Below are 236,275 nucleotides of genomic sequence, written 5' to 3'. Positions count from 1 at the left end.
AGTGGTCTTGAGCATCTCGGGGGGAACAGCCATGTTCAGTGGGCTTTCTGAGATGAGGCAGGGTCTGGGGAGAAAAAGATGGGGGAGGGGGATTGAGGTGGAACTTCCACAAGAACAATATCTATATCTGGAGAGCCAGCTTTCATGATATGGTGTCTTCAGTTCTTTGCACCTTATTTTTTTTAGATTTAATTTTACTATTATTATCATGTGTTTATATATGTATATAGGCATACCATGGATTCATGTGTGAAGCATTTATCTAAGTATTCTTTATCAATAAAAACTCAGAAGTTAGCCATTGGGGTAAGAACCTGAATGGTCAGAGGAGCAGTGGAGAAGTGACCAGTGACCTCTCTCTCTCATTCTTCCATCCAGAAAGCCGGAGACTCTCTCTAAGCCCCACGCTACTGCTTTCTGTGTCTGTCTTTCTGTCCTCAGTCCTCCACGATCTCTAAGGTGAATTTTGGTCTGCTAGTAGCCAGCTACGCTCTGTGATTCAAAGCAAATTTTATTGGCTGTCTCTGGAGCGTCAGAATGCAATCAAAATATCCCACAACACGCGTGGAGGTCAAGGGCAACTTACGTGGTGTTGGTTCTTATCTTTACATGGATTCCAGGGAGGTCTCTGTTAGAGTTTCTATCGCTGTGAGTGAACATCATAACCAAAGGCAACCTGGGAGGGAAAGGGTTTGTTTCATTTTATACTTCCAGGTAACAGTTCCTCATTGAGGAAAGTAGGAGAAGGAACTCGGTGCAGGAACGTGGAGGCCAGAAGTAAGTCAGACACCACGGAAGACTGCTGCTTACTGGCTTGCTTCTCATACATCCCAGGACCACCTGCAGAGGGGTGATGGCACCACCCACAATGGCCTTCCCATATTAATCATCAACCAAGAAAATGTCATAGCTGGACGGTGGTGGTGCACACCTTTAATCCCAGCACTCAGATATCCCTTTAATCCCAGCACACAGAGATACAGCCGAGGCAGGTGTATCTCTGTGAGATAGGGACCAGCCTGGTCCACAAGACCTAGCTCTAAGACAGGCTCCAAAGCTACAGAGAAACCCTGTCTTGAAAAAAAAAGAATGTCATGCAGGTCAGTCTGGTGGGGGCTTTTTCTCAATTGAGTTTCCTTCTTCCCAAATGACTCTAACGCCTATCAAGTTGACCCAAAACTAGCCAGCACAAGAAATCAAACTTGGGACATGAGGACAGTGTAGCCATGAACTGAGCCGTCTCATCAGCCCCTCCATCCTATATTTTGAGATAAGGTCCTGATACAGTTGACTTAGGATAGCGGAGATGGATGCTCAGCAGCTGTAGGAAGAAGTGACATCTCTGTTTCAGGTGAGAGCATGTACCTTTGGTCCCAAGGACATTATTATAGAAAATCACACAAAAGTGGATTCTTGCCAGAGCTGGTTACATAATGAGCTACCTAACCGGCTTGGTTATTGTTTGCTCTTGGTTTCCGGGACATCAGGTAGCAGCCATCTTAACTAAGCTATCCCTGATGTCCCCAGCGGCTCCACATTGGTCGTCTACAACTTTACCTGGATCTTTCAGCCTTTGTTCTCTTCAGGTCCCTCCCTGAGCCTGGAGCTTGCAGCCAACCTCAGGCATCCACCTGCCTCTGTCCCCAGTGCTGGGATTACAGGCACGCACCAACAAGCCCAGTTTGTTTGTTTGTTTTCATGGATTCTGTGATGTCAAACTTAAGTCCTCATGATTGTGTGACAAACACCTCCCCAGGCCCCAGGTCATGTGTGTGTGTGTGTGTGTGCATATGTGTGCATGGGTGTCTGTTTACTAAGTTACCCAGGTTGCTCTTGAACTCTTGAACTCACCCTGTGTCCCTGACAGAGCTTGAATTTGTAATCCTCCAGCCTCAGCCTCCTGAATCGCTGGGATGATCCTCCCAAGGTATCAGACCAGGCTAACTAAACAAAAAATTTTAAGAAAATTGATGCGGTCGCTTGTCCAACAAGAAAAACACCAAATAGTCTAAAGGCTTCCTACTCTAGGAATGCTAGACATCTAGACATCCTCCTCCATCTGTCTGTCTGAACGCACAGGTGTACCTGGCTGCAGTGAACCCTGAAGAGCACAGTGAAAAATACTTCCTGAAATAAAAAGTTCAAGATAGTCCCACGGCTGCAGAGTAACGCAGGCAGGTAGGTGCTGTATAAACAATTCTCTGGCAGGGTGAGTCTCAGACTTGATCTGGCTGCGGAACCACCTGCAGGGCTTAGCACAGAGATTGCTCAGTCCAAACCAGAGCTCGGGGTGTGGCCTGGAGACTTTCTCTTACAATCTCCCAGGTCTGTTGTCGTCTGGAGACAACACTTGGAGCATCAACACTCGGGCACCCACGTCTTGATTTTCCCCACCTCCTAACTTGCCTGTTTCTTTTGAGACAATCAAGGTCAAGATCCCTGCAATTTGAGACTTCCTCTTGACTTGCTCATAACATCCACTAATTTATTTTACTTTATTTTATGCTTTTGTGGTGGGGCAGGGCAGGCAGGTTCTCATGTAGCCCAGGTTAGCCTCAAACAGGCTAGGAAGTGAGAAGGAACTGTTGATTTTCATGCCTCAAATTCCCAAGTTCAGAAATGACAGACCTCTGTTAGCACACCTGGCCTCCTCCTTTGGAAAGACTCAGAATTGTGCTATGGTGTGTAAGAGAGAGATTGCGCTATGGTGTGTAAGAGAGAGATTGCGCTATGGTGTGTAAGAGAGAGATTGCGCTATGGTGTGTAAGAGAGAGATTGCACTATGGTGTGTAAGAGAGAGATTGCGCTATGGTGTGTAAGAGAGATTGCACTATGGTGTGTAAGAGAGAGATTGCGCTATGGTGTGTAAGAGAGATTGCACTATGGTGTGTAAGAGAGAGGCAGGGGAAGATAAAAATAAACAAAACAAAGCCCTCAACCTTCACTGTTCCTTCCCTTTTTTCCTCCCTTCCTCCCTTCTTTCCCTCCCTTTCTTTTTTCTTTCCTCTTGAAAGCCTTTAACGCTGTCCCCACTGACTATTTTCCTTTCTGCAGCCTCCTGTTGCCCTTTTCCACGCCATTACATTCTACTGTTCATACGGATGGTTTGTAACTGATCCGGTCATTGTTGGTCCAGCTTCCTTCTGACCACTAAACTCATCCTCAGTAAGTGTAAGAAAAGCTGGGGGCTTAGAACATGTCACCTCTATTCAGTGGATTTGTTTTGCATTGTATGAGCATTGCTTTGTCTTCTCTGACTCACCCAGCCTGAACTTGTTTGTTTGAGACAAGGTCTCCCTATGTAACCCTGTTTGGCCTAGAATTCACTGTGTAGAACAGGCTGGCCTCAAATTCACAGAGATCTGCCTGCACTGCCTCTCAAATTCTGGAATTAAAGGTGTGTGCCACCATACCAAGCCTCTGCTTCCTCGTTGCTATGGTACAGGTATGTGCCACCTCAACTAATAAGTTCCTCCCTCTCTGTCTCTCTCTCCCCCCATTCCAGGAATTGAACCACGGCCTTGCCTATGCTAGATCAGCACTTTATCACTGAGTTATACCTCAGGCCCTCTTAGGAAATACTTTTTTCTCCTTTAGACAAAGTAAGTAGAAGGGGAACCCTTTTCTACAGCTTCTATAAGAATACGATGCTTGGTGCTCCAGCCGCCGTTTTATCTCAAAGAATAATTATGTGCATGGACAATCATTTAGGATGTCAAAGCAAGAAGCTGGAAACCACCTAGGTTATATCTTTTGGCCACTTACCAGAACTCCCTATCTTTAGAGTTCTTGCTGTGTGAAATAACAAACCCTTATTTATTTTCTTTGAGCTATTGTCTCGAAAATCTTTTTTCCCTATTTTAAGACAAGGTTGTAGGAATCCGTCCTCTTGCTCCTGCCTCCCAAGTGCTGGGGTGGCAGGCGTGGGCCTCAGCACCCCGCTTTTCAAACTTCAGTGTTCATGTCAGCTCCACTCTGGGACAGGCACGGCGATGTGCGTCTGGAGTCCCAGCACTCAGGACCCTTAGGCGGGAGTGGGGTGGGATGTCACTTGGGTCCAGGAGTTTGAGACCAGCCTGGGCAGCAAACGTGAGCCCTCTGTGTACTTTCCTATTGTTCTACCTGAAACCAAGAAACTTGAAGGAGGGAGGAGTTCTTTTGTGTCCCAATTTGAGGGAAGAGCGTCCATTGTGTGTGGGGGGGCAGCTGGCTACACTGAGTATTAGATGGAGAACAGACAAGATCTGGAGTCCGGCTGTCCATCCTCAAGGCTCCGCCCCACCCAGGGACGCGTCTTCCATCAAGGCTCCACCTCCCAAAGATTTCACAATCGTCCAAAACTGTGCCACCAGTTGGGGAGCACAAGTTCAAACACGCAAGCTTATGGGGGTACACTTCATATTCACACAGCCACTCTGTCTCAGAAAAACGAAAGCAAACCAAACAAGTGAACCTTTTGTCCTGGAGCCTGAGAGTCTACATTTCTTTCACTCTCCGAAGCAGTGCCCACGTTGCTGATCCAAAGGTCACACCATTCACCAGCCATTCTGTGACTCATGTGTCCTGTCTGATAGCATCCCTCTAGCTTACACGCCTTACTAAATATGAAATAAATAAATTATTAAATACCTTCTAAAACTGCAATTGCAATGCTTTACCAGGTCCATTTTTACTTAAAAAAAAATGTTACAGCTGGTGGCATGGGTCACTGGGTAAAGGTGCTTGCCAACAAACTTGGAGAGCTGAGTTCAAATCCCCAGGGATCACATGGTGGAAGGAAGGAGAGAATTGCCTCCTGCAATTGTCTTCTGACGGCCACATGTTTGATATTGTACACACTCTAGTATACATACAAAGAAATAAATGTAACAAAACTGTTTTTTTTAAAGAATAAAGCTTAAAGTTTGATGTTAATAAAGAGAAAAGGAGAGGTTCTTCGTTTTTGAATTATGTGAGAATTTATTCTATGTGTGTGAATGTTTGCCCACATGTAAGTCTGTGTATAACATCACGCACTGCCTAAGAAGGCTGGAAGAGTGTGTGTGTTCGTTTCCCTGAAACTGGAGTTACAGACGGTTGTGAGCTGCCATGTGGGTGCTGGGAATTGAACCTGGGACCTCTGAAAGGGCAGTCCATGTTCTTAACCTCTGAGCCATCTCTCCAGCCCTACCCTCGCCCTTCTCTTAAGTCTCTGTGGCGATGGCTCAGTGGGTAAAGGTGCTTCCAGCCAAGCCTACAACCCGAGTTCTAACTCCAGAAAACCCACATGGTGGAACAGAAAAAGCAGCCCTGCAAGTTGTCCTCTGACATCCACACATGTTCCCTCAAATGTGTAGAAAACATTAGAAAGAAAGAAAAAGGGTCCCAGGGGCTGGAGAGATGGCTCAGAGGTTAAGAGCATTGCCTGCTCTTCCAAAGGTCCTGAGTTCAATTCCCAGCAACCACATGGTGGCTCACAACCATCTGTAATGAGGTCTGGTGCCCTCTTCTGGCCTGCAGGCATACACACAGACAGAATATTGTATACATAATAAATAAATAAATAAATTTTAGAAAAAAAAAAAAAGAAAAAGGGTCCCAGAGAGATGGCTTAGCGCTGAGTGCTTGTTGCTGGACTGTGATGGCACACGCCTCTAATCCCAGCGCTCGGGGCAGAGGTACGTGAATCACTGAATTTGAGGCCAGCCAGGGCTATGCAGAGAAAGCCTGCCTCAAAAAACAAAGGCAAAATAAAAGAAAACTAGTGCTTGCTGCTCTTGCAGAGGAATCAAAGTTCTGTTCCCTCTAGCCAGGCCAGGTGGCTCACAACTGCCTGTAACTCCAGCTCCGATGGATCAGACACCCCAGGCACCCGCACATCCCACACACAGCTGAAAACAAATACTCGTAATTAAAAACAAAGTTGGATTAGAGTAATAGCTCAGCAGTTAAGAGCATTGTTCTGCTCTTCCAGAGAACCTGAGTACAATTCCCAGCACCTACATGGTGGCTCATTACAAACAGAACTCCAGCTCCTGGGGATCTGATGCCCTCTTCTGGCCTCTTTAGGCACCACACACACACACACACACACACACACACACAGTACACAGACATATGTGCAGGCAAACACCCATGTACATAAAACAAAATAAAAAATAAAATAAATGAAACATTTTTAAAAGAAAGAGAAAAAGATGAAGGGTGGTGGTGGCCCACAGTTTTAATCCTAACACCCAGGAGGCAGAGGCAGGTGGATTTCTGTCAGGTCAATGCCTGCCTGGTCTACAGAGTGAGTTCTAGGACAGCCATGGCAACACAGACACCCTGTCTAGAGGAACACACACACACACACACACACACACACACACACACACACACACACAAAAGAGAGACAACTTTTATCATTACAGTCTGATCGTAAGCTATACAGAGCTGGTGGCGCCTGTGAAAAACCTTAATTTTTTTTTCTTCTTGCTTAAGCAGATTTCTGAAAGGTATTTCTATTCCAAGTTTCATACAGAGAAACCTAATTTATCCTAGCTCCCCCCACCCCTCCCCATGGAATTAAAAATAGCATACATGGATGTGCTTCGTGCCAATTTCCCTTAGGACGTCTGCAGATGTTAACACACACTTCAAAGTCCAAAAAGGAACCTGATTTTCATGGAGGCGTGGGTGGAGAATAGAAGTGCCTTGATCCCGGTAACAATGCGGTTGGATATCGCTGTGGTTTCCTCTGCTGAGAATTTCTGTGCTAATGAAGAGTGTGAGTCTTTTATTTTAGTGAAAACTGGAAATTTCCAGTCAACTAAGAGGCCTTAATTCCTTTGCTATCAAAATGTACGCTTCCCTAAACTCAGGGCCTTTTAGCAAGATATGGTTGACACAAGAGAAAGACGACCAGTCTAGAGCTGGCACAGTGATTAAGAGAGAGCCTCGTCTTTCAGAGGACTTGACTCGGGTCCCAGGATGCACAGCAGGGGTTCACAACTACCTGTAACTTCAGCTCCAGGCAATCTGGTTACCTCTTCTGTTTTCCATGGGCACCCGCATCCTTATAACGTGCGCGCGCGCACACACACACACACACACACACACACACACTACATACACATAAATAAAAGAAATAGCACATCTCCCTTTTGAAAAAGTAAGTAAATACATAAATAAAACATTCATGGAAAGGGGAAATTCCATCCATTGAGAGCTGGGGTAAGGATTTCAGGCAGGAAGGTTCAGTTATTGATTTGCTAAAAATGCTAACTGAAACAAGTGTGGAGGGTGAGCCGCAATCAGTTACTCAGGAGGCTGAAGTAGGGAGACTGCTCTGCCACACTTGGTTCAACTTGTACTTAGGACGTAGAGGGAGGAGAGTCAGGAGCTCAAACTCATCCTTGGCTATATCAGTTTCTAAGCCAGCCTGGGCTACATGCAAGCCTGCTTCAAACAAAACAAAAACGTATTTTTTTAAAAAGAGGGCTCAGGATATGGTTCAATGCTTGCCTAGAATGTGTGAAGTCCTAGGTTGAATTGCTAGTCTTGCCATTTAAACAATGCTAATGGAGCCAAGTGTGGAGAAACACACCTGTAATCACAGCATTGGGGAAGCAAACACAGGAAGAAGCCATAGTCATGGCCAGTGTCTACACAGGCAGATTCTGCCTAAAACAGTAACAAAAGAAATAGACCAACACCAAATTCAACACTGCTCTACGAATCCTAAAACTCCAGGTGTGTGGGCTGATGAGATGGCTTCACCACTAAAGGTACTGTCCTTGCCACCAAGACTGGCAACCTACGTTTGATCTTGGGACCCACACAATGGGAGGAGAGACCCAACTCTGAGTTCCATCTCCATAAGGGTAAAAAGCAATAAGAAAAAGCATGAGTGAGTATATAGGGGAGGTGGGGAGTTTCACCGCTGCTCATCGACCTGAAGGACTAAAGAGTTCCTAAAACCTTACACCCCCAAGCAGAAGGGTGCAGGGTCAGCCACTGGAGGAAGACTGCCAAGCCACAGAAGCCAAACCCACCAGAAGCCAGGAGAATAATCAACGGGCTCACATTCTCTCTCCTCTGCTCTCTTGCTGGCAAGTCCTGTGAGCTGAGCTGAACAAGAAGCCAGAGGGGAAAGGAAGTCATCCGTGCAGCCCATAAAGGGCAGCTCCTGGGTCACGGAGTCCAGAGGAAAGGAAAGTACACCCAAGGGGCAACATGACAACCATCTGGCACACTCGTGACTTGGCACATTCGTGACCTGACACTCCTCCAGGTTACCTCGCTCTAGAAACACTTCCACCCATGAACCCTAGCACAGGCATGGGCTATCCTGCAAATAGTAGAATTTTGTTTTTATCTGTCTCTGTCTCCTGGGTGTGGGAATCACAGACGTGAACCATCATGCGGTACTGAAGACCAAAACTAAGGATTTGTGTGTGCTACCTCCCCAATCCCTTGTTTTTGATTGATTGGTTGGTTGGTTGGTTGATTGATAAGACAAAGTCTCACTGTGTAGCCCTGGCTGACCTAGAACTCATTATGTGTACCAATCTGGCTTCAAAGTCACAGAGAAATGCCTTCCTCTGCCTCCCAAGTGCTGGGATTAAAGGTGCACCCCCACCACACCCAGCCTTTTAGCCTTACTTTTAACAATATTTCTAATGTATTCTTTTGCAATTTCATGATATATACAACCACATCTTGATATCTGATCATATCTACCCCAAATCTCCCTTTCTGGTCTCCCTCAGGCACACCCCCAACATATCTGCCTCCCATTCTTCTGTTCTCTCCTTTTTTCTCAGTAACCCAATGAGTTCAGTCCGAGTTGCCCACTGCGATGTTGACTTACCTTGTTGCGTTGGCCTTAGTGGGTGACCACAGCTGTGGTGATCTCGGGAGTGCCACAGTTGTGTCTGGAAGGCAGCATCTCACAGCATTCCTCCCGTCTTCTGGCTCTTACACGATGTTCCTCAAGTCATGGTGCAATTGGTACACCTGCCACTTAAGGCTCAACACTCCAGCTGTATGTAGCTTCTCTCACAGAGGCTGTGTGCTCCTATGCCACGGGTTTGGGGCCAGGGCTATGATACTAGGCAAGAATTCCCTCCTGTGGAATGGGCCTCAAACCCAATCAGAAAGCAGCTGTTAACCCCACCAACAGCTATATCTGGATGATAAGTTGGTATGGTAGCATGCATGATCCAATGGGAAGGACCACTAAAGTTTTTTCTTCCCCCAGGGACCTACATGAACCCTTGGTCTTATGAAAGCCAGTCAGCCAGGAATTAGTCCCCCGGTCAGCTCCAGCTTGATGTATCTGTGTTCTATAAAGGAAGTGTGTAGTGCCTTCAGCAATATGGTCCTACCATCTAGTTACGGTGGGCAACCAAAAGTCATAAGAACATGCTGTTTCCCTAAGCAATAACTCATAGGAAGAGAGCCCATACCTGGAATCTATTTATTAAACCATGTCTTCTGGGGTAGCATTGTCTATCCATGTCAGGTACCTGTGTTCAAAGTCCTTTTTTTAATTCTATTTTTTAGTAGCTTATAATGTAGTGTGTTTACACAAGGCTTGTTCATACATCCTTAGTTTCGGTTAACCCATCTCCCGCCTCCTTGCTCTCCAGTCTTAGCTGCATTTCTGTTGCTGTGACAAGAGACCATGACCAAGGCAATTGATAAAAGAAAGCATTTAATGGCGCACCGGAGGATCTTGTGTCCTCTGGCCTCCGTAGCTCTGCAGTCACTGTACTTATGAGCACACACCTCCCCCCCACACACACAATTTTAAAAATTGCTATCCTTAATTTTAAAACTGATGGAGATCAGAAGATGGTGTGAAGGCAGTGTAGGCATAACAAGACATTCTGTTTAATAGAAAAAGTCTTAAAACATAGATAATAAATGTTACAAATATATAAACAAACAAATTTGAACGTAGAATAAGAATGGTGAGGTGCTTGCCATTCATGTCCTCGAACTCAGAGACCCGCCTGCCTCTGCTGGGATTAAAGGTGTGGCCACCACTGCCCAGCTTCTTTCTCTCTTTTTTGTGATACTGGGGACTGAACCTAGGGCTTGTGTATGCTTGGCAAGTACTCTACCACTGAGCTACATCCTCGATCCTTTAATGTTGTTGTTGTTTATGTTTTGTTTTTCCAAGACAGGTTTCCCTGGGTAGTCCTGACTGTCCTGGAACTTGCTCTGTAGACCAGGGTGGTCTCGAACTCAGAAATCCCCTGCCTCTGCCTCCCAAGTGCTATGGATTAGAGGTGTGTGCCACCACCGCCCAGCTAATATTTTTTATTTTGAGAAAGAGTCCCATTAAGTATCCTAAGATGGTCTCAAACTTTCTCAGTAGGTCAGGCAGGCTTTGAGCTTCCCATTGTTCAACCACCCAACCTGCTGGGATTACAAACCAGTGCCCACCAGGTCTGGCTTACATTTTCTTTCTTTGGGAGTGTTTAAATGGAGCTGGGAAGATGGTCCAGTCAGCAAAGTGCCTGCATCTGAGTATAAGGACCTAAGTTCAGGTTCTCAGCACCTATAAGTGCCAGGCTCAGACTTTTAATCAGTATCTTTAGTCCCAAGCATGTCAAACTCAGAGCTGGAGGGTTGCAGTGATAACGGATATATCCTTGAAGCTCATTGGCTGCCCAGCCTGGTCCTATTCATCAGGTACAGAATCAGTGAGACACCCTGTTTCCTCGATGCATTTCCTGTGGCTATGATATGATACCCTGGCAAAAGCAATTTAAGGGGGAAAAGGCTTATTTGGCTCATAATCCCATGTTACAGTTCACCATTTCTGTCAAGGAGGCAAGAACTTGAAACAGCTAGTCACATCTCACTGAGAGCAGAGGGAGAATAGATGCACTCAGCCTGCTTTCTCCACTTTTACACAGTCCTGGATCCAAGCCTAGGGGATGGGGCCACTCAGATTCGTGGTGGACATTCCCGGCTCCCACACGGCTGGCCTCAGACTCACAGAGATCTGCCTGCTTTACCTTCTCTAATACTAGGATTAAACTTGTGTGCTACCACACCTGGGGGAAAAACAAACAAACAAACAAAGCCAAAAAATGGTTTTTATGGTATCAAAAGTACAAATTACTCCTGGTTGCCAGACCAGTGTCTGCCCTTGTCCCTTGGAGGTAAATGAAGCACTTCCTCTTTTAATTCTCCACAGGGAGACTGAAAACAATGGACAATGGCTAGACCAAGTGGGGCCAGTAAACTCTGACCCACAACCTCCGTGGTGAGTAATTAACTTCTACCCAGAAACCTCTTCTCTTTCCAACACAGGACCAGCCAGAGAAAGTCAAATCCAACTCCCAAGCCAATTGCTTAAGATACTGCATTTCTTGGTAACCTGCCTCCACCGCCCCTGTTCCAATGACCTCAGATCTTAGTGTATCCAAAGCTGTCTCTTTTCACTCTAAGTTTCCTTCTCACCCCCTCTGCCTTCCTTGAGTCTCTGCCAGGCGCAAGAGAGGGTGGCTGACACCTTCTGCAGCCAGCTCTGAATACAAATGTCTGCCACGCTTGTCTGAGTTGTCGTCATTTACCTTGGTGCCACTGGAGGAGTAATAAAAGATGTCATAAAGCCATGCCATGAAAAGAGCAACAGTTATTAAACATTTGCAAAGTGCCTTACAGTCACTTTGGTGTGGCTCATAAACACCTCCAAAGTACCGATACCCCCATTTCAGAGCTGAGAAAATTGAGAAGCAACTAGGAGATTAGGTGACTTGCCCAGAGCTAGGAGTGGAACATAAATTTTAAGGTCTGTTGTTTATGCGCCGAGTCCAGCCTGCCCTTTGGAATCATTACCATTTTAAAGTATTTGGCTCTGGGTTAAGTGAATATTAAGCAGTAGATCGCATTTCAGCCTGGCAGGCGTGAAAGTATTGTTTTTAGTTTGTTTTTCTAACTCTTAGTAGGGGACATATGGGCTGCATTAACTCTACTGGGTAGCACAATTTCAAAGATAGTTTCTCGTCCAAAAAAATTTTCACCGTCATTTAGCATTTGAAAGTTCAACACATGCCATCAGCCCTCTTGTTTTTCTCAAAGTTTTGCCTCTTGCAGGAAAGTGGGTTGGAGGTCACAAATCTAGCCAGGAATATGCTTTGTGGCTGGGGATGATTTCCAATCATGAGAGGAGAGGGAACGGAGACAACACGGACAAAGGTCCTCTCACGTGGGGCTCTCCCTTTCTCTTTCTTTCTTTCTTTCTTTCTTTCTTTCTTTCTTTCTTTCTTTCTTTCTTTCTTCATTTCTATTTTAATCACCCCCTCATCACTCGATCCTCTACATCAACTAAAGCTTTCAGGCTGGAAACTGAGATTTACAGCACCTAATCAAAGTATGAGGATGCTTGTCTAGATGGCAAAGGAGGATGGAATAGAACGTGTTTTGGTGGCTCCTTGCTGTCTGCACAAATGCGTCCGTCCCTGTCCCCTCCACTCTTGGGTATTTAAGGAGGATACTTGGCAACAACATTTGGTCTAGTAGCCACTGTACCTGGCCATCCCGGTACAGAAGCCCCAACAGGTTAGAGGACATCAGCCCAAGTTAATAAAGTAAGAATTATGTGTGTAGTTTCATTAACTGCTAAATAATAGGACCAGTGGTAAGTCAGCTGGTAGAGTGCTTGTCTAGCACACACAAACCCATCCCTGCATGAACAAGGCTTTGGTGGGCACGTTTCTAATCCCAGAACCCAGGAGGTGGATGCAGGATGATTAGGAGTCCAAGTTCAAAAAAAAAAAAAAAAAAAAAAAAGGAGTCCAAGTTCATCCTTGACTATATAGGAAGTTTAGGCCAGCCTGGGACATATGAGCCCCTGTCTCAAAACAAACAAATAATAATCTACCTTTGCCTGCTGCGGTTCATCCTCCTGGTCCCTGGACTGGTGTGGACCTGTGCATCTTGACTTATCCACTTATAAACCCAAGCACAGCTCCAGGTTAGAGCCCCCCCTCCAACTCATTGTCATTTCCCATGTCTTCATTTTGTTTTTCTTTTCAGCCCTGAGCTTATTATATACAAAGCCTGTGGACGGACGTGCTCAGAAAGGTGATGTGGGAGCTGGTCAAGTTTGCTTTGATGCTGCAAATAAAATGGGTTCTGTATTACTTTGGTTTTTGAGACAGAGTCTGTTACTTGCCTGAGATCCCACCAAGTAGACTGGGGTTGGGCTGGCCTGTAAGCCACGGTTATTTACCTGTTTTTTGCCTCCCCAGCACTGGACTTAAAGTTGTGAGGCTTTTTAAGAACCACATGTTTTGGGGGATTGAATTTAGAAGGCCACCACATCAAAATCTTACTGAACCATGTCCCCTTTTGTTGATGAAGTATTTATTTTTGGCTCACAGTTAAAAAGGACACAGTCATCATGGTTGGAAAGGATGGCAGTGGGAGTAGAAGGCTGCTGACAGCTGGGTAGATCCAAGAACAGAGAAAGAAATGACTACACTCCCTCACTCTTAAAAGTCTTGTCTGACCGCACCTGTGTTTCCTCTTGTGCCATGGAAAGAAAAGCCAGGGGGCTGGAGAGATGACGCAGAGATTAAGAGCACTGGCTGCCCCCTCAAAGTTCCTGAGTTCAGTTCCCAACAAGCACATGGTGACTCACAACCATCTACAATGAGATCTGGTGCCCTCTTCTGGCATGTAAGCATCCATGCAGGTAGAACATTGTATATATAATAAATAACTCTTAAAAGACAGACAGAAAGAGAAAAATCAAAAGAGAAAGAAAAGCCAGTAGCCTTTAGAGCACTGGTAGTCTAGAAAGTGTCAAAACTAAACACTAGGTTCCTCCCTCCCTCCCTCTCTCCTTCCCTCCCTTTTTCCTGCCCTCCCTCTGTCCCTCCCTTTCTTTGTAATGCTGGAATAGAACTTAGAACCTCACACAGGCTAGACAAACACTGAACTATATTCTAGTGCTCTCCCCCGACTTTGTGGTGCTGGTGGTGCAAACCCATAGCCTTGCTTAAAGCCAGGCAAAGGCTCTACCCCTGAGCTATAACTCCCAGACCTGCTAATCCCTATGTATTGATCGTTAATTCAATGCAAAGGCCATCAGGGTTCAAAAGCAGATAAAGCAAGGGTGGAAGGTGGAGGACCAGGTCAGACAAGTCCTGCAGCTCTCTGAGCTGTGTTTTTCTCATCCCTTACAACATATAATTAGGATTAAATGGGGGGTGGGGGATAGGTAGACACTCTAGCCACAGATGGCAAATGATAAACGACTCTAGCAGATGAAAAGGAGGGTAAGAGGAGCGCGAACCTTACAGACAGTCTTCATATTGCCAGCCTGAAAAATTAGCCACATGAAAAGGCAAAACCAATCCAGGCTAGGTCGCGCCTGCCAGCAGTCTAAGTTACTCTGTAGCTACCCAGGAGGCTAAGGAAGGAGATCAGTTGAGCCCACCAGTTCAAGGCCAGCCTGAGCAACGTAACACAACAACAACAACAAAAAAAGTCAGAGTGGGCACCAAGATGCTAAGGTAATTCTTTCTTGGTTGTTATGAAGACACTATGTACATAGTCATCAGAAGTATAGAAATTTAGTTTTAACAATCATATATACCTTCATTTGATGGTATTTCCTTTTATTATGAGGTAAATGGATTTTTTCCTACAAAGAACGGAGGAAAAAACCAAATGGCAAATGTTTACTAAAGAAATTATTCAGGACATGGTGGCACTTTCTTATAATCCCAGCACTCAAGAAGACGAGGCAGGAGGATCACTGTGAGTTTGAAGCCAGCCTGGGTTATGTGAGACCCTGCCTCGCAAAAAGAAGGGAAAAAAAAAGGAGGAGGAAGAAACTCAGGAGAGATCGTGCCCACCTTGGAAGAGTGTGGAGGTGGGGGTACTACTTGACCTTGGTTTTGAAGGATGAGAGGAACGGCCAGGTAAAGAGGGGAAGTTTACTTACAAGCATGGTGGGTAGCTTGACTCACCTGTGTATCTGGCTCGTTAAAGAAAAGATGGGGAGAGTTGGATACTTACATCTCAGATTTCCTGGGAGGAAGGTGGATGTTAACAACTGCTTCCTAGGACTAGCACATAGCAAGTGGAAGGGTGCTTGCCTAGTGTTCTGTCTAGTTTTATGCCAGCTTGACACAAGCTAGAGTCTTCAGAGAGGAGGGAGCCTCAAGTGAGAAAATGCCTCCATAGGGGTGGGCTGTGTGCAAGGCCTTTTTCTTAACCAGTGATTGATGGGGGAAGGCCTAGCCCACTGTGGGTGCTGCCATCCCTGGGCTGGTGGTCCTGGAATCTATAAGAAAGCAGGCTGAGCAGCCCTGAGGAGCAAGCCAGCAAGCAGTGCTCCTTCACGGCCTCTGCATCAGCTCCTGCCCTCAACGCTTGACGAACTGTTAAATATGGAACTGTGAACGAAACAAACCTTCACCAACTTGCTTTTGGTCACAGTGTTTCATCGCAGCCATGGTAGCCCTAACTAAGACACCTATCATGTATCAGGATCTGGATTTGATCCCCAGAACTAGGGGGTTAGATGGTGTGAAACATGGGGAGCCTTGCCATGCCACACTCAGCTGGTAATCTCTGCTACTGTAGTGGGGCAGATAGTCTCATGTGTGGTATTAGATGCCTATGTCTTGGGGTTGAAAGATGACTTGGAGTTGTATGGAGGGAATGAATTAGTGATGGAGGAGTAGACTAAGGAGAAACCGGGTAAGGATGTTGTCTTTTGTGCTGCTGCACCAGAACACCTGAGACTTAAGGAAGAACAGAAGTTTATCTCTTGCAACCCTTGAGGCTGGGAATTCTAAAGTCCCTAAGGCACTTTCCTATAATCCCAGCACTCAGGAAGCCGAGGCAGGAGGATCACTGTAAGTAATGAAGGTCTTCCTCATTCTTTGATGAAATGGAAAGTGGAAGGGAAGGAAGTTAGAAGGGGAGAGAGAGAGAGGGAGAGAGAGAGAGAGAGAGAGAGAGAGAGAGAGAGAGAGAGCGCCGAGGGACAGAGGAGCCCACTTTTACAGTAGATCGTTAATCTATTCATGAAAACAAAGTCTAGCCATTTTTTTTTTAGAATTTTGAAAAAGATTTATTTATAATTTATGTATACAATGCTCTGTCTGCATGTATTCCTTGCAGTCCCAGAAGAGGGTACCAGATCGCATTACAGATGGATGTGAGCCACCACGTGGTTGCTGGGAATTGAACTCAGGACCCCTGGAAGAACTGTCAATGCTCTTAACCTCTGAGCCATCTCTCCAACTCATCTAGCCATGTTTTAAAATAAATGGTTCAAGGCATCAAACGCTGGACATTGCATTGCTAGGTGTGTGCCCTATAGCGCCAGCCTGGTTCATTCATCTGTCAGTACTCCACCTCCTGACCCTGTTGCATCAGAGAGGACATCTTTGAAACATGAACTTTGAGAAACAGAGCAAACCAGAAGGAGGAGGTAGTGGCATTGTGTGTCTTTAAGAAACACTTCTAAAAGGAAATGGAATCAGGGCACGGCAGCTCGCTCCAGTAATCCCAGAATTTAAGAGGCTGAGACAGGAGGATTGCCATGAGTTTGAGGCCAGCTCAGTCTGCAGAGTGAAACTCTAAGAGCAGGTATAAGGGAGGAAGGGAGGGAGGGAAGAAGGGAAGGAGGGAGGGAGGGAGAGAGAGAGGGTGGGAGAAATTAGGCAATACATAGCAAACGCTGGATATAGTGGCCAAGGCAGTAGACGAAAGAAAACAGCTCTTTGCAGCTGCCCTGTCCAGGACAGACTGAGCAGCAGATGATACTACTCACTAAAATGAGGGAACATGGAGACAGGGCAGCAAGGTTCTCTAGTCCAATGTTCTCCTGATAAAACATGACTCTTCGGTGCTGGAGATGCAGCTCAGTTGATACAGGGCTTTTCTCACAGGCACAAGGCCCTCTAATCCATTCAACACCCCATAAACCTGACACGGGGCCTATCATCCCAGTACTGGAAGGTTGGAGGGCCAGGCTACACTGAAAGTTCCAGGTCTGCCTGGGGTAACTGTCAGCGGCTGGCCTATTCAAGACCATATTCTTGTCTCCAAATGCCATTCTTTTAACAGCATTTAACAGCCGTTCTCTAGGACTGGGGTACAACTCAGTGTAGAGTGCTTGCCTAGCATATGCTGGGCCGGGGTTCAATCCCCAACCCTGGAGAAGGAAAACAAAAAAGCAAGCTATCTCGAATGGGTCTGTTTATTGCAAACCTGCTCTGGTGACAGTGTGTACAAACATGAGGAGAGTGAACTCTGAAAATGCACACCCAGGGTAAGCATTTATTGAGGGCGAGTTATTGAAGCCTATCTGTGCCTCAGTTTCCTCATCTGCAAAATGAGGGAAAAAAAAACTCAAGAAATTATACTTTAGGAGTAAAACTGGTGTTTGATGCTGGGCCCTTTGAAGGCCATGGCGGAATGCTTCAAGGAGCAGTACGAGGCTGCCCTGGACACCACATGACTCGAACTGCCCATCTGGGTGACCCACCTGGAGGGAGACAGGTAGGAAATCCTGGACGTTCTGCCGGTGGCTCCGCACAACACCTGCCCACACATGGTGTGTGTGTGTCTGTCTGACTGTCTGTGTAGAGTGCTGGGCCCTGGCTCTTTCCACTCCGGTGTGCAGACGCTGTGGCAGCTGGTGGAGCTCAAGGACTTGACTACCAAGAAAGCCCTGGAGTTCTGAATGAGTTTTGGGCAGCCAGAAAAACAAAACAAAACAACAACAACAACAAAAAAAACCAAAAAGCAGCCTTAGAAAGTAGGAAGTCCCGGGAGAGACCCTGGTTGCCTCTGCCTGGAGTCAGTGATGTTTCAGTCCAGATGTGGGCCTACAAGACCGACCCAAGGAGCATGTTCTCTTCAAGACCAGCAAGCCAGGTACCTCATGAGTTCACATGTAAGCCTATGCCCTGACAGAGGCGCCGGCCTTCTCTGGAGTAGAAAACCAAGACAGCCCACCTGTGTGTGCTATGAGCGCTCCACAAGCCGCAACTGCAGACCCTTTGTTTCACACGACAGTCTTGTTTTCCAACTGATGTTTAGAAATTAAAGTGTTCTGTGTTGCGAAAAGAAACTTAAGGGTTGTTACAGATGATGAGCCAGGGATGGTGGAACAGATCTGAAATCCCAGCACTGAGCAGGTGGAGGTGAAAGAATCAGGAGTTCGAGGCCAGCCTCAGCTACATAGTACTTCAAAGCTAGCTTACTCTCCCTGAGACCTAGCCTCAAAAATGAAGCAAACAAGAGCTTCTTAAATCCAATTGCTACTTACAAGACACGTATTCCATGGCCGCCGGTACAGAGAGTCTGGCCCCGCAGTGTCCCTTACCTGGACTACGGATGGGTGCAGCCTCCATAGAGAGGCTCCTCGAGGAAGTATTAAGGGAACTTGTGCTGTGCAGGCCAATATTTCCAGCTTTTCAGGAGGCTGAGGCGAGAGGATCACGAGTACAGAGTCTGCCTGGCTGCAGAGTTGCATTTAAAGCTCGCCGGGGCAACTTAGCGAGAGCTTGTCTCAAAATAAAAAGAAAGGGCAGGGTAGCACAGTGGTAGAAAAAGGAAGGAAGGAAGGAAAGAAGGAAAGAAGGGAGGAAGAGTATTGGGATATAGTTCAGTCAGTGGAATGCGTGCCCAGCATGCACAAAGCCCCGGGGTTCCCACCCTAGCTCTGCATTAAACCAAACCCCTTTTCTGAATATTTTCCCGGAAGACTCAACAGAGGCGAATGGTTCCCAAATCTCTTATCCGGAATTACTAACTACAACTCCCAACCCTGGGAACTTTTCTGACTCAACAGAGACAGGTACATATGAGAAAACAACACTTGGAGCACTAACCATGTCTCACAGTTCTGGAAAGAAGAGTAAGGCATGCATACACGGGATAGGGAAGAGGCTTTAGGAATGCACATAGTGCCAACTGTTGAGAGTAAGCTCCCTGGACACCAAGCATATAGAATCAATGACAGGATCTGGTCTGCTCCAGTGGGAAAGGATATAGGGTAAAATATGGGATGGAGAGATCTATCTTTACCATACACAGGAGCTTATATTGGTGGGAGAAGCGTGGTGTAGTGGATGGGAAAAGAGCGCCTTATCAAAGTCTGCCTTCTGCAGAGAGAGTGAGGCAGGGAACCCTCTGTAGAAAAAGGAACTGTATAAAAATACATCTTGCAGACATGAAATAATTGTCTGGGTCTGAATATTGTTGTCCTTAAAGCATTGTGCCCGTGTCTATTACTTTTAACTTTGTGACCGCAAGGAGCTGCCAGCTGACATTAAGTGCTCCCAGAGCAGGATGTGTCTGGCTCGACAGTTAGTTAAGCCTGCAAAACTGCTGAGCTCTGTGTCAGAATAAGGTTGTGTGTGTGCATAGGGGGGTTGTTTGGGGAAGTATAAAGGGGAACAATGAGGGCTTTCATAATGATTACAATGTATTCCTTAAAATATGATATAGTTCAAAAGTAGGAGACAGTAATGAAGCTGTTCATGTAACCCTGGTAAGAAAAACTCAATAAAGATGGTTCAAGCTATTGGGGCCACTTGAGTGCAATCCTCTTAGTGTTTTCCTTGCACTGACGCACTTTCTCTGTCTCAGGACCTGAACCCCAACGGAGGGTGGACCCCGGGAAAGGATATCCTTGGCTACATAGCTAGTTTGAAGCCAGACTGGGCTCTACGAGACCCTATTTCAAAGAAAAAGAAAAGAAAGAAGAAAGAGAGGGAGGAGAAGGGAATGGAGACATTTAAGCCAGTTGTGGTAGTGCATGGCTGTACTTCTAAATGGAAGGCAGGACGACTGAGAATCTGAGGCCAGGCTGGGCTACAAAGTGAGACCTTGTCTAAAAAAAGAAAGAAAGAAAGAAAGAAAGAAAGAAAGAAAGAAAGAAAGAAAGAAAGAAAGAGGGCCTGGAGAGATGGCTCAGTGGCTAAGAGCATTGCTTGCTCTTCCAAAGGTCCTGAGTTCAATTCCCAGCAACCACATGGTGGCTCACAACCATCTGTAATGAGGTCTGGTGCCCTCTTCTGGCTGGCAGGCATACACACAGACAAAATATTGTATACATGATAAATGAATATCTATAAAGAGAGAGAGAGAGAGAGAGAGAGAGAGAGAGAGAGAGAAGCAAGCCTTTCCATCCCAGGAAAGGATGCATCTAGGTGGAGCAGGAGACAGGAGGAGACTTCCATAAACACAGAGAAAGTCTTTCTCTGTACTCTCAAAATCCATTAACAAAGAGAAGAGACATTTTCAAACCCCAAGGCACCTGGCTACTAATCTGATTCTGCTCTACAAGTGGATATTCAAAAAAGCATGCTTGTTAAATTATCTCCAGGCTTTATTTATTCAACCTACTTAGAGCTTATGTAAACTCCTTGGAGATTTGCGTCAAGCTGTTAAGTTGGAAAATACATGAAAAACAGGACTTTCAGTGGGCCAGCTTTTCTCTTAAATGAGTTTTGCCTAGACCATGGTGTGTGGGGGGGGGGAGTTATTAGGAGGATGGAGGGGAAGAAGGTGGTGGGAGAGGGGGTAAGAAAGCCCGGGTCATTTTATCCTTTAGACTTTGTGGCTACTCTTGTAAACCAGCTACTGCCCTCTAGTGGTTGCTATAAAGTTTGCGTATGAAGTCCAAAGTTTAGTGTCTGCATGCATGCCTCAGTGTGTGTGTGTGTGTGTGTTTTGTGTATTTTGTGTGTGCATGTAGGTACCTGCAGAGATCAGAGGGGATGGGTGTTCCATCACCTGGACCTGGAGTTCCAAATGGTTGTGAGCTGCCACGCAAGTACTGGCAACTGAACCCCAGGCCTCTTAACTGTTGAGTCATCTCTCCAGCCTCCTGAAGTCCATTTTTATCTTTAAAAACCATGTTTAGGGACTGGGAAATATAGCTCAGTCAGGAAAGTGGTGCTGTGCAAGTCTGAGGACCTAAGTTCAGGTCCCAGCAGCCACTTAAAAAGCAGGGTGCGATGGTGCGTGTCTGTAGTCCTAGCACTGGGGAGCTGAGACAGGAGGATTTCCGGAGCTCATCTCCCAGTCAGTCTCACCAGATGGTAAACTCCATATTCAGTGAGACCTTGATTTTAAAAATAATAAAGTGGAGAATGCTGGAGGAAAATAGCCTGTATTAGTCCATCTTGGTTGTCAACTTGACATACCAGGAAAGACCAAAGCTCAGCTGAACATCCTCCATCATTTTGGTCTCTCAACATGTCTAATTGATGTAGGAGGGCCCAGGCCACTGTGGGCAGTTCACCCCTAGACAGAGGGCTGGGCTGTATAAGAAAGGGAGCAGGCCAGTAAGAAGGGTTCCTCCATGGCTTTGCTGCTGTCTGTTTTCCCTCACTGATGATGTCCATTCAGAAGTGTAAGCCAGATAAACTCTTTGCTAAGTTGCTTTGCTCGTGGTATTTACCACAGGAACAGGATCAAACTCGATGACTGCCCAGCTCTGGCCTCTGAATCTCACATACATGTACATGTGCACACACAAATGTGTCCAAACCAGTCTTTATCCAAATGGGTCAACCATTCTTTTGTCAATAAGCATACTGCAGCTCAGATGTGAAGCATCCAGCTGACCCAGATGGCCTTCTACACTTAGTTACCCTACGCCCATTTGTCTGGAAAACCCTCCTCCTTATAAGCATTTCCCAGAAATTTCAGAACTTAACCAACAAAAAGTATAGCATATTAATCAAAATGCTATATAGTGCTTTTAATATTATCCCCAGTAAACCTGTAATTGACTGCTGCTCCAGTTTAGATAGTCATAAATAATATCAGTAATTTTTAAACTTGGTACAATCTTAGAAAACGTTAACACTTTAGAAGTAAGGCTGAATCCCAAATGGGCTGGCTTGGCTATGCATTAGAATTTACTAGCTAAGCGTGGGGTACATTCTTGTAATCCCAGAACTTGGAACGTGGAGGCAGGAGGATCAGGAATTCAAGATCATCCCTGGCTCCGTAGAGAGTTTGAGGCTAGACTAGGCTCCACGAAACATTGTCTTAAACAAATAAATAACAAAAACAACATCATTGTCTCCATGGTGGATTAATAGTCTGCTAAAATTCTCCCAAAGGAACCCCTTTGGTCATTGACGAGAACAGAGAGGCCGTCATTTTTTTTAACATGGAACACATATTTTCATCATTCCATCGTTTTGCTGGTGGAAAGGAGCTGAAAGCCATCCAGCTGGCCATGCCGCTTAGAACAATACTGAGTAACAAGAGATTTATTCAAATATTTAATTGGAGGGAAATACATCTGGAATGAGTTTTATTGGAATTCATATAAAAAAAGAAAAGAGAATCCATTAAAACAAGTATCAAACAGTCGCTATTATCTGGGATGAGAAATAGCAATGAATTGCAACTCAGAGATGGCCTAGACTTATGCTCAGATACCGGTCTCTAGCTTGTACTCAAGTACACTTACTATTTCAGCTAGGAATTATTTTCAGCTACTATTTTACAGACACTCGGCCACTCAGATAACTTATCTTTTTTTTTTTTTTTAAATCCTTTCTCTTCTTCTGAAAAACAAAAACCAAAAAGGCAAACAAGCAAATAGAAAGTGCTTGGACTGGGATGTAGCTCAGGAGGAGACAAGAAGGGCCTAGCATGCAGAAGGCCCTGAATCTGACCTCCAGTGCTGCAAAAGAATTTAAAATTTTTTTAATTAAAAATCCAGACACAGTAGTGAAAACCTGCAACCCCTGAACTGGGGGAGGGGGCAGAGGCAGGAAGAGCAGGAGTTCAAGACCAGTCTGAGCTACCTGAGCCTGTCTCAAACAGGAAAAGTGAAAGAGGAAAAGCAGCAGAGACATCCTTCTAGATATAGCTCCTACTGAGATGAGCTGGGCAGAAGCAACACAGGTGCATTTGGCAACGAGTTGTTACATGAACTAAGAGATGCCCAATTTATCTTTAAATGTCAACATAGATCCCATTGATCAAGTAGTCAAGTCTTGAATACCTTTTCCTACGGAGGGATTCGGCCAGCATCCTACCCAAGAGGACGAGGCCTATTACCAGGAACAGAACACCAAAGAGGAGCGTCCCAATGAGAAGCCACTTCTCAAAGGAAAGGCCATGCTGACTCTTTGAAACCTTGCTCAGTGGTGAACTGCCTACACTGACCTTCCCATTCTCCCTGGAAGCAGTCTCGCTTGGAACGGGGGACCCTGAGGTTGACCGAGGAAGGACCGCAGAGCTTTTCCCATGCCCCATATCTGGGGTTAGCACGGAGCCTCCTCGAAAGGGCGCTGTTTCTACGATGCCTTTTGAGTCTGTACGGACCTGAAAGACGGCACTCAGGGTTGCCTGGTGCGTGACCGCTTGTGTAACACTTGTTGACATGGGGGCTGCAGGGGGCTTCCCAGTCACGGTGGTTAGAGGTAGAGCTGTGGTGGCCTCTGTCTGCTGTAAAGTCACGGGTGTCACTGACGCGCTGGCCACGAGAAGCGCAGGCTCCAGAGTGGCAGAGACGTTATGGATAGAAGCAACAGTCAGGGTTGCATTTGTAGGGAGCAGGTGAGCCATGTTTCGTTTCGAGGAAAGCTGTAAACTCGGAGAATGGCTTCTTTCTTTATAAACAGGGAGATGGGTACTCGTTTCGTCGATCTTGATGAGGTTCTGTGAGTGAGCGGAGGAGGTGGACTCCTGAGAAGATACGTCTCTCCAAAACAGGCCAGTGGGCTCCGGGTAACCCGTGGGAGGATGGGCCCGGGGAGAGACTGCTGGTGAGGTATGGTCAAGTAAGGGAGATTCTTCTTGTGTTAACTTTTGGAGTGGGGAAGTAACCCTGGTCAATGGAAAATCTGAAGGTATAAAGAAAATGAAAAGGAGAGTTAAAATGTCCATGGTAAGATACACACACACACACATACACACACACACACACACACACACATGTTTGGGCTACAGTGATGGCTCAGTGGCTAAGAGCCCTGGCTGCTCTTCCAGAGGTCCTGAGTTCAGTTCTCAGCAACCACACATGACGGTTCACAGGCATCTTTAACAAGAACTGGTACCTTCTTCTGGCATGCAGACATACAGACATACACACAGGCAGAACACTGTATATATAATAAATAAATAAATCTTTAAAAATACAAATGTTTACCATGTCCCCACAAATGGTTGATACTTGATGCCTGTGCTGGTTCATTGTTTTTGTTGTTATTGTTTTGCCAACTTACAGAAACCAGAGTCACGCGGGAAGAGGGAACCTCAAGGGGAAAATGTCTCTGTCAGATTGGCCTGGAGGCTAGGCTGCCAAGGCATTGTCTTGGTTAATGACTGATGTGGGCAGGTCTGGCCCACTGTGCCATCCCTGGGCTGGTGGTCCTAGCTCGTGCGTGGAAGCAGGCTGAGCCAACCGTGGACAGCAAGCCAGTAAGCAGCTTCCTCCATGATCTGTGCATCAGCTCCTGCTTTGGCTTCCCTCAATGCTAACAGTGATGAGGATGGGTGAGCTGAATCGGCCCTTTCCTCCCAAACTGCTTTTGGTCAATGTTTTATCACAGCACTAGAAAGCAAATTAATACTGACTGACAACTTCTTTCTGTATCTCTCTCTCTCTCTCTCTCTCTCTCTCTGTCTCTCTCTCTACTTGTGCATGCAAGCTGGAAATGAACACAGGGTCATCCTGTACCCATCAAGCAGGCACTGTACCACTGAGCTACACCCCAGCCCCAGGTACTGGATATTTCTCGTCAAAGCATGTATAAAATAGAAAGCACCAATTATAAAATATCACAACAGTGTCTTTCGACATCATGGCGTGGCTTATTTCTAGCTTAGTGGAACCAAAGAGAAGAGAAAAGCGGGGTGCATCAGGCTGACCGAGGAATAAGTAGGAGCAGCAATGAGGCTGAGAGAAGAACCATGTAGAGGTTTGGGAAGCTAAAGACGGCTGAGGGCAGAGGCAGGGGAGGGAGGAGCCAGGGTGGCCTGAGCAGGGTGGGGGCTGGCAGGGAAAAAGCCGATGGAAGACAAGCATTCCTGCAGACATGCCAACTGCCCATGACAGCTAATCATGGGGACAGACGTTTCAGCCTGGACATGGGACAAGAGTAATAGAAGCTTGGAAAAATGAGGCATCGGGGAGGCAGAATCCTAGTGACAGGCCTTTAACAGTGATGAGGGTTTGCCTGAAAGGGGGAGACTTGGAGGGTCTAGACTCTTTGGAGAACACTGAACCAAAGAAATAGCGCAACGAGGATACCATTTTCCAAATAAAGTCAGGGGTGTCATCAGAAGAGGGAGCCTATCCTGCAGACTTGATTCAGACTTGGGATTATAGAGCAAATGCCTTAGATTGTGAGTAATGATGTTTGAAATCATAGTGCCCCCTACTGGATGGGCAGAGTAGGGCTGTTCGTACCAACTCCTAAGGTGGGTATTTGACTGCCAGAGACCGCTCAGGGTTTTGCTCTGAGCCATGCAGCTTTTTATCACAGTTCAAACTGGAAAAGCTTGTTAAGGCAATCAAGGGCAGCAAGGGATAATTCGAATCGCTCAGTATTAACTCTGCTTCTTGGCTGTTCGGATAGTATTAGAACTGCAGTCGGGCCTGGAAAGGTAGCTTGGTTGATAAGACTCAACCTCCAGTTTCCCACGAACTGGGCACAAGGAAGCACACCTGTAATCCCAGCACCCTGGAGGTGAAGGAAGAGGATCAGATGTCCAAGGCCGTTCTCTGCATGCTCCTCAAAGCGGTCAGCTCCACCAGGGGGTGCATGAGACCTTGTCTCAAACGCTAAAGAGAGCCAGGGCAGAGGAAACCCAGGAGGCCGCAGTCTCCTTTCTCCCTTTGGCCTTCATGGCCCCCCATATCTGTCTCCAGAGTAGACCTGCCATCTCCCCTACCAGATCCAGAAACAACTGAAGAGGGCTGACAGCCTGGGAGTGCTCACAAACCCTCACACTTTCTCATGGTTCTTTACTACTTATTTAATTTTTAAAAATTATATTTCAAATATTTATTTATGGGGTGGGGGAAGTGGCTCACATGCTCCAGCATGCCTGTGGAGGTCAGAGGACAACTGAGTCTGTTCTCTTCTTCTATCATGTGGGTCCCGGGGAATAAACTCAGGTCATCATGTCTGGCATCAAATACCTTTACCCACTGAGCCATCTTACTGGCCTCTTTTTTTTTCTTTCTTTTTTATTTTCTTTCTTCCTTTCCTTCCTTCCTTCCTTCCCCCCTCTCTCTCTCTCTCTTTCTCTCTCTCTCTCTCTCTCTTCTTTTTTTATTTATTTATTTTTGAGATCGTCTCATGCAGCTCAGGTTCTCCTTGAATCTGATACATAGTCAAGGCTCATCCTGACCTCCTGATGCCCCTGCCTCCACCCTGCTGGAATTACAGGCATGTATCACCCCACTAAACTACATGAGTCTTTAAAGCCGCCATTTGATTCATGTAGGGTTTAACAAGAATAGCTGATCCCGCCTGCCCCCTACCCTTCTGTGGTTTGCAAACTGGGAATGAAGTTTACATTTTTAAATGGCTGGAAATAACCAAAAGAATTTTTGATATGTGAAAACCACACACTATTTGGATTTTCGTGTTCTCCAACCTGTCCAGAATGTCCATGTATTTATATAATCCCTGCGGCAGCGTGTACACCATGAGGTCAATGGTATACATTGATACCATTGTATCAATAGATACGACTGGTTGCATATGGCCAGAGTACCTCAAACATAGGCCTCCAAGATCTAAATACTGTTTGACACTAGACAGAAAAGTTGACCAACATGACCAACACATGTTCTAGGCTACTGTACTCTACTCTAAAATAGAAGTTGGAGCTGGATGTGGTGGTGATGCCCATAACACTTTACCTCCAACTCCCCCTCCCCACTAATCTGGGTGCATGAGTTGCCCATTTTCTTCAACAGCACAAGCATCTCTCTTTCTCTCTCTCTCTCTCTCTCTCTCTCTCTCTCTCTCTCTCTCTCTCTAAGTTTCATCCTTTTTTGATATATATTACTACAGATGACATCATCACATTCATAGCATCACTATCTGTATCGTTAGGCATTTAATAAAACGATGACCCAGGGACTGGGAGTGAAGCTTAGAGCATGCATGAGGCCCCAAGGTGAGTCCTCAAGTCCACACATAAAACAAACAAAACACACCTCAGCATGTTTTGTTTGAAAGTTGAAAAAAAAAAAGTCAGTTAGATGACTCAACTGGGCTGCCAAACCTGAAAATCTTGAGTTCAGCCAGTCCCCTGCACCTACGTGGCAGGAGAGAGCCAAGTCTCACAAGTTACTCTGACCTCCATGCTACCAAGATGGTGAACACAGCTACACACACACACACACACACACACACACACACACACTAAATAAATGACTAAATAAACATTGTATTAAAAACTTTAAATAATCTTTTAAAGTAAAAGGAGAGCAAGGGAGAGAGATAAAAACAAGCAAACAAACCAAGACTATTGAGTTAACTGACCTGCAGTCTGTGTGGCATTAGAAGTCAGATATGTCCATTGGCAAGAAAGGCCAAAGCAGTTGTTTGCTTTCTCAAGTGTGTGCGCTCAGCTATAACGAAAGCCAGCCCTAGTCCCACTTGATAAGATGCATGTGTTGGCAAGGAGCCTGGAACCACACAGAATCCTCCACACCTGTTCCTCTCACCTCGCCCACTGCTGTTTGCACTGGGCAGCGGTTCCTTTTGTGGACACAAGTCGCAGGAGCTGGGAAACAGCCCTGGGCCGTCCCCTCCTCTTAGGGTTTCGTTTCTCAAGGGATTTCACTGAGTTAAAGAATGAGGAACTTTCTTGGAAACCAGCTAAGCACACAGATTTCCAATTTATTGGGTTTCTGAATCCACCCGTTCTTATAGTGCTTGGTAGAAAAGACATACTGCTAAACTATGAAAGGCAGGTTGATGCTAAGCTGCAGCATTTTTGTAGACCGAGCAGAGTCCGCTGCCATCGTTCAAAGTGTCAGTCTGTAAATATTAGCCAGCTGGTTACAGGAAATAAAAGTCTCTTCAGAAACAAACCACCAAACAGATATTTACACTTCAGTTCAGTTCAAACAGGGTAATTTATGATCAATGGAATAACTCAGCACATAAACACGGGTGTATTTATAAATAGAATTAAAAACATAACTTGTGTACATCCTGTAGGAATAAACAGTCCTCTGCATGTGTCCGGGATCTGGTGTCACTGCCAGGAACCGTCCTTCCACCTGCTCTGTGCTCATGATGCCCCCTGGTGGCTACCACCAGAACAGCTTGATTCCAGTTCCTCCTCGGTGTACTCACCCTTAAAAGGTTCCTACATAGGCTCATTTCCCTTTCCTCTTGTCTCCATTGGCCAGCATCTTTATCTTGGACTTCTTCTTTTACACATTATAAAAGCAATAATTCTACAGAAGTATTATGGAAATTGGAAGACTTAATCTTCAATTGTAACTTATGTTACCACCGCAGATCATTGAAACAAACTGTGCTTTTTACTACAGTTTAAGGAAATGTTGGATTTCCCTGGTTCTAGAACAAAATTCAGGCAACTCCCCACTCAGAAAACACGGCAGTTAACACCTAAGTGCCCCAAGAAGTTCATTCCTCAAAGCACCCTAACTTAAGAGGCAAGAGAAAACCCTTCATTCTGCTCTACCTCCAGACTCTAAAACTGCTCTCTTCAAAAATCCTAGTTCACAAATGGCGGCCCCAACCAACTTGATGTTCAATTCAAAACTAGGACTTAGCCTTGTTATGTTCATATCCCTGAGCACCAGCAAGTCCTACCAACCTTACCTCTCTCCACCTCCTTTACCATTTCTCTGGATCATCTTCTGCCTACATCTTACTTCCCATCAATGACTCTTTCCATCCCCCCAATCCTGTGGCCTCAAGGAAGTTCCCCAAAGAGTTGCCAGTGATCTTTGTGAAGACTCCTTAAAGACACCACAGTCCCAGCACTCTGGAGACAGAGGTAGACAGACCTCTGTGAGTTCAAAACAAGGCTAGTCTACATAGCAAGTTTCAGGCCAACCAACACTAAATTGGAAGGAAGCCCTGTCTTACAAAAAAACAAAAAACAAAACCAAAAGCAGATAGTGGAGAGATGGCTCAGCGGTTAAGAGCACTGGTGGTTCTTCCAGAGGACCTGGGTTCAATTCCCAACACCCACAAGGCAGCTTACAACTGCTGGTAACTCTACCTCCAGGGGATCTGATACCCTCACACAGACATACATGCAGGCAGAATACTAATGCACATAAAATAAAAATAAATAAATCACTAAAAAACACAAAAGCAAAAGCAAAACAAATTATTTGGGCAAACAAGATATCTCAGAGGGAGGAGGAACTTACTGCATAAGTCTGACAACCTGAGACCTGAGGAAGATATGGAGAATGCACACATGGGTGGAAAGAGAATACTAAGTCTACAAGGCCTCTCTCTGACCTCCACGCATGCCATGTCATGCACGTGCGCGCGCGCACGCGCACACACACACACACACTAATAGTAACTTTTAAAAAAGACACCATGGAACATGCCTACTTAGAAACTTTTCACAGCTCCCCCTTACACACCTAGAATGAAACCTGCCTCCTCTGAGTGACAAAGGCAGGTGATCTGTCTCCCCGCCCCTCCCCTCCACACATTCTATACAGCTTACTCTGCCTCCAGGGATTCGGAATGAACAATTGGTCCTCATTCCAAATCCATTCTGCCTAAGGATTATTATCATCCTGGAAGGCCTTCCCTATCCTCTCATAACTGGCCGCTAGCTTTTCAGCTCTCAATCTGGGGGTTACCTCCTCACTGATCACCTAACTTACGGGTTCCCTTGCTGACCGTTCTGTCGGGAAATCTCAACTCTGCATGGCACTGTGACTCCTTTACATTCTTCTCAAGCATGCATTATGGCTGTTATCTCTAGCCCAATAGTCACTTTCAGAAATAAGAACTGTGGGCTTCATGCTCAGCACTTCACCTCTAGAGAATAAAAAGTGTGCTGATGCATAGGAAATGCTAAACAACATTTGGTATTTGTTTAATAAATGAAAAGTAAAGGGACTGGAGAGATGGCTCTGTGGTTAAGAGCACTGGCTGTTTTTCCAGAGATCCTGAGTTCAATTCCCAGCAGCCACATGGTGGCTCACAACCATCTGTAATGAGATCTGGTGCCCTCTTCTATAAATCTTTTTAAAAAAATGAAAAAATAGAATATTAACAATCAACAGTTCTCTCATAGGTTATCCTGGGCTATAGGAGACTTTGGGTTTTTTTTTTCTTTAAAAGAAAATGTTTCATCACAGGCCTGTATACTTTTAATAACATGAAGATAAAACAAACAAAATACTGCCAGATGCTATTATGGGAAAATGTATTTTTGTTTAATTAATTTCAAATCATCAAATATTTATGAACTCTTTTGGTTCTTAGGCTCTTTCAGGAAATCTTCCACAGAAACCGAAGCTTTAAATAATTCAGTCACGAAAGAAAGAAAACAGCGCCTTCGTTACCTCTGACGAGCCTGTAGCTCCTAAGTCCCTTTGCTGGCTTCAGTGGACAGGCTTCCTCATCGGGGCAGAAGAACAGGTAGCAGTTGGGCTGCCCGGCTGTCTTCCGGGTGTCGAAGATCATCAGGTTACACGCTTTGTCCCCTGCAATGAGAGACTTGAAGAATGATTTCAAAATAGAACGTTCTAGCGTAGGACAAGCTGGAGGAACTTTACTCACTCCAGAGCGCACCGTTCGATTTTCTGACCCCTCAGACCATTTCCTTCTTCTTAGGCTAGTGATATAAAGCAACTTCAAAAGACATTAATTTGGTTTATAAACCCGCATTAATCGTGGAAAAAACCTTTTTTCCATTTAAAAATTTACTATTATCTATTTTCTGTGTATGTGTGTCTTGCCCGCACATATGTCTGTGTGCCGTGGGCATGCAGTGCTTGCAGGAGCCGGAAGCGAGCATCAGATCTTCTAGAACCAGAGTCAAAGATGGTTGTGAGCACTAACCAGCTGGATGTTGGGATCCAAACCTAGACTGTTCGGAAGAGCAGCCAGTGCTCGGAACCACCGAGCCATCTCTTTATCTCCCCACACCAGTTTCTTTTAGCAGCACATTTCGTTCTCTAGAGACAAATCTTCCATTTGTTAAAACAGCTTTTAGGGGCTCGAGTGATGGTTTGCATCCCAGCGCCTACACGACACTCACAGCCATCTGCAGCTCCAGTTCTAGGGGAGCTGAGGTCCTCTTCCGGCCTCTCAGATACCAAGCACACATGATAAGCAAACATATATATGTAGGCAAAACACACATGCACATAAAATAAAAATAAATCTGAAAAAGCCCCATGGTTTAGCTAGGTGTGGTGGTACGGGCCTATAGTGTCAGCACTCAGGAGGGAGAGGCTGCAGAAGCAGGAGTTCAAGGCCATCCTCCTGCAGCTACAGAGCGAGTTTGAGGAGTTTGAGGCCAGTCTACAAAAGATCCTATCTCAAAATACCAAGCCCTGTAGGTAGGGAAAAAGAGTTAGCCCTCGCCAGGTTTCTACTGCTTCTTCTTCCGTCGCTCACTCGACCCGACGCAGCCCTGCTTTTCCTTCTCCAACAATGTGATGCCTGCCGTAGGATCTTGTGGATGCTAGGATTAAAACCTGGACCATTTGGAAGTGATAGGAACAGTCAACTTGATAGGCTTGAGATGCACCTAGCAGTTAAGGAAGCGTACTCCTGGGTGTGTGCTAAGCCTGTTTTCAGGAAGGAGTAACTTAGCCAGGAAGACCAGCCTTGGACTGGGGTGCATTGTCCCCTAGACTGGGAACCTGGATAAGGAAGAATAAAAGGGAGGGGAGGGAGAATGCTAACTGGGCAGGCGGCACAGGGCTGTAATCTTAGCACTTTGGAAGCCAAGGCAGGAGGGTCAGGAGTTCATGGCTACACAATGAGTTTGAGGCTAGCCTGAGCTACATGATACCCTGCCCCAAACAAAAGATGGGCATAGCTGGACATCCTGTAATCCCAGTACTCAGGAGGCAGAGGCAGGAGGATCATCCCAAGCTCAAGGGTAGTCTAGTTTATACAGTGAAACACTGTTTGAAACGAAACCAACAAAACAATTTATGTGAAATATAAATATTATCTGTGAGGATTGAATGCTGGATGTGTGGGTGTTTCCTGACAACAGAAAACCAGGCATTTGTCATCGATTTCAAGAACCGAGGCTTTCATACCTTATTTTACAGTGAAAGTGTTCATACAGATTTGCCACCATGGATCTTAGTTCGCAGATTTTGTTGTTGTTGTTTTACGTTTATTTATTTATTATTTATTTGTTTTTATTTATCTACTTATTTTACACGACTGTAGCCTCCTCCCACTCCCCTCCCAGTCCCTCTTCCCCATCCCCTCTCTGTTCCCACCCACCAATCCCCTCCTCTTCCATCTCCATCCAGGAAAGGGCAGGTCTCCTGCATCAATAAAACCCAGCATATCAAGTTGCAGTAAGACTAAGCACCTCCCCATCTACTAAGGCTGGGCAAGGTGATTCAATACGAGGAGTAGGGTCTCAAAACCAGTAAAAGAGTCAGAGACAGCCCCTGTTCAGACTGTTAGGAGTCCCCCAGGAGGACCAAGCTACACAATTGTAACATATACACAGGCTCCCTAGTTGTTGGTTCAGTCTCCAGTGAGCCCAAGTTAGCTGATGGTGTGAGCTTTCCCGTGGTGTCCTTTCCCGCTCGTTTATCCAGCAGTTAAAGTAAAAACTACAGTTCTAATGTAAGTTATCCAAATAATTTGATGAAAGTCACAATCTGTAGGAAAATGAACATCAGCATGAAGTACACAACATTCTGCCTGTGATTTGGAGTCTTTCAGGACTTCATCCAAGAGCCCATTACTGTGACAAAGTAGCTGATGTAAGCAACCGGAGGGAGGAAAGTCTGTTAGAGCCCTCGGTGCCAGAGGCATCCGTCTAGGCACATCCAGGGCGGTACGGAAGCCATGATTCTCTGAGGGCTGGGATTTCAGGTATGCATCACCATGCCCACCTATGTCAGATCAAGGCTTATCTCAGTGTTTGTAAGACCAGTGCTTTAACTCCCGAGCTACTGAAGCTTCTACATCAACATTTATATGTTTTTCAAAGGTAGGAACTGAAGTTAAATCACCACGGTTTCTATAAACCACAGCACCAGAAAACACACTTCTCAATCTGAGGTCATCGAAGGGCTGCTTCCTTCCCACACCATCTCTTGCAAACCTCTGCCAATCACTGGATATCCCACAATTCAGTTCGACCCAGTTTTACTCTAACCAGCTGGGGTTAGCACCAGACCCCTTAGGCTTAAGGGTTCTTTCCTGTAAGCCTGCTGTCCTCTCGGAAGTCAGTGGCAAGTGTCAGGGCTCAGGTTACCTAACCCTGTGACTTGACTACAAATTCAGAGGCTGCCACAACCCTGCCCCTCTCATCTGATAATGCGCTGGTCTGACCCATGGGACTCAAAAGAATAGTTATATTTACATTACGTTGTAAGACTAAGGCCAAATTTTTTTTTTTGCATATGTGCTGGCTGTCAAACCCACAGCCTTCCCCATATAAAATATAAAGGATACAAATGAACAGTTGGATGAAGGGGTACATAAGGAAAGATCTAGAAGGGTCATGAATACAGAAGCTTCAGCCTTCATGGAGTTGAGGGGTGCTCTCTTCCTACCACATAAACATATTCACCCACCTACCTGGATGCTCTCCAAAATCCATCCTTTAGGGACCTCCATGACAGCTCCATTGTATAGGCATAATCACTTTAAGTCACTGACCTTTGGTTCAGAGTACCCCTCCCTGGAGACCAGGGCACAGGTCTGAATGTCCCAAGCTTTTGACCAGAGTTTGCTCTTTCTAATGACCAGTGACATCTAGAACAGTCTATGGGTCTGTTAAAGTGGCCTCAGCTAGCATGAGTGAGTTATAGTTAAAAGACACTTACAATCACGAGACTTATAACTTATAGTTATAAGTGTAAAAGGCACTTACAATCACGAGACTTGCTCCTGTCACTCAGTACAGCTCAAAGGTTTAGGAGCTCTGTGCCTTATGTCATCCCAGCTACTCAGAAGGCTGAGGCAGAAGATTCACAAGTGCAAGGCCTGGCTGGACTACAGAATGGGTTTAAGGGCAGCCTGAGAATTTACAAAACAAAGAGAGGGGGCTGGAGAGATGACTTGTGGTTGAGATCGCTTGCTCTTTTTACAGAGGATCCAGATTTGGTGCCCAGCACCCAAATGGAGTTCACCTGTAACAGTTTCAGAGGGTCTGACACCCTCTTCTGGCCTCTCCCGGAACTGCACACACATAGTGCACATACATGCACACATTCAGGCAAACAGACATATGCATAAGATAAAAACAAAGTTTTAAGTAGAAAGAGGACTGAGGAAAAGAGCTGAGTGGGAGAGCACTTACCTAGGGTACATGCTCATGAGGCTGTGGGTTTTGACCTTAGTTACAGTACCATCAAAAAATAAGGACCTGAGACAAAGACTCCATATACATCCTTATGCCACGGCATCACAGAAAAAGAAGTTGAAGGGCAGACACCGGTTTTAGCATCTCACCCAGCTCTATTTCATGCTCCTTGATGGTGAGGTCTTCCCATCTTATGAGCTGACTCTAGCACTTAGCAAGGTGTGGCATACCCAACAAAGTTAACATTGTTTCATGTAGAGAATGCAGACAGGGTCATGAGCAAAACGGAATCACTGCTAGCTCTAAACACACACTTCTCTTTTCAGCTTGCCAGTTTGAAACCTGAAATGTTTGGTTTAAACCTATGAGCCTATGTTTTCTTCCACATAAATGTATCAGATTGACTCCCTTCCAGACCAGCAAGATGGCTCATTTGGAGAAGAGGTTGCTGTGTAAGTCTGATGACCTGAGTTTCATCCCTGAACCCGTCTAAGGGTTATATGGACACACTTGTCAGCAACTACAATACAGCTCTGGGGAGGGATGGTGGAATGTAGTTAGGGACAATTCCCCAGTGAATCTGTCTTTCCGCTCCACTGAGAATTTCTGGTGCAAACTAACCAGCCACACCCTCCAACTATCTTGTACAAAAACACACAGGCCACAGTTCACAAACACACAGGCTACAGCTCACAAAACACACAGGCCGCAGCTCACAAAACACACAGCCACAGCTCACAAAACACACAGGCCACAGCTCACAAAACACACAGGCTACAGCAGGCTGAGTTACTTACCCGCTATGTTTTGTGTTGAACAGCAGACGCTGATGCAGTCTTCCTGGGTTACTGTACGGATGGGCTCATTGCCTCTGATTCCTTTTAAAAGAGAAGACTGGATGTCAATGACAACATCCTCTAGACTCTCGGTGAGGCACTTCTGACCAGCAGACAGCCTTGGTGTCAGGAAGCAAATGACCACCAAAGTATAAGCCAAGCCCTGTTTCTCCCGGAAGAGCATTCTGAATGCTTGTTAATCTTGGTCTCTCTTCAGAGGTCGAGGATGACTCTTCTGGTCTCAGTTTACTTCAGGAAAATTGTACAGGTTACTCTTTCTGTAGAAAAACAACAAAAATAGAAATATATCAATGACCCTTGCAGAGGGGCTGAAGCAGAAGGATGACCATGAGTTCAAGACCCACTCGGGCTCTATGTAGTGTGAGTTATAGGGCAGCTTGGGCTACAGTGTGAGAAGGCTCAGTGGGTAATAGCATTTGCCAAATCCTATTATGAGGACAGGGGTTTGGATCTTAGTATCCGTGTTCAGTGGCTCCCAAGCTGCCTGTAACTCCAACTCTAAGGATCCAACACCCTCTTTTGACCTCTGCATAGGCACTGGCACAGAGACAGACAGACAGACACAAACATACACACATAACAAACAAAGCATATCTTTGAATAATAATAATACTATAAAACAAAAAAGAATAAAAAACAAATAATAATAATAATAAATAAAAGCTGAAAGTACCTATGAAGAAGTTTAAATGGAAGTCTGCCTGTGAGTTTGAGAAGCCTTCATCTTCTGGTCCCTTACCAACAGGAGGAAAAAGGTCACAAAACTGCCAGTGCTGAAGCAAGGCTGAGAGCTCAACACACTGCTTTTCTTGGTGACAGCACTTAGCCTTTAAAGACATCTGCTGGAGCAGACATTGACTATGCTAAGAGACTCAAACACACATTCCCCTCTTGAGTCCTTGTACCAGCCTGGGAGAAAGTTGCTTCTCTAAATGCCAAATGAGAGGAAGAAAGTCTCATGATTGAATTCTAGGAACTGGTCAGTTAGAATGAAGAACAGTCTGGCTCCAATAAGAGAAAGGCTATGGAGCACTTGAATGGGGTTTGTGGGCCCAGGTGCTTGTGTGCCCACTTGGGAAAGTAGCTGAGACCATGCCTGCAGCTCAGCTGCCCGCTCCTGGGCAGGTGGTAGGATCAGGACTGCTAGAATGCACTGGCAGGAGAGCGTGGCGGATTCCTGCCGCCATACACAGAGATGTTTCCAGGTCATGCAATGTTCTGCATGTCCTTTCTAACTATTACTCAGATAAAAAAGGTTTATGTGCTGCATACTCATTCTCAGAGTTAAAGTGCTGAGCACGGCTCCTACCTGGTGGTCCTAGAGCTGGCAGTAATGGTACCTCCACCATTTTGAAAGTGGAGCGAGGCAGAGCCAACATCCAGAGCCACTGTAACCAAGTTGCTTACCATTTTAAAAGCTCCTCAAGACTGAAAAGAATTTCAGATACGCAATAGGACAGATTCGGACATAAAAGACCTCTAAATGAGTCACAGTGTTGGATAAATGTATGTAGGTTTGGGAGAGAGAAGAAAAAGACTATAGACAGTTACAAAAAGAAGTAAATGGTTTTTTTTTAAAAAAAAAAAGTTAAAGTGTTTAAAGATACAGAGTACAGACAGTCATAGATTAAAAGGAGTAAACAAAGAATAAGCTTCATAAAGATGGAAAATTCACAGAGAGTCTGGATTATGTATATTATTGTGTTTTCTTTGATTTTTTTGGTGTGAAGGAGCTAAGTACAGAGAGACATTTCATTATATGGGCTGCTAAGCTAAACCAGCATGTATATTAGAAAGGTATCTTGACTTCAGAATTTGGGTCTAAGGATATGCTGCGTTGGAAACAAGGTTCTTCTTTTGTTTCCACAGAAGATGAGAACCTGTGGATTGCTTCCAGACTAATATAGTTTGATTCACCAACCCCCCCCAAAGGTCACTGTGAATACATTCCCAAAAATACTTCACCCAATAAACAGCAGGAGGAAGTTTGGACAAAGCTATGTCCATATTCCCAAATATTGTCTATAAATATTTGTTTACATTTAAAGGGGGATATGCTATAGAGATTTGCATTGGTATAAATCTTGGTTTATTGATAAAAATTTAAGGTCAATTTTGTTTTACTGTGTATATGTATTTCTGATCTTTATTAAGGTATTGTGTTTGTGCAACTCATTTAGAAATGTAATATATAATTAAGAAATATAGGTTAATAGATAATCATCTATAATAATCATATATTATTATAATCATGGCTTATAGTCATGTTAGATTTTCTAGATGTACAGGATATATTTCAGGTGACAGGCATTCTTCAAACCTTTCAAAGACTACAGAATATGGCATTTAAAATGTTTAAGAATTTAGGACTTTCATGAAAGTGAGACACATCTGTTCCTGGCAGCACCAAGTTACTTCAAGAGGAAGATGGGCACCAAAGAGGCTCCTCATGGAGTTGGTTGGCCATTTGGTCAAGAAACTGCTCTTGCCTGAACTGCTTCATGAACTGGACATGCAGGACCCTCAGAGAAATGACTGCTGAACTTGCCTAAAGGTGAGACAATCCTTTGGGGTTCCCGCTTCATGAAAAAGTCAGCCAGACATTCTGCAGGATACAGAAGAAAGTGACTGACAAACTGCCAATATAGGCAGAACTGTCTTTGAAATTTCCTGCTTCATGGAAAAGTCTGCCAGATACTATGGGGGCTGTAGGCTGAAGAGGGACACCCCAATGACACAGAAGAACTTTGGGTGACTGTCCAGGTAGTAAGATGTCTCTGTCAATTATAGAGTTTTGGAAGTTGCTAACAATGCACTTCCTATTGTCCTTGGTTATGATAAAAGATAAAGTAGATATAAATATTGTAACTGTAATTCTTGCTTGATATACATTTTGTTATATGTAATTTTACTATGTTATAGTTAAAACCTTCCTTTTTATTTAAACAGAAAAGGGGAAGTGATGTGGGATTTCCCTCTGTATGCTGTGAATATCATTGGTCAATAAAGGAACTGCTTTGGGCCTATAGCAGAGCTATTGGGGGGAAGAGCTAGGTGGGGGAAACTAGACTGAATGCTGGGAAAAAGAAAGGTGGAGTCAGAGAGAAGCCATGTAGCCCCACCAGAGATGGACAATGGAACTTTAGCCAGTAAGCCACAGCCATGTGACAATACACAGATTAATAGAGATGGGTTAGTTTAGTTTAGGATATGAGTTAGCCAGAAATATGCTTAGGCTAATGGCCAAACAGTATTGCAAATAATATGGTTTCTGTGTAATTATTTCGGGGCTGAGCAGTCGGGAAACAAACAAGCAGCCTTATTGCAACAATAAATGGAGAAATAAACCCTTAACCTTTCACAACAATAAGCTCAAAATGGATCCCAGCCAAAAGTGTAAATCACAAATCCATATGATTCCAGGCAATAGCAGAGGAGAAAAGTCTTCATGTTCTTTGATTAATTAAATGTGTGTGGTTTTAGATACAACAGCAAAAATAAAATTCCTAAAAAAAAAACCGTTTTTTTTTTTACATTTTTTTTTTATTTTATGTGTATGAGTATTTAGCCTTAATGTATGTATGTGAACCACATGCATACCTGGTGCCCACGATGTCAGAGAAAAGCATAGACACTCTCTGAAACCGGAGTTATAGATGTTTGTGAACCACCATGAGGGTGCTGGAACTGAACCCAGGCCCTCTGTAAGAACAGCGAGTACTCTGAAGCACTGAGCCATGTCTCCTGTTCTGATGTGATTTTAATTAAAACCAAAAAGTGCTCTTCTACAAAAGCCGCTGTTCTTCTTTTGTGGGGGCAGGGGCAGGAGGGGAGACAGTACCTGTGCCTGGAGGGGTTCAGGATCTTCCTCAATGACTCGTCCATCTTCATTTGAGGCACAGGCTTTTAATCAAACTCAGAGCTTGCTGACACTGCTAGTCTCCCTAGCCAGCCTGCTCCAGGATCCTGCCTCTGCCTTTCAAAGGCTGCCCAGCCCACCTAGCACTTGTGAGGGTTGGGGATCCAAACTCCAGTCCTCACGTTTGCCCGGCAGCTGCTTTACCCACAGAGCCTTCTGCTAAAGACCTGACTTCCAAATATGCCAAGGACTCTTAACAATAAGGGAAAAACTAAAAAGTGAGCCAGGCATGGCGGTAGGTACCCTTAACTTCAACACCCAGGTGGCAGAGGCAAGCAGATATCTGGGAGTGTGAGGACAGCCTAATTTATACATTGAGCTCCAGGCCAGCCAGGACTGCATAGTGGGACCCTGTCCAAAGGAAAACAAAAACAAAATCCTAGAAAAAAAAAAAAAGGACACAAAACCAAAACCAAAAAAAAAAAACCCCTCAAAAATGGAAAAAATATCTGAGTAGATGTCACACACACACACACACACACACACACACACACACACGTGATGACAAATAAGCATCCTAAAATGCTCAATACTGTATCATCAAGGAACTGTAATTTCAGTCAACACTGAGACACCACTACACACCTATTAGATATGGAAAAGAAAACCTCCAGGAAACAGGCAGCACTAAATGCTGACTGGGATGTGGGCCATAGGAACTCCTATTCTTTGCTGGAAAAAATGCGGAATGGTAGAGCCTCTCTGAAAGAAATGCGGTGGTGCCTTTCAAAACTTAAAGGTCATCTCACCATAGAATTCCGCAACTGTCCTACATGCATTTATCCAAATGCATTAAAACCTGTGTCTAGGAGCTGGAGGGATGGCTTAGCTACTAAGAACAGATACTGCCTTTCTGGAGGTGCCAAAATCCAGCTCCAAGAGGATCTGATACCCTCTTCTGATCTTTTCAGGCACTATAGGCTCATGCACAAACCAGTATGCACACACGTACACACACCCATACACATATACATATAATTGCAATTAAAAGCTTTGAAAAGTTTGCTTCTAAACAAAAAAAAAATCTTCATAGGGATGTTTATAGCAGCATTTCTCATAATTTCTCAGAGCTAGGAACAATTACGATGTTATTCCACAGGCAAATGGATAAATAAGACACAATCATATATGTAAATGTTATTCAGCAATAAAAGGGAATGGATTATCAAGCAACAGAAAGATAGGAAAAATTTTCAGTTGTATACTGCTAAGTGAAAAGACTTGACTCTGACTTTGACTCAGAATATATCCTAATAGTCTGGAAAAACCAAAAATACCAGAGCTGGGGCTGGAGAGATGGCTTTGAGGTTAAGTACACGGGCTTCTCTTCTAGAGGACCCAGGTTCTAGTACCAGCATATGCAGGGTAGTTTTCAACTATCTGTAACTCAAGGTCCAGGGGCTTTGGTGCCCTCTTCTGGCTTCCTTAGGGAGTGTACACAGGAGGGGCACAGACACACATTCAGGCAAAACACCCATACACATAAAAAGATAATTTTATTCTTTCTTTCTCTAATACATACATATATTTGAGACAGGGTCTCTCTGCATAGCCCTGGCTGTCTTAGAACTCAAAATGCAGACCAGACTGATCTCAAACTCACAGAGATCTGCCCATCTCTGTCTTTCAAGTCCTGAAATTAAAGGTATGTCCCACCATACCTGGTAAAAAAGAAGAACTTAGAACCCTAAAAATAAATCAGAGCTTACTAAAAGGGAAAGAGGATGGAGGACAGAGGCTTCTTACAACTGCGAAATGATTTTGTATGAACTGTAATGGGCACGTCATTGTATATCTACTAAGACCCATAGAACTGTAAAACACTTCACGTGAACCCTATGTGAATAATGAACTTCAGTCAGTTCACCAACAAAAGTTAGCATACAAAGCCAGTCTATGATAGTAGAACACAAGTGTGCTGTTTCCCTTGTTATTATGTCCAGCTTCTGTGTACAGAAAAATGGAAACATGTAACATTTCCCCATGCCAGTCTCTTTGTACTTTATACAGATTGTGCCCTCAAATCCAGTGTAGCTCAGCATGATAATTCACACCTGAAATCTCAGCACTTGGGAAGATGAGACAGGCTTCAGGGGAGCCTGAGATACGTAGTGAACTCCAGGCCAGTTTGGAATACAGTGAGACTTTTCCTCAACAAACACACACACACGAGAGAGAGAGAGAGAGAGAGAGAGAGAGAGAGAGAGAGAGAGAGAGAGAGAGAGAGAAACTATCCTAACGAGGCAGAGCACATTTTTAGTCCCACCACCTGTTAAAACAACAAATACAACAACCGTATTCTGTGCATGCTTCTCCATTAGCGGTAAAATTAATGAGTGGTGTATCAAATAACTGCCCCAGTGCTGAGTGTAATCTTCTGAGATGTCTGTAAGGAGTAACACCCGTGGAAAGTTGCCGTGCTCTCCAGGGGTCCACCACAGCTACTGCTAACACTGCTGTGGCGTTTGCCCCCCTTCTCCTGGATGGGAAAGCTGCTTTTCAGAGAGAGGCTAGGGAAGTAACGCATTTCCCCAAAGTTCACAGACTTCCTGGATTCTCTCCATGGAGCCTGGAAAGGGGGGGAAGGAGGGGAGGAGTCGGAGAGTCTGAGATAGTCTGTCCTCGAGTGCTTGCACAGAAACCTGAACTGTGCAAGGAGACCGAGCAGGGGCTGTGCTCTCGGGGTGCAGGAAGTAACATCCCTAGAGATGGCTCAGTGGGTAAGGGCACTTGCTGCCAAGTCTAATGACACAAGCTCGATCCCTGGGACTCTCACGGTAGGAGAGAACTAAATTCCACAGGTTGTCTTCTGACCTACACTGTGCACCAGGGTATAAACACATGTTCATGTGCACACTCACAAATAGATGTGATTATTTTTTTTTAATCTTAAAAACAAAGATATTGGCATTGTGGCTCGTACCTTTAACTACGGCACTGGGTGTTGCAGAATGTTTGTTTACACTGTAAAGATGTGTCTCTGCCTAAGTGCCTTTGGATTGGTTTAATACAGAGCTAAATGGCCAATTGCTGGGCAGGAAAGGCTAGGCAGGAGAGAATAGGCAGAGAGAAGTTGAGAGGAGGAATCTAGGTGCATGATTTCACCAGCGGACTCAAGCAAGTCGGATTTGCTGTGCAAAGAAGAGGTAACTGAGCCACGTGGCAGAATGTAGATTAAGAAACATATATGGGTTAATTAAGTTATAAGAGCTAGTTGGGAGAAAGCCTAAGCTAAGATCAAGTTTTCATAATTAATAATAAGTCTCTGGGCCATTATTTGCAGGCTGGCGGTCCAAAGACAGTCCAGCAAGAAAGCTTGCTATAACTCAGGAAGCAGAGGAAGAGATCTTGCGAGTTTGAGGCCAACCTGCTCCACATAATGAGTTCCAGACCAGTCACGGCTACACAGTGAAAATGTAATTAATTAAATTTTTAAAAAAAGTTTTATTAAATATATCCAGCAACTGGTTACTTAGGTCTTCTGGCTTTCTTTTTCTTTCCTTTTTCTTTTTTGGTCCCCAATTAAGGATTACGTATCAGCACAGTCCTAGGGCAGGAACCCAGAGTCCTGAGCTACTCAGCAGTCCATAAGCTATCTAATCAGTTATTATTTGGGGTTTAATCCTGCTCAAAAGGGGGACAGACACAGATGGAAGAGAGAAACTCCAGTCTTCTACAGCCACTTGAATTTAACTTGTATGGAGCTATTTCAGTTGTTGGGAATCATTTACAGCATGCTATCAAGAAGTCAATAATTGTCCCCCCTCCCTCTCACACACACACACACACACACACATACACACGCACACCCCTTTACAGAGTATCACACATCAGGTTGAAAAAGGAAAACATGGGAACTTTCCCCTTTGAACAAACCGCATGCTGCTTCCTGAGCGCTTTGGCCTCCCTCTGCAGACAACTTGGAGCTTGTGCCATTTATAGCAGGTGCTTTCAAGCTCTCCTGGCCATCTGCTTTGGGTATTGCAGCGACACACTCTCCAGATTCCCCTTTTGCCCTAGCCTGATCCCTGGGATCGCTTTGGTGTGGCTGCCTAAGCAGAACCGGGGAAAGGAACGGAGTTGCCCTCGGCAGGAGTCGACTCTATCCGAGGTCAGCCAAGGGAGGGAAGAGACGCCTTTACCTTGTGGTCCCCGTGGCGCTTAAAGACGGCTAGGTCGCCTTTTCAAAGGACCGGCGAGGCGCGCAAGGGTCTGGAAAGGATCGCAGAGGATGCTCCGCAGCTCCCGCACGGGCCCCGCAGATTTTGTCGTGATCAAGTTCCTGCTTCCGTCGCAGCGACTGAAAGTTTGCACGGGGGAAGGGCGCGTCCCTGCCCTGCAACCCGGAGCTGCTTCCCAGGAACATCCAGCCTGACCGCCCCAGTCAGGACGCGCGAGAGCCCAGGCTCCAGGTCCCCAGCTCCCGGCGTAGCCACCGCACCCAGCACAGGGCGAGCCTCTAAAGGGAGAAGTACGGACCCTCCGGGTCACTAAGGGTCTGCAGCTGTGCTACCAGGCCCTGAAAAACAAACTCACGGGTGCTAATTGGGTCATACACCCAGGTGTACTCCGCCCCACGCCAGGGTCGCAATCTTTTTGTCCCTCGCTTCTCAAGCAACCAATGTAAGCGGCAGTCGCCGTTTGTATTCAAATGGTGTCTTGAAGGTCTGGCTGGCTTGGAATTCTTTGTGTTGGCAAGCATGACCTTGAACTCCTGATCCTCTTACCTCTGTTTCCCAAGTGCAGGTGTTACAAGGGGTACCACCACCACAGCTGGTTCAAGAACACCTTCTTGGTTAAAGTTCAGAGTGCTTCCAATTTGGGCAAAATTAGAAGAATCCTATTTCCATAATTGGAGAACAGAGGCGGCGGCGGTGGTGGTGGTGGGGCTCTGTCACAGCTGGCAGCTCCCCAGCTAACTCTGTCAGGCAACCCTAAGGGAAAGCATTTGGCTTTGGGGGAATTTACTGGTTTGTTGTTGTGGTAGTGTGTTGTTTGTTTGTTTTGCTTCTTTGAGACAGGTTCTCCCCAGTCTGGCTTCCGACTCCATATGTAACTGAGGATGAACTTTCAAGTCCTGATCTTTCTCCTCTACCTCCCAGGTGCAATGATCACAGGCGTGCAAGCCCAGCAGTGATTTGTGGGTAATCACTTATGGGTGTGGGTAATAATGATGAAGGCAATGATGTCCTTTGCCGTTGTTAAAATGGCGTCCCTCAACAATTAGCATAGGACTTTGCACGTTAGAGTTGTTAAGTGTGTTGAACCAAAATGTCCTTGCTGCCGAATGAATGGCAAATGACCATAGCGGGTTACAGAAGCTCTCGCCCACTGCTCCCCTTCCCCCTGCTGGCATATAACCCCAGACAAATGAAACCTCACTAAAACACTGGTGCAACTGGGTCTAACTTCCAGCAATGTCTCTCCTTTGGCTGGTGTGAAAGTTTTCATACTGCGGTAGGAGATAATTATTCTAGCCCAGCTTTAACCAGTCGCTGCAGGAGGTGTACGTCAACAGAGAAAGCTTGTGAACAATGGTCCATTGTGTGACGCCAGCTCGGGGTAGGTAGAGGGTGACCTACTTTCCGGCTCTTGTAATGTTGCCACTGCTTGGTACCAAAGAGTTGCCAAGGAAAACTAGACTCCGGAGTGGATTAACTACTGCACCTGAATATGTTTCCTGCTGCGACAAGATTCCATGTATGCATATCCATCCGTGTAGATGATATGGTTGGGGAATGAGGGAAACGGAGCAGTTCTCCATTGTTAGAAATTTCAGGTTGCAGGGGGTCTCCACACCTGCCCGTACCCCCAAACTCACCCTCGGTTGCATAGCCGGAAATTCAAGGGGCCATGTTTCAAATGACAGAGAAATGTCTACTTTAGTGTTCTGCTACAGTGCACTTGTTGGGCGTCTCAGTTACAGCAGTGAACAAGGTCACTGATAGAAATAATGACAGGTGGATCTCTGTGAGTTTGAGGACAGCTTGCTTTACAGACTGAGTTCCGGGCAAAAAAAAGATTCAGTTTTATGTATATGAATGTTTGCCTGAATGTGTGTGTAATATATATATATATATATATGTATATATATATATATATATATATATGCCATGTGTGAACATGCCCAGTACCCTGGAAAGACAGAAAAGTATTGATTCCCCCTGGAACTGGAATTACAGTGGTTATGAGCCACCTTCTAGGTGCTGGAAGCCAGACCTGGGTCCTCTGTAAGAATAGCAAGTGCACTTAACTACCGAATAATCTCTCCATCACATAGGACATTAAGAAGTATATATCTCGGTGGTAGAGCACTTTCTCAGCATGTACAAGGTCCTACTTTCAATTCACAGAACAGTAAAACCTACAAAATAAACATTTCACAATTTTGTTGATACGAAACAGATGTTTAAAAAGAAACCAAATCCATCGCTATGTCATTGCACAGTGAGGTTTTGTTCTGCTTTTGAGGTGTGGTCTTGTTATGAAGTCCAGTCTAGTCTTGAACTCCAGACCTTCCCTCCTTGGCTCCTGAGTGCTGGGATAATGTTACTGGAATGATGAGAAAATGAAGGTAGGACAGACACACAGACATATGTACAGAAGATCTGGGATCCAGTGGGATGAACTTGCTCTGATGGAAGACACTAACCAGGATAGCAGCAACCCCCCCCCCCCCCAAGCAAACGCTCCGGTTGAGGGTTGAGGAGGCCCGTCTGTGATTTACAGCTGAATAAGGGGGAAGAATTTGTAAATCTTGGTAGAAAGACTCTGTAGGGAGCAGCCCCAGGTTGCAAATATCCTGGAGGAGGAAGTTATGGTTGATAGATGGTTCCTACAGACGCGGCATCCGAACTTGAACCGAAGAAAGCCTTTGCCAGCCCGCTGAGGCTCACCTGGGAAGGCTTTGCTACGCCCTGGGTCTGGCACCTGGAGAAATTTTTGATCCTCTTTCCTGAGAATGAGAACTCCCATCTATGTTGAGGCACCTTTTTTTTTTTTAAGTGTTTTATTAGGAAAATAACTGTTATGTTCCCCAGGAGGAAATCAAAGAATAAGACACGGGGTCTGACTTCAAAATGCTTCTAGTTCGATGAGTGGGACAGGTAAGTCGATGGCTATGGAAGGACAATATGATGATAGAAGTGACTCACTAAGGGATCGCAGAGGATGGTCTTCCAAGAAGAGGTATATGAGTTAGACCCAAAAACGAGAATCTCAGCTAGCTAGATAAGGAGGAAGAGGAGCAGCAAGAATGAGGAAGCAAACTGGTCAGGAATCAGTCCATCTGGCAGGAAAGTGGCCTGTACATCAAGGAAAAGAGAATACTAGTCAGAATATACTAGTATTCTGGAAAATTCTTTCTGCTTGTTACATGGAGAATGGATTGAAGGAAGTGAGGTCAGAAGCCTTCTGACTTCCAAGAAATTAAAGAAATGATGAGGCCTTGAACTGGGCATGGAGATACGGAGAAATTAAAGAGACAAGCTCTCCAGGACTTAGCAACTGCTTGGATACACTGGTGAGGCCAAGTAAACCTTCAGATGGGAGACAGGTGGATGGATGTTCTGGGTGATATGAGGAGGAAGAGCCAGGCTGGAGGAGGCACAAAGAAGACAAGAAAACCTCTGTCTTGGGTATATCACACCTCTGCTTGTATGATCAAGAATAAACCACTTCACTGGAAAATCAAGAGAGTTGTTTCTCAGACAGGCATGATGGCACAGCTCTATGGTCTCAGGACTTGACAGGCTGAGGTAAGAGAATTGCTGTGACTTTAAAGTGAGCCTGGGGTACAAAGCACGACCTTGTCTCAAACAATAACAATACAAACTACAGAAAAGAGAAAGCTTTTCCATAAGATGTGCTATAAGACTCATATATATGAAAGTGATATAAGCGCTCAAAGGTTGTTTATACATGGAACATATATGTGTTTTATATGTTTATACATGGAACATACATGTGGTTTATAGATGTAACCACATGTCAGTGAGCCTAAGAGGCATCAACTACAAAGGGTGGAAACTTACAACACAAGCGCTCATTCTTCTTTCTTGTCACTGGACTGCAGGTTTCTTGAGGATAAGGGCGACGTCTTGCTGAATCTTTTCTTCTTACCTCTAACATGTGCCTAACACCTGACAGGTTCCCAGTAAATGCTGAGCAAATGAGGGCACACTAAATCCCACGTTACATTAAACCCACACACTTACAGTGTACGCGTCAAAGACTGGAGAGACAGGGGACTCAGCAGCTATGGTTGTGTACCGTTCTTGTAGAGGCCTGAATTCAGTTCTCAGCACTCACATCAGGGAGCTCACAACTGGCTGTAATTCCAGTCCCCAGAGATCGGATGCTCTCTTCTGGTCTCCACTGGTACTCCAACCCACTTGTCCCATCCCCTGCTGCAAATAAAGTAAAATCTAGAAGAAGGAGAAGGAAGAGAAGGATGAGGAAGACACTTAAACATCTCCCTTACCGTTCTAGACCTGGGCATGATAGCACATACCTGTCATCCCAATATTCAGGAGGCTGAGGCAGGAGGATCATGTGACCTGGACTCGTGTAGCAAATACTAGACCAGCTAGGGAGGGCAGTAGGAAGGGAGGGAAGGAGGGAAAGAGGGAGGTTAGGAAGGAGGGAGGGAGAGAGAGAGAGAGAGAGAGAGAGAGATCCTGTTTCAAAAACACACAGCACACCAAACCCCAAACAAGGCAAAACAATCTCTCATATTTTAGGAGCCTATGAGGATCTCTAGGTAGATTTTATGTCTGTCTTCATCTTCCTACAACATTCTGAGTTTAAAAATCTATTTGCATTCAGCTCATCACATTGTAAAGGGGATTGGAGCAAGAGCCAGTTCTGAAGCCATAGGCCCAAATCCTCCCACTTCTTACCTTTGGAAATTACCATTTGTTGGCCTTAGATTTGGGAAAGTTAAATGACGTGAAATAGGGAGCATATTTGTGTCCTAACACAAGAACGTTCAAAATCAGCCCGTCAATTTGGCCCATTGGGATTATATTTATACACAAAATCTTAGGACATTTTCTTGTATTTTTTTTCTTTTTTTCAATTTTTAGATAGAGTCTCATATAGATCAGGCTGGCCTTGAATGTCGTAAGTACCCAAGTGCAACTTTGATTCCCTGATCCTCTAGCTTCCAACACCCCAATCTCTGAGTGCTGGATAGCAGGATGGTGTACAGGACCATGACCCGAAGTGTTGCCATCTTCCGGATTCCAGCAGCGCCTGCTCACTAAAGATAGTCTCAGCTGGACTTGCTGACTGCAACCTCTCCTCTTGGAAGCAAAGAGGGGCTGAGGAGGATGGGGGAACCATCACTTGAGTTTGGAGCCACTCATCCCAACCACTTTGTACGCAATTCTGCCTTAATTGCAGGTGGCCTTGGGGGTGGAGGACTAGAGTACACGGGTGGAGACTCTACCTGCTAAGGGGTGGGGGTGCCATCCTGTATATCGGGTGCTTTTATGTCTAATAAACTCATTGGTTCCTCAGAATGAACGTTGGTGGTAGTCAGAACTGTAGGGGGGTGTAGATGTATTTATATCTCCCATAGGTGAGAAGATCCCCACCCGTCTGCCCTCACAGCTACCCTGCCTGCTTCGAGGAATCTCTGTTGTGGCCAGGGCAAGCTGTTCCCAGGCCAGCATAATCACCCTGAGACTAGAGGGGTCCCTGATGAGAAAACAGGGTACCTATAGTCAGATTCTTAGAGGTCAGCCTTCGGCCAACAGGAAGACAAAAGGAAACAGAGAGCCCAGAGTGTGCTGAAATGAGCCTTAACTGATTCCCATATATTCAAGATAAATAGACAACCCTGTAACCATATATTTCCCTTACCTGCCCCTAACCTGACCCCATCGTTTTATCTGAAATAACCACTGAGAATGCATCCGCTTCTGTAAACACGCTTCTTGCTATATAATCAACCCCGAATTCAGCCCGGCACGCACAGTCACCCGAAGGCTGTTGCATCCCAGGCGCCTGTGTGAATAAACTACCTCTTGCTTTTGCATCCAGTGTGGACTAGTCTTGGTTCTTGGGCATCATGGTCCCCGAAGGGAAAACACCCTAGCCGGGAGTCCTACATAGGGAAGGCATTTTAGCAACATGGGCACACACCACAGAGACTGGGGCTTGTAATTTCTAGAAGCAGTTGAGAGAACCCCTGGAAGATTCTGCCTGCATACCTGATTTACTCACAGAAGCATTTTCCTTTCTGCATCATCTGTACATCTTCCTGGTCATAGGTAGTTCCATAGTGACCTGTCAATAGCCGTCAATCCTCAGTAAGTGCCTAGATTCACTTCCTGTTCAAGAGGAACAGGAAAGCAGCATACCCTAACAGTTTTTCTCTCAATTATAGCTCCTTCCCACCCCCGCCCTGTGTCTTGGCATTTTCTGTATGGTTGCCCACTGCTAAACTCCCTGCTTCCAAAGTTTTAGAAAAGAGCTTTGCTGTTGTACTAGTGTGGTTTGAAATTTGAGGTCTACAGACCACCTTTATTCTCCATTGGTAAAACGGGTAAAAATACTTATTTTGCCGGGCGTGGAGGTTCTCCTCTATAATCCCAGGTTGAGTCAGGGGGATCTCCCAGAGTTCCAGGCCACCAGAGAGCTACAGTGTGAGGCCCTATCTCAAAAGCAAAAACCCAGTTCATTTTGCAAAGTTGTTCGAAGATCATCAGGATTACAGTGCTTAACCTGTGGTTCTCAAAGGTAACACGTCCTCGGCAGGAAAGGGCTTTTCACCTCTGGACTCCTTTGGCCTTGAGGAGGCCTGGCCCTTTAAGACGGTGCCGCCCCCAACCTCCAGCGCGCGTCTCCGCGCCCCGCCCCTCGGATTTGGGGGCGGGAACCTCCGAACCCGGAACTGACGGCTACGCGTAGCTGGTGCGGCCAATCGGCGTCCCGGAAGGAGCACGTTTCGGCGTCTGAGCCGGCGAATGACAGCAGCGCCGCCCGCCGGTCGCGGCCGCGGCACCGCCGGTGTCCCGAGCCTCCTGTCAGCGAGCCTCTCTGCTAGGCGAGCGGCGTGCCTCCCCGCGTGTCTGTGACCCGGAGGGCTCTCCCCGCTCTCCCCGGCCCCTGCCCCGCTGTCCCTCCGCTGCCGGCGCCATGGGCAGCGAGCAGAGCGCGGAGGCCGAGAGCCGCCCCGGCGATCTGAACGCCTCAGGTCGGTGCCTCACCTCCCGCCCGGGCGCTGCTGGCGGAGCCGGCGGGCCCACCGTGTGCCGGAACACAGAGAAGGCGTGGCCTCTTGCCCCAACCGGGTTCCCTGAACCGGCACGCTCGCCTTCGCGCTAGTCTTTAAAAGACGACCTCGTGGATGGTCGGTTCCAGGTCTCGGCACTCGCGCTGAGATTTGGCTCCCTGCGCATGGATAATACCCAGGACCTCTAAGATCAGGCTTTCTGAAAAAGACAGAGGTGTCGAGGTTCCTTTTCAGAAGGGACCTGTGAGCGCTGGGCGGTCACTTTCAATGTCTGGGTGCAAATGTTACCAGAAACTGCTTTTTCCATTCAGGTCTGGTTTTTTTTTTTTTTGTTTTTGTTTTTGTTTTTTTAATTAAGTTGACCAGATGGCAGGCAGGGTCTGGTGTATTGTCTGTTGTCCACATTTTTTTTTTTTTTTAGATTTCTCTAGGAGTTTGAGGTAGGAATTGGAAGGGAATTTTGCTAGACCCATAGTGAGCGCTCAATAAAACAGCTTGTGATCGAAAACCATTTGGTCCTTTTTTTTTTTTTTTCCTACGCACTTAGGTAACCTCTGAGACTGCACTAGGTAAGCTCAGGGGTTGCTAAGTCTTTTTAATTAAGACCTCAGACCTAAAAGGAGTTTTCAGAATGGCTCGCTGCTTGGTACCATTTTCCACTCAGAAATGTGGAAACTAACAGGTGTCGGGGGTGATTCATGCTGAAGGGCAGTTCCTTGAGGCCTGCTGTCTGCGAACTGGCGTCTACTGGCTTTGCTGTGTTTTGTTTCCTTGGAAGACCCAGAGTATCGTGTCTGTTTATAACAAAACCGCAATAATGGCCATCTCTTGCTTTCTTGCCTCTGTGCCCAGCCAGAAACAGTTTAGGGAAAGGAGCGTGGCGCCCAATTGCTCACCCGGGAATCAACATCATAGACTTACTTCTGAGGGGATTTGCATACTCTCCTATGCCTGGTGCCTTGCACATGTTTATGTGCAGTATTTATAGTGTCCTCATTTTTACACACATCTTTACCATTTATACATGAAATAATAGAATGCTTTGACGTCCCCTTTGAGTCTGGGGAAAGGAGAACCATGGAATTTGTACCAGGAAAGATGTTTTGGTACTACTTCTGTAAAATGTTAAATAAATTACCAAGCTGGGATAAACTGTTCCTGAAAAGCAATAAAAGTAGCAGAGATTTCCCTCCACCCACTCCCAGAATACAACCCCCAGGGCGACCACCAAGCATCAGGAGAGACTAGTTTCCAGAAGGCAGAGTAGTTCTGTGATATCTAGCCTCAGATCAGACTGATGAGCCTTAGTCTACAAGCCTGTAAATACTAGAACCTTCAAGTTCTACAGGATTCATTCTTGTTCCAACCAGGCAAATATTTGGATGAGATGCCTTGTTCAGGAAATCCTTGGAGGAATGAACCTCTTCCCTCCCAAGGAACCTGGAATTGACATGCCTCTGAAGCGCCCTCCAGTTTTCTGAACGTTGCCACAGCTTGAAATGGTCCTGTTGATGGCTCTGTTCTTTTTGCACTAATACTGAACTAAGACTCACTGGAGCTTTAGGAATAGACTTATAATTTGGGTTTGAAATCAGAGGTTTTGGGTACAATGGACTCTGTTCAGCACACCTGACTGGTTTTGGTAGGTTAGAGAGAGCTTTGCATTCTCTGTCACTAAGAAAAGCCGATGTATCAAGGACCCAGAGACCTTCAGTGCCTTTCCTAATTTTGTTTCTAGGGCTGTTGGCCTTGGGCAAGTCCCAGACAGTTTTGTTCCTTCATATGTAAACTATGGACATATATCAGGAGATCAGGATAATCAAAAAAGGAGACATTAAAAAAAATCTGCCTATGAGAGACATTAAAATACCGCTTATGCTTTTGTGTGTTTAATAAAATGTTTGGCTATGCAAGAATTTCATACATGTTATATGTTCATACATGTTATATGTTCCTATATGTTTGAAAGTATATGCGTATATATATTAAAGCATGTATGTTAAGATCAGAAAAATCTATATTATATATATATATATTTACTAGGCTAGGGCTATAGCTCAGTGACAGGGTACTTTCCTAGCATTCGAGAGGCTTTGGTTACAGTCTCTAGCACCACACACACACACACACACACACACACACACACACAAAATAGAAGTCCCCTATAATCTACCTATGCCAGCCCCCCACTACAAAGTAACGACATTTTGCTATGTAAAATATTCACCTTTTCTTCTTTTGAGACAGTGTTTTATGTAGTCTAGGCTGATCTATGCTCCCAATGCTATAAATTATTTTATTATTATGTATATAGGTGTTTTGCCTGCATGCTTGTCTGTGCACCACATATATGTAGTGTATGAGGAGTCATAAGAGGGTACTGGATCCACTAGAACTAGAGTTACATATGGTTTTGAACCAACGTGTGGGTGCTGGGACTTGAACCAGGGTCTTCTGGAAAAGCAGCCAGTGTTCTTAACCAGTGAGTCATATCTCCAGACCCTGTTGTTGAATTTTTATCTTCCTATCTCTACCTTGAGTGTGGAGATGTGAGCCACCATGTCCAGTTGATGTCCAGCTGAATTACATCTCCTCTTAGTCTTTTGTTATTTAGTTTTATTACTTATTTATTTATTTATTTATAGACAGGGTCTTACTATGTAGCTCTGACTGTCCTGGGATTCACTATGTAGACGGAGATCTGCCTGCTTCTTCCTCCCAAGTGCAAGGATTAAAGGTGTGCACCACCATACCAGCATTTCCTTTTAGTTTTTGCTGTTGTTGTTCTTGTTTTGTTATTAAACTTTAATCTACTTCAACATTTCAAAGACAAAAAGCAGCCGGTACCACTCTCAGAAGAAATAGTTCATAATTTTAAATAAAGATGGCTTTGACAAGAAGCACGTATGTTAAGATCAGAAAAACCTCTATGTTCTGTGGACTTCTCTTTCTGGTGGCTGTGTTGGTGGTGGGCCATGCAGTTCCTGATCTGTGTTACCTGTTTTGCAGTGACTCCATCTCCAGCTAAACACCGGGCCAAGATGGATGATATCGTGGTGGTAGCTCAGGGCTCTCAGGCCTCCAGGAACGTCAGCAATGATCCTGACGTCATCAAGCTGCAAGAGATCCCAACCTTCCAGCCCCTTTTAAAAGGTGAGAGGTTATACTTTGTGTTATCTGGACTTGCCGGGGAGGTTTATATATGGCCCCGTGACTCTTTCCCCACATATCTGTGTATGCCTTGGCATCTTCTCTGAAAAGTCTTCCTTGACTGCTCTGTCTGAAATTGGAGTCTTTTTCCCTGACTTTTTTTCTGTAGCACCTATTCACCTCTGACCTATTGTAAAATAGAAAACATTTTTACATGTCTGTTAGTTGTGCATGTGTGTACATGTCACAGCTTACATACGGAGGTCAAAGGACAACTTTTGGGAGTGTGTTCTTTCTTGCCATCATGTGGGTAATGGAGATCAGGTCAGGTTATCAGGCTTGGCACCTTTACAAATTGAGCCATCTTGCTAGCCCAGTTGGTTTACTGTCTATTTTTCAGTTAGTATGTGAGCTCCATGATGACAGGAATTTCCTGTTTCTTCCACTATTGAAGTCCAGCCCCCAAGATAGAACTGATATAAAACAAGGATCAAGTAAATTAATGAATGAACTGATGTTATTAGAGGTGGTCCTTCAGTTGACTGGTTTAATTCCATGAAAAGATTTTCGTTGTTTGTGATCTAGACTGTGGTATGGATTGACTAGTTTAGACTCCTAGAAAGGTTCTGTCACCACTGATGCACTGGTGATTAATTCTAGCAACTGCTGTACACGAAAGTACATACGAAAGGTATGCTTAAGAGAGGAGAGATTTCCTACCTGATTAGCATACTTCAAGGTGTTTATATGAAGACCATAACTTTGTTGTTTTTGTATCTCCATTAAGTGGAGTTTATTTTCTTTATCTTTTGTGTGTGTGAGTGTTGTGTGTGTACATGTTTGGAAGCCATAGGTCAATGTCCAGTGTTGTTCTCAGGAGCCATCCACCTTGTTTTCTGAAACAGGGTCTCCCTATTCCTGGGAATGATTTTCTGTTAACTGAATGGTGCTTCTGCTGTATGAGTTCCTCAGATTCCCTGCCTCTACTCCCACAAAAACACCCAAAACAAAACCCAAACAATAATGAGCATAAATAAGACTGTGGTTTACATAACCTGCATCTTTCTTCATTTTTTTGTAATAATACCACAGACTGAGAAATTTATAAAGAAAAGAGATTAATTTACCTTACAATTCACAATGAAGACCATAGCTCTGATATCCTCTTGGTATCTGCTGAGAGTCTCCCTGCTGGATCATGTTGTGAAGGGGGCTATCACTTCACACGGCTGAGCAAGCTGCTAACTTGATCTCTCTTTCTCATCAAATAAAGCCATTCATGCAATCATAAGGCTCCACCTTCATGACCACATCCCATCCTGATTACCTTCCAAAGGTCCCGCCTGCAAACCCCATTAGCCTGTGATTTGTAGGGGGTAAGTTTCAGTATGAACTTTAGAGGAGACAAATACCCAGACAAGAGCAAACTGACTCTAATAAAGTATCTTATATAGTTTTCTGTATTAAATGTACCCTGGCCCCCCATATATACACACACCGTTCTTGTCATTCTTGGGTCACTGAGTTTGTTTTAGTGATGTGTGCAAGATCAGACATCTGGCAGATAGAGACTGCGCGTGAGGTGTCTTCACCGCTGTCGAGTCCTCCCTGAGTTAGGTGCTGTGTTCTTCCCAGTGATTCTCTGCTGTACACTGGAGACCATTCGCACTTTCACTCTCCCCTGTCTGGCCGCCAGGGTAGACTTTGATAACTCCTCTACTCTGTAAAAGAGCAGACTACATTCTGCTGCTTACCATCTACTCATGCCTTTCCCTTATTCTGAGAAGTAGCGTGATTCTCCAAAGAAGTCAGCCTTCCAAATGAAATTCCACCTTCATGTAAATTTGCCCAATCTTCAGAAACATAACAGATGTTGATGTCCGACACTCTACCCTTCCTGGAACTGCTAGAGTACTGTCCACGGTCAGTTTCCACGTGCCTGCTTCCTGTCAGCTCCTTCTTCTCAGTCCCCACAGTCTTCTAGTCCTTCACTGGTCTTCTGTGACTTATTCTTGACTTCTTCACCCTAGGGAAATACTAAAAGAAAACCAGAATTTGAGATATTCATAATAATTTTGCGGGATGAAGTGCTTAATCATTTGACATGATTCACTTGAGAATAAATGACCAGTAGGGAAAACACCTAGGAGACGACTTGGGATGAAGGGACGCTTCCGGGAGTGAAGGTCATCCACCATGAGCATGAGTGATTGTGATACAAGTGAGTGCCCACCTGGACTTGGTTACCTTAGTAACCAGGCCGTACTACATCGAGAGCTGCGAGCTGGTACAGAGGAGGGGAAAGCTGGTGAGGGGCAGGTGACTCTAAGTACTTACCTGGGTTTGGCTAAGGAAGATAGAGAGCTCACATGGTTGGAAATGGAGGTGTGAAGCTGTGCTCAGACCACAGGCACAAACACAAGGCAGTGAGTGTTTGCAGACGCTGTGTGTCGTCTGTGAGCAAGAAAACCCTTGGACAGCGATTGGGAAAGACGGGCAACAGGAAAACTGAGTAGACAATGATGTGTCCAATTTCCCTCAGTACTTCCCTACGAGAGATTAAAACATTAGGATTCACATTAAATTCCCGGCCTAATATCACTGGCTGTATCAGTATCCTGTCTTCAGATGGTATCTGGACATGCCAGCCATAGAGTAGGACTTGTTCCCATTGTAGCACAATCTGGTGTATAAACCACAGCTATCCCAGGGAGGGAGGGTGTGTGTGTGTGTGTGTGTGTGTGTGTGTGAGAGAGAGAGAGAGAGAGAGAGAGAGAGAGAGAGAGAGAGAGAGAGAGAGAGAGAGAGAGAGAGAGAGAGAGAGAGAGAGAGAGAGAGAGAGAGTTTGTTTGGATTTTAGGTGCCAAATTTCTTGCAGAGCCTCCTGCTTTGGCATTGTTCTGCCTGGTAATTTAAATCTCTGGCCCCTTCCTGCTGGGCTGTTGTGGGAGTTGCTGGCGACTCAGTACTGTCGCTTTATACTGCCACCTTTCTACCCCCTCTTGCTTGCTTTCAGGGTGAGGCAGTATCTTAAAGTAGAAAAAAAAAAAGGCCACCCAGTGAAGGCTATACCCGCCAGGTTTGATTTCAGAAAGCTTTTATTCAAGTTAATGACAGTTTATTCTTTCAAAACAATATATTCAGCTCTTACAGAGTTCACTATTGTTCCGTAATGTCATATGAGGTAAGCTGCTGCTGGTGGGTGATCTGCAGAGGCAGACTGGGCGAGTTTGGATGACTGAGGTAATGTTTGCATTTTAATAAGCAAGCAGAGTCTTTGGTTTTAACTCTTTTGTGTAAATATATCAGGGTATCATTTATACTTTATAATACAAATATCTGTTCCTAGCATTTTTCAAGCCAAAGATTTCTATTTTTTCATAACAACATCCAAGTTAGCAATTTATTTTCATATGTGAAACACTTGCTAGAAAAGGGAAGAAAACTTGAAAGTAGCAATGTGGCCATGACAGCATACAGTAGCAAATTGTTGATTTCATGTATGTTACTAGGATTCCAATGGATTAACTAAGCCCTACACATTCTTACTTAAAATTCAACCACTCATTTTTTTTTTAATGAAGCTGACTCTATTTTATATCATTCTATAGGAATGAAACATTCAGAAGAGAAATGCAATATTGTTTTTATGTCAAAGTTACAAAAATATACTATTCATTTTTGGTGGATGAATAGATGCTTACACACACACAACATTGTTTGTGACTGACCTGCCATTTTTGTTCATGACCTTGGATATAACATAAGGGGTTGTCCTAAAACCTAAGAAAGGACTGTCCTTGTTACCAGCCAGGACGGTCTCGCTTATACAACACAGATGCTTACGTGACACTAAGCAGCTTTGTTGGTGTTTTGAGAGTGGGTGTTAAGAACAGAAGGCATGTGAAATGGATTCTGATTATTAAAGAGCTTGGAGCTGGGGGAGGGGTGCATGCCTGTAGTCCTAGCCCCAGGAGCCAGAGGCTGAGAGATAGCTGTGGCGAGCCTGGGCATATAATACAAAGAAAAGGAAAACAAAAACAAACAAAGCCTGCTTTTTGGTCTTTCTCTTGGTGGAGCTAAATGACACAGAGCAGCAGTGAAGGGTCTCAGACCCTTGGAACTCTCGGAACACTGAGAGCTCTGCTTAGCTGGGGGAAGAATGAAGCCTGGGAAAGGAAGAGGAAGTGGAATTTCTTAGGATCAGTTCCTCTACCATGTACTGTCGCTCCTGTCACTCAAAGATAGACAGCTGTCTCCACCAGCTGCCAGACATCCCTGAACTGGAAAATGGTGTACCAAAGGTTGGCCTGAGAGAATGGATCTCTATTTAAAGACTTTCTGTTTGTGTCTTTCACGTCATGCACCCTGATCCTACCTGAGAATGGGTTTTAATCAGAGCCACAGTCTTCTCTGAATAGCTTAAAGTGTCCCCAGTTTCTCCCAAACACCATGTTGAAAAAGTTGGTAGCTTATTCATGACTCCTTTGTCTAGTAACTGTTGGGTTAAGCTTTTCAACATGAATTATTCACCGAAAAGACCCAGCCTAAATGAGTGAGAGGAAATACCAGGGGAAGCGTTGCTTACATTGACTGGGAAGGTGAAGCCCTCTTGAGAGCAGCATCAGTGTCTTGCTCTGCCCAGCAAGCCCGTGGGCCTGCATTCTTCCTTGTTTCTTCCATCACATCTCAGAGATACCCATCTTCTAGTGCAGCACTCCCCTTTGCTTTTGTCTTTCCCTTCCTCTGCCATCTGACTTGGTGTACCTCTTTTCTCTTGTTTAGATATATACAGAAAGGATCGTTAAAAATTCCTTCGTTTCGGTTCCATTGTCCCTCCTAGCTACCATGCTTTGGTCTTTCCTTTAAATCTCGGCTGCCGAACCTACTTACTATCCCTTTCTCCTGCTGCTTTTGCATTTTGAAATGTAGACATCAGCTTTAGCTTTTTGTTCTAGCTCTCTAGCTATGAGCCAGTCATTTAGTCCTGTACTATTCCTTTGTTTGATTTTTTTTTGTTGTTGTTTTTGAGACAGAGTTTCTCTGTGTGGCCCTGGCTGTCCTCAAACTCACAGAGATCCGCCTGCCTCTGTCTCTAAAGTACTGGAATTAAAGGTGTGCGCCACCACTGCCCAGCCTCCCTTTTCTTTTTCTTTCTTTTTTTTTCAGAGATAAGGTTTCACTGGATAGCACTGGCTGTCTTGGAACTTACTCTGTAGACCAGGCTCACCTCCTTTTTTTAGTTTAAATTTTTAAATTTTACTTTATGCATATGGATGTTTGGCTTGTGACTTGGTTAGATTTTGTTTATTTGTTTGTTTGGTCAACTTGACACCAGCTCGTGTCTGGAAAGAGGGAATCAAACTGAATTTTAGGCAAGTCTCTGGGGCATCTTCTTGATTATCAGTGATGTGAGAGGGTGGTGCCATCCCTGGGCAGGCAGTCCTGGGCCATTGTATAAGAAATTGAATTGGCTGGTTGTGGTGGCACACGCCAGTAGGATTTGCTAAAGGAGGCTCAGGCAAAAGGATCATGAGGTCTCTTATACATTAAAAAAAAAAAAAAGCCAGGTAGTGATGAGACATGTCTTTAATCCTAGCACTCGAGAGATAGAGACAGGCAGATCTCTGTGAGTTCAAGGTCTATAGAGCGAATTCCAGGACAGGCTCCAAAGCTGCAGAGAAACGCTGTCTCAAAAAAATGAAGAAACAAATGAAAACAAAAAAGAAAGCACACGGGGGTGGGGGTGCAGGCTGTTCTTCCAGAGGACATGGATTCCTAGCACCAACAGGGCAGCTCACAAAAACCTGTATCTCTAGTGGACACAAGGCACACAAAAGATATACAGACTTATACACAGGGGAAAACATCCATAAAAATAAACTTTAAAAATCTTAAAAAAGAAGAAAGAAAGCAAACTGAGCAAGCCATAGGAACAAGCTGGTAAAGAGCAATCAATCCTCCCTGGTTTCCTTCAGTTCCTGCCCTGACTTCCCTCAGTGATGGACTGTGAGCTGTTAGCTGAAATACATACTTTCCTCCCAAGTTTGGTCATGGTGTTTATCATAGCAATAGAAAGCAAACCAGAACAGCCTAAATGTATGTCTGTACACCAAAGGACTCATCTCTCTAGGACTATGTACTGTTCCTTTAAATTTAGTATGTCCATCTCTGCCTGTGTGAATAGGTACTTACTCACTTTATTCAATAACATAGAAAGCCCCCATCACCCTGTGGTGCTAAGGGTAAAACTCAGGGCTTTGTACATTCTAGGTAAGCAATGTCTCTATCACTGAGCTACACTTCCAGCCAGACTAACACCATTTTTTTCCTTAAATTTGTGTGTTTAGGCAGGTGTTTGTGCATTTATGTGTATATGTATGTACAGGTTAGAGGGCAACTTTGGTGTCATTCCTCTGGTACTGCTCACGTTTTTTAAAAAAGTCATTTCTATTTGTGTGTGTATTGTATATTGCCATATGTATTAGTGCTCACAGAGGTCACAAGCAGACATTGTTACCCAGGAGCTGGAGTTACAGGGACTCATGAGCTGCCAATATAGGTGCTGGGAACTGAACTTGGGTCCTCTGTAGGAGCAGCAGGCTCTCTTAACTGTCGAGCCATCTCTCTAGCCCCTGTCCTCCTTCTTTTGGGACAAAGTCTCTGACTAGTCTGGAATTCACCAAGTACCAGCTGCCTGGTGAGCTCCCAGGAGCTGCCTCTCTCTACCTTGTTAGTGCTTGCCATCACTCTTGCTTGGTTTACTTTTTGTTAGTTTTTGTTTTTAGTATGTGTTCTGGATAGGCAATTCAGGTCCTCATGCTTGCGAAACAAGACCTTTACTGACTGACCCATCTCTCCAGTCCCTTGAGACTATTTGGTGTTTTTTGTTTGTTTGTTTGTTTTGAGACAGGGTCTCACTATGTAGCTCTGGCTGTCCTGGAATTCTATGTAGACCAGGCTGGACTTGAACTCATAGAGATCCCCATGCCTTGGCCTCCTGAGTGCTGGAATTAAAGGCTCATGCCACTGTACCTGGCCCGAGACTTTTTTTTAATCAGGTGATAATGTACACTTGAATGTCTTCTTGAAGAGAAAGGATTCTGTAAGTGTTGGGTATCAAGTTCTCTAAGGGCCAATTAGGTCAAAGCATACTTAATAGTGCTCACATTGTATATGTACTTTCTGATTTATTTAATGTCATCATTTACTAAAAGAGAAGTATAAAATACCGAGATATGGTTGTCAATTTGCCTTTTTTTTTTTTCCCAGATTTTGTTTTCTGTAGTTTGAGAGTCTGTTATTAGGTTTAGTAGTGGTTACACATTGATCTTTTAATGTCTGTGCTGTTGCCTCGTTGTGTAGTCTGTTTTACCCAGCTTTCTTTACTTAATTCTTATATTTGTATAATCTCTTTCCATTCTTTACTGTTAATCTATTTACACCTTCATGTTGAAAGTGTATGTCTTATAGGCAACCAACTTAGTAGTAGGTTGCTGCTTTTGTGGTAAGTCTGCTTTTAAATCATGTATAACTTGATCTGACTGGAAATTTAAATCTACCATTTAGTTTATTTTTTATTTGTGCCTTGTACTTTTGTTCTTTCATATGTTTTCTCTGCCCTTTTTAGATCAATTGAATATTTTAGCATTCTGTTTTAGTTTTCTCCTATTTTTGTTTGTTTGTATTTAACGGCATCTTGTTCTGTAGTTCAAGTTGGCCTTACTTGAGACAGTTCTCTTGCCTCAGGCATGGATTACCGTGCCAAGCTGATTCTATTTTCTTGTTAGTCTAAAATTTCTAGTGTATCTTGCAGTGTAGGTCAGCTGAAAAATATCATTTTTTTATGCAGGCTTTTATAAAATCCTTGAAAAATGAGTAAAAAAAGTACTTACTGGTTTTGAACAGCCCCAGCAAGACTGTGACTCTCATCTTCCAGCCCACTCTCTTTTACCGCTTATACAATCCATTGATGTAGTTTCTTTTTTTGTTGTTGTTGTAGTAGGAGGCTGCTTGTTGGTTCCCAGACACCCAGCTAGTTTAGACCCAAAATAATCACACAGAAACTGTATTAATTAAAACACTGCTTGTCCTATTAGCTCTAGCTTCTATTTGGCTAACTCTTACATATTAATTTAACCCATTTCTACTAATCTGTATATCACCACGTGACAGTGGCTTACTGGCAAAGTTTTGGCATGTCTGAGTCTGGTGGCTGCTCCCTGGCATCTCCCTGACTCCGCCCTTCTTTCTCCCAGCATTCAGTCCAATCCTCTCCACCTAGCTCTGCTCTGCCCTGCCCTGCTCTACTATAGGCTCAAAGCAGTTCTTTATTCATTAATGGTAATCACAGCACACAGAGGGGACTCCCACATCACTGTTAAACAGAAAAGTGGAAATAGGAGGTCCTTCTGTATGTGTGTTGCTTTTATTGGTTAATGAATAAGGAACTGCTTTGAGCCTATGGCAAGGAAGAACAGAACTAGGGGAAAGCTAGGCTGTATGCTGGATAAAAGAAAGGCAGAGTTGGAGAGAAGTCTGTCTCTGATGGCAGAGACAGATGCTGGGAACTTTAGCTGGTAAGCCACAGCCATGTGGCGATACACAGATTAATAGAAATGGGTTAAATTAATATGTAAGAGTTAGCCAATAAGAAACTAGAGCTGATGGGCCAAACAGTGATTTAATTAATACAGTTTCTGTGTGATTATTTCAGGTCTAAACTAACTGGGCAGCTGGGAACCAACAAGCGATTCTTCCTTCTACATATTGTTTTTGTTTTTTTGTTCTTTTTTTTGAGATAGAGTCTCATGTAACGCAGATTGGCCTCTGACTTACTATATAACCAACACTGGCCTTGAATTCACAGTCCTCCTTGTTAAGTATTTTCTTTCTTGGATGAGCCTCTCTGTCGACGCAAATAATTCCAATCAGATTGAATCAGAGCGAATTAAAGGTGCTCATGTTTAATGAAGTGCTCCCAGGTGACCCCAGGAAAACATAAAGGAGGAAGAGAGAGAGAAGGGGAGATCATGCAAAACCCGGAGACCATGTGTTCATTCTGTAGGGAGCAGTTTAAATAGCCTATGGAATGGTCTTGCCCTTCCCTGGGAGGGGTTACTGTTTGGTGGGCTTTCTTGAGCCTCCCTGGGGAGGGGGGGGTCACCATTTGGCAAGCTTTCTCAGGTGGAGTTTGGACTCAGGCAACTCCCAGGAGAGGGAGCTTATGCCAGGAGCTGGGGTGAAGCCCCCAGACAAACAATTCAGAGTTTTTATATAAAGGAATGTTAGGGAGCTAAGGTGATGCTTCCGACCAAACACTCCTGTCTCCACCTCCCAAGTGCCTAGTATTAGCGTGAGGGCATGTGCCACCATGCCAGCTTGGGTTTTTCTTTGGAAGTAATTATACTGTCATGGTTGCCCAATGCCTTTCTTATGCTGTCATCCCTTCCACAGTGACCAGCTTGCAGTCTATTATAAGGAAGAGCTTTCTTTTCCCATTTGTTTATTTTTTCATTATTTAAATAAGTGTAGAACATTGGGCTCCTGGTTTTTTTTTGCAAGTAAAGACATTATTTTCATTCTTCAGGTGTTCCAAATGTGTTCAGCTGCACACTTTTAGTCTAATTTTTCATGTCTCTTTCATGAAATCCTACTTTTTCTTGAATACATTCTTAGCTTCTGCAGCAGTATCATGCTGTCCTACCTGACCCTAATCCTAGAGTCAGGCACTTTTCAAAGTATGTCCTGGATCTTCTAGTGGAAGGTAACATCAAGGAACCATCCTCACATCTCCCCAGTGGATTTAGCTAGAAAATACGTGTATATGTATCTACCGGAATATACATGCTTACATCAGTATGTGCTTGTTTTGTTTTTACCTATATTTTAAAAATAATGAGCTCAAACTGAAATGTGCCATATATTGTCTGATAGTTTTTTAATTAAATTCTCTCTCTCTCTCTCTCTCTGTGTGTGTGTGTGTGTGAGTGCATGTGCCACTATGTGTGTATAGATCAGAAGATAACTTTGTGGAATGTGTTCTCTCCTTCCTTCTCTACGTAGGTTCTGGGAATAAACTCAGGTCACCAAATTGCAGAGCAAGCACCTTTATCTTCTGAGACATCTCACTGGTCTGGTTCATACATCTTTGCTTTTTTAATTAAATATCACTGGCTATTATTTCTTTTAATATTTTGCTCCTACATTTTCCTTTCTGTGAGACTCAGTAGGTCTGTATTAGACCACTTGATACTGCCTTCTAGGCTTTTATTGACCCTTTCCCTTCTCGCATTCCCCTTTTTTCTTTAAATAGAGTCTTTAGAGTCTTGCTATATAGCCCATCCCAGGTTGGCTTAATGTATTATGTAGGGCAAGTGGCTTTGAATGATGTATCTCCATGCCTCAGGTGCTGGGGTTACTAACACATAGCCTTCCTATTCGCTTTCTTTCTGTAGTGCTTGGACTCAAACCCTAGGGCTTTAGCAAACAGGCACACTGCCACAGGTCTCCATCTCCAGCCCTGGTACAGCTCTCAGTTTTTAATTTTAGTCTTTTTCCTTTTTTCCATTTCTGTATTATTTTCATTGTTGTGTTTCAAAATGTAGTAGTCTGTTTTCTCTTTTGTTAATACTGTTCTAAATCTAATCCATCCAAAGTATTTTTTAAATATTTTTATTGATTCTTTGTGCATTTCACATCATGTGTTTTGATCCTACTTATTTCCCAGTCCCCTCATAGCCACCCTCTGCCCTTGTAACCTCCCCCAAAACAAAACAACCCAAACAAAAGAAGGAAACAAAAACGAGAGAGAGAGAGAGAGAGAAAGAGAGAGAGAGAGAGAGAGAGAGAGAGAAACATGAAGGGGCCTACTTGTTGGAGTATTTGTCCTACCCGGTACCCCACAGCTGGCAAGCTCCAAAGAAAATCACACAGAAGACTCCATAAGATTATAAACTGATTGGCCCTTAGCTCAGGCTACTTATTAGCTCTTATAACTTATGTTAGCTCATTATTTTTATCTATGTTAGCCACATGGCTCAATACTTTTCTCAGCGGGGAAGCTTAAATCTTGCCTCTCTGGGCAGAACTGTGGAGGGAGCTTCCTGCTTCCCAGAATACTCCCAGTCTCCACCTCTACTTCCTGTCTGATTTTCCTGCCTATACCTCCTGCCTGGCCAATCAGCATTTATTTAAAATATGATTGACAGAATACAGACAATTTTCCCATGTGAGAGAGAGAGAGAGAGAGAGAGAAGAAGAAGAAGAAGAAGAAGAAGAAGAAGAAGAAGAAGAAGAAGAAGAAGAAGAAGAAGAAGAAGAAGAAGAAGAAGAATCTTGAATCTAGTTGAGGCAGCTGTAGTATATCCCCTTGAGTCACAGTTTGCCCTTTAGTCCATTCATCTTTACTTACAAGTGTTGCTAGGCAGAGCCACCAGCCTGGCTCCAGGCCTCTAGCTTCTGCTAGGCCCTCACTGGGTCCCGTTGTGAATATTCTGCTCTCCTGTGTCATGCAGATCCTGCTGTTTTGGATCTGTAGGTTTGCCCCCTTCATCTACTCCAATAGTTCATAGATGAGGTAGATATTGGGGTGGGACAACTCATAGCCCTGGTTCTGGACCCGGGTGGTAGCTCATCCACAGTATTTTTAAATCAAATTCTGTGTTGTTCAGCTTTAGATAATAACCACCCTCAAACTCTTTCATTTGTCTGCTTATCATACTGTCTTTTTCTGTTTTGAAAATCTGAGTTCATTTATATTAATTTTTTTCTCATTTTTTTCTGGATTGTGGGTTTTTTTTTTAAATTGGTCAGACAGTCTCTCACATAGCTTCTTTGCATGACTGGAAGTTTTTTTTTTTTAAATTATAATTTATTTATTTATTCTTCTCTCACACACTCACATTCCAACCACAGTTTCCCCTTCCTCCTTTCCTACTAGTACCCCCACTCCCAGATCCACTCTTCTATTTCCATTCAGAAAAAAGCAGGCCTCTGAGGGATATCAACCAAACATGACGTAACAAGTTTCAATAAGACTAGGCACAAACCCTCATATCAAGGCTGGATGAGCCGCTCAGTAGGAGGGAAAAAAGGAGGGAGTCCTAAAAGTGACAAAAGAGTCATAGAGAGTCCTTGCTCCCACTGTTAGGAGTCCCTCAAGAACAAGCTATGCAGCCATAATGTATTTAGGTCAGACCCATACAGGCTTCTTACTTGTCACTTCAGATTCTGTGAGCCTTTATGAGCCCTGATTAGATGATTTGTGGGTTGTATTCTTTGTGATATCTTTGACCTCTATAGCTTCTGCAGTCCTTCTTCCCCCTCTGAGGGATTCTCCAAGTTCCACGTCATGTTTGCCTGTGGGTCTCTGCATCTGTTCCCATCAGTTGCTGGATGAAACCTCTCTAATGACAATTATGTTAGGCTCTGGTCTACAAGTATAGCAGAATATCATTAGGAATAATTTAATTGACACCCCCCCCAAGTGGTGTTTGGTTCTATTCTAGGTCTCTTTGGTCTATCTAGTTTCTGGTTCCTGACTCTCCAGGCAGTGTCAGGCAGGGCTCCCTTTCATGGCATGGTGTGGGTCTAAGTTGGATCAGTCATTGGTTGGCCACTCCCACAAGTTCCGTGCCACCTTTACCCCAACACATCTTGTAGGCAGGACAAATTGTAGGTCGAAGGTTTTGTGGCTGGGTTGGTGTCCTAGCCCCTCTACTGGAGACCTTGCCTGGTTACAGAAGATGGCCAGTTCAGGCTCAGTATCCCCCATTACGAGGAGTCTTTGCTAGAGTCACCCTTGTAGATTCCAGGAAGTTTCCATAGCACTGGGTTTATACATCACACACAAAACTCCCCCAGTTTCAGTTGTCTCGCCCAGTGCTCTCTACCTCCATCCCCCACCACTTGATCCCTCCTGTTCCCATCCCCACCCACCTCCAGTCCACCAGAGAAATCTATTCTATTTCTCCTTCCCAGGGATATCCATGCATCTCCCCTTGAGTACTTCTTGCTACTTAGCCTGTATGGGTCTGTGGAGTGTAGTATGATTATCTTTTACTTTACAACTAATTATAAGTAAGTAAATATCATGTTTGTCTTTCTGGGTCTGAGTTACCTCACTCAGAATGTTTTTTTTTTTTCTAGTTTCCGTCTATTTGCCTGCAAATTTTATGATGTCATTTTTAAACAGCTGAGTAAATGTAAATGTACATTGTGTAAATATATCATATTTTCTTTATCAGTTCTTCAGTTGAGAAACATCTGGGTTGTTTCCAGTTTCTGGCTATTATGAATAAAGCTGCTGTGAACATAGCTGAGTGTCCTTGAGGTAGGATGGAGCGTTCTTGGGTATATACCCAGGAGTGGTATGGCTGGGTCTTGAGGTAGATCAATTCCCAATTTTCTGAGAAACTACCATATTGATTTCCAAAGTGACAGTACCAGTTTGAAATGTACCAGCATTCCACCCACCAGTGGAGGAGTGTTCCCCGTGCTCCATATCAGGATCAGCAGGAGCTTGTCACTGTGTTTGTGATATTAGCCATTCTAACAGGTATAAGATGGAAGCTCAGAGTCGTTTGCACGTCTCTGATGGCTAAGGCTGTTGAACATTTTTTTAAGTGTTTCTTGGCCATTATATTCCTCTGTTAGAATTTTGTGTTTAGATTTGTACCCCATTTTAAAATTGGCTTATTTGGTTTATTGATGTATAGTTTCTTGAGTTCTTTATATATTTTGGAGATCAGCTCTCTGCCAGATGTGGAGTTGGTGAAAATATTTTTTCCATTCTGTAGGCAGCTGTTTTGTCCTATTGATGGTATCCTTTGCTTTACAGAAGCTTTTCAGTTTCATGAGGTTCCTTTTATTAATCATCGAACTTAGTCCCTGAGCTATTGGTGTTCTGTTTAGGAAGTTGTGTCCTGTGCCAGTGTGTTAAAGGCTGTTCCCCATTTTCTCTTCTGTCAGGTCATTGCATCTGGCTTTCTTTTGAGGTCTTTGATCCACTAGGATATGAGTTTTGTACAGGGTGATAGATATGAATTCCTTTGCATTCTTCTACATTCTGACAACCAGTTAGGCCAGCATCATTTTTTGAAGATACTTTCTTTTTTCCATTGTATATTTCTGACTTCTTTATAAAAAATCAGGTGTCCATAGGTGTGTAGATTTACATTTGTGTCTTTGATTTGATTCCATTGATCCATCTGTCTGTTTTTAATGCCAAGACTATATGGTTTGTATTATTATAGCTCTGTACTACAGTTTGGAATTAGGAATGGTGATACCTCTGGAAGATCTTTTATTGTACAGGATTGTTTTAACTATCCTGGATTTTTTGTTTTTTTTTTCCATATGAACTTGAGTATTGTTTTTTCAAGGTCTGTAAAGAATTGTTTTGGAATTTTGTTGGGGATTTCATTGAATCTGTAGATTGCTTTTGGTAAGATGGTCATTTTTACTATGTTAAGCCTGTTTATCCATGAGCATGGGAAGATTTTTCCATTTTCTGATATCTTCTTCAATTTCTTTCTTCAAAGATTTGAAATTATTGTCATACAAGTCTTTCATGTGCTTGGTTAGAGTTATTCCAACATGTTTTATTTTATTTGTGGTATTGTGAAGGGTGTTGCTTCCCTGATTTCTTTCTCAGCCCTTTTATTGTTTGTATATAAGAAGGATACTCACTTTTTAAAGTTAATCTTGTATTCTGCCACTTCGCTGAAGGTGTTTATCAACTGTAGAAGTTCCCTGGTAAAATTTTTGGGGTCACTTATATATACTATTTATCATCTGGAAGTAGCAATACTTTGGCTTCTTCCTTTCTAATTTGTATTCCCTTGAGCCCCTTTAGTGTTCTTACTGCTGGCGCTAGAACTTCAAGTACTGTGTTGAATAGATATGGAAAGAGTGGACAGCCTTGTCCTGTTCCCGATTTTAGTGGAATTTCTTTGAGTTTCTCTCCATTTAATTTGATGTTGGCTATAGACTTGTAAATTGCATTTGTTATGTTTAGGTATGTCTCTTGTATCCCTGTTCTTCCCAACACTTTTATTGTGAAGGGGTGTTGGATTTTGTCAACTGGAAGTTTCTTATAGGCTAAACATTACACATTTTATGGTTCTAGTTTCTGTGTTCCTTTGAAGGAAGCTGGACTTTGCTCTGTCGTATATGTTGCAGGTTAATTTTTGAACTTACTTTTTTTTTCTTTTGAAACAGTCTCTCTACATAACCCTGGTTGTCCTGGAACTCACTGTATAGAACAGTCTGGTCTTGCCTCTTCATCCCAAGTCCTGGGATTAAAGGCATGGACCATGCCAAACTCTGTCGTAGGTTTATTATAACAAGTGTAACCATTTCTAGACTTTTCTGTTCCCCAGTTCTGTTCTCCATGGCAGTCTTTTTAATTGTGGTTTTTGTTTTTGAGATAAGGGTCTCATGTAGCCCAGGCAAGCCTTCTACTTGCTTTGTAGACAAGGATGACCTTGAACTCCTGATCCTCCTGTTTCTACCTTTTAGGTGATGGGATTACAGGTATGGGCCACCCCAGCTAGTGCAGTGCAATCCTCAGGGTTTCGTGTCCTTGCTACCCGGCAGATACAGTCTGAACACTCTCCCTGGGAGAACTCCACCTGTGGCCCCAGGTTCTCTGAATTTCTCTGCTGTGATTAATGGGAATATGAACTATCTTTGCTTTGTATGAGATCCAGAAATTGTTTGGTTCTCCACTTTTCTGTGGTTGTTTCTTCAGCTTCATGGAATTTATTTACTCTGCACATTTATGTATTAGTGTTAGTTGGAGATTCCCGGGCATCCTACTACAGACTTACTAAGCTCTTGCCTCTCCCATGTTCTGCTGTGTTAGTTTGAGACTCTAGTTTTTCCAAGACTGCTCCCTTTCTCCAACTCTGTAAGGAAGCTGGGCTTTTCTCCGAGATCCCCTTTTGCTGTGACCTGGGTGTCTTTTTTATCAGTTTCAGATTGGAGCTTGCTATGGAATCCTTATGATGGTATAAGGAGCTGGGGCCTTGGGCCTCTATGTGATTTAATTTTAAGAGTGGCACCCTAGGGGTGACAGCCACACCCTTACAAGAGAAGATGGCAAGAAGAGCATACTTGTCTTTGCCAGGTGACGAGATAATAATCAAACTGCCATCTTCAAACTGGAACCAAGTCTCTGGGCTCTCAGGCCGTGGATGTCAGGCTTCAGAACTAGGAGAAAGAAAGATGTGTTGTTTAAGCCGTCCATCCATGTTGTTCTGGTTATGCTGTATGACTGAGTCACCTCCCTGGTCTACATCCTGGAAACTGCCTTTAGGCCATGAGCTAGGGAAACAGTGGACTTTGTTTTCCTTCTATCAGGGACCAAAGGCTGGCCCTGCCCATTGTAGTGCATCTGAGAGAAGCGCCTGCATTTCATCTGCTTTCTATTTGTTTATGACTGGAAGGCATAATAGTAGTGAATTCACTGTAGAAATTAGTAATTTCTACAAAAGTAGAAATAAACTTTTTAATTCAAGTTTTTTTCTATTTTTTTAACCTCTTCTTTTATTTTCAAGTTCATGCCTGTAGCCTTTAAATCATTTCTGCACCACACTTCCAAGTGTCTGAGAGTGTTCAGACAGCACAAATGCAAATGATACAACATGGTCGCTAGCCTTTAGGAGCTTGGGTCGTTTTGTGAGCAATTTAGGTGGCTAAATAGCTCATAGTCATATAATATGAGTAATACTGCCAATATACTCAAAAGAATAGGCATACATGGGGAAGATTATTAATTTAGCCTGTAAATTTGGAGTAGGTTTCACAGAGGGGGAACATTTGAGTGGACTCTAAGGACTCTCAATGAGTGAGAAGTTACCATATAAAGACAGAATCAGGGAAGACATTCTTAGTCTTAAAATTTTTGATATAAGTAAAAAGAAGCTATATAAAGTCAAAATAACTCTTTGATAAAATTATATATGGAATGTACTGTAATTTAGATAGTCATAGGTAAGGAGGTAAAATTCTGATTTCAGCTTAGACCTTTTTCTTTCCCCAAGTTTCAGGTAAGTTCTTCCTGTATAGCCTAGACAATGATAGAAAAACACTTTAGCATTGAGCCATCCATCCTCTTCAGCAGTAAACTTTGATTTTAATCTCAGTTACTCTTATGGTTAGCTCAGCTTGGTTATGGTGGGTTGATCCTGTAAATCCTAACCCTTGGAGGCAGAGGCATAAGTTAGAGACCAGTCTGGGCTGCATAGTAAGTTCCAGGTCTACTTGGACTCCATAGTGAAACCCTCTCTCAAACAAACAAGGGAAGCACAGTAGACTATTTGCAGGCATATATGCTGATTATTCATTCTTTTTATTTATACTTGTAATTTGGGTTATATTCTGAATTTAAACAAAGCTAAGTACCTGGAGATAAGTTATCTTAAACAATATAATTTCCTGTCAGAGCTGGTTAAAGTACTGCTGAAGTATGACAATAAGATGCTACTTATTTATTTTCTTTGCAGCTCCAGTTTGTCTGATTCTCACAGCCTGAATACATAAGAGTGGACAGTATAAAGTTCTGTCAGTCATTTTAAGTTTCTCTACTTTTCAAAACCCTCATGTAAGCTATTTTTATACATACTAACTTTTAGGAGTGAAATGTTAATCTAGGGAAAGTGAGACTTTGTAAATATTTCCATAATTGAAAAAAAGAAATTCTATTTCTTCTACTTCCCAAATTTTAACTGATGATTGGAAAGCTTGTTTTGATAACAGTCTTAACCGTACTCAGAGCTGATTAGAGATAAGGTTCTTAACTCCTGAACAGAAGGGGGGAGTCACATCCTAGATTTAGAATGGTGCTAAATATTTATTTAATATTTATTCATTCATCTAAATAAATTTATCCATTCTTTCTGTTCATCAGATGTTTTTAGGCTAGAGATACAAAGCCAGAAACCATTTCTGTGCTTCACGAAGAGTCGATGATCTGTTTGAGGGAACTGTCATGGTAGCACATAGTAAAGGCTCACAGTGTAAGCCTGTGGGGACCTAAAGGAAGGAAAGTTATTAAAGGTTGGTGAGAATCAGAACGACGTGGAAGAACTTCTAATAGTGATCTTGCTAGTGTGGATTAAACATGCCGTACCCTAAATGCTTCCAACATCAGCATTTCAGGTTTTGGAGTTTTTCGTATTTGGGAGTATTTTCATAGGCTTAAAATACTTTGAAATCTGAAACTTCTGAGCACTGACATCATGTTCAAAAAGTTTCATATTTTGGGGCATTTCTAGTTTTTTAGTTAAGAATGCTCAACCTATAATTCCCTGTTTCTGCCCCCCTAAAGCAGAATTTCATTGTGTAACCCTGACTGTTCTGGAACTTGTTCTGCAGACCAGGCTGGCCTCAAACTCCCAAGTCTCCTCAGCCTCCCAAGTTCTGGGATTAAAGGTTTTTAAAGGATTACTGCCTGGTGCAACTTGTAATTATTTCCACAATATTACTATTCATAGGAAGCTACCAGGTATGGTGGCAAGCCTTTAATTCCAGTACTCAGGAGGTGGAGACAGGTGGACTCTGAGTTTGAGGTACCTTGGTCTATAGACAGGACAACCAGGGCTATACAGAGAAAACCTGTTTAAACCCCCGTCCTCCCACCACCCCCCAAAAGAAGCTACCAGGTGAAACTTTTTTTTTTTTTCCTAAATCAGGTCCTGGCTTCAGATTCCTTTCCAGTAATTGAGATATAAGCCATCTGTTTATTACACTAGCATTTTAAGTGTCCTCGAATGGGTGTGTGGGTAAAACATTAGAAAACTAATGTTTGAAGATGATGAACTTGAACTCTACTGATTGTCACAAAAACCGTTAGATTTTTCACCTAATGATTTCAGTGGGTTTTCTTCCTTTGTGGTACTGAGAATTGAAGCCAGGGTCTCAGGCATCCTAGCAGGTGCTGTACCATAGGGCTTCGTTCCTCTGCCCCTAGACTTTTTAAAAAGAGGTGTGATTTTGGAAACTTGTTACTGGACTTCGGGTTCTGGGGATCAGTCTGAAGTCTTGGTGGGTACCCTAACCCTCTGAGCCGTCCAGCCAATCCAGCAGTTCTGTTTTTGACAGCACTTGTGCCACTAGATGTCACTAGACTAAAGCAGTTGGCCACAGAAGCGTCTGTTCCCTGTGCTCAGTGTTTCCAAAGCACACAGCCTCCAAAGCATCTGGATTTCTTTTAGACCCAGGTCATAGCTCATTTCAACTTCAAGTTAGTTGGAAAAATATACATGTTATGTGACATACTAGCAACCTGTAATTGCTTCTTTAATGTTTATCAGGACAGAAAAGGGGAAAAAATTAATCACAGGAAATTCTGTAGTGACCTGCATTATGTGTGTAGAAAACTCCTTTTAGTCTCTGACTGTGCTCAAAGATATAATTGAGTTTATTGGAAACAGTTTAAATATCTATCTTCAGTGAGTGGATCAATGAAATATCACATATCCACATATGTCCAAGAACTAGAATAGGATATTGTTCAGCACTAAAAAGAAGCTAATGGATGAACTGCAAAAACATGATGCATGTATTCAGGAGAGCCAACCAAATCAGAGAAGGGTAGAAGGGAAAATAGACGGGAAGAATGTATTCAAGTAGAAATCAAGAGATAAGGCTTTAGTGAAATAAATTTGCAGGTTATCCTCAGCCCTCCCTTGCGGACTAGGCAGCTTTGGACCTGAGTTTCTGGATATTGGGTGTAGGTGGAGTCTTGTCATTGTTTACTGTTAGTTGTTTTGACAGTTTCATACATGTATATAATGTATTCTGTTTACTCACTTTCTATACTCTCTCTTGTCTTCTCTCATTCCCATGAACTCTCCAAAACCCCATCTCCTTTCAGAGTTAACTTTTGGTTTGGTTTTGTGAGGAATTTGCTTTAACTGGGGCTATCCATGTGACCATCAGATTGGAAATATCCCTTGGAGTCTGGTAGGGTCACAAGCAGGTACATAACTGAAAGCAGTGAGTCCCTTTCCCCAAATCTATTAGGATCAACTATTTCTTGAGTCTAACATCTAAGGTTATTTTGATTTGGTTTGGTTTTTCAAGACAGGATTTCTCTGTAGCTTTGGAACCTGTCCTGGAACTAGATCTTGTAGACCTGGCTGACCTCGAACTCACAGAGATCCACCTGCCTCTGCCTCCCGTGTTCTGGGATTAAAGGTGTGCACCACCACCTCCTGGCTTGTTTCTGTTTTCTTAAGAGAGGGTCTTATATAGCCCAGGCTAGCCTTGAACTCACTGTGGAGCCAAGAATGACCCTGAAGCCCTGGCCCTCCTACATTTACCTCCAAAGTGCTGGGATTTCAGCCATGCACCATCACATCCAGTTTTATGTGCTGCTAGGGTTCAGTCTCAGGACTCATTGAACTTCTTGATTTTGTGTGTTAACGTTTCCATCAGCTTTTGTAAACTTCTCTTCTGGAATTCTCATTGTGTGTGTTGGCATGTATCACATTGCATGGACCTCTGAGGTGCTCCTAATTTTTCTGAACTTTCCTCCTGGGCTTTAGGATAAACGGTGTCTGTTCCCAGGCTCTGACTCTTCTCTTGCCATCCCAAGCTCGTGCTCTGAGTGGTTCAGCTCAATTATTGTGTTTTTCACCACCGCAGCTTCCATTTGATGTGTGTGTGTGTGTGTGTGTGTGTGTGCGTGCGTGCGTGCGTGCGCGTGCTTTTTGTTGAGAATCTACTTTTGTGGATTCATTATGTTCATATGTTTTTTCAATTATTTCCTTATGATTTTCTTTGAAATTTTGTCTGGCATATCTCACACCTAGGACCCAGCAGCTGTCTCCTCCTTTGAGTGTGGCTCACATGCTTTTTCCTTAGAATTACTCCTTTAAGGTTTGGTAAGAGCTGGACATTTGGGGGTCTGGAGAGATAGCTCAATGGTTAAGACCACTTGCTGCTTTTCCATAGGACTTGGCACCCGTTTTGGATAGCTCACAACCACCTGTAACTCCAGCTCTAGGGGTCTCATGCCTCTGGGCTTTGTGACACCTATCCTCACATATGCATACCCACCACAATATACACATAATTGAAAATGTATTTAATAAAAAAACTGGGCATTTAAAATTTGGATCTTTCCTACCAGGACTTTCTATGCAAGCTTTTTGTCTGCATAGTGTTCTCTCATTTATTTTGAGATGATCTCACTGCTCCCTGGCACCATGATGTCCTCCTTGGCACGATGGACTGAAAGCTCAGATACCCTGGACCTAGTAAAGCCTGCCTCCCTTTAGTTGCCTTTTCCAGGCATTTGATTGCAGTGATATAAAGTTCCTGATGGTCAGAGAACTCTCCTGCTAGTTCTTGTAACCAGCTCCATTCTGGTACCACTTTTCCTTCAACTGAGGCATAAGCGATGAGAGATGCCACAGGTCTGGAAAGCCAGAAGTGCCCACTATGCCTCTCAAATGCTTGCTCGGCTTTTGTTTGAACTCATAGTCAAGCCTCATAATCATTTTGTTTTTAAAATTTTTATGCCAGGCAGAGGTGGCTCATACCTTTAATCCCAGCACTCTGGAAGCAGAGGCAGGCAGATCTCTGTGAGTTCAAGGCCTGCCTGATCTACCGAGCAAACTCTAGGACAGCCAGGACTCCACAGAGAAAGCCTGTCCTGAAAAACCAAACAATTAATTTTGTCCATCTTTACAGTTACTTTGTGGAGAAGACTTCTTTTTCTTACTTGACTCTAGAGAGAGTCACATCTGTCACATCTTCATTTTTAAAATTTCTTTATAGCCAGCATATACTGTCATTCAGGTTCTCCACAATGGGATGGAATTCAGGGCCCTTTTCTACCATTGATGTGTACCCCTGCTTAATAAAAAAACACTTTTTTTAATAAGTGTTTTTTAATAAAGAACACTTATTTATCCTTTGACAACTTCATACATGTCTCTAATATATTTTGACCATAATCATCATCCATTACTCTTTCACCCAGCGCCCACCCCTCTGTCTCTGGAGCCATCTTCCAGTAAGCCCTTCTTCCACCTTCCTGTCTTTGTGTATGTGTGTGCACCATTGAATTTATTTAGGGTTTCTTGTATGAGCATGGGTATAAGGTTATGTACAGGAGCATGGGGTTCTTACCAGTGTCTACACCAGTGAAGAAAATTATTCCCTCTCCTCCAGTAGCCATTAATTGCTGCCAATAGCTCCTTAACAAGGGGTGGGGCCTATGAGCTGGAATGCTGAGGGACTCTTTGTGTAAGTCTTCTGCAGATGATCTCAGCTGGTGTGAGTTTGTGCTTATAGCAGCACTATCATGTCTGGTGTCTGACAGCACTCCTCCTGGCCCTTACATTCTTTCTGCCCCCTCTTCCAGGATGTTCCTTGAGCCTTGGTGGAGGTGATAGAGATGTCCAGTTTAAAGTTGAGCATTTAACAGTTACCTGTTCTCAGTACTTTAGCCAGTTACGGATCTTTGCGCTAACTGCAATTCATTGCAGAAAGAAATTTTCCTCATTATTATTTCAAATAGTGTTTGTGCCTATGTGTGTGTGTGCATGCTTGTGTACTCACATGTTCCTATCTGCGCAAGCTGGAGGCCGTAAGAAGATGTCATCCTCATTGATCTCATCTTTCTCTTTTGAGACAGTCTTTTATTGACCTGGAGCTGATCAACTAGACTAGCCATTGAGCCCGAGATGGCCTATCTTAGCCTTCCTAGTACTGGATCATAAGTGCCTGCCCACACTTGGTTTTTTTTTTTTTAATGAGGGTGCTAGTAAACACTTTACTCTCTTCTGAGTGCTGGGATTAAAGACATGCACCAAGTGTGGCCAAGTCTGTTTTTTGTACATATTGAAAATATGTCCTGGTTGGGCACTTGGGAGGCTGAAGCAAAAGGATAACAGGTTTACAGCCTGACTGCAATAAAGAGGAAGACTTTGTCTCACCCTGCCTCCAAATCTCTATCTTCAAATGCTTTCTTTATCACTGTTTAATTTCACTTTGATTAGATAAATTTTGCTTTATTCCTTTCCCCTTCTTTTCTGTGTGCTATATGTCATAACATATAGGGTTATGTCTTTTTATGGTCTGGCTTTTAATCTTCAGTGGAGGCTTTAAAAATGTATATTCAAATTTAAAAATACATATGTAAATGGATGTTTCTTGTCCTGACTACTTGTTCCCAAATACTCAGCAGCCACTTCCCAAATTACCACACAGAGACTTATATTCATTATAAATGCTCGGCCAATAACTCAGGCTTATTACTTACTAGCTCCTACAACTTAAATGAACCCATTTCTATTAATCTATGTATTGCCACATGGCTCGTTACTTTACTTGTCCTCCAGCATGTCTTGCTTCCTGGGTGACTGACTGACTGGTGTCTTTCCTGATTCCTTTTCCCATCGTTCTCAGTTTGGCTTTCCTTCCTAACTTCCTGCCCACCTACCTGCCTGCCAACGTTTTATTAACCAATGAGAATAGTAGAAAAGGGTTGTCCTACAACACATAGTTTTTCTAGGATCTCAATACTTGTCTTTGTCTTTTATTATTTGAGATAGAATTGTAGTTAGGTCATGCTGCCTCCCACTTCAGCACCCATCTTCAATTAACCACCACCTTGTATGTTTTACTGCAGCACACTCTAGTTCCTTCTTTATCTTCTGTGCTCTGTTGTCATATAGTTTTCTTCCATGTACGCTTTAAACACACATGTGACTGCTACTTTTGCTTTACATAGGCATTGGCAATCATCTTCTTCAGAGGTCTGATGGTATTGTAGGCTTTGTAGACTACCTGGTCTTTGTTATAAGATAGTAACCATGGGTGATGGATGAAAGAGTGAGTGTACCTATGTTCCTATGTAACTTGACTTATAAAAATCCCAAATGCACGAGACTCAGTTCTTAGATCATGCTTTATTGACTCCCTCTTCAGAATTCAGTGATTCAGAGTGATTAAAAATAAGAAAATGGTGTTGAATATTTGCTTTCATTTCAGCCATTTCTGGAGACTCCCGTTTCCTTGGGTAGATCCAGGTTTCTGTCATCATCATGGTCCTGCTGGAAGAACTTCCTTTAGTGTTTCCTGTAGGGTAGGTCTGCTGGTAATAAGACTGGCCTTTGTCTTTTGTCTTCTTATAAAGTCCATATTTCTCTTCAGTTTTTGTTATAACTTTACTCTTTTAAAGAAATACTAGTTTATATTTTATGTGCATGTATGTCTGTGCATCACAAGCACACATTGCCCAAAAAGTCTAGAAGAGGGCATCATATCCCCTGGAGCTGGAGTTACAAATGGTTGTGAGTTGCCACGTGGGGTTGCGTGTTGACTTGAAAGAAAATGACCCCCAAAGGGAGTGGTACTATTAGGAGGTGTGGCCTTGTTGGAAAAAGTATGTCACTGTGGGAGTAGGCTTTAAGGTCTCTTTTGCTCAAGCTTCCCTCAGTGTGACTCTTGACTTCCTGTTGCCTGCAAGATTTAGCACTCTCAGCTCTAGCGCCACTTCTGCCTGCACACCACCATGCTCCCTGTCATGATGATAATGGACTGAACCTCTGAAACTGTAAGCAAACCACCCCAATTAAATGTTTTACTTCATAAGAGTTGTTGTGGTCATGGCGTCTCTTCACAGAAATAAAAATGCTAAGATGGGTGGGAACAGAATCTGGGTCCTCTCAACAGCCAGTGTTGTAACCACAGAGCAGTCTTTCTAGCCCACTCCTCAGTTTTCAAAATAATTTTTTTTTATTTTTGTGGTATCTGTTTTCTGTGTCTAACTTCAAAAACTTTCCTTTAAATTTTTTAAAAATTAAGATATAATTTAAATGCAGCAAAAATGCACCTATTTCAATATGTAATTCTGTAAATATTGATGGATCCATACCATTGTATTAGCACCTGACAAACAAGGTACACAGTAATTCCACCATTCCTCAAAACTTCTTCTATGTACCTTTGTGGTCAGTCTTACCCCTTACCTTTATGCCCCACTACCATTGATTACCACTTTCACTTGTTCAAGTTTGCCTTTTCTGGTACTGTATGGACTCATATGATGTGTATCTTTTTGAGTCTTAATTTTTTTTTCTTAGAGTAATGTGCTGGAGGAAAGAGCCGCTTGTTGGTTCCCAGTTGCTTAGCCCCGAAATAATCACACAGAAACTGTATTATTTAAATCATGGCTTGGCCCATTAGCTCTAGCTTCTTATTGGCTAACTTTTGCATATTAATTTAATCCATTTCTATTAATCTGTGTATCGCCATGTGGCTGTGGCTTACTAGCAAAGTTTTGGCATGTCTGACTCTGGCAGTGGCTCCATGGTGTCTCTCTGACTCCGCCCTTCTTTTTTTCAGCATACAGCCTAACTTTCCCCACCTAGTTCTGTTCTTCCCTGCCATAGAGTCAAAGCAGTTCTTTATTCATTAACCAATAAAAACAATACATAGAAAGAAGAACCTCCGATACCAGTAACACAGTCAAGAGGATGGATGCCTACTGTCAAAGACTTGCTCCCTTCCATTCCCAGTGTTCGATTTGTGGATGAGCCACAGTTTGTGCATTTTCTAGTTGGAGAAAATTTGGAATGTTTAAAATATTTGATGATTATAGACTAAGCCACTATTTATTAATATCAATTTTATGGAAGTTGCAATATATGCCAGGATTGCTTTTAAAAATATTTAATGAAACCAGGTATGGAGGTGCACACTTTTAGTCCTAGAAATAAGGAGGCAGAGGCAGGTGGATCTCTGAGTTTGAAGCCATTCTGGTCTATAGAGTGAGTTCCCGTATAGCTTGGAATACAGAGAGAAACTATCTTTAAAAAACAAATTTAATGAACCAATGTACAGTTAAACAAAGACTATCATAACATTCAATTTCATAATATTCTCTTCAACACCAGCATTATTAAGACCTTTTTTCTTCCAAAATGGAAATGTTTTCTATTCTCATCATAAGGTACTATGTACTCATTTAGAAATTATAAAACAATTTTTTTCCCTAGGGCTGATCTGGTTCCTTGTGTAATATGATTTTGTGTCACTCAGCCCTCTAGTTTGAGATCTACATGTGCTCCATGTTGATCCTTCTAGAGTTTGGACTATGCCACTCAGCACAGTATTCCGAGTGCAGGCTGGATCCTCTGTCTTCTGCATGCTGTATTCCTTTTAGTATAGCTCAAGTTTCATAAGATTTCTTGGCAGCACATTCACTTGAGTCATCTAAAACCCTACAACTTTTTTCACATGTCCTGATGTTAAGCCAAACCTCCCCATCATCTGTTTTTACAGCTCGTTTTTAGATCATTAGTGTAAAGTAAATATTCATTCAACTCTGTTGTGTAGTATGTTTCTATATTGTTGAAATTTTCTTTTCTTTTTTTTATGATTTCCACAACTTACATTCTAAATGGGTTTATTTTAATGATCTTAAAATGCTTAACAGGGCAGAACCCAGGTGAGAGAGCCATTGGAGCTCACACAATACCTTTGTCTACAGAGTGAGAATTCTTTCTGCCTGGTAAGAATTATTTAAAGAACTTAGTGAAACTTTAAAGAACTAGGTTTGACTTAGAATTTTGGGAAGATATTGCTACATTATGTGCAACCAGTAGGAGGTAATGTTGGTTATTTATTGAGGCTCTGTTTTGTCTTAGTTTTCAAACAGAATCTGAAAGGCTGGCTTCAGACTCACTGTATAACTGAGGCTGACCTCTAGCATTCCACCGTCCTGCCTTTACCTCTCAGTGTGGGACTACAGGCCTGAGCCACTGTGCCCTGTTCACAAGGTGCTGGGGACTTAACTCAGGTCCTTGAGCACAGGGCAAGCAGTCTACCAATCGAGGTATATCTTTAGACCCTCTTCTTTTTTCTTTTCTTTTGAGAACAGTCTTATGTAGTCTAGTCTTAAACTGACTAGGTAGCTGAGATTCGCCTTGAACTCCTGGGATTACAGGCATGTGCCACCATGCCTTGTAAAACTGAAGATGAAGATTATTTGTTTCCTACAGCATTTGGATTGAACTCAGGACCTCATTGTGCATGCTAAGCAAGTGCTCTATCTGTAAACTCTATCCCCAGCTCATGTGAGACTCCATTCAGTATTTTATTATCAACACTGTGCTTATTCTGCTTATCATCAATGCAGGATTTATTATGATAGCCTATTCCTTACCATACTATATATTTTATTACTAGGACAATGCTTACTTAAAACACAGGTGTTTTCCCTTGAGACTTTAAGCCATTGTGTGTGCCCTACTTCTTAAACACAGTGACAGTAACCAGAGAGATGAAAATCACACTGTTGAGAAGAGTAAAAATTTGCTTTTAAGACCTGTTCCAAACATCAAATAGGAAAAATAATTTGAGCAATTTAGACTATATGGTATCAACAAAAAGGAACGGTTGGTGATGGATCGTTGATATCCAATAACAAAAGAAATGTATCTGTAAGCAAAGTAAATCTAATAATGACATCCACTGTTGTTTTTGGTTTGTAGTCATAGATCAGTGGTAGATAAGTCTATCAATAACACCACCTGGTCAGACAGCATCCCATAATTATACAGTAAGGGGAAACAGGATGAAGGATCAATGATTAATGAAAGGAAACCAGATGTACAAGGAAGACACACATAAGAATAGGTAAGAGCCATTTGAGACTGCTTTGAGCACCAGGGAGGGCTAATATTAACACTGTGACCAGATAGGTGTCAGCACCCTGCAGTGCTCCCCAACAGTGTCTAGAAGAGGCTGAAACACAGGCAGCTCCACACAGGAAGGGCGTCATATGGATGTGGAAAAAACGTTCCTAGATTGGAGCACAACTCTCTTTGATTAGCAGTGATTGAAGTCAGTCCTCTTGCAGTGTGCAGTAAGTTCTGGCAAGGAGCTATACTTCTGAGGCTTATTTATTTTAGCCTTGGTTTATTCCTATTTTGACTTTGGTAACACTCAATTGAGCCTCAGTCAGTTCAGCTTAGGGATAAAACAGGTTTTTTTTTTGTTTTTTTTTTTTAAATTTTTTTTGTGATTTATTTATCTTTTATTTTATGTGCATTGGTGTGAAAGTGTCAGATCCCCTGGAACTGGATTTTCAGACAGTTGTGAGCTGCCATGTGGGTGCTGGGAATTGAACCCAGGTCCTCTGGAAGAGCAGTCAGTGCTCTTAACCGCTGAGCCATCTCTCCAGCCCCTAAAACAGGTTTTGAGGCAAATGCTGTGAGTGTAGTTAGAAAGCATGCAGAAAGAGAACATCTCTGGCCAAAGTACTTTTCTAGGCGCAAGCATATGTACACACACACACACACACACACACACACACGTGGTATGTGAATGGGCACTTGTGTGTATGTGGGTGTGCTCACCCATGCAACTTTGTATGGAAAACAGAGGCCAACTTTGGGATGTCTTTCCTCAATCACTTCTTATTTTTAATTTGTATTTATTTATGTATGGTGTATGTGTATGTGTGCAGGTAAGTATAGAGGACAGGGGAGGACATCTGGTATCCTGGTCTATTACTGTCTTCATTATTCCCCAAGATAGAGTCTCTCATTGATCCTGGAGTTCAACTGGCAGCCAGCAAGTCCTAGTGATTCTCCATCCCACAATGTTGGGTTCTAGGCACGGGCACATTCATGCCCAGCTCCTTTTTGATTGATTGCTTTTTAACGTAAGTTCTAAACTCAAGGTCCTTGTGCTTGTGCAGCAACTCTTCTTATCCACTAGCCCATCCCCCAGCTCTCTACCTCGTTTATTTATTTTGTTGGAGGTAAGGTCTCTTACTGAACCTGACGTTTGCCCTTTTAGCCAGCTCCTGGCATCCTCCTGTCTCCACCTACTGTGCTGGGTTACAGACTTGTGCTGCCGAACCCAAGCTGCTTTTGTTTTTTAATGTGGGTCCTGGTCTTCACATGTATGCAGAAAGTACTTTACCCCAGTTACCCAGCCCTCACAAATAAGTATATTCTATTATGTATTTATAGAGTTTTCCCCTTTTGTGCAGGTGAACTCAGCACAGGACTTTCCATATGTTAACCATACACATTCACCACTGAGCTTCACCACAATTTTTAGTTAGTTGATTTTGTGTTGTTTTGCTAGTTGTTTGGTTGGCTGGTGTTTTTGAAACAGGGTGTGGTGATTTGAAAGAAAATAGCTCCCAAAAGGAATGGTCCTATTAGGAGGTATGGCCTTGTTGGAGGAAGTGTGTCACTGTGGAGGTGGGCTTTGAGGTCTCATATATGTTCAAGCCACACCCATTTCCTCCTCCTCCTCTTCCTCTTCTTCCTCCTCTTCTTTCTCTTCTTCCTCCTCTTCTTTTTTCTTCCGTTTTTCAAGACAAAATATTACTGTATCACTTTGGTTGTCATGGAACTCACTCTGTAGACCAGGCTGGACTCAAACTCACAGAGATCCACCCACCTCTGCCTTCTGAGTGCTGGGATTAAAGGTGTGCGCAACTACTAACTGACTAAAACCGGGTCTTTCTATATACCTCTGGCTGGATTTGAACTCATAGGTAGCCCACTTGCCTTGAACTTGCAGTGATTTTGCCTGTACCTCCCAGATACTGCGCTTAAAGGCATGTAACACCATACCTAGTCTGCAATTTTATATGTCTTTCCTGGAATCTTCATTAAGCTTAACTCTAACAGTACTCCTTAAAGTGTTGGGTTGCTGCTATACTTGTGCACAAGCTCCTTAGCTGGATATGAAAATCTCAAATGATCATCTCCTTTCTCCCCATTGCTTGCTTCTGTCTTGAGCTCCAGAGCAAAGTAGCAGCTACCTCTTATCTTTGTATTGCAAGCCTTTTACTCCTGCACTCTGATAGAAGCTGTCTTCTTACCATTCCTTTAAGATGGAGATCTGTACACACATGGGGGCTACTGTGTGTCCTGGCTGATGTGCCTGTAGCAAATAGCTCATCTCTGTTCTCCTAGAACTTACTTTTTTTTCTTTTTCCTTTTTTTTTCTTTCCTTCTTTCTTTCTTTTTATTTTTTTTTTCTCTTTTTGAAACAGGTTCTCACTATGTAGCTCTGGCTGTCCTGGAACTTACTATGTCTGCCTCTGTCTCCCAAGTGCTAGGATCAAAGGTGTGTGCCACTACTTCCAGTGCTAGAACTTTACATTTTAACGGTTCAGCCCACTAGAATGGAAGTTTTTCTTAACCCGCCTTCCTCATCACCCTTTTTTTTTAAATATTTATTTATTTATTTATTTATTTATTATGTATACAATATTCTGTCTGTGTGTATGCCTGCAGGCCAGAAGAGGGCACCAGACCTCATTACAGATGGTTGTGAGCCACCATGTGGTTGCTGGGAATTGAACTCAGGACCTTTGGAAGAGCAGGCAATGCTCTTAACCTCTGAGCCATCTCTCCAGCCCCCTCATCACCCTTTTTATTTATTTATTTATTTTTGGCTTCTCCAGATTGATAATGACGTATTTAAGTAAATCACAAAAGGGAAAGAGAAAGATACTTGAGATGGCTGCTTTGGTTGTGCAAGGAGCATGTTAAAACTCTGATTTTAAAGTATGTGTTCTAAGTGTAAAGGAAGAAAATGTAACAAAGGCAACTAGAAAATTGTGATATGAGTGAATAGAGTCAGGCTATATCAGAGCTGGGGTCAGCAGACACTGCTGGGGTGATGGGCACGGAGGGTGATTAGGAAGGAGAATATATGGTCAGAGCGAAAGCAGTGATGAGGGGCCTAGTCAGCCTCATGGGCTTGCTGAGGTCATTCCAAGGTGACAGAGCAGAGCTGTGTAACACCTCCTTTTCTTCCATATTTTCTGTCATAAAGGAAGGTAATTAGTTGAAAATGGTAGGACACAAGTCACTAAAGCCCCAGACAGAACTTGGGAAGTACAGGGAGCTGACGGAGGGTTTTTGCCTCCTCACTTCCACTGCCCTCTCTGGTTACCCTCCTCTCCTCATCCCTGCTGTGCAGTGTATTGAAAGAATTTGTGAATGGAATTATTAAACTATGGTTTTTAATGAATTGTGGAGAACAGGAGAGATGCCAAAAGCTTAGACAAAAGAAAGAGAGGAAGTTAGAGCAGGGAGACGACTCCAGAGGGACCCTAGGCAACCTCTATACATCAGACCCTCCTCTCTTCACCTTTGGAGCCTGCTCCCTTTTCAAGACAGTGTCTTCAGTCTCTTTTGTCTTTTACAAACTAATGAATTTTAAAGTAAGCCCATGTCTTAATTAGGCTTTTATTGCTGTGAAGAGATACCATGAACACATCAACTCTTATAAAGGAAAACATTTAATTGGCCCTGGCTTACAGTTTCAGAGATTTAGTCCATTGTCTTTTTGCCAGGAAACATGGCAGCACACAGGCAGACATGATGCTGGAGAAGGAGCTGAGAGTTTTACATCTTGATCCACAGACAACGGCTCTGACTCTGGTCCTCATGATAGAGCAGTAAGCACTTTTAACATCTAAGCCATCTTTCCAGCAACCCCTCCCCCCCCAAAAAAAATCCTACAGCTTTGAATGTGTCGGTGTCAAGTTTCCTGTTGCAAGTGACTTCAGCTTCTGAGTCCTCAAAGTCAGCCCCCACAGTGACACACTTCCTCCAATAAAGACGTGCTTCCTAATCCCTATGGGCCAAGCATTCAAATACATGAATCTATGGGGCCATACCTGTAAGGGATTAGGTAAAATGCTGTGGATCCCTGGCAGCTGCAGGGGCAGAAACACTGCAGAACCCCGAGAGGCGGCTGGTCCTGGGCAGGGAGCCATGAGGCAGGAGGGCAAGAGACAGAGACATGTATAGGCAAGCCATGCAGAGTGAGCTTGGATATTTTTTAGTGGATTATGGCCGGGAAGGGGAGAAGGGAGAAGAGGAGGGAGGGAGGGAGAGAGAGAGAGAGAGAAAGAAAGAGAGAGGGAGAAGGGGGAAGGGAAAAAGTGGGGAGAATGGAGCAAGGCAGAAGCTGCCTCCTTGGGGGAGAGACAGAAAGGGAAAGGACTCAGGCTGCAAGCAGGAAGGAAGATCTGTCTATCTCAGCGGAGGGGTGGGAGTGGGCGGGGCTTGTCTCTTAAAGGGACAGGACAGATCATTACAATATCTATTCAAACTACCACAGCCCATAAGAGAATCAAAAGATATAGGAGGGTTTCCACCTTGACTTTATTCAATACCATGCCAGTTAATTTAGCTATTACCTGAAGAAACTGGATATACTATGCCCTTACTGGAAATTTGTTGATTGACCTTCAGTAAAGAGGTAGAGACACATGAATCACATTTGTAGATGCTACTGAATAGATTATCTAACATGAACGGTTGTCAGAACTGAGGGTCAAAATGGTCTCAGTAGACTCAAAAGACAGACTGAAATCACAATAACATTTAAAATCAGTATGTTAGTTTATACATTTAAATTAAAAATAACCAGTCATACAAGGATGTGGTACAAATGACAATGACAATTCAGTGTAGACTTTTATTGGTCTCAAGTTTAGAAAGTGGTCATAGACAGAGTACTTGACCCCAATGACTGCTGGAGGCTTTTCAGGCTAAAAAAGGAATTTGGAAGCAATACCATGAGATTAACAACTACTCTTACGGTTTTGTTTGTTACAACAGGAAACATGACACTGACATATTCAACCATATGGGATGTGTGGGGAGGGGCGTTGCCCAGAGGTTGAAAGTGCTTACTGCTCTATCATGCGGACCAGAGATCAGGTCCTAGCACCCCTGCAGCTGGGCAACCTACAGCTGCCTATAACTCCAGCTCCAAGGGATCTGATGGATCTTCTAAGCCTCCATGGGCATTTCCACACAGTTGCACACACTCTCACATTATTTTTGGGTGATTGGTGTGGCAGTGGTCTGATATGGCCAACGCCATTGTAGCCACTGTAATTTTCTAGGGATAAACTGATCAAAGTCCTGGCTGAGTTAGGGATAGCAGAAGGAGTAAATCTGAAATATCTCGAAGAAGAGATGAAAGACCGGGTAGATGGAGGATGAGAACTGAAAGCAAGAGAAAAAATACCTGATTGGGAAGCAGAATAATGACAGAATTAAGAGGAGAGATTAGATTGTTAAATTGGCTCATCTGAACCACAGTTAGTAGAGTAATTTCAGTTATGTGGTGTAGGCTAAACAGCAAGGCCTAGCACCTTGAAGTGCTTCCCTGGTCATGAATGAGGTCTCAACGAGGTGGGGGTGCTTTGGGAAAGTAAGGCAGCAGGTATCTTTTGATGGTTTTCTGAGTTGATTTTGCCCTGGTGGCAGTCTCCCAGTCATGACAAACACTCTGCAGAATGTACTTAGCACACATGTACTGTTACATGCAAGGCTCTTGGGACGGGGGGGTGGATTATGAGATCATTGTACTATTATTTTAGTGTTTGTGCCAGGGGACAACCCTTCTATAGTTCTGCACCTTTAAACCCAGCGTGACTACTAATAGGAATTTATGGCACTCTTGTTGGAAATTGCTACCCTCGTTTAGAAGCCATTAACAATTGTGTTGATAAAATAATGTTTTAAATGGAGCATATGGAACCCATGCTTAGCAACTGTACCCTTCTAGAATACTAGCTTATAAAGTACTCATCAGAGCCTGTGGGTGGGATGAAGTCACCTGAGCAATTTTCTGTAATTATAACTTTCAGAGCTGCTTCCTTTGTCCTTTTCAGGTTAACTTAAAACAAACTCAGCAGCCACAGCAGTGCAGCAACCTATGATTTTCTTTTTCTCTATAAATGTGTTTGTCTGTGTGTGTTGCCAGGGATGGAGCCCAAGACCTCCTGCATGCTAGTCAAGTGCTGTAGTACTAAGCTATAACACATCCTGGGAGTTTGTCAGTAGTCACAGTTACAGGTGAAGAGAGATTGTCTATTCTTTTTCTTTCTTTAGTTTATTCCAATTTGTATTTCTGAGAATGTTGGGATCCACAAACAGTGAGCTCTCAGCAGAAAGATTACTGGGCTCAGAATGGCGGCTCTCCAGTCATTCTAAATTAACTCCTCTAGCATGCCCCCGAGAACCCCCAAAAGAAATGCTAGTGTCACATGCTGTCAGAGCTCTGAGCCCTGGGTTCCTTGTGCACACCCCGGCATGGGACAGAATTGGCCAGCACTGGAGGCAGTTTCTGCTCTCTGCTGCCCTTCAGCTGTGAGCTCTAATCTGGAAGGGCCTGTACTGCAGGGGAGTTGAGTCTGAGGGAACTTCGCAAGGCAGGATCCGAACCTGACCTAGTTAGCTAGTTCCATCACTTCTGGCCACATTTAAACACCAGAACTTTATTTTCTAGTAAGCACTTTGAATTTTCGATTGCTTCATGTGTAGAATAAAATTGTTAGCTTTCAACAGCACTTAAATGGTGCCTTATCGAAGAATATAGTTGAAAGGAGTGTAATGCATCCTTCATTGCTATTTTCATCTTTTCCTTTTTCCATTCCATAAGTAACAAGAGTGATCTAGACTAGATCTAGTCTGGGGCTTGCATTTTGTTTAGCATCTATTAGCTCTTTCTTACAGTACTCAAACAGAAATATCTTTTCAGGAGTTAAAATTGGTCAGGTCATCTAGTGATGTTATCCTTTTTTAGTAACTCAGGGGCAGTGTTCTGTCTTGCTGTGACTGCCTGGAAAGTTTTTTTGTGCACACGTATAGGGCCTTAGGTCATAGAAATGTTTCAGAAGATCTGCGGATACATCAAGAACATGGGAAGAACAAACAGAAAGAAGTTAATCATCTTTGTTGCTTCAGAACTGAGCAAACGTTTGGGGAGAGCGAGGTTCATGCTGGACATCACTGAATAAGAATGAGTTGATGTCACAGTTGGCCAGAAGCAACTTTTTTTTTTTTTTTCATACAAATAGAACAACATGGTGGGGAGGAGAGAGTGAAAGCAAAGGGAAAAGATTTCTAGGGGAAAATAAGCTGGAGAAGGAACGTGAAGAATGGTTTACTTGTGAGTAGAGTTACTGTGGTATTGAAGCCATGCTTTTCTACCAGGAGGAGTCTGCCCTTAGACAGAAGCTGAGGAAGGAGGGATGTGTACTGGTCCTCTCCTGTCTCGGAGAGCTGCTGCGTGCTGATCCCTGAAGAGGGCTATGAAATTGTCTTTACTCTTTGTCTAGGATGAATGGTCTGTGTTGCTCTTTTTGTTCAAAATAGTCCTGCAATAATGACAGTGAAGAAGCCTCTGAACTATATTTTAGCATGTGTTTTCAAACCCTGGAGGAAGTACCACCACCTCTACTCTCTCCCAGTTCTAGGTTATTGGAAATTTGGAGGTCAGATTCAGGTGCCTCATTGTCCATATTTCTAAAACACAGCAGTATCAGTGTTGACCAAATATAGGGTAAAGTTACCTAGTGTGATCTGACTCAATACATGGCCATGGCCCATTTTTAGAATGGAGGAGTAGGTTGCAGTTGCACATACCACTGGCATCTTGGTAAAAAATGGTAAAAAAAAAAAAAAAACCCACTAGTTTTCATTGTGTGTGCACTGTGCTGTGTTTTGGAACTAGTGAGTTTCTCTGCTCACTAAATACCAGTAGTGTCCCCAGTTCTGTGACAGGAGAGGCTCTCATTCTTTGGGATTTTCTCGAGAGTCAGGGGAAACTGAAGACAGGATATCATACCTGTTATATTTCAAGTGTGCAATTTTAAGAAATTTTAGGAAATTGCACACTTGAAATATAACATAGCCTTCATTTGGAATGGATTTTATTTCTGAAAAAAAAAAACTGGATAAAATAGTTTGAAAAAATGGATGGCAGAAAAGACATTGTCAGGAAAGAGAGAAAAAGGTTCATAGCTTCTTAAGTAGCCTATTGTGTCCCAGCCTGCACCAATTGTCTAGTCCTGTGGGTGATTCCTCCATGGTGGAGACAAAGGATTTGAGGAAACAAGAGATCCAGGACTTGGGGAAAAGGCAGGCATGATGAAGCAATTGGGATTGATATGAGAGAGACAGAAAAATAGTGAAAGATGGGGAAAAAAGAAACTTGAGGTTTCTTGTGATGTTGTCAAGCTTAGGACAGTGGTACTTTTGGAACAATTTGAAATGCCATAGATCTAGTGTTTCTAAGAGAAAACCCTCTGAGCTAATGATACCTGCACATCAGAATACAGTATTTAATGTCCCTTTGCAGGCTTCAGCTTATAAGCATAACCATCAAAAGACATGTGTCTTCCTAGATGTTAAACCACCATTTAGTACACTGTGTCTTTGCCTTCATTGTGGTTTCTAGGTCTCAGCAGCCATTTACCCTGAGATTTTACCAAGTCTGACCCTGAGAGTCATAGTTTCCCACCCATCTAGACTTTCTGAAAGTCATGTCATGCATTATTGGAAAAGCTATGTACAAACACTAGTCAAACATTAGCTTCAAATTTGCCAGATGAAATGCTATTAAATAAGATGCACAAATAAAGGAAAAAATTGTGAAATATGAGCAAGTCTCCCTAATCTTTGTTATCAACTACAACTTATAACCTTGGTTTTGCACTAGGGCCTAATTGAGCCTAAGAACATTTCTTGGACTGCTTCCCAGAATTCATTCGGTTCTGCAGACAGACCTTCATTTGCATGCTTAGTACTGAGTTTTAAGACATTGGCTGGTTGTCACTGTTGCAGTCTTTCTTCAAGTGAAAGTCTTGTTTGTGTCACAGGCTATTTCTCTGAACACCCAGTGTGTCACCATCTCATTAACTGTCCAAGATTGCTAACTCTTACCACAAATAGAAATTACCTGGTCGACCACATGACTAAAGAGAGTTCATAGTTAGCCCCAGATGTTGCCTAGGGCTGAGGGCAAGTGTACCAAACCCTCCTTGGGAAGTGGCACCATGGCTTGCATCAATATAAACTCTTATATCCCAGAGTTTAAGAATTCCTGTTGTGGACAGAGAGCCTTGTCCTCAACAGAGATTGCCTTGATAGGGATCACTAATGCTTATCATAGTATTATTTAAAACTTCTCTTTCATTTGTAGTATCTTGACATATAGAAGAGGTAACAGATGCTCTCTGTTAATTCATTTTATCCGATTTTAGTAATTTTGCCATATTTGTTTTAGATCCTTTGTCCCTTCAAGGGAAAATAGAGAAACAAATAAATTTAAATGTCTCATCTCACGAGTAATAGCTAATTTTGATTGTCAGCTTGATTAGATTAAGAGACTCTTAGAGGCCAGGTGGCTTATACCTGTAACGTAATCATTAGGAGGTAGAGACAGGATTGGGAGTTCAAGACTAGCTTCAGCAAAAGCAAGTTTGAGGCCAACTTGTGGTACATGAGATACTGTCTCGAAAACAAACTGTAATAGTAGAGAATTAATTAATTCGTTCTATGGCTTTCATTTTGTCCCAACATTTTCACTTTGCTTCACTTAATTTACCCTTCAAAGTGGTTATGCCGATTCATACCCTTGCTTCCTATGTTGAGTTCCTGTTGTCCCATGCCTTCAATAAAAGCCGATATTGTCCAGCTGTTCCATGCTTACCAATTAATTTAAAGGTAGCAATGTGCTTAGCAACCACCACAAACACAGGCTGATATAAACCTGACTTTGTAATTCCAGCCATCTCCTTTGAAAGGATTTATTTTACTTCCTGTGTCACAAATCTAAGGTAACTATTACGTAGCTTTCCATGCTCATGTTTCGATAACAAAAGACTATGATTACTTTAAAGAAATGGGGAAACAATTACAAAAAATAAAATTAAAAAATTCTACCATATAGGAATAATCATTAACATTTTGTTATATGTTTCCTACTTGTCATATGGACAGACACTAGGGCATGCATTTGCTTATAGTTCGAATTGTACTGAATGTGTATTTTATGTCATAGTTTTGATTAAAATTGCATTCTGGCTTTCTCCATATCATTTGGATATTATATGAAAACACCAGCTTAATAGCTAACTTTGGACAAATATATTAGTTTAATCATTCTCTTGTTTGAGGACATTCAAGTAACACTGGAGCCTAAAAAAAAATCTGGCTGTGTACATCCTCATATATGTTTGTTTCTCTGGGATAGCTCAGTAGGAGAGGCCAGGGAATGTTGACAGATTTGGATCCAATAGGTTGTGAGCACAGCTTCCAGAAAGGAAAACACGCTGAGAGAGGAAAAAAACATGCTTCAGAAGCAGGGCATCCATTCACCTCTCCTGTTTGAGTTGAGTGGTAAATCTGTCTCTGGCTTCAGTCTGGAGATCCTTTTGTTACTAGGGGCAGTGCTAGAGTGAAACTCCACCCTTCTTCTAGCTCCAGAAAGTTGTCTTGTAGCAAACAAGGTTCATAGGATCTTAGCCCGAAGGCACTTTGTTTTTGACTTGAGTGATATGCTAATTATTTCTTCCTTCCTCCCTCTCTTCCTCCATCCCTTTCTAAAAAAGATTTGCTTTATTATCTTTTAATGTGTATGTATGTATGTATGTATGTATGTGTGTGTATGTATGTATGTATGTGTGTGTATGTATGTATGTGTGTGTATGTATGTATGTGTGTGTATGTATGTATGTATGTATGTATGTATGTATGTGTGTATGTATGTATGTTTTTCTGCGAACGAGTGCAGAGGAAGCCAGAAGATCTCTTAGAGCTGCAGCTACAGGAGATTGTGAGGCACCCAGTGTAGGTACTGGGAACTGCACTCAGGTCCCCTAAAAGAGCAGGAAGCACTCTTAGTCCCTGAGCCTCTGAGAGAAGGCTTTTTCCTCAATGCTCTAACAAAAGCAAGTTAAAGAGGAATTGGTTTACCTTACACTGGCTCACAGTTTGAAGATACAATTCATCAAAGCAGGGAAGGCAAGGCAGCAGCTGGGCCCGTTGTATCCAGCCAGGAAGTGCTTGTTCTGGCTTGCTTCTTCCTTTTTATTCAGTCCTGAAATGTTGGTGTCTGAATTTAGGGTAGATTTTTTCACCTCATTCCTAACCCAATTTAGAAACTCCCTTATAGCCTTGCCCAGAGTCCTATTTGGTTCTAAGACCTGTCAAGTTAACAGTATTAGCCATCACAGATGTCTTTTTTGGAATTCCTCATTGAAGTGGGCTGTTGGCCTTGTGTGGCCAGAGAGCTCATTGAAATGTCCTTATTGGACAACTTTGAATCTTTTCCTTCAGATGAACCTAAATCTGATTTTATATAGTCTTCACTGAGTCTTATTTTATAATGAAAGACTTCCTGGGGTTGAAGGTGTGGTTTAGAGGTAGAGTACACATTTATGCACAAGGCTTTGGGGGTCAATGCAAATTCTCCTCAAGGCTCCCTAAAATAATTTTGGAAATATACTTTATGTATTTTTGTATTGGTTTCTACTGTTATCAGAATAAACATACATGTGTTTGGATGGCTTGCTTTTAAATTCATAAAAATTTTACATTTATTTTTTATTATTTTCTGTAAGAGTACATGCCTGCATGTGTACCTGTATGAGTGTATGCCCACTTACATATGTTTCCGTGGTCAGAAGAGAGCACATCCTCTAGGACTGGAGCTACAGACACTTGTGAGCTGCCTTGTGTGTGCTGGGAATACAGTACTCTTAACTGCTGAGCCAACTCCCCAGCCTACTTCTATGAAATTCTTTATTTTCTTCCAATGTATTTTGTTTTATCTTGTTTCTAGAGGAAATTTTATACACAAATATTGGTAGGATAGGAAAACTTTCTATGTACTTTCATACTGAATGAGTAAACAGGTCCCAAAGTGTGTTATAGAAGTCATCTATAAGAAGTGGTTTGAGTGCACACACTTCTCCTTTTCCATTGACAATAGAAACTACCCTTTCCTGTCTTCCCTTTCCTTTCTTGGTTGAAGATGTTACATAGATGATCTCATCTAATGGCTTCGTAAGTATCTGGGTCAGCATTTCCTCATTTGCTAACGAGAGTTGCCGTGACTGAAAGAGTAGTTAGAGCTGAAATTTAAACACAAGTTTAGTTCTAATGCCTGTTGATGTAATCAGTTTGCAAACCTGTTTCCCTAACCTTAATTGCTTTAACTTCAGCGTGGATTTTATACATGTGCCTGTTCAAAATACCTGTTTTAGATTGCTTAGTCACTTTGTTACCCTGGCAGCATGACTGTGGTTTCGGGAGATAGCTGGCTTCTGCTTGCTTCTCCTTGTCACTCTCACCTGCTCTGGGGACATCAAAATATAACCTCTATGGTGGCCCAGCTCTCCCTGTCTCTTTGTAATGCCTCTCCACTTCTGGAGAAACTGAAGCACGAAAGGAAAGAAGGGTGAGTTACAGAGCATCACGTGATGTTTCTTCTTAATGTTATTGACCCACATTTTCTACAAAGAAGCATGTTTTCACAGCTGTGTGCCGTAGGGACAGTGGGGGGCAAATCTGAATCTTTTTAGCTCAAGTGTTTTTACAGATAGAGTACTGATGCATGTGTTCAGGGACTTAGAATTTGGAATCCGGTTCTTCCAGCACGACCATGGGGATCTTTGTGTTTATGGTTTCATAGAGATTCAGATATGTTATCACAGTGAACTTGGGGCCAGGGGTCAGAGAACTAGCCAAAGGACCTGCTAGATGTGTTGTTTATTGCTGTAGATCACTCAGGCTCTGACTGGATGATGACGGGATGTATTTGTGTGTTTCCATGTGGTTGCTAGGGGAAGGAGCAAAGTTTAATATGTGGTCCTGTTGATCTTCAGTATCATTTTATATTGTGGTTCCATATAACTGCTTTTCTGCATCTTCAAAGGCTGCAGTCAAACAATTTATAGATAAGGTCTCACTTAGAAACTACACATATCTTCAAGTAAGGGTGACATAAGCTTACTTCAGAGACAGGAATGAGTTCATTTCTTTGCTATATAATAGGAGTAAAATGTGTGTCATACACTCTGGGTGTGGTGGGGGCACACCTATAATCCCAGCACTTAGAAAGCTGAAGCGGGAGGATTGCAGCAGACTCATAGGATTGCCTGGGCCACATAGTGAGCTCCAGGCCAGCCTGGGCTGGGTTACAGAGTGAGACCCTGTCTGAATCTTTCTCTCTGACTCTTTCTCAGTCTCTCTCTGTCTCTCTGTCTCTCTCTTTTTCTTTGTCTCTCTCTCTCTCTTTTTCTTTCTCTCTCTCTCTCTCTCTCTCACACACACACACACACTCTTTCTCACACACACACACACACACACACACACACACACACACACACACACACATGTGCAGCTGCTCAAAGAATAAATAAACTTAAACCCAGAGCTTTGCTTGAGCAAATGGAGTGGGATGGTGGGTAGTTAAGCTTCTTAGATGTTGGTTGTTTGAGCCCTGGCCCAAGAGAATGTTGCTCAGTCTGTTTGTGCTGCTCGAATGAAATACCTAAGAATGCATACTTTATAAGGAACAGACATTTAGTTTTTACAATTTTAAAAGCTGGGCTACCTAAGATCCGATGCTCACAGCTGTTTAGTGAGGACTCAGGGCTCAGGCTTTGCTCTGACCCTATCCCACAGAAGCTGAAAGACAGTAAGAGACTTCCTCTGTTGAGCCCTTTAAGAAAGGAACCTCATTGCCTAGTCACCTTATAAAGGCTCTACTTCCGTATACTGTTACAAGTTTGGAGGGGACATATTCAAACTTATACTAAACACCTAGTGTGTAGATAACCCTGCCTTTAGAAATCTGGGGGGGGGGGGGCTGGAGAGATGGCTTAGCAGTTAAGAGCACTCACTGGCTGTTCCTCCAGAAGACCCAGGCTCAGTTCTCAACCCCAACATGGCAACTCAAAGCCATCTGTAAATCCAGTTCCAGGGGATGTGATACCCTCACACCAATGCACATAAGAAAGTAAAATAAATTATATTAAAAAATGAAAACTTGATGAGACTAGAGAGATCTCAGTGGTTAAGAACACTTGCTGCTCTTTCATAAAACTGGGATTTGGTTCCCAGACTTAGAAACACCTGTAACTTCACTTCTGGGGCTTCTAATACCCTTTGGCTTTTGAAGGCACCAGATACATACATGGTGCAATGCATATATTCAGACAAACATTATTATGCATAAAACAGCAAAAATAACCAGGCATGGTGGTGCATCCCTTTAATCCCAGCACTGGGGAGGCAGGGGCTGGTGGATCTCGGTGAATTAGAGATCTGTATAGCAAGTTTCAGGTCCACCATGAATATACAGTGAAATACTGTCCCATATACATATATATGTATATATGTGTTACATATATGACAGCCATGAATATATATCATATATATGTATGTATGACTATTGTATATATATGCACACACAAAGAAAAAAATGAATTTTTGTGGGCCAATGGATAAAGACACCTTTTTCAAGGCTGATGGCGTGAGTTAAGTCCCTGGAACCCACATGGTGAAAGGAGAGAATAAATTCCCCACGTTGCCCCCTGACTCCAAACATGAGCCCTGGGATATTTGTGCCCCTCCCCACAGAAAATAAATAAAATGTAAAAAGAAAATTAAAGAAAGTGAAAATAATAGAAGTTGAATATTGGAAGAAAGCCTGGTTCAAGAACTCTGTTTCCAGGCAAGGAAATGTAATTTTCATTTTGTTTCCTGTTGATCACCTTTCCTAGCTTGGCCTTCTTATTACAGGAGTATTGTAGAACGTGTTTACTTAGTGAAATCTAAAATTAATTGTTTAGACTTTCCTTTGGGCTGCCTGCTCACAAAAAAAAGAGACACAGAGACTGATAGTAATTATGAAAGCTCAGCCTCAGTTTAGGCCTATTTCTTATTAGCTCTTAGAACTTAACCCATTTCTGTTAATTTACTTTCTGCCTCGTGACTTTATTACCTCATCTCTGCACTGCCCATCCTGCTTGCTCTTGGTGTCTCCTGGCATCTCCACCTTCTTCTTCCCAATATCCTCTGTGTCTAGAAATCCTACCTAGTTACTGGCTGTTCAGCTTTTAATTAAACCAATCAGAGCGACACATCTTCACAATGTATAAAAAGATTTTTTTGCACGACAATCAAGCTGACTTAGCGTTAGCTACACATAGCCTACCATGTTATCATGTCACTCCTTCTCTGAGGTTGGCTTCGATGACTTCAGCCCATGCCCAGTGTTATGCAGCATCATGACTGTCACCCTCCACTTTTCCACAATCTCAAACTGGACTCTGAAGCCATTAACCTCCAAAGTCCATCTACTGTGGCAACCGTTATTCTCTTTCCTTTCTCTAGGAGTTTCACTATTCTGTGAACTTCATGAAAATGGAATTGTTCTTTTCTAGCTTAATTCAACTAATGAAATGTTTTGAAGGTTCACTAAGTTTGAGTAATGTTCTGAGACAAACCTCAGGAATCAGGTCTCTCCTTCCACCCTGTCCCTCATCAGCCTTATGCTCATTAGACAAGGCCTTTGCTTCCTCCTGTGAGTTAACTCCTAAGTACTTCAGGCGTTTGATATGATTGCCATTGACCCCGCTTTCTTGAGTTCTGTGCTTTGTGGGGTTTGCATTATTAGTACAGAAATGCAACTGACTTTCACATTGACTTTGCATCATCTTACTTTACTGCATTTTGTTTATTAATTCCTATACTATTTAGGGACTTCTCCATATAAAACCATCCCCATGATCAGACGCTACTTTATTCCAGTTTGAACACCTGTTTTTTCTTTCCTTGCTTAATGGTTCTGGTTGGAACTCTAGTACCATGCTGGGTAGAAGGACCAAAAAAAAAAAAATGGGGTTACTACTTTGTTTCTGATCTCATGTCTGGTCTTTTTCCTCGGGGATCATTTTTTTTTATATATTATATTTCAGCCACTTGTCAGCTTTGTCCTTTGGAGTTCTCCCTCTTGGAGGCATCATACTATCGTACTACTACTTTGCCTTTTTTTGGGGGGGGGGCTCCTGTGCCCCGTTGTTGCCATTTTGCACTTGGCCATCCAGTTGTCCCTTCTTTCTGCCCTGTTTTGTGTGATTTTTTTTTCCTAAGGAGATCTCATGCAGTCCTGGCTGATCTTGAAGTTGCTGTGTAGCCAAGGCTGGCCTTGATCTGATTGTCTTTTCCCATCTCCCAAGTGCAGGGCTTATGTCACGTTTTGTTGGATTAGTTACGTCTGGCATCTTTTATAGATTGTATGTTTTATGTATTATTGACTGGCCCTTTTAAGATTTATTTTGAGAAATTCCTCTTTAAGTTGGATTTTTAAAGTTATTTTTAATTTTAGCTCCTATTCTAATTTGCCTTCTTTACCTTTTTTTGGTTTATTGTTTGTTCATTTGCATTTTGGTTTTTCAACACAAGGTTTCTCTCTGTAGCCCTGGTTGTCCTAGAATTTACTCTGTAGACCAGGCTGACCTTGAACTCAGAAATCTGCCTGCCTCTGCCTGCCAAGTGCTGGGATTAAGGTGTGGGTCACCATTGCTGCCCGGCAATATATTTTTTTTCCTTCATGTATTTAATGTCTGCTTCTTCTAGTGGTCACTTTGGAAAGTGGAATTGTATTTTTGGTATTTCCTACAAGGCTAGTACACAGTGATATGTGCCTAGCACACATCACACACACATACACACACACTCACACTCACACTCAGTATGATAAGCTATCTCAGCCCTACAGACAGATTTTGTAACCCTGCTTTTTTGACTCCTGCAGTAGTTGGGAGCTGGGGATTTTGGAAGAGAGAGTAAATATGTATAAGTGGCAAATGTGATGTGTCAGATGTAGCACCATGTAATTGTCACAGGCCATGCAGGGCTCAAGTGTGGAGAAGTGTGATGACTCCACCACCATTACATAGCACTCAGTGCAGTCTCTGGATTATTCCGAGTCTACCTAACCACAGAGCTCACACCTTTGCCATATCTCTCAGTGTCTGTTTCCCACGAGATGAATTCAAATAGAGAACAAGCCTGTGAGCCTGGAGATGGTTCAAGAAATGAGAGGACTCGAATATTTGACTTAGTTATTGGGATGAAAAGGGAGATGGTGAAATGCTAAGTTCTTAACTGGAGGGGACCTTTCTTGATGGCACTGAGGTATATGATTTGTGCCCACTGATCACCTGTGGAAAAGCTGGATGTACTCTGGCAGCCACTGTTCTTGTTTCTCTGGTCCATATGCCATGTCCAGATAAGCACTGACACTTGGCTGAAGGAGGAGTTTCCCATGTCCTGCCCTGCCGCAGATTCCCTTAAGGACTGAGTGCCACTTCAAAGTTTTTGATTTTTTTTTTTCGTTTGGATTTCTTTTTTTCTTTTCTTTTTTTTTTTTTTACTTTTGGTTTTCCAAGACAGGGTTCCCCTATATTACAGTCCTGTCTGTCCTAGAACTCTGTAGACCAGGCTGGCCTCGAACTCACAGAGATCTACCTGCCTCTGCCTACCTAGTACTGGATTAAAGGCACGCACTACTTTTGTCTGGCACTGATAGGAATTCATACAGCCCAGGCTGCAACTTGCTGTGTAGAAAGGATGACTTTGAACTCCTAGTCTTCTTGCTTCTACCTACAAAATGATGCTGGGATTCTAGTCTTGCCCACCATGTCTTGATGTGGGGAAGTCCTTCTGTATATATGTTGCTTTTATTGGCTAACGAGTAAAACTGTTTCGGCCAGTGGCTTAGCAGAGTAAAGCCAGGCGGGAAATCCATACAGAGATGCAGAGAGAGAGTAGGTGGAGTCAAAGAGACATCATGTGCTGCCGAAGGAGAACAATGCAGCCTGAACACCAGAACCTTACCAGTAGGCCACAGCCTTGTGGTGATCCACAGATGAATAGAAATGGGTTAATTTAAGATAGAAGAGTTAGCCAGGACTATGCCTAAGCTTTTGGTCAAGCAGTATTGTAATTAATATAGTTTCTGTGTGGTTATTCGGGTCTGGGAGACCGGGAACGGACGAGCAGTCTCTGTTTACAAAGCCTAGTCTATGCATGAACCTGGGCTTTGTGCATACTCGTCAAGTGCTGGACCAGCTGAGCCACCTCTCAGCCCCACCACCAGCCCTACCATTCTTAGAAAGGGAGGAGTAGGACTGATGAGATGGGAAAGCAGGGTCAGGCACTTAGTCTACTTACACACACACACACACACACACCACAATAAAGGCAAGAAAACAGCTTTGGTTAGAAAGGCAAGAGCAGGGGCTGGGGAGTTGACTCCTGGGTAAAGTGCATGCTGCACGACCATGAAGACCTGAGTTGGGCTCCTAGAACTTACAGAAAACGACAGGTGTGACATTAGCAAGATGATCCAGCAGGTAAAGGTGCTTACTGAGAGCTGTACGCAGCTTGTGTTTGATTCCTAGGACCCATTTAGTGCTGGGTGAGACAGACTATAGAGCTATTGACAGTTGATGGCTACTAGAGAAGGGAGTCAGTTTTCATTCGTGGTGTGGTTCCTGGTTGGTTGACCAGGTTCCAGTGGATGATCCCACACTCATAGGTACATAAGCAGAACTAATTGAATTCAATGGGTTACTTATAAAAAAGACAAGAAGTTAGGAGGGACATAAGAAGAAGGTCTGAAAGCAATGAATATTATCAAAATTCATTTTATGCATGAATGAAATTCTCAAAATATTAATAAAAATATTAAAAGCTAAAGAAGTTTTAAAGGTTTATATCAAACAAGTTGTCCTCTGACCTTCATAGTAGTACTGAGTAGTACGCGTAGTAGGATGTGCACACACATAGCGCCAGATGTGGTGCACACCTATAATCCTAGTGCTGGGATGTGGAAACAGGTATCTGTTGGATTTCAAATGGCAATTTGGTGAGGACCACTAGCATTTAGCTCAAACAGAGGGGGTTCTTTTCATTTTTTATAGCATGTTACTTAATTATACCTTTCCAGTAACTTTTGCCAAAGTATTAGAGTCTACTTTCTAGATTCTGTCATTTTAAAAATATGTGTCCAAAATTATACTGTTAATTTCTAATTTTACAACTAAGCTCTCAGGGTTGAGACATTCAGTTTGGCAACGGCCTAATTTAATAAGCACATGGCTCTGTACTATATTTTATGTTTTAACTCTTATGATGTTTAACATAAAATAACTCAGAAAAATGAGAACTGAATTTCTAGCCCCTATGATTTTTCCCCTTAGCACTTTTATATTAAGAGATCAGTATAGTTGGCAATTTGTTGGCTCTATTAATGTCTCTCTGGATCCCTACCTCACACAGTCCTGGGAGCCCACTCCTCATCTTTGTATAAAAAGAGTGGCTTCAACATGTTCTTAAGAAATATGGTCAATGTTTGCCCTTTGCAAGCACCACGTAATAAATGGAATCCATTAGCCCAGGTCTGAGCTCAGTACACACGGGCAGATGTCTTTTATGTAGTGAGGTATCATGATATCTGCTTTTATTATTATTATTATTATTTTGCTTTCTGGCTTTTTGATTTTTCCAAGACAGGGTTTCTCTGTGTAGCCCTGGCTGTCCTGGAACTCACTCTGTAGACCAGGCTGACCTCAAACTCAGAGATCCACCTGCCTCTGCTTCTGAGTTCTGAGATTAAAGGTGTGTGTTACCACTGCCTGGATAATGTCTGCTTTTTTTTTTCCTTTAATGACTCAGAAAAGGTCTGGGTATTATAAAATGTGACTTGTGGAATATAGATGTGTTTGGGTATTCTTTTACTTCCTGGTTTCCTATAGTTTGAAAATTATATTTGCAATAAAAGGTAAAAAAGGAAAATCCTACTTACAAATTAATTATTAAAACATGAATTCTACCCTGGAATATAATTCATTCTTTATTTTGTTTGACATGATCTCGTGTATCACAGGTTGACCTTGGATTCATTATGTAGTTGAGAATGCACTGAACTTCTGATCCTCATGCTTCCACCTCCAAAGCTGAGTCCCATGAGGATGTGAGCACTGTGTAGCAGGTCTGAGGATTCTCGACACAGCACAGCTGCATGGCCCACTGCACATCATCCCGCCAGGGAAAACCCTTGGGCGAATTCCCATGTATGAGAGCAGCAAGGGCCCGATGGTGGAAGGGAGGCTGAGTTTTGGCATGGGAGGCCCAGCACATGCCCAGGGTCATGCGTGTTTGATATTCCTTGTGCTCTAGTGTAAGAACAGCACAGCATGGCAGAATGGATGATTCTCAGAATGTGCCAGCTGGGGGGCAGATGTCACAGGATCCCCAAGACCCTACAAGGGAGTCTTTGAGGTCAAACTATTTTTGTGATAACACTTGAACATAATTTGCACACCAGTGCCAATCTTAGAAGTGTATCGTGGATGTGTATAGTGGAGTTCCTCAGAGACTCTGTGAGGAGAGATGCTGACTTACAAGCAGGGGAGCTAAGAGGATCCAGCACTTTCTATTAAGCAAACCACTAAAAAGACCTGTGAAAATATAAACCAGTATCACCCTTCGACTTTTATGTTTTGGAAAATAAAAATATTTTCCTCAAAATAGGTTATATGTTAACCTGTGACATGTTAACTATTATTTTAAATATTTGTGAGAAGCATACATTTATTTAACACTAAAGAATTTCATTTCATCAGTCTTAACTTTTAATAGGTTAACAACAGTAAATACAATGTCAGTAATTCTTGAGAATATATAGGAGGGGCTTGCTTCATACCACACTTGCATTGCCTTGGTAACCAAATGTCCATGGGCTTAAGTTCTCGTCAGTACTTCTGACCATAGGCATAGGCAAGTGTAGTAGCCTCTGTAATTGAACTGATTTCTTCTGAAGCAGATTTTACCTGACACATGCCCCTATAGGAAAGCATGGTGGTTCAGTATGAAAGTTTTGAGAACATAGTCCCCTGTGCTTACTGATGTTCTACAGCTAAGCCAACCAATGTTAGGAAAAGACACAGCATTTCAGGCCTGTAACTGGCAGTCTGTCTTTTGTTTTAATTTTGGTATCATATACTAGTAATTTTCTTATACATTTTCTCAGGTAGCCATATTAGTAACCAATAGTAATTAAAATTAAGTAAATGCATCTTTCATCCTTTTCAGTCAAGAAGAGATATGTCTTCCTAATACACTGAAGTAGTGCACTAAGGCTAGGAGCACTGTCTGAGGGAAGCCACTGCTCGTTTTGTGATGATCAGAGAGTTGCTCAGCCTCTCTGTGTCCTGGCTCTGTCATGTGGAAAACAGGGCTAAGAAAGTAATGCAGAGGAAGCACACGGTAAAAGTGGCTGGGGAGTGGTTGCTGCGTTGTCAGGGGTAGTTGCAGTGACTTTCATTTGCATAGAGCAAGAGATGCAAAGTTAAGTGTCTCTTTCCCTGCCTCCATGAACTTCAGCCAAGTTTATCAGCAGCAATTCTCATTTCATTTTCCCCTCTCTCTCCTTGGAAGGGCTCTTGAGTGGACAGACGTCCCCAACAAATGCCAAACTGGAGAAGCTGGACTCTCAGCAGGTGTTGCAGCTCTGCCTACGGTACCAAGATCACCTGCACCAGTGTGCAGAAGCAGTTGCTTTTGATCAGAATGCTCTAGTCAAGCGAATCAAAGAGGTAACGTCCTGTGGGGGATACTATCCCAGACTCATGACCGTAGTAAGTCATGCTGGTAAAGAATGGTTCCAGGTGAGAACTGCTTGGGTTTGAATTAAATAAGGTCAGGCTTGTTTAATTTCTCTGAGCATGGGAAATGGACCTAATAGTGGTAGCAAGGCTGAGTGTGACGGGCTGCTCAGTGGCTGTTAGCTGTATTAGTATGTACAAAGTCTTGCCATCGTAAATTTGCTCTAGTTATATCTGTGTTTTTTCTTGTGTATAATTTTTATATTTTTCAAAGTAGATAATTATTTATTTTTAATGTAGGTGACTTGATGTATTCTTTGCTCTTACTTTTCACGGTGTTAGATATAACTTTTTAACCCTAAATGCTTTTGTGACTACAGACACAGTATCATTCATGTGAAATTACCTACAAGCAAAGAGCATGGTACAGGCCTGGGCTGCAGATTTGTTGGGGTACTTCTTGGTTAGCAAGCATGAGTCACTGGGTTCCATCCCCAGACTATGTATGATGCATAGATGTGATCCCAATATGCAGGAGGTTACGACAGGTTCAGAAGTTCAAGGTCATTCCCAGCTACCATAGCAAGTTGGAAGCTAGGCCCTATCAATAAACAAATACATTTAAAAACATGGTACAAATATGTAGTTACCAATAACCATAGTAGGTTCATGGTTTGAGCACTGCAATAATTTATTGACCACACACAGTTTTGAGAGAACTGAGTAATAAGCAAATATACATTCTACAATTTTCAGTCAAGGAAGAACTAATATTCCTACTGTGAGGAAATATGAAGGAAAGTTTGAGAGCTTTATCTAGGAGAAATTGCTCAGGAGGATGGTACCACTGGGTTTGTTCAGTTGGCCATGGGCCATCAACTCTGATAAGATGAACATGAAGAAACAAACAGGTAAAGGGTTGCCAGTCACTATACATTGCTTTCCAATTAGTAATAAAGATAAACAACCAAGTCTGTTCTTAGAGATTCTCACGTAGTCATTTGTTATAGTAGCACTTTTCAATATTTAGCATTATTTTTCATTAAAGATATATGTATTTTTTTCATGAGTAAAAAACTTGGTTATCAAACTTACATCACAGTGGCAAAATACCCAACACAAATTGATTCTGGTTTCAGTACATGGCCACTTGGCTCCACTGTTTCTGGGTCATGGTGAGGCACAGTAGCCTGCAGGAAGCATGTGGTGGAGCAGAAGTGTTCAGCTTGTGACAGCTGAGAGGCAGGGGCCAAGGATAAAGCATCCTTCAAAGGCATGCCTCCAGTGACATATACATCCTACAGCCAGGCCCCCATCTTTCTGTACCTGACATCAAGCTATCAATCTATCAAGGGGTTAATCCACTGATTATGTCAGAGCCCTCACGATCCAGTTACCTTCAGTGATTGGATCCATATGCTGGAGACCAAGTCTCCAAAACAGGAACATTTTGAGGAGGATTTCATGTCCAAATCATAGCAGGTGCTATTATCTGACTCTATTCAATCTGACTTTCCTTGCTGCTTGGCATTGATGTAGCCCTAAATATATTTATTGAGACAGGGTCTCATATAGTATAGGTTGATACATAAGTGAGGATAGCTTTAAACTTCTGGTCCTTCTGCTTCTACTTTCTAAGTGCTAGAATCACAGGTGTGCACCACCACTCCCAGTTTATGCAGTGCTGGGCCTGGAACCTATGGCCTTGGGCAGCCTAGGCAAGTACTCTACCAGTTTAACTATATTCCCAGCCTTGGCCTTTCAAATATTATTTACTTTTCTATAGTATGATCCGCAGAGCTCTTATTCCCAAACGTGAGTATGCATAAGCATCACTTCAATTTGTTCATTTGAATGATGCATTCTCCCTCCCCTAGGGTGTGGCCCATGAATCATTGTTTTAATAAGCTTGCCAAATGATACCTAATGCTGTCCTTCATTAGCTAGGATGTGGGAACCACTGTTATAAAGGGCTACTTTCCAAAACAAGTCCTAAAAACTCATCCCATGTAGGTTAAGCTTCTTGCATATTCATCACCACACCTTGGAAACTCATATCACAGACATTTAAAGTTCTTAGGAGTCTCACAGTAAATATAACCCATACATTCCAAACTAATTTCACCTCAAAACACTTGTCTTAAATAACATCTGTTTACATCTCATAAAAATAAAGCTTCTTATTAGCACATATTCACTTTATAAAATAACCTGCTTCATTATATTTTCATAAATGTGTACCATATAATTTGATCATGTTCACCTCTCAGTTACCCGTGTTTGTTTGTCCCTCTTCATGCCTCTCTTGACCCTTTTCAAGTAGCTTCCTTCCATTTTCTTGTCTTAATGCATTTTCAATAGTATTTTTATTTTTTCTTTAATTTCGGAGATGTATACAATGTATTTTGGATGATACCCATCCCATTTCCCCCTTCTCTCAATGCCCCCAGCACACTTCTAACTTCATGTCTTCCTTTTCTTTCTATGACCCACGGAGTCGCAGTTAGTGCTGCCCATGTGTGCATGGCTGGAGCATGAGCAGCCCCTTCCAGAGCTCCACTCCTGAAGAACAGTGATTTGTCCTCTTCCACGAGACATCAGCTACCAGTATCTCCTCAGCCAGAGATGGGCTTTATGGGACCCTTTCCCATCCATGCTGGAATGTTGACTGCCTTGTTCTTATTTAGATAATCACAGCTGATGTGAGTTCATGAATGCAAGGGCCCTCTTTTACAGCAGTCCTACCCAACCTCTGGCTCTTAGAATCTTTCTGCCACCTCTTTTGTATTGTTTCATGAGCCTTGTGGGAGTAGGAATGATACCTATGTCCATTTAGAACCAAGAACTCCACAGTCACTTACTGTCTGCTGGGACTGATGTAGAAGTTTCTTCCTTTCTAGCTGACTTTCAAAGTACCAGAAGGTGTTATATAGGCTGTTGGGGGATGGGAGTAGGGGGTCAGTCATCAAATCTTACCTAGCTGTGAGCTCTGTGAGCTACAGTACCAACCAGCCAGCAATGTTATGCCTATTGGTACAATAGTAGCATGAATGTGATGGGAGTAGCCAACTATTTTCTGATTGGAAAGTGCTGATGCCCAATCTCTTTCTAAGTTAATTAGACCAAACTCTTTTAAGGGCATAGGCCAGAGGGAAGGGGAAGCTAGGGACTAATATTTTTGAAACTACTCTACATGATTTTCATATGAAGCCAGGTTTGAGAACCAGTGCTTTGGGAGCACTCACATAAACGCATTAAACTGAGTTTAAAATTCTTTTTGAGGAACTTTGAAATTCAGTTTGAGTAGCCAGGATATATTGAGCATCTCCAGTGGAAAATCCATAATCTGAAATGCTCTAAAATTCGAAAGGTTTCCACAAGTGTAAAATCCTACATCTGAATTAATATGATGATTACATTCAATGCACAGGCAGAGGGCTGGGGATGATGTAGCTCAATGAATGAATGGGGATGAGTGCTTGTCTAGTATGGTCAAGGCTCTGAGCTTTATCCCCAGCATTATAAACAAGCAAACAAACACTGCATAGACATGCTAAAATACCATATATAGTCATCTTGAAGCTATGTGTGTAAGATACATATGAAGTATAAATAAATTTCATTTTTAGGATTAGGTCCCATCCACCAGATATCTTAATTATGTTTATGTAGCTATCCCCAAATCAACAATAAAACCTCCTGAAACACTTCTGGCTCCAAGCATTTCAGAGATGGAATAGTCAATCTCTCATCACTCAGGATTATTACAAAATAAGGAACAGTTCTTACAGTGCTGAGCAGTATCTCAGCAGCTCTTAGGGCAGTGGGAGGGACAGTTTCAGGATTTCATTGGTGATGTCATATGTCCTCTGTGTTTCAGCAAGTGAGTGTTAGCAAACCCCTGAAACATGCATCTACCTCTGCTCCCTGCAAACCCAAGGGCTGGGATTAGTCACTCCCAGATGAATAAGACAGAACACATAATTTTGAGCAAGCACAGACTCTCTGCTCTTACCCCAGATGCTTCCTAAAGATTTGGTTGAAAGTGTGAAAAAGTGACATAATGCTGTGTGTGCTGAAAGTTCAGACTTAGTGATCACCAAGAATATGCAGCAAATAAGCAGACACCTATAAAGCTACAGCCCTGTGATCTCTTTGTTCACACCAAAAGGAAGCCAACCTTAACCATTTTTGATTCACATAAAAGAATGTCAAATTTAGATAAGCCTTTAATATGAAAATTGGGTGGTTCTCTTGAATGATAAATTTATGTTTACAAATACATACATCTAAGAAGGGAGAACAAGAATGGAGATGGCTGCCTTCGTAGCCTGTTGGGAGATATGTGAGCACACTGTGAATTCTGAGTTTGCATTTGTATTAATTAAATAAAGTTAACCTTGGGTCAGGAGGCTGTATTAGCAGCTAGTGGACAGAAAGTCATCAGAGAGCACCAGAGGGCACCTGGGGGAGATAGAGAGGCACAGGAAGTGGTAGCATGTGGTTTGGAGTTGTGTAGTTTTTTCTGGTCTGGTGAAGCAGAATCACAGGTTTTCCATGGATGCCAGCAAGGAGAGAGTGTTAGCTAGTTGCTACTTAGCCTCTCTGAGCTCACAGACTTTCACCCCAGCCTTTGACTCTTGAGTCTTATTCATAATTAAAGTGATAGAGGTTCAGTTAAAGCTACTTTTAGTGGCAGTGACAGGGCCTGTGCCTGCGGGAGCAGAATTCTCGCCGGACTAGAGAAGAAGGCCAGTAGCTGTGGAGTTTAATTGCTGGATGAGATAGCAGTAGATTAAGGTGCAGCCACTGTGCCAAAATTAAAACATTTGGTGCCCCATGTGGGGCACCATTTATAGCTGACATTTTCTTTGGGCTACCAACCAGCTTCCAAATAAAGACACAGACTTACTATTAATTATGAATGCTCGACCTTAACTTAGGCTTGTCCCACTAGCTCTTTTAACTTAATGTAATCTGTTTCTCTTCATCTACATTTTGCCTTGGGGCTTTTTACCTTCCTTTCTTTTTGTATGTCCTATTTTTCTGCTTCCTCCATGAAGTAACTGGCTGGCCCCTGTCATCTCCTTGTAATCTCTTTTTCTTTCTCCCTTGAGCCTAAATTTCTCCCACTTACTCTCTCTGCCTGGAAATTCTGCTTATACCTTCTCCCTTGCTATTGGCCATTCAGCTTTTTATTAGACCAGTCAGGTGCCTTAGGCAGGTAAGGTAAAACAACAACACATCTTTGCATAGTTAAACAAATGTTCTGCAACATAAACAAATGCAACACATCTTTACATATTTACATAGTTAAACAAATGCAATACATCTTTGCATAATTAAACAAAAGTTCCACAACAGCCTTATGGTAGATCTTGACCATACACCTGTTGGCTGTGTGGTGGCTCCCTATCCATCACTCAACCAATATTGCTAAGCAACTATGACATACCCACTTAGAGGGAGGTCCCTTGGGGATTAAAGGGAAATGTGACCTAGTCCCTATTCTCTGAAAGATTAGTCTGGTTGAGGAAATGAAAATATACAGGACAAAAATATAAAAGCTACATCACTATCTGTGAAACACTATCAGTGGAGTGTTGTCAATGGGGAATATCCAGTTGCAATGTATAATAGAATGTCTGTGAGAGAGCAAGATACCCTGGGGCAATTGAGGCTAAGTGCAATATCAGAGAAAATGGGTCTTAGGAGAGACATGAGCATAGAGAGGTGGGAGGCAGCGACAGTCTTAGAGGAAAATTAGCTTTGGGACTTCAGGGACAGTGAAGAAACAGATTTGAGCTTTGGTGAAACTCATATTTGGTGTCATATTTCTGCTATAAGGACCACAGCATATTGGCATTGGGAGGACCTCTGGGATCCCCTGGTCTAGTCTCTCATTATTTAGATACATCAATTGAAGTCAGTTAAAGCAGCCTACCCATGTCATAATATAGTGACCAAAATTAAAATACAAGTGAAAAAATATTGAAGGGAATTTTTATGTTTTTAACTCTGTGTGTGTGTGTGTGTGTGTGTGTGTGTGTGTGTGTGTGTGTGTGTGAGAGAGAGAGAGAGAGAGAGAGAGAGAGAGAACTTCATATGAGATGCATCTGAGAGAACTATAGCAGTCACTTCTCTCTTTGGGGTTTGCCCATGTTGGAACTCTGGTGTTTGCATCTGCGAGCCATTTCACATAATGGTTCTGTGAACACTAGAGCCACACAGCAAGGTTCTGATCATCACACTGTCTCTAACCAATTGTGTAGCCTCAGACTGGTTTAGACTGGTTTACTCAATCCTTAAAAGCCTCAGTTTCCTGGTCTGTTCAGAGATATAAGAACAGTACCTGCCTCAGACAGGTTGGAGGAGGTTAGCTGAGTTACCCGAGGTACTGTGCTTAGAACTGGGCCTGCGGTACAGTCAGTACTACAGTGTCAGCAATTGTCTTCAGTGCGTGTGGTGACATAGAAAGCCTGACATTGTCATGAATTGGTTCATGTGAAGTTTCTTGATTCTAGTAGCAGGCTAAGTGCTGGCCCATTTAGAATCCTGCCCTCAACAACCCATGTGATAAAGACCTGGACAGAATCAGGGCAGATATTTTCTGAGAACTGTGTTTTTTTCCACAAACCCTGAGTGATTTATTTCATGCCAGAAATGTGTGATTTTTGTAATTTTTGTAGTTAATTTATCTGTTTGGTCTGATTCTAGTAATGCTTGGGAATAGGAAACTAATTCACTCCCTAGGAAGCTTGGGTCTTCTGGAAATGTAGAAATAGATGCTGGTAAAATAGTGGTCCTTGGCTTCTAAGCAATGGACACATCACTTCTGATCACGTTATTTCATTAAAGATTGAAGGTGATAGACACTTTACATTTTAGGCTACATCTATCTTTGAAATTTGAGTTTACTGAAAGGCAAAAGAGAAGAAGATTGTTTACCAACTAGTGTTTTTTTCTTTGGGGTTGGAATTGAACAAGGCTATTCCTTCCAGCTAAAGCTACCACATCTTTGGGCATTCTGGTGGGTCTGCTTGCAAAAGACCCTCACGGCTGTGCCTGTTGACTGTATTTCCCTGCCCTCATAAAAGGAGTGGAGTATCCTGCCACTTCTCTCAACCAGGCACATGCAATTCTGCATTAACTGTACATGATCTTGAGGGTGGGACTAAAGGATATAGGTGGGAAATGACAAGGAGAGCGGGATCCATCTATGCAACCTTGGAGGAGCCATTGCCCATGCTGGCTCCTTTGAGTGTGGCTGCCTTAAGGTCACCTATGGTCCTGCCTATAACCCTTCACCCATGCTCTGTAAGGAAGCCTGGTGAGCTCCTTGGTTCCCCAGTGTGAACTTAGTGGAATCATATTCAGATTTGTCCTTAGGATGTTAGGAGGAGGGGTAGATGCTTTTTACATCGTTTCTGTCTCTCCCAGGGAAGGAATGTTTAACAACGATGAGGAACTAGGGAGGAGTCAAGTGGCAGAAGATACAACTGAGATAATGGAGCTTCTCCTGTCACACTGATTTGGGTTGTGATTTGGTCACATTTCTACTTTAGCTGCTGTCCCTGAACAATTTTCATAGCTTTTTACCCAGGATAAAGCTACTAGGCATATTTTGTTGCAGTTAAGATGCTATTATGTTCTTGTTTAATGACTTAAGAATAAACCCCGGTCTGATTCTGATAGTGCCTGTGTTTTTAATTCTTAGGTGTGTTGGCATTAATATATCCCATTAACAGAAAATGCTGAGAAGCATTGGAAGGGGTTTTGGTGAAGAAAGAGTTGCAATCCCTGCTCAAGCCACATGATTATATAGATTGGAAACAGACTCTGAAGTTTCTAACTCACTGCACAGATCAAGAAACCTCAGTCCTTAAAGTTTACTTGGGACTTACCCAAGACTTTTCTATTACTTAATGACTAAAGTGATATTAAAAGTTGAATTGTATGTTTACATGTGCACATGTATGCATGCAAGTGTGCAGAAGCCGGAAGTCAACCTCAGGTGTTTAACTTGTTTTTTGAGACAGGGTCTGGACCTCTCTGATTAGGCTAGGGTGTTTGGCCAGCAAACTCCAGGGATCTCTAGTGCTGCAGGACACGCATACATCACCACTTCTGGCTTTTTTAGAATGTGGGTTGGGGGTCAGACTTGGACCTCATGTCTGCATGGCAAGCTCACTACTGACTGATGGATCTTCTGATTGCTACTGTTCTTTCCCACTCTTTCTCCTATGAAGTGAGCACCCCCAGTCCACTATCTTAATCCAAGATGCTCCAAAATATGGAACTTCTTGAGCATTGACCTGAGAAGCAAACAGTATTAGATTTGGGAACATTCACAATTTCAGATTGCTAGTTTGGGGTGAGCAAATATTCCAAATCAAAAAACCAAAACCTCCAAAATCTGAAGTACTTTGAGTACAAATATCATATAAGAGAAACACATACTTATATTCTTCTTGTTTGGAACCTGTCATTTCACTCTTAGTTGCTTTTTTCTTTTTCACAACATAGACACTCAATTGAAGTATGAAGATATATGTACTAATCAGAGCTACTATTTCTGAGTCTACACCTAGGATATAGGGTGTGGGGGCAGGGTAGTGGGAGCCTGCAGGGGTGTCCTTCTGTAATATAGACCTGGATGTAGCTACTTGCAGTGTGAGCTATGTACTATCTGCTGCTCTGTGTGTCCTTGCCCGGTAAAGACTGATCACAAGTAAGAATGGTTCCCATAGTGCAGAGAGCCCTCATCTACGCTGGCGTTGGTGTTCACTCGCTGTGCCTTCTTTATTTTACAGTCTGAGTAGCATGAACTACTGACTGTCCAGGCAACTCTGCCTGCCACTACAAACTGAACCTTCTGCAGATAACATTCTGATTCCTGTCCCTGCTTTGAACATGTTCTGGCATCCGTTTCTGTTTCTTGACCTGAAATTATAAAATAGACTGAAAGGGCTAGATGACTGACTTCTTTTTGTCTAAATACTGAGACAAAGAATTTCCAGAAAAGTCCACAATTTTTTTCTGTCTCACACATTATTCTGATATAAATTCCAGGTTGAGACTATGCAGTGTAGTTACTACCCCCCCCCATACACACACACACTTCTCCTCTGAATAGCCTTTCTTTGCAGTAGGAATTCCAGCTGGTTCTTTGGGCAGCAGGAAATGTGGATGGGAGATTGGGCGCACTCCAGTTCTGGCGGTGAGGCATGCTGCACAGTACTTCCTCAGGCCTGGCTCCATGCTCCTTTCTACCATCCCTGCCCTGCCAAGACACAGAAATCCTGGAAGAGGGCCGAGTCGAATTTATTACTTGCCTGTTGGAAATGTAGGCTTGTGTTTTTTGGCTAGGCATGAGCACAGCCTGGTTATTTGACTGCTCCTGCTCTGAGATTTAACTCCCTTTACATTCCGGACACTGACTTTTGAGCTTGTGTGAGCAGCCCTACTTACTGTCAGCTCTCCTGGTGCTAGCTACATATGCCAGGCGCTAGCGTCTCTGTCTCCTTCTTTCACAGAGCCTTCCCCTGTAAGAAACCCCAGAGAATGCTTATAGTCTGTCAATTAGTGCATAGGTAGTATTAAGGACACATAGTTTATAGAAACAGAACTGGAACTTTAAAAAGATCTTCCCAAACTGGGCGGTGGTGGCACATGCCTTTAATTTCAGCACTTGGGATACAGGAGCAGGTGGATCTCTGTGAGTTCAAGGCCATCCTGGTCTACAGAAGGAGTTCTAGGACAGCCAGGGCTATTACACAGAGAAACCTTGTCTTGAAAAATAAAACAAAACAAAATCTTCCATGTCCTACAGTTAAAATAATAAGGAATGTTAGTAAATGTGAACGTTAGTGCTACAATAGTTTAGATCTTATATGTCAACCAAAGGCCCAAATGGATCCTCAGGGTCACACTGTTGGGAGGTGGTAGAGCCACCCAGAAAAAAATCCCCAGGTTACTCATGGATGCTAAACCCTTCAAAGAAACCCTAACCTGGGTAGTGTTAATCTCTTCCTTTATGGCAAGAGTGAGGAGTTGTCCTCTCCTGCAAGCTCCAATATGCCAGCCTTGCTGCAGGAAACAAAGCATTTCCAGAAAATTCTATGCTTCCTGTCTGTCTTTCAAGTTACTGTGGCACAAATTTAAAGACTAGTATAAACATCTAAGCTGGTTCTATCAGGGTTTGTTTTTTATAGTAATGGAAAGCTGACTCACTGCTGCAGGGCCTAAAATAATGCCTGGTTTGTCGTAAACAATGAGTGCCTGTTAAGTGAACAGCTTCCTAGAGTCTTCAGTTACTTCATCCTATCAGTTGATAAGCTTTTTCATTCTTTCATGGAAAAATAACAGTGTGAGAGTTGTGTTAGGGCTGGTAGGCCAGGCTGAAGCTGTACTCTTGGCCTGTGTAACCTTTCAGATGGAATAGAAGTATTATAGCTTGTGCTACTGTTCTGAGTAAAGCCATCTTGTTAGCAGATGGCTCTCTGTTGAGTTCAGGTTTTTAAGTTCCTTACATTTGTGACTTTGTGATCTCCACAGCATCTAACTGGCAAGGATTGGGAGTGTCTTATGGTCTGAACCTACCAGTTTCACAGAACTCTGGCTCGAACTCAGTTCTGTGGCCAGATCCACAGGAGCCTGGGAACGGGTGTGTGCTCATGGTTAGACTCAACTCCGATCCATAGGCGGAGCATCTGTGTCATCTTTGGGCTTCTCCTCCTACAACATATGTGTGGCAAAGCTTGTGTCAGGTCACATGGCAAACACCACAGGGTTTAAGTCCTACTGGGGGTGAGACAGTTGTTTGGGGAACCATTATGTTCTTAAAGATCACTGAACAAAACCAAGACATGGAACTGTACGTTCAACATGACTTCAACTGTGTTCAGTACTCTTAAAGATCAGAAAGGACACATGACAGCTAATTGATCACTTTGCGTGTTAGTGGTGGGATTCTTGATGATTCTCCCTCCCCATCTGTACTTTCTGTTTTACAAAGTCATCATCTTAAACATGTGTCACTCACCTCTCCTATCTCGGAACACTTTTTTCTTTCAAGTGTATCAGCCGTCTGAGTTCTGACTCCCTATGTACAGATTTTTTTTTCCTTCCTTACCAATGTGCTGTTTAGTTTTTGTCAAATTGACACGAACTAGAGTCACTTGAGAGGAGGAAGCCTCAACTGAAGATTTACCTCCACCAAACTGTCAAGCCTTTGGGGGGCATTTCCTTGATTAATGATCCATGTGGAAGGACGTAGCTCTACGAGTGACACCACCCGTGGCAGTGATCCTGGGAGATATGAAAAAGGCTGAGCAAACCATGGAGAGCAAGGGCCTAATTAGTGTTCCTCCATGGTTTCATTTGCCTCCAGGTCCTTACTTGAATTTCTGCCCTAGCATCACTCAGTGGTGGGCTGTGACACGGAAAGTAAGTCAAATAAACCCTTGCCTTTCCGAGTTGGTTTCTGTCAGTGTTTTATCCCCACAACAGGAAGCAAACTAGGACACTAAGAGTGTGCTCGGAACTCTGTTCACAGGTCCCGTTCTCATCCCCCAGGTGAATGAACTGACAAGCTCTGCACCAGGGCTCTGTTGTAGGTATCAAAGAATTAGGACTAAACGCACAGGAAGAGCCCTTCCTAGATCTTTTACTCCCGTGGAGAAACAGGCAATAAGGAAAGTAGAAAGGGGAGGGAGTAAAGTAGATGGCATGTAAAGAGATGAAGGTTAGCAATTACAGAATAAGGTAAAGGAGAGCCGGGCCCTGTCACACGGGGGCCTGGGCGGGCCTTCCTGGAAGGAAACTCTTTAGACCTCCTAGCTAATACAGAGAGCAGAGATCTGGAACTGTCTCTACTAGAAAGTCACCAGATTTGTTGACCAATGTCAATCAATGCCCAGGAGTCTTCTCCTTTGTTACTGGAGGACCCTCACAGACCTACCCCCCCCCCCCCCCCCCCAGTAAGGCATCTCCTACTTTTTCCCGACCTCGGAGATTCCTAAAGGATTTCTTCGAGGCTTGGCTCCAAAGCCTGGGGCAGCAGTTGGTTTGCTTCTGCCCATGCTAATAGACTGCACGCTAATACCATAAGGCTTGGTTGACGTTTTGGTGGAACTCTATAGTTCCCACTTTGCGCACCAGTCAGGAGAGCTTTTTGCTTGTCTAAGGGCAGACTAAATCACTGCTGGGAATTGCCCATTTGGTGTGCTGACAGCTCTGTAGATCAGAGCAAAAGACCCTAAAAGAGATCTGAAAACAAAAATATCATTTCTGGAATAAAACTTATTTACCTCAAATGCAGTGGAACACATGGAGAGGGAGAGCAGAGTGGTATTCCATAGAAATCAGAGTGTGACTTCCATGAGGGCTTCTTCCCATAGCCCAGAATACCACAGCCCGTGCACTTCTTTCCCTTTTATTTCGCTAAGACTTGTATTCTCTGTAGTTAGATACTTGCCTGCCTTCCATCTCATGTGTAATGGTCATAATCAAAGTCTCCAAAGTCTACCAAATTCAGTCCTATGGCTTCTGCTACATCCATTCTGCTTGAATAATCCTTGTCCCACCTCTCTGCGGCACCTGTCCTCCATCAGGACACCAGCCTAACCATAGGAAGCCATCCTAGCTTCCCTTGTCTCCTCCTTAGTGTGGGGAAAGTGTTTCCTGGATCAATTTTCACAGTAACGTAGCATAGTTACCTACACTGAGTAGGGAGTGATATGGGCTCTGGACTCATCAGGCCCCCAGGTCATGAGCAGCCATCCGGTTTACTGTAAGACGCTCTTTGCTGCTGGGAAGGATGGCAGATGAAATCCTTAGTCTGTGACCACCATTCTATGTTGAGCACTCAAGTTCATTCTTCAGGCCAATGGTGGAGGAGTTTAGTAAAGTTCTTATCTCTAGCACATCTGAAGTCTACTGTGGTCACACGGCAGTGCTCAGACTGTGAGAGCCTTAGAAAGGGACCATAGAACACTCAGCTAATCCAGTTTGTCACTGGATAGACGTCAGCACAGGTGTCAAAATACCAGAGTGTTGCTTAACTCATACAGACTTCTACTTTCCTTTCATCTGAGACATTGGAGCGAGGAGTTCTAAAATGACAGCTCTGCATGTGTGGGGGTCTTCATCTGTCTGATGGCCTCCTCCAGTTCCCTCTCTGGCCTTTGACTCCCAGGATTTAGCACCAGCCTTCCACCCCCAGGGTCTCAGACTTACGGCCTCAGGCTGAGAATCGTAGTATGGTGTGAGACTCTGAGACTTGCACTGAGCCCACAGCTTCTGCCGGTCAGCTGTCTGTCTGACCTGTCTTGCCCCCACACTTTTTCCTTTCTTGCTGCTGTTTGTACCTTTTAAAGCCCAGGCTGGGGGCACAATCTGCCTGATTTTTAACATGTTTTGTTTGGGGACCTGACTGATTAAGGTTTTGAGATTTCTTTCTTAGCTAGACATAATGTAGAAGGGAGCCAGCATAAGGAGAAGCATAAAATAACGATCGGAACAGAATGATGACGCCATTTGGATTCCCCAGCTGCTGGTATCTCTGCATTCTCTGCAAGGCATGAGTAAAATGTATTCATTACTGAAACACTTGGGTAGAGTATTTGAACAAAGGAAATGGGGTCATTTCAAAATGTCCAGTATGCGGTAATCAATGCCACCCGGCCTGTGGTGTAATTAATGGAAACATTGGCAACAGTCTGCCCATTGTTTGTCCTTGCGCAACAGGAAGTGGCAGGGCAATAGGGAGCCCAAGGAGAAGGTTTACGTAATGCAGAAGGAAGTGGCCAGAGCTCTGCTCAGCCAGCAGCTTTCTAACTACAGACCTTGGCTCACCTGAGTGCCTTCCTTTTCCTAACAAATGCGGAGATGTTCAATTGTTGAGAGTGTCGTGTGGTTTTTGACCTTATTTAACAATAGATTTTGTTTCCCTTATGGCTAAAAATGGTGAGAAACTTAGTTTTAGATCCTGTACAATTATATTTCAGTGGCAAGGCAGAATGATTTGGAAAAGAAAATGTAGCCAGCAGGCTGCTTATGTGCACTTAACTCAGACTATACCGTGGTGACTTTTGAAGTCAGTAGATCTGGAGTTGGGTGTTGGTTGTCCATACCAACTATGGACATAAGACAAGGGACCTGCTACCCTAGAGCAGGCTTCTTTACAAGGAAGGGCGGGATTGTGACATCTTGCAGGACTCTCAAGTCTCCTATGCTTTGCCATGAGGCCCCTGAGGTCTAGGAGGTGGAATGGCTGTCAGAGTATGCAATGTATAAAGAGAAGCTAGCCAGGTCTGCAGTGTTCTTTCGGATTTGCTCTGTAAATATCCACCTTAGATCTGGTAATGTATTGCTTTTGTTTTTTAAAAAGTAAATGCTGGTATTTATATTAGAAGTCCAGTGTTTTCCTGCTCTACTGGAAAAATTCATCCATTATGGGTTTTGAAGAGGCATCACAAACCTCACTCAGTGTGGTATCAATTTAATCAAAATCAGCTGACATTTGAATTAATGGTTTCTGTAGAAAAGAGGAGCAAAAGTTAAGTGGAAGTGTCTATTTGTGAAGTTTCTGCTGATGGAGCTGGGTGACCTTGGGTACATTTTTATTTTCCCAGAATCCCCAATTTACCATCTTTAGCAGAAAAATTATAGTTCCCTTGAGGATTGTCATGGGACATGAAAGTAAGGCATCTAGAGTGTGCAGCAGTGTCTGAACAGCAGACACTCAGGGGACAGTAGCTAGGACTTGTGGAAGACCTCACCACAGTTGTTAGTATAATGCGTGAACCAGTGAGCACTGTGTACTGGACTCCACCTTCCAAGTCAGTTTGGGGATTACCAAAAGACGCAGTTCCAACTGTGTGTTTGTTTTCTCTATATCAAGTCAACTGCGGTTTACTGGGATGGGGTTTTGTTGTCTATTTCCAGAGTAAAAGGGTACACATGAGCATGAGTGGCTGGAGTTTATCCTGAAAGCTCTTGTTGTAGCCTATTCACAACTGTTTTCTTCAGAACTCTCCTACTGGGGAAACAGGGTCACTTCAGAATACCAGTATGTGGTAACTGGTGCCATTCAGCCTGTGGTATAATTAATGAAAACATCTATCCATTGTCAATTGTGCAAGAGAGAGTCATCCAGAAAAGACTCCTGCGGAGAATGCTGAGTCTTCTGTGGGAACGGAAGAGGCCAGAGAACACTTAGGTGACCCTGAAGGGTTCTGGGTTGAGCCTTTGGATTGTCTGAATACCCACTAGACGTCATGAAGTGGAAGTGTGACAGGAGTGAAGAATGGTGACAGGCCAGAATGGGCTAGCTCTGAGTGGCAGCAGGCTCGCCTATTCCCTGAAATGGAGACAGCTAATGGATGGATGCTGGCCTAAGGAACCTAATCACCCAGGGTGTAGAATGGAGACCTTGAAGGTGTCTCCAGTCTTAAGCTCCAGTCAGGAGCTTATGCTGTACTCCTTTGATATTTGTTTTTATTAAAAAATAATAGAAGAATGTGGCCAGTATGAGTCAATTTCAGAACAAGAAGGAAGGGATGCTGAGGGGTGGGTGCTTCAGGTCCTTCATTGTAGCTTGGTACTGTCACAATAAAACATGGGGCTGAACATCCAACTTTCACCTTGGATGGTTGATCTTGTAGCCTGAGTGTCCACCTTGGATTTGTAATCTTTATCTTGTCTGCAGCGGTTTGTTTGAGGACCACTGGACAGTGTTAGTTTAGGATTGTCAAACAGGTTTCATCATTGTGGACTCTGATCCTTTACAAGTGGTCATGTGGAGTCTAGTGTTAGCACAGGCTCCCAGTCTAAGTCAGACTTCAGAACAGCCTCAAGGGATGCCTAGTGCTATTACAGGTGCGGAAGGAAGTTCAGGTGTTGGGTTCATTTATTTCTTTTCTTTTCTTTCTTTCTTTCTTTCTTTCTTTCTTTCTTTCTTTCTTTCTTTCTTTCTTTCTTTCTTTCTTTCTTTTTTTGAGTCAGGGTATCTTTGTAGCTGTGGGGACTGTCCCGGAACTAACTCTTGTAGACCAGGCTGGCCTCAAACTCACATAGATCCGCTTGCCTCGGCCTCCCAAGTGCTGGGATTAAAGGCATGTGCCACCACCACCTGGCAGGTTTGTTTATTCCTTAAGATTCAGATCTGAGTCTATTACTCATTTACAGGGCACACTTCCGTGGTCTGTAGTGTAAGTGGAAGATTCCATAACTAACACAGCCAATTCCTAAACACTTGCCCTACCCCAGAAAGGGGCACACACTGCCACTCCTACTCTCACTGCCCTGCCACCTGGCAACTCACCTACTGTCCTTCTCTATAGATGCCCATTTGGGGCCGTACATGTGAAAGGAATACTATATAGGACCATGTGTGTCATGTTTTTTCACTTAATGTGACACTTCTGAAGTTTATCCAAGTCGCAGTTTTACACTTCATTTGACTCTGTGTCCAAATGGTACTCTGCTCTGTGGATATAATCTCTTTCTTTCTTTCTTTCTTTCTTTCTTTCTTTCTTTCTTTCTTTCTTTCTTTCTTTCCTTCCTTCCTTCCTTCCTTCCTTCCTTCCTTCCTTCCTTCCTTCCTTCCTTCCTTCCTTCCTTCTTTCTTTCTTTCTTTCTTTCTTTCTTTCTTTCTTTCTTTCTTTCTTTTTGACTCTCCCTTCCTACACTGATGGACACAGGTTATTTCTGTGTCTGCCTTCTGTGAAGAATGGAGCTGTGAGCACTGATGTATAAACTTACGCATTTATACATATTTTGGTCTCCTCGTCTCTTTTCCTGGGAGTTAAACTGCTGGCTATGGATAGCTCTCTGCTTAACATTTTGAGAAATTGTCAAACTGGTCACCAAAGTGCCATACCATTTTGAATGCCTACTATTAGGGAATGGGGTACCAGTTCCTCCACAGCTTCTCACACCATCACTAGTGCTTGCTGTTGTCTTTCTTTTGACTTTAGGCCTCCTACTGGATGAGAATAGACTCTCTGTGTTGATGTTCCTTTCCCAAACCTAGTGACTTCGGAATCTTCCCCTGGGTGTATTAGCTGTTTCTGTCTTCTTTGGGGGCATGTCTAGGCTGTAATTACACCTTTAAATTCTGCCTGCAGGGCAGTGCTAATTCCTGTAGCCATGCTAACTGCTTTCAGCTTGGAGTGGATACACTGAAGAAGAGCGATGTTAAAGCAGTTTTCTTTGAATGTGGTCATATAATCCGGGAATTTAATTTTGAGTGCTATGAAGAACAAATCTCCAAACATATTTGGTCATTCAGTGAGACTTGTTGCAATAGTATGACCTTGAAGTTTATAGCTCTGTTTACAAGTCACACTTGTAAACATCTAATTTGCATCTTTTTAAAAGGTTTAAGTGTATGCGTATGTGCCTGTGAGTGGGTATGCCCACGTGAACATGGGTACCCCCTGAGGCCGTGGCATTGGCTCCACTCAGGCTGGAGTTACAGATTGTGAGCCTGATATCAGGTCTTCTGGAAAATCAGTACACTTGAGCCACGGAGCTGTCTCTCCAGCCCTTGTTCACAGTCTCAGGGTTACTCCTGGGAGGTAGAAGAGAGAGGCGCTGTACTCATCGTAGAAAGTAGAAGCTAAGACTGATTTCTGAAAGGCATACATGTAACACAATTTACATCTGTGACTTCTGATTTCTGTTCCTTGTGGCAATAAATTAACAGACCACTAGCTTCTACTAACCTGAATGCTAAGAATGTCAAAGGCATGGGGAGAGGTTCCCCCACTTTGCTATAACGGCCTACCCGATGTTCCCACCAATGTGAGAAGTGTCTTGACTTAGTGTTAACAGAGGTTTCTGTCCCACCCAGTCCCACAACCATTCAGTTCCCCCCCAAAAAATACACAGAGGCCTACATTAATTATAAACTTGTTGGCCTATTAACTCAGGCTTTCTTATTAACTAACTTTTACATCTTAACCCATAATTCTTGTCTGTGTTAGCCACATGACTTGGTACCTTTTATCAGTGAGGCATTCTCATCTTTTGTCCTCTGTGTCTGGGTGACAACTGCAGTCTGAGCCTTTCTTCTTCCCATAATTCTCCTATTCTTATTGCCCCGCCTATACTTCCTGCCTGGCTACTGGCCAATCAGCATTTTATTAAATCAATACAAATGTCAAATCTTTACAGGGTACAAGACCATTGTCCCACAGTAACCTAGAATTTTTTGTTACCTTTTGTAGAAGGGAGTGGGGCCCCTTGTTCCATCCTGCCCAGCTAGCTTATACCCGAAATATTCACACAGAAACGGTATTCATTTAAACACTGCCTGGCCCATTACCTCTAGTTTCTTATTGGCTAACTTTTACATATTAGTTTAACCCATCTCCATTAATGTGTATCGCCACTTGACTGTGGCTTACTGGCATGAGTCTAACCAGCGTCCGTCTTGGGCAGGAGAACCATGACGTCTGCCACTCTGCCCTTCTTTCCAGAATTCTGTTCTGTCTTTCCTGCCTACCTGAGTTCCATCCTATCAACTAGGCCAAGGCAGTTTCTTTAATAACCAATGAAAGCAACACAAATACAGAAGGACCTTCTACACCAACTTTTAACTATAAAAACTTCACGAGATGACGGCCACAGTAGAACATTGCTCTCAGGCTACAATCACTCATATTTGGCTCCAGAAAAAACTCTGAGGTAAAAGCTGTTTTGTGTTGACAGTGCCCAGGGCCAAATAGACAAATCTGGTCACAGTCAGGTCCCAATAGACTGTTAATGACCTCAGAATTTGTTAAGTGAGTGATTGTCATTTTCCCACTTAGCTCTTCAGGAAGCGAGCAGAGTCATGTATCCCTGAATGTTCTTGCATTAGCCATCCAGAGAGGGATAAAGCTGGGATAGAAGTGGGACTGGAAAGATGATAGGCAGCCGTTGGTCTTCTCCACCATGGCCTGTTGCTCCCTAAAGCCATATTCCTAATGTGTTCTCCTTGGGAAATAGGATTTATGTGCAGAGAAGGTGAGCTATCTATTGAGGTCGTCATGATTGACCTTGAAGCTTAAGTTAACAGAGACATCACATTAAAAGCTGAATATTACTTCTTAAAGCATACTTTTAAAGGATGAGAAAACAGACAATTTTATGTATTTTCTTAGTTAAGTCCATAAGTGGTTTTTTTGTTTTAAAATAAGGTTTTGCTATGTTGCCAGGCTAGCCTCAGTCTCCTGAGCTTGGCCAATCTTCCTATCTTTTCAGTGCTGAGGCTACAGATGTATAATACAATGTCCAGCTTACATTTCCTTTTTACTTACGTATAGGAGAAAAAGGAAGTCTGTTTGCTTGCTTTTGTTTTGGGGTGTCACTATATCACTGGCTGGTCTTGGACTCACACACCTGCCTGCCTCTGCCTCTCTAGTGCTAGGAGGTGTGTGCTATCGTGGCTGGCATGTTTTCAAAATGTCTTATAAAGAACTGGGGATATGACTCAGGCTTGCATAGCATGAATAACGCCCTGGGTTCAATTTCTGGTACTGATAAAATAGTTCTAAAAACACATGTACTCCTGCGTACTTACATGTTTATTGTTATCATGTTGGGTCCGACTAAGTAGTTGTAAGAGTTGCTTATATTCATAGCTGAAGACAGCAACTAAAAAGACTCGGGGCCAAGGCCAGAGCATATGCCCAGTATTGGTCATGGGTCCCATCCCCGGTACTACAAACTGATAACAAATAAAGGACAGGAAGGAATTTTTGATAACTAGATCTTGGGTTCTTTGGTAGTGTGTGATAGTTTAGTTCTGTTGGGAAACTTGGAGGGGAGCAAGTTGTAAGATTTTATAGGTCAGAAGTCCATAACAAAGACTAAGTCTGGGGTGACCCACATTGGGAAACTGTATTGAGATTCATGGCCTGAGGATGGCTCTGGCTTTTGGAGATGAGACACACACCTCCATCTTTGCAACAGGGTTACATTGTGTGTCTGCACACTTCAGTTGCACATCAGTTCCCCTATAATGATGCTTTCCAGTCTTGAAGAGGTTTCTAGGCTGTATTTTTAGATGGAAGTTTCTGTTCTGCCTGGTCCCGCAGCTGTTCAGTTCCAAAGAAACACACAGAGGTTTATATTAATTATAAAATGGCCTATTAGCTCAGGCTCATTATTAACTGGTTCTTACAACTTAAATTAGCCCATAATTCTTATCTATGTTTAGCCACAGGGCTTGGTACCTTTTCTTACTGTAGCATTTTCATCTTGCTTCCTCTGTGTTTGGCTAGTAACTGACTCTCTGCCTTTCCTCTTCCCAGAATTTTCTTAGTCTTGTCACCCCACCTATAGTTTCTGCCTGGCTACTGGCCAATCAGCAGTTTATTAAACTAATATGAGTGACAAATCTTTACAGTGTACAAGAACATGGATTCCTATTTCAGTTCACATGATTGTTACAAAACCTGTTTTCTGCCTCTTCTAGACATCGCCTACATTCTGTCCTGTAATCCTCATATCCACCCTTAGGGATGGCACTTTTACTATCTCCAGTTGATGAATTAAGAAGCTGAGGTTCAGAGCTGTTAAGTAACTGAAGCCTCCAAAGGTAATCAGCCATATGTGAACCCAGTCGTTAGGCCCAGTTCCGTCACTTCACAGGTGCTGTAGATCTGCATGTCACACTGGAGTGGCTCCCTGGCCTCCTGATCATTGTATTGTTCCTGTGGTTACCTCTCTCCTCATTCCATGCTCCAAAGCCCTAGCCTGGAACTCGGAAAAACTTTCTTGTGTCTGCATAGGCCACACAATGGCTCTGGAAGGCTGACCTACTCAGAGGCCGAGCTCTGTCCAGGTGTGGGAGGTGAGCCATTGGAAACTTCAGCCCAGTGAGGAACAGGACCACTGGAGCAGGCCCCTTCTGAGGCTGGATGTGTGAGCCCAATGGACACAGGAACCATCAGTGGCCACTGTACATTTGACAGGAGGAACTACTCAGAGACAAAGGACAGTCATGAGCCCTGAAGCCCCAGGTCTGCAGAGTGATTTGAAAATTGAGCAGAAGACCTGAGTGCTAATCCCAAGAATTCAGATAAGCCAGGTATGGTAGTGCATGTCTGTAGTTCCAGCACTTCTAGGCAAGATGGGAGAAAGGGGCAGGGGAGACCTAGAGGCTCATAGGTCACCTAACAGAAAAACAAAGACTCTCAAACCAAGTGGAAGGTGAGGATTGATGCCTGAGGTTGTCCACTAACCATACATCCACCCACACTCAAACACACACACATCATAAACACATAAAAGCAACAAGATGTAAACCAAGCATAGCTTTTTGCTGTCCTCATTGTGGCAGGGCTCCCAGGGCTCACTTAATACAGCTGCATGATAGCATCTGGCTGGGCCTCTTTCCTAAACATGCCCACCCTGTGCCTGCTGGCTCTTCTTAGCCTAGTTCCCCTAGCTCCCCTGAAGGGATGGGAGCTATTCCAGGCAGTCTGTAGGTCTTCCCTCCAGGCCAATGATCCATTCCAGTGTCTTCACTGGCTCCCTGCTGCTTTGCGCCCCCCCCCCCCACCCTAGGTTCACTTGATGTTTAACAAAACAGAGGCACACTCCTTAGTGACTTATTTTATGATCATATAAAAACACAGCTCTCACCTCAGAGAATAAGGTGATTTATTCTGAAGTCAAAAATTTGTGACTGTGACCAGGGAACACAGATTCAGCTTACCCTGAATGTCGTAGTTCAGTTTGGTAACAGCTTCATGAAGTTTTTATAGTGGTATAAAAACTATATAAAGTTAAATACTGGTATAAGACAAAGAAAATCATCTAGATTCTTCATATGTGAGAAACCATGCAACATCTGAGCCAGGCTTATTTTGCTTACAATGACATTCTCCAGTTCTCTCAATTCTCCTAGCAGATGACATAATTCTATTTTCCTATTATTCATTCTTCTAGCGGAACAAACTCTCTGGGTGGATGGAAAGAACCACTCATCTCTTGATGGATGTCTAGGCTGACCATTGTTTTTAATGTGTGTTCTTGGTGCTGTAAACATGTGGATTTATTTCTGGGCTGTGTTCTGTCCGTTGGTCAATGTGTCTGCTTTGACTTGTGTAGTTTGACAGTACGTCCTGGAGTCAGGTATTGTTTGTCCTTTCCTCCAGGGCTGCTCCGCCCAGGCTCCACTGTGGTCACCTAAGTTTCAGGGCACCTGTTGTATGAGGTATCTTGTTCGTTTCCCAGCTGCCCAGACTCCCAAAATAACCACACAGAAACTGTATTAATTAAAGAACTGCTTGGCCCATTAGCTATAGCTTCTTATTGGCTAACTGTTACATCTTAATTTAACCCATCTCCATTAATCTGTGTATCACCACATGACTGTGGCTTACCGGATAAAGTTCCACCCATCGTCTGTCTCTGATGGCTGCTACATGGTGTCTCAATGACTTCACCTACTTTCTCCCAGCATTCAGTTTAGTTTTCCCTGCCTAACTAAGTTCTGACTTGCTATGGGCCAAAGCAGTTTCCTTATTCATTAACCAATAAAAGCAAGACATAGACAGAAAGACTTCCCACACCATTTCCCCCTTTCTGTCTAAATGAAAAGGAAAGTTTTAATTTTAACATACTAAAATTACATATACAAAACAAATTTCAAGCAAGAATTAAAGTTGCAATATTTATATCTACTTTATATTTTATCATAACTAAGGAAGATTATATTATTACTATCTATTCTTTAACTCCATCAAAGACTCCAGTAGGATATAATATTACCTAAGTAAACAGGAAGTGCATTGTAAGCAACTTCCAAAACTCTAGAATTGACAGACATCTCACTACCTGGACAGTCACCCAAAGTTCTTCTATACTTCTGGGGCATACATCTTCAGCCTTCAAACCCATAGTATCTGGCAGACTTTTCCATGAAGCAGGAAATTTCAAAGACAGTTCCACCTGTATTGGCAGTTTGTCAGCCACTTTCTTCTGTGTCCTGCAGAATGTCTGGCAGACTCTTTCATGAAGCAGTAACCCTGAAGGACCATCTCACCTTTAGGCAAGTTCAGCAGTTATTTTTCTGTGGGTCCTGCATGTCCAGTTCATACAGCATAACATCAGGCAGTCCAGGCAAGAGCAATTTCTTGCCCAAATGGCTAGCAAACTCCATAAGGAGCCTCTTCAATGCCCATCTTCCTCTTGAAGTAATTGGTGCTGCCAAGAACAGATATGTCTCATTTTCATGAAAAGTCTTAAGTTCTTAAAACATTTTAAATGTCATATTCTGTAGTCATTGAGAGGTTTAAAGAATAACTATCTATCTGAAATATACCTTTGTACATCTAGAAAATCTAACTATAAGACTACAAGCTTGATTATTATTAACCTATCTATTAACCTATATTTCTTAATTATACATTACATTTTAAAATGAGCTGCACAAACACAATACTTTAATCAAGAGCTAAAATATAAATATAATAAAATGGACCTAAACTTTGTGTCAAGAAAGCAAGATCCATACCAATGCAAATCTCTATAACATATCCCCCTTTAAATATAAATAAGCATTAATAAACAATCATTTAGGGAATTTGGGCATAGTTCTCTCCAAATTCTTTCTGCTTCTTGTTGGGTGAAGTAATTTTTAGGGGAGTTCACAGTGATCTTTCAGGGGGGTGTCTTGGTCTATCAAACCATATTAGTCTAGAAGGATTCCACAGGTTCTCATCCTCTGTGGAAACAAAAGCAGAACCTCTTTTCCAAAGCAACATATCCTTAGATCCAAATTTTGAAGATAAGATACCTTTAAATTATATATGTTGGTTAGCACCTTCACAGTCAAATATCCAAAGAAAACACAACAATATACATAATCCAGACTCTCTGTGTATATTCCATCTTTACGTGGCTTATTTTTCTTTACTCCTATTGCTTTTTCTACAAGTTTGCTCTGTCTCTTGAAAGACTTTGCTTTATTTTTTAAAACAATTTACTTCCTTTTATAGTATTTTTCCTCTCTCTCCCAAGTCTACATATATATTTATCTAACATTGTGACCCATTTAGAGGTCTTTTTTTTTTTATCTGAATCTGTCTTTATTGTGTATCTGTAATTATTTTCTGACCAGAAGTGCCCTTTTTTTCAATGCTAAGTGGGCATGGCTAGGGTCAACACTTCCCTGCCTGCTTGCTCCACCCAGTCCAACATGGCGAATGCATGTTTGCTGCCTCTGAGAATCATGTACATTGCCCCATTTTTCGGCACACAGTGTGTCTATGTTGCTATTAAGCAAGTTGTAGCACTCGGCTCACAGAATGCATTTAAATGAAATCCTCCTGAAAGAGCCAGAGTTTATGCTGGCAGCACGGACCAGGAAGCCACCGTTTTTTGAAACTGTCCTTTTTTTTTTTTCGGCTACCACTGAATCAGGAAGACCTCTCTTAAGGGAGCTGCAACATGCTGCCAGCCCCCCAAAAATGTGGCTAAACTTTGTTTTTCTGTGTCTAAAATCCCTTTCCAAGCTTTCTCAGGTTTTATGTGGCTGTAGTCAGCCCCACATTAGCACGTCAGTTTGTTGTATGAGGCAGCTTGTTTGTTTCCTGGCTGCCCAGACCCCCAAAATAACCACACAGAAACTGTATTAATTAAATCACTGCTTGGCCCATTAGCTATAACTTCTTATTGGCCAACTGTTACATCTTAATTTAACCCATCTCCATTAATCTGTGTATCATCATATGGCTGTGGCTTATGGGATAAAGTTCCATCCAGCGTCTGTCTCTGGCAGTGGCTACATGGCGTCTCACTGACTTCGCCTTCTTTCTCCCAGCATTCAGTTTAGTTTTCCTCGTCTAGCTTAGCTCTGCCTTGCTATAGGCAAAAGCGGTTTCCTTATTTATTAACCAATAAAAGCAACATATAGACAGAAGGACCTCCCACACCAGGCACCTTTCATGTGTCTGTCTGTGCAGAATGTCCCTGGTGTCCTGATAGAACTTGATGGGTTTTCTTAATACAAATTGCCAATACTAATTGTTTTTCTAGATACAAATCTTTCAACTATATATGTTGTGAATATTTTCTTTGTGTGTGGATTGCTTTTTTCATTTTTTATATTTATTTATTTATGTGTGGGGTATGCACATACTGTGTGTGCGCAGGGTGGTCTTTTGAAACATTCTGCTGTCAGAGACAGCGCATGGTGATGGAGGACAAAGTCTGAAGAGGGGGATAACTGAATGGTGAGATCTTGAGGGCAACATTATCTCTTTATGATGTTAGTGTCACAGACCCCCGCATTGCAGAGGCTTATGCAAACATAATTGTTTCTCCCTGGCCTGGCACAGTGGCTCTTACCCACAGAAGTCCCGTGGCTTGGGCTTCTTGTAGCTTCCCTCCCTGCCAAGCCATGGGCATGATTCACATGTCCTCCCTCAGCTGCAGCAGAGAGGATGGAGGAACTAAGCAGACAGGGAGCAGCTCACTACCAGCTGGCAGCTGAGAAACGTTACTAGAGGCCTCTGTGCCTGACACATCCACCAGAACAGACCAGGACACAGGCATGTGACCATAGGAGGAAGGGTTTTAAAACACAAGTTATGGAGAATAAACAGTTGTTCACTGTTTATTGGAAAATCAAATTGTTTGTTTAAAAAGTTAGGGTTTCTTCTAGAAGTTCCCATAACCTAGTAACTTGCCACTTTTGTCTTTCTGGCCCTGCCTATGTTTCCTGGAACAGTAAAGTCATGTTAATGTACACAGTAATGGTGTGGAGGGAAGGAGTTGGGATTTGAGTGTCTCTGTCCTTGGGAGCCAGCATGGCACATGGCATGTACAAAGAGTCACTGATGTGGAATGGCATGTGCATTGTTCACCCCCAGGAGTGTCACCTCCCCCTGCAGTATCTACCTACATGCCCAGCTGGATATGGGGCCATGCAGGCAAGTGTGTGCATTCTCACAAATGCTTCACAAGTTGGCTGGAAAACCACTGAGCTTCATGCGTGTCAGGGTCAATGAGTTGATTGCCAAGCTCTTTAGCCATGAGGTCAATTCAGGTCACCTCTTATATCTGACTTCATCTGTCTGTCTCTGTGGTTGTATCAAGGATGGAGAGCAGGGATCTCCCGCAAGGTATTCCGTGATAACTGGAGAAAGTTCCACAGTCTGAGCAGTTGAGTGAGCTGTGCTGGTTATCCCTCCCCACGACCACTGCCCCTCCCAAGAGGTTTATTTTGGGGCATCTTGGCAGACCCAGTGGCCAGCCCTTGGGAACACTGAGCAACTGGTACAGTGCTTCCTAAAAGCTAGGGAGTTCATGTGCCCGTCCTCTTAAGGTACATAGCTTTGACACTGAGTTCCCATTCAGGTGGATTTGGTTTTGTTCTGCCCCTCCCTCCAGCTCCTCTTTGTCTCCTGAACATTGGAAAATCACTGAAGAAGTCCTAATTGTGCCCCACACCTTTTCACTATAGAAAAGTAGGTTTGGCTTTCTTCAGGCCTGGCTTTGATCTCCCATTTTTGTGAAAACCTTTCTCAGAGGCTTGACATGGTCAGACATTCTGTGCTTCATGCTGGAGGCAGAAGGGAGTAAATAGGAAGAGAGAGGCAGGAGGAATGAGCATAGTTTTCAAAAGTTTGGCGTCAGATGAGCATCTTGTAAGGATTTGGTCAAGAAAGGGGTCATGTGTAGATATAGGGTCCTTGCAAAGAGGTGCAGGCATATAAAGCACAAGAGATGCCCTCCCTTATCTCCAGTTGCTATCTGTACAGCTGAGGAAGAGGCATTCCAGGGAGTGTTGAGGCTCTGGCATGCTGCTCTGGTCCTCCATGCGGTCTAGCGTATAGTTAGCACTTTGTGTCCTGGCCCAGGAGCTATGACTTCCCCTAAGCTTTCCCCTGACTGACCACAGCTTCACTAAAGTGTTCTGGCAGGAAGAGAGATGAAGAACAGGTTTTGAAAAATCCTGTGTTAGATATCTGTGTGCACTATTCTCTTTCCCTCAACTTTATAAAGGCCTGTGTGGCCTTTAATGACAGACAGATGGTCTAAGAACTGTGTTAGGGAATTTCCTCATGGCATGTGAGGTGCGAGCATGCACAGCTGTATGGTGGAGCAACAACACTCAGGCTGGGAAGCAGTGCCTGTGAGTCCTCGGCTGCAGCCTGCACAGCGTATGTTCTGGGGCTGGATGACAGTTGGAGACACAGTGGCAAAGGTCTGCTCACTTCCACAGAGCCAAACATCAACAATACAGCATGAGAGCCAGAGAGCGGGGTGCCAGGACGGGCCCTCAGGGTGTCAGTGAGTGCTGAGGAAACAACTCTACTGACTACACTGGACACAGGCTGCACTGCCTTACAGAAAATGTCTCCTCCCAAGGCAGTGCTGGTACATGCCTTTAATCCCAGCACGCAGGAGGCAGAGTGAGTTCCAGGACAGGCTCCAAAGCTACAGAGAAACCCTGCCTCGAAACCACCCCCCCTCAAAAAAAAGTTTCCTCAATACATTAGTGTTAGCTTACTAGAGGGCTTTTACTTTATAAACTCTTAAGGTTTTTTGTTGTTTCCTTTGCTTTTTGTTTAGAGACAGGGTCTTACTATGTAGCCCTGTTTGTCCTGGAACTCTCTAGTAAAGGTATGGGCTGGGCTAAGCTTTTTCTGTCATCCACTTAACTTAAAGTGCACATTGTACAGCTATGCAAAAGTTCTCTTCCTAGCCACACTCCGCAAGCTTTTCCTAGCAGTTTACTATGTGTATGACTGTGTTTGAGTGTATCTGTGTGCCCCACATACGTGCAGGAGCCCCTAGTGCTCAGAAAACTCCCTGGGATGGGAGTATGAGGTGGGGTGTGAGCTGCCATGTGGGTGCTCGGATCCGCGCCTTAGTGCTCGGCACCTGTGAGTCCCCTCTCTGGCCCCATTCGGCTTTGTCCTTGCAGGGTAGAGCGAGGCTCTTCGGTGTCACTCTTCCGGTCCTTAGCTTGTCCCATTTGATGGTCCTGGTGGGCAGTGACAGGCACGGGGCTGTCCTTTCCTGTGAGGATGAAGCCTTTTTCTCCCAGAGACCTATCTGAGATTGTTTTGCAGTTAACTCTTTTTTCTCCTCCCTCCCTCCCTCCTCCCTCCCTCCCTCCCTCCCTCCCCTCTCTCTCTCTCTCTCTCTCTCTCCTCTCTCTCTCTCTCTCTCAGAGAGTTCTCTGTAAAGCAAAAACAAAGCATCTAGCATAGGTTCCCGACCTGCGGTCCCCACCCTCGGGCCGGCCCTTTCACAGGGGTCACCCAGGACAAGCAGAAAACAGATGTTTACATCACACCCCAGAACAGCAGCACAATTACAGTTATAAAGTAGCAATGAAAACAATTTTATTATGGTTGGGGTCAAGCATGAGGAACTGTATTAAAGGGTCACAGCATTAAGAAGGTTGAGAGCCACTAGGAAGGCTGGGTGTCCGGAGGGAACTCTAGAGGAAGCTGACTACTGTCAGAGGCGGTGACCATCTTGAGGACTGTTGAGACCCGTCCTGGGATATTTGGGAGTGTGTGTTACTCACTCCCTGTTGAAAGAATCCTGGGGCCAGTGAACGGCTGAGTGGGTAAAGGTGCTTACAGCCAAGCCTGATAACCTGAGTTTGGTCCCTGGGGACCCTCATGGTGGAAGAGGAGAACCTGTACTCCCACAAGTGCAGCATGGCACAAGTACACCATAGGAACACCCCAGTGCACACATGAAGTGCACCATAGGAACACCCCAGTGCACACATGAAGTGCACCATAGGAACACCCCAGTGCACACATGAAGTGCACCATAGGAACACCCCAGTGCACACATGAAGTGCACCATAGGAACACCCCAGTGCACACATGAAGTGCACCATAGGAACACCCCAGTGCACACATGAAGTGCACCATAGGAACACCCCAGTGCACACATGAAGTGCACCATAGGAACACCCCAGTGCACACATGAAGTGCACCATAGGAACACCCCAGTGCACACATGAAGTGCACCATAGGAATACCCCAATGCACACATGAAGCCGATTGAAAACAAAGTGAGCATCCTGAGTATAGGCACCAAATGGAGGAGCTGACTGGCTTTGTCATGTGAGCTGCTGAAATCTATACCTTCTGTCCCCTTCTCTGCACAAAGAAACTACACAGCAACATTGCTTTTTTTTCTTTATCACTAACTATGTTTCATTTACTCTGGGTGTACACAGTCTCACCCATGTGTAAATGGGCCAGAGTATGCCTGTGGAGGTCAGAGGACAACCTTCCACCATCTGGGTCACCCACTGAGCACAGAGCAACGCTTCAGCCAGTGCGAGGTTGTCCCTAATACTATAACAGATAGAAAACCCCCCATTGCCTGGTCATGGCCATGTAGTATGTGAGTGAAATAAGCGCAGTTACATCCATGTCCAGACTCAGGTACACACAAAATGCCTGCCAGGCACATCCGTGTGCAGCACTCAGGTACACACAGAATGGCATAGGAGGTATTGAAAATACACAGCTCTTACTGGCTCACTGTTGTGATAGAGCAGTGGTTCTCAGCCTTCCTAATGCTGCGACCCTTTAATATGGTTCCTCAAGTCGTGGGGACCCCCAATCGTAAAATTATTTTTGCTTCTACTTCATAACTGTGATTTTGCTACTTCTGTAGCTGATGTGTGACCCCTGCAAAAGAGTCGCACCCCACAGGTTGAGAACCGTTAATCTAGACACTTGATAAACAGAGTATAATGTATGTGTTTGCTTCTGTTTGCCTCCTACAGATGGATCTGTCCGTGGAAACCCTCTTTTGCTTCATGCAGGAGCGCCAGAAAAGATACGCCAAGTATGCGGAGCAGATCCAGAAGGTTAACGAGATGTCGGCCATACTGCGCCGTATCCAGATGGGCATCGACCAGACGGTGCCACTGATGGAGAGGCTGAACAGCATGCTGCCCGAGACCGAGCGCCTGGAGCCCTTCAGCATGCGGCCTGAGCGGGAGCGGCACTAGCAGGCACCTGCCTCCCTGGCCGCAGCTCCTCCAGCCTCTGCCTGGCCCTAATGTTTGCTTAGATGCGGTTGACCGACACCCGACTTTCCCAGGTGGTCGTTCTTGATTCCCGAAGTTGGGACAGCTGAATTTTTGAGTTCTTTAAAGAACATTGCCTCCAGAGTTAGTTTTATTTTGCTCAAATTTTTTAAATTAAAAGTGTATATAGACTAGCTTCTGCAATGAAACTGGAGAAAACGTTAACAAACTGTGTTCTCCTTTGCACCGGTGAGACTCCGGCTTCTATGGGTTGTGGTCGTAAATATAAGATCTAAGTCCAGTTCCCGTCCCCACGAAAGCTGCCATCACATCAGGGAGCTGTCTCCCAGTGTCCTCCTCCCCTCCCGGAACACTGCCTGTTTCCAGGTGCCATGCCCCTCCCTCCTGCGGGCCGCTGGAAACTGAAGGTGCCCTTCACCCACTCTTGAAGTTGTCTGTTAGAACTGCTTGCCAGACGGAATTCAGCCTCTGTGACCGTGGGCAGACCTCGGCCTCCATAACAAGGTCTGCACCAACATCTGATCGCACCCTCCAATAGCGGTCTTTAGCTCACTCCAGAGATCCGCTGAGCTCCGCTGGTGCTCCAGGGACATGAGAAGGACTACCTAGCCTCTGCCTTCCACTGTCCGTGCTGGGGATCATGAAGCTGAGGAAAGAATGCCTGCCCATCTCAGGAGTTCAAGGAAGAAGGCCCAAGGGAGGGAGGGGAGGGATGAATGCCGGACAGGCATGAAGAGAAGAGCTGGGGTCTGAAGAGATCAGGGCTGGAGTCTGCAGCTGCTACCTTGCTCCCTGTATTCTTCCAGAACCCAGAGTATCAGGAGCCAGAGAGCCTTCAGGGTTTTTATAAGATTAAAATTAATCTGCTTAATTTATTGTGTAACAGCTAAATTGATCTGATTCTAATCTTATTTTTTATTTTTAATTTTATTACTATTGTGATTGTGTATATGATGTGTTGTGTGTGAATTGTCACAGTGCATGCTTGGAGGTCAGAAGACAATTTTGTGGAGCTGGTGCTCTTCCACCTTTATGTGGGTTCTGGGGATCAAATTCAGGTCTCTTGGCTTGCATGACAAGCACCTTTACCCAATGAGCCATCTTATTAGACCCGCAAAATCCTGGTTCTTAATCAAATACTAATTTATAATATTTTTAAAATCCAAAATAAAATGTAGGGCATGAGACAGTTGAATGGCATTGGAAGCATGACTGTGTACTTGTAGCTGGCCTGGAATTCACTCCTAGGCCAGGCTGAGCTTGTGGCCGCTTCCTGCCTGTATCCATAGTGCCAAGGTTACAGACTTCACCATTCCCAGTATGTCGAGTATGTTCCAGATGACTAAATACATAAAGACTGTCCATTTCTTTGGAGCTGGAAGAACCCAGGCAGTACCTACCACTTCCCGGGTAGCCTCTGGGTCATAGTCTGCCTCCCTTCTTGGAGCTGATAACTTCATTCCCCATGTGGAAGGAGGTGAGGTGGGCTGAGAGAGCGTTGGGGAGCTGCAGCAGGGAGCTGAGCATGGGGCCATGGTTTTCCCTGTGTTGAGCCCCCAGTGAAGGTGGTCTGTACATATTTTTTCTCATGACTGGAGCTTTAGCCATTTCTAGAACAATTCCCAGGAGTTACAATGTAAAACAGATGTGTGGTCCTGGCTGGCCTGGACTGTGTGTGTTAGTTCACAGAACTGTGGCACTGGTTCTCTTATATCTTGACATGGGTTCTGGAGAATCTTGAAATCAGGTTGCCAGGTTTGCATGGCAAACACCTTTACCCACTGAGCCATCTCACTGGCTAACAATTTTCTTTATACCCATTCTGTCTGCCTTGTATTGAACAGCATTTCTCCGCCTGCCTCTGCCTTCCAAGTGCTGGGATTAAAAGCGTGCGACACCACTGCCCAGCTAGTGTGTACTTTTGATTAAATATCTAAGTAGAAGTCATTGAGGCATATATAGGATGGAGAACAAATTTTGTTGTTGAGATAGTGTATCATGAAGTACAGACCGGCCTCCTAACCCACTGTGTGGCCAAGGATAACCATAAACTCTGAAGTTTCTGCTGGGATCCACTGTTTACCATGTCTGGTTTATGTGGTGCTAAGGATCCAAGTGAGCACCTTATGACTGTGAGGTGAGCACTCTCCTACATGAGCCTCATTCCAGTCTCCCAGGACAGCGTGTAAGAGCTACCCTTCCTCAGTGTCTGTCCTTGAAGGACTACAGAATCCTGTTTGTGCTGATGTCCATGCGGGCACCTGTCTTCTCCTTTCTCTGCTGTACTTGTAGACCCTGAAATCAGGCAGGTAGGAAGGTTCTACAGTGTGCACTTGGCATAGGGAACACAGGTCAGCATCCACTGTTCCATGTGATGTATCATCCGCCACTTCCATTTAAAAAGGCTAATAATCTCTCATCTGTGGTTCTGTGACTCCCTTCTTCTGTAACAAATAGGATGGCTCCCATCCAGGTACGAGCTGCAAGGAGAGGTTGCTTCTCACACTTATGTATAAACAGGTACCAGTTTCAATTTTATTTCATCATATTAACATACATGACATCAAAACGAGAAATGCACAACCGAACCATTCAACAGCTTGCCTTACTCCACACAACACTATATTCATATTACACATTTATACAGCCTTTCCACTCTGACTTTACAAACGGTCTCAACAGTTTCCAGCATTTCTCAGAGTCTAGTTTTGCTCATTAAAGTCATTGCTCTGCATCTGCAGAAGACTCCAGGCTTCCCTGTGCTCACAGGAGAGCCAGCCACCCACCACACCACCCACAGTGCGCCGCAGAGGCAGCCCTTTCAGTGCGGCAGTTGTGACCCCAAGGTCGGATAAAATGACATTAGCGATGAAGACTGTAGAGAATGACCGTCACTACACAGAAGGGACCATGGCCCAGGGAGCCCTACATGACATGGCAGAGGCAGCCTGCGCACCACCCAGATACAGAAGCCAAACCCTCCAGTCCTCCTGGAACACACGGAATGATGGAGCTGTTGCTTTCATGTTTAAATTATGTCTTACCAGCGTGAACAGATTTTAAGAGGGTGGGTTCTTACGCATTTAGTGTGTGTATCAAAATTTACTGTGAAGCATTGAGAACTTCTGATTACATAAGAGATTTTGATGTATATCAGAAACAGATTGCTGAACAGAACCTCTGCAGAGTGGCAACCTGTTCCCACGCAGAGTTCTGCCTTCATCTGTGTGCAGACACAGCTTATCTGTACAGGACGTCCATGAGGACTATAATCCTCCTGGTCAAGCCCATCAGCTTCGAACCATGTCATTCTATGCTGGTTTTAGCAATCACTATAGGAAACATTAAGTCACATCCTAGTCAAAGGACTGTCCATTTTACAAACACAGAAAAACCTGAGACATGAGTCAGCCCCTGCTACACTTACAATAAAGAACAATGACTGTACCTGCCCCGCCCATACCCTGCTGACGTGAATTAAGGCCTTGAGAAGGACTGTACTCTGGAAGATAAAACTCAAGCCAGGGAGTTGAAAGGCAGATAGGCACTATCATGTACACACTTGTTCTTACTACCTTCTGTTCTCCGCTGCCAGGATTACGTACTTCCACAGAGACTGAGAAACCACCAGGGTTCTCCATCTGACATGTCCCTTCCTCAGACTGCTGGGACAGCTTTCGATACAGCTCTCCTGCATTCATAACTAAACAAAATTCAACAACCCCTTTGTGACCTTTCTTAGTATGTTTTATTCTGAATAGTTCTTGCTTGCCAAAGCCCATGGTAAGTCTGGAAGTCTAAGATGATTCTAGAAATAGTACCCTTGTTGCATACCACAGGAAAAACAGCCACCAAGGAAATTGGTTTCCTGCTTCAAGTTTTACCTTCTCGAACCTTATTCCATGTCATGAACAGAACTGAAAAGCATCTCTTCTGGCTGAGGACCCGACGGCGCTGTCACCCTGCTACCCAGCCCAATGATTCACATTTATCTCTAACCCAAGTCTGTGGTCAATTTAAGGATTAACAACCCCACTTTAGATAATTCCTTGATTATTATAATCAATGTTTACTGTCCATCCCTGGCTCAAGTCTCTAAGCTACCTGACTGTGCAATCTCTAGCTACGCTGAACTCTAGTTGGTTTCCCCTCTTCTAAAGCAGCTGCCCATCCAGGCCCACTGGGATTTTGTGCACAGACGGTATGAATTTGTCTGGAAAGTGGTAAGTTATTTATTCACAATGCCTAGAAAATGGGCTCCTAGACATGGTAGTGGTGATGGCCCCAAATGTCCTGTCTGAGGTACTGGATTGGTTAAGAGTAGATCTGGGCAAGGTTCCTAATGGTTCATCCAGCAGAATGATGCCCGTGTCCTTCAGCTGCTAATCAAGCTTGAATTTATGGCTCAGCTTTGGACAGGATCATTGCTCTTGGACTTACCACTAGGGTCTGTCCCTAAGAGGGTCTTTCCCCTGACCCACAGCTGGCTCAGTCTCAGCGCTAAGGTGCACAGGGAAGGGCCTGGACAGAGGTGAGTTCTGGAGATCTCTGTTGCACATGAAAATGGGAGGGATTTTGTCCTCTAACATCAAAAACAAAACCCCTTGCTTTTGTAGGAACAAGATGTGCAATTCACTGAACAAAATCTCTTCTCCTGGCTGGGGGAATTCTAACATCTACCCTTCCACTCTTCTGAGAGAATCAGCTGCTCTCAGTGCAAGTGCTGAGAGAGTAACTGTGTTGATCCATCTTTTGCTTTTACACCGTAGCTCTGTATTCCAAAAATATATATGTATATACATATACATATTTCAGATTTACAGGGAATATTTTTTTGTGAACAAGAAACAAAACAAAACGTCATCAGAAGTTACAAGGGTCTTTCTTCTCAGGAAACCTCAATGATTTCCATGCTGCCTGAAAAGCTAGACTGACTGCCCACTTTGCCCAGCTCTTCCCTCGACCTGTTCTCTGACATGATGCTCTCTCCAAATTCCATCTGGCAGCTTCTGCGTTTAAACTGCTTTTCAAAGGGGCTCTCTTCATGCCAGCTGCGTCTCGAGTCAGCTCTGTCACTGGGCTTCTGCCGCCTGCGAACAGAATAGACTTGGTCACTGCAAGTGGGCAGCTGGCTACAGCTGTAGGCAGAGTAGCCGGTGTTGCCTCCGTAGATGGCAGAAGCAGAGTAGAAGTGTGAGGGCTCTGTGGCAAAATACCAGCTGCTGGTCAGGGAGTGGGCAGAGGACTGGGGCGCCAGAATATCTGAGTGCCAGCCCTTGAGACCGTGCCCCGCAGCAGACTTGGTGAGGTGTTGCTGGCTGGTGGAAAGGCCAAAAAGAAAGTTGGTGTGGTAATTGTCCTCTACGCTCCCACTCCGATGCAGCGGTGAGAAGAAGGATCTCTGGGTGGTCCCACTACTGCTGGTTCTCACTGAGTGTAATCGCTTGCTCTGGCTCTCTAACGGCCTGGTGGGTTGGGGCTGCTTGGGGGCGTGGGCCTCCTCCTTATCTGGGCTGGTCTCTGGAGTCTGCTCGGACACCTCCTGAACGGGGGAGAACTGGCAGAGCTTGCTGGTCCCATCCAGTGTGGCAGAAGGTCGGTAGTACTCCACGGCATCCTCTGACGAGAAGCCATGGGAAGATGCTGCCACACTGGCCGAATACGAAACACACTTGATATCAAGAGAGAAGGAACGCTTGAGCTTATTGCTGTCTTCCAGCTTCTCTGAGGACAGCTGGAGCCCGTTGAATGCCTGTACCAGGGGACTGTCCTCTAAGAGTGACGGCTGTAAGCTGGGCACACTGGCAGGATGCACAAGCCTTTGCCCTGATGCCTCTGAGGTAGAGCTGACACAGGGTGGACTGAGAGACAGCGCACTCTTCCATCCGCCCTCTGAGGCTGCAGACTCGCTGGATTTGTCCAGGTGCAGCAGCTTGAGTTTGCTCTTTGGCCCTGACATTCCAGTCTGATTCTTAATAGTCTTCTCGTAGTCCATGAGTTGGCCCAGAAAATTAAAGTTCGGCGATATGGTAGGTCTTTTTTCTTTCACAAATCTACAGAGAGGACAAAGCAAAACGCCTGAATTTTACAACTGTACTTTGTTTGAGGACACTAAGAGAAAGTGAGGCATGGCGTTACCACACCTTCCCAGTGCTTTGGAATCGGGTTCATTTACAAGTCCAGGACCAAGGTGAGATACCTTACTAGGGGAGCAGTGTGGGCAGTAGGATATGTGCCAGTGGGCAGCCTCCAGGTTCCTCATTTCTAAGAAGCCAAGGCTTCCAGTGCAGTGGAGAAGAGGACTGTTTGCTCGTTTGCTCCACTCCGCCCGCTACACCGCTCAGACATCTCCCAGGGACGGCACCAGATGGCCAGGGGTCACAGCACTCAATTCTACAGTTCTTTTTATATTCAAAACGACAGAACAATAGGCTACAAACCGACCTCTGGGTGCTAAACACTATCGCTGTGCTGCGGTATTCAGTCCTTAACCTGTTTATCTAGCAGCCACAAAGCCCGAAGGCTCCCTTGTCCCAAAGTGAACATAGCTGGATGTGTGGAGTGGAACTCAAGCCTGAACTGTCTAATGTCTGGGCCCATTTTTGTGACCACCATGTTAAAAATTCATCAAGACATAAAAACTCAAATAATAAACTGTAATATGATATGAAGGTGTGGGCCTTCCCACCTGGCTTCAGTCAAGGCAGAAAGATGATAGGGACAGAGACCTAACTGGAGAGAGCTAGTGCAGAAGAGAGGACCCATCCCTTCCAGTGATCAGCAAGACAGGCTGTCTAAGCAACTCACTTCTTTATTCCAGAATTTATAGTTTAAGAAACTCAAATATTAAAATAAGTCAACATGGCACATATACTCCCATTTTTCATATGAAAACCAATCACTTCTTGCCAACAGGACAGGTGAATTCAGACTCACCCGCCACCACAGCCCTGCCTCTTCCTGCTTTCCCGCTGAGATAGAGAAGCAGCCTGATCAGAACACTACCTGTAAAATCTGGCTACTCAGACAGGACAGGAAGTTTATTCAGATTTTATGAATGAGTGCATCAGACTTTTTCAACTGGGAAGTACGGCCAGGCAGAGCACTCCGGTGGGCAGTGTGCAAGAGACACTGTCCCCACTCACCAATCAGAACAGGCCTTGCTTCTCTAGCAAGGGAAAGGAATACGCTTTTCTGACCTATTGTTACTAAAAGGCAGCTGAGGGTGAACATATGGCTAGAGAGAATGACAGCTAAACCACACTTTTTCTCAACCTCTGCAAGACCATGGCCACCAAGGACCTGTGACGAGTGTGACCAGAATCATCTTGGTCTGCCTTCATCTACTAACCCGCCTTCACAGGTCTTCCTGTTTCAGGGAAAATGAAAAGCATGTTCCATAAGCCATGTTCCTGTCCTTACCTGTAAGCCTCATCTAGAGACATGTCCATCCTCTTCATGATGTAGGCAATAGCAATGGTGGCGGAGCGAGAGATTCCGGCTAAGCAATGGACCAGCACACAGCCATTGGAAGCTTTTGCTTTCTCTGTAGGAGCAAATTTAAGAAAGCTCACTAGGAATTTCTTCAGTAAGTAAATCTTATACTAAGCTTACCCTGAATGTTACCGTCAATGATTTCACCTGAAACTTCAAAGCAGGTCTCACCTATGTAGCCTCCTAGTTATCCTTAGTGCTGTTTACTAGAGGAAAGGCAGTTCTCTTGTCATTAAGATCCCAAAGGATTACTAACAAGCAATGAGTTACTACCTCAGATTGCTTGGCTCTTATTTCAGAACATTTGCCAAGGAGAATGTATGTGTGTGGAATAGAGTGGAAGACAGAGGTCAACCTCAGTTGCCATTCCTCAGGTGTATAAAGGAGTACAGGTGTGTGGTTTTCAGACAGTATTTCACGGGTCTGGAACTCCCCAAGTAGGCTAGGGTAGCTGGCTGGGTAGCTGGCTGGCTAGCCAGCAAGCCTCGGGGTGTTCTTCTGTCTCTGCTCCCCAGAACTGCCATTACAAGCAAGCATCACGGTGTCCATCATCTTTCTGTGGATTCTGGGGATCAAACGCAGGTCCTCATGCTTGCACAGCGAGCACTGTAACAGGCAGAGCTATCGCCCCAGCTATTTGCTTAACTCAAAACTCGTGTATGCTAGACCAGAGCTCGCTAATAGGAAGCAGGAGTTACTAACTTATTGCATCATCTTAATCCCCCGGAACGCCTTAGAGAGACTCGTGGATACCATTAGAAGCAAAGCCAGGGGATTCACCCGGTGCTGCCCTCTTTGCTGATGAGGAGCTTTAAAAGCTTATATATAGGAGCAGATGACATTATCCCAAACAGCCTGGAAGCAACTACCATGACTGATTCTGCTCTGAACAACTACACATGTGCTCAGCCATAAAGTTTTTGCCATGGAGTCAAATCCTTCCCTTTCCATTTATTAGTCAAAATTGAGGTTAATTTTTGAGATGGATTTTTCTCTGTATAGCCTGGAACTTGCTCTGTAAACCAGGCTGGCTTTGAACCCAAAGATCTGTCTGCCTCTGCATCCCAAGTGCTGGAATTAAAGGTGTGCGCCACCACCACTGGCAGCGAGGTTGAAATTCTTAAAATTATAAGAACACAAGGAACCTGCACTGGCTAGTGAATATAAATCTGGTTCGGCCTTGCAGCCTGTGATACAGACGTCTAGTAGATGTGATTTATTACTCATTATATACTCGTTCATATATATAATGAATATGTGTATATATATATTTATTATAATTTAAGAGTAAGCAACAAGCAGTGTCCCTGCTAGAAAAGGAAGTCATACAAGAACGAATGAACACAACCCACACTGACACACAGAACCAGGCTGACATAAATAATACACGGCCTGCATGCAAATCCTGTTGTAGTAGCAAACACATTTATCTTCTACTCCATGTTTTTTTTTCCCCTTGGGATGGAGACTCAAAGCTATGGTTTCCCACCTAATGGCAATTCCGATTTTCTGCCACAGTCATTGTACTTTTCCTGTAATTTGGTTCTTCCCCCTTTTTTCTATCACAAGGTATAAAATGTGTCTACACTGATCCCAGTCCCTAGTTGAAAGCTGCTCCACACCCAGGCTGGGAAGCACTAAGGGACAAATGCAGTGCAGACCACTGCCTACCGTGTTTAAAGCTCCAAATTCCACTCCCAGCACACACTAATTATCGGTTTCAGCTCTCTTAATTTTGAGCATATTTTCTATCATGCTAATAGAGATCTGGGCTGGAGAGAGGCTGGTGGTAAAGAGCACTTGTTGCTCTTGCAGAGGACTGGGGTTTGGTCCCAGCATCCACATGCAGCTATGTGACTCCAGAGTCCTCTCTGACCACCTCAGGCACCAAGCACATACACAACAAAAACATGCATAAGGATAAATATAAATCTAAAATAAAATTTTAAATAATGATTATTTATAAAAAAAAATAGACTATAAGAACCTATCATGGTCCTGTTCTCACACTCCTCGGTGGTTCAAACACTAGCGATATTACACAAGCAGTTAATACTGACACATATTTTTAAAAGATTATTTAAAAATGGGGGCAGGAAGGCTCAGTAAGTGCTGAGTGCTGGGTGTATAAGCCTGACAGCCTGAGTTCAATCCCTGAAATCTACAGTGTGTCGGGGGAACCAATGCCCCACAGCTATCCTTGGGCCTCCACATGTGCAGTGGCACACGTGTGCCCACACTCATGCATCACATACGCAAATAACAATAAAATTCAATTAAGAATTTTGAAGGAGGTTGCAAAGAGGTAAAACTGACAGTCATACAGGCAAGAGCCTGAGTATCAGTGAAGCCACAGAAACAGAAGAGATGCTGACCCTACTGTCCTCTGACCTCCACACATGCTAATGTGACATGTTTGCTGGGTCATACACACACTAGACTCAATACATACAAGTAAGTAAACAAATGTTTTTGCAAACCTGACAGTAACACGTACTGCAAGGTGGATGATGGGTTTCCCTCTCCCCTCCACTTTCTCTACTATGCTCATGCTGGTTTTACAACCACAATAATTTTTTCTTGTTTTTTGTTTCTCGAGACAGGGTTTCTCTGTAGCTTTGGAGCTTGTCCTAGAACTTGCTCTTTAGACCAGGCTGGCCTTGAACTCACAAAAGCCACCTGTCTCTGCCTTCCAAGTGCTGGGATTAAAGGCATGAGCCACTACCGCCTGGCTCATCTGATAATTTTTAAAAATTAAACATAAAAGTGCTATTCTAGAATGGATTCATTTCATAGTCTTGACAGACTGAGTGTAATCCGAGTCTCTGAGGGGAAGTCTCACACACAAAGACTTGGCCAGGAGGGGAAAGGAGCCGTGCACAGGAAAGCCCGATCAGTCCTGAGCAGGGTGCTCAGCAAGCAGCCTACCCAGGCCGACACTCACAAGCCTGCCAAGAAATGGCTGGAGCTGGCTGCAAAGGTGGGAATATTTGTTGGGGGGGGGGGGAGCGCTGTCTTGGGAACATTAGGCTAAGAGACATATTTTTCTGTAGGAAATTAGGAGCCTCTACAAGTTCTGGAGGGAGGAACAAGAAGACAGAGATGGTGAAACTGGAAATAACAAGTTAGTACTACAGGAACCCAAGAACAACGCTTAGGCTTAAACAGAAAAGTACAGAAACCTTTGTCTCCAACAACAAAATAATCAAGACAGAGGGAGAGGACTGGGGAGTTAACTGAGGGAGGAGCACTAAGGAGTACCAGCTCGCAGAAGGAAGCGATGGCCGGGGAGGTGACTGCACAGACCTACAGATGGGGAAGAGAAGAACTGCTCATGGCGATCTCTAAAATGTGTTAGTCAGAGAGGGTGACCTGGGCCCGAAGTCTGAGGCCAGCCTCACAGGTGTGTCAGAGGAAGCAAGGTAGAAAAGGAAAAGTACAAACATTTCTTCAGAGCTGACTGTAAGCCGAGTCTGCTGTAAAGGTTTGGTGCATACAGATCACTGCTTTCATTGCTTTGGTCCTCACACTATCCCTATGAAGAAGGTCCATGACCTTCAGCCTCTACTTCAGGAAGCAGGCATGCAAGAGTTTTAAGTTAGGTACACACAATCACTTAACTGATAACTGGGGAGGAAGGGCTCAAAGTTTGGCTCCAAAGTACATCCTTTGAATCAACTCTCTATGTTGCCTCAGTGTAGAATCAAGGACTTGGTGGGGGTGGGGCTGAGCAGGAGCCTGAAACATGTCTCTAAATCAACAGACATGCAATGGGAACATGAATCACAACTCGTTTCTTCTTAAGGGCAACAAATCGAATAGTATGCTGAATATACTTCTTAGAGATTCAATGAAAAAGTATTAGTTTGGCGAATTTTCTTTATGATCATTTTAGTGTGAACTGAATGGTGCAGACTGGCTTCTGTTTGTGCACGTGTGAGTATGTGCTGGAATTTCACTGGACCAAAAACTACTTGACACTACAGATGCATGACCTGAGGCTCAGGAAACCTTGTAACAAATAAAAGGACTTCATACCTAACAGGATGTTTTCACAGGACCTGACTTTACCCAGGGAAAACACAACACCAAGTAAGAGGGAAAGTCAGCCAGATTTATCAAACGTTTTCAAAGGATTTGCAAAGGGAAGAGTGAGTTAGCTCTGAAAGCTTAACTGATTTTAAAGAACTTGCAATGCATAATCACAGATCCTGCAAGGCTTAACCTTGGTGCTATTAAAAGCTAGCTAGTAGGTCACAAGGCCAACCCCTAAGGAGTGGTATGACACAGTCACCTTGACCACTAAATGTGGAAGTGACATCATGTACTGTTTTCAGGCTTGAAATCTCTAAAGGCGGCAAAAGGGGAGGGAGTAGCTACCCCTACCGAGACACTAAGACTCGAAGGGTGTGTCCCTGGTCTTCAGCTACATACCTATGAAATCCACAGACTTGTCCAACCAGGGCAGAATTTTTTCACAAAAGCTGTCATTCACAGGCACTCGCAGGAAGTGGGATTCGGGAATGAAGTCGGGCTTTGGACACGTATTGCTGGCATTTAACACGTAGCCAATCCCATTCTGTTGCATCAGTTCCTGTAGAGGGAAAGAGCAATTAAAGAAAGGGACTAATTGTACTAAGAATCATTTTGGAAGATTAATGTTTAATACTATGACAAATATTACCAGTTTCTTTGCAATAATTACTCACATAGTAAAACCCAAAAATCTAATAAAGTGACATTTACATATGCTATGGAATAATCCCCTTGTACACTGTAGGATTTCTCACTCGAATTGGTTTAATAAAACATTGATTGGCCAGTAACCAGGCAGGAAGTATAGGCAGAATGATCAAACAAAGGATCCTGGAAAGGAGAAGGGTGGAGTCAGGGGTCACCAGCCAGATGCATAGGGAGCAGGAAATGAACGTGCCATGCTAAAAAAGGTACCACCACATGGCAGAACATAAATAAGGAATATGGGTCAATTTAATATGGGTTAGGTAATAATAAGCCTGAGCTATTGGCCGAGCATTTATAAGTCATATTAAGCCTTTGAGTGGTTACTTGGGAACTGGTGGGTGGAAAAGAAATGTTTATTTACATTCACATTTAAAGTTGAAAGTGAAAAAAAATATAGACATAAAAGCCATTTAAAATAGTATGCCTGAAGAGCAACTACACAAGTCAATCTCAATTGTCTCCATTGCTAGAGAAAGGATGAAGGCAGAACACAGGAAACAACAGTGTATGTAGCCCTTTTCCCACATGGACCATGCTGGGTGTTCTCCAAGACCTAGGCCTGGGCATTCTTGTTGCTTGGTTTAAACAATCTTTTTGAAGGCTACATCTATTTATGTGAGTTTACATCTACTAGATATTGGGATGTCCCACAGGCCTTTCCCATTGAAACCCCAGAAACTAAACACATTATCCTTCTCCCTTTTTTGTCCTGAACTCTTGTTTCCTCTTTCATCCCAACAGTGATGAAAATGACACATTGAGAACATCCACCCAGCCAGTTGGCAAGAAAATACCACACGGCTCCTTTCCCTTCCTCATAATCCCAATTCCAAAGTCCTGCCAAATCCCTTTGGTTTCACCTCCTCTATTCATCCTCTCTTCCCACCCACCATTCAGTGAGTCCTCAAGATAACTCTGTAGAGATTCACCAGGGCACTCCTGATGTTTGGGGTGCATTTTCCCTCCAAACCATATTCTTTACAACAACTAGGACAATATGTTTTTTTTTTTTCCTTTTTGAGACAGTGTCTTGCTGTGTATCCCAGCCTGGCCTCAAACTCCAGACCCAAAATGATTCTCCTGCCTCAGCCTCAAAGTGTCTGGGACTACAAGTGCATGCAATCATACTCCGCTAATCTTTCTTTACATCCAAGAGTAGGCTAAGTGCTCCTGATGCACACAGCCCCAGAGCTGGGCATGTGATGCACCCTCCCTTCCGTGTTTAGGAGGCTCCACTCCTGTCCTCCTGGTGGCTTTCTTCCCACTTTCCCTACTCAGCCTGATTTTATGAATTCCTTCCCATGGATACACAATTAACTATTCCAAGCTCTGATCTTCTAAAGTGCTAGGTTCACACCACTATAACAACCTAGCATTGTATGTTATATTAACAGTTAATTCTTGTCTCCCCTATCAAACAGTAAAACAATGAGTGAGGTCCTTGTGTAACTGCACTGATATGGATTTGGTATTTGATAAACCGAGAGCTCCGCCTGATGAGTCCCCCGCGCTGCCTCCCAGGGCATCTTCTAAGCCTGGAATATTATGCTAAGCAACTCTGGTCATTCTTTTTCTCGGAACACCACTGTTTTTACACTTTTCCAACTACTCTAAAGACTAACCGTAGTTTCCTGAAGCATGCTGGATCTCTCCTCTACTCATTTTACACACTTGGCATAGTAACTGCATTTTATTTTGTACAAAGGATACAGATTGTCTGTGCAACCCTTTCTCATTTCTGAGATAACACCAAGAAACACCTTTCGACCTATGTGGCCCTCTTGGATTGATCAACCCCTTCTTTACACCAGGGCACAAGGCCCTAATGGTGTAAAGAATGCTCCAGTGAAGCTATGGAGACCATGAAGATCTTAATGGTGTTCATGACAACCTCTCCAGTGCTTGTGGCAGAGCACACCTGTTTGCCTCCAGGTGACCCACAGATACACTGGGTTACTAAGTACCATATGACTCAGCACAGGCCCGTATGTCCCTCAGTAAGAACTGAGGCTTTTCTTAGTAATGTTTTTGAGGAAGCAGGTAATACTTTTTTCTCTTCTTTACCAATAGTATTACTAAGTTACATTATGTTAAAAAGCAAAATGAGGGGACTGGAGAAGTGGCTCAGCAATGAAAAGTACTTGTTTTCGCTGAACTGAGGCTCTGCTCCCAGCACCCACATGATGGTTCACAATCATCTATAACTCCAGTCCCAGGGGCCCTTCTCTTCTTCTGAACTCCATGGGCGCCAGGCATGCACGTGGTACTTATCTGTACATGAAGACAAATCTCTCATATATGTAAAGAATAAATGAATCTAATTTTTTTCTTGGTTTTTCAAGACAGGGTTTCTTTGTGTAACATTCTTGGCTGCCCTGGAACTCACTTTGTAGACCAGGCTGGTCTCAAACTTGCTGAGACCCACCTGTGTCTGCCTCCCAACTGCTGGGATTAAAGGTGTGCACCACCTGGCCTAATTTTTTTTTTAAAGAAGCTAAGGAAAACAGTAGCAGAGTGCTCTACCTACCAACTCAATAATGAAGACACAGACTTTTAGAAAGGGTGCAGCGTGCTTACTTTAACAGTCTCAATGCAACAGACAGTGTTAGGGACAAAACACACTGCAAGTCACAGGTGGCCACAGAATATGGCAAGGGGTCTGACATGCAGCCTGGTATTCACACTTTACAGAAATGACAATTTAACCTATGTTCAAAAATATTGATGACCTTTATTAGAGGACTATTAATAGAACACTGTGATATGTAGTGTGTATTAAAAAGATAACATCTTAACTATTAAGAAGCTAATACTTACTATATGACAGGCACCGTACTGAACATTTATTAGTTTACTGAATCCTCACACTTTCTGTGTGGTACGTGTTAGTACTATCCCCATTACAGATGAGAAAACTGAAGCTGAGAGATTCTATAACACATCTCAGGTCTCATCTCCACACGCTGGTCTTGCCTGCTACACACAGTACAGAATGAAAGATTGAAATCCAAACACACTCATTTCCAGAAACTACCCTTTAAGTCCCATAATACACTACACTTAAGTTCCTTTTAGAGCAAATTAACCTGAACAATAAAGCAACAACCCCAGAAACCCACAAACTAAGTGTTGTGGCGCCTTCCTTTAATCTTAGTGTTGAGGAGACGGAGGCAGCCAGATCCCTGGGGCTCACTGGCCTACCACCCTGGCCTACAGGCTAGGACAATGAGCAGCTTGTCTTGGAAAGCAAGGTAGACAGCTCCCCAAGGAACAACCCCAGAGTTGACCTTCTGGCTTCCACTCACAGCGTGCAACCCACCCCTCCCACAAACCTACTTAGAAAACCTACCACCAGCTGCTGCTAAAAATTCCTTAGGGAATAAGACAGAACTTGCTAAACATAAGGCCAATTTTTAAAACAAAAAGGCAAACAAAATACTAACATGTCACATAAGACAGAAATGCAATTTGACTACTAAATTAAATTTCATGGGTGCCTTTGTGAATAGATTTGTATCTACCACATCAGGGGGAATGTCAGTTAAAGAAGAAAATCATTAATGATGAAATGTGACTTCTAGTCTAAAATTACATATTAAATCATTTATATATAACATGAAAGTAAGAGCAGGGCTATCTGGGAAAAGGAATAGAACTAATTATGCAGGACAGAGGACAAAAATGTTTCGACCACAGTACACGATACATTTGAATGAAAATGTCCTCATGAAACCTACCAGTGCATAGGTAAAAAGAACTCCAAGTCAGCCTGGGATAAAAACAATTAGTAAAGCAAATGCACATGAATTCACTAATTTCTAGTGCAAGTTCTCTCCTTAGGGGAGTAGGGTTTAGGAAAATCACACAAAACACAACCTTATCTGTTTTTACTCTGTCTCACAATGGGCTGGAGATGTAGCTCCGTGGTAGCACAGCTGCCTAGCATACATGAGGCTCTGGGTTTATTCCATAACCAAACTAAAAAACAATAAATACATAGTAAATAAAAGAAAGAAGTAAGGAAACAAACAACTTAGGAAACAATGTCAGTACAGACATCTTCTCCATTACGACTACCTTCCAAATATTTTACAACTGCCTCATTCCCGCCTAATTTAGCTTAGGTCATTCAAAGACAAGTCTCTTCCCTCATTCTCATTTCATCAGTACATGTACTATTTTAATTAATGCACATAATTACAACAACAAGCATACTGGCCCAAACAGGTCTGAGGCAGACGACTGGTCTCTGGTAAGCACACTACTCAAACACTGGTGTCAGGTGTGCTGCAGGGAGAGACCACAGCCAGACTGACTGTAGTCAAATACATTTTAGGAGTTCAATACAACTCTATTAGTTGTTTGATTTATTGATATTTCTTTTATATTTTTGGTGAATGTGCATTTAAGTGGCTGATAGGGTATATTAATTTAAATTTTCTTATTTTTGTGTGTGGGTTTATAGATGCAACATGCATGCAGTTCCCACAGAGACCAGAAGAGGGTGTCGATTTCCCTGGAACTAGAGTTAGAGGCAGCTGGGAGTTGCCCATGTAGGTGCTAGGAACCAAATCTAGGTTCCCAGAAAGGACATTTACTATAAGTTTTGGTGATATAACTTAAAAGAACATTTATGAAGAATAAGCATTTTGTAAAATGATTGTTCTTCCTCATAAATGGGTGCTAATGCCTTTGTCATAAATTAGATACATTTATATAATCTTCATTTTATTCTGTCACATTATATAAAATATATACAGCTGAATAATTACTCTGTTCTGTAATTAAACAGCACAATCTTTAAGCTTCTAGAGTAGTTCTCTTACACTGTTAAATATTTAGCTTGGACTTTGAGCTAGTGCTAACAGTGCCCTTCCAATGATAAGATAAAGCCCTGGTCTTCAGTACCCCGACGTCATGGTGCTTGTTCTTTGGACTCAGCTTCACTGCTTACCCTCAGGGCCTCCAGCTGCCAGGTAATAGCTACAAAGGTTACGAAACTCCCACTGCCTGCAGCCCACTCCAGGACGGTTGCCCTCTCTCCTGTCTGCTCTCATTCCCCTTCACCTTCACTCTGAGGACCCCCTGCACGTCCCTGCTCTCTGTTCTTCATCCCCACGGAAGCTGCCTCCCTGCACACCTCTCACTCCACAGGAACTGCTACAGCCACTCCCTGGCTTCTGCCCCAGTTCCTTCGCCCTATCACTCCTCGTGCTCACCAGCTCTAGTTCCTAGCTGACATTCGTCCTCCACTGAACCTGCATGTGTGCTCACGTCCTGAACACAGTTATGGAAAAACCTCGGCAATGTCATCTGCTTTCACTTTTGATTCCGACTCCTCAGCAATCGAGGTATTTCCCGTCATGTGCCACTCCATGTCCCTTCCCCTCAAAACGTCTACTATATTTCTGCTCACCCTCACTCTTGGTTGATGGGAGATCTCGTTTTCCTGCTACATGGAAAAATTAGACCAGTTACAGACGGATTTCATTTCATCCACCACACGCCCCTCGACGAGCCACACTCTGTCCACCCATCTTCCCAGCAGCTGTCAGACGAGAGTCGATGTCCACGAGGTCAGTCCTTCTACTTGCTTAGGAAACTCAATTTTTCTTATTCAAGGATGAGACTCTAGTAATTGTTGGCTTTTCTCCTACATCAGTTTTCTATTCTCTGGGATGAACTCTACTATCAAACGAGCATTTCTCCCATCTTTAAAATAGCTCTTTGCCTAAGCTCTTTTTAGCAAAATTCCTTGGAAGAGTTGCTTACGCTGATATCTCTATTTCTGTCTATTATTTCTTGCACCCATTTATCCCACAGGCTTTCCCACACCTCAACAAGATGCAGATCACAAATATCCTTGATCTCCATGCCCAGTCCTCAGCTTCATCTTTCTTGGCCCACAGCACCATGTGGCACACTTAGACCCTCTTCCTGGGCAGGGTCATTCTCTTGCTTCCTGGACTGATTTCCATCTCTTCCCTTCCTCAGTATTTATTTCTAAAAATACTTGGTTGAATACTTTCAGTGCTAATTGCCCTATGGCTTATCTACTCCATTTAGATCTTCTTAACCTTATTTTTATGATACTAAAAACTGCCCACATGCTAATGACTCTGAAATTTATACCTCCACTTTCAAACACATTCTGAATTCAAACCCCACCTGGCTACTCAGCATGTCCACCTGGAAGTTTAGCAGGCATCACAAACTTGGTGCGTCCATCGCACACCCCTCCTGCACTTGCAAGCTGCATCCCATTTCTCCTTGACATCAGACACAGACACACAGACACACAGACACACAGACACACACACACACATCTGCCATCTAGTCTACCAGAAAATCTCAGCTTTGCCTTCAAATCTAGCCAGAATTCAATCACTTGTCATTCCTGTTACCAACTTGATTCCAACTACTATCAGACTATCAGGCCTGTTTTATGGCTAGTTTGCTTCTGTCCTGTAAGTCACACCACCTATTTTCCAACACTGGCTCTGAAGTCATAAAATCTTGCCGTTTCTCCCAGAGGAAACCTTTACAAGGCCTCAGTGCACACCCCGCCCCACCCCCTCAGTCCTCCTCTCTGGCCAAGCCTCCCATGCTCATGCTGTTCCAGCCACACTAGTCTCCTTGCTGGCCTCTCTTCCTAGTGGCAGCTTCTGCCTGTGTCCCTCTTCTCTAGACAGCCAGATGCTTCGCTCTTTGACCTCTTTCAGGTATTTGTTTAAAGTTATCTCAGTGAGATAAATTTAAGCTTCCAAGCCCTTTTTATTAAAAACCATACGCACAGATACTCTCAACCTCTTACCCTAGTTCCTCAGGGTACTTATCTCCATAAGCACTTATCACCATAACACACAGGTAATAAATAATGGATTGCACCATATAATTTATCTATTTGCTCCACTTACTGTCTATTCTCTTTACAGAGGTATCCCTAGTACTGAGAATACTATCTGTCAAACAATAGAGACTCACAATTTGATCAACGAACCATTGATCTTTAAAATATCTTTAAAATGACTAAAATTATGATCTAGTAACTACTTTATTAGTATCTTTTGATGAAGAATCTCCATAGATGTTTCTAAAACATGTTCACTTGGGAAAGAATAATAAAATGTGATTAAACTATCCAATCATTTTATAACTTATGAGAAACTGTTTTACCTGGGATTCCCATATTTATTTAGAAAAAATGGGGGGCTTCTGAGTAAATTAACAACATAGGGAAAAACCATCTTAGCAGCTGTGCTGAGGTAGTTTTTAAGGACGAGTTAAATTGCCTGCATCAGGTTGCAACCGTTTACATATAAAGTTATAAGTATTTGAAGAATAATCATATAGAGCTCATCAAGCATCAAGGTGCTCTTTAAGCATACTGTGGGGCATGAAGAGCATGTCATCTACTGAGAGATGAACAGTGTATCAGGCAGACAGTTGACAGAGTTGCACAGATATCAACACCAAGAGGAGTCTGGTGCACATGACAGAGCAGAAGAACAGCACTGGAGTGAACCCAAAAGGAGGGATTCTGAAAGGACCCTTGATGAGAACGCCAGCCTTCATCTGCAGACAAAGACACAGCATTTCTACAGTACCCAAGGAGACTGTTTCATACCTACAAAGATAACAAAATTACTGGGTGTCCAATCTCTTTATTAAAAAAATTACAGCTTTTGTGTAAACACTATGTAAGCATATGCAATACTACATTGTTTCAGGAGTAAAGACAGGAACAAAGTTTGTATAGGTTCAGTACACATGTAAGTTTTTGCATATTTTTAATCTGGACTTGGTTAAATCCATAGACGTGGAACCCAAAGATACAGAGGGGTAATTGTACAGTTACTGTGAGTGGAATGCAGGAAAGAAATAAAGACAAAAGGGCAGAAGTGTCCAGAAGCACTGGCTACTGTCCATTCTGAAACTGAGAAGATTAGCAGAGAAGAGATCAGAAGAGCTGAAAATTATAGTCAGGTCATAGGGTGTCTTAAATGTCAAACTCAGGAGTCTTAATACTACCATGCATCAAATCATGCCTGCAATTTTAGCCCTCAGAGGCTAAAGCAGGAAGATTACATCAAGTTTGAGGCTATCCTGAGCTAGATAGTGAGCTCCAGGACTTACCTGCCTAGAGAGTAGGATGCTCTCTCTAAAACAAAGCAAAACTGAAAATGAAAAGACATGTAGGTATGTCAAGCACCTGGACAGCCAGAGCTACATGGCAGAAACTTGTCTCAGCTATCCCATAATCCACCTCACTTACTGTTAAGTAAAAAGAATTTTACCAAATGCCATAAGAAGGCTTATGAACACATGACTCATTAGAAACAATTCAAAAACAGTGTGGCATGGAATGATGAATGAGTCCCAAACCCCCAGAGCCCAGCCCAGCACATTTTCAGTCCCACTGTGTCCTGGGTTGACTCCCTGTCCTCCCTCAGCATTAATTTTGTCCTGCTAACTGTGGCTGGTGGTGAGGCTGTCATGATGAAGACAACAGTGTGAGGACACACCACATGCGACATATAAAGTCCCACTAAATATTACATCACTTTATCCTATTTTTAAAACAGCTTGTAACTGGGCATAGTGGCATGTGCCTGTAATCCCAGCCCTCAGCAGGCTAAAGCAAGAAAGACCACAAGTTCAAGACCAGTCTGGGCTCTATAATGAGACCTCCCCTCTTTTCTTATAGGTAGAATGTAAGTTATGTGATATGAAATTTTATATATATATTACCCAAAAAGTATGTAATGTAAATTTTCCATTAATTCAAACTTTTCCTTTTTTTCTTTCGGTTTTTCGAGACAGGGTATCTTAATGTAGCCCTGGCTGTCCTGGAACTCACTCTGTAAACCAGGCTGACCTCTGCCTTCCAAGTGCTGGGATTAAAGGTGTGTGCCACCACCACCTGGCTAATTCAAATTTTACTTCCTCTTAATTGGCATTAAACTGAATAAAGCAGGTTAGCTCTAAGAAAGGGTTCTCCTGCAAAGTAAAAAACATGAACTTAAACAGTGGTTCTAACACATAATTAAATATGTTCAAAAATAATATTTATTGCCAGGTGTGGTGTCACAGATCTCTCTGGGTTCATGAACCACCTGGTCTACATAGGAAGTTCCAGGCCAGACAGGACTCCATAGCAGGACTCTATCTCAAAATAAAACAAAGATAGTCATATTTATGAGTCAAAAGAGAATGTTTAATTCTGCTATTGTAATTTCCATTAACTTATTTCTTTGAGACAAGGTCTTGCTATACATAACAGGTAGCCTGCGTTGGCCAGGGATGCTCTGTACTGCCGAGCCTGGCCTTGACTGGCAGCTCTCTTGCCTCTAAAGTGCAGGGGTTGCCTGCCTGCACTATCAATACTTGGCACGTCACACTTTTTATTTCATTTAAAAGTTTATATCCTAGAGTAGGAAATACACTCTCTCTACAGTTAAGACTAAGTCTATAATCTGTTTGTAAGATCATGAGTCTTATGGAATACTGATGAAAAGATGGCCTTACTAAAACTGCCCCCTCCACACACATACACACAAGTTCCTTATGTTCAGCTAGTCTGAGAGCAGATCTCACTGAAGCATACAGGCATTGCACCTCTGGTTAATGTTACTTTAATTTTTCTGAAGTCAATTTGCATTCAACATTGACCTCAAGTTCTACCTCCTCCTCCAGCCTTTCTCAGACCACTCACTGCATGTGCCTCCACCCTGTAAGATGGAACAGGTCATTTCAGCTGAGCATTACATGAGGATTAGAGTCGGGAATTATCAGTTTTCAGGGGAAGAAACCAAGGGTTGGCAACTCAAAGTGATAGAGTGGCTAGGTGGAGAACTGACATGAGAACTGTTTCTGCCAAAGCTGTCTCTCCGCCATCGAGTGGAGTTGCTTCAGTACTGCGAGTCAGGCTGCGTCACCGTGTCATGTGAATTATTGTTCTCCTCTAAACAGCCAGAATGCACACTGCAGGGTGTTCTGCACAATTATCTACAACATTCTTAAAGAGAGTTTGGTCATCTTCTTACATCATACTGTTCTCTGAGAAACCCCCAAATCAGCACTTGACAATGCTGTACACAGGCTATTAACCAACACCTACACAAAATAAATACATCAGCACAAGTCCTACCAGGAGCCTAAGAAGATAGTGTGGGAAAAATCAATTTTGCATGTTAAAAGGCCACACTTAAAAAGAAAAACCACATAAAGAATGCTGAGAGCAAGCCAGGTAACAGCAAGGCTTTAATCCCAGCACCTGGGAGGCAGAGGCAGATGAATCTCTGAGTATGAGACCAGCCTGGTCTATAGAGTGAGTTCCAGCACAGTCACAGTTGTTACACAGAGAGATATTGTCTCGGAAAACAAACAGAACACACACACACACACACACACACACACACACACACACACACACACACCACTGATGGCAGATACTTTAGTGACAGTTTAAGTGGTTCACTCCAGACACAACAGTTTCAGGCTACTCACCGTAGGTAATTTTATCAGCACATTTTAAGTATAAAAACTCCTCTAAGTTTTATGGGATAAGGGAGGAAACTAATCAAAAAACTTGGGGGCTGGACAACCAGCTCAGTGGCAGAACACTTGCCCAGCACACACAAGGCTCCAGAGTTACAAGAGAAAAGAAAAAACTTCATCATTCAAATAACTAGAGATTCTCAAACTTCTCTCAGTCCAGATAAGAAACAGGCATCAGCAAAGACTTTAATACAGTACAAAAATCAATGGTTCTCATTTCAACTGTAAAGACAGAGAAGAGAACAAATTATAAGAAACAAAGAGTACAGTGTAAGGGGAAGGAAAAGGATCCTCTGCTGCCAGTGATTTCACAAGGTTTTAAACAGAAGGCACACCTCTAGAATGTGAGAAGTAACTAGTTCATGTGAGCAGTTGGACCTTAATGTCCACTAAGGTACCCGAGGCTTCATATAGCTCTTACCATCGAAAGTGTGTCCACGCCAAACTGAGTTGTAAAGTATAAAACACATGGCAGACCTCTAAAACTTAATACAATGAAAAGAACATAAAACATATACATTTTTATACTGACTATTAAAATATTGACTTAAGTGAATGACTTAATTAAAATTGTAGTCAACGTTTTAAATAAAGCTACTAGAATATTTTAAATTATGCATGCGGCTTGTATTATATTTTTACTGAATATCACTAATAAAGAATTGGTTGTTAAAAAAAAAAAACAGAAGGGGGCAGAACTCAACTATGATCCAAAAGACTGATGGGATTTGCCAGTCCTGTACAGCCTGACACAGAAAATTCCGTTTTCCAGAAAACAGCTAAGATCTCTGCCACTGAAGCCGATGACAAGATCTTGGGTAAATGACCTAACAATTTGGGGCCAGGCTACATCCCAATCCTATGTGGATTAAACACCATAATGTAAACAGTCTGAACTTTTTTCTTTTCTGTCAGTGCCAAGACAAGAGCTGACTATATAGCTCAGGCTGGTGCATGTTGAGATTACAGATGTAAACCATTATTCCTAGGAGCCAAGCACTTTAAATGTATTATAGTATATAATGGAAATTTTGGGTCAACCTATCTTCAACAACTTAGCATTGCATTATATTCCCTCCATTATATTAGCTATGAGCCTCCTAAGAAAATAGCTGTGCTTTAAACATATTTTGGTGGCATTTTATTTTGTGTGTGCATATGCATAGTCACATGAGTGCGTGCGCACATACGCACACACTGTGCATGTTTGTGTGTGCATAAGCATGCTCACATGTGGATGTGGAAGCCAGAGGTCAACCTTAAGTGTTACTCCTCAATAGCAATCCACTTTATTTTGTTAGGTGGGGTCTCTCAGCAGGACCTAGGGCTTGCTGAGAAGACTAAGCTGGCTGCACAGTGGACCCCAGGGATCTAATTGTCTGCACCTCCTCCATGCTGGAATTATAAACACGACCAGTACTCTGTTTTTAACACAGGTGGTGGGGATGGAATTCAAATCCTCATAAATGTGCTGCACACACTTTACTGACCAAGCTATCTCCCCAACCCAGCACACATGCTCAAGCCACGGCCAGGAGACAGACCACTTCCTGTTGCCTGTGTAATCTGTAGAACCTTCAGCTGCCTCTCCAGCACCATGTCTGCCTGCACACCATCATGTCCCACCATGCTGACAATGGACTAAACCTAGAGACTCTAAGCCACCCAATGAAATGTTTTCCTTTATAAGAGTTGCCATGGTATGGTGTCTCTTCTCAGGAATAAAAACCCTACTTAAGACAATGATGCTTATGAAAGAGTAAATCTGTGCCATGTATCTGTAATCCCAGCCTTCTGAAGGTAGTAGCAAGAGGATCAGAAATTCAAAGCCAGCCTCAGCTAAAAAAGCTCAAGACTAACCAGGGCTTATGGACCCTGTCTAAGAAAACGAAACTTAAACAATTAAAAACAAAACGGGGTCATGTTGTGAGTTCATTTAACACTTTTGGAATAACAATTTTCTCACTTAGCAAAATAAACGTAGCTAACTAAATCTCTAAAATCTTCAGCTCAAAGGTTCTTGTCAACAATGAACCTCGTGGTCAAAAACAAATTCCTGTCCAGCGTTTCAAAGTCGCTCAGCTTTCCGATGTGTCTTCATGCTCTATCCCTCACTTTCACACCTTAGTGACAGTCTTCCACGGTGACTTCTGCAGAAACTGCTGTCCCACAAACTTCTGTAAGTCCAATCTCCACCCACAAAGACCCTATATGCTCTGTTCACTGCACACTTAGAAGTCCATGCAGCAAGTGACACCAGAAAGCTGTGCATTTCCCGATTCTCAATCCAGTTGTTAGGGTGAAAACGGAACAGAGCAAACTCAGTGTGTCATTGTCAAAAATAAATAATACAATGATTTGTAACTATCTGTACTAACTGGTTAAGGTTTACCAAGAATAAATAAAAACCTTAACTAGCACTTTAATTTCTTTAACCTGGATTAAATAAGTCAAACATCTCTAGCTTTGCCACAGGAATACATGTAACTTTAGAAAGTTAATTTTGTTTTCTGTAACACAGCTTACTTATCTGTAAAACAGGATTAATAGTAAGCCACATGCTCAAAGGCACTGTGACCCCATCAGAGAGGTTCTATTCATACATAAGCTGTCAAATCTCAAGTAGGCAGATCTCAGTAAAAAGCAAAAATATTAATAACACACTGTGGAGGCAAATCCTACAGAAGCAGGGGCTTTGCTGTAAAAACAGTGAAAAATGCCTCACCAATGCCCAAAGACAATATTTTTCTTCCTAAAACATTTGTTTTCTATACGCTAAGAAGACCAATATGTACTTTCAGCCAGTCTAACTGTTCCCGTCACTCCAGGAGAACACGCTAAGGGAAACCGCTGCCTTCATCAAGCAGCATTCTCGGATCACCAAGAGCTGAATTCATTTTGCCACGTGCTCTTTCAATAAGTAACACCATAAATTAAGATATTTTTAGAGAAAATTCACTTTTCCAAACAGGAAGAGAACTTTTATTTTTTAGCATTCCTGCTTGAGAGCATGTAAGCTGCAGAATCAGATCATGGTTCTACTGTTGTTATGTTTGTGCATTAGACACAAAAGCCTCCATCCACACTGTCTCTAGCACAGGTTGTGCCTATTCAGTGCTATCCACAGCTTGTCAGCAGAATCCATAATCCTCCCTCTGCAAACTGTTCCAGCCAGCTTCAAACACACAGCAGCGGAACTGACAGAGCACACTTCTGAGTCTCTGTCCTTGCCATTCTCCTGCTAGCTGTCACCATGAGGACCTTCCTCAATCCAGGCCTGACCTGAATACATTGTAAGTGTGGGACACCCAGTTACAGTAACAGAACAATTAACATCCCAAGAAGACAAAGCTAATGGTGTGAAAAAAAGAAAGAAATCTTACTTCAAGTTTCTTGGACCTATGAGGAAAACAAACAGTAACAGTTTGGGTGTCTATTGGCAATAAATAATACCAAAGCAATACTGAAAAGAGAATGTGACCCTTGCGGGAGGGAGCTCGTCACCAGCACACTAACGGTGTTCCTCCTCTCTGGGATCACAGAATGCTTCACTGCTGCTTCTCCAGCTGCTACCAACAGACACACAAAGAAAGGCGTTTGGAAGCACCCACCTTGTTGAGGACATCTCGTTGGCAGCCAAGATAGAGATTGGGAAGGATTCGAGTTGGCCCAATGTTGGCAACAGGTAAGCAAGGCTGAGATATGCAGGTAGGGACTAGAGTGGATTTTCCTTCACAGAGGCCAGGGAAACAACGAGAGAACTCAGCAAACCCACCTAAGGATAAACATTGTATGATTACGCCATGTACAGTGTAAAATAAACCAGCCTTCTGGAACTACCTGACTAGAACCATTTAAAACAGACCCGAGCAGGCAGCACTGCCTATGTGCATCAGCCCCACAGCTGCTGATGCTAAACCTGGTGAATCCAGCGGTGACTCCAGCTTCTAAGGCTGCGGTATGGACGGGCAAGTTCCAAGGGCCCTGAAGATAATCACTGCCTTCCTTAGACAGCCTCTTAATCCTCACATACTCTATGACATACTCTCTCCATAAAAATGTTATCGATGGGACGTTAAGGATTTTAAGTCAATAGCAAAGAAGTCAAAAATAATTATTCACAATAGCAAACAAATGGATATTTTAAAAAGTGATAAATTGAGTGTTACTCTTTTAGAGTAAAAATAATGCTTTAAGTTCTTCCAAGATTTAACTTTATGTCTTCCAATCGCACAGATTACTGGGTAGTAGTGGTGATGGGATAAGACAAGGTCATGGGCCGAGTGGTGGTAGCACCCACCTCTAATCCATCACTCAGAAGGGAGAGGCAGGCAGATCTCTGTGAGTTTGAGACCAGAATGGTCTACAGAGTGAGTTCCAGATCATCCCAGGCTACACAGAGAAACCCCATCTCAAAAAACAAACAAAAGAGACAAGGTCTTGAGTAAGCCTGGCTTGCTTCAGTCAGATGCAGGATGTGGCCTTGGGCTCCTCTCCTCCAACCTGGGTCACCCTGCCTGGACAGTTTTCTTAAGATGGCAAAAACCATGCCTATCCTTAAAACTTATCTTTATAACAAGTCACTACAGTTCTGTAGGCAGTCAGTCAAGGCTCCATCATTACTACTGTTCATTTTCCTAAGCACTACAAACAAATGCTGACAGAGCCTAGATCACTATAGTATAGTAATTCCTGTGGCAAGAGTCCTGGGTTCAGATTTAGAACTTGGGGTTGTCCCCCATCCCCTGGTCAGGTTTTTTTTCTCTTAAAACACATTTATTTAGTGAGTGAGTGAGTGTGTGTGAGAGTGTGTATGAGTGTGTGTGTGTGTGTGTGTGTGTGTGTGTGTGTGTTTAGGGGGATGGTATGGAGGCCAGAGGACAGCTTGCTGGAGTCGGTTCTCTTTTTCTAGCACGTGAGCTCTGGGAATGGGACTCAGGTTATCAGGTTAGACAGCAAAGGCCTTACCCTACTAAGCCACCTCATTAGTGCCAGTCCTATAATCCTAGGTTTCTATTTTTAATGATTTGCCCTATGGCCTTCATGAAGTGTCATAGTCTGGTCACAATTCAAAAGAGAAAAATCCATGGACTCCTCTGAAGGGGGCAAATGTGAGCAAGGCCTTCACAGGGTTCCAATTTGAGTAAATACTCCTATCCAAATTAAAACACAGTAGTCAAATTGTTTCTGATTAATTCCTTACTACCCAAACCCTTACTTCTTAATATCTCAACTCAGGAATCTTGAAGATTAGAATTATGGGAAATACTTGCCCAACTCAAGCATAATCCAGTTGGACCCTGTTTCTACTTATGTTCAATCCGGGGTCCAGGAGCAGTGAGAGACAACAGAATTTGCAAAAGTAATTAAGCGACAGCAAAAATAAGACAACATTCCTATCTCCAGTCTAAGTAACTAACTTTAAAGCTATTCCTTTACATAAGAAATGGAAAGGTCTTAAACTAAACTGGTGGACAGAGCATGTGGATCAGATCAGATTGGCTGCAGAAACTCAAATTACTCTGTACAATGAACAAGGCCCTCAAATCTGCCCTGCACCATACATGCACACATACAAGCCCAGTGACCACACAGCAGGGAACGCAAAAATACAAACCCCTAAACTCACTCCGGGCCCAGCATATTCTAGATGTCTGATGTGGTAAGGTTACTGAATCCCCAACTCCGAGTTTCCATCTAAAAATATCAACTTAGCTCACTTGCGGTATTGTGTGTGGCACACAGCAAGCACTCAAGCAGGTATCCGTGGTTATTACTCCACGACAGCAACCATCCTCGACCCTGGCACCTCTTTAGGATCCACCTAAGACACAGTGAGAAGGCAGAGCCTCTAAGCCTTAGAATCTAAGGTTACATTTCCCAAGGGTATGTCAGAGCACTGGCGTCCTGAAAGAAGCTAACACACAAGACTTGTCAATAAAGTAAAACACTGCATATATCTCCCTGAGAGAGTCACAGCTTCTATAACATAGTAAGGACTCCAAAAATATTACCTTCAAAGAAAATGGCTTAATTTACTTAAGACAAATAAGCTTTTTCAAACTGATTTAAGCATGGAAATCCCTCTAAAATCTTTAGCCGATGGTGACATTCTATACAAGTAAACGCTAGGCCAGAACTGCTGGACTGCGATCAACTAGACTTCCTCCACCTAAGTGTAGCTGCAAATGGTCTTGGGGGCAGGCAGCACAGGCCACGGACGCCCACTGTCTAGATGGATAACTGCACTTCCTTCAGTGTTTCTGGTTACAGAAAACAGCTGCTGTGAGGGTGGCCCTGCAGGAGGGTCTCACAGCAGCACAGTAATGGCTGTCACTTTTCTTCCTTCAGGCTATGCCAACTGACAGGCAGGCACTATTTTGATTATAATTAATTGTATGATAAAATTTTAATATCTATTTGCTGTTGTTTAACCTAAAAATTGTTTTGGAGTAATCTCTGGCTCCAACACAGTTCACAGGAAGTCTGTCATTTGCTGTAGGAAATCCTACAGCCAGTAGCCTTTAAGTTACTCGCCCACTGGGGAGTGGCCTCTTATACTATTTATGCCGATATAAAGCTGGCCTCTTTTCTGGTTGCGGGATTCCGTTGCTGTTCTCTGGTCCAGCAGAGGATTCTGATTTGTGAGCCTACCCCTAAATAAATAACCCTCTATCATTCTTAATTCTGAGCTAGTGTGGGATGTCTTTTAAACGTCCTTCTTCAGGCATTTAAGACAACGAAACCACCTTCCAGTATAATAAATATTTTTAGGGAAGGAGAATCCAAAAAACACCTCTTGAATCACACTTTAAATTTGTAAACAATCAGACTGAAAAATAACAACAGAATATACTGGGCAAAAACTATGACAAGCAGTACTGACATTACAGGTGCGGCCTACTATACCTAGCTCTACAGGTATTGTCTTAATCTTTATAATATGCTATGAAATAAATGTCATTACTATTCCTACTTGCATACAAGAACACAGAGGCTCAGAATTACATTCTGTAGTAATTAGCTGAGCTATGTGATGAGTCTACTTCTTAAATCCTCTAACTTCCCTTTGTGTGCAGGAACTGCCTTACTGTTACCTATGGTGTTTCAAGCCTTACAACTGTCATTTGCTAGTTCTCAGTACAGGTCCAACAGTGGGTACAGCCCTTCCCCAAACTGATGAAAAGTCTTATGTTCCCCAAAGAGAGGGTGTAAGAGTGTGTGAGTGTGTGTGTGTGTGTGTGTGTGTGTGTGTGTGTGTGTTTGTCAGAAGTTTCAATGAGAAGAAAGAGAAGTGTACCTAATATGACCAGAGATAAGAGACTGGTGTGGGACAATTCTGTATTCTGTCAATTATGTTTGAAATAAACGCTGATTGGCCAGTAGCCAGGCAGGAAGTATAGGCGGGACAACCAGACAGGAAGTAGAGGTGGGGCAATGAGAACAGGAGAATTCTGGGAAGGAGGAAGCCCATTCCTCTCCAGTTCTGTCCAGACATCGAAGAAGGAAGATGTGACTTGCTCTGCTGAAAAAGGTACCGAGCCATGTGGCTAACATAGATAAGAATAGTGGGTTAATATAAGTTATAAGAGTTAATAGGAAGCCTGAGCTAATGGGCCAGTTTTATAACTTATATAGACCATCAGGGTGATTCTTTGGGACCTAACGACTGTGGGAACTGGGCAGGACAGAAACCCCAACAAGCAGGCCCTCATGTTACAAGAGACTTACTAAATACAACTGTTGCTAAAAATTTCTTCCTTGGGGAGAGATGTAAACAATGTCTATTATCAGGCTTTCTTACAGAGCAATGGGTAAGGGGTATGAACCCTAAAGCAGCCACACTGGAAGGTTTGTATGATGGAATACTCCCCTCATATCCCTTCCCCTAGTTCTCCAACTATACTCTAGCCCTTCCCAGGACCCAGAAGCCACAAGCAATTAAAGCAGCATTGTGTGCAATTGCTTGTGAGGGGTAGTGGGATACTCAAATGAATGTCCCATGACCCTGCCTACTCCCTACTTCTACAAGGGAATGTCAACCATCAAGAAGCCCAGCCAAGATGATCTTTGGCAAAGTGACCCAATAAACTTCTGAAGATAGTGGCAACATGGCTTAGGGGATAGTCATGTACAACTCACATGGAACCCATAATAAAGTTCACAAATAACTAGTTAAAACGTCAAGACACCATGGTTTGTTCATGATCAGATTCACAAGCTGACAGTCAAGCAAAAGCTTTGTCTTAGCTTCCACAGATTGTCTTTCAGAGGGAAACACTTCTGCATCCTCCAAAAACAACTTTCAGAGGGAAGCAACAATCATAGTAAGTCAGTCAGTCTGGCTGTTAAGGGTCTAGCTGTACCATTAATTAGTACAGGGATCTACATCACTTGAACTTCAATTTACCTCAAAAGTATGGTTGGTTCTAGAAAATTAAAATTCCATGGCAAGGAATAAAAATAAATGACAAAAACCACTATTCAACCTCAAAACAAAAATGCCAAACCAACAATACATAGTAAAATGCTCTATAAAACCAGAGAAGCCAGGCAAGGTGGTGCACACATTTAAGGCATGCCAGCACAGGGGCAGAAGCAGGCGGCTCTCTGAGTTCAGGCCAGCTAGGTCTACATAGCAAGTTCCAGCCAACCAAGGCTACATAGTAAGACTTTGTTGCTAAATAAACATACTTTTGCTGGGTATTTTCAACTAATATCTAGTACAAACACTAATAGCCAAACTTTGAAATATTTAATAGTTTTCGATGAAATTGGAACATCATTTAGTACTGAGTACTCAGTCTGGCTTGAAATGTTCCAAACTGTGCACTTCCAGGAAATCCTCCATCTGTCAAAGAGTACATTTCCCTGCTCTTTATCTGTGACAGCATCCACTCTGCCGACTGACACCCGCCTTCACTGAGTGTTTTCCACCCACTGACCTTTCAGTCACTGATGTATTCTAGCGACTCCAGTTTCATTTCATTGATGAAGAACAGATGAGATGCTGCAGCACTACCCTGAACCTCAGATGCTGTCTGTAGCCTCATCAGCAACTAAGTTTCAAAATATCTAAACTGTCCCTTTTCCTTTTAAAGATTCTCTTGCAAACAATATCTACATCAAGAGAAAAGCATACACAGCTTATTCATGGACATTTTGTTCCACAGGGCCGCCAGACACAAACTAAAAGCAGCAGACTATCTGACCTTGCTACAAAGCTCGCTGTCCTACGCAATCAATGTTTGTGTATTATAAAACCCATATCAGCATTCTGTTAAACGTTTTCCTGTGAAAAACCTTACTCAAAACTCTCGGTATTTTAAGTTATCATGGCCTGTCTCATTGATACTGCTCTGCTCCCCACAGTCTATGCTGTTGTCACCTGGGAATGCAGAGCACGTGAGATGGCAGGAACTCCCACATATTCCCTAACACACAGTTGGGCTTCAGCAGAGCTGGGCACTAGTCCCTGTGGCTCTCAAGTTTTACCAGGCAGCCAGACAGTCAGAGGCGTCTGGTATGGAGAGAAATGGAGAGGGAGAGAATAACAGACACACTACAAGGGTGCTGTTAGTTAATCGTTCACCAGTCAACCAAAAGAATGCATGTACAGAAATAAAAATGTATTATTTTGGACAGAGGAAACATCTGGTATAGTTTCAAAGGCATGTATCACTTATATGCCACTGTGTTCTAATTCAGCCAAGAGAAAGTTCTTCCCCGAGGGCACCTCCTTTACACCACCAATCAAAAGTACTATTCTCTGCTAAAAAAAAAAAAAAAAAAAAAAGAAAGAAAGAAAGAAAGAAAGAAAGAAAGAAAGAAAGAAATCCCCGTGAGACACCATTACATTATGGTGGGAAGAAATATGCCATACAAAATAAAATAAAATGCAAAAGAATTTCACTAAGCAATTTCAATTACTTCTCGTTCTTGGCTCATTTGTAATCAGCTATAAAAGTTATGGTCTAAAAGCAAAAAAAAATTACATAATTAACGGAAGTGACACTTCACTACAACTTATTAACACTACATTTTTAATTAATTATTATTATTTTTTCAAGACAAGGTTTCTCTGTAGCTTTGGAGCCTGTCCTGGAACTAGCTCTTGTAGACCAGGCTGGCCTCAAACTCACAGAGATCCGCCTGCCTCTGCCTCCTGAGTACTGGGATTAAAGACGTGCACCATAATTAATTAATTTTTATGATGCGGGAGAATTGTCTGTATTCTGTCAATCATATTTTAATAAAACGCTGATTGGCCAGGCAGGCAGTATAGGCGGGAAAACCAGACAGGAAGTAGAGGTGATGCAATGAGAACAGGAGAATTCTGGGAAGCAGGGAGGTTCCTCTGACACTCCTGCGCAAATCACCGAAGAGGCAGCATGTAACTTGCCCAGCTGAGAAAGGTATGGGGCCATGTGCTAACATAGATAATGATAATGGATTAATGTAAGTTACAAGGACTAATAAGGAGCCTGACCTAATGGACCAATCAGTTTATAACCTAATGTAGACTCTGAGATTTTCTTTGGGACTTGCCGTCTGTGGGGTACTGGGAGGGACAGATACCCCAACAAGCCGGCCGTTATATTACATTTTTATTTTATTTTTGAGACAGGATCATACTGGGTAATAATAACGGTTCTAAAATTCACCATATGGACCATACTGGCCTAAAATTTGCATCTGCATCCCAAGTCCTGGGATTATAACTATGAGTATATAACCGTATCTAGCTTCGCAATTTTTCTAAGTCTCAAATTATAAAAAAAAATCAAACCATAACCCTTTAACCAAACTAAATATGATGCCAACTACTTTAAGGCTAATTCTCTATAGGGAGCAAGAATGCTTTCATCCAGACAGACAAGAAGTCAATGGAGCTTTAACTGATAAGAGTTGTCTAACATGGGACACAGAATTAAAAAGGACCCTCTCCACATTCTGAGTGAAGTCTACGTGCAGAAACGGCATTTTTAAGAAAATTTTTCTAGAAAACATTTTTCCAAATATAATGTGAAAATTTAACTTTTTAAATGATTTTCATATATTTCATATTTTCTCATTGTAAGACAGTTTTCTAGCCTGATGACCCCATAGGCAGACCTTTCTGTGACATGAACAGAATTCCTGCTTGATTATTTTAGGATGTAGGAGGAAACTGAAGCTCACATCACCTCTGGAAATGTTACTAGTCTGGGATTGCTCTTGTGGGGCTTAGCATATATTCATCTTATAAAATAATGGGATGCATATGCTATCTATACACGTGCATATAATATACTTTGGTCATATTGAGAGTGTGATTTAAGTCCCCAGAAAAGGCAGAGTGGCGGCTAGTTTACTGAACTTTTGGTCTGTCAGTCAATGCACAGCTGGACCTAGAAACAACTTCTCTTAAATACACACCTCCAGGGTTTCTAACAAATGCCTCAAATAAGCAAAGGTCTTTGAAAAGAGTACAACACGGGCTGGAGAGGTGACTCGGCAGTTAAGAGCACCAGCTGCTCTTCCAGAGGAGCCGGGTTCAATTCCCAGCACCTACCTAGCTGTTCATAACCATCTTTGACTCCAGCTCAAAGGAATGTTGACACCCTCTTCTGGCCTCTGAGGGTACCAGAAATATAGATATATGTGAAGGCAAAACACCCATATACATAAAATAAATCTTTAAAGGTTTTAATAATGCAACAAAAATAATCAAAAATAAGACAACCCAAATCCATCATCTCACTGCAAAAATCAAGTTCTGTAAATAGGAGAACCAAGTTCACAGAGGCAAACTCCGTCTGATCCTCCTGTACAAATAGGATGAGAAGACAACAGTGGAGTCCACAGTATCAAAGACTTCCCCTAGGGGAACTCTGCTTCCAACAGCATGGAAGGGGAATCATATGTTCATTTGTTACCTGGAATCCAGAGTTCCTAGCTTGAACTTTTGGGTTTACTGCCCTAACCTCCAAGCTAACATTTCAACCTCCTTTGGTCACTTCAATGAAAGGATCTATGGATACCTAAGTATAAATTCAAAGCCAAATCTCCCTCCTGACTTCGGTATCCAGTTCGTGCTTGCTCCACTCCACACCTCAGGAGCACTTACTCAGGATACCAATGGTAATTCTACAGAATGTCTCTCTCTTCCGTTCTACCAAGCTAGGAAGTTTAAAACCACATACACCTCATACTTGAATAAACTCAGAACTCCCTCAAATTCATCTCTCCTTTTTTGTAATCTATTTCTACTCTGCTGCCAGATAAAAATTACAAAATGTTTTGACGTTATTCCCTAACTATTCATAAAATCTAAAATATGTGGCAAACAACCTAATCCCAGTCTAATATTTAAGCTATTGCCCCTATCACCATCCTACATATGCCTAACATAGAAAACTGCATTTATATTTGGATGGGCCTCTGTCAAATCAATGCTTCATTTCATATATTCTTAGAAACTATAAAACTCATACTGGCGATCAGGCAGAATTATGACTAACCTGATAACTGTGAATTTGTGTGTGTGTGTGTGTGTGTGTGTGTGTGTGTGTGTGTGTGTGTGTGTGTGGTGATCTATAATCCATTGTAAATAACATTCTTATAATCACTTCACCATTTAACAAAGTGCCTAGCATATAATTAGAAATCAGTAAATGTTTATTGAATCCTTTTTTGTTACAATGAATAACTGTTGATGGACACAAGTTTTGTATATTTTTAGTATTCAAAAAGGATTTCCTGATTCCATTCAAAGACAAAAGTTAAGCTGGCATGGGTGGGGGCACAAAGCCTGTTTCCTATTTGTAGATGACAATGTCCCAGAGACTCTCAGATGAGAAAAAAGGCACAGAACAAGAAAATAATCTTCCGGTACTAAAGGGAAAAAGGTACATCTAGTGATTGCCATTTTGGTCAGCCAAAAGCAACACTGTAGCCTCATGTCTTCGCCCAGGGAACTTTTACAAAGACATAGCAAGCCAATTTTCTCAGACATCCTAAGTGGCCCAGGAGAGTCTATCTTTATGGCTCAGGGAATCAAGGGCACAAGACCTTACAAAACCTTTAGGACAATGGTTACAATCACACCCCAAGGAGGATGAGGGGGCTGCTGGAAGTGTCATAAGTAATCTGGATGTGATTATCAATCAAGGTAACTTTTGAGTCAAGATAAAAGGCATGAGTCTCCGCTCCAAAGAATCCAACTATTAGCACAGTCATCAGTGCTCACCACACAGGCGGCCGTCTGTGCAGCTCAGAACTCCCTCAATGACTCTCCACCATCAAGACCATCTGTGCACTCTGCTCTTATCGCCAGCCTTTAGCTGGGTCTGGTGGAGTAGGCCTGATAGCCTAGTTATTTAGAATCTGAGTCCGGAAGATTGCTGACAACTTAGTGAGACCCTGTCTCAAAAGTAAAAAGGTAACAGCTGGGGATACAGCTCAGTGACAGGTCATTGCCTACTATGCACTAGGCCCTACATTCAATCTCCAGTACTGCGAACAACAAAACCCTGTCCTCTTTGACCAACTTCAAAATTTTATAGGAGACTTTAAAAAATAGCAAAGGAAGAAAAAAATGCATGTTTAAATTAAAAAAATCATTCAAGATCCTGGTGTGTGGTGCACACATTTGTGCTCAACACTTGGGAGGCTGAGGTAGGTGGATCTCTTGTGAGTTTGAAGCCAGACTGGATTACAAAGGGTTTCAGGACAGCCAGTGTTACATAGAAAGTGTAGGTCTCAAAAAAAAGAAAAAAGAAAAGAAAAGAAAAGGAAAGAGAAGAAGAAGAAAAAAAGAAAGAAAAACAACAAGCATACAAACAAAATTAAAATCATTCAATGAGCATGTGCTATGATCTAGACACAGAGCTAAGCAAAGGGGCCAGTGGACCAAGACAGAGGCCATTTCTGGAGTTCACAACTTAGTAAGACAAATTCTAACCAAATATTAAGATGAACACTTAACTAATTGTGTTTGGTAGCTAAAAAACTGTGGTAACCAACTGTACCTGTAACCGGGAGAAGGTTTAAAATTACATTGACTTTAGGAGACACCTAGATTAAGTGGAGAGAAAGAGACTCTGAAGCAGAAAAGAAAAAGGGTTCTGTGGAGGTCCAGAGACCATAAGGGATGAAGACTGGTGGTCTAAAAAGGGAGGGAGGGAAGAAGAAGAAAGGGTAAGGGGGAGAGGAAGGGATGATACAGCGGAGGGGAGCAGAGCATAGAGGAGAGGAGAGACGGAGGAGGGGGAAGGGAACAGGAGAGAAAAGAAAGTGCAGAGAGAACACAGCTAAGTCAGAGAGGCGACAGCAGTCAGCCACTGTTAGCGTTAGTTAAGGATTCTGTAGTCTGTTCTAATATTACTAGCACAATAAACTGAAAGTGAAACAATCTAGCAATAAAGTATATTTAACTTTGGCTCCAACTGTGCATAATGGGCTGGAATATACCAAAATAGGATATAAAGCCAGTTAGAGGCTCCTAGAGTATTCTGGAAGATAGAGGTGTTGGCTTGACTAAGGACACAGAGGATGAAAACTTCTTACAGATGGGAGAAGGCAGACCAGAGAGATGACAGGCATAACCGTTCACAATGCCCACCGCATCGAAACAAACTCTTATGTTGAAAGAGCTTCTATAATTTAATCTCAACTCATCTCAATTCCCATTCCCCTTTGCAGAAAACAATCCACACCAGTCTCCTCATTAATCCTCTAAATCTATCTTCATTCCTGTCTGTTGTTCTGTTTCTAAATGTCAAGTTATGTAGCCTAAAATGGCCTTGACCTCACAATTCTTCTGTGTCAGTCTTCTACAGGCTTGTGCCACCACACCCACGCTTTGTGGTGTTGAGGATTAAATCCAGAGCTTCACGAACACTGGCAAGCACTGTACTAACCTGAGCTATATCTCCAGCTCCTGGCTTTAAAATAAAGTTAATGTTATTTGCAGAAGGGGAGTGTGTCATGGCACATATACCGAGGCCAAAGAACAACTCCTTGGGGTTAGCCCTCCCTTCTACTTTTATGTGGGTTCTGGAAATTGAATTCAGGTCACCAGGTTTGTGTAGCAGGAGCTTTTACCAATAAGCTATCACACTGCACTTCCCCCCACTGAATCTGAAGGTGAAGGAACTTCCACACTCAAGGTTCAACAAAATTCCATTGCTGTAACTAAATCATTCCCTAGTTTCATTTCTTAAAAAGATTTATTTATTTTGATTTTACTGGTGTTTTGCCTGTGTGTAAGCCTGTGTGAGGGTACTGAATCCTTTGGAACTGGAGTTACAGACAGATGTGAGCTGCCATGTGCTGGGAACTGAACACAGGTCCTATGGAAGAGTAGCCAGTGCTCTTGACACTGAACCATTCCTCCAGGCCTATCTTCCCCTATTTCTACAGACTTCACACTGAATTACCTCTTATCACCATATCACACAGCACATAATCACATGCTTTCCTTTGTTTCATTCTATTTAGATGGTTCCCCAAATTAGCCAGGAAACTCTCAAGGACAGGGACAGGCCTTTGCTCTCCCAGTGGCCCCTTCCCTAGAGCCAGGTCCACAGCACAACCACAAATGTGCCTATCAAATTCTGAAGGCTCGCAGTAAAAAAGCCAAATATGCCTAGACCTGGCATCTCTCCAGAGCACATAACTGGCGAAAGTAGATGATGTCACTGTTGTCTTCCAGGGTACTTTTGTTTGCTTGTGAAAATGTCAGCATGAGCAAGCAAGTGACAACCTTAGTTGGCTCTGTAGCACGTTTTATCAGAAGACATGCTCTCGGGCATTATGTCTTAGCCATTGGTAGCTAGGAAGTGACAAACACACTGACAAATAACAAATGCAGGAAAGACAATCTAATTTAAATAATTTCATGCAAACTAAGATTCAGAAAACACCAGGCACATCCATGGTAACTAGTAGGCAATAGTGATTCTTTTTTGTCTAATTTGCTTAAGTATAACTGGCAAGTAAAACTTATATTTTTATAAGTAATCATTTGTTACAAGTTTTATATACTACCTTTTTTGTGGCTATAATATCAATACATCCTATTCTCTTAGCAAATTTCAAGTATATTATTCACTATACTCACCAAGTTGCAACCTCTAGAAACCTACTGAACTAACAGCTCAGATCATTTAATCAGCACAGTCCTAGCGCTCCCACCACCCACCCACTCAACTGCTTCCTTTCTGCTCTCTTTCTGTTTGTTTCTCTAAGCAGGGTCTGATCACCCTAACTCCTCATGCTTCTGCTTCCACTTCCCAAGAGGTGCGATGACCAGCACAGGCCACCAGGCCTGCCTCCAACCCTCTCTGTCCCAGACTCAGCGTGTGAGGGCGTCTGGAGCGGCGCTGCTCCTCGGCACCTGGCCGATCGCTCGGCATAATTCTTTACCGGTTCATGGTACAGAAAATAGCATCATTTTTCTTTCCCCAGTCCTGAGATTGATCGATCCCAGAGCAACATCTATGTTGGGCAAATATTGTACCTCTGAGCTGTAACCCCCCAGCCCTTTGCTTTGTAAGGCTAAATAATTCCATTGTATATGTAAACGTACACCTATTTTCTGTGACTCTCAGTCACTTCAATGTTTTTTTTTGGGGGGGGGAGTGTTTTGTTTCTGACAAATATCAACCAATTCTGAATAACTGGAGTGCTTTTATTGAAATATATTTATTTTAATCTTTTATCAGATGCTACAAGTTTTGGAGTGGAATGACTGAAAATGTTATTTCATTTTTCAAAGTGAAGAGGCGTCATACTAGATAACAGAATTAATGACAGTATCACAAATAGCAGCTCTCTAACCAGAAAAAGTTAGTTCTATCATGCTCTCCTTGGGAAGTACAGTAACTAATTCTGTAAAATAGAAACTTAACATTTATTAACAAAGCTATTAAATCACTCTAGACCCATTTAAAATACATAAAGACTCACTATACAGCTGGGCAGTAGTGGCACACGCCTTTAGTCCCAGCACTCGGAAGGCAGGGACAGGAGGATCTCTGTGAGTTCGAGGCAAGCCTGGTCTACAAGAGCTAGTTCCAGGACAGACTCCAAAGCTACAGAGAAACCGTGTCTCGGAAAAACAACAACAACAACAACAAAAACAAAAAAACAAAAAAAAAAAACCCTCAATGTACATTTGTTCACTTCAATAATGATATTTTCAATAATTACTCAGGTCTACTATTTAACAAAGGCTGAAGTTATACTTTTGATGAGCCTCTCACTAGCTAAGATAATTTAATGTTTTGAAATTTTATGTACAGTGATTTGATACATCATTTCATTCTGTAAGGTATGAAGATTATGACTCTAAAATGTGTAGGAGGCTGAAAGGCCTACTATAAAAGGTCTTTTTTAAAAAGCATCCTGAGCTGAAGAGAGATGGCTCAGTGGTTAAAAGCACTGGCTGCTCTTCCAGAGGACTTGGGCTCAATTATCAGCACCCACATGGCAAAACCATGGCTAACTGTAACTCCAGTTCTACAGGATCTGACACACCGTCATACAACCGTACATGTAGGCAAACCACCAATGCATGTGAAATAAATTTAAAGAGAGAGAGAGACGGAGGGAGGGAGTAAGAGAAGGAAGGAGGGAGGGCAGGCAGGCAAGCATCCTAATCCTAGGTGGTTCATGCCTTTAATCCCAGCATTTGGGAGGCAGAGGTAGGACCATCTCTATGAGTCCGAGGCCAGCCTGGTTTACATATTCCAGGACCGCCAGCACTACATAGAAAGGCCTGTCTCAAAAGGAGATAGAGACAGACAGACAGACAGACAGACAGACAGACAGACAGACAGAGAAAGCACTCTTGATTCCCAATCTAGACTTAAGAAAACTCTAAAAGATTCTGGAAATACTTGTAAGGTATGAGCCTTAGGGACATGGTGAGAAATTGAAGAGTCAGGTCACTGAGCCACTCCCTGCATGTGAAAGAGCGGAAGTCTGTGATTCATCTGTGAGTTTTATCTGCTGTGGAGTTATCCTGTCACTCATCACAGCTGAGTGATTCAGAATTTGTCCTATGCTTGACTTCTATGAGGAGAAGGGGAAGAGGAGGGGGAGACGGGGAGAGGGGAGATGAGGGGGAGGGGAGGGGAGAGGAGAGTACATGGGCTTATCCTCTCTTCACCCTTCCTTCTAGAAACAAGGGGATGATGAGAGTCAACTGGGGACCTCACAAGTGAAGCACAAACGCTACCACTGCACTACAGCAAAGCTGCCCTTCTGCATCTACTCAGTGGGGAAAGAGAGCCGGGCACGGCTACACCCACCATAATTCCAATACTCAGAGGCTAGGCCAGAAGACTGAGAGTGCCACATGCAGGCTGGGGCAGTACATGTGGGTAGGATATGAAGTGGAGGCAGGAGGATCACAAGATGAGGATGTGGGTATATCTCAAGACTAACAACAACAAAAAAAGCTGGGAAAAGAGAAACAGAATAGTATTGTTTATCTGTAGATTATCTTTTAACCTACTAGCTATCAAATTAATCCATTTCTGCATATATGTACAAAATGAAAGCCCGAGCTAAAGGAGCTTTTCTCCTATATTTATTTCCGTTCTGTGAAATAAATCTAGCACTTAGATAAAGACAAGGACAAAAAGACTAAGATGATAAAGTGATCAACAGTGGGTAAGTAAAAGCCAAGAAAGAAGTTTGTTTTTTAAAGTTTTCTTAAGGTTAACAAAACCAAAAATAGCTGATCCATAAGTCAATGTTAGCAACTAATTATTATTGTCTTCTAGTTCGAAATGATGACAGTCTTCAAAAAGACTACGGAAACAGGTTTCATGTGCACTATCTCATTCTCATAAAAATATTCTCAAAATGGAGCATCTATTTTTTGATAGCTGGAAAATAAAAACAAAAAACAAAAAACAAACCACAAAAAAACCCAAAGAAACCTTGTAAGTCCAGTTAAATGACTTTTCTACAGACGTTCAGCCATGAGCGGCAGAGTAAAAACATAGGCCCTATTTTTCTCTGCTTCATAGACTTGTCAATAAAGACGTCAGAAGCCTAGGAGGCAGTGCGAGCCGTGGCATGGAGCCCATCAGACGACCCTGACTCTTTTCTTTGACTCGCCCAGTCTTGCTTTCTTCCATTCAGCCCTTCCTTCAGTCAACGTCTAAGGTTTATGTAAAAGGTGTTGTCAAACACTGAAATGGTGTGTTTGTACTCTCTTACAGCCCGCCTCTCTCTTCCTCACGAGCTTGAGTTTTACTCCTACAGAACAAACAGCAGAAACAAGCACGAGACCCAGCAGAGCAGAGCAGCTGCATCCTGCTTGCTCTACCGTCAGCGACTCCTAAACCCACCTGACCTGACACACTCTCTTCCCATTCACCTCGCACTCTGCACATCTAGGCAACGTTTCTTACATGAAATGGGAATGAGGTGTTCGGACTCGGTGTGTCATACGGTTGGTCCAGCTGCTCAGACTGAACCCTCATTCTCCCTTGTAATCCAGTGAGAACCTCTCCCAAAGTCACACATGACTGATAACCTTTTCACAAAACAAAGGGATGCTCTTTAGCAAAGGGAATAAATAAAGGCCGTAAGACATCTACCCAGAAACTCACTGTGAACACATTCACAGAATGGCTGCCTGTTGACCAAGCTGTCAGGTCAGAGCTCCCACGGGGAAAATGTTTCAAAAAGGCAGGGTGGATGTCCTGACAGACCAACTCTTTAAAGACTTGGACTAGGTGTATGGTTCCGTGAGTGATCCCCTCATTTCATGGGTTAGTGAAGCGAGGTCACAACAAACCTTGCACTCACTAAGAGCCCTCTGAGGTAAAGTCCATCCAGTGGCTACAGAAACTTTAAATAAGTACCAAATTTACCCTTAGTTGAATTCGAACACTTGTTACAACTAACTCTCTTATACCCCTTTAAAATGTGCCTATCAAGATGGGTGAAAGGACAGGGGTTGATGAGGCTCAGTGCTAGAACATCTGCTAAGCATTACATACATCTATCAACAGAGACAGGACAAAATATAATAAATTGTAGTCATAGAATTCTATAAACTACCATTCAGAGAGACCCGAGAGAATCATAGCATAAATATAAGATGTGGTTAGAGATGACCTGAGGGGGGAAAAGGCAAACCAAACAAAAACTAACAAACAAAAACTACCCTTGCTCCTAGAGAACTGAAGCAAAAATGTGTGACAGGACTGGAGAGTTTATCTAAATCTGTATGGAATTTCACAGTGTTAAATTTAAAAATAATTCATATACCAATAACTGACCTAACCTAATTTCCAATAACTAATCAAGCTCACTGCATCCTCCTTCCAATAAACACCAAAAGTGGAAAATGACAATACCTATATCTTTTCTTAGGTCACATTAAAAAAAAAAAACTCATGGATATTATGGCTGGAATCTGTCTGGTAGCAGCTTTACGTTAAGGTCCTACACGTTGGTCAACTGTACTTACCATTCTGTGCGCCTGCCCCTGTAGCATAAATTCTAATTGTTTTTAATAGTAAAAACCCAGAGTCAGATATTAAGGGGGTAAAAGCTGAAGGATCAGAGAAGCAGAGCAGCCAACAACTAGAGAGTTCTCACCTCTACCAATGCTCAGACCAAAGGGGTGACCCTGTGTCTAAGAATCCTCAGACTGCTGCTGTCTCTACAAATCCTCAGACGGCATCTGAGCTCCTCTCTCCTCTCATGTTATATTCCATTCTCTGTCCAGCCATATCATTCCCGTCTCCACCTCCCTAGTGCTGGAGTCACCTTTGTGTGAGTTCTGTCTCTTTTAGGCAGATTCAATTTTGTGTAGCCCAGGGTAGCCTTGAACTCACAGAGATTCCTCTTCCTCTGTCTCTGGAGTGCGGTGTGCAGGGATTAAAGGTGTGCGCTACCTCTGTGGCTAACTAGTGGTTTAGCTCTGCACTCTGATCTTCAGGCAAGGTTTATTTGTTAGATTACAAACAAACTATCACTACAAGCCCCAGGGAGAGCCAGTCTGCAACAGATAAGCCAAAGATGAACAGTTTATTCTAATTCCATGAGGTACACCTGCCACACTGCTCTTTCTTGGGGAGAGCAGTCTTTCCCATGTGCCTTACAAAAGGACCCAGCTTAGCTTTTATATATTGAAACCTTTTTCTAAGCACTAAAAAAACAAAAATCACACACACAAATACACAAGTAAGTTTTAAAATCTACACAATAATTTGAAGAAACAATCTGCACAATTCATTCCTGATTTTATTATTCATATGCCCAAGAAGTCTCTAGAGTCTCTTTCAAGTGTTTTACACTGTAAGGCTGTGGCTCTGGCCACAGGGAGAAAATTCACAGGAGCCGAGATGTGGATCACTCAGTGTTCTTACACAGCAGGGACACATAAAATCATCAGACAAAAGCAAGTGGCTTTGAGCTAGATGTGATATCTCCAGCTAATAAAATGCCAAGAGGAACTTTAGCCTGGCCAGATTACTCTGAGCCAGGGGTGATGGCTCACACCTGTAATTCCAGTACTGGGAAGCTGAGGCAAAGAACTGCTTCAATCTTGAGGGCAACCTGGGCTACAAAGTGAGACCCTGCATCAAAATCAAACAAAAAAACAAAGCAAAACACCACTGACTAATTTAATGTGGAGAAATAACAGTATCCAAGATCAATGGAACCATTCATCAAAAGCTGTAATTCACTTTTGTGTAATTTCACACAGTTGTGGCTGTCACACAACAACACAGGCCCAGTCCTCTCCACTGCAGCACTCACCTGCAAGCAGATGCACAGAGCTGAAGCTCTTCTCCAGTTTACCCAGGAGGACAGTGAGAAAGCAGTCTGACGACAGAGAAGCAACATCTTGGGAACTCTGGTCATAAACTACCACCTTCTGGTTGTAATCAATGTCAACCTAAAATGCAAATGGAAGCTTGTTAAGAAGGAAGTGTGAGCCTCAGTCCCAGCACTTGAAAGGTGGAAGGGAAGAATCAGGAGCCAAGGTCATGCTCACCAACACGCACTCAAAGCCAGTATGGACTTCTTGTGGACAGTCTCAAAGAGGAATTGGGGGTGGGGAATGGTTTGAGAAAAATAATCTAACAAGCCACTGGCTTTGTAAAAGCTGACATTTTACTGATTTTGAAACAATTAATGACTTGTTTCAATTAATAACTTTTATAAAATTAGATTCAATTAATTTACTGGATATAATTAGCACAGAAGTAGTTAAGTGCTTGTAAAAATGATTTTTTTCAAAGACAAAATTGATGCCACTTTTATGATGTGCTGAAAATTTGATAAAAGGGTAAAGTTGACCAATGATATAATTTGCAAAATAAAAATAACAATACTTCACCTAAAGAAACACGTCAAACCAGGCAGTGGTGGCACACGCCTTTAATCCCAGCACTCAGGAGGCAGAGGCAGGTGGATCTCTGTGAGTTCAAGGCCAGCCTGGTCTACAGAGTGAGTTCCAGGGCAGACTCCAAAGCTACTGATTAACCCTGTCTCTCTCTCTCTTTTTTTTTTAGCCCGGTTTCTTTAAAAGGAAGGAAGGAAGGAAGGAAGGAAGGAAGGAAGGAAGGAAGGAAGGAAGGAAGGAAGGAAGGAAGGAAAAGAAACATCTGTTAAATAGCTACTATAGGAGTCTGGAGATGAGTTCAATCACTGGGATTCACTGACCTACCAGTCTAGCCTAAACTGCTGAATTCCAAGCTAGGAGAAAACTTCATCTCAAAAGGAGGTAGATTACATTTCCCAGGATAGTAACCAAGGTTTTCTTCTGACCTCCACGATGTGCACGCACATAACACACACACACACACACACACACACACACACACACACACACACACACGGTTCCTAGGTAACAAGAAAAAAAACCTGTGTTACAAGATGCTGTTCATTAAAAGATGCACTTATCAGGAGTTCAAGGCCATCCTTCGCTATCTAGCAACTATGAGAACAACCTGAGCCAGATAAAACCTTGTCTTAGAAAAAAGGAGAGGAGGAGGAACAGCCTTTCCCAACGTATGCACAATACTTTATTATTCCAAGAACAATTATTTCTCAAACATAATGCCTCAACCATATCACCACATATGAATGTTACTTCCACTTCTAATTATTAGTTCTTACTTTCAGAGCACATAAAAAGAATGACTTTCAATGGATTTGGAGAAAGACAAAATGTTGTTTAAATTGATAAAATAATTTCATTGAGACATTAATACACAAATTAATACAGTATATGTCCAAATTACAATAAATTAACTATTATGTATAGTTTAAAATATTATTTTTTTCTTCCCCTGACATTTTTGAGACAAGATTTCACTATATGTAGCCCAACCTTGCCTTGAACTTGTGGCAACCCTCCCCGTCAACCTCCCATGTTAGGATTACATATAGGCATAAATCACAATGCCTTATTTTAAACAAATATTCTTAATGTGACAGTGTGATTGTTAATTTATTTTTAGGTATTGCAAGATTGCTAAAATCTAAAAAGAAACCAAAATTTTCTCAAATTACTTTTTGTACTAAAAATGAAGCTTCAATTGAAATTATTTCCTCAATATGTCCATTTAATTTAAAAAGTCATAAAAGAATTTACCTTCTGTTTTGCAGAATGCTGGATAAGTTCTGTAATTAATACTTTGTCCTGTTGCAACCTTCGCTTCATCAGCTTGGAACAGTTGATATTAATGGCTTCCAAAATGTGGGATGTATTGTATTCCACAAACGGCCGGCTATCAATTAGCAGCACTTTTTCCGTTCCACTTTCCAGCAGAGCCACCAACCTCTCAGTAACAATTTGAGTTCCAATCATCTCATGGGCCATGACAACAATAAGTCCTCTTTTCCCACCTCGTTCTTTAATTTGCCCCAATGATGTAATGGTGGTGTGCTCAAAGGCTCAGCCACTCCATTGTACTAAGAATGTATGAGGTCAGGCTAGTGGTGACTGGCAACACAGAGTTAAACCCATTTCAGCAAGAGCCCTCCAGCTGAATGTCTCTCTTTCCTGTCGATGCGCTCTTGCACAGGACTCCTTCCACAAAGCAGTCCCTCACATTTGATTCATAAAGAGATGACGGGAATAAGCATCCACAACAAAAGATGCTTTAGGGCAGCCAGGGCATTACATCATCCTTTACCTTTGCTCCCTCACTCCACAGCTTTACACTGGACTGAACCTATAAGAGGAGAGAAAGAAAGACAGAAAACAAAACACGGGGTCAGGAAAATGAGTACTAGATTAGAGAGCTGTGACTCATAATATTTACTTCATTAATCTAATTCCATACTTAATGCATGTTTCATTTGAACAAACAAAAAGATTATGTAGACATAGTTTCAGGAGGGAGAAAAGAGAGTATACTGTTAATTCAGTTTTAACCTCAAAATATAAAAACTTCGAGAAAACAAAACATAGCATTCATAATTATAATCACCTTAGATCCCAAACTAAATGATTTGTATGAAACTAAAGGGGCTAAAAAAGGCAGATCAAAGTATTACTATTCCAATGGTTTTCTTGCATTTTACTTACATATGTCTAAAAACAAAAACAAAAAACCTACACAGAGCAATAGCAAAGATTCAGGTTAGCAATTCCATATTATTAGGAGAAAAAAACAATTTCTCCTGGCTTAAGAATTCCTGTGCTGAGTGGACAGGTACAAACAGTAGCCCTTCTAGAAGGGTCAGAAAGCAAGGCTCAACAAATTTCAGCTAACCTTTAAGAAGAAAAGGGATTTAAAAAATGGCTGATGTGTTTGTCAACAGGACCGCAGAAGGCTGTAGGTACACAGCTCTACAGCAGTTGGTTTCACAGACACAGCCCTGGACTGCCTGCTTCCCAAGTCTATCTCTCCACCTCGAATCCCTTGACCTGTCACAGACTTCCCCTTCAGTTTTCAAACCTCATTATCAGGAGAATCATTGACTTCTAGTCTTAGAAAATTACACACACACACACACACACACACACACACACACACACACACACACACCCATAGTGGTTAGGAAGAAAATGACCCCCATAGGGAGTGGCACTACGAGGAGGTAGATCACTGTGGGGTGGACTCTGAGGTCTCAAGTTACACCCAGTGTGTCACAGTTGCTTTTGCTGCCTGCAGATCAAGACGTAGAATTCTCAGTTTCTTCTCCAGTACCATGTCTGCCTTCATGATGCCATGTCCCACCAGGATGATAATGGACTGAACCTCTGAAACTGTAAGCAAGCCCGAATTAAATGTTTTCCTTTCTAAGAGTCGCCGTGGTCACGGTGTCTCTTCACAGCAGCAGAAACCCTAACTAAGCCCCTCGCCCTAGAACCTGAAGACAGCAGGCAGGGCCCTTAATGCTTCCCTCGCCTCATCAAGCTCTTGGAAGGAACCATTTCCTAAGTAACACTAAGTGAGGTTTAGTGTCCAGAATTTGGGTCAGGTCCTAGTCTTTCATATTCTGAGATTTGTATCTATCCTGGTCCATTTTCCTTACACAAAATATTCTGTCTAAAATGAGACATTAGCTGTTAGCAGTCAGCTTTTAGGGATGAGTATCTGGTGGAAATGGCTTAATTTCTTACTTCCACTCTTGTTGTAGATAAGATGTTCAATTTAACTTTCATAATAAGTAAAACCTTTCTTGTTCTAAGAACAATTTAAGATTTTAAATAAATATTTGATTACCTGATTTCAGAACAAGATGGTAGAGATTTCAAACATTTTAAGGTCATATTCTCTCATTTTAAACTTAAATCTCAAGCTTGGGACATGGAGAAAAGAGATCAGGCTATAAAGAGAAGTGGCCTGGAATTTACTGGGTTTGTAGCTTCTACAAAATGCAGATGCAGCAGGGACTCTTCTTTCTTCACAACTGCCTAATTTATCTAAAATTCATAAACGAAAGTGACCATGATCAGAAAGAGGGAGGAGGAAAAATGCACTCCAGAAAGAAGCACTGGTGAAGATGGGCATGACAGCACCTGTCTTTAACGCTAGGACTCAAGGGGCTGAAAAAGAAGGAATTTTGAATTCCATGCCAGTCTGGGCTATGTAGTTAGATTCTCTGTCTCAGATGCAGGAGGCAGCACTGGTGAACAAAGCTCACTCATATCTGGAATCAAAAAGACTAGAGACATGGCTCAGTAGGTAAGAACTCTAGCAGCTCTCAAAGAGAAACAAGATTCAATTTCCAGAGCCCATCTCTAACTCCACTCCCAGGGGATCCAAGGCCTTCTTCTGGCACCTTCTCACGCACCAGGCGCACACATGATGCATAGACACACATGTAAGCAAAACAGCGATACACATAAGATAAGTATTTTCTTTTAAAAGAGACATCACTGAGTGATAAAAACAGAAGTAATTCCATTCTCCTATAGTCGGTTCTCACAAACCCTGATAAAGAGGTACCTGAGAAATCTTATTTTACAAATCCTACATTTAGTATATTGTGTATCCATGTCTTGTCTACTAAGCTGCAACTTTCACTTCAATTAATTTTATGATATTTATTTTCAATATACTTTTATGTCAGTGAGGAATGACAGTCACCTCTAAGTTCAACTGAAGAAGCTAGAGCAAGAAATTTGTCTTGGCAATCAACAAACTTTTGCAAAGTACCCAACATGTCCACAGGACTGAATAAATCCTGATTGCTCAGTGACACAGATCAACCAAAGTCCCTACACTGAGGATGTCTGACTTCCAAACCAGAGCTTCTACTACTGGGTTACCCAGTTTTCTCTCTGGACTGGGGAAGAATGATGCGGCTTGTGCACAAGGTGCCCAGAGAGCACAGAAAGCAGAAATCTGAGAACAAGAGCAAGCTGATCCCACCCACAGCACTGGCTCCTCTCAGTGATAAAGTCAGGATGAGACACAGCAAGGATCTGGGTTAGGAGATGGCAACAAAAGGAGAAGATAGCAAACACCACCAGCTGAATCAGAGAACGCTGTCTTTGCTGGCCTTCAGCAGGCACTTCTCCAGGCATGAAATGGCCCTAGCTGGCTGCTGCGGATACAGAAGACTCTTGTCCTGACCAAGGAAGGATCTTCCTCTGCTCAGTCACTCTAACACGGGATATAATTTAAGCACAGGGACGAGAGTGAAGTACATTTGTACACATTTTGTACTGGGCCAAAGTCAGCTGGAGTCCTCTTGTCCCTTTACAGACAGAATCTGATTTTCTATAGTCCTAACTTGATTATGTGGCAGAAGCCTGACAAAGGGCTGGAGAGAGTGAGGCTCCTACGACCTTAACCTCTTTTCTTTATAAATAGAAAATTTTAACGAAATACCCATAGTCTGCTTCTACCCCGCAGGCTGGGTGTATCTGTGGATAGAGTACGCCTGCTTATCCAGCATGAGGCCCTGGGTTCAACCCTTCGTACCCCAAGAGCCAGGTGTGGACCTGCACACCAGTACCTCTAGCACTTCAGAAGTAGAGGCAAGAGAATCAGGATTCAAGGTCATGCTTAATGATATAGAAAACTTGAGGCCAACTTGGGCTACATGAGATCTTGTCTCAAAAATAATGATAAATAAAATACTTTAAAATTTCTCTTCAACTATTGTTCATTCTCAAGAATGCCAATACCCTGAGATCAGAGGTATATTTGTGGTGGCTTTGTTTTCAGGCTTTGGTTTTTGTTTTTGTTTTTTGTTTTTTTTGCTTAAAGTGGGATTTAAAAATGGCAAGCAAATAGTTCACTACTGTTTGCAAAACAATCCAACTACCTTCACCTTCAAATTTCCTCCTTCTCTGTCTCATGTCTGTGGGTGACAAGTCTGATGTGTCTGTGAATATGCCACAATCAGCATGCGGAGGTCAGAGGGCATCTTCTGGAGTTGGTTCTCTCCTCCCATTACATGAGGGTCTGGAGACTGAAGCTCAGGTTGTTAGGCTTCTTGTACAGCAAATGCTTCTATTGGATAAGCCATTTGACAGTCCTCCTCAAAATTTCTACTCAAAGTTCAAGGAATAATTATTCTTAAACTGAATTGCATGAACCTAAATTCTTTTTAAATTTTTTTTTAATTCTCCACCCTTGTGACCTCACCCCAAAAAAGAAGGAAAAAAAGAGCCCAATTTGCCCTACGATATACTCACTGGAGCATGGTCAAACTCCCAGTGGTCAGCTCCTTCCCCACCTGCACCCCCACCTGCACCCCCACCAGAAGCTGTCAATTGCGGAGCTATCCTCCAGCATCCTGATCACTAATTTTAAGAGCTCTCTTTGATGGTTTTCGGTCTAGACTGTTACTTTTTGGGGGTGAGGGAGGATAGGGGTTGTCACAGAAGCCTTCTATGTCCTTCGTTCTCAACTGTGAGTCTGCAGTCAACACTACAAACGTAGTTTCCTTGCCCTTTACAGTCAGCAGGAACATGGATCATGGACTTACACACGGTTTTTGGCAATAGCATGGACCATGGACATCCACATGGTCTCCAGTGCCAGAATGTGCTACAAACCTCAACATGATCTCTGGTGAGCACAGCACAGGCCATGGACACCATCATAGCCGTTGGTGGCAGCACAGGCCATAGACACCAATTGGTCCCTGGTGATAACCCAGCCCATAGACATCAGCAACACAGAAAACAGACATCCGCCGGCCTTTCGGTGGTAACACAGGCCACAGACGTTAACATGACCCCCAGCTACAGCAGAACCAAGGACCCAGACACGGCCTTAGTGGCAGCACGGCCCCCAAAACTATCATGGTTTCAGGCAGCAGTACAGACCACAGACATCAACGAAGCCTCCAGCTGAGTCTAAATTCTTATAACCTACTACTTAGCCAAATTTTAAAGCTTTCACTTCCTTCTATTTTTAATAGATATTTAAATGGTTGAAAAATCTAAAATTGCATGCATAACAGGTCTACAGTGTCTATCAGTTGGATCTTGATGAAGGTGTTACAAATTGCCACAATACTGAAACTTCTAACACTATTCTGAAGTTTTTAAAATGTGTTACATTATAGATGCTTCTCACCTGTTCTTTTTACTCACAACTGGAACCACTGTTCTTCCTAAGATTTTTTTAAAAATAAATACAGAAAACAGAAATGTTATTTTTTTCTCCTTTGTTCAGATAGTTCACTGACTATAGTTTTTATATCTTGCTTTTTCTTTCATTCACAATACTCTAATAAAAAAATAAAATGTTTCATCTCATTAGAAACTGAACCAATCAATATACCCATCAGTCTTCCATATATACCATTTCAGAAATCTAACCGAAATATGTAGATAACATAAACTTAAAAGACAATGCCCTCCTTCCCTAGAACTATATTTGTTCAATTAGCTCTGTATCTAGGTACCTAACAACTAAAGACAACTATGTTTCGGTGCTGGAGAAGTGATGTCATGGTTAAGAGCATTTGCTGCTCTTGTAGGGACCTGAGCTCAGCCCCCAGCATCCACAAGGCTGAAAGTTGCAGGGAAGTCAACAACTACTTCTGACCTTTGTGGGCACCAGGCAAGCACACTGTATACACACATGCATTCAGGCAAAACACTCATACAAAAAAGGAGAAGCAAAGAGAAAAAAGAAAGAGAGGAGGAGAAAGCAGACAGGCAAACTAATCTTTTTGTAGGCTGAGGAAATAGCTCAGTGGGTAAAGCGCTTCCTGTGCAAGAATGAGGACCTGAGTTCTGAGCCGCAGCTCCTACAGAACGCCAGCAGGTACTGTGATCCCACTGCCCCTTCAATAGGATGGAGGCAGACACAGGAGAATCCTCAGAAAATAACAGACCAAAACCCTGATGTATGCAATAGTGAACAAGACGTCCTGCCTCTTACAGGGTGAAAGGCAAGAATCTACCTGAGGCCATCCTTCGACAAGTCGTGGTGGCATGTGCACCATACTCAGATACATCAATACACACATCACACACGTACACAAAGATTAAAAGATTAAGAAATGCTATTCCTAGTATATTTTACATTTTATCAAATCATTTAAGCTTTATATGCTGTGACATCTAACATCAAACACTGTATAATAACTTACCCCTTAAATTTATAACTTTAGTTGTTTTATGTAATATATTTAATGTTTAGATTCATCAAAATTTACTCTATATCTAACTCTGAAATACATCAGTGAAACATACTACTGACTTTGTTGTGAGTGAGCACTGGAAGGTGGGAAAGTATAAAGATTATTTTAAAATTAAAAGATTCATTTTTAAAAAGCACCAACTATTTGCCTTTAACGTAATTAAGAGGAAGACATTTGGGTTGACTTTCCTCAGTACATGCAGCCAGCAGAGTATCCAACTAAACTCCCCCACCCCCACCCTGGTTCTTGGGATTTAACCCAGGGTCCTCATGTTTACTAGGTAAGCATCTTCAACTCACTTGTATATCTTGCCTATTTCGGTTTGTTTTGTTTTGTCTTTTTACTTTCTAATTTGAGAGGATCTTGTAAAGTTTTCTACACTAGTCTTGAACTTGCTCTGTAGCCTAGGCAGTCTTGACCTTGCAATTCTCCTGCCTCAACCTCCACAGTGACTAAGATGACAGTTCTGTAGCCCCAGATCCTGATAAGGACCTCCCCCACCCCCAGATTATTATTAAATGAGTCTACTAAACATTTTCTTAGATGAAGTATTTTTCTCTTAAACTTTCCAATAACATGAGCATGATTCCAAGGTCAGTCAAATGAGAACATAAGCAACTACAAAAATAAAAAGTCCCAGGTACTAGAGAGATGCTCAGTGGTTAGGAGCACTGAATGCTCTTTCGAAGGACCCGGATTCAGTTTCCAGGACTCACACGGCAGCTCACAACTATCAGTAACTCCAGTTCCTCTGGCACTCTTACACACATATGCAGGCAAAACACAATTGCACATAAAATAAAAAACAAGAAGTTCCCTTTTTCCTTCTACTCGTGATGACAAAAGGTCTGCTACTGGGCACTGCTGCCCTGAACTCACCCACATGGCCTAAGACAAGCAAGGTAAGAAAGGAGGCCCCACAAATATTTCAAAACGGCATCTGGAAAGTGAGAAAGAAGAGCGGTTGGGTGCTAGCTCTACATTCACATGTGCATTTTAAGTATTTCCTTTACAAAGGAAAATGCTCAAGGAAGGGAGAGCATCCCTATGCCTAACCCGTGCTTCCAAGATCTATTCTTGAAGAAAAAGATTCAGTTTTGTTTGTGGGACTAGAGTTCAGCTTCAAATTCTCAGCAAGTCATGGGAGAAGGTTAGAATCAGGTTGAGAAGTCTGTTAAACTAGACTTAATTTCCTCTCCCCCACCAATAAAAATCGACAAAACAGACTACAAAATAAAACTGACTTTTAGGAGAGTTCTAAATGGATGCTAGTAACAGGAAACGGTAAATGTACAGGGAGGACTAGACTTGCTGCCGGGAAGCAAGCAAGAACACCTTAGGCTTTGACTGTTGTAGTTGTGGGGTTCAGAGAATTGAGAGATGGCTGAGGGTATGGTTTAGTAGCAGAGTGAGGCCCTGAACCAATCCCCAACACTGTCAGTATAAAAACTCTAAAAACAAAACCAAAAACCTGATGGAAATTCAGAGATCTCATGTTAGTAAATATGTTCAATTAAAACCCACCCTAACCAAAACAGCCTTGAACTTAACAAGTTTTGTCCACATTTTCTTACCCCAAACCAGAAGACAGACGCGCGAAAGTATCAGAAGAGACTGCTTGAAGCAGCTCTACCTAGACAACCGGCGAAGACAGGGAGACAAAAGCACGGTAAAGCCCCGCCTCCCACTGACAGGCAGCACTGCTAAAGTGGTCCCCACGTTCAGGCTGCTTTCACGTTCCCGCAGAACCACAGAGAAGGTGGAACAGCAGCTCACTTTCGAAGATAACTCTCCTTTGAGACATGGCCAGATCTGAGGAGCCTTAAAGAGTTTCTGCTAGCCAGGAACAGCATGCTCTTGGGACTGGCTCACCAGGGGCTATGTCTTTCTTCTTTCTTTGTTTCCTGTTTGCTAAACTGACCCGTGTCAACAGGTAGCTTCCCGTTTCCTGACTCACCTGAGTCCTGGTCCTTCTTCCCACACTACCTTCCCCTTTCCTCCATCACCCATGCTCCTGCACCCACCACTCCCTCACTGATCCACATCTCATGCTTCCTCCTAGCACCCTGCCAGAAAACTAAGGTCCTGTCCACTAGAAAAGGAGCCTGGATATGGGGTGGTCATCTGGGAAAGGGAATGCAAGGATCCCTAGGAGGGAGCCACCAGGCAAGAGAAAACATGGGGGATAGTTTACTCTGGGAGTACAGAAAATGTTTTGGAAGGCTTTTCATGATAAAGGTAAGCTGTTGGTAAGGAGAGATTTACAAGTTAGGGTCAAGGAGACTAATGTGTGCATCCTGGTACTCCTGAGCATCTCCGAGACAGGTTGTAAATAAGTCAATTAGTGATTATTGGACACCTAAAACGTGCAAGACACTGTGTTGAAAATGCAGCAATAAATGATAACTGTCCATTATAAATTATACCTAGTTATATATTATGCAAGTAAGAAATTCTCGCCCTCTTAGAATTTAGTACTGGGATACTGAATTAGTCATTTTCCCATTACTCTAAGAAAATCTGGCTGGGTGACACACACCTTTAATCCCAGCACTTGGAAGGCAGAAGCAGGCAGATCTCTGTGAGTTCGAGGCCAGCCTGGTCTACAAAGTGACTTGCAGCACAGGCAGCACAGGCAGAACTGTTATATAGAGAACCTATCTCGAAAAACCAAAACCAAATGACAAAAAAAAAAACCCTACTGAAACAATTAACTTATTAAAAGAAAATATTGTGTGTTTATATGCATGCCCATGCTTCTGTGCCAGTGGTCAAATTAGGTGCCATTCATCAGATGCTATTCACTTTGTTTTTTTGAGACGGGAGCTCTCACTGCAACCTAAGGCTTGTGAATTAGGATAGACTGGCCAACCAGAAACCCCAGGGATCTTCCTGTCTTTGCCTTCCCAGAGCTGGGAATATAAGTACCATCTTTCCTAATATTTATTATTATTGTTTAAAACAATCTTTAAGTTTAAATATATTTTGATCATATTCTTCCCCTACCCCAAGTCCTTCCAGATACTCCCCCGTCACCTACCCAACTTTAAGTTCTTTCTCAAAAAACAAAAACCCAATATAACATCAAAATCCCCCACAATCACCACACACACCCACACACACATACACACACACACATACACACACAACTGTGAAATTCCTTATATGTTGTCAACTACTCCTGAACATGAGGTCTGTCCTGGAGTGGTTGATACACCCAGTGTCACTCTATTAAAGAAAACTGATTTTTCCCTCTCCCAGCAGGGATAAGTGACAGTTTAGTTGTTAAATTTTACCATAGTGGCTAGATTTTCATTCACTCATTCATTCATTTTTTAAAAAACAAAACAAAATAAGATAAAACAAAAACTATCACATAGAAGTGGGAGATGACAACTCAACAGAAGCAAAAAAGTCCAAGAGATGGCACAAGATTCAGAGATCTCAGCCAAGCAGTGAGGGCACATGCACTCACTGGGGGGTGGGGGAGGCAGAGGCAGGTGGGTCTGTGAGGTCAAGGCTAACCTGGTCTACAGGGCTAGTTCCAGGACAACCAAAAAACAAAAAGCAGGCCTGTGCATGCCGCTTCAGTCTCTGAGTCTATAGGAGCTGTGCCTGCGCTGATTTAAAGGACTTTTTTCCTTGGTGACCTCCGTCACCTCAGGCTCTTATGCTCTTTTTACCTCCTCTGCTGCGGGGGCTGGGGGGTAGGAGGTGGGGTTCCCTAAGCTCTAAGGGGAGGGATTTGACGGAGACACCACATTTAGAGCTGAGTGTTCCAAGGTCTCTCACTCTGCATAATGTCTGGCGACAACATATCCAGCATTTTATGTGGGTGCTGAGTGCTGAACTCAGGTCCTCCTGCTTGCATGGCAAGGGGTTTACTGACTGTACCATTTCTCCAGTTCCTAAAAAAGCTATCTGGCTCAGAGTTTTGGAAACTCCAGTCCAAAATTGAGCAGATGTATTGCTCTGGGTACTTCTTGTGGTCATGTCAAATAGCAATGGCCAAGAGCGTGAGGTTAGGCAAACTTCTCACATAGCAAACCTGCATGCAAAAGGAAGCTGGAGCTCCACAATCCCTTTTGAAGCATGCCTCTTGTGACTAAAGTTTTCCCACCAAGATCTTACATCCAAGTGATTCTACTACCTCCCAAAAACATCAACTTGGGGACTAAGTCATTAACAGATGAGACTTTAGGAGAGAATTCAAAATGCAAATTATAAAATATATGGTAGTGAAAAGTCTATGAAGAAAAACTAGAGCAAAGTTAAGAGGGAAGAGATGCTAGAAGAGGCTCAAACCGACCAGAGGGATCCTCCAAAGGGATCACCAAAATAAAATCATGAAGGAGGTGAGAAAGCAAGCTAGGAGGACACCTGGAAGACCGCAGGTCTGCGCCGAAAGCTTAATTGGAAATAATGAAGGCACTGGCCAAAATAATCCTGAATTAGGCAAATTCTAATAAAAGGTAAGGCAGATACTCAATCTTTCTTAGAAACTATGACTGAATTTACTGGAAATGACACATTTCCAGGGAACTAAGATTTCAACTTTACTGTGAAATATATACAAGAATGTATGTAGGTGAATCCACACACATACTAAAGAAACTGAAAGCATTTTCTTCCTTTAATACCACAAAGAAAGGTGCTGTGGTTCCTAAATTAATGTATGTCTTAGCCAAGAAATAAAGAAATTGTACGAGAAAGATTGCACAGTACACAGCTTCTAAGAACACAAATGTTTATATATAGTAGAATCTTGAGGATTTTTTGTTTTTTTTTTCTTCTTGTTGTTTTTGACAAGGAATGGAGTAAAATTTAACAGATACACTAAGCAGGATAGACATATGAAAAATTTATAAGAAAATATTTTTAAAATCTCTTTATTAAAATAGAAATGTTTTCAAGATGTCCTTCTTGTCAAAGGATGGATCAAGTAACTCAAGAACTTGTATTCAGGGGTTGGTAACAGTAACTTCAGAATCTCTGCTGTATGTAGCACCTTTGGCCAATTCATCATAATAAAATCCACTGTGAGAAAGACAGGTATGCTTCGCTGATGGAAAAGCTAAATTGCCACCATGTGCTAAGACAGGGCAAATGTGGCTAACCTAGAAGTAGTCTAACAGAAGAAAGGTTATAATTTAATTTCTCAGAGTGTCAGCAGCCCTAGGAACAAGCAGTGAAATGTAGTATGGTGGCACACGCCTTCGAGTCCAGCACTTAGAAGGCAGAGACAGGAGAATTAGGTAATCAAAAGTCATCCTTGGCTATAAAGGCTATGAAGTTTGAGGCCATTCTAGATACACATAAACTTGCCTTTTAAAAAAAGAGGGGGGGGGGAGGAAAGCATTAGCAAATGACATTACACACACACACACACACCTTGCTATATTTCTTAGCAAGATTGACTTAAAAAAAAAGTTGGTAGTGAGTGGACAGACTAGAAGATGGACTAATACAATATATGAAAGTTGATGTTAGCCCTCAAGGGTGAAAGCCTAGCTGTAGCTTCAGAAAAGAACTTTTTTGTAGGTAGAGTACTTGCCCAACATGCTCAAGGATCTCAAGAAACAACACACACACACACACACACACACACACACACACATGCACATACTCACAAATTCTTTTAAATGTTTAAGCAAATGTGAAAACTAAACTTTAGTGTGTATGTTTGCATGTGTGCAAGTGTTTGTGTGTGCACACATGTGTGTTTGCTAGGGCCTGAACCTTATGAATGTAAACACTGTCTACAGCACTGAGTTATACCTCAGCTACCCAGAAAACTAAAGGTTAAAGCAAATACTTGTGACTAGAAACTTGAATTATAAAACAAATCAATCAGTTGGGGTATACTTTTAATAAAGTACTAATACTCTTAAAATGTATTTCGAGTGTTAAAAGTTTCCAAAGCAAAGCTGCTTAAACAAATCACAAATGTAATGGAGTATGACTTTTCATTCCTCACCAAAAAGGTGCAAATTCTCCTGGCAAAGTAAAGCAGCAAGCTTAGGTCACCATTGTCAGCTCCTAAGTAGACAAGCACAACAAGGCTCGAACACATTCCTGGCATGGCCTTCTAGCACAGACCACACCTGCTTCCAAAGCCCTATGGCTAAAAATAATTCTGGAGCCTCAAAAATGGGAGGCCAGCCAGGCCCAGGGGTAACTGCTGGCCCCTTGCTCAGCTCCACTCAGGGAAAGCAGGAGCTATAAAACTGTTAACACACACACACACACACACACACACACACACACACACACACACACATGCACACGCTTCCTTCTCTAGGTTTCTGTGCCAAGCACCCACAACTCAGGCCAGCTCAGTTTCTCTCCAGCTTCCAACCAAAACTAATCCTAGGAGTTTAGAAAAAATAAATAAAAATGAGATTTCATGATGTATTGTTTTTTAAAGGAAAAAAAAATTGGACAGGTCCCAGAAGACCTCATTTCAACTTTCCCAAAATGCTCAGAGGCCACCCAGAACATGCCACTGCACTCTCCCAAGCCTGTGTTAGTACACTCTGTAGAGTAACATCTGAGATGACTTCACTAACAACAGGAAGACACCATTGTGAGCATCTTATGATCTAGAAAGAGCCAGAACAGGAAGGTGCCAGGGATGCTCTGATCACCCAAGTCATGTAAAAACATCACAATTTATATCCTCACATTAAAAAGGATAACTCTGGGGCGATGGGTCCACAACCGGCAGAGAAACTGTTCCAAATCATCCCTTTTATGGATGGGGACTCCCAAGGCTTGATCTGGAATAACTACTTCCACTTCTCTGCCATGTAGCACAGGAAGATGGGTAACATCATTACTCACCACCTGCAGGAGCCCAGGCTATACTAACTCTAAATTCACTGCATCTGTCCGCACGCACGCACGCACGCAGTAGGTATTGAGAATTTAATGGCATAAGAAAGCTATGCCACCAGGGAGCGAACCATGGAGTGACGAGGTCAGGGCCTGGGCAGAACAGTGGAAGCAGAGACCAAACACTTGCAAAGCCGGGGATGCTGCCTGACCTCTCGGCTACTGCCCACTCTGTCCTTTTCATGTGCAGCTTTTCCCTGTGGTTTCTTCCTCTCACCTAACTCATTTCTCTGCCTTTCCTTTGTTCTACGAAGCCGTCATCTCCTCTCCTCTCTCTTGCTCCTGTTCACAGTGATCTCTTCACAATTAAAACCGAGCCTCTAGCATTCAGGTTAAGCTCTTACCATTAATTCATTTTCTGTGGTGGTGTTTCAGGGTTTTTTTGGGAGGAGGGGCCGCCAACGCCTTTGATATGTTACTATTATATCAAGTAAGCACAACTCTTTAGATTATTTTGGCATAGTCACCAATGGGTCTGGTGTTCTACAACACTTAAAATCTATTACTGTAAAACTTTTTTTAAATTTTTTTTATTTTTATTTTTTATTTTTTTGGTTTTTTGAGACAGAGTTTCTCTGTACCTTTGGAACCTGTCCTGGAACTAGCTCTTGTAGCCCAGGCTGGCCTCGAACTCACAGAGATCACCTGCCTCTGCCTCCCGAGTGCTGGGATGAAAGGCATGCGCCACCACCACCCAGCTCGTAAAATATTTTTTAAAATAAAGTGTCATTTTAAAGGGGAAGTTTAAAAAATTCCAGCATGATTCATACATAGCTGGCTCTACAAATTAACTCCCTGTTTTCTGCTTTTATCAGCCCTGAAATACTGTAACGATCTAGATACAAAGGCCTCAGCCTAAACCTCAGAGACAGAAACAGATTCTTGAGGCTTCCACAGCTGAATATGTAGAGAATAACAATTATTTTACAATTATTTTACAATTACTAGATTATTACAATTACTAGATTATTTTACAATCAGTACTCATATTTTACAAATATGAGTATTAAAATATGAGCATGCACGGATAAAACCAGCTTCATGGAGGGTGTGAAGGCACCTGTGGCCCTGCCAGTCGCCTGACCTTCCAACCTCTCGTAAGCCACTAGTTTCAGCTGAGCACAACCTGACCCAGAAGGAATATCAGAGAAACAAGAAGGCCAGAACACAAGCTGTGAAGCTTGACTCCTATACAAGTCTAGCAATACAATTTAAAAAAAAATAAAACATATATATACCAGATTATAAACCACAGAAAATAATTGCAAAGTCAGGGGGGAAAAAAAAGATTGTTCCGAAAACACCTATTCTACAATGTAAGCCTGAGAAGATGTCATTTCCGCCTTCTAGTCTTCAGGTTATTGTCTTTCTAAGAGGTCATCAGTCATCTTCACACAGCAAGATGGCCCTGCCCACTAGAACCCTGAGGTGCCGTGAGGTTCAGACATGCCATATACAGCAAATACTGCCCAAGTTTCAATTTCCAGCTGAAAAACACCAATGTCAGCACTGGTTTATCTTAAAGTAATAAAAGGCCTTGTAAGTATACTTACAATATACTCTTGTAAGTATAAAATAATTAGTTATAGCTGAAATGGCATTTTGAACACACACACACACACACACACACACACACACACACACACACACATATATATATATATATATATATATATATATATATATATATATATATATAGCCTTCCTAGAAAAATCTTACTTTCAAGATGACTTTGGGGAGGAAAAACATGAACCCAGAGAGAAATGAGGAAGAAAGTTTCAAATGGAATAAATGTATGAACGCAAAAAAGAGACACAAGCAGATTTTCCTGGCTGGAGCACTATGGTGATATTTTGCTTGTGCTTTAACCAACAAAGCTTGCCTGAAGATCAGAGTGCTGAGCTAGCCACACTAGTTAGCCGTAGAGGTCAGTAGTGGTGGCACACACCTTTACTCCCAAACTCAGGAGACAGAGGAAGACAGATCTCTGTGAATTCAAGGCTACCCTGGGCTATACGAAATTGAATCAGTCTAAAAGAGAAACAGAGACAAGCCAAGCAATGGTGGTTCACACTTTTAACTCCAGCACTAGGGCGGTGATACGGCTGAGCAGAGGGAGAAATATAAGGTGAGAGGAGACAGCTCAGAATTCAGGCTGAGGTTTCGTAGAAACAGCATTCAGTCTGAGGACTTGTAGAGACATTCAGTCTGAGGATTTCATAAGAACTAGTAGCTGGCTACTCTGCTTCTCTCATCTTTGTTTTCACTCCCTAATATCTGACTCTAGGCTTTTACTGTTAAAACCAATTAGAATCAAGCTACAAGCCCGGTGGTGGTGGCACGTGCCTTTAATCCCAGCACTCAGGGAGGGCAGAGGCAGGTGGATCTTTGTGAGTTCAAGGCCAGCCTGGTCTATAGAGTGAGTTCCATGACAGTCAGGACTGTTTCACAGAGAAACCCTGTCTCGAAAAACCAAACCAAACAAACAAACAGCTATAAAGCATAAATTGTATCACTGTATAACAAAATAAGCTAAGACGGAAGGGGCTATCTGGTTAAGCATCCTGGAAGGCTGGAAGGTATATGCCATAAAAGCCACTAGAGGCTGTATGAAATATAATGTGAAAACATACCTGGAAGAATTTCACTTGGTAACAATGGACAGAACAGAAATCTGAAGCAAGGAGACGTAGATACAGCCCTCATGGTTTAGATGTGTAAGAACAGGCTCAGTTACTAGAGAACAGTCACTGAGAGTCTGACAAGAAAGGAAAGCACCGAGAGAATGCTGACGATCTAAATCTAAGGCAATGTGCCTGGTACTAAAGCACACCTCCATTAAGTAACAGATCTGTAAGATCTTGGTACCCTAATCTGACCCTGCGTCAGATGAACTATTATAAAACTAAATGAGCATTATATCCAGATTCAATTTCTGTTTACAAATAAAATGAACTGGGCATTTTAAAAAGATTAAAATAAGTCAGGCATGGTGGTATTACACATCTATAAATCCCAGCAATCAGAAGACTGAGGCAGAAGGATCTTGAGTTCAAGGCTATCCTAAGCTATATGAAAGACACTCATTTAAAAAAAAAAAAAAAGATGAAAAAAGATGCAACTAAATTCTGGTATAACAATTCTCTTCTGTTAGTCAAATAAATACACACCACACCCTCTCTCTCTCTCTCTCTCTCTCTCTCTCTCTCTCTCTCTCTCACACACACACACACACACACACACACACACACACACGCAGAGTTTCATCTTCAGGCCCTGAATTTTTTGTTTACTCTTAATTCATATGATGCTAAGAATGTTCAAAGGAAGAAAGATACAAAAGCTAAAGTACTGTGTTCTATTTTCTCAATAAACTAAGTAATGTCAGTCTTCATCAATCATTATCCAAAATCAGTTTTATTGCATTGCCATGGGATTCATTCAATGGTAAAGGGGTAGTCTAAAAAATTGCCTAATTATAAATTTCTATGTCAATCATGCTACAAGATTCATAGTACTCATATATGCCACATTTTAAAAATGAAGTCTCCCTCTACCTACCCTCCCCACCCCCCAAAGACTTGGTCTGAAGCTGACAGAATCACTGAGTCACTGAAAACTGACTGGCACGTTCCCTGTTTGTCAGGTAGAAGCAGGAGAGTCATTAGAAGTTCAAATCCATTCTTGGCTACAGAGTGACTTGGAGAGCAACCTGATCTAACAGAGACTGTCTCAACAGCAACAACAAAGAGAATATTTTCAGGCATGACGATAATTCAAGCACTCAGAGGTCAAAGATAGGAGAATAGTCACAAGTTCAAAGCTAACCTGGTCTACATAGTGTTGAAAGCCACCTAAGGAGACACACTAAGACCCTGGGGTGAGGGGAGGATAACTGGACATCAACACTTTCATAATAAGATGACATTATTGGGAAATGGTGGAGAAAATGTGCCACTGAGAAGCCCTGGAAAGATACAAACTTGTCCGTGTCCTTTTCCTGTCTCTCTGAGCTTTCTGGCTGTCATGACATGAGCACCCTCTTCCACCATACCTTTCAACCACGATGTTTTCTTCCTCACCTGAAGGCAAAGGCCAACCAAGCATTGACTGAAACCCTAAACCAAAATAAATCCTCCTTTCAGATTGTTTCTCTAGCAAAGGTGTATTACACACAAAGCAGACAAGTAGACAGGTATGGGGCAATGCTTCTTTTTCCGTATGTAAAATTAGTAGGAAAAGCATAAGGGAAATTTGGTATAAAGCAGATCATGAAACTGTTAGGGTTTAACACTAAAATACCTGATTTCACCATCTCATCTAATATGTAGTGAATGGCATAGTTAAGACCTCAAGAATAATATTCAGTTTTACTGTTTAATCCTATTGTGTCAACTCCCAATTAGGTTCAAAAGAAACATCATTTGCTAGTAACATGTTTAAGTATCACATAGCACTAAGTTACAGCAAAGGTATTTTAAGCACAATACAATAAATGTTGAGCAGTGGTGGGGTTAGAATTTAGCTAATCTGCAAAACCCTAAGGGAAACACCACATGACTTGGAGTACTAATGTTTTCATTAATTGGGTACCATATACATTCAACTTACAACATATTTCCTACTTCCATCCAGCCACAGGAATTACTTGGGAACTTGGTAAAACTACCCATCCAGTCCTACATCTGGAGATTAATTCTTGAGTCTACAATGCAAATGTATTATTACTTTTCTTATTATTAAAAATGTCACTAGAGGCTCATAGGATCAGGCAAAAATACTATCAAGCATATCTTTGACCTTTCAATGTTCACATTGATTCAGTTAATAAAATGTACAGACTTTGTCTTTTTCGCCTTAAGGACATAAATGTACAAAAACTAGATTTGAAATTAAAATGCTGACAGGATAAGCCAGGCATAGTGGTGTATGCCTGTTAGTAACCCCGGCCCTCAAGAGGTTTGGGCAGGAGTATAAGAAATCCAAGGTCATTCTCAGCTACAATGTAAATTTAAGGCTATTTCTGTGCTATCCTGGGGATGGGATATAACAGGCTTTTTTGAATAGCCAGCTCCCAAAAGAGACTTATTACTAATTATGAAAGCTCAGCCTTATCTTAGGCTTGTTCCTGTCTAACTCTTTTAACTTAGATTAACCCATTTCTATTGATCTATGTGCTGCTCTGAAGCTTGTTGACCTCATCTATGAACTATCTATCCTGCTTTCCTGCTTCCTCTGTGTCTGGCTGGCTGGTCCCTGGCTACCCCAGTTCCTGGCTCCCCTTTTCTCTCTGCCCACCAGCCCTGCCTATCCCTCCTCTGCATAGCTATTGGCCATTCAGCTTTTTATTAGACCAATCAGGTGCCTTAGGCAGGAGAGGTGAAACAGCAACACATCCTTACATAAACAAATATTCTATTCTACAATGGGGTGGGGGGAGCAGGTGGCACATGGCACACATACTGAAGAATCCCAGAAGCAAAAGCATGCCTGCTTCTCTGGTGTCTCAGGGTTTCTGTCACTGTGAGGTGACACCATGACCAAGGCAGTTTACAGAGGAAGTTTAACTGGAGGTGTGCTTACAATCTTAGAGGGCCAGTCCATTCCAGTGTGGCAGGGAGCACCGCGACAGGCAAGGGCAGCATGGCGCTGGAGCAGCAGCAGACAGCTCACATCTCTTCCGAAAGTTGCAGGCAAAGAGAGTGAACGTAGACCTGACATGGGCTTTTGAAACCTCAAAGCCCAACGCTAGTGACAAATCTCTTCCAATAAGGCTACACCTCCTAATCTGTCCTAAACAGACCATAAAATATATGCGCCTATGGGTGGGGGTGGGGAATTCTTATTTAAACCACCATATCAGGTCACTGTGAGAATACAAAAAAAAATTAAAGTGTGTTTTTAAAAAAAATTATTTTATAAATTGTAATATTTTCTAGAAGAGGGACTAATTATAGAAACAACAAAAGAGTATTTTAACTAGTCAGTTGTTGTGAATTTTTTACTCTTTTGGCCTTTAGGATGGCCCGCCACTCAGCTCCCAAATAAATCACACATGGAGGCTTAATCTTAGTAATGAATGCATGGCCTTAGGCTTGGCTTGTTTCTTGCCAGCTTTTCTTAACTTAAATTTTCCCAACTACCTTTTGCCTCTGGGCTCTTATCTTTCTCTATTTCTGTATACCTTTCTTTCTCTTCTTACTCCATGCTTGCTATGTGGCTGGCCCAATGTCCTCCTCTCCTTGGTAGCTTGCTCCTCTTTTTTCTCGGTTCTCCTTTCTATTTATCCTCTCTGCCTGCCAATTCCGCCTATCCTTGCTCCTGCCTTGCTATTGGCCATTCATCTGTTTATTAGACCATCAGGTGTGTTAGACAGGCACAGTAACACAGCTTCACAGAGTTAAACAAATGCAGCGTAAACAAAAGTCACACACCTGAAAATAATATTCCCCAACAGTCAGCAGTTCTAAACGCTGGCTGAATATTAAAATTACTTAGGCACTCTAAAATATCCTGAACCTTAGACCTGTAAATCACAATATCTGAAAAACGAGAACCACTATCTACAGGGTTTTGGAAAACAGGACTTCAGAAGGATCAGTAAGAAATTCCACAACCTGTGTCATACTGGGATTTACCTGGTCTTGATCTATTACAATGTTTTCTGAAGTTCTGAAAAGATGTTTATGTAAGACACCAAGTGTGCCAACATCACAGCTCTGTAATTTCAAGAAAAAGAGGGATGCACAGTAATTCTACTGAGCAAACAAAAGGTGGGAAGGGTACACTGGGGCTGCCTGAAGTGATACAGTTCCCAGTCTTTCTTCACTGTATATTAGATACAGGTGTAACAAGGAAATGTTTTCAAAAGTTGGAAGGAGGCAACACAGAGCTCAGTGTAAGAATTCAAATTAAAGATTTACTCCCCTCAGAAATATCCCAGTACTGTGAGCCCATTACCTTCACGGGGCCATGGAGGCCCTTGGAATTCCTCCCTCTGATCTGATCCAGTTACCATGAGATGATAAAGAAAAGCAGTATTTGAGCCGCCCCCAGCCGGCCTATATTACATGAAGGGGCATCCCTACCCTTCTGGTCAGTTTTCACCCATAGCATCCCTTGTAACATACAACAGAATTCACACTAGGAAACGCTTAGTCCACTGTTTCCCTCACACTGGATCTAACGCAAGGTTCACTCACGTATCCAATAATTTTGAGCATTTATGCTGTGTAAAGCTTTTTCCTCATTAAGACTTGACTTCCTCTTAATCCACAGGAGGTATGAAATATATATGTAGAACTATTCTGACACCATTAAGAGTGGAAATGAAGCTGAGCGATGGCGGCATGCACCTTTAATTCCAGCACTAGGGGAAGCAGGAGCAGGCGGATCTCTGAGTTCAATGTTGTCCTGGTCTACAGAGCGAGTTCCAGGACAGCCAGAGCTACACAGAGAAACTCTATCTTGGGGGGGGGGTGAAGGGAGTAGAAATGAAGAACAAAACAAAATAAGACCAGAGACAATGCCTGGAAGCAGAGTTCATGAGATTCTCCTCCTTCAACTTCTTAAAGTACTACACAAACTGGCCAAAAGAAGCACGGGGGACTGAGAACATCACTGATCAGAAGCTATTAACTTTGGAAATAACTATCTTTGGCTTATCCCTGAGGGCTTCCTGCTTTCTGCAAGAAACCAGTTAGCACAATCCACCTTTAGGAGGCAGTCAGATTTTTCAGTCTTACTGGTAGGTGCCTTAAAGAGGGGGAAAAAGGATAGGATAGTTGTTTTCCTCAGACAAGATAGACAGTTGTCATACCCTAACACAACTACAAACACAAGAGGGGAAAAAAGACATCACCAAGTCTTACAACTAACTGTTATCTTATAAGATTATAATAATGTTATTTCTAGCCAGCAATGTCTGCCTCAAGGCATAACCATAAAAGAGGAAAAATAACAGAACTATTATGAAAATGAGTTTATTTATTGAAAGGCTTAATAAGGTAGGCAAATGGTCTAAGCTGTTGAGAGTTGGTCATCCTCTAATAGTAGATAGCAAAGTAGCTGACTGTCAAGACCTCAGGCTTTTTAGTCTACAGACTACTTCATGTGTGCCTTCCTAACAAGAATCTCTGTAACTCAGAATCTCAACTTGGTGGATGACACTTCCACAGGGGTCACACATCAGTTATTCACATCACGATTCATAACAGCAGCAAAATTACAGTTATGAAATACCAATGAAAATAATGCTATGGTTGGGTCATGACAACATGAGAGCTGTATTAAACGGGTCACAGCACTAGGAAGGTGGAGAAGCACTGCTCTAATTAAAGGTACACACCACAAACAGCATGAAATAATGGTGGAGAAAGTTCTACAGAGTTCCTTAGTCAGATATGAAGCCTAGAACAGAATGTCAGTAACAGAGCGTTGAGGATCTAAAAACATACAAGAATCTAGTACTACACAGCAATTGGTGGCTGCTGGAAGAGAGGGAATCTGCAATGTGGCCCCTCAGAAGCTACTCACACTCTAGCAGATGGTCCTACACCAAAACCCATACTGCCAGCATAAATAGGCTCTGTAGGCTTAAAAAAGAGAGAAAAAAAACACATGAAATTAGGAGGAAATAGTGGTTGGAGGTGAGGATACAGGAGGGATTGGAGGGGAGTGATTTGGGGACAGGCTTGATCAAAATACATTACATGCTGCTATACCACTCTTGGGGCACAGCCTACCACAGAGACACTTGTGTGTCTCTATTCATAGAGACATGAGCTATGCTCATTGCTCTTCTATTTGTAACAGCATGAACACATTTTCAATCAATAAGAGCAAACAATAAGTTCTTTCCCCCACACATTTAAGTTGTTAGTGGCTATAGTCAGAGTGTTTTGTTTTTTAAGAGAGCGTCTTATGTAGTTCAGGCTGGTCTAGAACTTATCATGTAGGGAGGATAACCATGTATTTGCCACAAAAAATTTGAGTCTGTCATTCACAGGGGCTGCAGGGAAGTTGAGAGAATGGGATTTTCCACAATATATGACTTTTGTTGTTATTAAAAACTAAGAAGCTGTAAAAATCAACTTTATGAATATTCACATTAACTAGATTCTTAAGTCATTTATGGACAAAAATGTAAATAATTGCTTTAATCACACACTTTAAGGTGCTTCATCAGTAGAGTTTCTAGGCAGCATTTAGAAACTAGGTGGTGATGGAGTTAGATACCTCCTCATACCATTTAAAGCAGTTGTTAAGTAAATATACAGCTTATTCTGAAAGATGCAACTCAAACTGCAAAATTTTTTGGTTCTTAAATATTTAAGTTAATGGTATACATCCTAAAGTTTTCCCAATACCAATAAACCACAAACAAAATAAATCAGGGAGCCAGACGTAGTATTTGCCTGGAATTATAGCTACTCAGGATGCTGAGGCAGAAGAATCCCAAATTCTCGTAACACACTCCTGTAACTTAGTAGTTCAAAGCTGGCCAGACTTACACACAGAGATCGTGTCCCCACAAAAGCAAAGAAGGAAAAGAGGAGGAAAAGGAAGAGTATGGATGGGATAAGGCATACTGGTAGAACACAGGCCTATGTTGGAAGGTTCTGGGAACAATCCTCAACACCACAAAATGAAAGTCACAAGCATAAGTAAAATGTACATCTATAGACTTGGTTTAAGTATATGATTAGTTGTTTGGGGCTTATTATAACAAACACTCATAAACAGCACAGTGTTTCATAACATACTAGAATTGAGAATAAAAATTTCAACTCATTGTGTATCTGAGTTAATACAACTTTTGACAAAACTCCATGTGAAGAACCAGGTTTTATTCTATGAAATAGAAGCACTTTATGATACCTGATATACCTGCTTCACTGAGGTGCAGTCTTTAATGCAATGCAGAGGGACCACCTGTCAGTAGTTGCTCTTTTACCCTGTCCAAGCAAACATGCAGTGTGAATGCTATCATCAAATAACAAATTGCAACAGAAGGCCAGAGTGGACCAGGTTTCCCACAACAGTGCCTAAAATACATCTTATGTTGGACCAGAAGGCATTTCCTTAGAAGTCTGAACTGAAGGTATGTATTGACTATAAACACGTATCTTTCCTAAAATAAAGACATAGAGGCTGAGTTATAGCTTAGTGGTATAGCACTGCAATAGCATGCAACACGTCACAAAATTAATTTCTAAGTTTAATTACTTTTTAATTTTCAAGGAAAATTTACAAATTAATGAATAACTATCAAAAGCTAAAACAACTTTAAAGAACTTCAGTCTTCTTTACCATCCTTTGTTGGGGATGTCACCCAGCAATCAAGATGATCATACAGTACCACACCCTCTCAAGTCCTGTCCATTCTTCTGAGGAAAATCCTAAGTGTGTCAGAAGAACAAAAAAGAGGGAATTAGACGACTCCGCTAGTACAGGTGCCTACCACACGGGTCCGAGCTAAGCACACACTTCTGAAAGAGCTGTAGTAGAAGGAAAAGATTTCTCATCCCCAGAACTCAGGCTGGAAGGAGAGGATCACCTCCACAAGGAACCAGGCACACACACAGACTTCTAAGAAAAACACACATTGACACCAACACACACCCACACAATAATAAAAAAAAAACCAACATATTTAAAGTTACCTCAGATTATCAAATACAATGTTCTGTTTTAGCATTGAGAAAAATCAATGCCCAAGTGCCTCTAACTTCGCTCTATAACTAACTGGAACCGAAGCCTGTACAATTGTCCCTGAAGGAAGGAAGAAAAGGGATGCCGTGTTTTAGGAAGGCACTAGAATAGTTTCCAGACTACAGACAGTTGTTTAACAGGTCGCCACTGCTCTCCTTTGTGCCTGACTGCAGCAGACACACAGTTAACTACTCAGCAGACCTTCCCTCCCCCCAAAATGTTAACCATATCCCATCAAAGCTGAAGACTAGTTGTCTCATCCAGATGATATACAATGACATCAAAGCTACCCACCTCCCTTACTCAACATCCACTGCCAACATCTCTCTTGTGAGTGGGGGCAATCCTGTAAAACAGTTCAAGCAAATGAGACTGGAGAAGACAAGAGCTTCTATGAAACATTTTGTTGAGTTTTAGTACGGTCTGGTTTTGTGAAACAGGGCCTCAATATAGCACAGGCTGGCCTAGAACTCACTGTATAAACTATACTGTCTTTGAATTTGCAATCCTCCTACTTCTGCCTCCCAAGTGCTGGGATTACAGGCATGTGCCAACTACATGAGGCTAAGAGCCTGATTAGGCAGGTACAATAGAAAGGATCACTAGCTGTATTCTCTTCCTCCTTCTTGCTTTGAACAGGGATGTGAAGTCTAAACTAAAGCAGCCATTTTGTGACTGGGTAGCAACAAGTATCAGGATGCTAAGGAAGCGTGAAAAAGTGACAGAGACGAGGATGGGAGAGAACTAGGGAGCTTGATGACACTGCTAAGCAGCTTGACAGATGCCGAGACCTTGACTGAACTCTGAATGTTTAAGTCAATTATAAATGTCTTGTGGTTTAAGTCTCTGAACATACAGCTGAAGGTAGACTTGAATTAAAAACATTTCCCCCCGTGGCATGCTATGCTTTTCCTGCCTAATCTCACCCATATATAAAATATATTCTTTTTATACAACATGCAACTGGAAAAAGAGGAGGAGGAGGAAGGAGAAGAAGAAGGAGGGGAAGGAAGGAAGGGAGGGAGGAAGGAAGGAAGGAAGGAGGAGGAGGAGGAGAAGAAGAGGAAGAAGAGGAAGAAGAAGAAGAAGAAGAAGAAGAAGAAGAAGAAGAAGAAGAAGAAGAAGAAGAAGAAGAAATAATAATAATAATAATAATGTAGGAATAAACTGCTCCTTACAGGAGATTAATTTAATTACTTTGCAGTGGTGGTAGCTTGACTATACGACTTTATTAAATAAACACCATCAATGGAAATACTATGGGATAAAAATGATACTTAGAATCTTGTTTGGCCTTGAATATTGGCTTTGGTCTTTCCTTCCGCCATTTCAAATCCTTTTTAGGAACAACAACACATAAATAACAAATAGATCAATGGTATCTACCTGAACTAAACTCCCATCTTCTTTAATCTTAACTTAGTATTAAGAAAAAGTAAAGCATTAAAATTTCATTGAGTTTGGATCCTCAAATTTTGCCCAGTTAATATTTGCAGACACAGACGACTGTAGTCTAACTCTTCAACCTCTTCACACTCGTGACACTGCTGAGTCCCCCAGCTGTACTGGTGAGGAATTAAGACTAGTCAGTCAACTTGTAACCTGTTTGGATGCTTATCTCTGACTCTCGCTACACCCATTCCTGTACTGTTGTGTCCCAATCCAGCACCCATGTATATTCTGCAGTCTTCCACTAGCCCTTTCCTTCAATACATAGTCCATTCTCTGACCACAACCCAGGAGTACAGCAGAGTAAGAGATATGAATATCCACTCTTAGCTCATAATTTCCTCTTTGTAATGTCTGTTTTCAGTTATCCCTCAGGGTTCTCAGGAAAATTAAAATCAACAGCCTCCCTCTCAGTTCAAGAGAACAAGAAACACTAAAGGATTTGATCCTCTCCACCCTCCTGTCACTCAAGAAAAATCACTAATTTAAATATGGATAAAAAAATAAGTATGGGACTGGAGAGACAGTTCAGTGGTTAAGAGCACTGACTGATCTTCCAGAGGACCGGGTTCCATTCCCAGCTTCCAAGTGGCAGCTAACAACTGTCTCTAACTCCAAGATCTGATGCCCTCACACAGACATACATACAGGCAGAAACAACAATGCACATAAAAGGACTATGAACATGTGTAAGGGCACATACAGGCACAGTGCACCTTAAAGCTTTGCATACTGAAATGAGAACACAGAGCACTTCCACTGCACACCTAAGTACAATGCTGTCTTCAGGGAAAACACTTGGGAAACTGAGCTTTGAGTGTTTCTCATAGAATTCCATTCTGATTTAAAAGGGTAACTTGCAGACAACTGGTATAATTCATTTTTTCCAAAAATGAATGAAATGAAGCCTCTCCAAAACCGACAATACTGATAAGCAATAATAAAGTTCAGAATTCTGGGAAATAAACTCATTACCAAGATCCCAATTCCTTCCCATTTCATATTGAGGAGTAGTGCTTGTTTAATACTGTATAATCAAATGTGAATTCTGAGTGACCAGTCAGTAAAACTCAGCAATCATTACCTTCCAAATGACCATGCACATTACAAAATGAGACAGCGATCAAAAATTCACAAGACTCACAAGCTCAACTAATAGATATTTAATATTACAGAATACAAAAAATCCATGTCACCTCAGATTCAACAATTTAGCTAATCTTTAATATCCATATTTATTAAAAAGACAATTAAACAGTCCATCTTTTTCAACTGTGTATTTGAGTGTAGCCTGATTGTCTTTATACACTTAACTAAAACAGCAGGTCAGATACTGAATTCAAAAGTCACAGTTATGCAAACCGAGCCATTCTATATTCTATTCCGTCAGTCAGTACATTAAATAGCAAAATGCAAAATAATACTACATTTCCACAATTTTTATTTTCCGATTTGGAAACAAAATTTAGTTTTTCACATCATTTTAATGTTAACCGTTGGTATTAAGTAAATAAATATTTTAAATATTTTAATTTCCTATCATAGTTCACAAAAGATACTAGTAGTACTCAATTTTTAAGAGTATAAAAGTGTCTTAAGACTAATATGTCTGAAAAATACTGGTTTATAGCACCATACTGCCCCTCCCCAAAAAGAAAACAACAGAGTACTGAGTTGGCATGGAGGCATAGGCACCTATAATCCCAGCACACAAGAGAAACAAGAGGCAGTCAATCACAGGCTCAAGGCCAGCCTGCACTACAAAGCAGAATCCCTGTCTTTAAAACACAGTCTTTGTGCTGGGCAGTGGTGACGCATGCCTTTGATCCCAGCACTCAGGAAGCAGAGGCTCTGTGAGTCTGAAGCCAGCCTAGTCTACAAAGCAAGTTCCAGGACAACCAAGCAGAGAAATGCTGCCTTGAAGAAAAAAAAAAAATCTGTAATAAGCTTTTTTGGGCAACCAACCATGACACAGAGACTTAATAGCAGTTATAAATGCCTTATCTCATGCTTGTCCCACTACAACTTAAATCAACCTGCTTCTCCATCCACATTTTACCTCAGGGCTTTTGACCTCTCTTTCATTCTGTATGTTCTACTGTGTCTATCAAGTTGGTGGCTGCCCAACTCTGAGCATTTCCCTCTCTTTCTCCCTCATTCTCCTCTCCAGCCTAGATTTCTCCTATTTATTCCCTCTACCCACCAGCACCACCTATCCCTCTACTGCCTAGCTACTGGCCATTCAGCTTTTTATTAGACCAATCAGGTACCTTAGGCAGGCAAAGTAAAACAACAACACATATTTACATAATTAAACATGCAGTATAAACAAAAGCAACACACCTTTACATGATTAAACAGATGCAGCATAAACAAATGTAACACACCTTTACATAGTTAAACTAATATTCCATAACAAAGATCAGATTTTTAAAAATATGGTCTGTACTCACTTAAAAGGGGATATTAACTGTAACGTATTGGATAACCATGCTACAATCCACAGACCCAGAGAGGCTAGGTAACAAGGCAGGCCCATGGGAGGGTGGGGGTGCATGGATCTCTCTGGGAAGGGGAACTAGAGGAGATTCCCTAGTTGGAATAGGGCGAGTGGGCATGGGAACATGAAAGATCGGAATGGGAGCCTGGAGGGGGGCAGTGCTGAGCGAGATGACTGGAAAGAGGCTCTGCAGAGTTGGGTAGAAGCCCGAGGCAAGGGAAACGTCCCAAAGTTTACAAGGATGGCCTCAGCTAAGACTCCTGGCAGTAGTGGAAGCATAGCCTGAACTGGCCATCCCTTGTGATAGGATTGGTGACTATCACAATTGTCATTGAAAAGCCTTCATCCAGTTGCTGATAGAGGCAGATTCAGAGACCCATGGCCCAATACTGGGCCCTACTAGGGGAATACTGCCGAGGAGAGGAAGGAGGGATTGTAGGTGCCAGAGGGCGTTGGGAACATTGCAGAAAAACCCACAGAAACCACTAGACCAGCTCACGGAACTCAGAGTCTGAACCAACAACCAGGGAGCCTGCATGGGACCAACCTAAGCCCTTTGCATGTATGTGACAGTTGTATAGTTTGGTCTATATGTGGGATTCCCAGCAATGGGAACAGGGGCTGCCTGTCTCCTGTGCTCTGACTGGCTCTGGGGAACCTGTTCCTCATGCTGGATTGCCTCGTCCAAGCACAGGGGAGGTGCTTGGTCTAAGGGCAGCTTGATAGGCCATGCTGTGCTGAAGCCCACTGGAGGCCTGCCCCTTTCTGAGCAAATACAAAGGGTGGGTTGAGGGGGCAGAGCAGAAGGGAGGAGGGTGGTGGGAAGAGAGGAGGGTGGTGGGAAGAGAGGAGGGAGGGAGGGAAGGATAAAGTTGGGATGTAAAACAAAACAAACAAATAAATAAAATAAATTATAATACTCCAGAAAAAAGTCATCTTTGTATTTAAACATATACAAAATATCAGAATATTTTAACTCCAGTTCTAGCAATACTTCTTAGTTTATGATTTAACTAGAGTACTCAGTGTCTGTCTCCATGGCCTTAGTTTCCTCATCCACAAAATAGAAAATTCCTAATAAAAATCACAAAATATATCAAAGCACATACTATAAACTATAAGATATTCCTGTAAGATGCCAAATTGAATGCTAAGCATGCTTATCTTTCTATAAAACTTTCCCCATTTTCCAATTATTTCAAATGCTAAAACATCTTTTTTTTTTTTTGTTTTGAGCCAAATTTGAAGCAAGTTTTATTAAATACTGGCCAAGATGATGGATAACGGCCGGTTCATACATGGAATTCTCAAGTATGGCCCGAAACATTTAATTTTATTATATTTTATTCTCCGCAGTGATAATTGGTAATATACACTTCAACACATTATTATGTGTATTTCCAAATACATGCAAATAGATAGAAAAGAATAAATGCCAAAGTGCCCATAACCAAGCTTCAACAATATTAAATTGTTTCATTTATCCATGCTTGCAATTGTGCCTATCCTGAAATTTTCAAAACGAGAATCATGCATATACTTCTAGATTTATCTTTAACTGACCAGAGTTTAACATAAGGATACCATAAAGAATTCTAGGGCCAAGTTTCCTAAATGTCTCAAAAAGTCTTTGATTTTGGTTCATTTGTGTATCAATGTAGCAGACTTACTAGCTGTTTTTCAAATGAATCAACATTTTAAACTAGAGCTAGCTAAGACAGAAAAGGAAACCATACCATGCCCATGTTTCATAGATCATATATAGTTCACAAAGCTAAGGACTATCTTCCTGAGTTGAGTGTGCTCCTCCACCAAAAGTTACAAAAACAAGAATCGCAAGACCAAACACACTATAAACTAGGTCACCATGTGACATACACACGAACATTCTGAAGAGAGACTAGAGGAGTCAGCTGCTCGGTGAAACGAAAGGTGACAAGAATCGAAAGGTGACAAGAATCAACCACCCGCCATTTCAGAAAGGAGGAGGTCAGGTCAGCAACAAGGCAAAAATTCAATGGAGTCAGCAAGTGTTTAGGCTGTGAGTTCTCTATTAAAAAAGACTAATACACACAAGGCCTGGAATGTTGCTCAGTTGGTAGAGTGTTTCACTAGTATGCAAGAAGACCCAGGCTCAATGCCCAGGACTGAAAATATAGAACAAAACATGTTGCGGAACATTACTTTAAGGAGAGCTGTGCTGCATTTGTTTATGAACAAAGTAAAGATGTGCTACATTTGTTTTACCTTGCCTGCCTAAAGCACCTGATTGGTCTAATAAAAAGCTGAACAGAATAGCTAGGCAGCAGAGGGATAGGCGGGGCTGGTGGGCAGAGGGAAAAAGAGGAGGAATAAATAGAGAGAATGAGGGAGAAGAGTGGGAGGTGCCAAGGGTTAGCCAGGCAGCCATCAGCCAGCCAGCCACAGAAGAAGCAGAAAAGTAGGACACACAGAATGAAAGAAAGGTAAAAAGCCTTGAGGCAAAATGTAGAGGAAGAGAAACAGGTTAAATTCAGTTATGAGCTAGTGGGGCAAGCATAAGATAAGGCCTAGCATTCAGAACTAATATTAAGTCTCTGTATCATGATTTGGGAGCTGGTTGGTGGCCCAAAAGAAAGCCTGTTACAAAAATAGATAAATAATGTAGACAAGTAGCATGTATTTCTCAACATGTATCCCTTATAAATGTTAAAGGGGGGAGTGGAGATATTTAAAATTAATTACTTTGCTTTTTCAAAACATACGGTGAGCCTTTTTCTTATAAATTGTACCAATCAACTACCACTATCATACAGAGATACTAGGCAAATATTTTCAAGGCAGCATGTCAGGTTAGTTGTTTTAACTGGGGTGTATGTGTGTGTGTGTGTGTGTGTGCGCGCGCGCACGTGCGCGCACACACACAGAGTTCAGGCTTGCATGTCATGGTGTGCATGGAGATCAGGGGCCAACTTTGTGGAGTGGGCTCCCTTCTTCAACCTTTTTGTGGGCTCTGGGGATCTATCTAATTCAGGTTGCTAGGTTTACATGTATTTGGAACCACCATGCCTCTACCCAGTAGGCTATTTCAGGTTAACTTTGCACATACAACTACAGATGCCCAGCGTTTATATCCATAAATCTTTTCTAACTGAAGTAGTTCAAGAGAAAAATCAAAGAAAAAGGAACACTTGCCTAGTGTGGCGGCTTATAGCTACAAGCCCAGCAGAGAGGCGGGGGCCAGAGGACGGCTGCAAATGTGAGAACAGCCTGTATTACATAGTAAGTTCCAGGCCAGACCAGCCAAAATGACACAATGAGAACCTGTCTAATATAATTTTTTTCCTTTCTTGGCATAAAAGTTTCTTTCAAATACTTATCTATAATGTGCCTGAATATGACAATGAGAAAAAACTGGTTAAGTACACACAGAATAACTTTTGAAACATATTCTTCTTCAGAGAGATACACAGTAAAAACACTTTACGGAGAGCTAGAGACATGGCTCGGTAGTTAAGGGTACTTCCTGCTCTTGCAGGGGACTGGAGATCAGTCCCTAGCACCCATGTCTGATGGCTCATAACCCCCCCTAATGTAACTTCAACTCCGAACTCCAGCTCCTGGGGATCTAAGGCCCTCTTCTGGCCTTTTCAGCCACCTGTACACACAGCGTATATTCACACAAATGCACAAACATACACAAAATAAACTTTCTTTTAAAAAGAGAGGGCTACTTTATAATATTCTTTATCTTAATTTTAACTCTTTACCCAAATTTTAAAGTTGTAAAAATGTGGGAAAGGAGATGCAATATATTTCTTATAGAATGCTTAGGCGAAATGCAGTGATGTGGTGGGCTTGTGCCTATGATCCCAATATTCCAGAGACTGAGGGAGAATTGCCGTGAGTTCAAGGCCAGCTTCAAGACCAGCCTGGGTTACATACTGAGCTTCAAGCTAGCCTGGGCTATAGCATTTTGACATTATCTTTTTAAAAAGAGGGGGGAAAGTAACGTATGGGGACAACAACTATAATCCTGGTACTTCAAAGGTACAGGCAGCAGGATCACAAGTTCAAGGCCGTCCTCAGCTTCATACTGAGTTTTAGACCACCCTAAGCTATATGAGACCCTCTCAAAAAAATCACTATAATATCATAATCAAAATAAATAACTGTGGATGAGATAAACATATACCGCAATTGTGAAGTGTTTGCCTAGCATGTCTGAAGCCTTGCACCACCCAGGGAGTGATGGTGAAGGCCTATAATCCCAGCTCTTGAGAGGTGGGGGCGGAAAGATCAGAAGTTCAAGGTTATCAACACAGGGACCCAGTCTGAATAAATAAACTAATTGATTAAAAGGGTAACAGAAGAGTAACTGGGAACTTCCTTAATCCTTGTTTTATTGCCAGGCACCTGGCAGGACTGCTGTTTATGGGACTTACTGCTGTCCTACTGCCTTCCTCGATCAGAAGTAAGTTTCACAAGGGCAAAGCCTTATTTTCAGTTCACAGAATTCATAAATTGCTGAATAAGCAGTTGATGAACAGTAAGTCTTCAATCCCTCTAGTTCCCTTCCTCAGTACACAGTATACACAGCCACCCGTTAACATCAGGGTCAAATTCTATTAGCTCTGAACCTTCCCATCTCTTTTCTCCTTACACAGTGAATCTGGTCCTTACCAACTGTCTGAGAACATTCTCTCTCTGCATGCATGAACACTTGTGCGTGCGCGCACACGTGCGCACACAGTGCACCTTAGCATTCTTATAACCTTTCTCTCCTTAAGGGAATAGACCTGGGTATCCATGTCAATAGGTGTCTTATCCAAGGACACGGCAGTGCACACCTTTAAGTCCAGCACTCTGGAGGCAGAGGCTGACAGATGTCTCTCAGTTTGAGGTCAGCCGGATCTCAGTAGTGAATTCCAGGCCAGCCATAGCTACAAAGCTGCTTCAAAATTAAATGACTAAACAAAATAAATAGCATGCTTTAAATAAATATTTTTGATTTGCACGTAAGTTTATTTGGAAATTCACTTAGTAACTTCAACATTTTATGATTTATCTCCCCCAGTTCAAAATGGGCCATAAAACTGTAGTGGGTTTTTCTACTTTAAATGTATCTCTGGGAATTAAGTTTTATGTTTTTATGCAGCTGTGTAATCATAATAATCCGTTCCCTCATCCCTAGCTTGTATTTTTTAATACAAGTAACAAAAAAAAACTGACTTTCTGATGGCATGAGACCTACATAATTAACTAATACCAATCAGGAAGGAGGTGACATTTTCTTATTCTCTTCTTGTTGCTGAAGTACCAAGGGGTATTTTTCCACTTATGCCTCTTTCCTCTCATGCCAAGATGTATCCATTTCCTCCTATGCTGGTCATACCCTGGCAAGCTCTTATTTTTGTGTGCGTCTGTCCTCAGTAATCTGCCACAGATTCTTCTTCTGAGCCCCTCTTGTTTTCTCTAGTCATACATTTGATTAAATTTCTAACCTCCTATCTCTGTCAGTCTGTGAAAGAGAATGACCCTCTTCTTAAAGTATAAGCCTGCTTCTTTACCTTCTGCCAGCCTTCACGACTCTCCCTTCACAAGGCCAACCCTCTATCTGCCTGAATGAAAGAAATGTATAAAAATAACAGATTACACAAGTCATCGGGGGAAATGATGTCCGGCTTTGAAATACATGTCGCTCTGGGCAAGATTTACTTTATGATTTTGCTTAAGCCAACACTAGTAAAATTTTTCTTTTATGATGGCAGATATCAGTCACTTCTACATCTGATGCAGCTTACTGCTACAGAGCCAGCGAAGCATCAAGTGTGTTTCCTATGACGCCCTTTTACCATGTTCAGTCTGTTGAAATATGCCATAAAACTCGTTTCCTATAACCCTTGGTTACTTTTGGGGGAATTTTAATCCAAGTGAGATTTCCCTATATTAATCTACTTCTTCAAGTCATGGTATCTTCTGCTTGAGAACTCAAAGCATTTAACCAGCACTGAAGTAGATCCAGGTAAGACACAACAGAAGACTATCTGTCGGAAATTCCAGAACACATGAGACTCCAGGATAAAATACACTGCTAAATTATAACAAGTTATAGTTGGCAGGGCTTTATGATTGATTGAAAATAGAAAAGGCTTAACAATGGAATATTTATATAAACTGGCTTCTTCAATACATCAAATCCATATAATGAAAATCCTATGAAATTCAATTTCCTAATTCAGGCAGGTATAGAAAAAATCCTATTTTAAAACTCCAACATCATTCCTGCCCTTCTCTTAACTCTAGCCAAAGCCCACCTACTTTTTTTTTTTTTTTAAGGTGGAGGGAATGTGGGTTTACATCTCGGGCCTCACCTGACTCCAGCCCATACCTGCTCTGAACCTGCTGGCCACAGTCTCCTCTTTTCCATTCCAGAAATAAATTTTTAATGTGGAATAAGGGGGCGGGGAAGAGGTTACCAGGTTCTTCCTTTTTTTTTTTTTTTTGAATATTTATTTATTTATTTATTTATTATGTATACAATATTCTGTCTGTGTGTATGTCTGCAGGCCAGAAGAGGGCACCAGACCTCATTACAGATGGTTGTGAACCACCATGTGGTTGCTGGGAATTGAACTCAGGACCTTTGGAAGAGCAGGCAATGCTCTTAACCACTGAGCCATCTCTCCAGCCCCAGGTTCTTCCTTTTTGCCCCCTTCTCAATCACTATAACTAAATCTTTGACCAAGCAGACCAGGGGGTTCTCTGGTTAATTTCATATTAACATTTTAATTTTACAGGTACTCAATTACATTCATCAACCTTAGCCAAAGGACAAGAGCTTCCAAACTGAACAGAGTAGGGGAGTTGGGTTGACTGTGCCCCTCTGTTCCTGGCCCTGTCCATTAGAATTTATCATTTGAAACACTGAAGTAAAAATCAACACATTTTTAAGTCACGTATTTCATTTGAGTTGCTGACATACCAGAGATTAAAACAAGACAAAACAGAAAAACTGTAAATATCATTACCAACACTTTATACTTATTAAACATCAACTTATTCACTAACTAAAACTCTAAAGTTATTTCTAATTTTCTCTCGATAAACACAAATTACTGCACCTAAAAACTAATTCAAGTTGCAGTTAATTAACCTGAATTTGTACATGAGATGGTAAATGTTAACAAAAAATTAATAACAACTTCCCACATTGTCTTCAAACACAATAAATTCCACAACTTTAATTTTAAAACAAAGACAAAATCCTTTTGCATTGCCTAGTCACAGTTTGACTAAAACACACAAAGCCACAAATACTTGAGTTTTCAATTTACTTCTCCAAGCTGCTGGCCTTCACCAAATACAGCATTCTACAAATCTTAATTACAGCCTCCCAAACTGTGCTCAGCAATATATGTGATTGTCAAGTAATTTAAAAAGCAATTAACTTAACTGTTAGGCTTTTTAAAATTCTTCTCTTGAAACTTTACCTTTAAAAGTCTCTTCGCGAGGGAGATGAAAAGGTGTTGGTCTTTTGAGGAAGCAGTTGTCAACTGCCTGAGCCACACAGTGGCTAAAGAGGCTTTTTCCCGACAGTCTATTTCCCAAATGGCTAGAAAGTCTTTTATGGATGGCAAATTACACTTACAAACGCACACATGCATACACGCGCGCGCGCGCGCGCGCGCACACACACACACACACACACACACACACACACACAGACAAGAAACATACCTGATCATTTTCAAAACAGGTTTGATAGGTTTGATTCTGTTCTAAGAGCACAGTATTTACTTACAATCTTTTAAAGCAAAGTGGCAGCCAGAGCACTGGGTAAATAAAAACTTCCGAGGTTTTAAAACTCTCATCTCAACTCACTCCCCCTTGGTTCCAGGGGAAGGCACAGCCAACCCCACAGCAAATGCGATTATGCAACAGGTTCTTCCTCTCTAATCACGGGCTGATTAGAGGTGTGCGTTCTCCCAACAATCTGAGACACCCAGGACTTCAAAATACCAAGGAGCTTTGCAACAGACGTTTAAGAAAGTTCTTTCGAATTCTGCAGTAGCCATTCATTTTAAGATCTCCTTGTACTTTCCCCGAGTTTATTATCAGCTTTCTGTAGGAAACGAAGCCAGCACCCGCTCTTAAGAAGTTTGCATACACGTCCCCCAGAGTGATTTTTCTTACATGAAACGACACGATCCACAGACCGTCCGCTGTCTCCCCGTTTTTGTTTTCTTTTTTATTATCACTGTTATTATTGTCTCACATGTTACTGCTACTGTAAATAAAGAAGTCACCGCTGCACCACCGTTTCCCCTCGGCAAGACGACAGGAGTCCCAGAATGAAACTTGAGATTTGGGGGGTGGGTTTTTTGGGGGGGTGAGTTTGAGGAAGCGCCACCGTCACTCCCCAGGTGGCCTGGCCGCCTCCACCCAAGGTGAATCTGGGATCATGGAAACAGTCAGGCCAGGGCCCCACTTGGCAGGCGTGTTGTGTAACAGTCTGGAAGTGAGCAGCTTCGCCTGCCCAGGTGCCCGTGCCCCGCGACCGGCAGCTCGACCCGACCTGGCTCGCCCAGGCCGGGGTGCGGGGACCCCGAGCGCCCGTGCGTCCGGCGCGCGGCTCGGCCCGACCCCCAGCGCGGCCTACACACCCCTCGTCGTCGCCGCCGCCGCCAAGGCTCGGGGCTCCGGGCCGCGGGGAGCACCGGCACGAGGTGCGGACGCGTCTCCCAGCCAGCCCGCGGCCCGCCGCGCACACTTACTTGAGGGGCCGCCGGGCTCCAGGCTCGCTCGGAGGGCAGCGAGCGTTGTCACCGCGTCGCCCGCCCGCCCGCCAGCCCGGCCGTCGCTCGCTCACTCGCTCGCGCGTCCTCCTCGCCGCCGCGGCTTCTACTCTGAGGGGTGGGCGGAGAGCTTAGCGAGAGCCCGGGCGTTTGCAACTTTTCTTCACTTTCTCTTCCACCGCCCCCCGAAAAAGAGAGAAGGGAAAGGGGAAAAAATGTCGACAGGGATGAAGGAGTTGAGGAGGTAAAGTTGGGGGTCCGCGCGGGAAAAAGCGGAGAGGGGGAGAATAAATGGTGGAAAATGAGATGGAAGCCCCCCCAAACGGTGATACCCGCAGGAGGGGACCGGGGGGGTAGGGTGGGGGTTGGGGAGAGAGAAAGAGTCGCTGGTCAGGAAACTTCAAGCGCGGATGAGGTCATTGGTTTAAAAATAAAGAGATGGCGTCACTTGAAACCAATCCCAGTGAATGAACTCAGCGGAGCCCGGGGGGAAAGGAGGAGACAGGCGAGGGCAGGGCGGGGGGCGGGGGCGCCGGGCGGGGCGGCGCGTCGCCCGCCCCTCAGCGCTCGTCCCCGCGAGGCGGCCGCTCGGGAGGCTCCGGGCGGAGGGCGCGGGTCACGTTCCCGGTCGACCGACCGACCGTCCGCTCGGAGGCAGAGCCCGGCGGCGCGCGCAGGTCGCTCGCCCGCAGTCTCGACTGCTTGCTGCGCCCGCGCGCGCGTGCGCGCTCCTCGTCGCTCCGGGTTCGCGGCCCTCGAGCGCGGGTCCGCAGTCCGCCCGCCCGCCCGCCCGCCCGCCCGCTGGGGGTCGCTCCCTAAACCCCCACGTTCGTGCAACGAAATCACGGTGATCCGAGCCTGGGGCCGTAGCTTGGTAAGAAGGTTCTGGAATCCAAAATCCAGGGCTCTTCTCTTGAGAGGGAAGTCGCAGGTACTTTAAGGGAAACGGCACACGTGTTGGCAGACGTTCGCGTACGCCTTCGTCCTTGAAAGGGAAGGCCCCACACGACTGGCTCTTTTTACGGTAAATTGCGGCCAAGAGTTTTTCAAAATCTTTTCTGCGGGCCCTCGAGATGGCTCAACGAGTAAAGGACCCGTGCGGTGGACAGAAGCGCCTTTGAAGGGTGACCTCAGAACACTTATGCCACCCCAGCCCACCCTACCCCCAAATCAATAAAATGTAATAAAAACTTGAAAGGTGACTTCTTGTTCCTAGCGCCCACGTGGCAGCACACAACCATCTGTGACTCCAGTTCCAGGGGATGCGATGCCCTCTACTGGCCTCCATGGACACCGAGCGGGCACTTGGTGCCCGGACACGCGTGCAGGCAATCCCCCATACACATAAACTATTTCCTACATCGGTAGCACACCATCATCTTTATTTAAGTCACAGCAGAGTTCACTTTCTCTCAGAGATGCGAGACCTAGATGGCTTCACTCCCAAGTCTCTCGTGGTTTTCCCCGCTCTTCAAAGTAGCTTTGTTTTGAAACACTACATACTTTGGAAAACTGGAGACCTGAGGTGGCGACAACCCAGGACTCTCAGCCGCTGACTCAGACAATCGAAGCTTTATTCCCGTGTTCTTTTAGCATTTGCGCACGAAGCTGCTGCTTCTAAGGAAGCCTCACGTGGCTATCACATAACGAAGATGAGATTAATGATGAAAAAGCACACTTCGAGTGGACGGCCCCGTGGGCCAGAGACCTAAGTAGGAAGAATTTACCCCTCCAAACATGTCTTTTGCAGTGTGCTGAATGAAGCAGGGACTCTAGCCCTTCTCAAGGCAGTATGTTGAGGTACATCGATGTGGACACTGCCTAGGGGGCTTTTTTAATTGGTAAAAGAACTAAGGAAAGTCTGAAGTGGATTACAAAGATTATACCATTCTGTTAAAACTCTTCTGCTTTTAAACCGTGCAACAGAGGTGCATCCGTTACGACTGGCAATCATTAATCACTTAAGGTAACCATTATGGAGTGTGCCTCTGGGTACTTGCAGTTCATCTTCCAAGGGCAGAAAGGGAGCCCATTTGGAGGCGAGGGCGACAGAAGACTTCAAGCTGTCGGTGCAGTTTAGAGGAGGGGGTGGGTGCCTTTGACCTCCCGCAGACTTGAGGAGAGGGGGCGTGTCTGGCGGCTCTCCGTCATCTCGTGGCAGGACGCGGTACTGCAGCTTCACAGAGCCGACACGTTGACCACCTGAAAGCCCGTGTTTAGAAGTTGGAGTTGTTTAAGAGGTTCTGCATTCTCAGCCAGGGTAGCCAGAGGTGTTGGGGTTTATTGGAAGGAACAGAGGTGCGGAGTGTGGCTCTCGGCTGGTTAAAGAGTCAGAAGAACTGGATGATGCATGCCGAAGCTCCTATAACTCTGCGACTGTCACATCGCCAAAGTTACTGCCTCTTGCTTCACTCATGCAATTAAATTATAGTACTTTCCCTGTGTGTGGTGCTGTGAGAGCCATGCTGGGGACATCGTCTCTGTGTATGACGTAACCAGGAGATAAGACGTGGATTAAAGCTAAGTAAAGGCTGAATTAATGATTAAGTGGAATATGATAGCGGTTAAAACAAAGAGTTCGAAGGTCAGAAAGTGGAGGCAGCCTAGGCTACATCATGAGGTCATTTCTGAAAAATAAAAATGAAGTGTGGTGGTCCAGGACTTTAATCTCACACCCGACTAAAAGAGACCAACACATCTCTCTGAGTTCAAGTCCAGCCTGGTCTACATACCTCCAGTTCCAGACCAGCCTTGCCAACATTTTAATACCCTGTCTTAAATAATAATCATAATCATAATAAGTGAAAAAAGAGCCTAGAGGGAAAAAAAGAGTTGAGAGATGTAAGGGTGTCTGGGAGAGTGGGGCAGAGACAGGGTCTCACTATGTTCCTAGAATTCTCTCTGTCAACCAGGCTGGCCCTGAACTCAAAGAAATCTGCCTGCCTCTGCCTCCGGAGTGTTAGGATTAGAAGGGTACATGTCCAGCTGTGACTTCTTTAGGAGGAGGAACAGTTCACACCTCCTGAGAGAATAATTAAGGGTTAGTTTGTGATTAAAAAAAAACTCAGTGAAAAGACTATCTATTTATTTATTTATTGCTTTCTAAGACAGGTTCTCCCTCTGTAGCCCGGGCTGATCTGGAACTCACTGTATAGCCCAGTTTGGTCTCAGACCCTTAGCTGTCCTCCTGCCTCAGCTGCCTGAGCCCTGGATTATAGGTACTCACCATGCCTTCTGTGAAAGGGGTATTTTAAATGGAACTGGAAATGAAATGAATAATTTGTGTATTATTTGTGTATGGGGAGGAGTAGACCCTCCCCATAGTGAGACTTGGGTTTGAGGTCAAATTAAAGATATTCAGAGGTCCGTAATAGAAGCACTTGAATGTTAGGATAAACACTAGACCAGCAGGGTAAAGAAAAACCATTGAACAAATTTACTTTACTGGAGAGTACATTTCTCCATCTCTCTTTCCTCACTGAACACACACGGACACATACACACACACACAGAGAGAGAGAGAGAGAGAGAGAGAGAGAGAGAGAGAGAGAGAGAGATTAGTGCCATTACAGTTGCACCAAAGAATATTAACCTCTTGGTTGTTGTTATATTGAAATCAGAGGCTCAAGTACAGAGACTAACTTCAAACTGAAAATGACCTTGAACTCCCAAGCCTCCATGTGGATGGAACTGTAGGCATGAGCCACAATGTCCAGCAAAGAATATGAACATTTAAAGTATAAGTTAACAAAATATAAAAAAATCTATAAGAGGTAAACTCAGATTATAAGATTTTCATGGAAAATCTTTAACCTGATTGGAAGAACCAGTACAGTAGTATTTTTTAAAGTATAGTGAAGATATCAGTTCTTCTCCAAAGCAACCTACAAAAGTAAAACAATTCCCAATAAAACCCCAGAAAGAGTTAACAAGCTTAAACTAAAACAATGCCCAGCACATAGAGGACTGTTAGTCCTGGGTTCCCCAAACGCCGACAAAGAACTCCAACTCTTAAGGTACCAGCAAAAGAGGGGCTCCAAAATCTTACAATCTGATAACAAATATTTCACTTCTTACATGCCTGTTTAGTGTTGTTCTTAGCATAAAATGGGAGCACCAGAATATTTAGTTGAAATTAAATATGGAAAGCTATGACATATATCTGTTTAAAAACAAAGTCAAAATAGGTGGATTTTCAGAGTTTTAACCAGCTTGAGCTTCATAAGGAGCCCCATCTTTGGGGGGGAGGGTTCCTTCTCCTAATGTTCTGGCCTTGCCAGTGTGGTGGTACACAGGTGATTCTGGCACTCAGGAAGCTGTGGCTGCACCGGCATGGTGGCTCAATAGGTTAAAAAAAAAAAAACCTGCTGACCTGAGTTTCAACCTGGGACTCACAAGGAGAGGGTGGGCTTCTCATTCCCATCCGTCTTCTGGTCTCCACACCTGACGTTTGTGCACACTCATCAATCACACACAATAAAACACTTCTCTAAAGACCCTGGCAAAAAGGTTGAGAGTTAGAAGCCAACCTGTGCTACAAAGGGAGAGCCTGTCTCAAGCAACAAACAAAGCCCAGTGCAACTGTTCCTTCGTGAAGATGGCCTCTGTAAAGACTACCAAGTCGGTTTGGCTAACAAGGAACTGGCAAGGGGTGGTTTCACAGAAAGCAGCCTTACGGTGGCGAGATTTCAATGAGTGAGAAATGGAAAAAAAATGGAAAGAATGAGGTACCATTCTTTCAAAAAGCTTGAGAAAAAACAGGCAACGCTCCACTAACTTATAGGTGTGGAACTTTTCAGCCCTGCGAAGTAATAACAATCTGACAGCCTACTGAACTTCCTTGCTTCGTGGGGTTGTGTACATGTGTTTGTTTGCTTTTACATTTATTTATTTATATAACAGGAGTGTGCCATGGTAAAGGTTAGAGAACAACTTGCCAAAATCACTCATCGTCCACAGTATGGGACGTATTGGTCAAACTCAGGTCATCAAGCTTGGTGGCAAACACCTTTACCTGCTAAGCCACATCACCAGTCATGGTTTGGGGGTTGGTTTTTGTCTTATGTTGTCTTTGAGACAGACTCTTATTCTATTGCCCAAACTGGCCTGAAATTTCATTGATCCTGCTATCTCGGTCTTCAGCACATTGGGATAACAAACATGAGTCACCAGGGCAGGCCTCCCAAACTTTATTTTCAGTATTATGTACAATCCAGATTTGGGGTTCTTGTCAAAGGCATTTCTGGGAAGTGGAATAAAACAATAAAAATAAATAAATTATTTTTAACATCAGATGTATTTACATAAAATGTAGAAAAATCCTTTTTCCCCCTCTGTGTTTATGATCTCACCTCCCAAGTACTGGAACTACAGGTGTGTGCCACCATACCTGGCTTACACTGGCTTGTCAACCCTTACAACAGCCAGAAGAGCTGAGTGTTATTTTATTTCCTATGTTTTTTTTTCATTTTTTCAAGACAGGGTTTCTCTGTAGCTTTGGAGCCTGTCCTAGAACTAGCTCTTGTAGACCAGGCTGGCCTCAAACTCACAGAGACCCACCTGCCTATGCCGGGATTAAAGGTGTGTGCCACCACCGCCCGGCTCCTGTGTAATTTTATTTTGTTTATTTATGGGAAGAGTTCTGGCTTTGTAGCCCAGGTTAGCCTCAGACTCACATAACCTAGGCTGGCCTCAAACTTGCAACCATCCTGTTTGAGCTTCCCCAGACACTGGGATCACAGTGTCACCACTCCCGGTTGCTGATTTTACAGTGGAAGACCCTGAGACTGGGCAAACTAAGGAGCTTATACGAGGACGCCTAAGTGATAAGACGGTGGTGTTAAAACTCAAGTTTCCCCATGAGGCCATTTGCTGAGAAGATAAGATGCAGACTGTAGCTTCCACATAACACTGCAGCAGTATTGCTTCTCTTGGGAGGGGAACTGGCTGAGGTGGAGCTGGAACCAGCCAGCTACAATTTCCAGGGTGACTTGGGGGAAGCGGAGAAGGTAGTTAGCACTGGGCTGGCTCTCCGAGTTACTGTGAGCTTCAAATCCTGTACCAAGTACAGCGCCAAATGTGACCTGTGGCAGCATGGTAAGCACCACATTCTGGTTCCTTCCGTCTTAGAAAAGCCGCCTATGGAACTGACCTAGATGGTGACCCTCAGACTGAACTGGGGTAAAGAGAATGAGGAAGCTCACTCCAGGAAGAGAAAACAAGTACCGTCAGAGACACAGAGGGAGCATGTGTTGAAACAGAACACTCAACAGTTTACGGTCTGAAAAACGGTTGTGAGCTAGGTTACATTAGGGCTCAGTCAAAGAATATGATGCTGGAAATGATAGGAAGTTTTTATCGTAAAACTATATAGATAAATTGATTTTCATCATAAAACTATACACATATATTGTAGAAAGAAAATTATACACAGTGTAAAGAAGAAAGTAAAAATCTTTTTCGCCTCAGACTAGCCACGGCCTGGGTTCAGGTCCTGAGATGGGAAAGGGGCGTGGGCGTGAAGAAATGAAGTGTCCAATTACCAGATGAGTTTCACACAAGTGACCGCCCCCGGAAAGCTCCAGCCATCTTTATTTATACATCTAAAACAAGCATGTTTTTCCACACTTACACACAAGTTTTTCCATCCTCCAAACTTGAACCTCCTCAAAGAACAAATATGTCAAACGTGTTTTTCCCTACTTTTACAACAAAACTTATTGTCATTTTGCTGCTAGCTTGGCCAAGTATCAAGCCAGGTCCATCCTGTCTTTTCAAAACTAAAAGATGGTCGACACAAACACACATTTTCAAGAACAACAATGCCATTGAAAACATATTGACAGAAACAGGGGTGATCTGCCTCCAATCCTGTCAGCACTTAATCAGAACAGCTCCCCGGGTCTGCAGAGACAGCTGGCATTCCCAGACAAGAAACCTGAGATGCACTGGCTCCCAAAGAACGTTAGGGGGAAATATTTGAGAAAAAAAAAATGGGTTTCCAGAAATGATCACGTCTCTCCCATGCGTAATTGACAAAATGACACTAAAACCACCAAAACAAATCACCAGCATTACAAGAGACAAAAGCCTGCAGGCCGCACGGTCCCAACAGTATTCTGTGCTGTCCTGAAGTCCGCTGGTTCTGGCCGAGTGAGACTGTCCCCGTGGACGTTTGCCTCATCTGGAGACTCACTGGACAAGCACTCATATATTGGTCTGGCTCCCAGCACTTTCTTACCTGCTCTGCTGGCCTTTGTCTATAAGCTCAGCACTAAGTAGACTGAGGCAAAGGGGTTGGCATGGAACTGAGGCCAACCTCAAGATGGAGAAAGGGATTGCCTCATTCAATGGTTACTTGAGAAAACAGAGAAGACATCTTCATTGTTACATCTTTTGGTGGTGTGTTTTCTAACCCGCCTCCAACTTTATTGATACATAACTGACAAATATACACATCCAAGGTATACAATGTCATGGATTAATAAATGTAGGCGTTAGAAATGATTACTATAACCACCTATCAGCATACATTATTAGCATTCCTTTCATGATATTTTGCTTTTCATTTAATTATTTAACATGTTAATTTGTTATTATAATATTCATAATAAAGTTTGCAAACATGTGGAAAATACTAAATAATTTTTCTTTTAAGGATTTTTTTAATGTGTGAGAATGCTTGCCGGCATGAATAAGTGAACACCACCTACATGGCTGGTGTACTCACAGATCAGAAGAGAGCATCAGATCCACCGGAACTAGAATTACAGATGGTTGTGGGCTTCCTTGTGGGTGCTGGGAAATGAACCTGGGTCCTCTGCAAGTGCAACCAGTGCTCTTAACTGCTGAGTCATCTCTTCAGCCCCAAGTAACTTATTGTTTATGCAAAAAATTGTCTCTGAAATGGAGCTGCTTATTTGAGATGGTCCTATTACTAATATTAACTTTCTGAGACTGAAGCAAAGCAACTTTGAGCTAAACATTTACAGACTAAAGTAGTTTTTATTTTTAATCATGTATCTTGTCCTGCAACTTCAACATATATCATAACATTTTTTTCCTTTTCCTCTTAATATATGTCTTGTAATTTCTGTAGAAAACAATTCTACTGTCACACTATCCGAAGATGATTTCTATGGACATTTGAGTGTCTCCTCCATCTTAAAAGTGTGAACGTCAAGATGGCTGGGTAAAAGCAGAATCTGAGTCACCTGAGTCTGACCAAAGCATATTAGAGAACCTAAAGGGAATTGTGAAGAAAGGGACACCATGTTGGACTATGGCAACAACTTGGGCATAAGTCAAAAGGAAATAAGACTGATACCGTGGCAATGGACGTGGAAAGAAAGGGACAAACCCAACACAGTACGGAGGGAGAGCTGAAAGGACTTGATGACACATACTCTGGAAAGTCATGACAATGAGTAACTAAAAACCTCAGCTTTAACAGTTTGCATAGGCCTCCAAACCTCATCTAATGAACAGAGTAATAAATGTGAGAGGATTAAATGGATGACGTGCAAAATGATAAGCCAAATCTCAAGAATGCATTCTTACTAAATATTAACTGTTAAATTGGGCCGTGATGACACAGGCCTGTAATCCCAGCACGCGGGAGAGAGAAGCAGGTAGATCTCTGAGTTCAAGACCTGGACTACAAAGTGATTTCCAGGACAGCCAGAGCTACACAGAGAAACCGTGTCTAAGAATAAGTAAATAAAATTAGCTGTTACTGTTATTACAGACGTTGACAACTGATGATGAATTACGAATAAGATGTAGCAGTGGTTGAGAGCACTTACCCAGAGGACAGCGCCATGTTCTGCCTTGAACCCTGGTTCCAGGATTCTCTTTTGTTTAGTTCTTTGAAGGCAGTGGTTCTCAACCTCTGGATCTCAGCCCCTCTGCGGACTGAATCATCTATCCACAGGGGTCACCTACGACCATCGGAAGACACAGATATTAACGTTATCATTCATAACAGTAGCAAAATTATAGTGATGAGTAGCAATGAAAGTATATTTGTGGTTGGGGTCATCACAACATGAGGGACTGTATTAAAGGGTTACAGCATTAGGAAGGTTGAGAATCCCTGTGTTAAGGGCTCTTGCTATTTTATTGGTCTACCTGGAAAATCCAAATTATTCTGCGAATTAACAATCTGTGTGTGTGTGTGTGTGTGTGTGTGTGTGTGCATCCCTGTGAGTGTGTGCATGCATGTTCATATAGTTTTGCAGTCAAGAAGTCAACAATGGTGGCTTCCTCAATTACTCTCCACCCTATGTGAGGCGACAGGGTCTCTCACTGGACCTGAAATTTACCAGTTCAGTTAAGCTGGCTGGCTGACAGGTTCCCGGAGTCTGCCTGTCACCACCTCCCCAGTACTGGACTTAGAGATGAATATGACCAGCAAGTTTGGTTTGGTGTGTTGTGCTCATGTGTACAACAAGTGTGTACTTGTGCACCTCCCTCTAAGGACATGTTTAGTGAGTTGAGGTCAAAGGTTAACTTCCAGGATTGGTCTCTCTTATCACCATAGGTTCCAAGGATTGTACTCAGACCATCAAGCTTGTGAATTCCCCCACAAGTCTCATGGGTTTGTGCCAGTGCTAGGATCCAAACTCCGGTCCTCATTCTTGCAAGGCAAAGCAAGCACTTTCCCAATCTCCCCAGCAATTAGAAATTGGAATTCCCTTCATCACTGTCAATCTCCTTTCCTTGTCACCTGACATAGTCCAGTGCCTGAATATTAGAATAGCAACATTTTGCTAGGCCCATGTTCTACTTCCTATACCCTCCACAATGAAAATGTCAGGAAAGTTTGCCCCTACTTTGTCCCTCTGCCTTCGCAGGTCCTGATTAATCAAATGATGAACGCTCAATTCCAATTTGAAAATTTTTATACTCTTTCATAAGATGTTTTTCCTGATGTAACCTGATTCTGCTTCATGTTGTGGAATAATCTTTTTGTACACTCTGAAGATGTATCTTTGCTAAAGCACCTTCTGATTGGTTTAACAAAAGGCTGACTGTCCAGTAGCCAGGCAGGAAGAAGTTAGGTGGGAGAGCCAAACCGAGAGGATGCTGGGAAGAAGAGATGAGTCTGGAGTCTCACAAGCCAGAGGCAGCGTGTGTCATGCTGAAAAAGGTGCCACCACATGGTAGAACATAGATAAAAAACACAAATTAATTTAAATCATAAAAGCTACTTAGTAACAAGCCTAAGCTATTGGACAAGCATTTATAATTAATAATAATTAATTATATTATCTGTGTGGTTATTTGGGAGCCAGCAGGTGGGACAGAACTGACTGGTGGCCCCAGTGAGAAAGTCCACCCACAGCTTCATACCAAAACATTTGCAACTAAGCACAGTGAACTTTAACCAACTTCAGATCTCTAAAGAAACAGTGATCCCAGGAGACCTTATCCAGCCAGGAGACGACAGTCATTCATTTTCATAAATGATGATGTCGCTTCTGCACTAAACTGCCCCTCAAATGTACCGAGCTCTCCACCATTACAGCACATCTCTTTCCACAGCCCCTCAGAGTAATGGTTTCAGTTCAGCTTCGGTGATTGATTAATGAACAGCAGAGTCTGTCCTCAGACAGGTGAAAAATATCAGGTTGCAAGGCAGTTCATGTAAATACATCAGAGGTGGGTTCCCCCCTTGAACAAAGGGGGCAGGGGAAAGTAAAAGGCTTTGAACACTATTTTAGGAATGCAAAGGATTCACATCCTTGTAGTTAACAGAGAACAAACATTTGATGCCTTTGGGTTTCATTCTAGCATTCAGTATTTCCATCTTTTGAGTTCCTTTGCTCCAGTTACATAAATGCACTCAAGACCATTTTAGACAAACTGCCAGTGGAAATGTGTTAATACCAATCCACTTCTCTGGTGGCTGGGTAGCTGGCTCAGCAGGAGATCAAAGGGCAGGAGACAGTCAACAAGCATCAAGCAGTTATATGGCCCAGCACTGTTAATGTCACTCAACTCCCACAGCAATTCAAATGCGTCATTTGTGTTAGGCTCACTTTAAACTGGAAGAATTGAACTCTTCAGAATAGGCTCTGAACAGGAGCAATAGCTCCCAACCCAAATGAAAGCCATATGCAGCTTCTCCGCCCCTGTCAACTCCTCTTACTTGCTTCCAGCTACAAACTAAGGGACTTGAGTTAGACAGTCTCTGAGCGCCTCGAGTTCTGACTGTATGGGTGGCCTTTGTGGTTGGAAAAGGGACCTCTTTTTCTTCTACCTAGGAAAGCATAGCAGTTACCTGTACATTTTGATTCTCCATCTCTATAAAAGGACACTACTACTATTGTTCCCACTACAGTAATGCCTGTGACCCCTGCTGTAGTAAGGAGGGCGGGCTGCTTCCCACCACCCAGCTAGCTTCTGCACGAAATAATCACACAGAAATTATATTAATTAAATTACTGCCTGGCCATTAGCTCTAGCCTCTTATTGGCTAACTCTCGCATCTTGATTAAACCATTTCCATTAATGTGTATTGTCACTTGATTGTGGCTTACCAGCATGAGTCTAACCAGGGTACGTCTTGGGCAGGAGAATCATGGCGTATGCAGACTCTCTGTGTGATTTTTCTCTGGGACTAAATGGCTGGGGGACCAGGCAGGACAGAAACCCCAACAAGCAGGCCCCCATGTTACAGAATGGCACCCAATGCATTTGAATGTTACAGAATGGCACCCACATGGATAACTGCATCCACATAAAGCCTGACAGAGCTTGGGAAGTAATTCTGGGCAGAAAAGAACAGAGTAAAGCATGGCTTCTTGGTAGCAGCAATTTCTCAGGTCTGCTCTGCTTGCTAGAGGCAAGTGCTCTCATTTAAGAGAGGCTTCCTGACTCAGCTTTAGCTGTAAGGTTTTACAGCTTTAAAAGGTTCTGCCATGAAACACTTAAACGGTGTTGATGAAAAGCTGAGTGCATGCTTTTTGCTCTTCAGCTGTAGCAGGAAAAAACTGCACTGTTTTAAAATGCCAGCTTTTTGGGCCATCCTGCCAGCACAAACTCTGACTCTTTCAGGCAGGCAGTCTGACTATGGAGCATTTGAGTGTGGTTTGTGAGCACACTGCTGCAGCTTGCTTGCTAGCAGAGACCTTAAAATGCCATAGAATTGTGGCAATAAACATGGCTACAGCTGGTACCTCTCCCATGAGGCTGGAATTTCATAGAGCTAAGGAATGGGCTGGATCCAGCCGTCAAAGTCACGGCTTTAATCCTACCCATACTGCTTAGCAAATTAAAGGCTCATGTGGACATAGAAAAGGGGGAGATATACAATAAAGAAAGATTCAAAGATGAAAAAAACCTCTAAATGGTTTACACTGTGTTAAAAATATATGCAGGCTAAAGGTTAAAGTTCTTAAAGTAAAAAAAAGAAAGAAAGAAAGAAAGAAAGAAAGAAAGAAAGAAAGAAAGAAAATAGTTGGGTGTGGTAGTACACACCTTTAATCCCAACACTTGGGAGATGAAGGTAGACTGACCTCTGTGACTTCAAGGGGTGGTAGAACACACCTTTAATCCTATGCCTTAGAGACAGAGGCAGACAGACCTCTGTGAATTCAAAGTGTGGTGGCAGACACCTTTAATCCCAGCACTTGGGAGGCAGAGGCAAGTGAATCTTTGAACTGTTTGAATGCTGAGGAAGGAGCAACAACTGCTAAAAGATATTTGCTTATAAATGCTGCTGAATTAATCCAAGATAGGTATTTTGAAAATACCTTAACTTCAAAATTGAAGTCAAAAGATATGTTACTTTGGAGAAGAGATTTTGCTTTTGTTTCCACAGAAAATGCGAGGCTATGGATTCATTCTGAGTTAAGAAAAATCAGGTTTGATCAAGGAAGACCACCTGAGAAATCTCCAGTAGAAACAGATGGCCCAGATGTCTGAATTCTAAATCCAGAACAGATTCAAGATGCTGCCTGAGATGATCAAGCCTCACAGGATACTCCAGTCAGGACTTGATCATAACTCTAAATTTTCTTTTGGTCCCCATAAGATTATCAACGCCCCCAATCAGCAGAAAGTAGCCTGGAAAGCTACACCCCCCCGCATTTCCAAAAATGGACCATGGATATTTTCCTTTGTTTTTTTTTTAAAAAAAAAAAAGAGGAGGAAGTAGTGTGGGAGAAGTGTTTGTATTCTGTCAATCATGCTTTAAATCAACACTGATTGGTCAGGCAGAAAGTATAGGTGGGTCAACCAGATAGGAAGTAGAGGCAGGGCGATGAGAACAGGAGAATTCTAGGAAGAAGGAAGTCGATTCCTCCTACTCCTGCCCAGATCACCGAAGAAGCAAGATGTGACTTATCCCACTGAGAAAGGTACCGAGCCATGTGGTTAACATAGATAAGGATAATGGGTTAATATAAGCTACAAGAGCTAATAAGAAGCCTGAGCTAATGAACCAATCAGTTTATAACCTAATGTAGACTCTCTGTGTATTTTCTTTGGGGCTAAATGGTTGTGGGAACTGGGCAGGAAAGAAACCCCAACAAGCCGGACCCAACATGTTACACCCTGCACTCAGGAGGCTGAAGCACAAAGCATAAGTCTTCAGTTGAGGCCAGGCTAGGCTACATAGTGAGTTTTAAGTCAGCCTGGACTATAGAGTGAGAGCCTGCCCCAAGATACACGTGTACAGCAACATACATACAAATTTAAAGAAAAATTTTTGGTTCCTGCTTTTTGTGGACCTTTTCTAAATGAATGTTCATTTCAAAAAAACTAATCAAGCAACATTTATTGATGATATTTTATTGTGTCCTCTAGTTAAACTATATTATGAGGCCTTTTCAGGCAGCAAAGAAATATAGGATATTGTCTGTGTCCTTAGGGAAATTACAGCTAGCTGAGAAGCACAGCCACCTTGAAAAATATGTGTATAATCCAATACTGAACTGGATGGTTCAGATAACAGGTACTCCATGAGTGCAGGGAAAGGGGAGCTGGAGGGAGGCTAAGGAAAACCATGAGAATGGGGACAAAGAGTGCTGTTCACCTTACTTTGTGGGCTGGGTTCTCTTGGCCGTCTCTGTGTTGTGAAATCCTAGCCTGAACCTCTCACACAGTTCAAACATTCTGGGCTCTGCCAGCTGCGGTGCTGTCCTTCTATCACGTCATCTAAACGCCACTTCATCTTTATTGGCACTTATGGGAGGGTAAAACCCCACTGGTATGCAAACACCGTCATGGTTACTTGCTTCAAGCCATGGGAAGTTTCGTGCAGAACCAGTTTCTCAATAGGGCAAATGTTGTGTCAAGGTGCAAGGAGCTTGAGAAACTGTTCGAGGCAAAGCCTGTTGTGGCAAGAGCCAGATTTCAGTGGAGCACTTCCCTGTCTGTAGGAGCAAGGGTCAGTCTCTGGCTCCCCACCTGCAGGGTGCCTAGGCTCAAGCATGGCAAGCCATTGACTCAGAGGCTCCTGGTCCTTGACTTATGTAGAAGGAACTACTTAGCTAAAATCTTCTACATCTATTCACTCTCATATGCCAAGCCATTGATAAGATGCTGGATATGAAAAAAATATTCCAAAATTCTGGACTCCTCCTTTAGAAAACTAAGCACCAAATCCTATCCTAAATATAATATGGGAATCTGGTCCCGAAAGATGATGCGAAATAAATTAGTCACCATATGTTCAGTGTGTATTCTGAAACAGTACTAGATTAAAGAATATTGCCCAAATTATTTGACCAAAAACCAACATACAGGAAGCTGTAGCTAGGTAGATCCATCAGAGTATTACCATCAAGTTCTAAATCAAGAGTAACGAGAGCCCAGTGTGGTGGCTAATGCTGCATTTTCAGCATTTAGGAGGCTGAGGCAGGAGGATGGCAAGTTTGAGGCAAGCCTGAACTATATAACAAGACCCTGTCCAATATAAATATGAAAGAAGGAAGGAAGAAAAGGAGAGAGAGAAAGAGGAGGGGAGACAAGAAAGGAAAACAGACAGACAGGAAGGAAGAAAGAAACAAAGAAAGAAGAGAAGAGAAAAAGAAAAAGAGGCTGGGTAAGTGGTTGAGTCGAGTGAAACCTCGGTGAGCCTACAAGTGCTGAGGAAGTTTCATGAAGACAAGGACTGGGATTGGCATTGTAGAACTGGGAGAATCTTGATAGTCAGAGAAGAGAGATTATGACATTCTAAAGATGAGGAAAGTCACATCTGGAGGTAAGAACAATGGAATGTCCCTGCCTGAAAAACGGAGGTCATCAGCCTGTCTCGGGGGGAGCGTGGTGTGAAGCTGTACTTAGCAAGAACTCGTGGGAACGAGTCTATCAGTGAGACTAATTCAGGGACTAGGGAGGTAGTGTTTGCTTAGCACACACGAAGCCCTAGATCATCCCAAAGTACCACATGCACTAAGCATGCTGTGGTCATGTCTGCAATCGCAGCAATCGGAAGGTGCAGGCAGGAGGATCAGAAGTTCAAAGTCAATCTTGGCTACAGAGGGAGTTTGAGGCCAGGATGGGCTACATAAGACCTTGTATCAATTTTTTTTCTGATTCATTAAAAAACACAGTAAACTGGGTCTCTTGCCACAAAGTAACAACAGTCTAACCTGTTAAGGTTTACAGTGTGCCAGATACTACGTAAAGCGCTTCAAAGATATTAAATTGCCCATCCTTAATACAGACCTTTCCGGCTAGCGTTATTAGAATCTATTTTACAAAGGAAAAGAGAAGTCCAGAGAGGTCAAGGAATTTGCTCTGGGTCACATAATTAGTAACTGGAAAAAATCTGGAAGTAAGCCAAGTGAGTCACTTCAAACATGGGTTTCTGAGCACAATGCTAAACTGCCTCCACACATATTATCTCATTAAAACCTCATTAAGTTCTCTGTGACATAGGCATCGTTATCCTCCTTTGACAAATGAGGATCCAAGACCCCAGGAGTCAACCAATTACTCATGGTCATTCCATTGGATACAGGGCTACAATTTGAAAGCAGCTCTATTCCAACCCCATTAAACTTTCCATTACAATATAGCCACCTGGCAGAGGTATTGTCCGGATAGAATCAAATTATGGAAAAGTTTGACGGCTCAAGAAGAGCAAGAAGCCTTGACGGGAACAGAGAAGAACGTCAGAGTTTGAGCAGATATGATGAGGATCAGTCTAGGTCTCGCCTCACTGGTCATAGGAAATGGACTCGGGAAAGGACAAACAAGACACCAGACAACATCATATGTGGCAAATACGTAGAAATGGGCAAAGAAGAGGGAAAGACAGAAACAAGATCAAAATAGGTCACAGGAAATCAAATGAGGGAAGGGATAGATAGAGCACTAGTTGACGTGAGGGGGAACGTGTGTGGAAATGGGCAAGAAGGAGGAACAGAAACAAGACCAAACGTGAAGGAAAATCTGATCGTCTCTGGGGCTGACTGGCTGAGAGTAAAAGAGAGACCGAAGAGGACTTTGGGTCTAAATGGCTCAGTGGGTTACTGACAAAGACAGAGACCTCATACAAGGGCCTGGTATGTGACAGAAAATTGTTTTTAAACAGTTACACTCTGGGGCTGGAGAGATGGCTCAGCGGTTAAGAGCACTGGCTGTTCTTGCAGAGGAGCCAGGGATGAATTCCCAGCCCCCACATGGCAGCTCACACCTGTCTAACTACAGTTCCAGGGGATCTGACAGCCTCCTGCAGACATGAATGCAGACAAAACACCAATGCACATAAAATAAAATTAAATAAAAACCATGTTACCGTCTGTTTTGTAAAAGTGACCTAAAGAACTAATCAGCATGTGGTTCAGGGATGCAGGTTTAGGGTTTGGAGAGCAGGTAGAGAGCAAAAGCTAGAGAGCAGCTGTCAATCATAGTTGACTGGAAAATGCTTTCCAAAGGCCCGTGAAGAAGCAGTCGAGTAAAGGTTGGTATGAGGGCCTGAGGCTGAAGATCATTTGGTAGAATGCTTGCCCAGCACCTACCAAGCCCTGGGTTCAATCCCTGGCATACACTGGCCATTTCAGCCAATGCCCATAATCCAGGATCTGGGGAGGTGGAAGCTGTAGCATCAAGAATCAGTGGCAGAGCTGGAGAGATGGCCTAGCAGTTAAAACCTGGCTCTTCTTCCAGAGGACCTGAGTTTGATTGCCACCAGCACAAACATGGCAGCTGACAATCATCTATCACTCCAGTTCCGGGGGACCCAATGTCCTTGGCTTGCCTCCAAGGGCACTGAGCACACACGGTGCACAGACACACGTGAAGGCAAAACATCCATGCCCATAAAATAAAAAGATTTTTTAAACCTTTACAAACAACAATTCAAGGTCAATTTTTTCTACATAGCAAGTTTGAGGCCAGCCTGAGTGACGTGAGATCCTGTCTAAAAGGTAATAAAAACAAAACAAAACAAAAACAACAAACAAAAATTGGAATGAGCCAGAAATCAACACAGAACAAAAACAGAGCAAAACCAGAGACGAAAAAGAGCGGTCAGAGCCAAAGAGATGAAAATGAAAGCAACGGTAGAGATGACTACTGAAAAACTTCCTGTCGTTTCTGGTAATCTAGGGTATTTCCTAGAGGAGCCAAGCCTAGCTTCTTGGACAGGCCCTACAGAATGATGAGGAACTCACTCCCATAAGGGTGTGAGCAGTGCACATCGGCACAAGGACAGACCATCCCAAGGGCTCCACACTGACCTGCACCCTTAAGAAGGTCCATGAGAAATATCTCCCCAAATCTAAGTACCTATATATTCCCTGAAAACCTCTATGACTGCTTCAATTTTTCTTCCTTTGTCCTTTCCGTTAAAGACCTTTCCTTCCCCCAGGTATGGTTTTGCACATCTGTCGTTTCAGTCTTTGGGAGGTAAAGGCAGGAGGATCAGGAGTCCCAGGCCAGCCTTGGCTATATGTCACATGTGGGGCCAACCTATGCTACATGGGATAAATTTAAAAATGTTTTTCTTTCCTAAGGAAAGGTGATGACCATAACACTTGAGCGGGTAAAAGTACCCGTGGCTCTGACGTCCCTGACTCCTGTGGGTTTTCAATCCAGAAAGCAAAGAGGGCCCTCAGTGGTGAAGAACTTGCTACAAAGACTGTCCTTGTGATGCTGCATGTGGTGGTACTCACCTGAGATCCCAGAACATGAGACTGAGGCAGACCCCTTCTCAATAAAATAAAATAAAATAAACAACCTCCTAAACTCCAGGTGTTTCTGCGCTCTGTCCACTTTTTCCCAGAGCATTAAGAATGCGACACACTGGCCAGTGCCCCACCCTCTGTGACCTCTTTTGCCTGGCAAGATTAAGAAAGTGAGACTCAGCAGTTCCGCCCACACCTAGAAAGGACTTGCCCGAGTGATTTCAGCTCCTGCTGTGAGGGTCTAGGGCTGGCTCTCTGACTGACATCACCGAGGTCACCTCCAAGCCTATATCCAATTCTTCTCCCACTGTCCATATAACTCGCTCCTAAATCAGGGGTGCTCCACAAACCTTAGTGTGATCCTCCCATCTTAGAAGTAGCGAGATGGGTTCCTCCTCATCCTAAAGAAAGGAAATGGGGTCCAGGGTTGTTAACGGGCTTGCCCCAGCTCACAGGAAACGACCCTATGCTTTCTGACCCATCCTCCAAATCTTTGTTAGCTAGACAAAGGTCCTGAATAAACAGTTTGGAATTCTATTTTTACTGAATTTTTCCCCAAAGATTGGTTCTCTTTTACAGTCTTTTTCTTACAAGATGTTTATAATGTCTGGAAATGCCAGTTTATAGCTTAAAAGGGAAAGGGAACAGCCCTGGTTGGTGAGGAGGCCCAAAGTCATGTCAGCCAGTCTTTTACACTGTGGCCAAAGCCCATATCCATGCCTGCCCTCATCCTCATCCTCAGCTTCACTGAGGGCCCTTTCTAGGCCTTTCCGTCATTGTCTCTCATTGACCTTAACGCCTTCCACTGAAATCCTTGATTACCAAACGTCAGCAGGCAGGCAGGCAGCTTGGGATGGGCCCTGCAGAGCTGTCGCAAGGCAGCAGAATGGCAGGCCAGCTCATCAGAAATGTATTTATCAGGCAAACTTCAGGGGAAACCGGTTGCTCCAGCTCCTCGCTCAAGAAAAATAGTCTGCGTGAAGCTCCACATGGTATGGAAAGCTGATGGGAGCGTGGTTCCATCACCACATTCACCGGAACAGGGATCTGAGGTCAGGGCACCACACAAACAGGCCCTCCCTTTCCCCAAGAGTATAAAGTCAGGACAAACCTGCTCTCATTAAACCTACGTATTTTCCTATGGGCTTTTTTTTTTCTTTTTCAGGCTCTCATGCAGCCCAGGTTATCTAGGTCAGGCTGTGCTCCAGCTTCGAACAGTTCTCCTGCCTCCTGCAGGCCTAGAACTTCTAGGTCAGAGCATCACACTTCTAAGCAGAATTCAGCCGTGGCGGCACAGGCTTTAATCCCAGCACTCAGGAGGGAGAGGCAGGCGGATCCCTGTGAGTTCGAGGCCAGCCTGGTCTACAAAGCGACTTCTAGGACAGCCAGGACTTTTACACAGAGAAACCCTGTATCAGGAAAAAAAAAAAAGAAGAAGAATTTGGAAATCACCTAACATAGTTCTAACATAGCAGTACTGAAAAGTAAGTTTCTCATTATTAGAATAGCATACACTCATTTTTCTACAAACTAAAATTGCACCATTGGCTCTGGTAGAGCTGTGGTTAACCTAAAACCCATAATATTTTTCATATAAACCACTGCTTGGATCAAATTTTTTTTCATCCCAATAAATTTCTTAAATTTTTGTTCAACTTACAGTTTGCCTTTCAAATTCCATTTTGTTAGTTTTAACTCCATATTTCTGTCTAGA

General features: G+C 43.0%; 3 protein-coding genes and 1 long non-coding RNA gene across 8 annotated transcripts; 2 read left to right on the top strand and 2 right to left on the bottom strand.

Moving 5' to 3' along the window:
- Positions 1-22,249: 22,249 nt before the first annotated feature.
- Mansc1 (MANSC domain containing 1) lies at positions 22,250-43,765 on the bottom strand. Its single transcript, XM_048432417.3, has 4 exons — positions 43,407-43,765; positions 35,286-35,602; positions 30,536-30,676; positions 22,250-23,837 (listed from the first exon to the last, which is right to left on the bottom strand). The coding sequence occupies exons 2-4, from the start codon at positions 35,506-35,508 to the stop codon at positions 22,945-22,947; spliced, it is 1,257 nt and encodes a 418-aa protein (XP_048288374.2). The 5' UTR covers positions 35,509-35,602; positions 43,407-43,765; the 3' UTR covers positions 22,250-22,944.
- LOC146895330 (uncharacterized) lies at positions 42,332-42,735 on the top strand. The gene is made up of 2 exons (XR_015001048.2): positions 42,332-42,410; positions 42,548-42,735. It is a non-coding gene; the product is annotated as an uncharacterized LOC146895330 (long non-coding RNA).
- A 6,442-nt stretch (positions 43,766-50,207) lies between the features above and the next one.
- Positions 50,208-134,065, top strand: Borcs5 (BLOC-1 related complex subunit 5). 2 transcript variants are annotated; one of them, XM_048432423.3, is made up of 4 exons: positions 50,208-50,467; positions 53,516-53,659; positions 102,985-103,142; positions 132,928-134,065. In XM_048432423.3, exons 1-4 carry the CDS (start codon positions 50,410-50,412, stop codon positions 133,153-133,155), a joined length of 588 nt encoding a protein of 195 aa, XP_048288380.1. In that variant the 5' UTR covers positions 50,208-50,409; the 3' UTR covers positions 133,156-134,065. The 2 variants fall into 2 exon arrangements, with proteins under 2 accessions (XP_048288380.1, XP_087760175.1); XM_087904049.1 differs by lacking the exon at positions 50,208-50,467 and adding an exon at positions 50,939-51,075.
- A 1,635-nt stretch (positions 134,066-135,700) lies between these two features.
- On the bottom strand, positions 135,701-216,842 carry Dusp16 (dual specificity phosphatase 16). 4 transcript variants are annotated; one of them, XM_085687254.2, is made up of 7 exons: positions 216,398-216,842; positions 179,612-180,194; positions 177,769-177,907; positions 159,603-159,766; positions 145,123-145,282; positions 140,617-140,740; positions 135,701-139,247 (listed from the first exon to the last, which is right to left on the bottom strand). In XM_085687254.2, the coding sequence occupies exons 2-7, from the start codon at positions 179,837-179,839 to the stop codon at positions 138,083-138,085; spliced, it is 1,980 nt and encodes a 659-aa protein (XP_085543380.1). In that variant the 5' UTR covers positions 179,840-180,194; positions 216,398-216,842; the 3' UTR covers positions 135,701-138,082. The 4 variants fall into 4 exon arrangements, with proteins under 4 accessions (XP_085543380.1, XP_048288376.1, XP_048288377.1 ...); XM_048432419.3 differs by lacking the exon at positions 216,398-216,842 and adding an exon at positions 215,361-215,649; XM_048432420.3 differs by lacking the exon at positions 216,398-216,842 and adding an exon at positions 215,425-215,649.
- Between the last annotated feature and the right edge of the window lie 19,433 nt (positions 216,843-236,275).

Source organism: Myodes glareolus, chromosome 3, assembly GCF_982192425.1.
Source record: "Myodes glareolus chromosome 3, mMyoGla1.1, whole genome shotgun sequence".
Classification (NCBI taxonomy): Eukaryota; Metazoa; Chordata; class Mammalia; order Rodentia; family Cricetidae; genus Myodes; species Myodes glareolus.
Note: the sequence above shows the minus strand (reverse complement) of the source record. Positions and strands in the feature narration are given on the sequence as shown.

Excerpts from the sequence above, each read along its gene's own strand:
- Mansc1 (XM_048432417.3), bottom strand. The coding sequence starts at position 35,508 with ATGCTCTTCCGGGAGAAACAGGGCTTGGCTTATACTTTGGTGGTCATT. Across the intron at positions 30,677-35,285 it reads TTCAACACAAAACATAGCGG|GGGACAAAGCGTGTAACCTG; the intron begins GTAAGTAACTCA and ends CTCTCATTGCAG. Across the intron at positions 23,838-30,535 it reads GAGCTACAGGCTCGTCAGAG|ATTTTCCATTGACCAGGGTT; the intron begins GTAACGAAGGCG and ends TTATACCTTCAG.
- Borcs5 (XM_048432423.3), top strand. The coding sequence starts at position 50,410 with ATGGGCAGCGAGCAGAGCGCGGAGGCCGAGAGCCGCCCCGGCGATCTG. Across the intron at positions 50,468-53,515 it reads CGGCGATCTGAACGCCTCAG|TGACTCCATCTCCAGCTAAA; the intron begins GTCGGTGCCTCA and ends CCTGTTTTGCAG. Across the intron at positions 53,660-102,984 it reads CTTCCAGCCCCTTTTAAAAG|GGCTCTTGAGTGGACAGACG; the intron begins GTGAGAGGTTAT and ends TCTCCTTGGAAG.
- Dusp16 (XM_085687254.2), bottom strand. The coding sequence starts at position 179,839 with ATGGCCCATGAGATGATTGGAACTCAAATTGTTACTGAGAGGTTGGTG. Across the intron at positions 145,283-159,602 it reads AACGAGATGTCCTCAACAAG|GAACTGATGCAACAGAATGG; the intron begins GTGGGTGCTTCC and ends TTCCCTCTACAG. Across the intron at positions 140,741-145,122 it reads CAAGTCTGTGGATTTCATAG|AGAAAGCAAAAGCTTCCAAT; the intron begins GTATGTAGCTGA and ends TTGCTCCTACAG.